This window comes from Tiliqua scincoides, chromosome 2, assembly GCF_035046505.1.
Source record: "Tiliqua scincoides isolate rTilSci1 chromosome 2, rTilSci1.hap2, whole genome shotgun sequence".
In the NCBI taxonomy this organism is placed as follows: domain Eukaryota; kingdom Metazoa; phylum Chordata; class Lepidosauria; order Squamata; family Scincidae; genus Tiliqua; species Tiliqua scincoides.
Genome location: NC_089822.1, coordinates 196,460,765 through 196,749,122, shown reverse-complemented (window position 1 = coordinate 196,749,122; position 288,358 = coordinate 196,460,765). Strand labels below are relative to the sequence as shown.

The 288,358-nt window shown below is 43.4% G+C and overlaps 5 protein-coding genes and 1 pseudogene across 16 annotated transcripts; 3 read left to right on the top strand and 3 right to left on the bottom strand.

Moving 5' to 3' along the window:
• Nucleotides 1-50,294: 50,294 nt before the first annotated feature.
• LOC136642824 (5S ribosomal RNA) lies at nucleotides 50,295-50,414 on the top strand (annotated as a pseudogene).
• Nucleotides 50,415-78,047: 27,633 nt separating this feature from the next.
• Nucleotides 78,048-96,303, bottom strand: MRPL22 (mitochondrial ribosomal protein L22). Its single transcript, XM_066613511.1, has 7 exons — nucleotides 96,196-96,303; nucleotides 96,058-96,103; nucleotides 88,888-89,023; nucleotides 86,689-86,754; nucleotides 85,686-85,763; nucleotides 83,698-83,767; nucleotides 78,048-80,297 (listed from the first exon to the last, which is right to left on the bottom strand). Exons 1-7 carry the CDS (start codon nucleotides 96,206-96,208, stop codon nucleotides 80,086-80,088), a joined length of 621 nt encoding a protein of 206 aa, XP_066469608.1. The 5' UTR covers nucleotides 96,209-96,303; the 3' UTR covers nucleotides 78,048-80,085.
• Nucleotides 96,304-96,363: 60 nt separating this feature from the next.
• GEMIN5 (gem nuclear organelle associated protein 5) lies at nucleotides 96,364-132,772 on the top strand. The gene is made up of 28 exons (XM_066613506.1): nucleotides 96,364-96,522; nucleotides 98,340-98,494; nucleotides 99,913-100,094; nucleotides 101,415-101,557; nucleotides 101,718-101,843; nucleotides 102,233-102,365; nucleotides 103,830-103,992; nucleotides 106,081-106,293; nucleotides 106,946-107,031; nucleotides 108,388-108,470; nucleotides 110,050-110,186; nucleotides 111,125-111,198; nucleotides 112,953-113,134; nucleotides 114,716-114,855; nucleotides 115,300-115,471; nucleotides 115,940-116,167; nucleotides 117,031-117,138; nucleotides 118,415-118,543; nucleotides 119,447-119,542; nucleotides 120,282-120,419; nucleotides 121,217-121,364; nucleotides 123,752-123,871; nucleotides 124,649-124,859; nucleotides 126,751-127,008; nucleotides 128,290-128,452; nucleotides 129,871-130,402; nucleotides 131,809-131,902; nucleotides 132,299-132,772. Exons 1-28 carry the CDS (start codon nucleotides 96,375-96,377, stop codon nucleotides 132,479-132,481), a joined length of 4,545 nt encoding a protein of 1,514 aa, XP_066469603.1. The 5' UTR covers nucleotides 96,364-96,374; the 3' UTR covers nucleotides 132,482-132,772.
• Nucleotides 118,009-159,973, bottom strand: CNOT8 (CCR4-NOT transcription complex subunit 8). Of its 4 annotated transcripts, none has more exons than XM_066613510.1 (7): nucleotides 159,874-159,973; nucleotides 154,949-155,123; nucleotides 143,210-143,403; nucleotides 141,752-141,913; nucleotides 139,647-139,791; nucleotides 134,448-134,558; nucleotides 118,009-119,517 (listed from the first exon to the last, which is right to left on the bottom strand). In XM_066613510.1, the coding sequence occupies exons 2-7, from the start codon at nucleotides 155,063-155,065 to the stop codon at nucleotides 119,473-119,475; spliced, it is 774 nt and encodes a 257-aa protein (XP_066469607.1). In that variant the 5' UTR covers nucleotides 155,066-155,123; nucleotides 159,874-159,973; the 3' UTR covers nucleotides 118,009-119,472. The 4 variants fall into 4 exon arrangements, with proteins under 4 accessions (XP_066469607.1, XP_066469604.1, XP_066469605.1 ...); XM_066613507.1 differs by lacking the exon at nucleotides 118,009-119,517 and adding an exon at nucleotides 133,162-134,306 and having other exon boundaries at nucleotides 159,874-159,972; XM_066613508.1 differs by lacking the exon at nucleotides 118,009-119,517 and adding an exon at nucleotides 133,162-134,306 and having other exon boundaries at nucleotides 159,869-159,971.
• A 208-nt stretch (nucleotides 159,974-160,181) lies between these two features.
• Nucleotides 160,182-188,229, top strand: FAXDC2 (fatty acid hydroxylase domain containing 2). 5 transcript variants are annotated; one of them, XM_066618310.1, is made up of 12 exons: nucleotides 160,310-160,342; nucleotides 164,461-164,627; nucleotides 165,092-165,135; nucleotides 168,050-168,097; nucleotides 176,544-176,729; nucleotides 177,058-177,149; nucleotides 177,244-177,347; nucleotides 178,535-178,656; nucleotides 181,752-181,957; nucleotides 182,241-182,346; nucleotides 183,145-183,311; nucleotides 185,257-188,229. In XM_066618310.1, exons 3-12 carry the CDS (start codon nucleotides 165,124-165,126, stop codon nucleotides 185,411-185,413), a joined length of 1,200 nt encoding a protein of 399 aa, XP_066474407.1. In that variant the 5' UTR covers nucleotides 160,310-160,342; nucleotides 164,461-164,627; nucleotides 165,092-165,123; the 3' UTR covers nucleotides 185,414-188,229. The 5 variants fall into 5 exon arrangements, with proteins under 5 accessions (XP_066474406.1, XP_066474410.1, XP_066474407.1 ...); XM_066618309.1 differs by lacking the exon at nucleotides 164,461-164,627 and having other exon boundaries at nucleotides 160,182-160,342; XM_066618311.1 differs by lacking the exon at nucleotides 165,092-165,135.
• On the bottom strand, nucleotides 187,869-280,485 carry LARP1 (La ribonucleoprotein 1, translational regulator). 5 transcript variants are annotated; one of them, XM_066618304.1, is made up of 19 exons: nucleotides 279,831-280,485; nucleotides 231,622-231,683; nucleotides 228,771-228,836; nucleotides 219,753-219,927; nucleotides 219,026-219,157; nucleotides 218,448-218,600; nucleotides 213,264-213,426; nucleotides 211,723-211,867; nucleotides 207,916-208,090; nucleotides 206,849-207,018; nucleotides 206,000-206,353; nucleotides 204,299-204,422; nucleotides 203,684-203,889; nucleotides 203,424-203,530; nucleotides 202,961-203,112; nucleotides 200,589-200,733; nucleotides 199,571-199,680; nucleotides 198,067-198,194; nucleotides 187,869-193,851 (listed from the first exon to the last, which is right to left on the bottom strand). In XM_066618304.1, exons 1-19 carry the CDS (start codon nucleotides 280,312-280,314, stop codon nucleotides 193,606-193,608), a joined length of 3,297 nt encoding a protein of 1,098 aa, XP_066474401.1. In that variant the 5' UTR covers nucleotides 280,315-280,485; the 3' UTR covers nucleotides 187,869-193,605. The 5 variants fall into 5 exon arrangements, with proteins under 5 accessions (XP_066474401.1, XP_066474402.1, XP_066474403.1 ...); XM_066618305.1 differs by having other exon boundaries at nucleotides 219,753-219,924; XM_066618306.1 differs by lacking the exon at nucleotides 279,831-280,485 and adding an exon at nucleotides 242,457-242,478.
• Nucleotides 280,486-288,358: the final 7,873 nt, after the last annotated feature.

The following is a 288,358-nucleotide window of genomic DNA, read 5'->3' as shown; positions in this document are numbered from 1 at the left end:
CTTTGTATCCCCTGATAAAATTGCTCTCAGAGGCCCTGCCCATAGAATCGTCATTAGTGTTCACTGATATAAATCTTCTACTCCTTATGCCCATACTTTTTTGTGACCTCCTCTACAAGTAGAAGCTGAACATTCACCTCCTCCGTTAACAAGCTTATGCAATCCTTAAAAAAAAATGGCAAATGATAGTAGTAAATATACCTCTGTTTCCAAAAACAATGCCTACATCATTGTGCAAACTGTTTTTAAAATAATGACCTGACCTCACCTCCTAGGAGAAAGGATAGAATTTTTAAAAAATGCATTCTATTCTATTTGGTTCTTTGAAGGTAATACATTTTCCCTATTGTGCTGAGTGGGTGCATATTTTCAGATATTTTAGTTAGTTATCTCCCTACAGCAAGAATCTTCTCCTTGCTACCAGTTTCCTCTTCAAGTGTCTGAGGATGGATTCTGTATGGATTTTGATCATGATCCAGAGGTCATACGTGCTTTCTCCATCATCTTCCACCACAAATGTTTACAGAAGCCAACAAAAAGCTTTTAAAGAAACCCTCCATGTATAAAAGATATTGGGGATGTTGACTTGCACAAGGAAACTGTACCAGGAAAGCATATGGAGAAAGTAGATTCTTGCAATCAGATTTTCTGCATGGTGTGCTCAAGATTGAAACTGATAGACCCTGTTGGTTAGATTCATCTATATATTCATCTATACAGTGGTTCTCAAACTGGTGGGTCGTGACCCACCAGTTCATGTAATGTTTACCTCATCCCTTTAAGGGGTGGGGGGAGAGGCAGGGAAGTGATCCCCAGGATCTCATCCCCAAGGGGGGAGAAGGGAGGGTGGTTTCACTTACTTGAGTCCCAGTGCAGGCTGCTGGAGCCTGCAGGAGGTGCAGGGAGCCCAGCGCAGCCCTCTGCAGGGCTCCCTGAGGCCTGGAATCTTGTAACAGAGTGATCGCAAAGCACTTCCTGTTTGCAGAAGGTGCACTGCAATTGCTCCATTTTAAGATTCCAAGCCTCATGGAGCCCTATGGAGGGCTGCACTGGGCTCCCCACACCTCCTGCAGCCTCCAGCATCCTGCACTGGGACTCAAGTAAGTGAAAGCGCCCCCCCCCCTTAGAGACATGATCCTGGGAATTTCTTCCCTGCCCTTGCCCCTCCCCCGCAAAGACTTACTGAGGGAGTAAAACTCTTTCAAAGTTTGAAAACTACTGATCTATAACATAAGACTGAACCAAACCTATCCATCCATTGCATTAAAACAAACAAAAAAACTTCCTAGGACGAATATAGGAGAGGCATAATCCAGGACAGAGATCTGATGTGTTCCCTTTTTCTCTAATGCACAACAGTCCAATCCACACTAGTTAACAGAGCACCCAAAAGGATCCAGAAAGATTCTGGAGAAGTGTCAGGAAGAAGGTGAAAAAGCACATTGATTGTGGTGTTTCTATTGGAGGCAGGGTGGCAAAATTCTGAGCCTGCTGGTTGTTTTGGCCAAGAATCAAGCAGCAGCACAGGAGATTATGGGCATTGGTGTGATGTGGTGTCACTAGGTAGGTGGATTTTGCCATTTCGCTGCACCTCATGAGAAGTCCAACCCTGCGCACAGCCCTGCAATCATCTCATGAGGGCCAGCCTCAAGGAAATTCCCAAACCCAACTAACCAAAAGCAAAGGCCAGCCTCCATTTCTATCTCTGTATAAGTCCTCCTCCACCCCATGTAACTGAGATCGGGGCAGAAGATGAGGCAAGGGCAGAACCGAACCAAGCATGTTTTGGGGCATTCACTGGAACTGCATTGGCTCCATCACACAACGCAGGCTGCTATAACTTTGCTATCTTCCCTCATGAGCGACCCAGGAAAGAAAGGCTGCTTTAGGTTTCCTGGACTTTGGACTTTGCTCTCAGTCTGGAGAGGTTGAAGAGCTTTCCATCTGATCTGGTCCGGAGATAGATGCTTTCTGTTGCAGTTCCAAAGGCATGCTTCAGCAGAACAGTGAAGAAAATCCCAAACAAGGTTGGTGCAAGAACACAGCCCTGCTTCACGCCGCTTCGGATGTCAAAGGGGTCTGATGTGGAGCCATCGAAGACAACAGTGCCCTTCATGTCCTTGTGGAAGGATCTGATGATGCTGAGGAGCCTGGGTGGACATCCAATCTTGGGGAGAATCTTGAAGAGGCCTTCCCTGCTGACCAGGTCAAAAGCCTTCGTGAGATATATGAAGGCTATAAAGAGTTGCTGTCGTCGTTCCCTGCATTTCTCCTGCAGAAATGTCTGTGTGACTTCCTCTTTGCCGACGATGCAGCTGTCACTACCCACTCTGCCAAAGATCTCCAGCAGCTCATGGATCGTTTTAGCAAGGCCTGCCAAGATTTTGGACTGACGATCAGCCTTAAGAAAACACAGGTCATGGTTCAGGATGTGGACTCACCTCCCTGAATTACAATCTCTGCGCATGAACTGGAGGTTGTCCATGACTTTGTGTACCTTGGCTCAACGATCTCCGACGCTCTTTCTCTCGATACCGAGCTAAACAAACGCATCGGTAAAGCAGCTACCACATTTTCCAGACTCACAAAGAGAGTCTGGTCCAACAAGAAGCTGATGGAACATACCAAGATCCAGGTCTACAGAGCTTGCATCCTGAGTACACTTCTGTACTGCAGAGAGTCATGGACTCTTTGCTCACAACAGGAGAGGAAACTGAACACTTTCCACATGCGCTGCCTCCGCATCACCTGACAGGACAAATTTCCAAACAACACAGTCCTGGAACGAGCTGGAATCCCTAGCATGTATGCACTGCTGAAACAGAGACGCCTGCATTGGCTCGGTCATGTCGTGAGAATGGATGATGGCCGGATCCCAAAGGATCTCCTCTATGGAGAACTCGTGCAAGGAAAGCGCCCTACAGGTAGACCACAGCTGCGATACAAGGACATCTGCAAGAGGGATCTGAAGGCCTTAGGAGTGGACCTCAACAAGTGGGAAACCCTGGCCTCTGAGTGGCCTGCTTGGAGGCAGGCTGTGCAGCATGGCCTTTCCCAGTTTGAAGAGACACTTGGCCAACAGTCTGAGGCAAAGAGGCAGAGAAGGAAGGCCCATAGTCAGGGAGACAGACCAGGGACAGACTGCACTTGCTCCCTGTGTGGAAGGGATTGTCACTCCCGAATCGGCCTTTTCAGCCACACTAGACGCTGTTCCAGAACCACCTTTCAGAGCGCGATACCATAGTCTTTCGAGTCTGAAGGTTGCCAACAACAATCATTTAGGTTTCCTACCCATCTCCTTCCCTGAAGAACTGACAGCCTCAGAACTTCACTGGCTGACTGACTAGGAACACATGCAACATCTGGTCTGCTTTCTAAGTGCTCACACTTCAGAACATGGAGGCAGCTGTTTATGGGAGGATAATGTTTGCTTTATTCCCAGCTGTAGTTTTTCCATCCCTATTTTACTTTTTTAAACAGTATCAAAGAAGCAGAATGGTAACAGAAGTTGACACAACAGACAAGCAAGAAAAGGAAAATATTCCTGAAAGAGCAAGCAAAGTGAACTCTGATATGGCTTGAAATTGATTGTGTTGAACCTCTATTTGGTTTCCAGGAGCAAAGTTTGACATCAGAGTTGTAAACACAGGTGATCCAGAGTGAAGACAGAATTCTTTTAAGAGTTCAGCAAACTATTACATGCCTCCCCAAGGGCTGAAAAGTTCCAGGAGTAGCACTTCTTGAGTTTGGTTTCCTTTGGAGGAGAGAGCACTTACAGTGGTTTTGTATATTTGCTTTGGTTTGTATCCTAAATTCCTCTACTGTGAACAGGAGGCTTCCCTACTGTAGGGTGCAAGCTTTACCACACCCTGCTTAACTGCAGTGCTCTCTGCTGTTTGGAAGGGGACCCAAAGCCCCCAGAAGTCTCCTGTGCCAGAGTGGCAGCAAGGAATCTTTCACAAGCATTCTTTCACATTCTTTCTCCTTAGGATGCAAGCCTTAATTTGCAAACATACAGGCAGAGCAGAAGTGGGTGCAAGCAGCATACAGATATCAGTAAGTTATCAGGGGATGGAACAGAGGAGTATCGGGTGATCTTGGTGACAGCTGCCTTGCCAAGATCCCATCTCTCTTTCCCCATCCCAAAGTGCCCCCCTGAGTTTCCTTGAACTTATGTCAGTTAAATAGTTTCCACAGGTTTGAGATTACCCTTTGGAAACCAGGCAGCTCACAGGGAGGTAAGGAAAAAATATTTCTACTTACATCTCCTGGGCTGTCTGGTCGCCACCCCCCCTTCCAGCAAACAGCAAGTGTTCTATCGGAGGTGCAGCATGCTGTAGGCTGGCAGGGGATAAGATCCTTAATTACTCAGCATCCAAAACAAATAAATGGCATCAATCAAAGTCAGGAGCCAGAACTAGAAAGAAAGCTTGCTGAGACAGGAACTGTTCTGAAGAACAGAGAAGTCCAAAACAAATGTGTTTCCACCAAATACAGGACTAGAATATCTCATTTGTTGACTGAGAGAACAGCAGGCATTTCAAATCAATATCTTGGAAAAAGAGCAGCAACCTCAATGAAAAGGAAGGGAAAGTTTGTAATAGAGCAGATTCCTAAAATGTAGATTTGTTTGTTAACAAGGTAAACATTGTCCTTGAAACTAAATCTTGATTAATGGGGTATGTCTGGAACTCTTAATCAAAGCATACCATTTATTAATGACTCTGATCACAGAGAATGTGTTCATTATCATTTAAGGGCAAGCTAAGTGTGGTGTTTTCCTCAGAATTGCATAATTTGATAGCAATTAAAATCAGAATTTTAAAAATTAGTACAGTATTTTAAAAACAACTCTTGATTCTAACACCGTAAACAAGGGAGGGGCACCTTTCACATGCTTCACCTATGCAGGAATTTTGACTGAAGGCCAAAATGGGGTTCCATAAGTTCAGGAAATTCTTGCAAAAATATTACAACTCTAGCTATATGTATATTAGTATTGTGATATTAATGCCTAATCATTTATACTCAGAAAACCTCCAGTTTTCAGAACGCAGTGTTATGGTTTGTCACGAACACTGCCAGCCATCCTGCCATCAAAATCCTGCCAGGCCCAGCCTCAGCTGGTTAGTTAGGGAAGGACTGAAATTACCACAAACTGGGCTAAAACTAGTCCCAAAACTGTCGACTGCCACCAACCTGGGGCTGCTGAGAAGTGTGGTGTGGGTTGGCTAGGGGCAGTTATGAGCAGCAACTGAACAGTCAATTTACTATGCCTCCCCCCCCCCCAGCCCAACCAAAGAGCTGGTGCAGGTCCATAGGCAATAGAGGCTTACCCAGATCTAAGGGAACAAAAGTTCGCTTATCTTGAGGAGGCCTCCTGATCACTCATGCCCCCAGTGCAGTGCACACCTTCATGGCATGGCTGCATCAACTCTGATAGTAGGGATAGAATTGGGCGGTTGGAGTTCTTGCTAAAGTGCAGCTGGAGTTGCCCTTTGAAATTTATATATTATTAGAATGTCATGCTCCATTCATTGAGCCCTCCATAGAAATGGAACTTAGCCAGGAATATGCCCTTTCTCCAATATTAATCTTACCAAATTATCAGCACTATCTTAATGCTCTTCTGCTGGGCATGGGGAGACAGCACCTGATGTGAGTCTAGCCACTAAGTTTACGACTGCACCTTGTTTTACATATGATGAACCAAATCAATCAGGTCTATCCACCAAACCAAATCATATGATGAACACCAATCTCCCAGGTCTATCCACTAGCCCAGGTTTTTCTCTTTCATAAAGAGTTCTTCAACACAAATTTCAATGGAAAGTGAGAATTCGTTGGCAGTTGAACACAGTATAGTCTGGCCTATTCTTTTTCAGGCAGACTTTAATTAAGACAATTCCCTAAATGAGAGATTAACCTCCCTTTTGTTAGAGTCGAGAAAAAGGCTTACCTCTAATTGTGCTTTTGTGCTTTCACATCAGCAGCCTGTACTTTGCCATTATTTTGATAACAGTAGGTGTTGGGAAAGGGGCGGGGGAACTGCTATAGAGTCATGAACAGAAGGCACACAATTCTCAGAACAGGCATTTTCCAAAAGGATCTTTGATTTGTTACAGGCCCTGACCTATTTTTGTATAGTTAAGATTTTAAAATGGGGCTTCAGCCCCGGTAATGGTGGTTGGGGGCAAGTTCAGCATCTTTGTTAAGGCTATTAAGAACGGAAGCAAAAAAGATCCACCAAAAAACCCTGTGATTTAAACAGACCTTTCTGAATGTCAGTTAGATTGATTACAGTTTCCTTGGAACAATACATTTTTAAACAGTTCTTTATAAGGTTTATATTACTCCCATTGCACCCAACATCTTTACTCATTATTTAAAAAACAAAAAAAACCCCAAACACTTCCTAACAAATGCAATCATATTTCTATTCAATGCCTCTCAAAAGTCTCCATCCAGCCATCCTTTGTCTGTGGCCACCTGTTAGCTCTTCCTTCTCTATTTATAACTCTGTATGCTTTGTTCTGTAACCTTTCCCTTTTGGCCTTCTGCCATTGTTATCCTAATTTTGTTCTCAGGACAGCAAGACTATGCTCTGGTTTTTTCTTCATTCAGTTAGAGAAACGTTATTTATAAATGTCCCTTCTTTTTTATCAAATTGGTTTCTCTCAAGCCATCCACAGCAGCTTGCCCTCTGCAAAGAAGTGACAGTGTCGCTAGAGACCCACTTTCACCCTTCGGTATTTTAAGCTCTTCTCCAGCTTATGTTCCTGAGCTGCGTTTTTCTGAAACTTGAAATGGTCTTTGTATTTTTTGACACTACATCTCCCTCCATCCTGTATAGCCTTCATTACTATGGTATTCTTATCCCTCACGGATGTATATTTTTTTTTTCTTTTAAACTCCCCAGAAGGTTAGAGAACAGAACACTATCATTTAAAAAACAAGGCACTAAATCTTAAAAAAGAAAAGAAAAAAAAAGTATTCTCAAAATAAGCCCTTGAACAATCCATTTTGGGAATGGGGATTTCTTACTGATTGAATTCTGAAGAGAATGGATGTCAATATGCTGAGTGGAGAGGCAATGAGTGTGAGCAATCATTCCAGAGAAGAGTGTGGCCACCAATATTCCCTCTTCTTTTATTTTATTTTGTTAACTGCATGGAGCTCTATGGTGGCTGCAAAGGTGCAGCTGTGGGCACCTGGAGCTCTCAGTGATTATGTCCTCATCATCTCCACACTATACAGTCATGGAGTTGGCTTTTGGCGAGGGATCACAACATACCTGTTTCATCTAGCTTTTGGTTGCTGAGTAGATGTTTGCTCTCCGTGTCTCTGATATACTGTTGTATATCAGACTGTGTAGTGATGAATGATACTGTTGTAACTTGACTGTGCCCCTGAACGTATCCATTCCCCCTTGGCTCAATGAGTTCTTTTTTCTTTTTCTCCTTATATTTTGCTCCAGGTAATGTTAATGAATTTACATTTTTTTTCATCATGTAATGTTACAATTATGTTTGACTGCCTTGCTTGATGCTTTTACTTGTTGTGATACTTTGTACTCGTTTATAAAGTTTTGTAAGCCACCTTGGACATTTGCTTCAGCATGGGAAAGGCGGGGTATAAATCTCTTAAAATAAAATGGAGTTATGAGCTGCATGGGACTTTGTTTCCAGCTGTGCCGCTGCGTAAGGCTCGTGGCTGGGGCTATGAAGGATCACTTACTATGAGGAACTCTCAGCCACTACTGACTTCTGTGTGACAGGCATTTATAATTTCTTCAGTGGGTGGTATCAACACAGTCCAGTGCTTGCTGGACTCATTTGGAAAAACCTTCGCCCCATTTGATCCCCCCTCCCCATGACTGCAGGTTTGCTATCTGTCAGGATAACCTAATGTCTATGGATGCTGGGAAGTACACCTTGCAGGTTCTACCTCCTGCAGGGGTGCAGAGATCTGGCAATAACCTGCAAGACATCATTCTCAGTGGTGAATCCCACCCTGTGGAACAACCCTGTGAGATATGGCAAGTGCCTTTGTTTTCGATGTTTCACCATCTTCTGAAGAACTACCTGTTTTGGAAGGCTTCTGATGCACGGTTATGAGCCTCCTTGTTCCTGTTTTATACTGTTGCTCTTCTAATTACTACTTGTAAGCCTCCCTGAATCTTTGGAGGTAGGGTGGGGCATAAAGTGTTAAAATAAATAAACCAACAGAGGATAGGGTTAGTTTCTCAGGGCGCAATCCTAACTGGCACTTATGCCGGTACACGAGCTCCGAAGGCGTTGCAAATGTGCCATAAAGCACGTTTGCGCCGCCTTAGGCATGACCCGCATCAGCGCATTCAAATGCGCCGACGTGCTGACGGAGGCAGAAGCTTCCGCTGCGGCTCCCGCCCCGCTGCTTCTGTCGGCGCAAGCGCACCAACACAAGCGGCAAAGGTAGGCATGGGGGGGCGTGGGGACGGGGCGGGAGGGGACATTTCTGGGTGGGGGGAGGGTGGGCCTGTGGGCGGGAGCACCGGGAGCTGGGAGTGGGGCTGGGACCTGGCAGTCATGCCGGATCCCAACCCCCCCTCCCCGGGGTGAACAGAGCAGCTTCCAGCTTGCCTGCTCCGGCACAGGTTAGGATTGCGCCCTCAGGCTCCTACCTAAGATTATTTTTCATCAGTTGACATTTGGTACAAGATAAAACATGGATTTCTTGTCACTCTCCTGAAGCTAAAAGACCACCAGTGCCCCCAGCTTAATGCTTGGCTATAGTCATTTGCAGCATTTATATTTTGCACAGTTAGTGACAGAATGGAGGCTCTGCTAATTGCTTAAAGCTCTCTAGAGTTTGAGTGCCAGTTGGCAGACACAGACATAGGAAGAGGAGCCAATCAGATAGTCAATGTATTGTTCAGGGAAAAGAAAGGAAAGTGAATGCAGAATGAATAAGGCTCCAAGTGGCTCTGACTTAAGATAGAGCCATTCTAATGGGAGAACTTTGTCAGCTGTCATTTCTCATCAAGGTTAATAAATGGAGCACATTTATGCCACTGAATGATGAATATGTTTCTCTAAATCATTTCACTTTGTTTGTCATAGTCTCTTCGCCTGGTGGCATCTTGATTCAACGTTGCTGTATGCAATGGAGCTTTCCTCTAACAGGCATGGAATGCTCAAGGCAGCCAGTCTTTTCTTTTTTGTTTACTGAAAAAATAGACACACTACAGTCATTCATTTCTGTTTTATGCTGTAGCAAGGAATGGTGGAAAGATGGGGTAAGCTCCTTATGTGTGATCCTGCCAAAACAGAGGATGCTTAGTACCCTGTACAAGCCCAGGAGTGTACATTCTTAGCCCCCTGTGCAATGGCATCTCAAATGCATAGAGATAAAGGGACAAATTGGCATTATTCTGGTCTCTCACGCACATTCAATTCCACATGGGAAAAATGACTGCACAAGACCACTATCTTTGAAATATAGTATCAACAATGAGAGTCATTTGGAAGTTGTCTTTTCATTTTCAGTTTTCCTAAAAGAATTTCTTTGCCGCTGAAGAATAATACAATATTCTTATATTCTTATGTATATATTCAATATACAGATAGTATAATCCAGGGATACAAATCCCATGGGAAATAACCAGCTCTGTGCATTAAATGTAGTGGCTATCAGGATGAACTTTCATGCATTCAGAGTTCAGGTTCTTGCTGTGACTGGTGCCCATTTGAGGAAGTGCAATACATTGCTCATCCTTCACTCACACACAGCTCTACTGACCTTGTCTCTCTCTACTGACCTCTTCCTGAGTTAGCTTCTCTCCAGCCTACAGTACTCTCTACACCTGGTAAGGAGTTGGAAAACATACAGCTTTGCATCCTTCTGATAAAATGGTGGACTGCTAGATGTAGTTACCAAGTTCATGAGCTTCATGCAGTGGAACCAGGTGAGACTTCTACAGTCTAGCTCCCCATATATGTTAGACATATGAACCTAGGAAGATACCTTAAACTAAGTTAGGCCAAACATTTATCTAGATCAGTACTGTCTACACTGACAGGGGTCTTTCCCAGCTCAATATGGTGAGGACAGAGATGAATCTACGTGTAATGCAGGTGCTCTACCACTGAACTATGGCCAGGGGCAACACCAGAGTTCACTGAGTCCTGAGCACCAACAAGTGCATTCAGGCTCCTAAGGGCACATATGCCATACTGGCATCTAGAGAGTAAGGAAAGAGGACATACCCAATCTAACATTCCTCCTCAGAAACCAATGGAGGTGCTTCCTGCAATGGAGGTCATATATACCGTTACTTGGAACATCCTGGCCACATTGCCCTCTGGGGGTAAGGGAGAGGAAGAATCACACATACAGTTAAGAATGATTTTCATAAGTGAATGTAGAAGCTGTTGAAATTTCTGCAGCAGACAATGAGGGAGTGGGAAGGACTTTTTAGGGGTCATAGGTAGAGATGTTTTTAAATTTTTTTTATTTTTTCACAGATTTTATTGTCATTATGTGCTATGCAGTGTTATATGTTTTTATCCCAAAGGCACATTCTTATAAATTATAATTATAAATTATAATCGCTTTAAAAGCATACTAGGTAGGTGATATAGGTGGTACTGTATAGTGTCAGCAGATACAGCCACAGTCATTACCCCCAGTCTGGCCCAACCAGCCTACAGTGACCAACACATAGAGGTGTTTTATTTATCTTTTTTTTTCTTTTCCAATTTTGGTTATGAAAGCAATGTTATGTGTTTTTATTTCATTATTACTGAAAAATCACACCTCTAGTCATAGGTCTCCAACATGTGCCTGGAAAGGCTAATTGCCTGAAGCCAGCCCTGCTGTGATGCTTGGTATGAAGCTATTGGGAATGTAAGCAGGAATACACCATGTCAACCAAATGTGTACCTCTGTGTTAGCAATCTCTATAGTAAGCAGTTTTAAACATTGCAGCCAGGGCAGTAGTCATTAACCACAGGGAAGCTGCTGCCAGTGGCACTCTCACAGTGAGTGTAAAGAATGCACGGACTCTTTGTGGGTTGGACTGAAACAGATTTTCCCTCTGTGTTTATGTGTGCAACATGCAAAGCTACAACCTTTGAGTTCTACATCTCACTAACAAAAAACGTCTCACTCCCTTATCACTCACAGTCCTACTGAAGCTTTCCATGAGATAGGAATACAAATTATTCAGATTGCCCAAGCACCCTATACTCTATTCCTAGTCTAATGGCATGAGTGACAGCAATTACATTTTTGTTTTCATCTTCTCCTCCCTTTGATTAAACATTTTCTAAGGCAAGCTGTCCAAAAAGGTATCCTCTGTGGCAAAAAGCTCTTTGTTCATTCTCAGTGCATTCCAGCATGTTCTGTCGTTTGACACGACCCAATGTCATCAAGCATGACACACGGCAGACTTGAGCAGTAGGAAAGGATAATAAAGATCCATGTCTACATGGATGGAATTTATGAGCCACAATCAGACCAGTTCAAGAGTAGTTAATGGATAGTATTGTAACAGTGAGAAGAAAAATAACATCACTATGTTCACACAGCAGTCAAATCCCTTTCGTATTCATACCTATATTATTATTATTATTATTATTATTATTATTATTATTATTATTATTATTATTAACAGTATTTATATGCCATTGGGTATATTTGGGTTTGGTTTTGGAAATGAAACATATACACCTATATCTCATTATTCTAATCACAGATTTTTACCCATGACACTCATGATACGTTAAGTGCAATTCTATGCACATTACACAGAAATAAGTCCCACTGAGTTTAATGGGACTTCCAGGTGAGTGTGTATTGGATTGCAAACTTATAGTCCAATCTTATGGGCATGCTGCACTGCCAAAACTCAAGTTCCAGCAGTTCCTTACAGCAGTCGCAAACTGCAATGCACCACTCAGTGTGGCTGGGCCACTACTGCAAGCAACAAGTACTCCACTTGCCACTCCAGCAAAGGGAACAATTGTTCCCTTTCCCAGAGAGACCTCCAGGACAGCCCCCTTGCAGGATGCAGCACACACTCTCATGGCATCACTGCATTAACCTAAGTCTGGCTTTGGGTTTAGTTTTGGAAATGAAACTGTCTTGGTTGCCCTAGTGGATGACTTAGGAGATGGACAGACGTACACCTTGTAGATTCCCCTAAAACTTTCAGTATCGTTGATCTATTGAGGTCATCTGATAGTAACTCTGCTCCAAGCAGCATAGGAGTTAAGAGTATGTGCCAGCTGCAAGGAAGTGGCGCCAGGCTGCAGATATCGTGATGTCTTGTGTGCTTCCTGAGGCATTTGGTGGGCCACTGTGAGATATAGGAAGCTGGACTAGATGGGTCTTTGGCCTGATCCAGCTGGACTCTTCTTATGTTCTTAGACTGATGATAACCAAAAGCAGAGTCTATTCTCATTGTGAACAATGAGAAGATACAGAAGACTTTCAGAGTTTCCCTGAGGTGGAAATGGAAAGGAGAGATAAAGGGCTGCGTGTCATCCTCATATGGATGACCACAAACTCCAGAACTCCAAGTAATCTCCTCCAACTGTTTCATATAGACAAAAATTATTTACTTGTGGCTGGGTTTAGACATAACATATAATCATGATTCCCTAACTAAGAGCCCAATCCTGAGCTCCCATGGTGAGCGGCTGTGGCAGCACTGCAAACAGCTGCTGCTGCATCCTGCACTTCCATGGCAGCTGCAGGCGGCACCTTGGGAGAAGGGGACTCTTGTCAGGTGCCAAGTCTGACAAGATAGCTCAGGTTCCAGTGGAGCGTCACTCCACCAGTCCCACTTCCCTCCCTATTCCTACCCATCACGCCTTCTCCCTGCCCTCTCCCCACCCTCTGCCTGCCTCCCCGCTCCCCAGAACAGCTCCTCCCTGCCTCCCCCACCCCCGCTTTCCTCTCCACAGCTTGGTGGCCAGCGCTGGGCTAGCATGGGTGCTCACCCAGCTCTAGAGCTCGAAAACGTGCCTTATAGCCAGCATGTTGAGTTCAGGGTTCAGCTCTATTTCTTGGCTACCCTGATGCTTTCTGACAAACTGTGTTTTATTTGGGACTGACAAACTGGGTTCTGAAACTATGGTTTGTGCTAAGTGTGGTGTGCCCTAATTTCACAGTTACAGTTACTTCAAAAATCTGCTATACCATGGAAACGGGAATTGCTCTACATATCTGATGTTAACAATGGAGATGGGAATATGAGGAAGAATTAGACTGGGCACCAGTGGCATAGCTAAGGGGGTGCAGGGGGTAGCAGTTTCACTGGGCATCAAGCTTTAGGGGGGCAACAAGCTGAACTTGACACTAGTGATCAAAATTGTGAAAATCTTGGCATGTATGAATAATACCACCATGTTATATTTCATTGGCAAGGTAATTTAATGTGGAATGCAGTGCAACAAACCACACCAGAATATCTGTTTTCTATCAAAAGTTATGGCCAATTAACCAGAAAATGAAAACACAACTGCCTTGTGGAACAAAAAGTGGATTTGCTTAACTCCAAACAGACCTATGAGACTGTTTGTTCTGAGTGCCAATGAGATGTTATTATGATACAGCATGGAACCAATAACTTTTTATTTATTTACTTAATTAAATTTGATTTTATCATGTAAGGGGCTACAAAATGTTCTTTGACCCCAGGTTGTAGATAGATGCCACTGACTGGGGGGAAGCAGCAGAGCAAGTGGGTAGTGAGCTGCTGAGGGGAGGAGGTGGGTTCCTCCCAATTTTCACTTTTTAAAAAGCCTGGTTGTGACGTCACTTCCGGTTGTGACATCACTTCTGGGGCAACATTTTGAGCTTGGCACTGGGCTACAAGATCATTAGCTACGCCACTGCTGGGCACTTCCTCTTCCCTTTCTCTCTAGATGCCAGTATGGTTGGGATGCCAGCAGTGAAGAAGGTAGAAGGAAGGGAGCCTGCTTGCCAAGTAAGCTGGGTAGGGAAAGGGGACAAGCCAGATGATGATGTAGATGCAGGTCCTGAAACTCGCTGGTGCTCCAGGTCTCAGTTGATTCTGGTGTTGCCACTGGCAGTAGTTCAGTTGCACAAAAGTGAACTGTCTAAAATGGGGATTTCTTCACTACAGTTTATGCATGATGTCCCTTATTTACAGAGGGGTTGGGTTCCAGAGGTCTGTATGTAACTTGTAGGAATAGCTGGTTCTTGCTGGTCCAGAGCTACTTCATGTACATTGATGTACCAGCTAAGGACATATTGCTTCTGTGAGAAAGCACTGGTACAGCCATTCATAATTCGGTTGTCCATATGTCAGGGAGTGTGTATACATCAGAAGTGTATACAGGGGATGCTGTGATGTCATTTCTAGGTTCGGAGGAGGGCAGTGGTGGCTTAGCCATGTGGCTGCTGTCCTGTTCCTTCTCTAGTAGCTTCCCAGCCACTAGACATTCAGCCACTGCTGAGCTGCTGCAGCCCCCCCTCCCCCAGAACAGCACTGTGCCTGGGGGTTTGCTACAGAGTTGTCCAGGAAGCTGCTGATCAGTGGTGCCCCCGCTTCAAGTGGTGCCCAGGGCATGTGCCCTACTTGCCATACCCTAAATACACCTTTGGTGTACACTCTTTAAGCTCTAAGCTTTAAGCTTTAAGATACACAGAGCTGAGCTGATTTTTTTTTAAAGCATCCTTTTGCCATTTAGCATCCTATTAGTAACAGTATGAGCCCAGTGTGTTGCCATCAAGAGTATTTAACATGTTTGGAATTAGACATTATGACATGAAAACTACAGTGCATGTCATGAAAGGCAAAGTCACTGGCTGGACTCATCTATCCACAGACATGTGTCTCCCAGCCCACCTGTGGTGACTTCAGCTCTCACCTAGAAAGAGAATAAGAATGCTTTTGGTCACACTGGCTACTCAGATTAACTCACTGCTCTACCAGGTACAAGTAGAGAGGCATTTTTATTGTGCCAAGCCTACCTAGCGCAACAGCCGACTTTGGTTTAATTTCCTCCTTGCTCCTGCTTGGAGCCAAAATGAGTCATCTTCCCCATGAAATACAAATTTGTACACAACACTGGTTGTTAATTACATTTCCTGTCTCCATTAAAGAGTGAAGTGACAATTTCAACCTGTCCCTGGGTGGCCATTGTGTACGCTCACTCACTTTCTGTCTCCCACCACAAAAGCTGCTGTTATAACTCAAGTGCCACTCTGAATAAACAAACCAGCTTTTCAGTCAGCGCATCTCAGTCAGCAAGCTGCCAATGTGAACCCATCATAGGGTAAACACAAACCATTCCTCATTCTAGCATTAAACAAATGTTGATGCATTCTCAATGTGTCCTCCTGCCCCCTCTTGTCTCCTGGGATGTAATCACTCACTATAGTCTATAAGGCATTCCTCAGGCATGTAGTGCAGTGTTTTGTAGGAAAGCACAGGAGCTGCTATGTTTGTTTAAAAGAATCAGACTAAAACTATCATTGCCATCAAGTTCCTGAAGAGACCCTCTGCACAGTGGCGTCACTAGGATTTGCGTCACCTGGTGCAGGCCTGTGCATCACCCCATGTAGTGGGCGGGGCAACGCACCAGGTGGGCGTGGTGATGTACCATCGCCCCACCCCCACTGGTTTTTTGGCTGTACCTTTTGTTAGAACACAGATATTTCAATGTGGTTTGTTTCATTGCATTCTGCATGAAATTACATATTGATTGATATATAACATGATGGGATTATTCCTCCAAATTCTGATTTTAGTGATTTTGAAAACTTGTAGAGTCTCACACATGCACAAACAAACACATGTGTCAACTTACTAACACCTTATTGCAGCAGTTCTCAAACTTTTAGCACTGGGACCCACTTTTTAGAATGACAATCTGTCCAGGACCCATTGGAAGTGATGTCATGGCCAGACGTGACATCATCAAGCAAATTAAAATAATTAAATAAGGGGGAGCCAGTCCTGTTCCACCAAGTGAATCTACTCTGAAGTAAGTCCTATTGTGGTCAATGGGGCTTTACTCTCAGGTAAGTGTGGGTAGGATTGCAGCCTCTGAGCCCAATCCTATGCATGTCTACTTTAAAGTAAGTCCCATAGTGGTCAATGGAGCTTATTCTGTAGCCTGCCTACAATAACACCCCCCAAAAAGAATCAGTGAGATTTCCAGCCCTCTCAAGTGCCCAGTTTAAAGTTCTTCTATTTCAAGCATATCAATACAAAGACCCACCTGGCTTTGCAAGTGCAAAATGGAAAACTTCCCCTTACCAGTTCAAGCCTCTTTTTGTGTCCTTTTTAGTGGGGGGGGGGGGGAGAGGTGGCCTCTGGACATTTGTTGCACTCCAGCTCCATCAGATCAGGACCATTCTTGTGGCCTCACATTCCCCTTTGCCTGGCCTGACTGCCAGCCAAGGCACGTCTGCCTACTCGCGAGTAAACGCAACGTGAGGCTGCTTCACTTTCCATAGAGCTCTATAGACTTGCAGCTGGGAGAGGGAACCTCCTTTTTCGTGTTTTTGGGGGCTGCATTCATTGGATCAGGACCATTCTGACCTCTTGGGAGTCCTCTCAGTCTGCCTTGACTAAGGCAAGTCCACCTACTCGCAAGTAAACGCAGCCACGTGGCTTTGTGGGCTCAGACTTGCAGCTGGGAGGGGGGAGCTTCTCAGGTGTTTTGGGGGGGCTGCATTCATTGGATCAGGACTATTCTGGTGTTGTTGGATTCCTCTCAGCCTGCCCTTTCAGACACACTAAGGCAAGCACGCCTACTCGTGAGTAAACGCGCAATATGGCTCACTTTCACTTTCCATAGGGCTCCATGCATTTTTTCCTTCCGGTTTTTTGGCCATAACTTTTGAACGAAAGGAGCGATTTCAATTCTGTCTTTTGCCTTGCACTCCACCAGCCATTCCGCATCCAATGGTGTATGGCACGATGGGGTAGCTCCTAACTCAATGATGCTCGCGCGTCCTCCCCCCAGGGCGCTTCACCCCCCAGGGCGCGTCACCTGGTGCGACCCACACACCCCCAGGTGACGCCAGTGCTTCTGCATACATTCAATGCACTGTAGGTACTTGCCTATAAGGTGAGAAATTTCTGTCAATAAATCAAGCATAGATTGACATCTCGTCTTATCTGCGGGTCACTTTGGGGGTCAGGGCTGTTCAGGCATGTCTTGGCTGCCAGGAGACTCCTGGATGAGCTTTAATAATGCCTGAGGGGGGTCTGTGAAGCATCAGAGACCCCTCCTTTTGAGTGTTTGACATTTTGAGTGACCTTAGACAGCTTACAAACACACAGCTTTGTTCCACTGTAGAGTCTTCTGAGCAGACTCATTAACTCCAAACCCAGGAGTGCTGTCTTAAAAGGACAGTGAACAGTAGAAAAAGTTGTCTGGCAGCAACTGAAGCAGGGTGTAGTGCTGAGGTCAGCTGTTTATGGCTGCAATCCTAACCACACTTTCCTGAGAGTAAGCCCCATTGAACAAAATAGGACTTTCTTCTGAGTAGACCTGGTTACGAATGTGGCCTCTGTTGCTTTGTATTGGTGCTGAATTTGTTTTGGACGGTTTTTAAAACAACAAATGCTTTTCTACAGTTTTAAACCTGGATTTTTTTTTCTCAGCAATTCAGTGCAATGTTCAGTTCTGTTGCTCTGGAGGAGGGGATGGCACCCAGCACCACACAAGCACCTTGTTAATGTCTTCAAAAACAGCAGCGTAGCTCAGATTCTTCCCCCCCCCCTTTCAATCAGGCTCCAGGGCAAGCTGCAACTCTTCCTCACAAGCTCCATTCCCCAAGTTCCCCCCCCCCCACTTATTGGAGAGTCATGGAACATCCATGATTTTTTAACTGAGAACCTTCTCTCTCCTTATCTGTGAGATTGATTTATATGTGAGTATATATGGTAATATGTGAAGAGCTCTGTGGTTACTTAAAAGGGAGAAGAGGGGAAATTCAAGCTAGAATGTAGATTAGAAGCATGCACACTAGAGGTGGATTCACATGATGTCATGTCTCTTCTAGAATCTGAAAATTTAGAAGCATGATGCAGTGAGCTTTATAAATCAACAGTAGCAGCAGCAGCCCAAAACACCTGAACTGGAGCAAGGACTGCTGATATCTCATCCTCCTGGAGCTGTTTGCAGAAGAAGAGACTGCACCTGTTAGGGCACAAGCCTAGCCTTGTCTACTCAGAAGTAAGTCTCATTATTTTCAGTGGAGTTTACTCTCATAAGGACATAAGAATAGCCCCACTGGATCAGGCCATAGGCCCATCTAGTCTACCTTCCTGAATCTCACAGCGGCCGACCAAATGCCCCAGGGAGCACACCTGATAACAAGAGACCTGCATCCTAGTGCCCTCCCAGGTCTCAGTTCAGGAGAGGACCTGCCCTCTAATTCCCTGACTGTGGAGTTTTTTCAGTAGCCTTTGGTGATGGACCTTGTCGAAGCCCTTCTGAAAGTCCAGATATATAATGTCCACGGGTTCTCCCACATCCACATGCCTGTTGACCTTTTCAAAGAATTCTAAAAGGCTTGTGAGGCAAGACTTATCCTTACAGAAGCCATGCTGATTCTCCCTCAGCAAGGCCTGTTCGTCTATGTGTTTTAAGATTCTATCTTTGATGAGGCATTCCACCATCTTACCCGGTATAGATGTTAGGCTGACTGGCCTATAGTTTTCCAGGTCCTCCCATTTCCCTTTTTAAAGATTGGCGTGACATTTGCTATCCTCCAATCCTCTGCCACTGTGGCTGTTTTGAGGGACAAGTTGCATATCTTAGTCAAGACATCAGCAACTTCATTCTTCAATTCCTTAATAACTCTTGGGTGGATGCCATCAGGGCCTGGTGACTTATTGATCTTTAATTTATCAATGTGTTCTGAAACATCTTCTCTTTTAACCTCTATCTGACTTAATTCCTTGGTCAGGAGGGGCCATTCTGCTGTGAAGACAGATGCAAAGAACTCATTCAATTTCTCTTCCATCTCTAAGTCTCCTTTTATCTCCCCTTTCCCTTCCTCACCATCCAGAGGGCCAACTGCTTCTCTGGTGGGTTTCCTGCTTCTAACATATTTGAAGAAGCTTTTATTATTCCCCTTAATGCTGCTGGCCATGTTTTCCTCATAGTCTCTCTTGGCCTCCCGTATCACCTTCTTACATTTCTTTTGCCACAGTTTATGTTCCTTTTTATTCTCTTCATTAGGGCAAGACTTCCATTTATGGAAGGAAGCTTCTTTGCCCTTTATGGCCTCTCTAACCTGGCTGGCTAGCCATGCGGGCACCCTCCTGGATTTAGTGGAACCCTTCTTCCTTTGCAGTATACACTTCCGCTGGGCCTCTATTACTGTTGATTTGAGCAACCTCTATGCACTCTGTAGAGACTGGACTCTTTTTACCTTCCTTTTCAACCTCCTTCTAACCAGCCTCCTCATTTGAGGGAAGTCCGCTCATCGGAAGTCAAGGGTTTTGTGAGAGATTTGCCCGGTATTCTTCCCCTGACGTGCACACTCTCAGGAAAGTGTGCATAGGATTGCAGCCTTACATCTGTGGTCCAATGAAGAAGTTGTGTCTCTTCTGTTACCAGGCTATTTTCAGTGAGACTGTTTAAATCAGGGCTGTGGAAGCTTTAAGAACCAACCACTGCAGCTGGAGGGCTTCTTCTCCCCCACCTTTTCATTGCATGTAAGCTGCTTTGAGAGGCCTTAGTAATAAAGGCAGTTTCAAGATAATGTATATATGTTTGCTTTACTTTCCTGCTTACCATCTTGTCCTGTCCTTGTTCGAAGGTTGTTTCAAACATCAGACATTCTGCTGCTGCAGGAAACAGCCCATAAATCCCATGCATTCCAAATAGAAGGAACAACCAATTTGGTGTTTCTGGGTGATTTCACATCCTGTCCAAGAGCTCTGCTCCAAACCCACAGCCCTCCATTTTATTAGCTGGCAAAGTTTAACACTCCAGCTTTTCTAAAACAGTATCAATAATGCATTAAGACTGCTGGTTGGATGTGCTCTCAAACCAAGCTTGATGCTTTGTCACTGGCTGTGTTCAGAATGGCTTGATACACCAACTGTAATAACTCTACCTGAAACTTAGAGCAAGATTTTTCTAAACTGAACTTTCACCATGACCTCCATGCAATTTGTAGAGCTGGGGTGCCAGGCATCAACAAATGAGGATTTTCTGTCTGCACACAGCCAGGCATGGGTTACATTAACCTTTAGTCAGGCTGTGCAAATGACAAAACATGTAAAATGCTCAAGATGGATGTCATCCCCTTCAGAAATGGTCCAGTGAAACTAAAGAGAGGTTAGTAACAATAGAGAACTGTCAAGAAGTTCAGACCCATGAACAAAGAGATGAAACGACAATGGAACATCACATCAGAAATGCAATGGGTGGTTACTGGTCTGTGCAAAACTGGACACATGAGATAAGTACAATGATAATTTGCATCTGCAGTAATAGATGCGAATATAGTTTTTTTCTGAACTGGGTTGTTTAACAATGCAGTGAAACAGACAACTTTTATCTCTATTCAAGACAAATTGAACAGTCATGTTTACAGATAAATTCTGGTTCAGCACTTTCTTGCTAGAGACTTTTTGTAATTCCTTTGTTGTAAAATAGTAGCTTTCTGATCAGTGATAGTGTGTTCTGGGAGAAAGAGATGTTCTCCCACTGGGTTCTGAACATTGCCATTTCTGATGTCAGATGCACGTCCATTTATCTTTTGTGTAGAAATTGACCTGTTTGTCCTAAGCAGACAACACGAAGGCATTGCTGGTAGGTGACTTCACCGCAAGATGAACAAGTAAGTGAATCTCTGATAGCATAGTTAATGTTATTTGCTATGGGGACGCTTATCACTGTGAGGTTTTGCTACAGACATTCTGTAACCTTATTAAAGTGCCATTGTTGCCCATGGTTATAGAGGTAACTATATTCAGAAGAAATTGCTCAGATGGGACACTGCCAAGAAGATGTGTTCTCCCTGATAATTAATTATAACTTGTCTTCTGCGTAGTCTGTGGTGCAGAGAAACCTAGGAGACAGTTGAACTTTGAAAACCAGGCTTGTAGTAATCTCTACAGCATTAGTCAATGATTCATAACTTACTTTGCGCTTGAAATGTTCTCAGGGGTTCTAATGCTTGAGGCCAGGACTGAGCAAAAACCTTATAACTGTCACGCCTGGCTCTGGTGGCACTATCTGGCTGATGTGCTCTCTTGTAAGTGTCACATTTGTTTTAAGAACCTGCCATTTTAACTATCATTTGATTCCAGATGATCTGAGCAAGCTTTTGCTCGAAGCTTAGCATGACAGCAACTGTGGGCTTACTGCTGTAAAGTAGGAATAAGTAGCAGAAGCTGGTCTGGAAAAGAAATTAAAGACAAGGATGAGGAAAGATGCTTTCATGCAACTTTGATTAGCATTGGTTTCCATTCTATAATGTTACCAGCTATTTCATTTTGCCAAGATATAGAACCAAAGGCAAAGCTGTTCCACGTTTGAGATGAACGTTCATTTCTACAAATAAGATATAGTGCATAAAATTGAAATTCTGTGGGAAAAGACTGCTGCCCTGTTCTCACTGCCTATCAGCATTCTGTGAATGTGTCAAGGGAGAAATAGGGTCATCCCCATCAGGAAGATCAGACAACTGATTCCTTTCTGGCAGTACTAGACAGTGTTAAAGAGCAGAACCCTGACTTAGGGTACCATATACAAATCTACCTGATTTTTCAGGTATAATATGGAGTCTATTTCTGGGGGAACTGAGATTGCTGCTGGCTTTGCTTTATTTTAAAGCAAAATACACTCCCTCTGAAAGCACTCCCTCTTAAGGAGCAGGTCTTCAGCTTGGGGGTGCTCCTGGATCTGCACATCTCCTGGAACTGCGACATCTCACATGTTCTTAAACTTTTGGTAGAGTTTGAACTAATGAGCACCAAAAAAATTCCATTCCAAATCTCTGGTGGGTGGCAACACCACTGATAATAATAGAGAAAAGTCTTGAGAATTTTGTCTTCTGTGCAGATAAATGTGTATGTTAATCTTTCCTAAAACATTTTAAAGATTTCAGATACAAGAGTAATATCTAAAAGGTACTTCCATGATGCATCAATGCAATATGGAAGTCGCTTTTAGAGAGTTGTCATGATGAAACAAAAATGGCATTTCTCCCCCAAGCATCCCAATTTTTTTCCCCTTCATGATCACCTCCAGCCATGCCCAGTGGCATCACTAGGGTTCACGTCACCCAGTGCGGGAGGCCAGCACATCACCCCCATGCAGTGGGTGGGGCAACACCCCAGGTGGTGGGCGTGGTGATCTACCATCACCCTGCCCCCACTGGTTTTTTTTGGCTGTACCTTTTGATAGAATAAAGATATTCAACGCAGTTTGTTTCATCGCATTCTGCATGAAATTACACATTGATTGATATATAACATGATGGTATTATTTTTGCAAACTGTGATTTTGGTCACTAGTGCTGTCACCTCCTCCCCAGGCTGTTAACTTACTAACACCTTATTGGAGCAGTTCTCAAACTTTTAGAAACTCAAACTAAAAGTTCTCAAACTTTTAGACCCACTTTTTGGAATGACCATCTGTCCAGGACCCATCATAAAGCAAATTAAAATAAATAATTATAAATAAAGTAAAATAAATAAATAAGGGAAAGCCAGTCCTGTTCCACCAAGTGAATTTTCTCTGTAGCCTGCCTGCAATAACACCCCCCCCCCCCAAAAAAAAAATCAGAAATATTTGTACCTCTACCCAGTACCCAGTTCAATTTAAGTTCTTATATTTCAAGCATATCACTATCAGGACCTACCTGGCTTTACAAGACTGAGAGCCCAACCCTATGCCTATGTACTCATAAGTAAGTCCCATTATAGTCAGCGGGGCTTACTCCCAGGAAAGTGTGGATAGGATTGCAGCTTAAAACAAAAAGCTTCACCTTATCCTATCAAGCCTCTTTTTCATTATTTATATGCGGGGGGGGGGGCTGCCTTCTGGAGCATTTGTTGAGCTCCATTTGCATCAAATCAGGACCATTCTGGTGGCCTCACATTTCCCTTTGCCTGAACTGCCCAGGAGCCAAGGCACATTTGCTTACTTGCGAGTAAACACGACCATATGGCTTAGTTTCGCATTCCATAGGGCTCAATACATTTGCCAGCTTGGAGGGGGGGACCTCCTTCTCAGGTGTTTTTGGGGGGCTACTTTCATTGGATCAGGACCATTCTGGTGTTGTTAGTTTCCTCTCAGCCTGCCCTTTCAGACAGATGAAGGCACATTTGCCTACTCACCAGTAAATGCACAATACGGTTCGGTTTCACTTTCCATTGGGCTCCATGCATTTTTTGTTTTCCGGTTGTTCGCCAATAACTTTTGATAGAAAGGAGATATTTCACTCCCGTTTTCTGCATTGCATTCTGCTGGAAATTCCACATCCAACAGTATATAACATGATGGTGTTACTCCTAACCACCGCGATTTTAGCACGTCACCCTCCCAGTGCACGTCACCCTCCCAGTGCGCGTCACCCTCCCAGTGCGCGTCACCCCCCTTTGCGTGTCACCCACTGCGATCCGCACCCCCCACACTCCCCTAGCGATGCCACTGACCATGCCATCAGGTGACAACAGTGAAGCACTAACAACCCACACAAGAGTTGTACTGCTGAGACCTCTGCCAAAAAATGAGAGTGACATGGCAGCCTGGCAAGTCACTTAAGAATTAAATCATTCCCGGACAGCCGCTGCCACCTGCTTGCAGACATCATGTGTCCATATTGCCTTGTTTTACATGAAATGGGTTTATGTGACTGTTGTAACTTTAATGTAACAGAAGGAAAAAGAACCTGACAAACCATGTTAGCACTTTCTGCTGAAACCTTTGTACTGCAAGAAATACAAGGTGCAGAAGATTACATTCTTGCTCTGTTAATAAGTGATTTCTTTCCTTACCCCCTTTTTGGCTCAGCCCATGTGCACCACAAAGGAAACAGAAAGGACAAGTCTGCAGCCAAGAGACTAGTCAGCTATATATTTCCTTGTGACTTCCTATTTTTGCCCGGCTTGTTCTGCCACTCTTATGCAGAAAGGAGCACAAAGCTCAACTCTAATTTGTCTCTTACAATACAAAGCACCCATTCTGGACACCATCTCCCTCATTTTTGCACCACTAAGCATAGCAGCATGTGTTCATTTCTGATGGCCAAGGCCACACTGAAAGTGGTTGCTTCTTCCTTTCCAGTTCCGTGCTCCTGTAAATCACACCCTAGAGCAATGCTTAAAAGGAGACACCTAAATCACAAAATAAAACAGGTCAGAGTTGCAATTATGATCAGCGAAGCAGGCACTGGGATGTTGTGCATAATTAAAACGACTTTAGGTCTTCATCATAAATAACAGTCAGAAAAAAGGACCTCTTCCTACACTGGCAGAATAACAAGGCAGTGCCTTACTTCATGACTTTGGAAGAACTTTGCTACTTCCATAGGAGAGTAATCTTCCTTCTGCTAAAACATTTGAGGACATCCTCGCCAGTTTGAAACAGGGCTTGCGACAGTAATTATTGTGTAGCTCTGAACCTTAGGAAGAAGACTCTGGAAGACGTTCCCATTTTTGAAGGGCTATTCATCTAAAGTGGCATCTGTGGGAGCAAGAATGCCATATTAGCCCATCAGAACTCCCAGCCTAGATCTGATAGCAAAACCTGTCAGAATGAGAAATAGACCCCAAACAAACCCCTAGTCTTCTTTCTAAAAATGTTCTGGTTTATTTTCAAATATGTTTGAAAATAGTTTGTTGTTTGTCCACAACTTATACAGAGGTAAGACATAAACCAATAGGAATAAAGCCTGAAATGCACATGATTGTATTTGCACACATTGTTCCCTGGGTACTCTTACGTCTCACCCTTTATATTACTCATTCTCAGTGAAATCTTAACAGTAGGCCATTGCTCTCATATCTCGTTGCCCATTGCTCAAATATCTTGGCTCTTAAGTGTATTAAGCACACACAGATAACATCTCTATAATTGAGCTTTCGTGTGAGGAGAGCCTATCCCGCTGAATCTAATTGTAGACACTTTGGGGCAGGAATATCTCCTTTTTGCTTATGATATTCTGTGCATTGTACACGTACAGTAATGGAGGTATCTAATTTACATTATTATCTATAAATCACACTATGTTTTCACACATGTTTTCACACACTCAACTACTTTGGGGACGTACACTGCTAAAAATCTGCACATTCAAATTGTTAAGTAAAAATATCACTAGTGTTGCAGTAAGAACTGTTTGGGCTTAATAGATATGGTCTTAATGGCCATTAAGCCCAAACAGTTCTTACTGCAACACTAATAGAACCATCCATGACAGCTTGCTTAGGTTATATGTCAAAAATATCACTATTGGCCCACACTAATTTTAAAAGATTTATGTTGATGGAGACAAAGTCGTAAGCCTGTACATGGGAAAATATTCATTCACAGACAAGTTCATAATGCAAATAAAAGATTCAACTGAGTGAATATTCAATTAAGCTAATCATTTAATTAGCCAATTATTCCCTTTTGTCATAATTGTGTTACTGCTTTTGTGTTGTCCTATTAGTAATCTCAAAAGGCCTCTTGTTTGTTAAAGGCTAAATTACTTTCTCCAACTATCCATTGGAGAAATAGATTCACTATTTGCACTAAACAAAACCAATAGAAAGACGAATTCATCATTCTTGCCAATATAATTATGATATATGCTCATTATACTGGAGGGGGGCTTAAAGATTAATGGCCCAATCCTATCTGCGCAGCAAGCCAGTAGACCCCAAGTGGTCCCTGTGCAGTACCCTGGCATGACAGCCTCTCTATCGGTCCAAAGAGCCCTGATGCAATGCCCCGAAGGACAAGTGCCACCAGAGGTACCCTGCAGATGGGCTGTGGACAGATTTCTACTGGAGGTGGGGGCAGATCAGGCTGGGGCAGGGGTGGACTGCAGTAGCAACCAGTATATTCTGAGCCCACATTGAGGGCCTGACATGCCTCCTGCAGTGGTTATGATCTACACAAGCAAAAGGGCTGCTTTATATCTGAGAAGTCCCATGGGAGACCATCTGTATATCTAAATAAAGGTACATGTTTTTCTTTACTTTCTCCAACCAGAATCGTCCCAGCTGGCATGTAGGGTCCAGCAGATGCTGCATCGGTGGCCCTGCATCCTGCACACCAGCATGGGATAGGACTGGCTCACAAGTCATGTTACTAGGGGATGGGAGCAGGCCAAGTCAAGTCCTTGAGTATTAGATCCCCTGTACCTTTAAAAGTTACATACATGGGGAAAACATCACTGGATGCTGTTTTTCCTACCACTACAACTGCCTTTTTATAATACACTTCTTATTAACTTATTAAAACTAATAATATTATTGATACTGTTTATTTTTTAAAACCAAGCAACAAAAATAAGAAACAAAAACTAGATAACAATAAGTAAATTTGTTTATACACCACGTATAATCACTACATATTAAATAAGTAATGAATATCAGCTGAGGAGTGAGTTGCCCTGCTTGTACTTTAACAACTTGTATCGTATCCTAGAAGTGAGCATTAGCGTTGGAGAGATACAACATTTGTAAATAGTAAGAGTGAACGCTGGCATTTGACTGCTTCTCTGACAGAGATGGGAACTTGATTCGTAAAGACTCAGCTTGAGTAGTGAAAACATGCGCTTTTCGCAACTTGTGTTATCTCAAGTAATGGCTGACACTGACTCAGACGTGACTCAGAACTCGGGACCAGTGACTCAGAAAAGAGTCATGACTTAAATTAACTCAAGTGGTGACTCGTGCGCATGTTTATTTTTTTGCCACTTCCACATCACGCCAAAGAGCTCATAGAGTGATCCAGAAGTAGGCATTCAGAACGACTTTTTTTTCCCCTGGCTGCACAAGTTTTGGGGGGAGATGCAACATTTTGTTGCAGATTCCACTTGCAAATTATCCCCATCACTGCTGCGTAGGATAGGTGCGTTCCCAGATATTATTCATGATAGTGAAATGAGGCCTGAAGGATCAGAGGCAAGTAAGAGATATGTCTGGATAGAACACAGGATATTGGGGTCATGCAGCAGGAAAGGGCCGTTGCCTTCGAGAACTGCTTGCCACTTGGAAACAGAAGGCTAGACTAAATAGGCCTTTGGTTTGATCTTGCTGGGATTGCCTGACATTCCTATGAAATATTAGAGTACACAGTTTTGATGGGATGTTAAACTGTGTAAAGATCAAAATGCCTGAAAAGACCTTCAGAAAGCTTCTGCATTTATTTAGTGTAAGCCAACAATGGGATTATCAGATTTATAAGTTTACTGGACATAAAGAATAGAAGTGCATCAAACATGGCCATCTGTAGTAGGCAAACTGTAGTGGACATTAAATTTTAGAAGCACATAACACATGATTTATTAGTGCTGCATGTGTAGGTCAATGTCTCTTTTTTTTTTAGGTGTTATGTTGCTAAAGCTTCTGCTGGGAATCCTACCCAATAAATTCACTTTTATGTTGCTTTTTCAATTTCAGTATAAATGGAATTTTATGATAATGCCGAGTTTGGAAGATCCAAACAGCGCTGATGGTAATCCCTACTAGAAAAAACAATTGGCAAGTCAAGTTCCTTATTGCCTATGAGAGTTGCCCAAGAAGCAAAACTTCCACAAGGTACATCTTTTCCCATCATTATCAGATTATCATTGAGAAAAAAACCTCACCTGGTGAGCACCTGCTAGGGAGCTTTTCAAGGTTCAGAGCCTTGCCAGGAAATGGATCTTGAAACTGTAAGAGAAAAGTGCCCAACAGGATTATCCAAGCAACTATTTATCTAATTCAGGGCTTTCCAAACCTGGGGCCCGGATCCGGGGTTTGGGGAAGCTCTCCATGAGCAGAGCTAGCTGTTCCACCTCTGCGCCATATTCATTCCCAGTAGATCTGGGCCAAGATGTCCTGTTGCACAGACGTCTGGGACATTGGGCAACAGATGCTACTGCCCAGAGTGTCATGGTGCCCAGAACTACTGGGAATGAATGTAGCACAGAGGTGGAACAGTACACTCCAGTCCAAAGGGGGACCACATTTTTGAAGGACAGCAGTCGTAAGTTTGGCAACCACTGATCTAATTAAACAGAGGTGAACAGGTTATAGCATACTTGTAACGTCACTCAATACAACCATGTCAGTAGGGTGTTCAGAGGCAGCTGGCATAAGAGTGCAGTGGGCATAAGTGCAACCACATAATGAAAGCTGGCTGCGGAATGGGGTGAATCCAGTGGTGACAGTGCACACCAGATCCTATCCTCTCTAAGGGCAATCTCCCCACAAGTGACATGCAGTGATGTCCAGACCAAGGAAGACAATACACAAACAATCTTCCCCGCTCCATTTTTTTTAAATTCACCTCTTCTTCCTCCACTTGGAGTTAGGGAGAACTCAGCGACATGCCCCCTGCAGCAACCTACAATCTACCTCCCCTGGTGCTATTCAGAGTGGTTCCTTGTGCAGATTCCCTGCTTTTTCCATGGCTTTTTAATAACAGAGCTGAAGCAACACTTCCTGCTACCTCAGCTTGCTATTCCTGCTATTTTTTTATTGGAAGCCAACCATCCTGCTTTTTGTCTTATTGGAAGACACCAATGATTGCAGCCTAACCAGCTAGAGACAACTCTTCCTGCTGCCTCCCCATTAACTGCTAACACAGGCACCTTGCTGGTTTTTGTCATTGGAAGCCAGCCATGATTGTAGTCAATTGGCTGCTGGCTGCTTCCCTGTATATTATAATGTGCGTACATGCGGCTTCATCTTACTGTGCTGGAGAAGAAAGGAGCAGTGGAAAGGCAAAGAACTTTCCCCTCCAACTGGATACAGCACACTGCCCCCCCCCTTACTGGATGCAGCACACCTGCTCTCAATGCAGATGCACCAGCGGGGGTGGGGGAGATAAGATTGGGCTGTCAGTGTTGACTCCTCTCTCCAGAATTCACATGTAAGTAGTTAGTTTCTAGCAGTGCTTCCTACTGTCTGACACTAACAACCTCTCTTCAACTCTCCATCGTTCTTGTGTTTCCTGAAAACTTAATTCAAGTCAAGTAACATAGGAACACAAACTTCCAAAGCCTAATTCCCTTTAAACTTATTTACAAGTTTTACCATTAAACATTATGCAAGCACTTTGCAATCTTCCCTTAATTCCCCAACTTTAATTATATAATTGAACGACTCCCCCCCAAAACTCATTTTTTCCAGGAAACATTAAACATTACCATCTTAATGAAATTCTTAATGAAATGGTCCACTCTGAATGCAAATGAGTGGTAGTGGATCCACTATTTGCTTATCATGCTGTGACGCTGAAGGACAAATGCCCTTTCTTTTGTCAGTCAGTAGGAGTGGCAGCCATTTTTTGCTTGCAGCTCCTTAGCTGGAAAGTGCAATGGGTTGGATGACAAGACATGCAATGGATACCTGAACAAAAGTGAACAAAATGGGTACTGACTTCAGCTTAAACCAAACCTTACCTTTCCATAAGTTTACACTCCCATGGGCCTTCTCATTTCTAAGGTTTCAGTTCAACCATGGGCTGGGTGGAGAAATACTGTAAAGGCCTAACTCAACACCATTTGCTTCCATGTTAATTTGAGCCTAGTGTGAGACTTTGACATTTGCTCAGCCCATTCCATCTGTTAGGGGAACAGTGGAAAGAGAGGAGTTCCTAATTGCTTTATAGTGGTCCCACAATATTTGGATGATATTTGTTGGAGATGATGCACGGTAAGCCTGGTAGTTATGGTATAGGATGCTTACCTGAAATGTAAGCAGCATGGTCCATCTCTGAATGTTCAACTTGAGTATGGTTCTCACAAACGGTTTGCTGAGATTTGGCTGCATGCCGCAGTGTTCTCATTACAGCAGAACAATGTTGATACTTTTGAATGAAGAAGTTCCTTTGTCTTCAGACTACAGGGGAAAAAATCATTCCTGTGTGCTTTTTAAAAAATCAGTTTGTCTTGCTTTGTAGCACACAGGCTCTATCATTGCTTTAAGCTCAGAGATTGCATATATAAGCATATATAAGTAAACAGCTATATAATATTTGTCAGAGCACCACTTGCACACACACATGCTAGAAAACAAGTATTCACACCAGCTCTCCTTATATTTCTTGTTCTTCATTTAAAATCAGTTTGGTGCATTAACACATGTGACTAGCAAGTAGTAATATTTTAAGTTAGTAGTCTAATAGCATTAAAGGTTTAAGACACCTTATTTAAGACTATCTTCCGGTTCACATCAAGAGGTCAGATTCCCACAGAAAATCATTTCGCAGCAGTTTTTAGATGAACACACACACCGTGACGTCAATGGCAAGTATGTTGCCTTACGAAGGCCACAGTACATCATCCGATGGTTATGGATGCGGTCAGGTTTGTGTGCAGTGCCATTTGCTGACTGTTGGGGGTATATTGTATATGATGGATGTATAAGATGGCCTATTATAAAACAACGGATGTTTTGAACCCACCAATGAATTGTTTCCAAAGAGAAATGTATGTGTCTCAAGGAGGGAACCCCAGATTGTAATAAAAGTCAGCTGAAGGGGGCGTTACACGCTTCTCTTCTTCACACTTCTGATGCTCACAGTCTCCTTTGGGGCTTCTCTTCTCCCCACTTCTGGTGCAAGCAGTATCCTTTGGGCTTTTTCCTTCCCACTTCTAATGCTTGCAGTCTCCTTTGCAGATGTGGATGGATTTACCACCTTTTGCTGATGGATTACAATAAAGGCCTGGATTTGATCACTTTTGTCTATTGAGTTTGCTTTGGTATCTGGGATTACAGTGCAGCATCTGAGATCTCTTGTAACATCTAGGATCCCTTGTAACATCTTGGTTTTTGCACCTTGCAACAGAGAAACAAGTCTCAGTACTCTATATGCCACAGAGTTCCAGATCACAACTCTCCCTTCTACTGAATATCTTAAATCCACTTAGAGCACAATCCAAAGCACTCCTTGGGCTGGTGTAAATCCCTTTCAGCATGTTTGCACCTCCTTAGGATGTGCACTGGCCTCCCCGCACCAGATTTGAGCCAGCAGAAGGTAAGTTCATGCTGGTTTATGGAGGTCAGTGAGGGTGTGGGGAGGATGGAATATTGGGGATATATTGGGGTAGGGGGGCATAATGGGCAGGAGGTCTGGTCTAGAGGATAGAGCCTCCATTTGCCTGAAGATTAACATCCACAAGGTCGCCAGTTCGAGGCCATCGGCACCATGCGAACTTGAAGCAGCTGGCAAGCTGCAGCTGAGCTGTTCCATCTGCTCGGAGCGTGGGAGGATGGAGGCCAGAATGTTAAACCAGATCGGAGTGTAACACCTTGAATGTAGTGGTTCTTGAAAGAAAGAACCTTCTTTCAATTTGTAAAAATCCCTGCATGGATTTAATAAGCCTGCCTATGTAAACCGCCTTGAATAAAGTCTTGAATAAAGACCAAGAAAGGCAGTATATAAATACTGTATATTATATATTATTATATTATATTGGGGCAGGAGGAGAGCGGACCAGTGGGTGGACTGGACCCAGGAGAGGGCAGGACTGGCCTCGCACTTAGGCCAAATCCTAACCCCCTCCGAAGCAGCCCTGTGTTACAGTGAGCTGCTCAGATGTACACCAGTGATTTAACTGGCACAGACCCAAGCAGCCCCACTGAGGTAGCTGGGGCATTACTCGAAGTAAGGGGATAATTATTCCCTTACACTGAGTTGCGCAGCAGTTATCTCCAACCTTGTGCTGGATACAGCACAGGATAGGATTGGGCTACCCAATTGTCTGTACTGCAAGTACGTATGAGTGTTAAAGATGTGGAAATGAGTGTAAAAGATGCCAGAAATACTAGTGCAATATCAGTGTGATGCAGCAATATTTTCTGCCGCATAAAGAAACTGACCTTTTGTTATCAGTTATTTGATTGGAGATTGGAAACAATTTCTCTTCATTACAGCAGCCTATTTTGCCAATGTCATATTCCACCAGCTCCTTACTCTATCTCTCTCTAAGTCTCTCTCTCAACATAAGAAAGCACAAGGATGGAAAGTGACTCAGGAGCCCTTGTTATAAATTAAGTCTCCAGGGCTGAAGTTTCTGCTTTCTAGTTCCAATGCTTCCCAGCATTTTATCCTTGTGGGCAATGCCTTCAGTGAAGCTATTTGTTGTTAATCTCCCTTTTGTATTGTTCTGACCACTCCCTAGGTAAAGAAATTCTGCCATGAACCCTGCCAGGCAAAACAATGTCTTACATTTAGTTCATGCCTTCTAGTCCTTGTGTTTGATAGAAGCTTAAAGGACCCAGGAAATGTCTTTCATTTCTAATCCAGTCACAAAATGTGTGTGTCTCAAGGAGGTCACCTTGGTGTTTCTATACTTTTAAAAGAAACTGACCCTTTTGAACTACACTGCAGAAGCCCTTTCAGAATAACAGCCGAGATACTGGAAATGGTGAAACCTGGATATATACCCTGTTGTTTACTGACTTTATAAAGGCCTCAAAGTGAACTCCTTTCTCCACTGCAGGTCCTTCTGTGCCATACAACTGCAACAGTAGTGAAAACCAAACCTTCCACTTGCCAGATGCAGGCATATCTAAACAATGGTCAGTTCTGTAGCTGGTACATAATGTCAGGGTCCAAATGCACGTTGGAAAGCTTTTCCTTTATCCCCAGAAATGCTGCAAAGGGCCCTTTGGAGAATGTAAATGTCAGACCTGGAAAATTATATTTTTGCTAGACATAGCAACAGATATGTTTGAAGTAAGAGACACTTGGCCAGCAGTCTGAGGCAAAGAGGCAAAGAAGGAAGGCCCATAGCCAGGGAGACAGACCAGGGACAGACTGCACTTGCTCCCAGTGTGGAAGGGATTGTCACTCCCGAATCGGCCTTTTCAGCCACACTAGACGCTGTTCCAGAACCACCTCTCAGAGCATGATACCATAGTCTTTTTGAGACTGAAGGTTGCCAACATGTGTGTAGCAACAGATAAATATGTGCTGAACTGAACTTCTTCTAACTGTAGAAGGGAAGGTGCATGACAATTTACAAATATGTAGATTATTGTGGAACAAATCCAATAATCTCTCACTATTGAATGTGCCTGCATGTTCCTCTTATTTACTAGAGACAAAGAAACCAGAATGGTCTGTGCTGCGTTACCACATGTTATTACCAGCAGTGCTTCATAAAATGCAAACAACATGTTTGAACTGGGACTCACAATAGACACAGAACATAATTTTTCAGAAGTCAGGGGAAAGAGCAGGGATGGGAAAATCCAGCAGGGCTTGACTCAAGTCAAGTCTACAGTCACCGACCCTCATGACTCAACTCAAAAAACAGTCATAACAGGGGCACTTTCCAAGTCGCCAAGTCACCCTTTAGTGATTCTAAAGGATTCAAGTGGAATAACCCTCCCACTTTAAAAAGCCCACCGGGAGAAAATCGGGGCTGCTGCTGGGCTCTGTGTGTATGGGGGGGGGGGTTCACTTTAAAGACTAACCTGATGCCCCATCCCATCTGTAAAGATGGTGGAAGGGGGTACAAGAGAGTGGGCCAGAAGCAGCAAGAGGGGGGGTTGCGCAGCAGTTGAAAAGCTTACCAGGCGGGTGGAGGGTGGGGAGAGGGCGGGGAGGAGGCGTGGCTGGGAGGTGGGAGGAGGTGTGTTGAGGGACGGAATGGGGAGGAAGGGAGGCAGGACCAGTGGAGCAGAGAGCTCCACCGGATCCTGAGCGTTCATGTGGGGCTTGCCGCCCGACACAAATGCTCCTCCCTCACTGCCGACCTTTAAGTTGGCCGTGAATCGAGTAGCCCCATTGCGGGGCTATTTCCCTTACCCGTGGGAAGGGGACAAAAGTCCCCTTCTCCCAAGGTACCGCCTGCGGCTGCCCAAGATGCACAGGATGCAGTGGTAGCCATTTTCGGTGCCGCCGTAGCCGCGCGCCATGGGAGCTCAGAAGTGGGCTGTTTGACTGGACCTTAATGAGAATGAGGCTGAAAGCAGGTAGGAACATGAGAGAACCCATCCTCTGAACTCTTTGCAGATGGCTTCCAGGCTGAGGTGCATACCCTCAGGTATACTGACTGGGCAAAGAGGGACTTGTTCAAGTGGTGCTCCTTTTAGATTGAGCAGGAGAGTAACTATCTCTCTTCATCCCAACCCAATGTCTTTTTTAGTAGCTGTTGCTAGTGTTTCTTTTGCATGTTTTGAGACTGTCATCTTTTTGGGACAGAGAGTTGTTTAATTATTTGATTTTGTCTGTGAACTGCTTTGTGAATTTTTTGTTGAAAACCAGTATATTACAACAACAACAATTTCAAAAACAAGAAGTACTTCCAGTGGAAAAAATATCAGAAGATGTTTTGTTTAAATGCAGCTTTCTTAGCCTGGAGCCCTAATGAAACAAATTCTATATTTGCTATTATTGTAATTACAATTGAATAATGCTAGGGAAAGAAAGAAAACTGAACTTGCAAACCTAGTAATTTTTTTCTTACAAAAAAGATAGCAAAAAGCTTCTAAAATGCAGTAACTGTGTTTAAAATTGTAGAATGAAACAAGTGTTTTGACTTTGCTGTCTGATTTCTGTAAATAAGTCTACCACTATGGTTTTGCCTAAAGCAATTCAAGATGGGAAACAGGGATTTTAAACAGAAGAATCTTAATGCTCTTCAATAGCTCTAAATGTTTCCTGAACGGGATGTTCCCTTGTAGGAATGGGATCTGACCTGAGTGATTCACAGACCGAGTGTGAGAAGCAGTAATGTTGGACTGGGCAGAGCAAGACAATGAGAGAGAGAACGCACTGTAAACTGGCTGGAATCTCTCTCTCTCTCTCTCTCTCTCTCTCTCTCTCTCTCTCTCTCTGAGTATCTCTAATATTCCAGGCACCATAAGGCTTCTCTTAGCCAACAGAAACTAAGGCATTGCTTTGGAATTTCTCATAAGATCCATGAAAACATAGGAAGAGACCTGCTAGATCAGGCCAACGATCCATCTGTTGGAGTTGAGTCTGCTGTCCAGAGGGGGCAGGATGCTGTGCAGAAGGGGCCAAGCTATGGTCCAGTGACTCTGACCTTTCTACCCGTTCTCTCTGTGATCCTTGTGGGGTGTGGCCCTAACCCTTTATCCTTCCCTTCTCCTCTGAGCACTTCCTCTTGTCCTCTGACCACCGACCTGTTAAGATGTGTACACCAGGACTCTGATGCCCATCTTGAGCACAAGGCATGCAAGGCGAGGCAGCTCCAGGGCCTTGCTATCTCTAAGTGTTAGCTGAACCTCTGATCCTAATCAGTGGAACTATAAGTAAATAACGTCTTTTTTTGCAACTTTAACAACCCATTGCCTCTTTGTCTTTTTTTATTGATTAGCAATCAGCCAGTTGAGGGCGGTTCCCTGGGGTGATACTGAAAAGGGGGGTCTGCTGCATAAGCTACTCTGCTTTCCCCCCAAAGAGGAAACTATTTTTAATTTCCCCCAACACCATAAAGTCCAGTACTCTATTTCTGACAGTGCCCACCAGATGCTTTTTAGGAAGTCCACCAGCTGGAGGTGAAGGCATTCCCCTCTCCTATTATTGCTGTTCTAATACTGCCTCTTTCCATATTCAGGGAAGTGATGTGCATATAAGAAAAGATACCATAACCTCTTACAGCACTGTTGGGAGCCAATTGAAAGCACTGATTAAGCTTCAGTCATTTCTGCACCAGCACTCCAGTCTAGCTGCTGTCTAGGACAAGTGGGCAACAAAGAAAAGAATTTTCAGAGTGGGAAGGGTTACCTTTCATCCTTTGTTTTCCCTTTAAGAAATTCATTTTATACAAAGCACAAAAACAATAATCAACATAGAACAATTTTTTACACATGCAAATTCCAAATAACAAATACATTCTAGTCTTCCACAAATGACTGAATTGTGTTTAATTTTCCAAGACACTTTCATCCTTGATGAGGCTGCAGTTTGGCTCAGGTCCAGATCTTTATTCATTTACACAGTCAGTAACTCCTTTACTGATGAACAACCCTACTGAAATAAAGTGAAAAATTGAAAGGTTGTACAACAGTTTTAATTTTAAAAAGCCATCCAAATCTGGCAGTGGCAGTAAGTGTGTGGAATCCAACAATTTCAGCAGGAATTGGATTTGATCCCATACAGGGAACAATCTTCAAATCTGCTTTAGAGTAGTCAGTGGGGAAACTTTCACTGATTACAATAGAAAATGGATCAGCACTGTTGAGCATGGCTTTTAACCTGAATTTAAAAATATAAAAGGAATTTTAAAAGTCATATATTATCTATAATCGAAGAGCCTTATATGGCTCATAGTTAGTTTTGTGTGTTTTTTTTAACTACATGATTCATGCTATGCTTTCTTGATCTGTCACCTTCATACTTTCTGTCCTTGGCACCATTCGTTTTCGACAAACGACAAAATTTGTTCGCATCCTCTGTACACACTGGTCTTTATGAGTCATTCCAAAGTGAAATGCCCTCAGCTATTTATTAAAGTGCCTCAGAATTTCAGCTCTTTGGATCTTGCTTGTCCAGGGAGCTCAGATGCGACAGCACCATAAGGATTTGTCAAATGCTCAAGCTATTTTAAAAACCTCTAATACAAACCATTCTTTCTATAATCAAGACCCTTCCCAAACCTGCAGTCATCACTTGTTTGCCAATACTTGAATGCAGAAAAAAAAACTTCTTTCTCATTATGCAGTCATTTTCTAGGTTTCTATGAATCATTTTCTATTCTTCTAGGTTTAGGTGTATATTTTTTAATGTATGTTTTCTCTTGAACAATGTTTTCATAGATTAATAGAATCTTTTATCTAACTTACAGAGAAGAAAATTTGTTTAATGAAGTTCATGTTTTAAGCGCATGTCTATGCCAACCCACTATACATTATTTGGAATACCAGCTTTTAGGCTCTGGTCTTAAGCAGGTTCACTTAAAGGACTTTACTGCATTAAGAAATCCAGAGGAGATGAAAATGGTGGAACTTGTTACAGAATGAAGGAGTAGCTCTGCTGATGTCTGCCTTCTTTTAAAAGGCTACACAAAGTTGTGGAACTCCACAGCCCTATGCCCCAGGGCGAAGGTCTGCGATGACACCCTCGCCACAGGATGTCGCCGCTCCCCACGTGCAAATCCACCTTCCCCCACTTACCTGAAGCTTACAGAACCTTGTGCGACCAGAGACTGCATCAGGAAAACTTCCTGAGGTTTCCCGGAGACTTTAAGCGGTGCTTCTGGAAAAACGGAAGCTCAGTTTCTGACCCTGCCAGGAGCCTCAGTGAAGCTTCCGCAGGGTCCTAAAGGCGCATGAGGCTCTGCGCCCAGGGCATTTGCCCCATTATCTATAATGGGAGGTTGCCACTGACACAAGAATTTCCATGCTTACGGCTACAATCCCATACACAGTTACCTGGGAATAAGCCCACTGAAACTTATGTTTGAGTAGATGTGCATAGGATTGTGTGTAAGCAACAAAGCAGAGCAATGATCTGCATCTGAAGTAATTAAATAAGCAAATTAACAGGTAGTACATTACATCTTTCCAAAGACCACAAACTTGCATGTGATTGTATAGATGGGGAGTCCTTTGTCTTTCCCCATTCATGACCCAGGGTTCATCCACAAGATGTCATGTGACGCTAATGTGTCCACATTCCACAAAGTGCATATAATGTATGCTTTACTGCAAGGGGCATGAGGATGGGGGAGAAAACAGACTTTCCAGAGACAAAATATTATTCCAAGAAGAAACGTATCCCAATTTCCTAAGTGGCTTAAAGTTCTGGGAGGGGCCTCGTCACAGGATCTATATTGAAATGAGCAAGCACTACATCAGACATATCAAACATAAGGCCTGCAGCCTGAACACAGCCTGCGGAGCTGTTTCTCCAAATCTTGTGATAATTGGGCTCTCCCAGTGCTGCCCTTTCAACAGTGCCACTTCTGCCAAGGTGCTGAGAGGGAGAGATGGAGGCCTCAGAAGGCAATGAATACTATGGGGGAAGGGGCAGATTATATAATTATATTGTATTTTAATGTACTGATTGTTTATACTCCACCTTTCTTCCCGAAGGGCACCCAAGGTGGCTAACAAACAAATAAATAAAAGGGGTGAGTGAGGCAGATGCGGCCAAGGTACTGGGAGAGCCCAATTTTTATGCAGACCACCCTTCCAACAGTGTCACTTCTGTAAAGGCATCACTTCGCAGAGCTTCTCTCAACTATTGAGCTGCAAAGTGACACCCTGGCAGAAGCGGCACTGCTGAAAAGGTGACCCACTTGATAATTGGACTTGCCCAGCACTTTAATTGAGCACTTTAATTTAATATCTTGAAAATATGATCAAGATTTGATCAAGATTTACATATGTTCTCTTCTGTTGTTTGCAGCTAATGAGTTCCTAAACGAGACTTAGGCCCAAATCTAACCAACTGTCCAGCACTGGCATAGCTGTGTCAGAGGGATGTGTGCTGCAATCTGCAGTTGGGTGGCACTCACAGAGGCCTCCTCAAAGTAAGGGAGTGTTTGTTCCCTTACCTAAGAGCTGCATTGCCCTTATGCCGGTGCTGGAAAGTGGGTAAGGATTGCGCCCTAAATTGCTTATTACTGGCCATTGTCTGTTGAATGGCATCATTTCTGGCTTAATTATGTAACTTCCAGCAGAAGCCTTTGCATCAATCAGTGCAAGAGCTCATTGTATCACCCCATGTAAACTAAAATATCATATGCACAGCCTAATGCAGTGGCATCACTAGGGTTGATGTATGCTCCACTAACTTTATTAATTTTAATATATAACATTACAAGTACCTCAACAAATCAGTAACCAACAAAAAATCAGTGGCCAACTTGATGACACATAACTGAATGGGAGTTCAGATATTCCCTCCAATTCATGGAAATGAGAGCTGACTTGTACAAACACCTTATTTGTTCCCTGCTGTGTTATAACAACACTTCACTTGGCTCTCGGAACATTTCAGTCTCATTTGTCAGTTTTAAGAAAATCCACATTTTGTTACATAAAGCAGTTGTGTTTTCTTTTTCTGGTTAACTGGTCATAGCTTTTGATAGACTACAGATACTTTGACACAGTTTGTTTCCTTACATGCTGCATGAAATTTTCTTTTCAATTATATATAACATGATGTTATTATTCATAAATACCAATTTTTCAAAAGGTTTCCAAAATGTTGGCACTAGTGGTGTCACACACACACACACACCCAGGATATCGCACTATGCAGTCTGCACCCCCACGACCCCCCCGGTGATGCCATGGCCTTCTGGTCTTCTGCAGGCACCATTAATACTATCTGGCCTGGTATATGAAGCGAGTTCGATGCTCTTGTACTAGAGCAAGGGTGGGCAAATTTTTAGCTTTAGGGGTCCTGGACCTTTAACAATTGTGTAGGAGAGAGAATTTCAGAGGTGCAGCTTGTCATCTGTGAGATGACAAGCTGCACCTGCTGAAATTCCCTCTTCTATACAATTGTTAAAGGTTCAAGATCCCTAAAGCTGAAAGTTTGCCCACCCCTGTACTAGAGGGACAGGGAGCTCAATGCCAAGGCATCTGAAAGAGGAGTGCAGAATAGCAATGAGCTATATAACAGAAATCTGAGGAAAGGACAAATGGAGAAAAAGAGAGCTGCATAGAAGGAGATTCTTCCGATTATGGTTTGTAGTGTTATTTCTTCATTGAGACCTGACAGTCAAAAAAGTACAGTACAATAGGAGTCAAAAAGCAAGCTGAGGGTAGGGGTGGACTGCATTTCATATGTTGAAATTTCCAGTGGACCCATGCCATGGGATCAGGTCTGGGAGGGGGGTTAATACTTGCTGCTGCCACTGAACTCACCTTCTTCCTGGACCAGATCTGCCCTCCTCTGCCCCTGTTGCTTCCTCCTTCTGCCCTCATTGCCACCTTGTTTCACCCCCCCCCACCGTTCCACCCTCCCTCACCCCCTTCTCCACCATCTTACCTTGATCGGCAGTGGTTCTGGAGGTCCCCTCTCTTTATCCAGCTTCCCTTTCAAAGTGCAGAAAATCATTTTCAAAAGGGGCATGGATTTGTTAGAAGAGGCTTCTCATTCTCTCCCTCTTTAAATCCTGCAGGGGGCAGGCAGCATTTGGCTACTTGCTTCAGGGGCACAAAAACCATGAGCTGCTTCTGTTCAAGACAGGAGAAAGCAGGTTTGTCTTCACACAGTAAATAGTACCTCAGCTGCCTTTTCAAGGGGAGTAGATAAATTCATGAATGATACGTGAAACCTTGTGAAGCATGGTGGCTAAGTGACTGTGCTACAGATCAAGACTTTCTCCATTTGAATCTGCTCCTAGCACAAACTTACTAGGAGGCTTTAGGCATGCCCCCTCCTTTCAGCCTCAGCTCTCCAGCTGAAACATGGATATAATAATACTTGGTTAGTTTACAGGGCTGCATACTCAAAGACTGCCTTACAAATGCTAAACATTATTCGTAGTCACATGGATTAAGATTCAGAGGCAACATGCCACAGAATATCAATGGCAGGAGAATAAGAGGGCTTTTCCCTTCCTTTCCCGTTTCTGGGCTCTTCTGGTGACCACTGTGGGAAATTGATACTAGACCAGATAATCCTTTGGTTTGATCCTTGCATTCTTAGAAAACCACATTTCCCCATTTTTTTAAAGTTCACTTTTACCTAAAGGTATTCCTCATAATGTGCAGGTGATGGAAATTTCAAATAAGTAAGTAATCAGAATTTTTACTGTGGCGCTTGCACAGCTCCAGAGTCTTGACCCTCTTTGAGGGGAAAAAAAATTGAATAAAGATGCAGTGACCCATCTTTCTCCATACAGCTGAAAAAAGTGCCACTAATCTGGCACAGCTAGAAAATTCACCATGGGTTTGTTCTGCACCATTCACTATTAAAAAACACGCTGTCTTACAATGCTACAGTTCACAGAGCAAATGACCAGTTGGTTAAGGTGCAGGAAGGAAAGGACCAAAAAAAAAAGGGAAGAAAAAAAATTGGTTCACACAGTTCAATAGTTTTCAGACATTTAGCAGAGTTTGCAAGCTGGAGCACCAGAAAATTAATGAGAAGGAGAGGTGGTTTATGAAGCAGAGAGAACTTCCACTGGAATGGAACCTCGGGAATGGCCACAGGTCAGGCGGGAGCAATATAGCCTCAAACAGATTATAGCTGCTACCCCAGCCAAGAATTATTTTTTTAAAAAAAATATGCAAAAGAAAAATTGCCTCCCTCCAACATTAGCTTCTCAAAATGGACTATTCAACAGCCTGGCAGAGGCTTTTACTTTTCTTCTGGGTAAATAGTTTTCACTTAAATGATCTAAATTACAGTGACAGCTGCTACAAATGTTTGCTAGCCTCCCCTTCCCTCCTCACACAGCATGTCAAATTCATATTCGCATTGGCCAACGCCATTGCCAACTGCACCTTTTCCTGCCTGGTACCAACAAAAAAAATGGCCTACATTTTACTTTCTAGACTGGGGGCTGGATCCTCACACTTGGTACAAGCACTGGGAATTCCATGGAATGGATATATGGACATTTTGTTCTTGGGCTACAATCAAATGGTCAGGGTTAAGTCGCTACTAGTTTGGAAGTTTGCCGGGAATTACCTAAATGATGCTTTTGCTTGGGCTGTTTCCTCTGAATCTGTGACAAGACAGTTGAGTTCTCAGTGTAGCACAGAAAGAAAATGGTGTACAAGGCATTGTGTCTTGATTTATACAGAATGGGGCCAACAAAAGACGTTCTTTTTGTTCTGATTCACGCAGCCAGGGCTTTTTTTCTAATGGAACGCGGGGGGACGGAGTTCTGGCACCTTTTTGCAGGGGCCCCTCCCCTTTGGAGGCATTCCAGGAGGGGGGAGCAAAATAGAGGCATTAGCTGGGTGGGTGCTGGGGGAGCTGGGTGGGCGGGCGCCTGGCCCCTGCCTGACCACACAACGACCCCCCTCCTGCCCCATCTCCAAGCTCTCGCCTGAGCCCAGCCCGCCTCCCCTCTCCCCACGCTCTGCTTCCCAGCGCAGCTTCCAAGCGTGGAGGACGCAGGGGACACACACCGACGCTGAGGAGGAGGAGGACAGCCAGCCAGCCAGCCAGGGAGATGGGCTGCGGCACCCACAGAACGCCCAGGTACTGGGTTGGCGGAGGAGGAGGGGAAGGAAACTGGCTGGTGCAGCCCCATGCCAATCTGCAGCATGAGCCTAGGCGTGTCTACTCAGAAGTATGTCTCATTATGCTCAATGGGGCTTGCTCCTGGGAAAGGGTGCATAGCCTTGCAGCCTGAGAGCCCAAGCATATCTACTCAGAAGTAAGTTCAACTATGTTCAATGGGGCTTACGCCCGGGAAAGTGTCATAGCCTTGCAGCCTGAGTAGACAGGCAGAGGAAGGGCTCTGAGGCTGCAGTCCTCTCCACACCTTCCTAGGAGGAAGCCCCACTGCCTCTAGTACTGACTTCTGAGTAGACAGGCAGAGGAGGGGCTCTGAGGCTGCAGTCCTCTCCACACTTTCCTGGGAGGAAGCCCCACTGCCTCTAGTGGGACTGACTTCTGAGTAGACAGGCAGAGGAGGGGCTCTGAGGCTGCAGTCCTCTCCACACTTTCCTGGGAGGAAGCCCCACTGCCTCTAGTGGGACTGACTTCTGAGTAGACAGGCACAGGAGGGGCTCTGAGGCTGCAGTCCTCTCCACACTTTCCTGGGAGGAAGCCCCACTGCCTCTAATGGGACTGACTTCTGAGTAGACAGGCACAGGATTGGGCCCTGAGGCTGCCATCCTATCCACAGTAAGCTCCATTCACTAAAGTGGACTTCTGAGTAGAAATGCATAGGATTGGGCTCTTAGGCTGCAATCCTAGGCACTTTCCTGGGAGTAAGCTCCATTGACTAGAACAAGACTTATTTCAGAGTAGACATACCTAGGATTGGGCTCTTAATCCTGGCAGAGATATATATCTGCACCCATTTTCGCATGCTAAGGGCAGGTGAAAAGGGATTCTATGTGTGTACAACGTGCTGTCCAGCCTTGCCAGAGATCCTCCTCATCCTTCCCCCACAAGCATGCCTTCCGCCAGCCAGCGTTTGCAGCTGCTCTCCAGCAATGCAAAGCAGCTGCTCAGGGCAGCAGAGGACATACAATTGCATGCGAAGCGCCTTCCCAAAGACACAGAGTATTCTGATACCTGAATTAAACCATATTTAATCACTTGTTTGCAAATGTAGCTGTTTCTATGTGCACCTAAGGACCCCTCTCATGTAAGAATTCCTTTTTTGTTCTTACTCCCACAGTTGCTTAGAGTAATTTTACTACATGGAACTCACGTAAGCCATTTTTTGGAATCCATTCACTGCTTCCTCTCCTTGAAGTAGTGCCACACTACATACTACATGACACTAGTGCACCTGTACAGTATTTTTCCCCATGTGTAGAAAAAATAGCTAGGGGGAAGGGGATGTGGACATTGACAGCCCAATCCTATGCATGTCTACTCAGAAGTAAGTTCATCTTTAGGGGGAAGCACATAAAAAATATTTTATTTCTCAAATAAATAAATAAATAAATAAATAAATAAAGATTAACAAGTTGTGAGTTCCTGCACCTTTTTATTTACAAAAAAAGCACTGCACGCACCTATGGAGAGAAACCCACCTAGACTAGACTGGATTCAGCTGGCAGGTGCTATGCCACTAAACAAACAAACACAGATTCACTATACTACTGCAAGTAATTATAACATTAGTTGAGTGCACTGACAGTCTGCTTGTTGTACACAGCACTTGTAACAATTCCTATTCACATGTGAATTTCAGAAAAAAGCAGGCCACCAAATCTCTGACATTATTAACTGGTCCTTTGTTCATGTAGACATCTTCCTTAATGACCTATTTTCATCCTATGGTTTAAGTTGTAAATCTCTCCCCTGACCAAAAAATATGATGTGCAGAAAACTAAAGTGATGATACAAGAGAAAGATACAAGTGCTACTGCTCTGTCTTTATATCCCCTTTTCTCCTATTCATTACAATGTTAGTATGATACAATATCTATTACCTCATTTATGCTGTGCATTTTCCTCCCTCCCTCCCTGTCACAGGGAAATACGGTATTACATCATGCACTGTGTTGTACTTGGTGTTACCAAAGTAGAAAGAAAGACATGGAAAGGAGGCAGCTTTGTGTCCCTTGTAACATCTTGTCCTGAAATCACTTACCTAATTAAATGTGAGTCATTCGGCTGAATGATTCTATGTGTTGTGTCTGATTCTATTGCATAAATCAGTATTTTTCAGACTTCTGATCACATGGGCACATTTTTTTCTCTCCAGGACTAAAATTGAGGCAGATTTCACATTTAAATTTGAAAAGATTTGGATATATTTTCTAGAACTAGAATCATAGAGTTGGAGGGGACTTTGTATGCCATCCAGTCCTTTTCAACTCTTGCTTGATGCAAAAAATTCAGAACTAGAACATCCCTAAGAGATAGTTCTCCAGTCTGATCTTGAAGATTTCTAGCAAAGAAGAACCCATCTGCCCCCATAATTGGTTCCATTGCTGAATTGCTCTGACAATTAGCCTGCTAACTATGAAGAGGCATCCTCTTTGCACCTACAGCTAGCCCAGTTAGTATTCCTCTCAGTGGGTTTGCGCCCACTGCCACCCGGGGCTCTCCCCTGTCTGTCCCCTGGCATTCCTGCATTTTGGGGAGGAGTGCCTCTCTGGGGGCTGCTCCTCCTCCTACCCACGGCTTCCCCCCAGCCCTGGCAGCCTGCAGGGGCAACTGGTGGGGTCTGCCCTCAGCCTCCCATGGCTCTCCCCCACCTGTCCTCTGCCCCCTCACACCTCTAGGTAAGGCAGGGGTTGGCCAGGCAGCGAGCCCCTGACAGGAGCTTTTGCATGGTGCAGGCTATCACCGACACAAGCAAGCCTTCCCACCAAGCAAAGCATGAGATTTAGCCTACAATACTCTCTACAATTTCCTGGGAGTAAGCCCCATTGACTACAATGGGGTTTACTTCTGAGTAGAAACACATAGGGCTGGACTCTTTAAAGATCAGCATCCCAACTGTGAAAGAAGCCAGGCAGCTGGCAATGGGAGGGCTGAGTACGGAGCGGAGAGGACGGGATTGATAACAGCTGCCTTAGTTTCCTTCCATCCGGAATTGTCAGGCTGCAGTATTTTTGTAACTCTATGGAATTTAGCACAACGAGGTTTTTGTTAATTGCATCGAGTCACGGAACAGAACTAATGCAGATAAATAGGCTCCACCTGTATATTGTGATCAATATTGGGGATTCTTTGGGTATCCTTCCTCATCCTATGGAACGGTGTCATAGATAGGCAAGCCTCCCGCAGACTCAGACAGCAGGGTTGGGTTGGCTCTAGGACCAGGTGCCCCAGCTGACTGGGTAAGAGGGGTGGAGCTGGGAACTCCATGAAGGCCAGGGAGGCCAATGATGACAAAGGTGGGAGGAACATCAGTGCTGCATGGAATAGTACATACTTAATTTTTTTCAAGATACACTTCAAGCTCCAGCACAATTTGTGAATCACTGACATAAATCTGGAGGGATGAATGCAAGATTACTTTTTTTAAAAAACAACATGGGTTAGCATCTTTGGTACATGTTTGATTTTTCAAGACAAGAGTTGGAGCAGTAACGGCTGGGTATTAAAATAATAGACATAATAAAGTGTGGATCATTCTTTTGCACAATCATTCTGTAAATTTTGTTTAGTTTGCATGGGATATTGTTAATTACAGTAATTTATCATGCTGGCACAAGGTAGGATTCACATGCCTGGAATGTTTGCTTTCCCCTCTCCCTGCAGTTGAAATTCTTAGTTTTTATATGAGACAGGGTAGTGCTAATTGAATTTTCACTTGGGTAGATAAAATCTTTAACAACTCTGGAGTAACTACATAAATGCTTTTCATTCAGTGATGTGGATCAGAATGATTTACAGCACCTTTCATGTAATCATGCTAATTTTGCTTTCATATGATTAATTAAAACAATATGCTCCTCCTTTGCAAAATGGAATTAACACACCCAAGGAGACAGGTTTTATTGCAAACTTCTCTTTCTGGTAATAAAAGTAATTTTCATGCATCATGTTTTTTTGACAAAGGTAAGTAAACATAAATGGAAGAGAAAATAGCACACAGGGCCAAAGTTACCCATCATGAAATAATAATATAATATATAATATACAGTATTTATATACCGCCTTTCTTGGTCTTTATTCAAGACTTTATTCAAGGCGGTTTACACAGGCAGGCTTATTAAATCCACGCAGGGATTTTTACAAATTGAAAGAAGGTTCTTTCTTTCAAGAACCACTACATTCGAGGTGTTTCGTTCCAATCTGGCTTCACATTCTGGCCTCCATCCTCCCACGCTCAGAGCAGATGGAATGGCTCGGCTTCAGCTTGTCAGCTGCTTCAAGGTCGCACGGTGCCGGTGGCCTCGAACTGGCGAGCTTGTGGATGTTATCTTCAGGCAGATGGAGGCTCTACCCTCTAGACCAGACCTCCTGCCCAAGAAACTCCAAGAAACTCCAATAAATTCAGTGGTTTTTTTGCCAAAAAATAATTCAGTGGTTTTCTTGTCAAAAATAATTTGGCCATCAAATTAGTGGTGGCAAAAAGAAGAGGCCACTGATTCACTGGGTATTGATGGCCTCTGAATAGCTAGAGAAAGTGTTCCCAAAATCTGCAAGCAATGGTAAAAAAAATAAAATGATGTTTCTATTCAGCTTGTTGCTGACTTTGGGCCTGATCCTGAGCCCAGTGAGCTGGCTTACCTCCGGTGCATACTATCGTAAAGGTGCCATAAGGCACAGTTGCAAACCTTATCATGGGCCCAACGCCAGACCTAGCCCAGCGGGAGCTCACCCTAGGCCAGCTCAGGCACTGGATCGGTGGTCCATCACCTGTGCAAAGCACTGGGCAGTGGAGAGATAAGACAGGGCAGGGGGAGGCAGGGAGGAGACATTCTGGAGCGTGAGGGGGAAGGAGTGGGGCAGAAGGAAGGCAGGACTGGTGGAGCTGAGCTAAAGAGCTGCTGCAGAATCAAGTAGCCCCATTGCAGGACTACTTCCTGGGGAAGGGGATGAAAGTCCCCTTCCCCTGAGGAACCAGTGGTGGCTGCCCAGTATGCTCAGGATGCCACTGCAGCCATTTTGATGGCACGTACCAAGCAGCTCAGGATTGGGCTACCCGGGTACAGTTAGACATGCACCCAATCAGCTGGGCACCCAATCTGAACAAAAGTCCCACACTATGATGCAGCCTCCATTGCATCCAACTAGAGCATGCTTGGACATCTCCTCAGGGTAAGGGAATTTTTTCCCCTTACACACCAGGTAAAACCCCAGCAGCCTCTATGGGTCTACTCAGATCCACACCACCTATATCACTGCCACAATCTGAGCCACCCTATGTTAGGGGAAAAGGCTTGGGACAGGGAACAGGATATAACCGAGGCCTCCTTTGACATTCCTGCCCCCTCTCAGACCTGATCCGCCCCCTCCCCAACCCTTGCCATGTAACACTTTTCTCCTATTCTGCTGTCCCAACCCCCACCCCTGCGGTCAGGAGAGCACCTAGCACCTACCTACTCCTGCAGGCACAGCCATAAAAAACAAAGGAAGTTTTAAAGAAAAACAGATGTTATGCAACACTCATTTAATTGGTATAGGAGTTTCAGTTCAATGGGCAAGAGGATGCTGTGAGCAGTGCACTGATTGAGAAAGAAAGGTGATTTCAGATGGCTAGCAGACTAATTAGAATTTCACCTAAGTTTGCTTCAGATCAAGAGCTTGTCTGCACATTCAATGAACTCTAATAAGATGGGGAGAGGGCAAGAACATAACAGCAAAATTTGCCCCCCTCCCCACATGTGTTCATCCTCTTGACAAATATCTGAAATGTGGAAACATTTATACCTGTGTTTCTTCTTTATACCCACCCTCCTAATGGGTGGGTCCCACCTCATGAGTCCATTTCAGGTGGGTTCCCATTTGTGAGGGGTGCCCCAAAAAGGGGGGGTCTCAGGGCATCATCTGGCAGGGTGCCGAGGGTCAGCTGGATGGTCTCATGGGACCCCTGGGTGGGGTGTCCACCTCCCTGGGGTTCCTTGCAGGGGAAGCCTCAGACCAAGCCAGGGGGAGGGAGTTCACAACACCCTCATCCTCTTCCCTGGAGGCAGAACCTGAGGCCCTTGGTCTTCAGGCAGGGGCTCCAGCCTCCTGCCTTCCCTCTACAGAACTGCCTGTCATCACAGGCCTCCCTGCTTTTATCCTCCCCAGCCACACCCTGGGCTCCTCCCCTTCCTCCCTCTCTAGGCTTAAAGGGGCCCTGACCCTGGCCTACTTCCCTCCTCTTTGGTGGTTACTGGTGACCTAGCCCTGCTCAGGTCAGGGGGGGGGGGACGGTCTCTCCCACCCAGCTGCCCTTCTTACCTGGTCAGCTCCCACCTGGTCTTCTCCCACCCTTGCAACATCTTACCTGGTCAGCTGGAGAAGTGGTGGCAGCTCTATGGCCAGGCAGTTCTGCCCCTGGCCTGCAGCCAGGTAAGGCAGGGGTTGGACAAGGGCTTGACCCCTGACATCATTCATTTCAATATTTTATTTTTAATCTATTAGACTTGATGCTACCATGGGATGTGACTACATTTGGGGAAATGTTACAGACCTCTACTTTGAACAAGCTACTATGTATATTCTTTTGACAATGATAGTGAATGGGACTTGCTCCTTTCTAAATGTGGGTAGGATTGAACCTAGGATTGTTAAAAATTTTCCTACTTGGTGTCATTTCTGGTCATGACATCACTTCCGATGGGTCCTGACAGATTCTCATTCTAAAAAATGAGTCCCGGTGCTAAATGTGTGAGAACCACTGATCTATACAGTATAATTCTCAAGTCACTCAGAAGGCAGCAACAAGCATTCCATTTCGCCCATCCTGTTATATTGGGGGGGGGGGGGGCCTGATGTGATGATTTCACAGACTTTTTAGATAATCCAAACATTCTCAGGATGCTGAAACAATAATGAAAGGTTGATAAAAAAAGAGCAGTGAAGTGATTCTATGGTGAACAGTATGCAAGTAGCAAATGATGGCTGCAATGTCAGAAGAGCCAAGAGAGAGGCACCCCTCACTGCACCAAGGGAGTCATTTTACAGGATGGTGCACAAGAAATCAACTAAACTGCTGTCATTAGTTTTAATAGCTTTCATGTGGGCAGCTAATGGCACCCCAAACCACGAAGAATATTTCCCTTCTAAGCACACCTTGGTGCCTCATTTGACTTCAAGCTTGGGTGGAGGTGATAGATAGAAAAGGTTACGTGCTCAAGGTGTCGGAACAAGTACAGTGACCTAATCTTATCTCTACAAATAAAATAAGCTCTATTCCATTATCTAATCAATGGGGAGGCATACAAGATTAAAAAAAATTAATTTAATTTCTCTATTCATTTTTGTTGCTGAAAACTTCATTACAAGTATGTTCATTTCATCACAAAATGTGTCCATTTTTGTTCAGTCATTCCTTCTCCATCTATTTTGGTGAGAGAAGCTGCACTTCCCCTGCCTTTCACTGTGCTATTTTTCAGCCCACTGGAATTAAATTGGCAATTGTTCCAGGATCCCCCCCAATGGATCAGACCTGCCAAATTTCAGAGAGGTAGGAAAAGGGGGTTCTGTTTTAGAGGAAATTTCAATAAGGCACACCAACACTGCTGTTTATACTTACAGTAAATAGAAATAAACACTATAGACATGGTGGATGGAGCCTCATAAAGATAGATCTGGGCTGGTGCTTTGTATGATAGACAGCAAGGAATTGTGAAATTCAACACACTTCTGTGCGTCGAATCAGTGGTTTGAAAAGTGGATTTCAAATGAACTGCTTCTCACTGCTATAGAGGAGGAAGACCCCGCCCAACACTTTGTCACAAAGGGGCTCTGAATAATTTGATGAGAAGAAATGATTGTTGGCCAAGGTGACATGAAAAATTCAACCATCACCACCACCACTTCTTTTTCCCATCCAACCATTATGAGTGAGATCTGGTCTTAAATAGACTAATGCCACACAGTGATTTTATCATGGCGATAAATCATGAGGCTTACCGCAACTGTTACCCTGCACATGCCTGATCTCATCTGATCTTGGAAGCTAAGCAGGGTCAGGCCTGGTTAGAACTTGGATGGGAAACCGCCTGGGAATACCGGGTGCTGTAGGCTTATACCATAGTCTTTCGAGACTGAAGGTTGCCAACCAAACCAAATCATGAGGGATTAGAAGTGGATTCCAGAGGTGGAATGGAAAGGAAATCTCATGTGATAATGCAACTAAACAAGCCCAAGTATCACATGAATTATCAATTCACCATATGGTAAGCAAATAGTTTAGAGTTTAGATTGTGTCCCAGCTGCAAGTGCCCCATTCAGAACTAAAAAAGAGAGCTAGCCATTGCTGCTCCAGAAGATTGGTTGTCAGTGCTTCCATTACTATGGAGGAGTCTCATGTTGGGGGCCACATGGCATTAGTCGATCTAGCCTGAGGCAGGTTTTATCACTGACTATCCTGAAGAAGTTAAAGACAACAAAATAAGAAACAGAAGATGAAAATTAATCCATAGTCTTCACAGGGTGCTTTTTCACACAGCTTGTTGGATAAAGCATTAGCCTGCAGTGTGCAAATGGAGATGGATATTGCTTTACTTTGGATACATGCACTGGGAAACCACTACTTGCATTCACTTTTCATTGTGTCCTCCCAAGGTGCACACAAAAAAACATTCATATTAAGCCTTACCTGTTCTTTTTTTGACACAGGGATTAGCAGCAGTATTAGAGCAGTTTGGACCCAAAAGGCAAACAAACTAAACCATGACTGGCCTTGGCAATATCCTCCAAACTCCAGTTCAATTAATTTAAAGCATTTCACAGGCCATACACCATGTCAGTACCTCCCTCTTATGCTTGGCATTTTTCTGCTTCTGCAAAATTAATTTGATGACTATGTTAAACTAATAATTGCCTAATTTTCACAAATGGTCTCCTGGTACACTCTACTCAGAACTTGTTTCTCTTGGGAGATGCAGTGGGATCCAAGTATGTTATTTATGGAATTGGAGCTAATTTAATTAATTTTAGATGGAACACATTCCGTTTCACAGACTATTACTGCCTTCCGGGCTTCTTAACAGGGACCGTATGTGGCATTTGTGGACTTCTGTCTTTTCCTATGATGTTTGAGGCCATAAAACCCAGATTAACAAAGTGACCTTGAGAGGGACATATTTTTGGGTTAAGAACTTCAGTTCTCTAGGAGTCAGAAATCTTTGTTTGATACATCAAATTGCATTTCAAGTAACATGAAACACTCAAAAATGGGTAGTTCAATGCTTTCTCTTTAATCCAGAGAAATTGTCTCACATTTGGAGGGAGACACTAATACCCTGAAGATTTTTTGCACCCCCCCCCCAATAGCAGCACATATCCAGTTTGGAGGTCTTTAAGCAGAGGCTGGATAACCACCTATTGTGGATTTTGTAGCTGTGAACAACATGCGCTGCCATGGGGGTTGGACTCACTATTTTGAAGGTCCCTTCCAATTCTAAGATTCTCTGAATTCCCACCGAGATCTTCTCAGTCAAGGAACACAACCAATTAACTGAGGAGTACTTGTCTTTGATTACTATTATAGAGACAGATCTTGTGAACATACGTGTCATCTCCCCTCTTGTTCCCTACCACCACTGCATTGTAATTAGTTACCTCCCTCCTTACCTTTTCTTCTGGTTCTTTTCACACTAGTGGGTGTCCTTTTTTTTCACTGAAGTTCTTGAAATCAGACCCAACCAAATTTACACACTTCTAAGCCTCATTGATTTTAATGGGCGAGTTAAGGATGGGTTTAAATCTCTTTAATAGAAATCAATGGGACTTCGATATGCTTTGCTTCAACCCAATGATGGCCAGCATTGTTTTGTGCTACTGAAGGGAAGAGTTGCACTGCTGGAGCATAACAAAGCACTTTTCATGGCTCAGTTCCACTGCAGGAGAAGAAAAACAATTGAAGCGCTGCAAATGGCATTTATTGCATTTATTAATACACCATCTTTCTCTCATGGGAACACTGATAGTGAAGTTCTTGGGCAGTCTTTCACCTGGCTGCTTCTTCACAATGGGCTGGACAGGGCATGCTGGGTTAGACAGGAAAGTTCTGCTACTAGCATGCTATACCAGTTGGGTTTGCGTAAGAAGGAGGTGATGACAGAACACTCCTGTTCCAATCACTTCCTGTTCCAATGAAGTAGAATCAATAGAACAGGATAACAGCAGCCCTGCTTCTCATTTCCCAACTGGGATTGTGTATTCCATGGCAGCAATGCTGGAGGAAGAGGTGGGTCACTGCTTGCACCAGTACTTTTCTTGATCACTCTCTGCATAACAAATAGTGTGATATTTGCTTTATTTCCAAATAGACAGGCTGAGCACTGGGTGGCAATAGATAGCAGAGCATTTCTTACAAGCGCCTTCAGTTCTCCAGAGAGATGTTCCTGCAGCCTAAATGGTGTTCTTAGTTCCCAGCTATTTTTCTCAGCTTTAATTTTCTAGATGATCAGTTCTCAAACTCACTCGGAATTTGAGCCCGAAGGTAAAATCTTTGCAGGGGCTGGGAGAATAGCAGCAATGCAATTCTCAGGATCACGCTGCTGCAGGGGAAGCAGGGAGCCCCCAGAGCCCTCTACAGTGCTCCCTGCAGCATATATAGAAAGTTTTAAAAGTTATTGCCACCCATTTCTGCAAAACTGGAAGTGGGTTGCTATCACTTTTTTTACTTTCTACAATACAGGCCATGCAGGCCGTGCAGGGGCCCGGGCTCCCTGCACCCTTTGAACAATGGCAGCAGGGATGTTACATTTTTTTAAAACCCCTTCTTCCCTCGCAGTAGTGCGATCCTGAGGATCTCATTGCTTCCTCCCCCCTGCCCCCGCCCTTAAAGGGAAAGGGGCAGTGGCTCTCCAGCTGGTGATTTGCGACCCACCAGTTTGAGAACCACTGTCCTAGATCTTTCTCAGTCTGTCTAACTCAGATGGACCCTGCTTGTCTGTTTTCACTCAGAAATGGCTAGAAAATGGCTCCTTTTGTCACGCTGACCACACAAGGAGAGACAAACCTTACCTCCTCACCTCAGACCTTCCCATCAGGTCAGGATTACTTCATACAAGCTTTCAGTAATCCCTTTCATTCTGGATATTTCACAGTCATTAGTGCCTCATACAGAGACATCCATTTGACCATCTATTAGATCACAGAGTTGGCCAAGCTGGTAGCCATTACCTAATCCTGTAACATTATTTTTTCTCTCGGTGTTATCTATTGCAACACCTCTTGGGATTGTTATACTTTTGGATGCTTTCCTCTCCCTTTTGGATTTTCATAAAGATCAAGAGGTTGGAAAGGGAATGAAGCCAACGGCAGGGTCTGTTCCAGACATCATGTGCATCAGCACTACAAAATAGCTGTTAATTTATAGAGGAAAAATTTGTGGAGTTTCTTCCAGAGCCATACATCAAAGCTTCTGCATGTGGGTTCCCACTGGTATTTGGCCTTCAGTATAGACCAAGTGGGATTTCTTCAGTTTTTGGGCTTCTGTGCAAGCATAAGACACAAGGTGATTTATTGCTTTAAGCATTTAAAATGCTACGCGCACAAATATTTATCATGACCTTATTATTTATTTTTTAAAAGCCAAAGTAAATAAGAGCACTGACTAAAGGTTAATGTACCAAATAAAACAGACACAAACAGAAAATATGGAACTTCCAGGCAACTTACTTCGTAACCTGGGAAAGAAAAAGATTGTTTAGTGCTGCAGCAGTAAAAGAAAAGAGCCTGGGGTCATGGGAAAATCAGTCAGACAAAACTAAAGAACAGATATGAAACTGAGAGGACCAGATTCCTCAGCTATATAGGAATAGCCATTGTATATACACTACACTTTCTCTTTGAAGACAGATAAGTCATTTTCCAGTCTTCTTCTCTTTTTTTAACAGCTTAATACTGAAAAAAAAATAGAATTTCTTAGTCTGCAGATTTCCTGTTAATGCATAATCTATGATGTAGTCTTTGGGCCCAATCATATCCAACTTTCCAGCACCGATGCAGCCGCAATGCAGCTTCGAGGTAAGGGAACAAACATTCCCTTAGCTTGAGGAGAATGCCATGACATCCCCTCTACTACTGGATGCAGTGCACGCCCCGTTGGCATGGCTGCATCAGTCCTGGAAAGTTGGATAGGACAGGGCCTTGAATAACATAATTGGCTCTAGCATGATGGTGGGAGTTTTTTTGGAGGCGGCAAATAGCATGCTTGGGGAAGGCGGTTCTGGGTCAGATTGGGATGGTAGCACGACAGTAAGGTTAAAGCCACCTAACTCCATTTTTGACCTGGATCGGTCTAGATTGTCCCAGCTTACCTGCTATTCACTGCAAGTGCACCAGGGCTATGATGTGGTTGAAGTCACATCTAATTTGGCCCGTAGTGATGGAACTATTCTGTTACTACCAGTCTTTGGGATACATGTACTAACACCAGGGCGAGTCTTAGGAGCTGAGGGGCCCAATGTGAAACATATTTGTGGGGCTCCCACACACACACCACAGCCCCCCTTGCTCACCAGGGCAAGTGGCAGCAGCAGGCCTGGGGCCAATGGTGCTTGGCACAAACCACAGTACTCAGAAGTAGATCACGGTGACATAATTACTTCATCGTCAACTGCTTCCAGGGGGCAATTTTTTTTGGGGGGGGGGTGGGAGGATCTTCCAGCAGCAAAGCTCTACTCACCGCACCAGACTCATGATGCCTTGGCATGGAGGATTCCAACTACAGAGTGAGGTGCCAGCTGCAGCTGTGGGCGACCTGCTCGCTGACCCAGTGTGGGGTCCTCTCAGGTGTAGGGTCCAAGGCTGGTCCTGACTAGCACTTTCCATATACCCCAAGTGATGAATGTTAAGGGACCTTTGACCTCCTTACTTGGTACCAAGATGATAATCCAGCCCCATCCACTGAGATCAGAGGAGGCTTTTTTAACCATGCGTAATGGAGGATCAGATCATCAGGTGGATGCTGTGGTGTTGTCAGTGATCCCATGTTTTGACAGCTGGTTGACAGCTCTGGGTAGGGAAGGGCAGGGCTGGCTCCACAGCTGAAATCAATCAAGGCCAATGGAGACCTGGATGGACACCTGAGCTTCATTTGACTTTGAATGAGCTAATGAGGTAGCTCACAGCTGAGCTGCATTTGGATAATGGGACATACAGGAATAAAAGGCAGCTTCCGAAGGAGCAAAGCCCCAGACCTACAACACCCAGACTCAAGGGCCCCCAGACATATGGGAGAAGGGGACTGCCAGGACTCTGCTGGAGAGGATACAGAGGAGGGACTCTACTGCAGAAGATTGGACTGGGAAGACTGTACTGTGCTTTGGGAGATTGGATTGGACTTGGACTGGAGGCTTTGGACCTTTACCCACTGAGTTAAGTGGAGTTTTGGGGAGGGAAAGTCTCTGGACAAGAGGAAGTGCAGGGAGTGTATGTGTTTGTAGCAATAAATTCTTGTTAATTGCTCAACCGATAAGGAGTTGTGTTCATTTCTTTGCACACCACTGCTGTTTTTTCTAGAGATAAAAAGAGGGTGTTAATTAGCCAAAAATCGGGCATTGGGAGACGGAGTGTAATTCCGACGGGACACCATGTCAGAGGAGGCTTTTTTAACTGTTGATGGAGGAGAGGGGGTCCACTTGCCTCTACTGGGAGGCGCAGTGGCCTGCACATCACCCAGTAAAGGAGGAGGCAGCATTTGGCACACTTTCTCTGGCACCAGGACATCTTGGGCTAACCCTGTCATAGCCGTATCTACTCCTTTCAACAGCTATCCCACACTTTCCAATATTATTAAGGATTTCATCATTGAAGGACATTGAAGGATGCTTAACAAGATCCCAGGCACAGACTTTCCAATAAGCCTTTTAAAAGAGGGATGCTGTGAGAATGATCCTGACTAGTACCATCTGTGCTTCATCCTTTTTTCAAGGTAGGCAATACCATCTTTACAGTGGGTATAAATAGAAAGCAACATTCATTCTTTTTTTTAATTAATGTGCAGCAGATTATTCTGCAACAAAGTACAGTGACCTTTTGTTTGTCCACAGCACTAAAATCTTTCTGTCAATGACATGAGTTGTATGGCATCAGCTAAGAAGGAATAAAAAACGAAATCCCATTTTCTCCTTTGCTTTGAAAAGACAAATTGTCATTTCCTACTGAAGAGCTCAAAATTATAAATGTTAAGAATCTGATGTTTGGAAAGGAAATCAGTCACAGTAATGGACTGACATTTCCATGCCAAAATGTATTTTTCACTAAAGGGGCTTTGCAGAAAAGCTCTTCAGCCTGACCTGGGGCTGCCATTAGAAAATCACAGGTGCCAAATAGCAAGGTCTTGCTAATCTTCTCTATTTTTATTCATCCTATAAAACTGGAGTGTCACATTTGTGACAGTCTTTGGCTTTGGACAATAAACAAATCATAGTAATCACATACCAGAGGCATCTCAGATCATATTACATCATTTTATAGGTTGGTACATGTCACTGAATGAACATCTTTTTCCCCAGCTCATAGTTATGGTATTTTATGGTATATCGCTTGTGGCTTGACACAGGGCCAAACTAAACATGACACTTTTACTTAAAAGCAGCAAGGTTGATCTAAACTGGATTGGAGCAGCTGTGCAGGGGAGGGAGGTAATCAAATGCAAATCACTTTGCAGTTTTCTATATCTAGTGGCATTTGAAAACAATGTTACTTGTTTTACTCAGAAGTAAGCCCATTGTGTTCAGTAAGACTTGGGGCCCAATCCTATCCAATTTTCCAGTGCCAATACAGTTGCAATGGAGCCTTGAGGTAAGAGAACAAATGTTCCCTTACTTCAAGGAGGCCTCTGTGACTTGCCCCCCACTGCAGAATGCAACACGCACCCTGTTGGCATGGCTGCATCAGTGCTGGAAAGTTGAATAGGACAGCAGTAGACCTCCACAGACCTGCATCTGGGGCAAAGGTCCGTGATGGCACCCCCGCGTGGGCTATTGGCTCCCCCATGCAAAAATCTGCGCCCCCACTCACCTGAGGCTCACAGAGCCTCGCATGACCCAGGAACGTGTTGGGGAAACCTCTCTGAGGTTCCCCAACACTATAAATTGTGCTTCTGGAAAACCAGAAGCACAGTTTCTGCCCCCGTTGGGAGCCTCAGAGAGGCTTCCGCAGGGCTCTAGCACCTTGCACCTGGGGCTTTTGCCCCATCGGACCTTATGGCAGGTCCACAACTGGAACAGGATTGGGCCTTTAGACTGTAATTCAATCTTACGCACTGGAAACAAACACCTCTGTATCAAAATAATGTTACACCTCCAACCCTTGCAACAGGTACTTGCAAATATTTCCCAGCTGTGCAAACAGCCTCGTGGGGTGTGGGTCTATTACACCAAGAAAATGGTACAGAAATCGATACACACCCACCCCAGTGTTGTTTCTCTGATCCATTTCAGCGCACCCCCTATTCCTCCAGCTATTGTGATTTCTTTTTTCTTGGGCAGATATACGGCAAAGATTCATCTCAGGTCATTTGGGGGTTGCTTCTCAGGACTGAACCATTTTTCAATGGTTGCAACTGCAGTAACATCACAAGGCTATGCCTCAGAAATGCATCCAAGCTGGCAACTTCCACTGCCAGGGATCACATTCTAAAAATACATATACCTTCTTATAGTGTTCACCATGACTAACTCTTATAACGTGGGTGGCGAAGGAGAGAGAAGGGAGATGTGCTTTGTTATTCCCCTGTCAGAGTTGCTACACTCTGCACCTCTTCTGCAACCTTCCTTTTCTCTCCTCTTCTGCGACATCACATCAAGCTTCAGAACAAGTATCTTAATTAAAACAGCTCACAACCTTTACCAGCCCAAAGGGTGTGATCTCTCTATCCCAATCTTTTCACACACTTTGGCATCAGACCTCATTTCTCCTCAGTTCAGACATCTCATTCTGAGGAGATAACTAATTCATTGGCAGCAATCAAGAGGTGCAATTGTGTACCATGTTCCACAAATTTTTCTTTCCCTGAGCATCTCTTTAGGCAACATCCTCCCCTCCCCAAAACAAATTGGGGACTATATTAAAGCAAAGAGTCACTTGTCAGCCATGGCATTTCATCACAATCTGAACCCTAGGAACCCTTCTTTCATTCCCACTAATCCTCCCATGTTATTCCTTTTTTCTTCCTTCCCTACACTCCAAAACTGCCACTTCCTTCTCCCAGGTTCCTCTGGGAAGCCCATCTAAGCTCCTTATGTCCCTTCTCCCTGAACATTTTCACCCTTCTCATTCCACTCTTCTCCTTCTAAGAAATTCATTTCTCCTTCTGTCTTTTCATCTCACCTCCTTCTAACAGTTTTCCCCAGGGCTCCATTTTGTGTGCATGTTAGCCGTAGAATCCCTGTGTTCAAATGAACGTGTGAGTCAGCACGTTCAACTAGATCCCAGTTTTGAATCTTCCTTTTTGAGCACTAAAATAAATCCTTTTGTTGAACCTTTCACTATCACCTCCTGTGGCCCTTGGTTGTGCCAAAGACTTAACAGAAGGAGGGGGTTTTGAGGGAGGATTTGAAGCAAGTAAGAGAGGAGACAACATACATAAGATCTGGGAGGGTATTCCATGCACAAGGGTCAGCCAGGGAGAGGAGCAAATCCATTAAAGGAGCAGAAGGCCTTTGGATGGCTAAGGATGGTAGAACTGGGGGAGTGAAGGTCGCAGGCAGAAATATGGCAGGATATGACTGCAGAGCAAAGGAGGGGCAAGTCCATGGAAGACCTTGAACGTAAGAACCAGGAGTTTGCTTCTTGTAGTGGGGCTTCTTGTAGTGGGGGATTCGATTATTAGAAACATAGGGGGGGTTGCGACGGATGTGAGGACCGCATGGCGACTTGCCTGCCTGGTGCGAAGGTTGCGGACATCACTTCTCATCTAGACCAGCTGGTTGATAGTGCTGGGGAGGAGGTAGCGGTTGTGGTGCATGTCGGTAAGTGTAGCTGGGAGGTCCTGGAGGCCAAATTAGGCTATTAGGTAGGAAGCTAAAAGCCAGGACCTCAAAGGTTTCGTTCTCTGAAGCGCTACCTGTTCCACGTGCAGGGCCAGCAAGGCAGGTGGAGATCAGGGGTCTCAATGTGTGGATGAGACAGTGGTGTAGGGAGGAGGGGTTTAGATTTGTTAGGCACTGGGGAACGTTTTGGGACAAGCGGGGCCTGTACAAGAGGGACGGGTGTCACTTGAACCAGAATGGAACCAGACTGCTGGCACATAACATTAAAAAGGTGGCAGAGCAGCTTTTAAACTGATCCCTGGGGGAAAGCCGACAGGAGCTGAGGGGCATCTGGTTTGGGACTCCTCATCCTTATAGGATGAGGATGGGGAGGTTAGAGAACAACGAGGTCAAGGCAGAGTAGGAGAAGAAATTGGGAATGGTAGCATGATGGGATGTGATAGACAGTTTGGCAAAATGAGAGGATTCAGGGATAAAGGAGCTAATAAGCAGCCCATCCTGGGGACTGGGGAAGCTATTATTTTCAGTGAAAGTAATACTGTTCAAGAAAAGGCTACGGCATTTGGGCCTCTTCAGCCTAGAAAAGAGGTGCCTGAGGGGGGACATGATTGAGACATACAAAATTATGCATGGGAAGGATAAAGTGGATAGAGAGATACTCTTTACACTCTCATATAACACCAGAACCAGGGGACATCTACTAAAATTGAGTGTTGGGAGAGTTAGGACAGACAAAAGAAAATATTTCTTTACTCAGCGTGTGGTCGGTCTGTGGAACTCCTTGCCACAGGATGTGGTGACGGCGTCTGGCCTGGATGCCTTTAAAAGGGGATTGGACAAGTTTCTGGAGGAAAAATCCATTACGGGTTACAAGCCATGATGTGTATGCGCAACCTCCTGATTTTAGAAATGGGTTAAGTCAGAATGCCAGATGTAGGGGAGGGCACCAGGATGAGGTCTCTTGTTATCTGGTGTGCTCCCTGGGGCATTTGGTGGGCCGCTGTGAGATACAGGAAGCTGGACTAGATGGGCCTATGGCCTGATCCAGTGGGGCTGTTCTTATGTTCTTATGCTTATTGCTTATTTCAGGTTTATTCTGATGTCTTCAAACAATGCCCTGCTGTCTTCACCATGGATATCAGCTTTCATTCATTTTTACCACAAGGTTTGGCCCAGAACCAAAGCACACATTCATACACACCTCTTGCAAATTAAAAAAAAAAAATCAACTCCCAACCAGTAATTATATGTTTAATCAACAATGTGTTATACGCAGTAAGGTCCTCTAAGCACTGAGGGGTTCTTAAGTGTGAAATTGCTTCAGTTATGAGCAAAAACATGTATGAATAATATTAGACACCCCCTTTGCTTTTTAATTTGGTCAATTTGCATGAAAATATTTGTTGCTTTTCCCACTGTGCTTGGTGTCTCGGACTACATGCTGTTTGACTAACACCATTCGTGCCATGTTTTCCTGACGAACAGAATGATAAGCACCACCTTCTAACCTATGGGAAACATCCCAAAATTGGTACATTTCTAAAAAGGAACAGCTTGTTCCAAAAGTGATATTTAGCTTAGTGGGAAACAGATTTATTGCTTTTCTAGACAGAATTGCACTGAGGTGATCAAGGGCATGCTAGAGATGTATGTGACAATATTATCAAACCAGCCTCACATACCTCTCATTCATGAAGTAGACCCACGTGAATTCTCAAGTTAATTTCATCCCTGAATGAAGAGTGGTTCTGCCCCAATTGACAGCAACAGGACACAGGGCTATGTGAAATAGATGCTAGTTTACAATGCTGTCAGGTCACAATACCGGCAGTTGCAACAGTTCCTTTTCTGCAGACCCCTCTGGGAACATTGGGCAATCTTCACCTGAAGCTCTTTTTAGTAATTTAAAAAAAAAACACGTTATTATGAAGGGGATGTATGAACAACTATTTATAAATGCTCAGTTTATTTAACATATCTGGGCAATGGAAGGGGGGCAGAAAAGATGGTGTCGATGTCAAAAACCAAGAACTGATTCGTACTTTACTTTTAGTACTTCATACTATTGGATACCCAGTGTCACCCAGCATCCCTATTTATTTGTGGTCACACCTGACACATGCCTTTGGTCACGGGCCAATGCTAGAAGTGTGGGGAGCTCAAGCCAGACTTATGTGCCCTCCACCCAAGATTGACACTAGGAATGTGTCGAACTCAGCCTGAATTTAAAAGGATGCTATCTTTCTGTGCCTTGTTTCCCTCTGCCCACCACACTTAGAGAAGCTTTTTTATTTTATTTTTTTTAAAGTTGCACAATTTTTTTCCTTTTCTAATTTTAATTTGATTGATTGTACATGCATGGGTGAGTGGATAGGTGTATGTGCTTAAAGATAAAACTATTTCATATTTATCGATTTCAGTGCATGGAACTCACTTGAAATCATGCTGCAACTGCTGGACTTTGGGATATATGTAGGGGGAGGAGCAGTCCAATCCTATCCACTGTTTATGCTGATGGAAGGCACAGTCTGTCAATGTAAACAGCTTTACAGCCACTGTAAACACAATAGGCCAGTGTAAGGGGCCTGATAGCCCCCACAAGCATCAAGCAGCCAGAACCATGTGAAGAAAGATGCCATACATTTGCTAGTGCAGATAAGCTGGTGCAGGGGATTGGAGGGAGGCAGGGAGGTGGTTGAACAGGGCAGGGAGTGGGCAGAATGAGGCAGTGACAGGGGCAGGGAGAAGGGCAGATGGGCCTGCGAGGGGATGGGATTGGCAGCAGTGCATGTCAAATTCTGACCCCCTTCCAGGGTCTGATTCACCTTCATGAATCAACTTGGACCTGTGCCAGCGATTGAGCTGGCACAGGTCCAAGTTGACTATAGTGGCAACCCTGAGGCTTACCCTGGGGCATAGGATAGATTCCCATGAGCAAGCGCTCTGTGGAGTAACAGAGAATAAATTCATTTTTGTTAGTGACACAGCACTTTGGTTTAGTTTCCACACACAGCACCACACGAACTTGTAGCATTATAGATGGACTGACGGCTTGCCACCCTCCCACCTTGAATTGAGCAGTCAGTGCTGGAGTAAGAAATGAGTGCTGTTTACAACTTTGTATTATTTGGATAGTGAAAGCTTTCTTTAAAAAATATGACTTCCTACTGACTAGAGATGACCTAAATACAACAAATGTTTAAGGGCCCAATCCTATCCAACTTTCCAGCACCAGTGTAGCTGCAATGCAGTCCCAAGGTAAGGAAACAAATGTTCCCTTACCTTGATGAGGCCTCTGTGATTACCTCCCCACCACAGGATGCTGTGCCCCATTGATACAGCAGCACCGGCACTGGAAAATTGGATAGGATTTGGCCCTAAGCCAGCAAAACAGAGCTGGAAATATCCCCAGAATCAACTTCTGATTTCCTGTGTTTCCAGTATCAGTCAGAAGTCCAATGAAAAATAAATAGTACAGAAGCCTCATAAAACAGAGTAGAAAATTAATAGCAACAGCAACTATATAGAAGTTTGAAGAAACACCTCAATATCCTTGGCCGTGAGCAAACTACACCAGCTCAGCTCCAGTAAACAACGTTCCTTGGAACAGCAAGATTCCTGTGATTCCCAGAATCATCATCATTATCATTATCATCATCATCATCATTTTTTAAAAATGTCTAAACATTTCAGTTTCCTGAAGAGATTCTATAAGAGAGGAGACTGGTTCCAAATCTGAACAAATATGTAATGGGACGTTTTATGCGCCTGCCTTATTTCATCCAAACAGTTTGCCAGTCCACTGTGCCAAATCAAGGAGGATGAGGTCAATGAAAGCAGTTTGTGCTTGGCAAAGGGGTCTGTTGGTTTTGTTCTGCTCTTACAGGGAACACATTTTTCATTATTCATCTAAATAAACACCCTGGGGAGGTAGCAATTTTGATGACTACATCCCACCCTATAACCTCCACATATATAGAAAGAAAACTACAGTGCAGAAGGAACTGCTTTGTGATGGCTACATCCCATGCTTTATGCCTTTGATGAAACAGAGTAGCTTTAGTCTTTGTTTTTCATTTTGTAATTTATTTATTTATTTATTTATTTATTGGATTTGTATTCTGCCTTTCTCCCCGAAGGGCACCCAATGCGGCTTTAAAGTCAGGGGGATTCTTGTTATTGCTCTTTCCCACAGTGGACACACATTGTAGGGGAGAAGACAGAGCAGCTGTAGCAGATATTTTCTGCTGTCTCTGTGAATAATGTATAATAAAAATTATTAGCGTGTATTTTGGATACAGCTGAATTTTCAAAAGACTGGAGGTCAAACTAGACAGTGCAGTACAGTTGCAAACATGGCTGCCACCCAAAATGGACACATCTCTAGTTTCCCCTTTACATAATATCTAGTTGAACTGGATCAGGCCAAAGGCATATCTAGTCCAGCTTCTAGATGCAAGGAGGTATACCCATCATGGCTTGTAACCTGTGCTGGAATTTTCACATAATTTCCACATAATCTAAGGTACATTGTCAGCAAGATCTGAGTATCAAAACTGGATATTTACATAATATCTAAATATTATACATAATAATACATAATATCTAAATAAAGGGGAGACTAGAGATCTTTTTTAATAAGGTGAGGCTTTTACCAAGTTTCCAGTTTGCTTCCAGAAAGCAGAAATAGTTCACAGACAGATGCACGTTAACTTACAACTTCTTATACCAGGGTCCCAGGACTTAGGCTGTCTAAAGGTGAATGATGTAACCACCTTGTTGAACAGCTCTAAGGCTGGTCAGTGCTTGGATAGGTGATTGCTAGAAGATACCAAGTATGTGGGGTTGAGTTCAATGAAGGAAAAAAGGCAGAATATAAATGTAATAAAATAATAATTTAAAAACTTTCAACCTCATTGTTTAACTTAGAAATAATTCTAATCATTTTATCTTGTGATGATGTTGTTGTAAAAATGAACGAAGCGAAGATTCCCATGCTCAAAAATATTTGATATCAAAGAGTAGTGGTGTGCTTATATGAGAAATGTGATCGATACTATTTATGCTTTAGTCATCTAATGCTACCCGATTGTATTCCTAGGAATGTAGAGAGCCAAAGATAAGAGTGACACTTTTAATGAAAAGAAACTTGACTGGTTTCTATTGCATTTAATAACCACTTCATCTCTGTCACAGGAAGGAAGTCCCACACTGGATTGCACTGCTGACACGACTGGGGAGCGGGGCAATAGTCTTCAATTAGGGAGATAATGTCCTTTCTCTCCCAGCTGAGGAAGGGTGGATTATGTGAATCAAGTGGAAAAGGATCCAGGCAGTTTTCAAGGACCTCTCAGTTGCACTCATGTCATAGGAATATTCCGATGGGAGGCCAGCTCAGCCTCATTCACCAACAATCACATGTAACACAATGGCAATCAAATCCAATGTGCCTTGGAAAATGAAAGAAAGAAAAGGGTACCCACCACCATCCTTTCCTTTCAAGTTCCACTTGATTATTTCACAAGATCACCTGGCCATTGCACTGTTTCTAATCTACACCCTGAGCTGCTATTGTTGTAAATGTGCCTATGTATTAGGTATGCAAACCAAAGGCACAAATCCTTTTGCTTCAGAGGGGAAAAGTGACTGTTGGACCTGTGTGGTAACACCAGTATAATTATTGTGCCCCACAACCAATGCTCATAAAATGTGCAGCTTCTTAGCAATTTAATTTCAGATTGATTTGACTCAAGAGCAGACCTTACAGACTTGTTGAGAATCTTGCCAGCCTCCAACCCACTGAAGTGTTTGACTCATCCCCCCATAATCTGAAATGGCACCTGGAAAATAAGATAACTTTTTACAGAAGACCCTAAAGAGGAACACCTTTTAAGCACCTCCTCTGCTATTTGTACACTGTTGTTAGTGTGGGATATGATACGGAAGAGAAAGTGACTGCGCATCATAGCCACTAAGATTTGTGTTTGCATTGCAGATTGATTTAAACTTCACACATGAAAATACCCTAACCTAGCAAAGAAAGCACTGGATTATACCAAGGCCTTTTTTTAAGATCCTTCTTCAAAAGATAAATCAAAAGATAACAATTCTACAAATGTTATGTAGCTAATTTAAAAACATTTGTGCAGTGACCTCTCACTGTTGGTAGGGCACTTGGAGCTGCATCAAATTGATCTCCACTAACTATCTGATCAAAACTGTCAACCACAAGAAGGATGAAAATCCCAACACACTACATCAAAACGACATGCAAAAACTGGCTGAGTTGTGGGGAGATTACCGAGATCATATGAAGAAGTCTAGCATGTGACAGATGAAACAAATACTCATTAAAATATAAATCTCTCAACACTGAGAAGAGGAAAAAAATATTCCCAATCTACACAGAGAAAGTGCCTCAGAAGCAAGAATCTGGCAGAAGAACAGATGGGGAGAGACAAACAAAGTAATCTGTTCAAACCCAACTACTTCCACAGAATAAAGAAATATGGGACTTGAGATGACACAGATATGTTCCAATAGGGGGGTTAACGGTTCAGAGAAAAAATAGCTCATCTTGAACACAGCAATTCCAGTTTTAAGCATAATTCATTGAACAGAGATCATACTACTGTAATTAAACTACAGTAATAGCTTTTTTTTTTTTGCTGCACATACTGTTCAAGCTACATTCCAGACCCACATGCCCCCCACATATGGGAGGAGGCTGCAAGCAATGGCATGTGAGAGATGCTGTGCTGAAATAGGCACAGAAAATCTAGTGCACACAGTCTCTTATGCACATCTAAATGGACTGCTCAGTTGTGGTCCATTCCTAGATACAGAGAATGGGTTTATGTGAATTTGGTTTGGTTTTTTTGCAGAGAATTGAAAGTAGCATGATAGAGCCATCATTGCTCATGAGGTATATGCTCATTTTTTTTCTGTCCCACTATTGTCTCAGTTCCAACAGGTTTTTGCAGTGCTTTAAAAGACTTTCAAAGCCTGTTTATAATATAGTATAGATATTATAGTAGGATTAGAAAAAAAAAATTAGTGCATAAGCACAAGTTGAAATGCTGTCTCCTATCCCAGAGGATTCCAAATTATGTTCTTGGGAACATCAGAAGCTTTTCAGGTGTTCTTAAATACAATTGGAAATGACAGGCAAGTGTTCTTCTACAATAGTTGTTCACCGTTACTGAATTTCTGCTTCAGTGCCCCCTCCAGTCTTCACCAGTACCTTCATGAGTCAATAATGCACTTTAGAACTTACCCCAAAGTCCTCTTGAATAGACAGTATTTCTGTTTTAGATGTGCAGACAAATTTATCAACAGGTGTGTGCAGTTAAGACAGCCCCTACTATAGGAGCGAGAGCCTCAGAGTGGCATTCAAGCGGCCCCTCCCTTCAGAGTGGTGGGAGCAAAATGGAGTTGATCACCTCTGTTTTGTTCCCACCACCCCAAATGGCTCTGAAGGGGAGAGGGAGGAGCCACTTTCATGCTGCACAGAGACTCCCTGCAAACGTAGTGCTTTGCTCCCCCTCAAGCTACACCACTGATCTTGTGATCTTCTCATGTTTCTTATCTTCAATTCTACTGTTAAAATTGAACAATTCTATGTTCATTCTTCCAGGGATTGCAGAAGCAATGATCTGGGCTTGATTATTATTATTATTATTTTTTTTTTGGTCAACTATTGTTATACCCGGTGTATTGTCTTCTAGTCTGGATGCTTTTCTGTCTGTAATCTCACATCCCCAAGTATCTTTGCTTGGGTTGTTCTCAGTGATTTTATCAGGTTTTTGATCTCAGGAATTTCAGTATGAAGATAAATTGTATTGTTTGCAAAGATTCCAGTGAACCACAGCTGCAACTCTGTCATTATGTTCTTTATAGTCAGTTTGGGCTATCTTATTAATTATAATAATTGTTGTTGTTATATAATAATAATTTTTAAAGTAAGTTCATAAGAACTGGATTTTTTTTTTTTTTAAACACAGATTCCGTTTTGAGAGGTCTAGCACAGCATGAAGCTGCTTGGCTCATTCTCTCAAGCTGTTCTATTACAACCTGATTTATGGTATGACAGCCCTTGTCCTAACCCATAACCTTGAGCTTGTAAAATGCACAGGGGAAAATTTACTAACTACCCAGCATTCTGTTAATGCACTATTGGAAATTATTGTAGAGAAAAAGGAAAAGGTGAGAGAGGCAAAGAACTACAAACACCTCAACCAGTAAATTATGAGTAGCAGCCCTCTAAGAGCCTCATGCTATAGATCATGCCATCCTTTCCATTTTTCATTTAATTCCAACTTTATTTACACAGGCAGTTTACTGCTAGGCAGGAACATATTTGCCTTCTCCTGAGGCAAATAAGTGATGAGAAAAATGTGGCACTGGCAGACTAATTATGGAGATGCAGGTGTACCTAAAATGCACTTTATCCCATTCTTGGCCATAGCAATTGTGAAATCTATATATCAGTATTTATGTATTTATGGCAGCAATCCTAACCACACTTTCCTGAGAGTAAGCACCATTGAACAAAATAGGACTTACTTCTGAGTAGACCTGGTTAGGATTGTGCCCTACATTATACATACATGCATATAGTATATTATGCATACATGCATTATAGGTACTAGTTAGAGACACAGGCCGAAAAAACTAGGCCTGTGAATTATGGTTGGAGCAGCTCAGAATACAAGAAATAAGAGCATGAAGCCAGAATAGTGAGATGCAAACATCAGTCCATCTCCTTTCCCTGTCATGTACTGTATACACACAAAGATATTGTACCTCCTAGTGACTTAATTGTAAGTCACTTTGGTGACTGGTCTTGATTGAGAAATGGGATATTAATATACAGCAAGAGTTTGCTAGTGAACCTGTCTCTTTTACAGGTCGTTGTTAGGCTGACTTTCTTGAGTGTGAATTTCTTGCTATATTTCTCTGCTTTTCTATGACTGTGTTCTGCTTTGAGATCCTCTTCATGAAGGGTTCACATATTTTGTATTAATAAATGACATAAGTATAGGTAGAGCTTTGCCTTCTTCTCACAAAATCCTCCCTGCATTTATGAGGGGAGCAGAACTGCACTACCTCCTGGCTCCCACTGATTGTCCGTGAGCAACCTGACTATGTTCCCCAGCAGCTGCACTTCAGGCTTCCATGACTGGACTCCTATATGCCTTGCTAGTAGAACCCTGGATGACCAGAGCACTCACTGACATGGTGTATGTGGGTGCAACCCCCTTTTATGAAAGTCAAATTTGTGGCTGTTGGAATATGGATGTAGAATGAGAGGGCACATTGTGTCCAATGTGACAGGGCCAGTGGGTGTGGACTCATTTTCCCTCTCAGAAGGATTTTGTGAGATGAAGGGTACAATCCTATCCTGCACTGGAAGAGGCAAGCCAAGAGACTTGTGCTGTATCCAGTGCAAGATAGGGGTCATAAGCGGCTCAGCCAGAGGCAAGGAAAAACATTTCCTCCTACCCCCGGGTAAGGACTGCTGGCCCCTATGGGTCTCCTCAGACTTGCACCACATCTTGAGGTGGTGCAAGTCCAAAGAGAGTGGAGTGGCTTGGAGCTGCTCTGTTCTCCCTGGAAACAGGGGTTGGGATCTGGCATAACTGCCAGAACTCAGCCCCGCCTCCAGCTCCCCCCGCCTGCCCTCCTCCCACCCAGGAACACCTTCCTCCCGCCTTCTCCCCACCCACCCCACCTACCTCAGATCCTTGCGTTGGCACAGCCATGCCGACGCAAGGTGCTTGGAGGAAGCCAGCACGGAGGCTTCCATCAGCCTCCATAGGCCAGTGCTTCTCTGAGCGCCGGCCCAGCTTCCTCCTGAGAAGGCACAAACATGCCTTATATGGCAAACGTGCCTTACGGCCCAAGTCAAGGGCTGGATTGCGCCCAAAGGCTCTTAACATCTCTGCATTCCTTCCAGAAGCTTTGAGTAATGGCACAATTCATTACTTTCACTACTGCAGTTACAATCATTCTCCAATAGTATAGGTCAGCATTTCTCAACATTTATCCCCTGCTGTACCACTTTGTACTTCCTATTGGCAGTACTAATGGAAATAACTGGCGATGATGCCATCACCATCACCAGTTATGTTCAGATTGGGAGATGAGATACAACAAACACCGGTAAGAGGCTCAGGATGGATGGGAGGGTTGTTTTGTTTTTGTTTTTGAGCAAGAGAAAAGTGCATACTGCAGCTCTACCTGCCAAGCTGAGCCTCCTGCCACTGCTTGTCACGTTGCGTTGCTGGTCTTACTGCCAGGCGCAGGGATCTGGAGTCCCACACATACCACTGGGCACCACCTCAAGTACCACCACAGTGCTATGGGTACCACTGGTTGAGAAATGCTGGTATATGGTTGTTTATTGGCTAGAGCACAAATTCTTCATGTGAGGGTTGTGCATGTACATGCAAAGAATCCAAACTCTCTACCAACATTCTCTGTTTGCACTGTTTTCAGTCAAAATTGACGGGTGCCTTGGCTCTTGAAAAATCAGCAAACAGTTGCTTGCATAGAGATTATTCTCCTCAGTCAACCTTCTGAGGTGAATGGCAGGCCGAGACCATGGAGGCGGCTGCACAGCTGTCCTGTTCTTTTCTATGGCAGCCTGCCCTTTGTATCTGGGTTTGAATTCCTTGAAAAAACAACAGTTGTTGATGCTGTCAACAGAATATAAAATTAGGTCTGTTGATGCAGAGCATGCCCTTGAGATATTTCCGTTTTTATTTGAGTGTTAATGTTCAACAAATCAGTCGCTGGCACTAGTTCCAGAGTCGTACATTTTTGGTTCCTCTCCTTTTAAGTCATTTTCCCCAGGAAAGGCTCCAAATAGAGACTTGGATAACAACCAAAGCTGCACTGATTATTATTGTTATTATAGGCTCACTTGTATTTCTGTTTAATTCATAATTATTTTAAATTACACACGGTTGAAGCGTAGCTGGATTAATAAGGCTCAGTAATCAAGATCCTTTTCTTGAGCAAGCCAAAATTATAGGGGAATATTTCTAGCATGGCTGAGAGAATGTACAGGGAATCGTGTTGCACTTTACTACTAATGTTCATCAAAGATCCCTGGGGTCCTCTTATGACCCAATCCTATCCCCCACTTGTGCCAGGGGAGAGCACACTCTGCCAGCACAAGCTGTAGAAAATGTGCCATGAAGCGCATTGTGACAGCGCAAAAGTTAGTAGTGCCGGCAGGGTGGTCTGCGCCATTTTGCTGGTACCCAGTGCAGGCCACATTGCGCTCCACGGCTGGTAGCAGTGGGGTAGGGCGGGGGCAGGAGGGGTGGTACGAGGCAGGGGAGGCGGCAATTGTGGGCAAATCTGGTGCAGGGGGGCAGGATCAGTGGCAGTGGTGTATGCTATATCCTATCCCCCTTTTTGAACCTGACCTACCGATATGAAGCAACACAGACTTGCGTCACCAATTAGATGCAGGTCCATGTTATCCCATTATGGCAGCTGGGGCAGGCAAGGGGACAACTGTCCCCTTACCTCAAGGAGCCCACCATCATTCAAACAACCCGCATACTCCCCTAACAACTCCCCTAACTGTGGAGTTAGGAAATATTTTCTACTTGCATGTGCATGATCTTGTCTGATCTTGGAAGCTAAGCAGGGTAAGGCCTGGTTAATACTTGGATGGGAGACCGCTTGGGAATACTGGGTGCTGTAGGCTTATACCATAGTCTTTCGAGACTGAAGGTTGCCAACCGTCTCTACTTTAACTCAGATTTTATGTAGAAGTTTCCTTTGCCGAATTCTGGCATAAGATATTACATCTGAATCATTTTTTTAAACTAGTTGTGGGCAATAGTAGTGAATTGTATTGGTGAAACAGTGAGGCCACAGAAGACTTTAGGGTACAGAAACCTGATACCAGGCATTTATGGAGAAGCTGAATAATTGGGAGCAACAGTGCATAACTTATTGTCTGTCTTTGCAGGCAAAAATTGATGAGATCAGGCTGAAGGCTATGGCAAGACACTAATGCTTTGCATTCTGTTAAAAAATATCATTTGCATCAAATGCAAAATTCAACCAGTGTGCATACAAAAATGTTGTGACTTTAGAGGGAAAAAATCAGACAGGAACTCAAATCAATAGGTCTCTTTTTCATAGATTAGAATGAGGCACATCAGTACTCAATATTAGATTTTATTAAATTACCAATAATCCCATGTGTATTAGTAGCTTTGGACTAATACCTATATCATTTGCCTTACAAAAATTAGTATTGCTGCTCTTGAGTATCTGGCAATCACCCACTAGAATGGCTTTAGTTATATTATCTTTTTCTATGGCTGAACCTCCCGTTTTCTCTTCCAGACATTAATGCTTTATATCCTTGGATCTTGTTACAGTCACAAATATGAGCTCTAACCAAGTAAGCCAAAGTCAACTCTTCTGGCCAATTCACTTAACCAAAGATCAGTGCTGGCTGCTCATTGAATTCAACACATATTAGAGCTTGCTGCACAGCCAAGTGGTGACCCAATTGCTCTGTTGCGTGGCCAAATTGATTTTCAGTCCATGATGAAGTGTGCTGAAAACACAATCCATATCATTACCAGCTGAAAACCAATCTGGCCATGTGCTGGGTTATAATGTGCATTGGGTTCTTTCCTTAGCCAGGATCCATTTTTAGCAGCTGGGCATATGAGCCCTTAATCAGATTGGCTCACTAAACATAAGCAGAGGTTCACTATTGCATATTGCTCTTATCCAATTTATTTGTATTGTTATTTATTTGTGTTGTCACTATGAAGGGCAACTCAATTAGAAAACGAACTGAAGAGAGCTAGTGTGGTATGCATGGTACAATGTGCATTGGGGTACTGCCTGGTACATGAGTAGAACCAGAGTCATAAGAACATAAGAAGAGCCCTGCTGGATCAGGCCCAGGGCTATCTGTTAAGGTTGGAGGAACCTTGGGTGTGTCCCAGTGTAGAGCAGGGTGCACAAAATCCAGCAGACAGAGCAGAGTCTTTGAACTTGCTGTTGTATATTTGAGCAAGGAGTTGCACACACAGAGTAGTCAAAAAACAGTCCAGGTCATACATGTAGAGTATAGCAGTCCAGCCTTACCTTATCCAAGTCAGTATCCACAAATATCAGTCAGTCAATCCAAGGTCATTTACAGCACGCGCACGCGCACGCGCGCACACGCGCGCACACGCGCGCACACACACACACACACACACACACACACACACACACACACACACACACACACACACACACACACACACACAGTTATCCAATCGTCAAAGTCTCACAGTTTACACCTACTGCACTGGTGGAGCTGAATACTGAGGCTTAAGTAGTCTGAGCACCCAATCAGAGTCTGCTCAGTTAACTAGGGTATGGCAGGCACAGGTGCAGTATACATCTGCTGACTCAGCTGCCTGCAACTTTCCATGAACCAACTTGTTAGCTTTGTCTCTGGCTTTGCTTGAGCAGAGAGCTAACACTATCTAGTCCTGCTTCCTGTATCTCACAGCAGCCCACCAGATGCTTCAGGGAGCACACACAAGACCACAAGATACTTGCATCTTGCTGTCACCTCCCTGCATCTAGCATTCTATTTATGTTCACACGCCCCAGTGAAGACACCAGATTGCAATTGGGTTTAACTTGTGCTACTTTATTAAATACAGTGACCTATTTTTAATGTATTAAACCTATTGAAAATACCTTCCCTCCCTCGCCAGTCTGGGGTAGGTGAAAAAACTGCCATCCAAGGTCAATTTGGATGACAGAAAAACATTCCTACCTGTAAAACATTCCTACTGCTAAACCGGAAGTGGAGCACGATCACTCCACTTTCACTTTGGAAGCATCAGGAAGGCCCGCAGACAGTCGCGCAGGGCTCCCCACACTCCCAGGAGGCTGTAGGAGGCTCTGGTAAGTGTACCCAAGCCCCTGCAGTCCCCCCGAGTTGCATGATCCTGGGGATCGCACCGCTGCCTTCCCCCCACCCCCTGCCCCTGTAAGGACTTACTGCAGCTTTCAAACTCCCTGGGAGTTTGAAAACCGCAACATTGGGAGAATAAAAGGAAAAATCCCATGTATACCACCAGGGATGGCCTTAAGGCAATTTGACTTATTTGGTCTAAATGGGCCCCATACCTGGAGGACTGCACACTGGCACGACAAGCAGAGCGCCTGCAGCCAGCTCCTCACTCTGTAGCTGACACTCCAGCATGGAAGATTCCATGCCAAGGTGTTGTGAGAAGAGTGCGATGATTGGAATATTGCCACTGAACAGTCCTCCCTCCTCTCCCTCCTCTCCCTCCTGCCCACCCCTGGGTTCGTTTGGCTTGAAACTGCCATCCCCCCCCCCCAGCAGTTGGCAATAATGCTATTGGTGTGTGGCTTGCTGCTGCCACACATCCTGGTGAGTAGGGGGGCCCTGTGGGGGTGCCTTCCCCCACAAAAATGTTTTGCATTGGACCCCACAGCTCCCAAGGCCAGCCCTGCAGACCATCATGAACATTTTGCAGAAAAGGTGGGATACAAATGTAATTGACAATAAACCCTTTATTCTTCATCAAAAGTACATAAAAATTTAAAAAGAGCTCTGCTGAATCAGACCAAAGATCTAAAGTCCTGTTTCCCACTGCAGCCAACCAGATGCCTCTAGGAAGCCTGCAAGCATGTTATGATGGCAACAGCTGTCTCCCATCATTGCTCCCCTGCAGCTGACATTCAGAGGCACATGGCTGCTGATCCTGGAGACAGAATAGAGCCATCTTGACTAACAGCCATTGATCAATTTGTCTTCCATGAATTTGCCTAATCCCCTTTTAAATCCATCCAAATTAGCAGCCATCACTACCTTTTATGGCAGCAAATTTCAGAGATTAATTATCTGTTGTGTGAAGAAGTACTTCCTCTTGTCCACCTTAAATCTTCCATCTGTCAATTTCATTGGAGGACACAAGCCAGACAACTCTTCTGGCCAATTCACTTAACCAAAGATCAGTGCTGGCTGTTCACTGAATTCAATGCACATTAGAGTTTGCTGCACAGCCAAGTGGTGATCCAAGTGCTCTGTTGTGCAGCCAAATTGATTTGGTTCTAGTGTTGCAAGAGAAGGACAAGAACTTCTCTCTACCAATTTTCTCCACACTATGCATAGTGCTTAGAAAGTTCAACCATGCTCTCTTTTAGTTGTTTTCTAAACTAAAAAAAAACCCAAATGTTGTATCTTTCTTTGTAAGAAACATGCCCCAGCTTCTGACCATTTAATCACCCTCTTCTGCCCCTTTCCTGCTACTGTTCCATAAGTGCATTTTGACAAGGCCAAATCAAATAAAAGTCAAATCCTTCCAAATTTGTGTAACAGATTGAATCCCTGGGTTCAGAGCAAAGACTTTGGTCCTGAAGCTCACTGGGTGATCCAACCACTTGTGTTACATGAGTCTTTCTCAGACACATTTCAGCCCAACCTTCCTCACATAGTTGTCAAGTGAAAGAAGTGGGTAACTCCACATACACTGAACTGTGTTGCTTGGAGCAAGGGCATGATGATGACACTTATGCCACTGAAGAATGTTCCACTTGCCAGGAGTTTAAAGCACCTTGATACTTTGATACTGGAAATAGTTAAGAGTTTCAAAGTTGGAGAAAGGAGAAATCCTTGAATAGAAATTTCGTTATGCTTCATTTTTTCCTTCCATTAAAATTCATTATACCAAGCACAGTCTACAGCTTTGAATCTCTCCCTACTCAAAGCCTAGTCTGTCTTCATGCACGCTTGCTCTTCAATTTTTGTACCATCAGCAGATCAGATAATGCTGAATCCACGTTGTTCTGTGCATCTTATTAATACAATTAGGAGGTAGTAGAGACCCAAAACAGTGACCCCAGTGGGACCCCTCTCAAAATAACTCCTTAATTGGAGGTCATACTATTAATTACCTTCTGCTAAAGGTCTGTTACTGATCTTAACAGAGAATTTTCTTCCATAATTAGGACTCAGATGCTCATCTCAAATACAGGTATATATTAATGATTGGAAAATCAGCAGGAGGAATATTTGTACACAAGATTGTGCCACCAAAAATGTTTATCACACAGGACTGAAGTATCCAGAATAAGAGCCATGATAGCTTCTTCTCTTAAGAGCTTCTGAAAAAGGAATTCTCTTTTTGACTTGGCTGCACCTTCTCATTTCTATAAGATCAGTCACATCTCCTGTAGTTCAATTTTTCCTTTCGAACACAATTCAGATTCATCAGGAATATTTATAATTTAGGGCAACATATAAAAAACCAGCCAAGAGGCTCAAAAAAGTAGTAAGACATATGATCATATGTAAGGACTATGGCCATGCTACCAAGTGCAAGATTATTTTAGAAAGTTGTACCACTCAAATTGTATTCCTCTTATTTGATCATCACCCTGGGGCTGCTCCTCACAAGACCATTTCTGACACAGATCAATTTTACTGAGGGCACAATCCTAACCAGGTCTACTCAGAAGTATGTCCTATTTTGTTCAATGGGGTTTACTCTCAGGAAAGTGTGGTTAGGATTGCAGCCTTAACCATATACATGCAGGCAGAAACCATGCCACGCATAACATTTATACAATAAACACTTAATTGACATTAACATTTTTGTCACATTGAAAATATGTTTCAGTTCAATTAGGATAAATAAACTACTTGTTAAATCAAAGCTTATTTGCGCCACCAATTACTAGAACAGTGCTTTTAGCTGCACCAGAAGCATTTGAGACAACTTTGTTTCCCTGGCTAGATGATATTAAGAAATGCCTTTGGCTAAATGGGTTGGGTAATTTGATGGAATATGATCCTATCCCTCTGAAGCCATATCATACTGACATTTCTCAGAGGCTTAATGATATGGAAATACAAACTGACATGAGGAAGGTTGGAGCTTCCCATACTTTTCCATTTTCAGAGTATGCAAAAATACAGTTTGTGGCAGAGTTATACTTCTCAAACATAAAACAAATTCCATTCTTTTGAAAGCTATTGCATACTTAAAAATTGCTCATGAAATCAGCAGACTCAATTAGTAGATTACACACACACACACACACACACACACACACACACACAGAGTGAGTTCAGCAAGAACCTATCCATATTCCTATCAAGGAACATTATAGGAATTATTGAGGATATGCCCAATGTATGTCAATATCAGGGCAAAATGGTTAATCTTCTATAACAGCTTTGAAAAACTGGATGATCAAGAAAAATATGGATATTGACAAGCAAGTCTTTGCCAGAGTGCTACTTATTAGGGAGTTTTTCCCATGCAAGCACTGAGAATAAAGGGAGAAAAGGTTTTAAAGTGGGTAATGTCAGCAATTGTATGTATTTTTCTGCTATAAATATGCATAGCTTGACTTTTTTGACAAAATTACTGCAACATAATACCTATTCTAATTTGTGACTGAATATTAATATATCTGTGAAAATGCACAGGTAATAAACTATCCACCCTGATCCTTTTGGTAGGAAGGGAAGGTTTGCACCTGTTCACTGATGAAAGTATATAGGGGACAGAAGGGAACTGACTTCTAGGACAAAGCCCAGTTAACCTATCTCTAGACCTTATTGGTAGCAAGAGGCTAAGTTTGCCCCCTCCCTGCCTTTCTTGCTAAAACAATGCCATTGAATCTTCAGGTGATGGTAAAGCAGATTTGCAGCCTAGCCCTACCTAAGTCGGACTAGGTAGGAGGAAGTGGCACCAACATGGCTTCTAGTGCATTATGTGGGGGAATTTTGCATGCTGGAGGTCTTCTCAAGTTAAGGGGAGAACTTGGACCTGCACCAGCTGTATAGCTGGTGTGAGTCCATGTTGATCTCGGTTATCAGATTGGGCCTGAAAAGGGAGATAGGATATGGCACACATTGGCACCACTGATCCTGCCCCCTCCTGGGTCTGATATGTCCACACCTTACCCGTTATCACCCTCCCCCACCCCACTCCATTCCCTCCCCCTGCCCCTGTGCTGCATAGTTGTGGACACACCTGCTCTGGTGGGCACTGCTCTATGTGCCAGCACTGTAAACAGGCATGCCGACACAAAGTGCTTTATGGCACTTTTTGCAACAGCTTGTGACAGTGGACTGCACATTCTGCTGGTGCTAGTAATGAAAAGGATTGGGGCATTGGACTCTGTGAACATCCATTAGAGGCTGCTTATCCTCAAAGCCCAAATTCTTCAACCTAACTGATTCCTTTGGATGGGGAAGAAGCAGTTCCCCCTTTCTTCCAAACAATCCTTCTGCAGTGAACCTATAGGAACTCAAAGCTCACCCAGTAGCTCTTTGTGTTGCCTGAGTGGAAAATGAACTACTAATGTAATTTCCCCATCCTCTACAGTCCCAAGACTTGTGCTTGCATGAGCACAAGACTCTGCTACTGAGCATATACTGAGGTGGGGGGGGGGAGGCAGATGTTCTGACCTCCTGCTGTTTTTCTGAAAGTGAAGAGAGTTTCAGCTCTCTTCTGTGTCTTCCTCATACTTAGACTAAAACATATCTGCACATAAGACATCTCAGCTTACTAATATGGGTGAATTTCAAAAATGAATGCAGTACAAGGCAACTGACTATCTTGTTGTAAACCAATCTCAGGCCTGAAAAGATTGGCAGAAGTTAGAACCCAGTCTCCTGCCTTGGTGAAAGGGATGGGGACGTATAAACATAATATTACAAATGCATACACAATAAGCCATTTCCCACTGACAATAACTTTTTAATCAGCGCCCTTCCTTTTTCATATCAAGGCCTACAGATCCTGCTTGAGAAGATATTAGGAACTGTACCTTTAAAAGTGTGCTGAGAAGTTACTTTTAAAAAGGGTTGGTAAGTTTCCCATGTACTCACAGAAAATGAAGAGTAAGTACTGCCATCTATAGTCACATTTTACTGAATTGAAAATTCATCTCATTGCTTGTTTACTAGGCAGCTGCTCTAAAACATTCTTTTCACAACATAGAAGGTAACAAAATAATCAAACCAAATGTGTGCTCCTTGCCAATTTTCAGTGAACCAAAATGATTGCCCCTTCCACCACATTTATGATTTATTATGTGAAATTCAAAGAATAAGAAAAGGAAAGAGACTGAAGAAAGGGTAGAGTTAACAGTGGGTAAATCTACTCTCAGAGCTTTGTTTCCTTGTCAAAAGGTAACTTATTTATTTCATTTATACTCTGCCTTTTTTCATGACAGACTTATGGTGGCATATGTAGAATTCTCATGGTCTCCCATCTAGACACAAACCAAATCCAGACCTGCTTAGTTATAGCATGGTAGCTATATCACATGCCTTCAGACCATGTGATGTTTAACACCCTCACCCCTCCTAAAGTTTTAAGTAATTGTGAACATATGCCCCTTGCTCAGCATGAGAAACTCATGAAGCAGATTTTTAATACTGCGAGTGTTGCAGTCATAGAATCGAGATCTGAAAAAGTTATAAACCCAAAACACCATTATAAGAGCCAAGACAGAATCCATTTCCTAAGTTTGGTCCTAATGTTAAAGCACTGGAGTTGCTTAAAGCACTCGTGTCAACTCAAGCCCCCGCTGGATTACATATCCCACCAGATGTTCTTGCATTCCCACGAAATGTTCTACAGTTTTTGCCATTTAAAGGACTGGGGAAGCTATTATTTTCAGTGAAAGTAATACTGTACAAGGAAAGGCTACAGTGTTTGGGCCTCTTCAGCCTAGAAAAGAGGCGCCTGAGGGGAGACATGATTGAGACATACAAAATTATGCAGGGGATGGACAGAACAGATAGAGAGATGCTCTTTACACTCTCACAAAACACCAGAACCAGGGGATATCCACTAAAATTGAGTGTTGGGAGAATGAGGACAAAAGAAAATATTTCTTTACTCAGCGTGTGGTTGGTCTGTGGAACTCCTTGCCACAGGATGTGGTGATGGCATCTGGCCTGGACGCCTTTAAAAGGGGATTGGACAAGTTTCTGGAGGAAAAATCCATTACAGGTTACAAGCCATGATGTGTATGTGCAACCTCCTGATTTTAGAAATGGGCTATGTTAGAAGGCCAGATGCAAGGGAGGGCACCAGGATGAGGTCTCTTGTTATCTGGTGTGCTCCCTGGTTGCATTTGGTGGGGCCGCTGTGAGATACAGGAAGCTGGACTAGATGGGCCTATGGCCTGATCCAGTGGGGCTGTTCTTATGTTCAAAACTCCAAGGATAGTTGCATGACCTAATTATGAGTCAGACAGCCAGCTCCTCAGTGGGACTACTTTCTACTATTTTTTCCAAATATCATCTCAGACACTATCCTTGTCTAGTGCTTGCTCTTCTCCTCCTAGTCACCATATATATTTTACTTCTTTTCAGAAATTATTGAGTACTTATATATCATTTTTCAACCAGAGTAGTTCACAAAGCAGTTTACATAATACAATTAATGGTCCCCTGTCCTCAAAGGGTTCACAATCTTTAAAAAAATATATATAGAAGAGACACTAGTAACAGCCATGGGAAATGACGCTATGCTGAGGTGAAGAGGGACAGCTGCTCTCCCCCTGCTAAATATAAGAGAACACCACTTTAAAAGGGGTCACTTTGCCCAGTTAGCAGAAATTCGAGATTAGATTTTTTTTAAACTTACTTTATTTAGATATTTATCAAAAAGGACAAAGAATATACACAGTGTAAAATATTATAGTGTGTTAATAATGTTTCGACTACGAAGTTGCTGCACATACTCCTTAGCTTGATCAAAGCCAGTCTTTGGTGGCTCTGGAGGTGGAGGTGGGCCTTCCACTAGCTTCACAAAATAATGACACTTGACTTTGTCCATAATGCCAAACATGCCTTTGCCATGGTAGCGGATCCTTTTCAGATAGTGGCCTTTTCCAGAGAAGGATTCAGCTAGAAGACACAAAATAAAAGGAAACCCCTGGATGGAACATAAATCTAAGAGACAACAGAATTTTCAGCCCACTTCATGCATCAACAGAAAATAATGCAGTTCCATGTGTGCACACTGGTGCTTCTCACAAAAAAATTACAGAACAAGTGTTCAGGACCCAAAAATAGTCTATCAAAACACTGAAAATGGCATCTTAAATTCATGTGAATTAAATACATGAGAAATACAAATGTGGAAAGCTTATAACTTTACTATGAGTAAAATCAATGGGCACACCTTAAATTCATAATGCATACAATCTGGCACCCTGAATGGATGGACTACTTATGTGCAGTAGCCCCTATCCAGAAACCAGCATAGCTTTCCCTTCCTTACTAGGGTGCCTCTAAACACTGCTATTGAGCTAAGTGTGCTGCATCTTTTTTTAAGCAGACCTCTTGTATGTTACTTCACTGTAGATTTGTACCAGTAATGTGGTAGAGAAGAAACAAATGCAAAATAGCAGAACCCTTTGAAATGGCAAAAAAAGAAAAAAAAAAACCTGAGTTATCAATTGGCAGGAAAAGAATCATGCAAGGATACAGATTTAAAGTTATGACAATTGCCCATTAATGCTCCCTTAGCAGGTTTTGCAGCTAAGCGATTCTCTGAATACTATAACAGTGTAAGACTGCCACCCCCACCCCATTTTATAAAGTCTAGATCTGGAAAGCATAATTCACCAAGCAGGTCAGTCACTTTCCTCCAGAATGTCCACTTGAGGGACTATGAATCATTATGAAGTGACATTTTATTTTCCCCCTAGGTAGAAGCTATTTCTACACTGCTTTTTGTCATCATAAGTTTGAAAGAGAAATGAGCTTCCAATGGCAGCAGCAACACAGTGGAAAATTAAGAGGATCATTTTGATATAGAAAAGGCAGAAGGCTGTACTTAAATGCCAGATCTAAATGTACTTAATTCAGAACCCTTTTACCTCAATTAAAGACTGACAAATGACCAGTTGCTTGAAAGCAAAGTGTAAACTGTAGGCTAACCTCCACAACAAAATGAGTTACCCTGAAATGGGCAGGTGACGAACAATGGCTTAATAATTTAAAAAAAACAAAACAACAACTTATACAGAATAATTCATTTGCCATGTCTACAATTTTTAGGGCAGATAACATTAACACACTCAACTGAAAATGCTCAAAGTACACTTTTTCAAATGATATGTTCAGTTACTTTTAAAAATCTGTATGTCAAAATCTACATGTTCAACTATGAATAAGTTCAGGTTATTGCTCGTCTTGTATGTGTTATATATGCCAATAAAGCAGTGTTTCTCAAACTGTGGGTAGGGATCCACTAGGCAGGTACGAGTCAATTTCAGGTGAGTCCCCATTCATTTCAATGTTTTATTTTTAATATATTAGACTTGTTGCTACCATGGGATGTGACTGCATTTGGGAAAAAGTTAGAGACTTGTACTTTTAATAGGCTACTCTGTATATACTTTTAAACAATGATACTAAATGGGACTTACTCCTGGGTAAGTGTGGGTAGGCCTGCAGCCTAGGATTGTTACAAATGTTCCTGCTTGGTGATGTCACTTCTGGTCATGACATAACTTCTGGTGGGTCCTGACAGATTATCCTTCTAAAAAGTGGGTCTTGGAGCTAAATGTGTGCGAACCACTGCAATAAAGGATTCTGATCTGATCTATATTTAAAAACCTACTGTAATTTTTATGTAGCTTTCCATAAATTAAATGGTTTGTTAATTGTAGAAGTTGTTGCCAAACACTGTTAGGAAACTGAAAGGAAAAAAAGGTCCCCTGTGCAAGCACCAAGTCATTACTAACCCTTGAGGTGCCGCTGCTTCTGCAATGTTTCCATGGCAGACTATGAAGCGGGGTGGTTTGCCACTGCCTTCCCCAGTCATGTTACCTTTCCCCCAGCGAGCTGGGTACTCATTTTATCGACCCTGGAAGGATGGAAGGTTGAGTCGATCTCAGGTTACCTGAGGTCCTGGGATTGAACTCAGGTCGTGGGGAGAGTTATTGGCTGCAATACTGCAACCTAACACTCTACACCACGTGAGGCTCTGTTAGGAAATTAGTCAACTTTTCCATATTTTACAGTGCAATCCTATGCATGTTTACTCAGAAGCAAGTTCTATTGTGTTCAATGAACCTGCTTCCAGGAAAGTGTAGGATTATATTATTAGAGATGTTATCAGCTAACTAAAACATTATATTTCTATTCACCAGAGCTTGAGGAGTGAAATATTTTTGTTTCTGTAAAACTCAGGCTTTCTCAAGCAAATAGCTAGTACACTGAATCCTTCCAAGTTGGATACATTCAATAAAACTTGCAAAACTAGTATACAAATATTGATGTACATAATGCTTTACGTGTAGTGTTGACATGAAACACTTGCCCAGTCTTAAATGTGCAGGTTCTCTAAATCCATACTGAATGTGATCAACAATCTGATCTTAAACACATCATTCAAAGCAAGTTCTGTTGATTTGAACTAAACAATGGATTTCACTGAAATGGAAATAAGGTTGCAAATCTATACAAACTTTCCTCAGAGTAAACCCAATGGACCACAATGGGACTTAGTTCTGAGTAGACAGGCATAGGCCTGAGCTCTGAATCTGCTTAGGAACAGCATGCCAGTACTTCATTAAATGTAAGCCAAACAAATTCCAAGAGACTGGAAAGAACTGAGAATGGAATGTACCAGACACACAAAACCTTTTTGAAGCGCGTGTGTGTGTTTTATTAGTAGCATGCAGAATAATGGTACTGACTAACAGCCCAATCCCATCAACCACAGGAGCACTGGCACCAAACAGCATCCACTGTATCCTGTGCTGGAGTTGATCAGGTTGGAAGTCTCTTTAGATTAAGGAGACATTTGTCCCCTTACACTGAGTAAAGCTCCGGTCTGCTAAATGGGGCTTCTCAGATAGGATTTCCCTACTCCCACTTGTCTCCATCCTCTCCTGCGCCTGTCCCACACTTGTTCCAACCTCCCCTGCCCTCCCCCACCCAGGAATCATGCCTTCCTGTCACCCTCTCCACCCATCCCATGCTGCTCGGTGCTTACCTTGTCTCCGCTGGTGGCCAGGAGTCCAACTATGGACAGTACAGGCCTCCCCGCTGGTGCAACTTACTTCTAGGTGCTGCAAATGTGCTTTACAGCATATTTGTGATACCCAGCACCAGTGCTGCAGGTGCAGCACTGGCACTAAGGCAGCCCTGGATTGGGCTGTAAAGCAGTTATTGCTATTGCTGACAACTGTGCACACAAGTTAACATTCTGAATAGATCCATACTATTGATGTTCTGGGCTGCAACCAGTATTTCAGAAAAACCTTGCTATAATAACGAATAAACTATTTACCAATGTGTAAGTTGGATTTAAATTCTACATTATTCTTTCTCACTGCCATTTCTTGAGCTTCTAGAAGGACCTGTTAGGGTGAAAGAAAAGTTAATATCAATCACAAATAAAGACTATTCAAATTTCCCAATTTTCTTTGTCTCCAATTGCCCTTTACTAAAGTTATAACGCAACATCTCCATAATGCTGCTGGCCCTTCTTTTTAAATTCAGGGGAATTTAAAGAACAAGAAAAAAAGGATTCTATAAAAGAAGAAAAACAAAGTAGCAAACGACAAAACTGAATGTCTAAAGTAATTAACAGGACTACAGCTGTGGCATATTAGGCAGGCAAGCTGGCTCATTGTGAAGCGGCTAGTACACATTGTCTAGCCGAACATTAATGAATCATCCCACACAGTATTTCCAAATGAAAAAGGCTTTTGATACTTTTTTGACACTAGATACATCAGTCCCTGTGTGAACAAAAGGAGGGAAGTGGGGCATTAGCAAATTAAGTCCATAAAATGTGCCACAAAAGGGCAAACAGACAGAAGAAAAACCTGTTCTCTTCAGTTCTTCCTTCTAGACATGTACAGTGATAATAGCCTCTACAAATTATCATCCTGTTTTGAACTATATATTTGGAAGAAAAAGTACAAAATTCTTAAGTATTTAAAGCTTTCCTGAACTGCCTGGAAATTCCACATGAGTGGTCGAAGCATGTTTGTTACTCTTTCTGCCATACTCCCTCCATTAGACAGGGTGAGTTGATCCACCTATGTCGGCAGATGTTGGGGGTACTATTGAAGGGCTGTAAAGTATCAGCTAGCCTTTAGCTCGATAAATGGCTGATTAGTTCACATTAATTCAGAAAGCTCAACCTGTTTCCATCACAGTCTATAATCATCAGTCCCTTTAGTTCTCTGGTCCACAATTCCTCACATGCTTGCCCATTTCCTTCCAGCTAAAAGGGTACAGTTCAATCATCACTTCTTCTTCAACCACATCTCCACATCCACTGTTTCTTCAGCTACTGCTGGATGAGGAACATTTTTTTTAGTTCATGAACTAGCACTCCTCTTTTCCTCCCCTTGTGGTATATAGCCTTCCCTTACCTGAAGTACTGCAAAGTTTCTTCAAACCTTGACCCCTCTAATTAGCACCTTCTTACCTCATTTCTCTTCTCCTTTGCCCTTTTCCATCAAACCTCACTCTCCACTTAACCTTGCTTCAGGTTCCTTTTTCTCAATTCATTCTCAACTCTGCACCCTTCCTTCAATTTCTACTCTGAGGTTTCTTGTTTTTCAGCCTTCGTGCCTCCTGGGACCTCAGTCTGCCCAATGAAAGATTTTAATCCAAACTGACAATTTTCCTTTCTCACACCAAAAGTGGGGTTTCAAACTGCCACATCAAGGGCTTCACTACACCCAGTATAATAAAATATAGATGCTATTTTTACCACCATGACAGGGAAGGTGCCAGTTGGATTTTCTTCCTGGGGTTGTCTCAAGGAAAGGAAAGGAGTCAGTTTAAAAGAATTGAAAAGAACCAAAAGGCAGAATAAAGCTGGTTGCTATTTACTACTTTAAAAACCCTCACACGACAGGACAAATGCTTTTGTCCTAGGGCTGTTCAACAGAGAAGCCAACAGCTTACAATGAAATTCTGGTTTTAAAGGTAAAAATAAATCTTAATTAATTAATTAATTAAAAGGTGCTAATATGCTGCAAGGAAGGCACAAATATCCAATATGACCCTGTAATAGTCACATAACTATATTTTACAGAGCACCTTCAATAGCAACATATGTGCTAAATATCACATTTTCCAGGTACAAAATCCTGCTTGAAAAATTGGCTATCCACCAATCAATATCCATCATCAACGGAAGTGAAACCTTGAGGAAAGATTGGGAACAGTGAACAACAAAAATATATGCATTTACTGAACAACAAACTGTGCGGAAAAGCTGTCAGACACATGGAAAAATGAAATTCTACATCATACCTCTTTGATCACCTTTGCTCCCTTTTTATCATTGAATTCCAGCTGAGCCAGTGCCTGATCTATAGACATTCCCCGTATCTGGAATGAAAAAATCACAGGAAAGATTAAACCACTAAGCAGGGAAAGGTTGAGGGAACTCTCAATACAATGCATATAGTGAAAGCTTATCACAGACATCAATGTGCCAACTTTCTTTCTTTTTTTTCCAAGGAACCATGTGTCATTGGATATTAGTTAGTCATTTTTTGAGGCTGGTACTTTAAAGAATTTTGACAAAGAGTATTATGGGCCCCCAGATCAACACGGGAAAGAGGAGGATTCCCCATCTAAAGTCACATGAAGCAACTTCCCAGCACTGCAAAACAGCTTCCTACCCAACAGTGTTCCCAAATCTAGTGTGTACTTTTAAGTTGTCAAGATGACAACCATAGACAAACTGCCTGAAACTGCCTCCACATAACATGTATCATGCAGTTAGCCATTCTATTACCACCTGATCATTCGCCATAGCATGATTATCTTCACCTGGCACAAGCTGCCATCAAGAAGCAGTTGCTGCAGGGAAGTAGTTTCCAACAGCTTCCACACTACAGCTGTATCATGGGCTCACAGTTGGCAACTACAGGCAACCCAATTTCCTCTGCAAATGATCCTGCAGTGGTTTCTGCTTGATAAGAGGAAATCTAAGCAATTCATCACTCCTTTAGAGTTTGCTGCTCCATGTGTTCTAATCCAAACTTTTGTCTTATCTAAACATTCTTTTTGTTTAATTTGTTTCCTGGGCAAAATAACAAGTTCTCCTTTAACTGTAGTGAAGAATCTCCTCCAATTCCTTTAAGTGGGTTTACACCACATTTTATTCAGAGTTTTTGCAAGATAAGGTAAAAAGAATCCCAATTTCTAATTCAACCACATGCTTATATTATAAGAACAGTGAAATGGTTTTAAAAGTAAAAAAGTCTATGTCCAACAAAATGTAATCTATAAAAAATTGTTCTCTTACCATTTTTGCCAGATACCACATCTTGTCCTTACTGTATTTAATGTCTCTTCGACAGTGGTATATTTCCTAGAAGAATAAATGTTTATGTCCTAAAATTAAACTGGGATGTTTGTCATATCTTGGGAAACAAAACACCAGTTCAGATGAACATAAGCCTCAGGAGTTCCCTCCTCCTCTATTTCTTAACTTCTTTCAGGTTTGCAATAAACCACCATTTGTTGTTGTGTCCAAATCAACAAACTATGGTTACTCAAACAATAGCTTGCCTGAAAAGCAGGATCTAACAGTGCTGATGTGCTCACTTTTCTCTCTCTTTTAACTCCAAAGGGATGTTGGTTTTTGAAGCTAGATCAAGTAAGGGAAGGATCCAAACCACAAATACACAGCTTGTACCCTCCTTCCATCTTCCAACTACAAAAAAATCAGAAGTGCTTTGAGATCAGAAGAAAGAGAGAAAAGCCAGTGAGGCATTGAACTGTTCTAGTATTGCCCAACACAAGGCAGCCCTGAGATACTTGGCTCAGACCCTCACTGTATCTTTCAGATGTCAAGTCCATGGAAAAGGGGAGGAGGGACAAAACTTCATGTGCAGTAGGCCCAGAAACTCTTTTGTGTGAAATGCTTAGGCAAGAGCACATACTTTGCAGCCGTGCAGAGACAATTTGCTACTCAAGTCCTCACCAACAGACATACAACCCAATCCTATCCAATTTTCTAGCACTGATGCACCATTTCAACAGGGCGTGCACTGCATCCTATATGGGGAGGGCAGTCACAGAGGCTTCTTCAAGGTAATGATGCAGCCTCAAGATAAGGAAGCAAACAATGCTGGAATGTTGGATAGGACTGGGCCTGAAGATAATTATAGGCTTAATGTAAGAACTCTAGTTCTTGGTCAGTTTCTAATGTGGCAATTAAAGTGTTATACCAAATCCCAGACAAGACTCATGCAGGCTCGCTCTGTAGATGAGAAGTATTTTATGGAATTAATAAACATGCCAGTGCAGGAAAGTCATCAGTGTATGACACTGCCTTCAATGAGCTTTACATCACCACTGTTCCACCAGTTACGACTAGGTCTAGAACCAGCAAGTGAACATCAATGCATTATTTTTAAGTGTTTAAAAGGGAAGCAAAATTCACTCAAACACATTAATCGTTTGATAACTGAATTTTCATGTGCATTTTGTTGCTCTAAAATACAGTGCGTATACTTCAAATCATATTGCTGGCAAAGCCAATTAATGTGCATCGAAGAGAACTTAAATGAGAACTTAAAAAAACCCACTGGATTTGTCTGCGATGTAACCATTTTTCATTTTAGCTGCCCTCAGCAGTGAGCCAAACCATCTGACAGTAAATTCATTATTTTATGGTAAAGAAAACTTGTAAAAATACATGCAAGATCAAGATAACTGATGGGAAAACTTGAAAGAATTTTCATCCAAGTCTCTCAAGCTTTCCCATTCAGCATGTGTGCAAGCGAGTGATTTCAAGCACTTAAAAAGTAGCATCTCTTTTTCCTCCAGTGACCAGCCTTTTAATATTTAGTTTATCTAGTTCCACATATAATACAAGCTGACAAGGAATGCTACTGCTACAGTTTTCTAAATACACTTTCAGCCATAAAGCAGCCCAAGGGAGGAGAAATAAGGATGTGATCACAGTGAAATGCAGGCCAGAAAAAAATAAGCCTATTAGCTGAACACAGAGAACAGAGCATAAACTTGCTTTCTCCCAACCACAGAAGCCAGAAAAAGGTTTATTTAGGATTCAGCATTGATTTTGTTTAGCAGGGAGAAGGGGAAAAAAATAAGACTTTTTATCTAAATGTGCAATGTGCTCAGCCAACTAGCATATGCAGTAGATAAGAATACACATCTTGTTTTCATTAGACAAACACACACCCAGTATTTTATTTCTGTCATTCATTATGCCAGAGCTGCTGGAACACACACAGTACCTCCGAGATTCAATAAGTGGCTCGTAACTCTAAATTTTAAGGGTATCATAACACATATGATAAAAATATGGCACCCAAACCCTCAATCTTGTACTAACAGCTTAATTTACTTCCTCAAAACTTCTATCTCACAAGTTTAGATGTAAAAATTTCGGGGGGGGGGGGGAACACCCTGGAATTATTACCAGCTCCACAATTTGACAATACATAGAAAGAAGATCTAAGTGAGTTCTTACTGCAGGTCTTCGAGGCTCTCCTGGTTGTTGTGGAGGATAAACCACTCTGTTCTTCTTTTCCCATCTTCCAATTTCCCCAAGAGATGTGCTTGTATGGATAGTTGACAGAAAAGGAACACTGCAAGGTGCCAGTAACCTGCAAGACAAGATTTTGAAATCCCTTTGTGGCTGAATTCTGTTGCTGGTAATAATTTAAGAAGTTGATTGCTGCTAATACCAATATTCTATTCATGTTTAGCATAGCTCTGCAGTTTTGAACTTGAGAAGTGCCATTCTCACCTCTAGGTCAATAATCAGTCTCACTGCTATTGGGATAGAACCCCATGCAGCTATCGTAGTGCTTGATTGTGTTTACACAGGGTAAAGATATGGCAACTGAATTTATGGCTCTCTAGTTGACCCTTCCAACCATAGGGTTACTTACTGTAATTCAACCAGAATTTAAAAAATGAACAATTTCTAAGGTTACTTACAGCGCAATCCTATCTTGCCAGGAAGCCTGCTCTGTATCCAGTGCAAGATTGGGGCCAGAAGTGGCTCGGCTGCAGGCAAGGGGAAATTTTTCCCCTTACCTCCAGGTAAGCCACCACAACTCCAATGGGTCACCTCGGACCTACACCACCTCAGGAAGTGTCGCAAGTCCAAGGAAAATGGAGTAGCTTGGAGCAGCTCCACACTGCTCGGGAAACGGGGTTGGGATCTGGCATAACTGCCAGGTCCCAGACCCACCTCCTACTCCCTGCCCCCCCGCCCCTGGAATGCCCACTGCCACCCCCCCTCCCAGAATGCCTCCCTTCTGTCTCTCCCCGCCTCCACCCCACTCTCCCCAGACCTATGCATCGGAAGAGCTTGGCTGGCACAACCTTCCCTCCCCAGGTCAGTGCAGAGGTTGGATGCAGACTTTGTGGGCCGGTGTGCGTCTCTGCGCTGGCCCAGCCAACACGCGAATAGGTGCAAATATGGCACTAGGGACTTGCACCAGCCTAACACAAGGTTAGGACTGCGCCCCAACATGGCTAAAATGTCAGACACATTGAAAATTAACCTTTGCAAGACTGGAACACTATTTGATTTGATAGAACCAAATTTAAAATCTCTTTTGCTTTAAAAGAAAACTGCTATTAGATTATAGCTTTTTGGTATTCATCAAGACTTTCATAAACTTATTCAGAATTTAATAATGCTTGTTGGAAATGTGGTCAAATGGAGAGAGATTTCATTCACTGTAGGTGGTTCTGCAACCCAACACAGAAGCTTTGGAGGCAGATGGCAATATTAATTTCAGAAATTCTGAATATTAACTTAATCTGGATCCATCTAGTATTATTTTAGCCAAGTAATGGAGAAAGCAACTTTTTCAAAATCCAAAGAATGATTGGTAAAACTATGGGATCTGGCTTAATCTGCCTAAAGGAACGTGGTATTGAAAAACAAAAATAACTCAACAGTAAGCAACAAATATATTTTGGATTGATAAGATTTTAGGCAAGACAGGAAAAGGAAGCAACAGTTAATCTCAGGGAATTCATTTCTTATAACATTCACAGTGAAAAAATAACAGGGTAAGGAACTCAAGTAAAAGGGAAACAGGAGCATGTGTGTATGTATATATATAGTATTTCTTAGAGCAATTTGTTTCCTGTGATTTTTGTCTTTTATCTTATTGTACATGTTCGTTTTGTGATAGCCAGCATTTATTGTGTTGCTTCTAATCTTTCAAGGTTTTGCTAAATTTAAGTTCTTTCTCATTTGTATCAGTAAGTAATATTCTTACTGTCTGTGAGAGAGAGAGAGAGAGAGAGAGAGAGAGAGAGAGAGAGATCTGAAAACTCAATTAAAAAATAATTAAGGGCAAAAACATGCAAAAAGACATCAGAAACCAGTCACTGAAAAAGACATTGTAGGCACAATCCTGAAGTACCCTTGGGATGATGCAAGTCCCTTGCACTGGCCTGGGAGTGTTGCAAAAATGCCGCCAACCATTTTTGCGCCTCTCTGAAAGGAGATAGCCCAGCGCACGGACATGCGCCGGCCTCCCCAGGCCAACATGAGACTCGGGCCCAGTAAATATGCGTCGGCTGAGCTCGGCCAACACAGGTGCCAAGGGGCATAGGGAGGGTGGGGAGGAGACAGAAGGGAGGTATTTCAGGATGGGGAGAGGGAGGGCAGTGGATGTTCCCAAAGGTGGGCAAGCTGGGAGCAGAAGCAAGATCCAGCAGTTATGCCAGATTCTGATCCCTTTCCTGAACTGCCGAGGCCAGTCCTGGGCTGCTCGGATTTGCGCCACCTCATCAGGCTGCTGCAGCTCTTTCCGGGACAAGGGGAAAAGTTTCCCTTTGCCTCTGGCCAAGCCTCAGACAGCCTGAAATTTGCAGTGGATACAGTGCAGGCTCGCCAGCCTGCCTGTCCCAACACAAATTAGGACTGTGCTATGTGACAGTTTGAATAGGGACATTGGCTCTCACCCTTCTACGTAGATATAAGAAAGTCACCACTGAAACAGTGCCTCTTTCAGGGGAGAAGATAGTATATGTACCGCAGTACTCCATTATCCAAACCAAGTGATGTGAAATGTCTTGACTGAGGTTACTGGGGAGAAACCGAATAAGTGCTGGTTATCTCAGGAAAATTTAAACAATTTTAGTTCTGAGTCCTACAAAAGTGGGTGATGAGCAGGCTTTGGCAGGCAGGAGAGGGCTTATATTTGTTATGCCTTCCTAGTTCAGAGTTTCCTGGTTCTTTGCCCAGGAATTGCTCCTACACAGTTTCACTCCTTCCGTCTCACCTTCTGCTATCTCTATGATTCCCAGTTTCTGGGGTTCCAATGGGAGGAAGAGAAAGAGGCTTTTCATTTTTCTTGCTATTCCACCACTCCCTCTTTCAGTCACCTGAAATTATTCTAGTGCTGGGCAAGCCAGTTAAATCTGTCCAGGTGGGTACATGTTTGGGGGAGGCAGATCAGAATACAAACTTTCAGATGAGGGATTGATGCAGGACCGTCACCAGCTTGACTGGGATATGACTTGGCCTTGTTTGGCCAAGAGGGATGGTACTCAAGCATCCAAACACAAACAACATATTGGCTGCCTGAATTACTTTGAGACAGAGTTCTCATGTGTAAGAACGTATTTCCTCTTCTTTGGAAGACATTGAGAATTCCCTGCACTTTGTTTTGCACAGTGAACCCTTAATTTAACGCACTTTGATTTAACAGACTTTAGAAACAGACATTTTCTGTTCTGTAAAAATGAGTCATATACATTTTGCACATGGACTTTAATGCATTACAATTTCCCTCTGGAACACAGCAGATCAACCATCAGGCAGCCCAATCCTGAGCTGCCTAGAATGCAGGGCTGCCATGGCACCAAAATGGCTACTGAGGCATCCTGAGCACGTTGGGCAGCCATCCCCTTCCCCTGAGTAAGGGAAGTAGCCCCACAATAAGGGCTACTTGATTCTGTGGCGGCTCTTTAGCTGACGCAGAATCAAAGAATCCTGTGTCGGGCACTGGGCCCTCACGGCACGTTTGCAACAGTACACACCAGTGGTGAGACAGCGTGCAAAGATCTGGATCGGGCCCTTAATGCTCAACAGTGATTTTGCACAGCTATTCAAGCTCTGTTTATGTAAGAGAATGCCAGTCTATGCCGTTTAAAGAAAAAGATATCCCTTCAAAAATGCTTCCTTTTGGTCATGCACAAAAGGTGGGATCCAAGAAATACTCTAGTTGCAGCCAGGGGCTTTTGCATATCAGAGATTTTAAATTTTTTTTTTTTTTTGCTTTAAACAACAGGCCCCACATAATACCAGACACTTCTGAAAGGCCCTTCAGTTACAAAAGAGAGTGCCAAGTTACATAGGAGATTATTGGTTGCAAACCAGGAGTCAATAATCCCACTGAACACTGGAACTAGTTGTGTAGTTTTTGGATTCCACCAACTGTCACTATACCAATTTACAGAGAAAGAAAGAAAAAACCAGGGTGGTTAGAACATCTTTAAATCACAAAGCCAACATTGTTAGGTGATAGCACCATCTAGTGCTCTAAGTTGTTTAGGCGAACACACAAACATACACATTCCAACCTAGACAGAACACAGCCATACTTATAGATACATTTATTTTAAAATATTTTCAGAATTATAAAGTATCTGAAAAACCTAGATGTTTAAATTTTAAAGTTCAAAATCATGTCATTGTAAATGCAGAAAAAAAAATGTTGTACACTTTTTTTTTCAATCCCCGCCCCATTCCTACTTTGACATGTTTGAAAAAGATGCCAATATTGTGTTTGTATGATGGGATTTCACATCTCTACTCAAACTCTATGACATTATCTGTTCTTAGAACTAACCGCAATAACTAATGTCACTCTGGCCTGTACCTTGGTCTACCTCAAGTCTGTTAAGCTACTTCTTTCACAGAACTGCTAGAAGCGTTTTAACTTTGGAATAAGCTTTTCCAAAAGAAGCAAAATAGAAGTATATTGTTAATAATTGCCATTAAGTTGTGAACTACTGATACTAGCTTTGGTTATACTATGTCAGATAAAAAGAGAAACTAAGCAGGTGAGGGCCCAATCCTATCCAACTTTCCAGCACCGGTGCAGTGCAGCCCCAATATTTTTGCAGTGCAGCAAAAATAAAAGTCTTATGTGGCACCAGACGGGCAGACCAATCCTAAAAGTGGTGGCTCCGCTGGGTGCAGCAGTGCCAAAACGGCTAGCAGTACTGCTGAGGCTGCCAGAGGTCTCCTTGGGGAAAGCCTTTCCTTCACTGCCACTACTATATCACAGACAAGAAACCGCAAGTTGTGGAGCAAGTTGTGGAGGGCGTCCTCGTCCCACAGCTCAGGTGAGAGGTTAAGTAGTCGTCCTCATGCTGAGAGCAGTTGCATCAGGCCAGCGTGGGCTCCAGCAAGTCTCTGGAGGGCCAGAGGCTCATTGGAGACTGGGGGCTCCCCAAGGGCCAGATATAGAGCCCCTGAGGGCTGCAAGTGGCCCCCGGGCCAGCGTTTGGGCTCCCCTGTTCTAACAGACGAGCATGGTCACCTACAATGCTATTGGTTTTTTATAATTTTCCTACAAAATCTAGAGCTGAGATTAAACCTGGAACTAAGTTTCATGAACATGTTCATCCCTCCCAAGCTCCTTTCCTTTCAGGGTTTTGTGGGGGGGGAGGCGCAACACAGACAAGGAGGTGGGAATGCATCTACCTGTTGGTAAAGGCTGTTGCTTCCTGTCAGAAGCACCTGCTTCCTAAATTTCTTGGGCCAGGCAAGCTCATAGCTGTAAGACAAAAGTCCCCTTTTCTGTCCTGTGCAAAGAGACTCAGAAAACAAGTGAGCCTGACTTCAGTTTGTTAGCTCTCTGTTCTTGCAAAGCCAGAGTCAGAACTAACAAGTTTGGTTCATGGAAAGTGGCTGGCAGCTGAGTCACTCTGAGTCAGCAGTTTTCTCACTGCACCTGTGCCCGCCACACCCTAGGTAACTGAGCAGATGCTGATTGGGTGCTCAGAGTACTTAAGTCTTAGTCTGCTGATCTACCAGGGCAGTAGGTGAAAACTATGATACTACTGCCAGAGACTTTGGAGAGTGGATATCTGTGTATGTATATGTTCTGACTGTGTGTTGTGGAAACTGATTTGGATATGTTATTGCTGGCCTGCTTTACTCAATGTGTATAACCTGGACTGTTTTGACTACTCTGTCTGTGAAACTCCTTATACTGCAGCTAAAGTTAAAGAATCTGCTGTGTTTGCCTTTTTGTGCATCCTGCTCTACGCTGGGACACACCCAAGGTTCCTATCCTCCATTCCTTAACATCTAGGTGGCACAAGTGACTGAGTACACTGCCATTACTCCTTTAGGAGTTACTAGACCAGTTATAGCAAATGATCTTATTACTGCATATGCTTTTAAAAACTCACATTAACATGTGCACACCAGGGAAATTTTGTGTACTAGCACTTTGTGCAGTGGCCAATGACATGGTTTAGTGCTTCCAAAGGGAAGGAAAAAGGAACGGAGAGTGAAAGTGCAATGAACAAGAAAGAGAAGATAATGTTACAAATGCAGAGAAAGGGAATAAAAAATAAAAAAATCATTCAAATGTTTTAGTCATTCATATGGCTAGGTCCTAAATCTAAGCAATTATGTAAAGGGAAAGGATAGATAATAGGCTGGTGCAAGTAAGGAGGGAAACAAGAGGAGAAGGGATATAGGTAAATCAGGAGAACTATCAAGGGCGAAATGGAGCTGAAGAACTGGGGCTCATCATCTGATAGTAGCAGAAGGGAGGGGAACAGAAGGAGAACTTGGGAAAGAAGGAAAAATGACTGAGGAGGGTTTCCAGGGTTTTGATCACATCAAAAGACCATGGCTGGGTTGCAACTCTCTGTAGCCTGTATCAAGAGCTAGAGGCTAGTGAGCCCTTTGCGGGGCTGGGCCGTGAAACAACTTCACTCACTTCTGGTGGGTGAGCCAGTCTCTCTCTCTCTCTCTCTCTCTCACTCATTGCTCTTAACTGACAAAGCAGCTGCTTGAAGGACCTAGTTTTGGGGGCCGCTGCTGCAATGGCTAAGAGTGTCCACCTCAGGCAAGGGCCTGGGCCTGATCTCTGGATTTTAAAAGCAGGCTGGAAATCCAAACACACACAAGCCAAAAACCGATAGAGGCAATTTGACTGCACACCAGGCAATAACAAGCGACTTGGCTTTCCTGTGGGCCAAGCTGGGCTTCCAGGGCTGCCTGTTCACCGTCACACCTTGTGGCAGCTTCTACACCCACGTGCTCATCACAACATGAGGACTCCCTGGGCCAGGACTCCCTCCCTCCTCTTCAGCATGTCACGCTGCCATAAGAAGTCTCACAGCCAAGCCTAGGCATGCCTACTCAGAAGCAAGTCCCATTATAGTCAACGGCGCTTACTCCCAGGTAAGGGCGGAAAGGACTGCAGCCGAAGAGCCCAACCCTATGCGTGTCTACTCAGAAGCAAGTCCCATTACAGTCAACGGGGCTTACTCGCAGGTAAGGGCGGAGAGGAGGCTGCAGTGCTAGCCACACTTGCCTGGGCGTAGGCGCCACTAACTCTAACGGGGCTTACTTCTGAGTAGACCTGCGCAGGCTCAGGGCCCGGGAGGCGCCAGGAGACGTCCGCGGCGGACTCACCTCCCCGCTCGGGCGGCGCCGCTGAGGCCCGAGGCTGCCACGGCCCCTGCGGAGAGAGAAGCGAAGAGTTAGCGCGAGGGAGCTGCGGGAGCCCCGCGGGCTGGGCTGGGCTGAGGCGACCGGGACGTTGCGACCCACCCGGGAGAAGCATCTTGGCCGCCTCCTGCCCTCGGCGCCCCTTCGGTTTCCGTCGCTTAGATTGTCCTGACGCGGTCGCCGTCCTTCTGGGGGCGGGCGGGGTGTTTTGCGACAGCGCGTGGTCGGGACGGCACGCGCTTTACGGCTGCCGGCTGGCGGGTGAAGGGAGCGCGGGGCGGATGGCGGCCGAGCGGGTGGTGCCGCCTTCTCCCAACTGGTACTGCAGCCGCTGCAGCGACATCTCCGAGGACGGGCGGCTCTTCGGCTTCGCGGCGCGCCACGGCATCTGCCTGCTGGAGATCAGCGCCGCCGCGCCCGCCTTCCGCGGTAGGGAGCCCAGCCGGCGCCTCCTGCGGGGCCACTGGGGGTGCGCCTGCAGCCGGGGGTGCTGGTGCCGCCAGGTGGCGTAGCCGGAGGGGGGCGGAGCACTCGGGCTGGCGAGCGGCCCTCCCTCCGGAGCACTTCCCGGCCGCATGGCTCCGTTTTCTCCCCCCGCCGGGAACGGCTGCGAAGGGAGGGCCGCCCCCCTCCGGCTACACCACTGGCACTGCCACCTGTGGTGCTTGGGGGTCTGGTGGGACCCCCGACACCTGCCACCCGGCATGGGACAAGCACTGCGAGGCAGCAGACAGTGGCAGCAGGCTCTCCCGCCTCCCCAACCCTCTCACTGGCGTTGGTCCCGTCCCATCTGGACTCCCCGGACCTCCTCTCGAGGCGCCCCGGGCAAAGCTCCGAAGTGGCACCCCCTGCATGAAGCCGCCCCCCACTCACATGGAGCGAATGGTTCTCCCGGGCGGCCAGAGAAGCCATCGGAGGCTTAAGCTGCTTCAGACTAGAAACGCAGTTTCCAACTGGGTCAGGAGCCCTGGTGCTGCCCCCTCCATGGCAGAGGGGTGCAAGAGACCCCCCATCAGCTCTCACAACAGCCCTGCAAGGAGGAGCTGGCTGTGGTGTGACTAAGCCTTGTGCCCTGGTGCTGCCCCCTTCATGGCAGAGGGGTGCAAGAGACCCCTGTCAGCTCTCACAACAACCCTGCAAGGTGGAGAGGGAAGAGCTGGCCGTGGCGCAGCTGAGGAGGGATCTGAGACCCCCCCCTCAGGCGGCTTCCCATATGGTCCCAGAGGCGCACAAGGCTCTGCGCCCAGGGGTTAGCTCCATTCATGAATGGCAGGTCCTCTGCTGCTCCCAACCCAGAAGTAACTGGTGATGATGTCAGTTGTCACGATGTCGGTGACCGCCGGTTGCTTCCAGTGGTACTTCCAGTATTTCGACCGTGCAAAGTAGTACAGTGGGGACAAATGTTGAGAAATGGCATTACATACCATTGTGTACAACCAACTTTATCTGAATGTATTATGTCATGTTGTTCTATCATTGGAGGACAACCCATCCTGTAATATGCCATTAGTAATTTCTGGTTCTCTGTCCGAAGTAGGTCAAAAGGAGCAGTGGTATACTAAACTATTGGTCCATTTAGCTTAGTGATAGCAGTCATGTTTTTCAAGTTCTTCGACAGAAGTCTGTTTTTTCATTTCCTGACATCATTTATCTGGACTTGCCACAGATTAGACCTGATGCTGTAGCATGTCTACCACCTAGGAAAGCAGAAGTGTCTTGATGCGCTAATGCAGTGATTTTCAACCTTTTTTGTATCACAGCACACTGGCAAGACACCATCTGTTCTTTTGACAATCAACAAGGCACGCTACACTGCAGGTGGGGGGCTAACATCCCCCAATGGCCCTACTAATGAATGATCCTCTCCCAAACTTCCCTGTCACACCTGTGGACAGTTTGAAAACCACTGCTCTAAAGGCATTTAAGAGCATTGGTTACTTTCATACATTGCATGCTCAACATGCCCATGTTGGTTGAACAAAGTTCTACATACAGGAGATACAGCAGCCCTTAAATTATGTAACCAGGTATGCTGTACCCAATTATAGTGCATACGAGCACCCAAGGAACTCTCTCTCTCTTCCATCCTTGAGCACAATGTTTGTCTGGATTGCAAAGAGATTATCTTCTCATATACAGCCATAGCTGGTTACATGTGTAGGAAGTCATTATTCATATGGTGAAAAATAAGTTGTTTGGAGCTAAACATTTATTCATTTGACAATCATGCTATTTTACTTTCACAGGGGAGCTAGTGGGCCACACTGAAAGGGTTTCTGGTTTCTCTTTTTGCCACTATCCTGGTCAGAACAACTACTGTGCCAGCAGCTCTGATGATGGAGTTGTGAAAATCTGGGATATACAGAACTGGGCTGTTGTGACAGAACATACACTGCATCAGGTAATATTTTGGCTGTGCAAAGGCCAGATCTGGAGCTCCTGGATCTTCTGTGGTGTGTTACAAATCCTGCTAGAATTCTGAATGGTTTTCTATTGAGCTGTCCATGCTGTGGATTTTAATTTACAGTAACGTGGATTTTTATAGCTCAAATTTTGTTACTGCAACTCCTGAAAAGATATATAAACTTCTGTGCCCCCCTCTCCACAGCTAATCATGACTAGCACACTTTGAGAAGTCCTGGATTAAGACAGTTGGACCATGTATTGTCTACTGGCTTTTGAGGGTATTAGACAGGAATCTTCCCCAGCCTTAGCTCAAGATTGCCAGGATTGAACCTAGTTCTTCAGAACTTTGCAACTTTCCCCTGCCCAAGCTGCTTGTGAGTTCCCTGGAGGTCATGATCCACACTTTGAGAGTCTTATAGCTTGTTCTTAACTATATTTACAAGGCAATACATTTGGTTGTTTTTCCACAGGATTTACTTCCATGTAAGTCTTTTCAAAATTGCAACCTTGGATATTTCATGACTGTTTTTGTTTAATGTCTCTTTAATTAATTTTCAAATTATAGAACAAACATTAATAAAAAAAAAATTCCACAGACTATGCCTCGCATGGCAGAGTACAGTATTTCCTTTTGTTTGTCTTAAATCTCTGACCAGTCAGAATCCTTGGATGACTCCTGGTTCTAGTATTGTGTATGAGAGAAAACCACTTCTCTATTCACTCTCTCTGCACCATGAATAATTTTCTAAGTCTCAATGATGGACCTCCTTATTTATTTATTTAGCGTATGGCGTATAATACATGGACTTGTGTAACATTTAAACTAGATCCCCCTTAATTGCCTTTTTTCCGATCTAAAAAGTCTTAAACAGTGTAGCCTTACCACCTAAGGAAGGTGTTTCAACCCTTCAGTCCTTTTGGTTGCTTTTGTTTGTATTTTTCTCCACCTCTGCAGTACCCTTTTTGAGAAGTGTCACCAGACCATGGTATTCCAAATGTGGCTGCACCAGGGATTTATAGGGGGCAATATAATATTACTATTGTTATTCTCTGTCCCTGTTCTAGTATGGAATTTGCCTTCTTCACAGCTGCCACATGCTGGGTCAATTTCTTCCTTGTGCTCTCCACCTCAGTCTCAAAATCTCTTTCCTGGTTTGTCATGAATGCTCAGATCCCATCAGTGCATATATCAAGCTGAGGTTTTCTGCCCCTGTATGCCCCACTTTACAGTTAGTGACACTGAACTGCATTTGATGTTTGGTTATCCTTTCACACAGTTTGTGATCGTTCCTCAAGAGGCTGGATTTGACCCAAGGGCCACCAGTTGCTAATGCCTACTCTACACAGTGAAACTGAGAGAGAGCTTCAGAGAGCACCCATCATTAATATACCTTTTCATTATTGCTTTCTTAGAATACGATTTCTGCATTGCACTGGTCGCCCAAAGTGAAAGATTTGGTTGTATCTGGTGATGATAAAGGAATAGTGATTTGTTACTGGTATAATCGAAATGACAGCCAGCAGTTTTTCACAGAGCCAAGAGCTATATTATGTCTTGCTTGCTCTCCACATCATGAAAATTTTGTGGCCATTGGGTAAGTACTATAAGACAGTTACATATTCTTTTTTTTTTAGTTAGGTCATTGATTTACTGTTTCTAATTAGATTATTTGGGAGCATGTTTGGTTATCACATTCAAACTGGTAGAATAGATTTAGCTTCAGTAGCACCTATTTCGTATGTTGTTTATTTTACGTCTTCAAATGTAAAGCTGTGCTTTATTTAATGTCTATTTTCCAGAAAACAGTTCCTGGAATGTACCAAACATCTAGGCCAGCTGAGCCTTGTGATTGTTAACTGTAATGATGTTTGAGCATTTGATATTGTGAGAAGCAGAATCAAGGGCTAGGCCAGGAACCATTGTGAACTGCTGTGAGAAAGCTGTGCTGTTTTGGGCAGTGTGAAGCACCTTACTGGTCTTCTCAGTAACAGACAAACTTGGAGTTGTGATATGGCGGCCTTCACGCTGGCACCAAGCTCTTCCAATAAGAATAACAGGGTGCAGCTGTGATTTTTCAGTTGGAAGGGGATGAGCAAGAGTACATGGCATTGAATCAACCAATGAGGTCATTTTCTAGTTATTTCAGCTGGTCTGAGCCTCTGGTTGGTCAGCAGTCACCATATATAAGCGTGTTGCTGGGATGGGACAGGGGCTTTTCTGATCATTCCATCATACATCCCTGTACAATGAATGTGCAGTCATATTTCTATTCTTTAATAAATACCATATGTGTAAAGGTCTGTATGGATGAAGGAATTGATCCAACTAAGTTATGCCTTGGCCACTTAATTCACTGCACTGAAGCAAATCAGAGCCTTGAGACTTGAGTCCCTGGAATGGGGGTGGAGTCGGGTCTGAGTTTATAGGGGCTGGGGAGTTAGTCTGTAGGCCTTCAGCTTTCCCTTGGTTGAGAGACTGGCTATTAAGAATGGGTGGTGGTACCTATTGTAGGGCAAGTTGCTCTGAAAACCACACATCCTCTCTATTGGGGTTGTTGGGTCAGTGAGCTGGAGGTGTGTGCAGCAGGTAATACCTATAATTCTTCCTGTTACTGGTTTCCCTCCTGTTTAAGAGGCATTCAGGAAGTATTGTTGTCTTTAGAATTCATATTTTCTGGAATCTTTGGTTCTCTTAACTGGTAACTTGTTTAACTGCTTCCACACCCTGCTCTTTTAAAATACAGTGTCTGCTCCTGACTTGCAATGTAGGAGAGGATGAGATGGGGTAGGGGAAGAACATGGAAAAGACTGCACAAAACATTTTATAGGTAGCATCCTGTACTAATGTTACTGAGTAGAGCATTATTAGTTGAAAATTTAAGTATCTCTTTTTAACACACCTTTTTTATTTTAAGCTATAAAGATGGGATTATAGCTGTAATTGACATCAACAGAAAGGGAGAAGTTGTTCATCGGCTGAGAGGTCATGATGATGAAATACATTCCCTTGCTTGGTGCCCTCTGCTTGGCGAGGAAGCTTTTTGCAGTCAACATCAAGGTATGTATAGAACATTCGTGTGCGTGCAGCTTAGGATCAATGGGTAATTTTGTCATTATCCTTTTATGCACAAGTGCAGCTGACCTAAAGAAGCACCCAAATTATGCAGTATAGCTTTCATTTTAAGGTAAAGCAGTGTTTTTAAAACTTCATTTCATAGTACACTTGGAAGAAGATATTACTACTGGAGACATGATAGAGGAAGCGGCTGTAATGAAAGGTTATTGCTTAGCCTCAGGAAGCAAAGACCAAACCATTCGTGTGTGGAGCTGTACTAGAAGCAGAGGTAGGTCTATACATTTTGGTATGCTTTTCTCTGGCAGTGTATATAGAGATTCCTCTCCCCCGTTTGCTCACTTTGCGCTTCACCAGTTTCACTGTTTACAAAAAGCCAGCTCTTTTATTGTCATACATTTCCTGACACTGATAGAATTAGAAAGATAGGCCTTGCTTTTCATTGAAATTGAAAAATTGGATTCTAAAAACTAAAGCCTATACGCTTCATACTGGTTACCCCCAAGTGCACTCTTTAAATTTGTTCTTTGAATCACAGACCAATATTTCATTCTGAAAATGAGTTGTGTTTTAAGGAATCTGCATTCCTTGGGGTTGAGCCAGAACAGTCACTAGCACTTGAGGCAAGTACTTCTGTAACAGTTGGTTTTGTTTCTGTAGCGTTAACCACTCTGAAGTTGCCCTTTTTGAAAAGGAGAGGTGGAGGTGTTGATCCAATGGTCAAAGAGCGCCTCTGGTTGACTGTGCACTGGCCTCAAAATCGACCTACACAGATTTTTTCCAGCTGCTTTGGGTAAGTAGTGTTTTCAATTAACTTGATGGAATGCAGGGCAACAGTGATGGAAAAAGATGCAAGTGTGGAATTTGGCAATTTTATTATATGGGAAATCCTTGATATGCTATAGTTACATTTCCCTCAAGCAATCCATAATGCTGGAATCCTTATCTCTAGGAGGCTGTTGGCCAACATGGATCTGTTGGCCACTCTGCACATTTCAGCACCTGGTGGCTGGCCAAGTTGCTGAATACCTCTCAGGCTACTCTGCCTGAGATTTCTCCAAAATGGCTTTGACTAGAACTTTAAGTCCAAACATTCTGATAGTGGCAGTACACTGCTGCTTCCCTGTGGGGTTTTCTCTAAGCAAGGGAGCTCTCTTCTCCCAGTCCAGCGTTATCAAGGTCTTTGCTAGGGGAAACATCTGGCTTCTCTCCCCTTACCAGCTTCTTGTGCCTCTCTTCTTGCATCTTTTGCATCTCCCCAACTGACCCCTTTTTTCTCTCCACTTGCTTCCTCTTGCCGCTGTTGTGTGCCAGTCCTTATCTCTGTAATACTCCTTTGTGTGTTTTTTTCTCTGTCCCTCCTTTTTCTTCTCGTAACCAGCGGTCCCTGTAGTTTTCTAACAGAGCTGTGCAGCAGCAGCTCCAGAGCACTCAGTAGTGATATCATTGCCATTGCTGAGTTCCAGAGTGCCATCAAGGAAACTGCACAGGGCCTAATTTGAGCCATGTGACAGTGTAGCTTAGAGAGAACAGTGTCTGTTACACCTTGCCTGCCTGCCCCTTTAATCTGCAGATATCAGTGCCCTGCTGAAACTGCTGGAAACCGATGATCAGCTGCCATGCTGCAGATGCATGTGGTGATGACATCATCACTGGGTACCTCCATAGAAGCTTAGACTGAGCTTTGGGATCCCGGGGCTCACTGTGATCCCTGGCTTGTCGCAACTGATAATGGGTAAGCCTACAATTAGTGGGGTGTTGAGCCTTTTCATAGTGCATTGCTTAGTCAGCAGGACTGGCTCTGGAGAGACAGTGGGAGGTGCCTCCTACCTAGCCTCTGCCCCAGCTGTGCCTTTTTCAAGAGAACCTCCTTCCTAGTAGGTAAAATTAAAAACACCCCAGTGTCATGATCCCACTGTCAGGTGAACAAGTTGGAGGAGTAAGGAAAGGTAAAGAAACCTTCCAGTTTCATGTTTTTGGAGGCATGTTCAAAAATTTGGTGTTTATTTCTAGGCAATGTATTGAATACATAAAATGAGATGTGACAACACTTGCTGTGGTTCATCTTCTTGTACTAGAAGAGTTCCATGCAAATTATTAGAGGTGTTTGGGAACAGTGTTATTTACTTTACTCATAAGTAAGCCCATTGTGTTGAATAGGACTTACTCACTGGAAGCAAACACCTCTACAAATTATGGTTGTTGCATTTTGAGAAGTGTGTTGCTAATTTTTACCTATTTTTTCATTCTCTCACAGAGGTGAACTACTGCAATGGGATCTGACTCAGTCTAAGAAACAAAAATGGGAGCTTCTGGGATCATTATCTGAAGGACAAAATCATTCCAGAATAGTGTTCAATTTATGTTCTTCACTCATAGAGGGCAGAGAGCTCCTTATCTCCATTTCAATGGACAGGGATGTAAGAACTGCATATCTGTTAAAATACTCCATAACTATATCATTTCTTAGAGCTTTACAGATGTAGCTGCCGTCAGCAGTCCTGGTTCACTTCCATCTGCTCAATATGATCATAATGTGAGAAACCCCTTCCCTTCATCCAGTTGTACCACACATGGCAGATAACTCTTTCAGATGAGAATTCTCTCTCTTTCTGTGAGTAAAAGAGACTCCAAGACTTGCTCCAAGACTTGTGACTTGGACAGTCTTGGATGTTGGAGACTCTCAGAAGCAGCAAGGATCTCCTCTGTTGGTTATGAGTGTCTTAAAAAATGGTATAAAAGTGAATAAAGAACCTTCCCATTCCCCAAGTGGTTGAAAAATTGGACAGAAGTGAGAATTGGCCTCCTGTTTCATGATGGTGTTTGCATTAGGAGACAGTGAAAATCTCTATAAGGTGCTTTTTGAAGCAATAGGTGCAAAAATATCTATTGAATTGACTGACATTTGAATATTGAAAATATGCGGTGTGGTCTTAAGCCTGATTGAGTTACACTCTTTTCTTTGAATGCAGTGGGACTTACAAGGGAGTAAATTTGCTTAAAATGCAGTCTTAAATCTCCTTAGCCCTTGTGCCATGAATTTCAGATGACTGAACCATCTACTCACCCTTAAAGCAGATACCTGCTTATTAGCAGTGTTACCCTTTGGAATGCTTTCCAGTTTGCCATATGCATTAGTGATTCTCCCCCTAAACGTTTTCAATAAAAGCAATAAAGAAGCATAGAATATTGAAAGTTGGAAAGGGCGTTGGAAATCACCAACTTCAACCTCCTGCTCAGTGCAGTATCTCTGCACTGCTCACTTACAGTATCTCTGAATTGGGAACTGTTCAGCCTCTGCTTGAAAACAACCAAAGAGGGAGAGTTTGCTGCTTCACAAGGCAGACTGTTCCACTTTCAGACAGTGGTTACAATTAAGGAATTTTTCATCATGTATAGCCTGAATTGATTTCCCTGTAATTTCAATTATCAGTTCTGGTCCAGTGTTTCACAACACTTTTCCCTCAGTGTACCACTTTGCATGGTCTGCCTCTTGGAAGTACCACCAGAAAGAAACTGGCAATGATGTGATTGCCAGTTAATTCTGAATTGGCCCTTTACTGCTGAGATGCAACATGACAAACAGCGGTGAAAGGCTCAGGGAGAATAGGAGGCTTTTTAGTGCACATGAAAAGTGCACACTGGACCTCTGTCTGCCAGACTGAGACTCCTACTGCTGCTTGTCACATTGCATTGCTGGTCTCACTGCCAGGTGGAGGGGGTCTGGAGATCCCACAAGTACCACTGGATATCACCTCAAGTACTACCTGTGCTATCCATACCACTGGTTGAGAAACACTAACTCCTACCCTTAAGCAACAGAGGGTAAGTCCTCCCAGGTATCTGATGGTCCTTCAAATATGTGAAGACTGCTATCATCTCTCTCTTTATTCTTTTATTTCTTCCAGACTAAACATACCAAACTGTTTTAACTGTTTCTCCTAGGACTTGGTTTTCCAGACCCCTCACCACCTTTGCTACCCTCCTCTGAACTTGTTCCAGCTTATCAGTGTCCTTAAAATGTGATGCCCAAATCTGCATATAGTATAACAAGTGAGGTCCAACTAGTGCAGAATAAAGCAGAACAGTTGCTTTTGAGGTGTGGACTGAGTGTCTGTTTTATGCTTCAGCTATGCATTTGCTTTCCCCCCCCCCAACCTATGCTAGCTTTTAGGAAATGATAGGGTGATTTCTAAGTGCAGCTGGGCATTTTGCTTATTAATATGTTCCAGAATCAGTCCAGGTATTGACATCAAGCTGACAGATCTGTAGTTTCTGGTTCACCTTTTTATCTTTTCAAAGATGCGAATGACATTTGCTCATTTCCAGTATTCTTGCAGCACCTAAAAGTCTAACCAGTTTATTTCAGTATAGGCTTTTGTGGTCTGTGCTTCATTGAATGCCCAACTTGTTTTTGCTGCAACAGACTAACATAGTTACTCCTCTGGAAGTCAGTGATGTTTTGCTAAATTCTTAGTGAAATTTTTTCAATGTTTCTCTTTCTGTAGATAAAGTGTTGGGACCTGGCATCTTTACATTGCTGCTGGACAATGCCCTCTCTTGGGGGTTTTGTTTATAGCCTGGCGTTCTCCCCTGTGGATACAGGCTGCGTTGCTCTAGGAGTTGGGGACAACATGCTTCGGGTGTGGAATACCATCTCAATAAACAATCACTATGATGTGAAAACGTTCTGGCAGGGCATTAAATCAAAGGTCACAGCTGTAAGTGTGAACTTACCTGCTTTAGTTTTTTAAGAGTGTGTGATCATTTTGATTCTCAAACTCATTTTGGACATGGCCTGAATGGGATCCACCTTGTATGCTATGTAGTGGGCCCCTGGCAAGAAAGCACAGCTGCGAAGGTGATCCTAGTTGCACAGTTTGAACCCAGATGAAAAGAAGCACAAAATGACTAGTTAGAGCCCGAAAATTTTAAGAACCTATGACCAACACTAAGAATTGCTATTTCAAGATAGTGAAGTAACAACAAATTACAGGTTACGTGGTATAACAAAATTATGCTTTGAATTGTAATTACTTATTTTTTGGAGCCATAGTACTGAACAAAGTGGATGATACTTCTAAAGAACAAGAGAGAATTCAAAGAAAATGGTTTTTGCAGAGCCAGAATATCAGGGAAGAGTGTAATCAAATTAGTGTGTTCTTGTATGGAGAAGGCATTCCAGTCTAGAACTTTTAAATAAACTTCCCATTTCCAAATGCCAAAGTTTTATTTAAAACAGATTGTCCCAATTCAAATTTTCAGATTTGACAACTTGATGAGTCTGTTTTGCATTCTGCTTTTCAAAGTAAATGTAATTCCAGGAATACCAAAAAGCACTGAAATCCTTATGGTTCTTTCTGTTGTTTGTAGTTGTCCTGGCATCCAACTAAGGAGGGCTGTTTAGCTTTTGGAACAGATGATGGGAAAGTTGGCATCTATGACACCTTCTCCAGCAAGTAAGAAACAACTCTGCCTCATTAACGTAATTTGAGGGGGATGAACATATGTGAACCAACTCTTTTTATAAACAATAATTCTTTGCGATGAGGCTGTAAATGTGAAGATAGTTCCCCACTGTAAATTTTTGAAGCAAAATCAAGATCATAGGAATGGTAAGTAATTGGAAGACAGAAACCATGGCCTCATCTACATGCTACAGTTGATAATGCTAATTGGACACAAGCTCCATGAGTTTTCTTCTTTCATATTATGCGCTTACAACAGTGCTAGTGGTGAGGTAGAAGGTCTTTCACTGTGGTTGGAAGCTATGCATGTTACAGAAACCATGCATGGAGAAGCACAGAAGCTATAGTTGGCTACCTCTAACTGTAATAAGCAAGTTGATCCCAATTTATCCTGCCCCAGGCAGGCATGCTCCACTTTAATTGGCTGTTGATTACAAGAGTCTTTTCTTGGCTGATAATTCACCTTATCCTCTTCTCCGAACAGACTTAAAATGAACCACTGGCACCTCCCCACTATCCTATGCAGAGTAGGCCAAAGTGTGCCACAAAAAGAAAGATCCTGTTGGGCAGTCTAATCCTGAGCTGCCCGGTGCCCAGAGGAGCAACGGTGCCAAAATGGCTGCCACTGCGTCCTCTGCATACCAGGCTGCCGCCAGCATATTGGGGGGGGGAGGACATTCGTCCCCTCCCTCTGGGTAAGGGCATAGACCGCAACAGAGCTACTTGAGTCTGCACTGGCTATTTTGCCGGCACAGAGTTGAAAGACCATGTTGGGCCAAAAGGACCAATGTGGGGTTCTGGATCTGGCGGAGCAGATGTTCACATGTTTCAATCAATGAGGGTATAGTCTGTTTATAGTCTGCATAGGTTGTTGATCTCTAAAAAAGAGCCCCGGGTACAGTAATCCAGGTGAAAGTGTGTACCCAAATGCAGATACTTTGCATCTAAGCACATCATGACGCCTGAACAGCCCTTTAGAAAACTTCAGGATAGACTGGTAATCATCTTGTCCTAGAATTTGCAACTGAATGCAGACAAATCATGAAAACTGCCAATATTAAAACTGCTCTTAATTATTAAAGCTGCTTAACTTTTTTTAGATTTTATTTTTTAGCAGTGTTTTTAACTCAGCTGTGCTTCAGATAATGCACAGTTGATGTACTTTCTTTAAAGATGACCCACCGTCTCTGATGCTGTCATTGCCTTCCCATAACTTTTTATCTACTTGAGAGACAGAGAGAAATTTTTAAACACAGAATTTTGGTCTTATTATCAACAGCCTTTGATACCTGCTGTCAGGCAGAAAGGTGAAATATTAAGGTATAAAATAAATTTATCTTCTGTCAGACCGCCACAGATCTCCAGTACCTACCACAAGAAAACAGTGTATGCATTAGCCTGGGGACCTCCTGTTCCTCCATTATCTTTTGGTGAGTATTGGGAGTCTGTCTCTGATAACCAAAATAGCCTGTTGTTGGTAAAGATGCTCTGGTTGTGTTGTAGAAACAGCATGATCCAGTCTATGAATATGTTTAGAGCATCAGGCTCCAAACGATGGCGTGTGGGCTGGATCCAGCATTAATAAAAATGATGTTACTATGGGGCACAGTGCTTGCTGTTCTGCACCACAGCATCTTTCGAGCTGATCTCCTCACAAACTCGCTCTGGGCACTTGCGTTTGCCTGGAAATCAGGGTGCAGTCTGTTGGGGCAACAAGCAGCAGAAGCGACTTCCCAGCTTGAGTTTGTGAGGAGATCAACTTGAAAGATAAGCGACTGCAGTGTGGAATAGTAAGTGCTGCACAGAGAAGGCATTTTGTAATGCAGTGGTCCTGCTGTTTGGAGACCCCTGGTTTAGGCTGGGAGAATTTTGGGGGCGGGGGGAGGTGGGGAGTAGGCAGAAGGGGGCAGGACAAGGAGGAAATGGCTGGGAGGGGATGGGACCCTATCCTCCATGATAGACTGAAAAGCCTGACACAAAGGCTCTCCTAGCCAGTGCAGACTTGAGAAACCTCATTGCAGGACCCAGGGCTTTCCCTGGGGAAAAGGGACGAAATTCCCCTTCCCCCTCTGGCAACCTCAGTGGTGCCACTGGATGCAGCGTTAGCCATGTGTGCCACTGCACCTGGCAGAGCCACTGGAGATAGGGTTGGGCTGTGAATAGGATAGAATAGTTAGGATTCTGAGTGAACATGTATAGGATTACAGAGTAAGTTTAAGTGCATTTGTTTCATTTGTTACATTTGCCATTTATTTCCATTCACTTAATGTGTGACTTTAAGACAAAATATGTTCTATATATGTAAGTTGTAGAGCAGACAAGCACAGGTTTTGAAACTGTTGTTTGATACAGCCACATGTGGTGGGAAGCTCCCAATTAGCCCTGGACCAGGGCAGCAGTGATCAATATTGGAAGGAATTTGAGTGTTGCTGTGTTGTGCAGAACTATTGTCTTAACGCTGTTGTCTTAAGCCTAGAGCAGTGGTTCCCAAACTTTTTAGAACCAGGACCCACTTTTAAAAGCGACACTCCATAGGGACCCACCTAGGTTTACCAGATTAAAAAAAAAGACATCTAGAAAGATTTATTTATTTATTTATAAGTAATAATAACCAGAAAAAGACCCTCAAACATTTATCTTCCTATATACATGCTTGCAAACCGCAGGAGTTCAGCTCTTTGCAGGGTAGTTGGCAGCTATAGTATCTGATTTTTGAATAGCCTCAGGATTTGAGGTAATTAGTTATCTGTTCTTCCCATCACACTTTGGAGACACACCAAAAATCAGGTCGTGACCTACCAGTGGGTCCTGACCCTCAGTTTGGGAACCACTGCTTTAGAGGGTAATGGAACCACATTGCAGAAAGCCCTTAACTCCATATTTGTGTTTTATGCTAGTCTGAACATTTTTCCTGCTGGACATTTTCAAGAACGTACTTAACAGCCTAGTAACAACTCTGACAGCCAGAGTAATTATCAATTATGTTTAATCATATTTTCTCTCTTGCAGGGGGAGATTTTGACATACCTTCAGTAACATTGTACAGCTGTGCAGGAGAGGGAGTTGTCTTCCAACACAATCCTTGGAAACTTAATGGAGAAGCCCATGACATCAACAAACTAATCCATGAAACTAATTCAATCAAAGTGAGTACGAATTCCTTGGCTGTGAGTAAAGATCACATTGCATCTACTCGGCTGATACTGTTTTGTGCTTTATAGGAATGAAGTCTGACGCTGATGGGCTAAGCTGGTGTTCTGACATAAATGTTTAGTTGTTCTGCAAAGTAGCAGTTCAGTCCAAATTCTGTGGTGTCTTAAACCAGGGTGTGACAGCAGTTTATGTATTGATTGCCTTTTTCACGAGTGAATTGTTTCTATAAGGTAGCAGCAGGGATATATTGCATCTCCTCTACTCCTTTTCTGTGTATTTTTGTTGGACTTATTGAACTGGATGTCTGAGCTGTAAAGCTTCTATACAGGTCCAGCCTTGTTATACACAGATTTTTTTATACACAGATTTGACTCAACACGATGGCCCCTGCAAATGAGAAGGAATGTGCTGATCCCTGGAGAAGGGGAAAAAATGCACCCCTTTAAAATCACAGTTTAAAAAACTGCTTTTTACTGTTGCAGAGAGACAGTCATGCAAGTGATTACAGTTATAACCTAATTATCCACAGATTCCACAGATTTTTCTTTCTCAAAGCTGATGAGAAGGGCCCTTTAAATCAAAGGAAAACCGTTGTTTAATAATGCCAGAGAGGGTAGTTGACAATCCATCAATCCTCTGCAGGCTTCTCCCTTCCCCCTGAGCACCTGAAAGAAGGCTAAATGGCAGTGAATATCACCTTCTGCATTCTTTCCCCCTTGCTGGGGTTGCTGGTGAAGGGAGGGATTGTTGTCTCCTAGTGACACCTAAGTTCCTGGAGAGACACTGATTGCCTCTGTGTGCATTACAAAGGTTAGCAAGGCTGTTTTTAAATCACCAAAACAAAGAGACTTTGTTTTTTAAATTGATTTGCTATAGTGCACTTTTTGCCATCCACCTGAGTCTCAGCCTGTACTTTTGTCTAATTTCTTAGCACAAATTGCCAGCGCACACAGAGATCAGCTGGAAACCTGATGGTAGTATCTTGGCTATTGGAAATGAAGATGGGTATGTATTGATGTTTAGTTTAGCTTGTTCTAGGTTTGCAGTTTGTGTGATGGATTAGGGTCACCATGCTGAGAACAATATGTATCAACTGTCTGCTTGCTTCTTCTTTTCTCTTACTTTCTGTTTTTCAGTCCTGTTCTCATTTTGGAAGAAATAATCATTTTTCATGTCTGTATAACAGCATCAGGCAGGTGCCGCTCTTGCTGACTTCTTTATTAGTTACCAGAGACAGAACATGATGGTACAGGAGGTCTTTCCTTGAAAGAGATAAAACTTGTTGGTAGGCAACTAGAAGAGCTCTCCTAGTTAAATATTAGACCAGGGGTGTCAAACTCTTTTCATCCTGGGGCCCACATTGGATTTATGGCACCTGCTGTGGGCCAAACTCCAGATGTGGCACCCAGAAGTGACCTGAACACAGGAAGTGATGTCACTTGTGACATCACTTCCTGTTTCTTTAAAAAGCTGAGGCTTCCCCCTCGCTCTCCTACCTCCCCCCACCCAGACCCCATTCTGCCACAAAGCATCCCCTACCTCCCCCCCACCCCACAGCGCCTCCTGCCCTGGGACCCCCTCAGAGGGAGTTGCAGGACCGGGGACGGCACGCACGGCGCCTGCGTCATTCTGAGGGTTGGGAATACTGCATGCGGTGTTCCCAGCCCTCAGAATTTTCCTCCGGCCATGACCAGAACAGAATTCCAGTCGTGGTCGAAGCAAGCTGAGGTGGGGCAGCCCCAAAACTCACCAGATCACGGGGGCTGCCCCAAATGGCTCTGCGGGCCAGATCCGGCCCATGGGCCGTATCTTTGACACCCCTGTTTTAGACAATATAAAGCAAGCCAAGCATTATCTGAAACAGTTTGTGAATTTGTGGAACTTGCTGCACATTTGTGTAAACCAGGGGGGGCCGGATGCGGCCCACAGCAAGCCTCTTTCTGGAACGTGGCCAGCCTCTTGTCCCCTGAAAGCCTCTGGCCTGCTCAACTGAACATGACCAGAACTGTGCTCTGATCATGTCTGGAGGGTGTTCTGAGGGCCAGAGAGGTTGAATGAACGAGCCCATTCATTCATTTATTTACTCATCCAAGTTCCATCTCAAATTTATTTATTTAAATTTTATATTTAGATTTTTTTTCTGGCCCCACACTACATCAGATATTTGATGTGGCCCTCTGGCCAGAAAGTTTGGAGACCTCTTGGTGTAAACCTTTGGCAGTTACAAGTTTAGAGAACAGTTTGCTCATGATGCTTTATCCCATCAAGAGCAACATTTTGTGAAACAGAAGCTTAATTAGGGCCAGCATCTTACATAGTGCCCATGGAGTAAACAACAGAGTATACAATGAATGGAAGGATAGATTCTAAACTACCAGTTTCTTGTACATAACTGCCATTATGGGGCTTGGGATTCTTGTCTGAACTAATAGCGAGCTTTTATTGCTTTATCCAATACTCTGTAATGGTATCATATCTATAACGCTTTGGAGGAAAGTTGCCTTTGTGTTGATCAAGCTTACTTGATATTTAAGCAAATCTGTCTCAACTGAAGTTTGGCACATCTGGCATGCATGTGTAAGTTGCACAAGGAATGTATGTATTAGGAATGTATTCGTAATGGAGATGGTCGTGTTCAGAGGAACTCAGACATGTTGGACATTGAGAGGATTTTTGCACTGTGTTAGAAAGGGGGTAGAGTTTACTGTGTTAATTGATCATTCATTCTTCACTTTTTTGTTTTTATTAAAACATTCCAGGTCAATTGAAATATTTCAGGCTCCTGACTTGAAGTTGCTGTGCACCATCCTTCAACACCACAAACTCATCAATGCTATTCGCTGGCATCATGGCTATGGGACACAGCCAGAACTCAGTTATATGTTAGCCTCGGGCTCAAACAATGCTGTAATATATGTGCATAATGTCAAGACTGCCATAGGTGAGTAGTGCTTACACTTTTACATCTTGCTGTCAGTCAGTATTTTTCCAGGCAATAAACCGGCAATGATGCTATTGCCTTCCCATTTGGGGGGGGGGGGGCATTCTGCCTTTTCCATGGGTTCATTTGCTACAGTATTCTTCATTATTTAGTTGGTTGTGTTGGGGCACTTTAGTAAATCCCAGGAATGTCAAGGGGGTGATAGTGATGGTCTGAAGTCTTGCTTTTTTGTAACTGAAATTACCACTATATAACTGAAGGGATAATTTCTCTTCGTCAAAGCTTAGTGTTTATAGATGGTTGAAGAGCCCATGATCTAAGAGAAACGTGCTGATTGATGACACCGTGCTGCAGAACTAGCATATATGCGAGTAGCAAATGGTAGGCAGCATGACTAAAAGCTTGAGTACACCACCAGAAAAACATGCAGTCCAATTTTGCAGAGTGTGTGTAATTATTATACCAAATCAAAAGCCTGATCTTACGTTATTTGTTTGTTCTGTGCTGCATCCCAGTAGGTGTAAGTGAACTGGGTGGGTGAGATGCAGGGAATGCATTGAGTAATCATTTACTGTAGCGAAATGTTCTAATGTGGCACCCAGTCAGATGGTAACATGTTTTTTTGTTCAATGCCACCTGTTTTTAACTCTTAGTACAACCCTTATGCAGGTCTACTTGTTACCTAGCTAAACTGTGTTCAGTAGAGCTTTCTTCCTGGATTGCAGAAACAAGAATGTAGCCTTGCAGCACAATTTTAGGCTTTGTCTTTTGCACTGGGTTCATTGGGACTTACTCTCAAGCAAGCGTGTATAAGATTCTAACCTTAACATTGTAAATAGTTCTGACTGAAGCATGTAAGCTTAGCAATTTGGAGACATTTGATTATATAAAGCTATCCCTGGAGAGTTCAGTGAAAAGATGGAGCAAGGCAGAGGCTGCCTGTTAAGATTAGTAGCACTGAGCATTGTAAGAGATTCTGTTTATGCACAGAGCACAGTCCTAATTTGTACTGGAAGCAAGCAGGCCAGCGGGCCTGTGCTGCATCCAGCGCAAGTTTGGGGCCAAAAGCAGCCCGAGGTAACAGGAGATGTTTCCTCTTACCCTGCGTCACAATGCAACAGCCCCAATGGATCTACTTGGATCTGCGCCACCTGACGACTCCGGCACCCCACCTGCCCACCCACAGCCCTGCCTGCTGCCCACCCTCCCCACCCCCCGACCCCTGTGTTGGCCGAGCTCAGCCGGCGCATCTCACCCTCTCCCCGGGGCCTGCAGCATCATTGGGAGGTCAGCACAAATTCATGTGCTGGCCTATCTCCCCAATGAGTGATGCAGAACTGCTTTATGGCACTTTTGCGACACTCCCTGGCCGGCACAAGGGACTTGCATTGGCCCAAGTGCCAGATTGGATTGTGCCCACAATTGCGTATATACTTCTCTTACACTGCTGTTCACCTGTGTCTGCACTGCACAGATGTCAGGAGGACTCAAATCAAATGGCAGTGGGATTGTCTATGTCAGTCTTTGTTCTTTAGTGACATTTTGTCTGATAGCTTCCAACTACTTGCATTATGTTTTTAGAGAATTCTTCAGAGACACCTGTGACAATAACTGAGCCCTTTCGTACTCTGGCTGGTCACACAGCTAAGATCACCAGCTTGTCTTGGAGCCCACATCATGATGGAAGATTGGTATCTGCTTGTTATGATGGCACTGCCCAGGTAGGGTGGTGAACAACTTCATTTTTCATTCCAATAATATTTGCTTCCCTGCTGCTGCTCATCAAATGAATAAGGAGTAAAAGAGTTTCTCTTCTTACCAAGGGAATGCAGCTGATGCAGCCAAGAGCTGATGCAGCAACTCCTCATGCTATATTTCAGGGGTGGGCAAACATTTTGGCAGGAGGGCCACATCATCTCTCTGACACTGTATTGGGGGCTTGGAAATAAAAGAGTTTATTTTCAAATATGAATAAATTAACATAAATGAATATATTAGCACATCATCTGTGCTCTAAATTAAGATCTCCACTGTCAGGTAACCAGGGTTGCTTTTAGTGAGGAAATAATGTAGAATGCTACAGGAAAAAAAATAGCTTTCTGCTTTGGTACAGTCCATATCTGACTTCTCATCAACTTTTGACAAATGAGATACCTTATTTACAGGTCTGGGATGTTTTAAAGGAAGAGCCTTTGCACAATTACAGGGGACACCGGGGCAGGCTGCTGTGTGTGCAGTGGTCCCCTGTGGAAGCAGACTGTATATATACTGGAGCCGATGACTTTTGTGTTCATAAATGGGTGGCAGTAAAGCAGAAGCACAGCCGCCCTCCCCAAGGTAAATATAGTATATTGTTGATGTTTTGACCCCAACATGGAGGTAGCAGCAATGGCAGAGAAATAATACTATGCGATAACACTTGCTGTATTTTCATTCAGTGTTTCTCAAATATAGTCTTAGTGAACCTCTGTAAGTCAGAAAGGCAGGCATGAAAGAGACCGTCTGGTAATATTCCTCCTTTGGCTCAGAGAGAAGAAATAGCATGTTTCCATTGCATTGTTCTTGGGGGAATGGGTCCTAGGGATTAGGGAATGGGTCCCCCATTTAAAAAACAGTGCTCATCAGTACAGGGCGTTTCGTGCATAACTCTCGTGTTGCATTGGTGTATCAGCCATCATGCTCCAAAAGATCTTCAGAAGATATTATGTATGTTTTGAATTCCTCCCTCTTCCAGTTTCTTTGAAACCTTTTGAAATGCAAAACAGTATTTTCAGAACACTTCTCTTACTTTTTGTTGTTCATCAGGTAGGAAGAGTATTGAGTTGGAGAAGAAGAGAAATTCTCAACCCAAACCAAAGACCAAGAAAAAGAAGAAGCTGCCCGGGAAGTGGCCTTCATCACAGGATGTGAGTGAGTCAGTAAATGGTGGTGAGAGTGTGAGAGAGTCTTTCTTGGAGGAGAATGGTCTGTCGGACCAAGAGGGAGAAAAGGAGCAACAGGAACAAGAGCCAGCGGAAGGAATTTCTGTGGAAGGTATTTAGCAGGTTCCAGCTGTATTTTTGTGTGTGTTCACAAAATCTGTCCACAATTCCTTCTGATCTTAGTTAGTCAAGGGAGCAGAAAGCCCTTTGAAGTCCACAAATGTAGTAGTGGGATATCATGATTTTTTACTAATCTCAAGAGCAATGCTTATAAAAATCAAAAAGTTAAGTGATTATGGAAAATACCTTACTGGCCATAGATATTGTCTATTATTATTTTTTTTTTCAAAAGCCAAGCCTTTGGACAAAGTAGAATTTCTCTCTCCCTGTGTTCTGCAACCAGTGTGCATTTTGTAGGCAAACTCTGTGTTACATGTGGTGAGGAATATAGGTGACTTTGTTCCCTGTTTCTGCGCTTTCTTGTGTGCCTCTGAAACCCACCAGACTTTTTTCAGTCAAATCGGTGTGGCTTCTTTTTAGTGCTCTCAGAGGTTACCTTTTCCTAACCAATCTTGAAACCAAAGTAGTGAAATGTTTATCTGCTTCTTACTAACTGCTAAAACATCCATTTTTGCACAGCATTCAGGTGCTTTCTGTTTCTGGGCAGCTGTTGTGTCTGCTTAGAGCAGTGATTTTCAACCTTTTTCACCTCGCAGCACACCGGCAGCCAGACACTAAAATGGTCAAGGCACACCATCAGCTTTTTGATAATTGACAAGGCACACTGTGCTGTCAGTGGGGGCTCACATCTCCTAATGGTCCTATTGACCCTCTCCCAAATTCCCGTTGCACACCTGGGGACCATTCGGGGCACAGCAGTGTGCCATGGCACAGTGGTTGAAAATGGCTGGCTTAGAGCCTAAGCAAATGCATTGTACAAATCTGTATTTTTTTTTTCTTCATTGGGTGCTACAGTTCACAAAGATCCCTCGGCACATCCACCACTTGCCTGTGTGCCAGACCTTGCAAAACCTTCCACTGTCCTCAAAATCCCTCCTGTGAGGAGGGATCAGATAAAGCCAGGTGAGTGTGCATCTTTCAGAATAATGGAAATATCTAAGTAAGTTATGTGAAATGGGGTCATGTTTCTCCTGCTTTGAAAAAACCTCCTCTCTGTTAGTAACTCCATTTCAGTGTCCTGCTGTGTGGTAGAACAGGGGTGTCCAAAGTTTTTGGCAGGAGGGCCACATCGTCTCTCTGACACTGTGTCGGGGGCCAGGGGTAAAAAAGAATAAATTTACATTTAAAATTTGAATAAATTTACATACATTTACATAAATGAATATGTTAAAGATGAACTTATATGAACGAATGAAGGTCTTGCAATAGCTCAAGGCCTATAAAAGGCCTTGCACAAAGCAAGGCTGGCCTTTCCTTCGCTGCCACTACAGCATCACAGATGTGAAACAGCAAGCAGTGGAGGGAGCCCTTGTCCCATAGCTTACGCGAGAGGTCGAACATTGTGTCGGGCCAGCGCAGGCTCCAGCAACAGTTGCCCTCACGCTGAGAGCAGTTGCTTCAGGCCAGTGTGGGCTCCAACAAATCTCTGGAGGGCCAGAGGCTCATTGGAGACTGGGGGCTCCCTGAGGGCCACATTGAGGGCCGCAAGTGGCCCCAGGGCCAGGGTTTGGGCACCCCTGTGGTAGAAGATACACTGAGATGCTCTGTAACTGAAACAAGAAAATGTTGAAAAGGAGGATTCAAGCATGGATTCAGACCAAATTCCATTTATCTTGGAGTTAAAGATTAGAGGGTATACATACTTCTCTCTGGAAATGACTGGAACATAAATGTGGTTAGCGTTAGAGAAAGAACTTAACAAAACCTATGAATTCAAAACTTCTTTTTTCTTTTTTTATTCAAGTTTTTCAATTTTAATATGTGTTCCTAAGCACCATTTTGCAAGTCATGTGTTTATTCTGGCAAGGGACATCTAGAACTATATTCTGTGTTCAAGTTATAGAAGTAGTGGTGACCTAGAAGTTGTTGGGCTGTAGCTGTGCACATGTCATCGTGCTTTTGCCATCTGCTACATACTGCTCCACTGAGTTCCACATACAAACTCTTAATTTCTGATTAATAATAATGAATGATAATAACTTTCAGTGAAAGTCAGTAAGTGAAATTTGAGTTAAATTGCACCATCATTGCCTTGTACACATTCGTAACATGTATGCATGTTTTGTCCATAAAGTTGTCTGATTTGAATGCATTACCATTGTCCGGAATGATTTTCAGGAACCTTATGAATGGCATCTGTGTTTGTGGTCTAGTTACAAGATGATAAATACTTTTTTAGGGTCAGATTTGTCTGTGAAGAAGAAAAAACCTCGCTCAATCCTACCTCTCAGTATATCTATGGATCACAGATCAAAAGAAGAACTGCACCAAGACTGTTTGAAACTGGCAACTTGCTTACACTCCAGAGGTATGGATGGGAAAATTTATATTGATGATTGAGCAGTTTCTGTGTTCATTTATAGCATGTGTCCTTCAAAGTATGTGTATGTCAGGAGACTTTCTAGGTGGTTTTAAATGTAATTGCTTTAATAGTCTGATCCTGTGACTTGCTGCACTAGCACATGCCTACTTCAAATGAAGCAAATCAGGAGCATGCTTGTGCTGCTTTACAAAATGCTTTAGATTGGCATGCTAGCAGCACAGTGTGTCGTAATGTGCCACTGTATTCGATCATTACAACCTTGCTCACTTAGGGAATACATCCTCCTTCTCAGTTCATTGAATCATGAAGGGACTCTGCATAAACAAAAATGGCTGCTCCCGCTTTACATGCCATAGTGCCCCTGTTCACAGGCTTTAAAAAAAGAATGTTAGAGGCAGAAGGACTTTCTTAGAACAGTTTTACCAGGTGTGAACTTCTAATCTGGAGCTTAATTTGAGCAAGCATTGAAGAGGAGGAAATTCTATGTCTATCCCTTTGTTTGTTCTTCAGCTAAAAGCTAATCTGTTCCTTGTAGTTCAATAAGGAAACCATCCACACTACTGCAGGGTGCCTGTAATGTTTGTGTTTGGCAATATTTAGTAATTCCAGAGATTAAGTGGAGAAACTACTTTCAAATGCAAGGTCTTAAAAGGAATGTAGGATTGATAGCTTTGTGAGAATCTCCACCTGAGTGACAATATTGGGGGTGAAGATCTATTTGTGGATCATTTTAAAGTGTTTGCAGTTCGAGATGGCAAACTTTTTGTATGAGTTTGTGCACAAATGGTACTTTAAGAAAGAATTATAACGATGATTTTACAATCTCTTTCTGCTAATGGGGTATTGCATGACAAATGGAAGTTAATCTGATTCTCATTTTGCTTGTAGATCTGAAGGAGGATTTACCCTCTTGTTCAGCAGATCATGTCCGTTTCGGGCTGTTCACAGATAGACCTGCCCTATATAAGATGATGGAGACAGAAGGTTAGTGATTGGTCCTGCAGATCAGATTTTGCCATTCTTTTGTAAGTGGGATGAAATGGATGCAAAGCATGGTGCAGTGCCTAGGAACTTTTGCATGACTATGTGCACATCGCACATTTTGGAACTTGTCCTGTAAAACAGAATCTAATAGTTTATTGATTTATTATTCATTTTTAAAAAACATTTATATCCCACCTTTCCTCTGCCAGAGCAGATGCACAGATAGTTCCTAGTTAATAACATTGAAACAAAAAGCATTTTTCCTTTCATCCATGGGCAAGAAGCATGACTCTTGGAAGTTGTTGTTCTTGTGCTTTTAAGTACTTTAAAACAGCACCTTGATTCTTTAAAAAAAAATTTTTTTTTACCTAGAATTTTGTTTAAAACGGCATAGACCTTTAGAGCATTGTCATCCTTTTCTTAGCAGTGCAACACTCAAGTCAGGTTTCTGTAATCTGTAACAGTTGAAGCTTTCAGCCAGTTATCAAGAGCAGGCTTACCATAAGATCTGTACAATATTAAATATATGTCATGCTACCAATATCTATTCCAACAACAGAACATAAGTTTTGGTTGGGGGGAGTTAGTGAAGACTTGTAGACCTCCATCCTATTCTTCTGAGGGCCTGATAAATCAATTGTAGGTTTCCTCCTTAAATACAGGTCTTGTTCCATTGATTGATATGTGCCCTGCTTAGTGCTTTTTACTTAACCAAGAAGCATGTTTTGTTTCCCTGCAGGTAAAAGCCACTTAGAGAATGGACACCCAGAGTTATTTCAGCAGCTCATGGTATGGAAAGGAGATCTGAAGGTTGCTCTCCAGTCAGCTGCAGAAAGGGGAGAGCTGACAGACCAACTCGTGGCCTTAGCACCCATGGGTAGGCTTGATGTTCAAGAATTACTTTGCCACCAAATAGTTTGGTTATGTTTTGATTAAACCTAGTTACCTACTAGGTAAGAAGAATAGACATTTTGTGGTGAAGGAACTGATAAGTCCCACATTCAGCTGAGATCTCAATGAATTCTTCTTGAAGCTGATGTCAGAGTCCCAGTTCCTAAAGTTGAATGACACAGATTAGATATGTCCCTCCTTCTCCTTCCCATACTTGAGAATCATTCCTGACTAGATGCTGCAAGATTTGGAGAAGTACAGGCTGGCAGCCCAATCCTGAGTTCCCTGGCATTCAGGGCTACAGTGGTGCTGAAAATGCTGCCGCTGCCTCCTGAGGAGAAAGGGACTTTTGTCCCCTTCTGCTGGATAAAATGAGTAGCCCTGCAATGGGGCTACTCAAAGGTTGGCATAGAAGAGCCTCTGCGGATGAGCTCCACTGGTCCTGCTTTCCTCCTGCCCCGCTCCCTCCCCCGGCATGCTTCCTTCCCACCCTCCCTCCGCCCCTGAACGCTTCCTCCCTACCTCCCATCACACCCCTACTTACCTCTCTGCTGCCCAGTGGTCTGCGTGACTGCCAAGTAGTGAAACTCTGGTGCTTCACCAGTGCTAGGACCTGCAAACATGCTTTATGGCACATTTGCGACAGTGCACACCGGTGCGCACTGAATATGATTGAGCCCTACATTTCTCACGGTTCAGCTTGCAAAGCATCCTTCCCCAGGTGTATTCACTTCATTTTCTGTGGTAGTGAGTTAATAATGTACTGTTTGGCCTTCTCTTTAGCTGGTTATCAAGCCTGGGCATGGACAGTGGAAGCCTTTGTAAAGCAGCTGTGTTTTCAGGAACAGTATGTCAAGGCCGCTTCCCATCTCCTCTCTCTCCATAAAGTGTATGAAGCTGTGGAGCTGCTGAAATCACACAGTTGTTTCAGGTGAGTACACTCCTCCTGTTTTGATGAGTTTCAGGGTTGAGAGATGAGAAGTGTGTGGGGGGGGCAAGTGCTCGCATATGCTCAAGGGTTACTTTTATTTTGCACGAGATGATTATAGGAATCTGCAGAACTGGAATGCCAAGAAGAATGGAATAGGTGATGTGAAGCTGCCTTGGGCTTTTGCCTTGGCAAGGGAGAGGTGGGCTGAAATTTTTTTCAAATGAATGAAATAATTTTCTTAGGGCGCAATTCTGTCCTGTGCTGGAACAGGCAAGCCAAGAGGCTTGCACTGTATCCAGCGCAGGATAAGTGCCTAAAGCAGCTCAGCCAGAGGTAAGGGGAAACTTTCCCCCTTACCTCTGGGTAACCCACCCTTGCACCTATGAGTCACCTTGGACTTGCGCCACCTCCTGAGGTGGCACAAGTCTGGAGAGCGAAGCAGCTTGAAGCTGCTTTGAACTCCCCGGGAACGGGGATTGGGAGCCAGCATAAATGTCAGATCTCAGCCCCTCCCCCTGCTCCTCACTCGCCCACCACCGGGGCCGCCCATCCCCCCATCATCCATCCTCCCCCCATCCTGGAACTCCTGCCTCCTCTCCGCCCACCCCAGAGTCTTGTGTCAGCTGAGCTTGACTGACACAAGACTCAGTGCTTCCGTCGGCACAGAGGCTTATTCCAGCCTCCGCAGACCAGCACATCTCTGTGTGCTGGTCTAGCCAACTCATGAGGAGGCGCAAACCTGCCTTATGGCATGTTTGCAACTCTTCTGGTCCTGGCCCAAGTGTAGCTCAGGATTGTGCTGTTAGTTTGTATATGAATCTGAAATTTTGGGGTTTTTTTAAGTACAGGTATAACCTAATTATCCACAGATTTTTCACCTGCGGTTTTATCTCAAAGCAATGAGAAGGGCCCTTTAAATTAAAGGAAAGTCATTTGACAGTAGCCTCATTAATGCCAGAGAGGGCAGCTGGCTGACAGTCTATCAATCATTCTCTCTCCAGGCACTTAGAACATCTTCACTCCAAGGCAAGCAACCCCTCCCTTCCCCCTGAGTACATGAAAGAAAGATAATCACTTTGCATTCATTCCCAGCACTGCAATCTAGGTGAAAGGAGGGGTCCTCTGGGTGAAGGAAGGTGTAGTTATCTCAGAGTGAAGCCTGAAGAGAGTTTGAATGATGGATTGTCTGCCTAATGACTCTGTGTTACATCACAAAGGTCAGCAAGGCTGTTTTTAAATCATGTAGCAAAGGGACATTGTTTTTTAAATGGGTTTACTTTAATGCGATTTTTGCCATCCACATGAGTTCTGGGAATGGAAACAGACTCAACCTGTATATTGCTATTAATTTATCCTTCAGTTCCCATAACAGGCCAACATTAGAGCTGTGTGTGTGGTTTCCTATTTAATACTGTACACCTGCAATCTTGAATGCTTATATTAGAGGGTAGATGCCTATTTCCTTCTGAATGAACATGCATAAGATTGCACTGCAAGTTCTCTTTCTATTCTGAAATTGTCATAAATTGGCATTTGTCATAATTTCATCCTCCTTTTTCAGTGCTGTTTCTAGATTTGTGTATGCACTTATAGGAACTTTCTAGTCACACAAAGCCGACAGACTAGAGCTATAAGGGGGTGGGATGGGGGCACTACTTGGAAATGTGATTTTTAAAATAAATCCATGGCCAGAAGTACAGGCTCATGTGGGTACTTCATGAAGGAATGAGCTAAAAGGGAATTAGGATGCCTGTCAGTCGTAAAATGAAGCATATTAGGCCACTTCTGTTAGGTGAATGAAGGTTTTCTTGCTGTGCCAAAGTGACATGTTGTGATTGGGTCCTTTTTAATTACCCTACATTTCTCGCAGCTGCAGCCGATGAGGCACTGATGAGTGGGGAGAAGGTTCTATCAATGTACTTCTTCTGATGTGCCCAGAAACTCCTGTCTGATGCACATGCATATCTAAACCAGACCTTTGTGAAATTCATTCGAAGTATGGCCTGAGATAATAATAAGCCACATTCTTGGAAGCGTTCCAATTTTCTGCTCTCAGTTACTGGCTTATTGAACTCCTGGCATCCTGGTTTGGTTCAGCCATTTAAGAACATAAGAAAAGCCCCACTGGATCAGGCCATAGGCCCATCTAGTCCAGCTTCCTGTATCTCACAGCGGCCCACCAAATGCCCCAGGGAGCACACCAGATAACAAGAGACCTCATCCTGGTGCCCTCCCTTGCATCTGGCATTCATTTCAAAATCAATGTTGATGTCTCTTTTTAAAGTGAAACAGAGTTTTCTCCGATACGGAAAATAGAATTACATTCATGCAGTGAAACAAAACGATATGTCTTTGTTTTTTAAAAAAACACTTCTTGCTTGCCCCAGGGAAGCCATCGTAATTGCCAAGGCTAGGCTGCGTCCTGAAGATCCAGTTCTGAAAGATCTACACACCAGCTGGGCAGCTGTTCTAGAGAAGGATGGCCATTATTCCATGGCAGCAAAATGGTACCAGTGCAAGCAAACTGCTTTTCCTTCAGTGAGAGCTGTTGTGAATATAGTTGCAAAACTTGTTTAAGAATGTGATTGTTTCGGGGGATGCCTTTTGTTTCTGAGATGTCCAACACTGATGAATGGTGCCATACTATAGAACTTCAGAAAACTGTAGTAGACATATTGGGAAATGTGGCTAACTGCTAGCGCTACTCATTTCAAAGTAACTGGAATTTGCTATCCACGTGAAATCTGAAGTGGTCAGCAGTGTGGATACTGCTCTTCCTTGAATTACTTGATCTGGATTTTCTGTATTCCTAATTTATAGTTGTGTGCCTTCAGTTCCCCTCTGTGGTTTAGGAAGAAGGTGGTGACATGATCTTACCAAATTCCAAATCTGCATGCTGCTTACTAAATTCCAAATACTGTTAGTTTGTTCTTGTGTGTATATATATATCATCTTGCATATAAAAGTCTCAGGCTGCAATCCTGTGCAGACTTTTCTGGGAGTTAGCTCCATTGAAAACAATGAAACTTACTTCTGAGAAGATAGGCACATAATTGTATTCATACTTTGACATTCAGAATAGGAATTATGTGTGTAATGTGGCAATCTGTCTTTAAGTCACCCAGTATCAGCCTTGATGGCTGTGTACTTGAGAAGAGAGGAAGTACAAAGAAAGTAGAATGTTATGGATTCTGAAATGAAGCATATTAAGCTATTTCTTTTTGGTGCATTGAGGGTTTCTTGCAATACCAAAGTGACCATTTGTGTTAACGGTTCCTTTCTAGTTACCTGGGAGCTGCCTGTGCCTATGATGCAGCCAAAGTGCTGGCTAAAAAGGGAGATACTGCATCCCTTAAAACTGCTGCTGAGCTAGCTCTTATAACTGGAGAAAAGGATCTGTCAATGACGTTCTCCCTAAGATGTGCCCAGGAGCTTCTGTCTTCTAGGAACTGGGTCGGGGCACAAGATGTCCTCCAGCAGCATGAGAGCTTATTGGTTAGTGTGCTTTAATACTACTTCAGGTTTGTCCATGATATGCCTTTGCACAAGCTTGATCCTATTTGCTCAGGGGCAAGGTGTGTTTAGGTTTGCAGCCCAAGTGACTGTTTCTGCTTACAATAGATAGAAATTGATGGCTAAAAACTCATATTTTTAAACTTCCTTAAAAATGCCATTTATGTTTGGTGTTGAGGGAAGGAGGAAGCTTTTGTGATCTATCTGGAACACAAAGATATTAAAATGCACTCACAAGCCCATAAAACACAATCCATGACCTCTGTTAAACATATTGAGTTATGCCAGCAGATTGCAGGTTATGCTGGCAGATCTTGTGGTCCACCAGTGTATCCAGCCCATAGGATCAGGCTGTTTGTCTTCAGATAAGTGATTTTGCTTAGTGTCTTCGTATGTGCAAGAAACAAATATAAGTTTTACTGTTGCTCCTCTAAACATACAAAGTTGTATCCTAAGTGACATTAGTCATGAAGTTGGACCCATTGACTAACTTCTTTAGTAACTGCTAAATAAATGTAAGATACGGAGAATATGTCAAAATTGTATAGTACAAAAACGCATGTGGGCTGCATGATGAGTGTTGGCTTATGTTTCTAAGAAATACAAAGTTCTGGCTGGACTATACTTTTGCCCCATGCTTCTGCATTTGCCAGCCCCACACTTTAAAAGACATGGACACTCCCAGCAAGTGAACTTTCCTACCCCTCTAAGCACAAGTTTATTTGTATATGTAGATAAATGATGTGGATTCTCTCCCTCCCCCAACACACACACACACACATATACACCCACAAGTAAGTGTAGGAGTCATGCATGCTTCTCTGGATACGACCACTGAAAGATCCCTCTTTCTGGTCATTGCCTGCCTCATTTCAGATAGTAAGGGCATGTGGAGAAAAGTCCCTGGAGGATTATCTTAGTGCATGGGTAGGCTGATACAGGACAGGCATTCTTAGAGGTATCCAGAGTCCAAACCCTGAAGGCCTTTAAAACCAGCACTCTGAATTGTGCTCAGCAATACTAACATTCTTTCTGCATTGACATATTGGATTCTCAGAGACTGCTCCTAGCTGGTTTGAAATACAGCTGTGGGACTGCGAAGTTTCCAGAAAGACAGTCACACATTTAATGCGCTGTAATTGTCTTTCAGGTTATGAGTACAGGTATAACTGCAGTCAGGAAATCCTATAGATCAGGGGTCTCCAAACTTTTTGGCCAGAGGGCTGCATCAAATATCTGGTGTGGTGTGGAGGGCTGGAAAAAAAATTTAAATATAAAATTTAAATAAATAAATTAGAGATTGAACTTAGGTGAATGAATTAAATGAATGAATGGGCTCATTTGTTCAACCTCTCTAGCCCTCAGAAAACCCTCCAGACACTATCAGAGCACAGTTCTGGTCATGTTCAGTTGAGTGGGCCAGAGGCTTTCAGGAGACAAGAGGTTGGCCGTGGGCCAGAAAGAGGCTTGCTGCGGGTTGCATCTGGCCCCCAGGCTGGGGTTTGGAGACCCCTGCTATAGATAAATGTACTTGCTATATTTTGAAAGAAGTCAGCCAGTGAGGTTTCTATTGAATATCCACGTTTTCAATAAAACCTTTCAGGAGGCTCTTTTCCTTTTTGCTTTTCACTTTGCATGACCTTGCATAGTGTTTATCTAGTTATCTCTTTAACTTAACCCATTTTTACCCATCTCGCAGGTGTACATATTTGACCCCTGCTATGTATATATAATGGGCAGAAATGGCTTAAGTACATTACACAAGGAGTTGTGCAAAACACACTACCCTGATATGGGTTGGCTTTTTTCTCTTTGCTTTTTAAATCTGTTGGTCTTGGAATCTCCCTTTCCTCACAATGTTGTTTATTTCTAGGGTCATAGATTGGTGTTCTGTCTTAATGAATTGCTTTACAAGTGTCTTAATGAAAAGAATCCAGTGGAAACCAGAAGTCCATCTTCACCTTGCTATCACAGCTGGACAGTGAAGCAAGATTGCTCTTTCGTAGAAATGGTGACTGATGTGTGGCAAAGCATATTTGCTGTGAATACTGCTAAACAGGCTCAGTACATGTATGAGCAACTGCGAATCATTGAGTATCCTCCATCTACCAGCAATACTCCTCCCAGGCAGGTAATTTGATTCATTATCTCTGTAGGCTGCCAAAATTGGGCAGCTTCTACAGTTTTTCTCCCTCTGAAGCATGAAAACTTTGGGTACTACCTATTGCCTTTGAACAGGGGGCAGAATTAGACCGTATGAGGACAGTAGCACTACGGGGACTAGACTTGATGAAAGCTCTTAACAAAATGTTGTACCGTATATACTGAGTCAAGAAATCCCATATTGCTTCTCTGTGACTATGTTATGCACATTGAGAAAGCATGCATCAGTTTCCTTGACTTGCATGCTTTATTTTTCAGAATTTGGCTCCTGTGTTTTATTGTGATCTAAGGAAAGAGTTGAGATTCTTAGAAGATTAGGGTGTGAGAGGTGTGTAAAGGTAGAAAATCAGGAACTTGCAAGAAACTATCCTGAAAAAAGATGCCCCTACCCTCCCAGTTGGACTCTTCTGTATTCTGGCAAATTGCACATCAAAAATGATAGTTCTTTTTACACCTGGAGATAAAATTCAATGCTCTGCAAAGCAATTGTTGTTGGCACAAGTGCTCTCTGCCATTCCCCACTATTGATCTGTGCTTTGAACCTACACTTGAAAACGAGATCAGGAATTGCTGAAGAGCTTTGTGCACATTGTCTCCTACACTGTGACAAAATTACTGATTTCTCCCCCCCCCCAAAAAAAAAGGAATGGGAAGAATAAGTGGTAGAAAACTCAGAATAGCCTTTGTTACTTTGTTAATGGTGCAAGCTTTCATCTGCACCAGCAGTTCTTAAACTTTTCTATCTCAGGAGCCATTTTCACTCCTAAAAGTAGTCTCGGGAGACCTTGCGAGCGCATGCACCGAGTCTAGGGTAGCCCCAGAGCACCAGTGCAAACTGGGCAGGGGACAGATGATGGCCACTTACGGTTTGCTTCTGGAGTCCCTTAAGGGATCTCATGGAGCTCCATGGCTCCTAAGAGTACACTTGAGAAATGCTGATCTACATAATGATGTATCAGCAAAGAATTGTGCAGTTAAAGCTGTATCAATGGGGAGGCAGCTTGACAGATGTGGCCTGAGTTCCCAAGTAAGTCAGATCAGTGATTGTAATTAATCCCTATTAAGCTTTTATAAATGATGACTTGGGTCCCCAAGATCACCACAGCTGAAAGCAGCAATGTAGAAAATAGACTGCTCGGTATAGGACTTTGATACCAACTGCGTTGTCAGCCTTAATTCAGCTTGTTCATTCCTTCTTAGTGAAGTTTGATCTAGAGAAAACTTTTGATTCCTCTTTTTCTTTCTCTAGCTCCTGTTCCATATCTCTCATGATCTGACCTTAGCACTTCTGAGTCATCAGACAGGTTCCTGGGAAGAGGCAGTTCAAGCCATCCTTGGAGCAGTGACCCGCAGCTATGAGGCTGGAAACTTCACTCTTATGCAAGAGATTTGCAACCTCCTCTTTCCTAGAGGTAAAGTCACCTTGACTTTTAACTACTTACCTTTGTGCTTAGGCAACTTGTAACTTCTGACAGCGAGTAGCAGCAATAAGGCTTTTTTTCTTTAAAAGCAAAACTTTTTTTTTTTGCTATGCCTCTTCTGGCACCAAAAGGGTCAGCAGCACTTCAAGTACCGAAAGCATTCTCGGTGGCCAGTAACCATTTTTTTCCATCTTTAGAATGTGCCAGGAACAGGTCCTTTCACATGATTTACGGCCATTTTCTGACACATTCTGGAAAATAATGACCAGCAGGAACCAGGCTACCAAGAATGCTGTCAGCCTGAAGCACTACACAGCTGAAGCCAATGGTAACTGCAGTGAGATGCAGAAAAAAAGGAAAAAAGTGTTAATACCCTGTCATGTCCCCCCCCCCCCCATTGCTGCAGCCACCTTCACCAGTTAAGCCCTCTTAAGCCAGCTAGGAAAACATTTGGTGGGCAGGTGTTATGACTTTAATTAGAAGGCTGAAGTAAAGCCTCCTTGGCTCATAATTCATATAGCATACTGGAAATGGAAGAAACTTCTGAGGTTGGAGCTTCTGCTTACATCGCTATGTTCAGATGTGCCTTGGGCTTGCATGCTCCCCTCCCAAGCCACCCCTCCTGATCACAACAACCAAGATTGCAGGTGTGTCTTTGTGCTCTCAAAATCTTTTGAGAATGCCCACCCAAGATGGGGGCAAAATGTTAGGTGCTCAAGTTTTTACTAGACTGTGGCAATTGAACCTCCATAATTTTAATTGTGATAATAGCAGTGCTGACCGCAAAAGCCTCAGAATGTACACTAACCAAGAACCTTACTTTGCCAGTTCATCCAAATGTGCAGTATTTGCTATTATTGTATCTATCCCATCTCTAAAAACTTTTGGGGGCAAGGTGACCAACTAACCTGGATCCAGCCATGTGCATCCTCGTGATTATTAAGGTTGCTGTTCTTTCATCTCATCTCATAAAGAGCAGGCTTTGATCCAGTTAAATCTGGAGTAGGATTGCGTATTTAATCTGTTTAAATAATAAGTATGTTTAAATAGTACAAATGTGTTTAATGAACTAGAGCTCTAGCTGATTAACTAGAAGGACTCATTTCACAATAACTGGATTCATTTTCTTATCTTATAAACTGCTAGAGAAGAATTCAGTACAGCATTTCCTGTTGTTGGTTCAATAAATGTTCTGCAGATCCATGAATGTATGGACCATATGCCTGCAGGGGTATTTTTCTGGTCTTTAACTAATTATTTATAATTATAATCATTATAATGATTCAATATATAGCACTTACTTATATTCATTTGTCTGGAATGCAGTTTGGAATTTCCTGATGTGGAACTGATTTTGGAGAAGGCATTATGCACAATATTTCCAAATGTGTTTAAATTTCTTTTGGCAGGCTGTGATCATTTGAGAGACAAGCTGGACAGCACTAACTCTTGGGCCATGGCGGCTTACACAAGTTTAGAGGCATTTGTGGCTTATGGACAGCTATATGATCTGTGGTGGAACCTACCTAAGGATTCACTTGGCCAGGAACTGCAAGGGCTGGCTTCTGAGGCTTGCTGTCATGAACAGGCTGCTATTGACCACAGCAACACTGAAAAAGTCTGTTCCCTTGAAGAAACTGCCATTGAAGCTGAATCTTTTTCCATAGAGCAAGGTAATGTCAATGGCTCAGAAGCTGACTTAGCTATCAGCCCAGGCCTGTTAATGAAGAGGCAAGGGCAACTGAGAGGCTGTAGAGTACTGCTTTCAGAAGAACATGCTGCAGTCCAGAGTACACAAAGGGACATCTCTAGAGTTCAGGCAACTGTGGCAGCCATGATCAGCCAGCACCAGAAGAACAACCTCCAGGAAAGTGCCATCAATAAGCAGGAATCTGAGACTGACTTGGAAAAGCCACTTTCCCCACCAAGCCAGAGTCAGTGGTAGGTAATTTTCCATAAAAAGATTTAAGGACTTAAGTGGCTGAAGTGATGGAGACTGTATATACATTGATCGTGGTAATATGCTGATGTGAACTGTTTCTGTGGGATTGCTTTTCACAGCTGCAAGATATAGTAATGTGCTGGTCACTGCATTAGGCCACAGTCATATGTTGCCATGTGGAGCCCTGACCATACAGAAGTAATTTCTTTGGGTTGCTACTCTGTGTTGGGGCCGAGTCCTAAAGAGGTGTGCAGCAATAATGAAGATTCCTACTCCAAATTTGCATGCAACAAGAAAAAACCTGGAACATTTTGAAAATATATAAGTGAGCAAACTGGCAGCGATTTAGCTGACCAGTCATCCTGATGCCTACTCCACCCCAGAAATAATTGTGGTGATGTGATATCACCACAATTACTTCCAGAATGCTCAGGGCAAAGCTGGCCTCTTCAGCAGAAGCAGATGGCCTCGCTCTGAACAACCACGCCAAGAATGGCTGTGAAGCGAGCAGGTTCTCCTACCCGCCCCACCGTCATTCTTGGCACAGTCACATGCCACTCGGAGTGAGGCCTGCCAAAGTGAGCAGCCATGCTTTGAGCAGCCTAGCTTGCAAGTGAAGGGGCAGGACTGCGGTGACCAAATCTCCAGGGCAGAGTGCTGCCCAGGGTCACAGCATCCGTGACTCCCCCCCCCTCAGCTAAGCAACTGTAAATTGAGTGAGAAAAGAGATGAGGTGTGGGGCATTTTCTTCCTAGAGGACCAGGTTCACTTGAGGCTGGTGAGTGGATTTATGGGTGTCTGTTACATTGTACCAATTAGGAAGGTAGCAGTCAGCATGTGATCTCTGGCCAGGTCTGTTGATGTGACTGTTTAAAGCCAGAGTACTGCTTCTGTAAACAGAAGGAGTGTTCTGCTGGGCAAAGGGTGCTTTGTGAGTGGAATACCCCTTCTATTCTCAGAGGGAACTTGTATTCACAGAAGCATTATTCTGGATGTGACCCCATACTCTTACCCAAACCGCTTTTGTACTTTTTGAAAATGCATAACACCGTTTTCTAGTCTTAATCTTATGAGTAGAGGTGTTTGAAGATAGTGTTTGTTTTACTCAAAAATAAGCCCATTGTGTTCAGTAAGACTGAGGCTGCAATCCTAACCACACTTTCCTGAGAGTAACCCACATTGAACAAAATAGAACTTACTTCTGAATAGACCTGGTTAGGCTTGTGCCCTTAGGCTGTAATCGTATTTTACTCACTGGAAACAAACACCTCTACTTGTGAGGAGAACTTGTAATCATACATTTGTTTCTTTTCCTTCCTTTTATGGTATTCAACTAATCAAGTGGCAGGTTGGGAAGATAACTTTGAATATGCTTTTAAAAATGTGATTTCTTAATTCTTCATAGTAAACAAGTGAAGGAATCAGTTTCTCTGCCCCATCTGATGCAACAACTTACAGAAGCAAATCAGCAACTAGCAGAGTTTCCAGATTATATAAAGGTAAGGTTTAAAGGACAGCAGAATATCTAGTTCAGTGGCAGCAGGTTTTTGGCAGGAACCTATAGCTAGTTTGATGTAAGGAAATCAAAATAATTTGGGTCTCTTGCAAGGTGCTTATAAGATCATGTGTTCCCTTGCAAGACTAGTGTATTCATCTTTTATCCAAGTTAATAAGTGTTCTTTTCAGACCCCTTCAAATTATGAAGATCTTTTGGCAAAGTGCTACTAGTGCATTTGTATTCCTTCCACTAGTAGGACTGCAAGATCTTGAAAAACTTCTGCTATTAATTCATACCTTTTATGAAACTGAGCAGTAAGATGGAATTACCATAATGTACTGCTGCCTGAATTTGCACATGGAAGTTCCACTATGCAACACTTTATTTTTCTTTTCAGGCTTCCCCTTTCCCAGATGTATTGGAATGTTGCCTTGTTCTGCTACACATGGGAGTCCAGTGCCATATGGATTTGGCTTCAGAATTACAGGAGCAGTCCTTGCGGCTGCTTAGAAAATATGGACAACTATGTATACATAAAGAGGTTTGCAGGAAGTTCTTACATGAGGCTCCTGCTTCTTAAGCTTTTCTCCTTGATATGAAGAACTGCTTGTGGGCACCAATTTGAAATAAATTTTCATTCTACAATGGATGGATAAGAGCCTACTGTTATACAGTCATGTTCACTTACAGGTAGAATTTATAGTGATGTTGCTTATCCTTTTGCAAAAAAAGCTCTACCCACTTTTTTTTTTAAACACTGTCAACTTATTTCATAATGTGGAAGACAATTATGCAAGGCGACTCTTATACATGCTTAGTAAACAGTCCTGTTATACTTTTGAGAGGTGAGGGATTATGGGAACCTAATCAATAAAGCAATGTATATTCTAAAACTGACTGAAAAGTGATGTACTTGACTGTCACAGAGACAAAATGCAAGTTCAAACCATTGTAAAGGTTCCATCTTCTTTAAGATGGTGCTTAGGGTTACATGATGAAAATGTAGTCTAGCACACAGCCTTCGAAGTACAGATTAGAGCCTCCTACCACCATTTTAGTGGTGCGATCAGTAACCAGTGGGCAGGAGGGGTTCATATCTCCCAGTGGAAATGCTACTTGTAAAGCATGAGAACTGTTATAAAACATACTTAATTGCCCTATGTGAAGTCAATATTTGCTAAGAATGCTGGTGGGATTTTTTTTAACTGAATAGTTTTGGGTCAAATACATTGAACACTCAAATGGAGAAGTCCAATAGTCTCACGCCTTAAGAGAAATCTTTATTTTACAAAATTAAGAACCAATATATATACACACACAAGCATTTGCAATAACAGCTTGCAATACTTTGCATAATAGAGTTTAAGCTTGTTAAAATACCCAGGCTTGACAGTTTCTTTTGATTGAAAGGCTTTTGGTTTTCAGGATTGTATGACTTGCACAAATGTTAAATGCAATTATAGTCTGACCATTTTCACTGGGGCTGCTCTTCAACATAGTAGAAAAGGGAAAGCTGAAGGTTTTAACTTGCCTTCGTTGGTTCTTAAACCTTAGAGACATCTGTGATTTTTATCCATTTACTGAACAGTCAGGTAGCAAGATGGGTAGAAAATGTTTCCCTTGAGGTGAAACCAAGCAACTGAAATCATTCCTGGTCCAGACTTACTGCAGTCTCAAGCATGCACTTTATTCCATTCTACAGTAGTTAAGATGAAGCCTACTGATACAACAACATGGCCCAGCAATCTAAAAGGAAGTAGGTGCTATCTATAATGCTAACCAAGACAGCCATTATGGCTGCTTTTAGGACATATCTAAATCCTTCATGCATTATGTTTCCACCACCAGGGCTGAATGGATCACTTTCACATATTGACTTACACAAAAGATAAAAGCTAGCAGAGGGCTTAGGAACACATCACCCTCATAGAGAGCAAAAGAAGTTTTAAAATAAGCTTTTAAAAGCTAAATTTGCAAGTGCATGAGAGAACTTCAGCTCCACTGAAAGTTCTGAAATGATCTACTCCTTGCAAATTCAGTAAGGTTTAAAAGAGGTATGTACACTGAAATTTGTCTTATTTTTACATAGGGGCAAAACAGTCAACCAGTTATCAAGTTGCTTGATTAGAATCTTCTGAGATTCAAAGATGTGGTTTTGCCCTCTGAAAACTCCAGTTCTTCTGCCATTGTTGTGAAAGAGTTAAGGAGGCTGTTTGCCTCCATGGACCCATGTCATGTTGGATGACACCATGTTATCACTGTTGCATATTGTTGATAATAGCCAAAATACTCATTTTCTCTTGGGCTGTTTCAACATCTTCACTCTGTTTTTGAGCTACTCCTGTACCGAGGCCATATAGTCTCCCACAGTACTTTGCATCATCAATTGTATCCTCAAAGAACAACTGCAAGAAGAAGTTACATTATAGTGGCAGACAATTCAGTCTAAATTAAAACATTTCTGCAGTGATTGACTGCTGAAATGCCAAGGAATGAGTGGCACTTGGGTCCCCCCTCCTCCTTCAAGGAAGGCAAGATGCACATACCTCTTTCATTCTGAAGAATGCCATCCCTGTGAGTAGCGAGTCGGAGCCAGCTTGGTGCTGCCGTCCAATGCGTTGCAAGTCAAGCTGATCAGCAACTTCCTGAAGCCCTCCCTGTATCAGAGGAATAAATGAAATGTAAGAATGACCAACTAAGTCCCATTCCACTGTTTTCTTCATCTGGCTATGACAATTTGAAAGGTGAGACCAGAATCTTAGGAGTCAGGGCTTCTGTCTTAAAGTTCATGTTGTAAACTTTGTTTACAACATATTTGTAAACTTTGTGCAAGAATTTGGTGATCACATAAGGGTGGATGAACAATGACTACTGAAGTGACCTGAAGGACAAAGCTGAATCTTGATAAATGCTTCTTAGAAGAGGGAAAGATACTGATGCAACTCATTACAATAGCAGCTTAGAGTTATGATCAGACTGAGTGGCAACCTGAATAAGGTCATCCAATGACCTACAGCTGACCAAAGATTTGAATCCTCCCTCACTTGACCTGAAAAGCCATGGTCAAAACATTAATCCAGCTTCACCACTTCTGGTGAAACATGTATGATATTCTTGTAACAAGGAATACTTCACACCATGAATATCAGTACTGTACATGGATTCCCTCCAGTGCGCGAAGCCTGGGTAAAGAAGGTATGGAGGATAGGCTGTTACCCATGCAGCAAATCCCCCCTCTCCACGTCGCTGGAATGGTCCAATGGAAAGGCAGAAGCCAATACGGTTGGCTGCATGGGTAACAGCCTATCCTCCATACCTTCTTTACCCAGGCTTCGCGCACTGGAGAGGACACTCCAACTTCGCCATATGGCGTCGGCACAACACGGGAAGCAGCAGTTTACCGGTTATAAGTCTTTGCTCGATTGGCGTAGAGCATGACGCCAGGGGCTGCTTCCGACGGTGGGAGAGATCATTGCATCTCATTGGGCAGCTACCGCCCGCCTTAAGCTGGGCAGTCCCCAGCCAGTAAGGTGTTGCCTCGCCACGGTCCGTTAACCTCATGGGGTGCAAACCGACAAGCGGATCGACAACTCTGCACCATGCAACAGAAAACAGAAAACTACTGCCCTAAAGCTGGGCACCTGGAACGTTAGGACAATGACACCTGGCTTCTCTGATGACCTGCAAGAAATAGACGACGCACGCAAAACAGCTGTCATCGACATGGAGCTGAGCAGACTGCAGATGGACATCGTCGCCCTTCAAGAGACTAGGCTGCCAGATTCCGGATCTGTCAAGGAGAGAAATTTCTCATTTTTCTGGCAGGGAAAACCACCAAACGAAACCAGGGAACATGGCGTTGGCTTTGCGGTCAGAAATACCCTGCTGAAATCCATCATCCCACCTACTGGGGGAAGTGAAAGAATTTTGTCCCTGCAGCTCCAGTCATCAGCAGGACCTATCACTCTCATCAGTGCTTATGCACCGACTCTGTCGTCTCCAGCAGAAGCCAAAGACAAATTCTATGATGACCTGGCCACCACTGTCAAGAAAATCCCTGTAAAAGAGCCATTGTTCATCCTCGGCGATTTCAATGCTAGAGTTGGTGCTGATAACAGTTCATGGCCCACTTGCTTAGGTCAGTTTGGCACTGGGAGGATGAACGAAAATGGCCAACGCCTGCTAGAGTTTTGCTGTCATCACGGTCTCTGTGTCAGCAACACGTTCTTCAACACAAAGCCCCAACATAGAGTCTCTTGGAGACATCCAAGATCAAAGCACTGGCACCAGCTCGACCTGATCCTCACCAGACGCTCCAGCCTTCCCAGCATCAAGATCACACGCAGTTATCATGGTGCTGCCTGCGACACTGACCACTCCCTGGGGTGCAGCAGAGTGAAACTGCAAACAAAGCGACTGTATCACACGAAAAAGGAAGGAAGACCTCGCATTGATACCAGCAAGACCCGGGATCAGAGAAAAGTGGAGGAATTTGCACAAGCGCTTGAGGAATCTCTTCCAGGCCCGGCCGACGCAAACGCATCCAACAGATGGGAACATTTCAAGAATACCGTTTACAACACCGCCTTGTCCATATTCGGCAAGAAGACCAACAAGGCGGCAGACTGGTTTGAAGCCCACTCTGAGGAGTTGACACCAGTCATTGAGGAAAAGAGGAGAGCTCAAGCAGCATACAAGGCCTGTCCCAGTGAGCGCAACCTGCAGGTCCTCCGAACTGCTCGCAGCAAAGTCCAACAGACTGCCAGGAGATGTGCTAACGACTACTGGCTCCAGCTCTGTTCCGAGATACAGATAGCAGCTGACACGGGCAATATCAAGGGGATGTATGATGGTATCAAGCAGGCCCTAGGTCCAACACAGAAGAAAACTGCCCCTCTGAAGTCTGCCACAGGCGAGGTCATCCAGGATCGGGCGCAGCAGATGGAACGCTGGGTGCAGCACTACTCTGAGCTATATTCCAGAGAAAATGTAGTCACCGAAGAAGCACTGAACAACATTGAGTGCCTGCCTGTGCTGGAAGAGCTTGACAGTGAACCAACCCTAGAAGAACTTCACGTGGCCCTGGACTCCCTTGCCTTTGGCAAGGCACCTGGAAAAGACAGCATCCCTGCTGAAGTCCTAAAATGCTGCAAAGAGATCATCGTCACTGAGCTGCATGAAATCCTCTGTCTCTGCTGGAGAGAAGGTGGAGTACCTCAAGACATGAGGGATGCAAACATCATCACGCTGTACAAGAACAAAGGTGACAGGGGTGACTGCAACAACTACCGCAGCATCTCTCTCCTTAGCGTTGTAGGAAAGCTGTTTGCCCGAGTTGTACTAAAGAGGCTCCAGGTACTTGCAGAGAGCGTCTATCCAGAATCGCAGTGTGGATTCCGAGCCAACAGGTCCACCACTGATATGGTATTCTCCTTTAGACAACTGCAGGAGAAATGCAGGGAACAACGACAGCCACTCTTTATAGCCTTCATAGATCTCACAAAGGCTTTCGACCTGGTCAGCAGAGACGGCCTCTTCAAGATTCTCCCCAAGACTGGATGTCCACCCAGGCTCCTCAGCATCATCAGATCTTTCCACAAGGACATGAAGGGCACTGTTGTCTTCAATGGCTCCACATCAGACCCTTTTGACATCCGAAGCGGAGTGAAGCAGGGCTGTGTTCTTGCACCAACCTTGTTTGGGATTTTCTTCGCTGTCCTGCTGAAGCAGGCCTTTGGAACTGCAACAGAAGGCATCTATCTCCGGACCAGATCAGACGGAAAGCTCTTCAACCTCTCCAGACTGAGAGCAAAATCCAAAGTCCAGCTGAAATGTCTGCGTGACTTCCTCTTTGCCGACAATGCAGCTGTCACTACCCACTCTGCCAAAGATCTCCAGCAGCTCATGGATCGTTTTAGCAAGGCCTGCCAAGATTTTGGACTGACAATCAGCCTGAAGAAAACACAGGTCATGGTTCAGGATGTGGACTCACCTCCCTGCATTACAATCTCTGAGCATGAACTGGAGGTTGTCCATGACTTTGTGTACCTTGGCTCAACGATCTCCGACACTCTTTCTCTCGATACCGAGCTAAACAAGCGCATCGGTAAAGCAGCTACCACGTTTTCCAGACTCACAAAGAGAGTCTGGTCCAACAAGAAGCTGACGGAACATACCAAGATCCAGGTCTACAGAGCTTGCGTCCTGAGCACACTTCTGTACTGCAGCGAGTCATGGACTCTTCGCTCACAACAGGAGAGGAAACTGAGCGCTTTCCACATGCGCTGCCTCCGACGCATCCTCAGCATCACCTGGCAGGACAAAGTTCCAAACAACACAGTCCTGGAACGTGCTGGAATCCCTAGCATGTATTCACTGCTGAAACAGAGACGCCTGCATTGGCTTGGTCATGTCGTGAGAATGGATGATGGCTGGATCCCAAAGGATCTCCTCTATGGAGAACTCGTGCAAGGAAAGCGCCCTACAGGTAGACCACAGCTGCGATACAAGGACATCTGCAAGAGGGATCTGAAGGCCTTAGGGATGGACCTCAACAAGTGGGAAACCCTGGCCTCTGAGCGGCCCGCTTGGAGGCAGGCTGTGCAGCATGGCCTTTCCCAGTTTGAAGAGACACTTTGCCAACAGTCTGAGGCTAAGAGGCAAAGAAGGAAGGCCCATAGCCAGGGAGACAGACCAGGGACAGACTGCACTTGCTCCTGGTGTGGAAGGGATTGTCACTCCCGGATTGGCCTTTTCAGCCACACTAGACGCTGTGCCAGAACCACCTTTCAGAGCGCGATACCATAGTCTTTCGAGACTGAAGGTTGCCAATACATGGATTCCCTAGGCTCTACTGCAACACAAATAACTCCAGTCTGCATTTTGTAAGGTTATCCATACAGACAAGTTAAAAGCAGAATCTACCAAGACAGGGTGTCTGCTATATTATACAAGTTATGCATGTTCAGATCACAGCCCTGATTGGAACATGCAGCTAGTTGTAGTTCATCAAATATTTCTTGCTATATGCTTATGTATTTTACCATTACATGTCTTATGTTTGGAAAGTGGCTAGTCAAAAAACACACACACCTTTGTCAAAAGCAAGTCATGTTTTTAAAGCATTAATGTAGAGAGCAGTAACAAAAGAAAAGAGTTATGCTAATTACAGCTATAATCTTCCAGAAGATTTACATCCATTCTCTCTCATCTTCCAGAATACCATTTATCAAGGCTGTACATTTATGACCTATGCCAACACAAAGATAGCTTACATGTACCTCATGTACATGTAAGCAGTCTTCCTGAAACCTGTGTTTCTGCTCCTGTTTACAGAAGGCTACAGTTACAACACATGGACACCAGAACATCAAGGGGCTTGAGCAAGAGCGCAGATACTACCCAATGTTGCAGGCTAAAAAATGTATCTCATTTGAGGGATCTATGACCCCAACTGCAGAATCAGAGAGCAAGGAGCATGTATTTTTGTGACAGGTATCGGAGGACACCATAATACAATGGCATTCTTGACCTCAAGGAAAATGTGACCACCACCAAATGAGACAACCAGCTGACTAGCAACCCAAACTTAATATGTAAACAAAGCGACATTAAATTATAGTCACTTGTTCATTAGGAAAACCATAGATCTACCACACAATATTTTAGCTCACCTCACTTTTGTTTACATATATAAAAGGCACATTCTAGTTCCAATTTTAACATGTACTTGCAAAATTATGTACCTTCAGGTTTTTGCAGCTCTTCATTAGGTACTTAACATCATATATGGATGGAAAGAAAAGGTTCAAGATATGAAAGAACTCGTGTTCCTCTTCTGGGAGTCTCGAGTCTGTCAGCAGTTTCACCATGTAACCAAAGTCATAGCCACTGATTGGAAAAAAATGTGCAAAGAAAGATCAGCCAGCAAAGCTCAAGGACTATATACCCATTCTAGTATTCCGTTTATCATGCAGGGGCTCTTTGTTATGAGTCACCTTATTATATCTTTCCCCACATTTAAGCCCTCAACTTTTTGGAGGAACTAAACAAACGATCCCTACACTTGTATCTCTACCGCTATAGCCCATCTGCATCTCTTTCACATCTGAGCTCTTAAAAGGGACATTCCTGATACTTAGAGTTTTCCATTGTTGGACCTGCATGCTCTTTCTGTTTTCTATAATCTCCAAGTTCTTGGGGTGATATTTATTACAGTATTGTAAATTTTGGCATTCTTGTTAACTGAACTAACAGGGAATTGACCTCTGTTAGCTTCATTTACCTCTCTTCCTCAGCATCCATTGCCACCACCCCTGCAACTTCCTGTAATGGCCACTAAGGGAATGCTGGAATGCCAGTCACTAGAAGAGGCAGCACTGGTGCTGGATACCAAGGGAGAGAGGTAAGTCCTCTTTTTGCACTCCAAGAGGATGGAATCGTTTGGACTCCATGGACGCAGTAGGCTGGGAGAGACAGGATGTGTGTATGGTACCACTTACTGGCTCTCTCTTCCAATTCACTGCATGACATGAAGTTCTCAACTCACATCATGGACAGGCTGCCCCTGTGGGGGTGTACTGGTTTATACATAAGCAGGACTGCATGCCACTCTCTACAACCCATATCAACGTTACTCTATTGTTTCTTATGGGATAACATTCTCTTTAAATCCAATCAAGTCAAAGATGTAAATGGGGTCTCCATTAACCCCTATCTGAAATTATTTCTTATGGAAGAAAATACCTCTTTGTCATTTTACTATAAATCCAAACTTTCCAGTCCCTAACCCCAACTTAAAAGAGACTTCCTGTACATTCTCCCTGTTTCAGTGCACTGTTTGCAGATTCAGCTAGTATCTACTGAACTGCTGCTATTAGGAGTCATCCTAGAGATTTGTATCTGATGGCTTTAGTCAGACACTTTTGCAGAAATAAATTTGTCAGTCCTGAACAGTCTTTTTTTTGTTTATCCTAGAGATAGTTGCTGAAAAGCACTGAAACAGCTAAGTAGGTGAATAATACTGAGAAGAAAGGTGCTTGAAGAACACGTACCAATATGTAATTGCTACAGAAATATTAACAGATAAGGGACAAGTCACAAGAGATCTATTTGGTGTAAATGGGAAAAGAAAACAGCTGGAACTAATAGCAGCAGGACTAAATCGTCTACTTAACTCCACCATCCAGCTATGAGCCCACAGTGGTTGTGATGCTAAAGAAATAAAATATCCATGCTTTGATTCTCTTATGCAACAAATTACTAGTCTTGGAGAGATAAAGTTTTGAAGGTCTGCATTTAGAAGAAATCGGCTCATTCGTACTCCCTCGGAGTAAAATTTTCTAGATACCTTTTTTGTTTTAAATTTTACTCTGATAAATGATTTAGACTAGCTTTCCATGATTGTAACTGCATGACCACCAAACATTCAAGAAGTGAATCTTGCTGACAGAGATATAGTGATAGGGAATGCTTCACCTGCTGAATTTCTGCTTGTCACGTTGTTCAAAAAGCATAAGTGCTCCACCTGAAAAGATGCTGGCAAACTTCCAATTCTTTATGCTCTATAAACCAAAAAGGCATAGAACCCTACTGCACAACACCTATTTCTAGTTATCAGTATGCTTCCACGCACACGTCAAAGTGCTGGTTTTGACCTTAAGCCCTAAAATGTTTGAAAGCAAGAGTTGAGGAAGGTCTAAATCTCTAAAATATGTTTAGTCAGTTGTGACCACCTTCCTTAGTTGTGACTGATTAAACTTATGATACAACCCAAAGAAAGCCTATGCATAAAGTTCTATAAAGTATGTTAGTCAAATCCTGGTTAATAGAGAAGAGCTATATGACCAACCTGTGAAATGAAAGCCACTTGACATTGTCAGAGAGGACCACACCTGAGGTCATAAGCAGCTCTGCAAAATGCAGGGTATCAATCCCTTCCTCCTCATGTTTCTGGAACTGCAGTCCAGAGCTTGCAAGAAGGTCTATCGAATCCTGAGAATACATATCTTCCCTGAATACGAAGACAAATCAACATTAGATGTCAAGGAAAGAGATGGCATAGCATATTGGCTAAAAGATCAAGCTACAAATCAGGACTTCTCTGGTTCAAATCTCATCTCTGTCATGAACTCAGCAGATGTCCTTAGGCCAGTCACTTCCTCTCAGGCTAGCAGCACAGTCCTATGCATGTCTACTCAGAAGCAAGTCCAACTGAGTTCAATGGGTATTCTCAGGTAAGTATAAATAGGATTGCAGCCTTAGGGTGCAATCTGAACCCACTTTCCAGCATAAGGGCAATGCAATTCTGAAGTAAGGGAACAAACTTCCCCTTACTGTGAGGAGGCCTCTGAGAGTGCCACCCAACTTCAGGGTGCTGCACACATTCCATTGGCACAGCTATGCCAGTGCTGGAAAGTTGGTTAGGATTTGGGCCTTAGTTGCCTAGCAGCAATTCCAGAATACTACTACTTATTTTACAGCATTGTCAAATAATGCATGTGAAGAGCCTGGCACATTATACAAATGTTACACATTATAGTTATTAATGTGAACATTGCAACACTGCATTCAAAAGGTGCAAAGAACCAAGAGCCCTAGGGCAGCTCAAAGGTTAAGAAATTTATTGTCACCTGATCCTGCATAGATGTGTTTGTCAAGGTGTTTATCTTTAAGGTGACATAAAACTTTGTTTTTGGTGCTACACAAATATTCTTCTAAAATTTGTTAACATTTAATTTTTTATTATTATTGTATATTTTGTAGCCTCTAAAGCTGGTACTATGAAAGAAATAGTTACAAATGGAAATGAAGTTGAGTTATAATTATGATCTCATTCCAACTGACAAGACTGTCATTTGTCTTTATCCAAACAAGTCATGCTGAATTTTATGGTAAAGAATTTTAACTGTAGGTCATGCCTGGATCATGCCTACTTATTTGCTATTGCAGATCAAGAAAAAAAACTCTATACCTTCTTGGCAATACCTAACTCTTCCTGATTTGATTTTTTTTTAAAGAAACAAATCTAGGAAGACGCCAATAAGGACTTTGCCTGGACTTGGGGGTCCAAATACATTTGGCAGTAAATCCTAGATTAATGGCAGTGTTTTAATGAAGCTTTGACAACAAATCAATCATTAACAGCTTCTGTAATGGCAGATTTACTTGAAATATAATCCCTCCATACTGGGATGGGAATTTTTCCTAACATCGCTCTGACTGCTAGTAAAAAAGTCTTGTTTCAACTTGACAATAGTTTTTCATAACAAGAGAGAGATTGTTCTCCTTGCTCAGACTGAAGACTTACGTAAGGTTGAACTTGAAATTAAACTGCCAGGTATTGATTCCAGTAGGATATTCTCCTTTCTCATTTGTGAAGGTCAGACCCAGCTGGATAATTTTCAAGAGGTCAACATTGCAACGAAGCAGTTGATACTGATAATCTATTGAGCTGCGAAATTCACCGATTGGCCGAACAACAACTCCAGGAAACTCGGTGTCCTAGGAAAGAAGGAAGGGAAAGTAGTATAGGTCAGCCTATAAGAAAGGTCAACCCAAAACTTGTAGGCAGTGATGAAGCTTGGCTGCTGCACCAAAACAATTCTCACTCTTTGTGAATTTCATCACAAGCAGGAAGAAAAAGCAAAGCTTCTACTCACAAATATCTTCACCACATACTCAGAGATAAACAGTTATAAAACGTATCCTAGATCAGCATTTCCCAATCCAGTGGGTTTTTTGGGTGGGTCATGAAAAGTTTCTGAAATATTAAAAAACAAGCACCCTTGCCCAGTTTGCAGAAGAAAATGGCAGCAGCGGGCAATCTGAATGGAGAGACCACTCTCATGGTATGAGGTAATCTTCATATCCCCAAACTAAAATGTTGTATTTTCCCATTTTCTCTAGTAATTAGTGTGCCATAGATTACATGTGAACCCAGTTTCAGTCTTTTGTTGGCCTGGAAGTCCCTAACTGCACAAAAGTCTGTGCTAGACTCTGTGTTGTGATTTTCTAAGTTTTATTTTTCTGGCATGTATATTTTGTTAGCTGCCTTAAGCTACACACCAGTGAGGGAAAGGTGGGATAAAAATATAAATAATGTCACATTTTGTGTATAACTAGTTAGAATAGAAGTTTCATGATGAGTTCTGCAGAAGCGCGTGTGGCTTCTGGGACACCAAGTTCCTCGGGAACAAAGTGCCAGGTAAGGCACCATGAGTTTAGTCTCAGTGCAAAAAGAGGGAGAAGGCAAGTGGGCCTCTGAGTTTTTGGAGAAGGACAGGGAGGACTCTGAGTTGTGAAGAAGAGAGGAGGAGGATGACGATGAGAAAGAGAAGGTAAGTGTACTCCTTCTCTTTATCTTTCTAACTCTTGTCTTCTAACCTGAAATAAACATTGAAATTTAGCTTACCTTTACCTAAGTTAGCACCTAATCTAACCAGAAAGAGGGCGTTTAAAGTCCAGCAAATTGGGGCTCAGGAGCTAGGTGAGGGCAATAAAAATATATATGTGAGCGAGTACATAGGTCTACTCTGAGCAGGAGCAGAATCCTACTCGTGAGTAAGGGCCCAAGGTACAGGCACTTGGAAAAGTAAATAAAACATAGGAGGTTAAAGTAGAAAGCAAGTTTTTCTACTTTGTTTAGATTAACCCTATACTTAACCCAAGTTAAACTTAATCAACAAGTGGGAAACCCTGGCCTCTGAGCAGTCTGCTTGGAGGCAGGCTGTGCAGCATGGCCTTTCCCAGTTTGAAGAGACACTTGGCCAGCAGTCTGAGGCAAAGAGGCAAAGAAGGAAGGCCCATAGCCAGGGAGACAGACCAGGGACAGACTGCACTTGCTCCCGGTGTGGAAAGGATTGTCACTCCCGGATTGGCCTTTTCAGCCACACTAGACGCTGTGCCAGAACCACCATTCAGAGCGCAATACCATAGTCTTCCGAGACTGAAGGTTGCCAATACAATAAATACAAACTTAATCCAAGTTAGAACATAAACTAAAGGTTCAGTAAATTGGGACACAGGATCTAGGTGAGAGCAATAAATAAATAAATAATTTAAATAAATGCACACTTAATAAAAGCAGGAGGTATAATTTAGATAGGAAGCTAGAGCCCAAACTAAACAAAGAAGAGGGTAATAGGGGGAGAAAGTACACTTGGTGTCTATTTTATAAACAGGGCAAAACACGATTCAGACCTTTAGTGTAGAAGTTCTGCCAAGCCCAAAAAACTCTTAAACCAGTGCAGTTTAAACTCAAATAAAAAGCACCTTGAGGTTAAAAAACAGTCCAGCCTAAGAGAACTGAATTAGGAGGGTAAGAACCTAGGAAGGGCCCGTTCCCAGCCAGCCAGGGCAATTTAGCTTAGCATAGTCATAAACTTAGCAATTTAGCAAATTAGCATAGTCATTGTCCTTTAGGAGGTTATAAGAGCCCCATTAGGCAAATCCAAGCACCCCATTCAGGAGCCTACAGGGTAGATTAGGCCCATCAGCAGCCTTTTCTCTTCCTAATCTTTTGTAATCTCACCTGGGAAGACCAGCCCCCTTTCAATCAGCAAGGAGGGAGGGAGGAGGAGCTAGCTATGGGTATAAAGCTAGCGCCTGCCACCTAGTGAGCCTCTCTGCAGAAGCACGCGTGGCCTCTGGGACACCCAGTGCCTTGGGAACGAAGTGCCAGATGAGGCACTGGGAGTTTAGCCTCAGTGCGAGTTCAGCAGCAGGGCAAGGAGGCCAGGGCTCCAGACACTGTCCTGCTCTTCCCTTGAGAAGAGGGCAGCAAACCAGTGAAGGGTTTTTAAGTACCCCTAAACAAACAAAAAAACTATGCAGTCAGACAGCCAGCAGCAGGGTAGGGGCTATCCAGTGTTTTGCATCAAGTGCAATATGTATGACTATATGCCTCTGGGGCATAAGTCATGGGTGTGTCCTCGGTGCAAGGAGCTCCAGGGACTCACGGAACGCGTCTGCTCCCTTGAAGCCTTGGTGGCCGACCTGGAGAAGCAGAGGCAGGCAGAGAAGGACTGTGGGGAGACTTGCGGGGAGGATCAGGCTTCATCCCAACCTCAGGCATGCAGCTCCTCAGCTGCCTGGGTGGGAAGTCTCGGGGCTGGAGGACGTCATCCTGAAGAGGAGGGAAACAATCCCCTAGGGGGGACCCCTTCTCCAGCAGACAGGCCCATATTGGAATGCACTCAGGATACTCCTCGGCGGGAGGGGGGTTGGGAGCTTCTTGTAGCGGGGGATTTGATTATTAGAAACATAGAGAGGGGGGTTTGCGACTGATGTGAGGACTGCATGGTGACTTGCCTGCCTTGTGCGAAGGTTGCAGACATCACTTCTCGTCTAGACAGGCTGGTAGACAGTGCTGGGAAGGAGGTAGCAGTTGTGGTACATGTCGGCACCAACAACGTGGGCAAGTGTAGCCGGGAGGTCCTGGAGGCCAAATTTAGGCTATTAGGTAGGAAGCTGAAAGCCAGGAACTCAAAGGTAGCGTTCTCTGAAGTGCTACCTGTTCCATGCGCAGGGCCAGCTAGGCAGCCAGAGATCAGAGGTCTCAATGCTTGGATGAGACGGTGATGTAGGGGGGAGGGGTTCAGATTTGTTAGGCACTGGGGAACGTTTTGGGACAAGCGGGGACTATACAAGAGGGATGGGCTCCACTTGAACCACAATGGAACCAGACTGCTGGCGTATAACATTAAAAAAGTGGCAGAGCAACTTTTAAACTGATCCCTGGGGGAAAGCCGACAGGAGCCAAGGGGCATCCAGTTCAGAACTCTTCATCCCTATGGGACGAGGATGGGGAGGTTAGAGAACCACAACGTAAAGGCAGAGTAGGAGAAGAAATTGGGAATGGTAGTGTGATGCAATGTGATAGACAGTTTGGCACAGTGAGAGGATTCAGGGACAAAGGAGCTAATAAGCAGCCCATCCTGGGGCATTCCATGTACAAATACTTTTATGCCAATACCCAAAATCTCTGAGCAAAGATGGGAGAACTGGAATGTCTGGTGACTAGGGAAAACATTGACATAGTGGGCATAATGGAAACCTGGTGGAATGCGGAAAATCAGTGGGATACCACAATCCTGGGCTATAAACTCTACAGGAGGGACAGGGAGAGCGTGTTGGAGGTGGGGTAGCCGTTTACATTAAGGAAGGGATAGAATCCAGCAAAGTAGAGATTGAAGGCGGGTCCGACTCCACCACAGAATTTCTGTGGGTTAAATTACCAGACCTCAAGAGCGATGTAATACTGGGGGCATACTATTGTCCTCCAGATCAGAAACCGGAAGGGGACCTTGAAATGAGGAAACAGATCAGGGAGGTGACAAGGAGGGACAGGGTTGTAATCATGGGGGACTTCAATTATCCTCATATTGACTGGGTCAATTTGTGTTCTGGTCATGAAAAGGAGACCGGATTCCTTGACATGTTAAATGACTGTGCCTTAGAGCAGCTAGTCATGGAGCCCACCAGAGGACAGGTGACTCTGGATTTAATATTGTGCGATACTCAGGACCTGGTTAGAGATGTCAATGTTATGGAGCTCTTGGGGAACAGTGATCGTGGTGTGATCCGCTTCAACATGCACATTGGGGGAAGAATACCGAGCAAATCTCTAACAAAAACCCTTGACTTCCGACGAGCAGACTTCCCTCAAATGAGGAGGCTGGTTAGAAGGAGGTTGAAAGGGAGGGTAAAAAGAGTCCAGTTTCTCCAGAGTGCATGGGGGCTGCTTAAAACAACAGTAATAGAGACCCAGCAGAAGTGTATACCGCAAAGGAAGAAGGGCTCGACTAAGTCCAGGAGGGTGCCCGCATGGCTAACCAGCCAAGTTAGAGGGGCCGTAAAGGGCAAGGAAGTTTCCTTCCATAAATGGAAGTCTTGCCCTAATGAGGAGAATAAAAAGGAACATAAACTGTGGCAAAAGAAATGTAAGAAGGTGATACGGGAGGCCAAGCGTGACTATGAGGAACACATGGCCAGCAGCTTTAAGGGAAATAATAAAAGCTTCTTCAAATATGTTAGAAGCAGGAAACCCACCAGAGAAGCAGTTGGCCCTCTGGATGGTGAGGGAGGGAAAGAGGAGATAAAGGAAGACTTAGAGATGGCAGAGAAATTAAATGAGTTCTTTGCATCTTCACAGCAGAAGACCTCGGGCAGATACCGCTGCCTGAACGGCCCCTCCCGACCAAGGAATTAAGTCAGATAGAGGTTAAAAGAGAAGATGTTTCAGACCAAATTGATAAATTAAAGATCAATAAGTGACCGGGCCCTGATGGCATCCACCCAAGAGTTATTAAGGAATTGAAGAATGAAGTTGCAGATCTCTTGACTAAAATATGCAACTTGTCCCTCAAAACGGCCACGGTGCCAGAAGATTGGAGGATAGCAAATGTCTCACCAATCTTTAAAAAGGGAAAGAGGGGGGACCCGGGAAACTATAGACCGGTCAACCTAACATCTATACCGGGTAAGATGGTGGAATGCCTCATCAAAGATAGAATCTCAAAACACAGGCCTTGCTGAGGGAGAATCAGCATGGCTTCTGTAAGGGTCAGTCTTGCCTCACAAACCTTTTATAATTCTTTGAAAAGGTCAACAGGCATGTGGATGCTGGAGAACCCATAGACATTATATATCTGGACTTTCAGAAGGCGTTCGACACGGTCCCTCACCAAAGGCTACTCCACAGTCAGGGAATTAGAGGGCAGGTCCTCTCATGGACTGAGACCTGGTTGAAGACCAGGAAACAGAGTGGGTGTCAATGGGCAATTTTCACAATGCAGAGAGGTGAAAAACGGTGTGCCCCAAGGATCTATCCTGGGACCGTTGCTTTACAACTTCTCCATAAATGACCTGGAGACAGGGGTGAGCAGTGGGGTGGCTAAGTTTGCAGACGACACCAAACTTTTCCGAGTGGTGAAGACCAGAAGTGATTTTAAGGAGCTCCAGAAAGATCTCTCCAAACTGGCAGAATGGGCAGCAAAATGGCAGATGCGTTTCAAAGTAAGTAAGTGTAAAGTCATACACATTGGGGCAAAAAATCAAAACTTTACATATAGGCTAATGGGTTCTGAGCTGTCTGTGACAGATCAGGAGAGAGATCTTGGGGTGGTGGTGGACAGGTCGATGAAAGTGTCGACCCAATGTGCGGCGGCAGTGAAGAAGGCCAATTCTATGTTTGGGATAATTAGAAAAGGTATTGAGAACAAAATGGCTAATATTATAAATCGATGGTAAGGCCACACCTGGCATATTATGTCCAGTTCTGGTCACCACATCTCAAAAAAGACATAGTGGAAATGGAAAAGGTGCAAAAGAGAGCAACTAAGATGATTACTGGGCTGGGGCATCTTCCTTACGAGGAAAGGCTACGGCATTTGGGCCTCTTCAGCCTAGAAAAGAGGCGCCTGAGGGGGGATATGATTGAGACATACAATATTATACATGGGAAGGATAAAGTGGATAGAGAGATGCTCTTTACACTCTCATGTAACACCAGAACCAGGGGACATCCACTAAAATTGAGTGTTGGGAGGGTTAGGACAGACAAAAGAAAATATTTCTTTACTCAGCGTGTGGTCGGTCTGTGGAACTCCTTGCCACAGGATGTGGTGACGGCATCTGGCCTGGATGCCTTTAAAAGGGGATTGGACAGGTTTCTGGAGGAAAAATCCATTACGGGTTACAAGCCATGATGTGTATGTGCAACCTCCTGATTTTAGAAATGGGCTATGTCAGAATGCCAGATGCAAGGGAGGGCACCAGGATGCAGGTGTCTTGTTATCTGGTGTGGGGCATTTGGTGGGCCGCTGTGAGATACAGGAAGCTGGACTAGATGGGCCTATGGCCTGATCTAGTGGGGCTGTTCTTATGTTCTTAGTTACACAGTCCCATTCTCAGTACAGATAGTCCCTGATTCAGAGATGGTCCTGGGCTTTTCCCCATCCGGGGCCATTTCTGTCTTTGTCGCCCCCACCCCTGTAATTACGGTGACATCATTGTCACCACAATTAATTCTGCGCAGCTGCCTCCTCTATTCCTCCCTTCGGAAAAAATGGGAAGGAAGGAGGCAGCCCAGGCTCAATGGAGCCATTCGTGTTGCTTCTAAGTGGTGCGAAAGGCTCCATGAGAGCGTTTTGGTAATGCTCAAAGCAGTGCCCAGGAGGTGTGTGCTGCCCGCCTCCTGGAAGCAGCACTCGCCTCTGTCCTGGGCACTGCTTCCAGCAGCAACAAAAAGCTCGATAGAGCCTTTCCACGCTACTTAGAAGTGCTGTGAAAAGGCCTCACTGGAGCCAGAAGCAGCGCACAACTCCTCCAAAATTGGAGGAAGCATGAATTGCTTCCTGCCACTCTGAGGGCCACCCCTCTCTCCTCCCCTTTCTTTAAAGGGGAGGAGAGGGAGGCGACCCTCAGATGCAGATGGGAACCACGCCAAGAGTGGCTGCAGGAGCGCAGCCACTGTCTGCACGGGTCGCCGCTGATCAGAGCACGACCCCCCTTTCCTTCCCTTTAAAGAAAGGGAAAGGGACAGCTCTCAGATCGGGCTGCGAGATTAGTGGGCTGCGAGAGTGCAACCACTGTCAGCGTGGTTTCTCAAAGGCAATGGCAGCTGGGGGCCAAGGGTCACAATGCCACCCCCCAGGCATCTAAATTCCTGGAGCCTGGGGCATCTGCACCCCCTGACCCCCACTAGGTCTGCCACTGACCTGACCTACATACGAGTTCCATTCTGAACATTTATCTGAAAGTTGTAACAGATGTTAGTTAAACACGTTAGTTGAAACAAAAGTACAAGGGCAGACACACCACATCAACACAAAAGCACCAATGTGGCTGGCTAGCCAACTCAGTGCTTTCTTGCAGGTGTGAAAGCACAGGGCCAAATAGACTGCACCTATGCAAAAAGAGCAGATATGACTGTCCATATTAGAGGACTACGTGTACCACCTTTCTATACAATCCAACAGAGTCAGTATAAATTCCTGGAAATTGTCATGTTATGAATGAAAGTATTCGAGAAATCAAGCAGAAAGAATTGAGATGCCCTTCAGTAATATTATGGCTTCACCACACATGTTGCATGATCCACATGTACAAATTCAGTGAAAGCTGAACTCATTTGCCATCAGAAAGCTGATACAGCTTGGTAGCTAAAAGAGTGAGCTACAAATCAGGACTTCTTAAGTTCAAATCCCACCTCTGCCATGAACGCACAAAGTTGCCTTTGGCAAGCCACTCCCCCCGAGTCTCAGTTCCCCAACTGCATCACAGATACTACTAGTTAATTTGTACGGGTGTTTGCAAAGACATCATAACAACACTGCTTTACACACTCAGAAAGTGCTACACCACTGCCAAATATTATTATTTTGCTCATGCACAGCAAAGCAGTTCAAGCACTACTGCTGAGCTCCAGAGTACTGGTGAGTAAGTTATAGTTCAGTGCCCTGGCCTTTACAGTATGGCATGCCACATGGTTCTATTCTGATCCCCATGTTTTTCATTATCTTCATGAAACAATTGGTACATGCCAGATCCTATCATCACCATCAGCAACCTCTCCTCATCTGACATGTACGAGGGCAAGAGCGGACTGTGAGTGGGATTTAAATCTCCTTTTCCTTCCTCTCACAACTGTTTCCTCCAAATGCAGAACGCTCCTTTTCAGCATGGCTGCACTGGGGGCGGGGGGAGTTCCTTAAGTCATGTAGAAGATACCGTCATAAAATCATAAAATAAAGCCCACAACAAATGACATACCATAGAATGTTCATTGCCAGGCCTGAAAAAATATTCCTTGAAGGTTCCTTTGCTTCCAAAAGACACTTCAGTTTTTAATCAATCACTCCTGAGTCAGCCAGATAAGATAATAACATTTTCTTAGATATAAGGCAATAAGGCCTTAATGGAAAAGCTTGAGACCATGTCAGCTAACAAGCTGTCCAAGGCGTACTTATCTGGCCATAAATCATTACAAGTTCAAAAGTACATGAAATTAGACTTGCTTTCAGCCAAAATCAGTAAGCACTTTTTTAAAAAAAGTTAACTAAATTTTAAAAAGTGTCTAATATAGTGAGATGATGAAATCACTACTACACTGTAGGTATCAAAATTCCTATAACCAGAAGCAAACAAGTCTCAGTACCTCAAACTTCATAATACAGAAGAATTTACCATATTAATTATTCCTATTTATCTATTCACACAATCCTAAAATAATCAAATGCTTCTACACAAGCCCTCTCACCTAGCAAGGTGAGAATAATAAAAGAAAATAAAGAGACTTTTCAGCGACACCTGAAGACCCTTCTGTTTAAACAAGACTTTAACATCTTTTCAACATCTTTTAATATTTTTTACAGGCCTGATTCTTTTACGATTTGCTGCTCTATGCTCTTTTTACCTGATTATTTTTTTATCTGACTGCTGTTTTTATGATGTGTTAATATTTTTATTTGTTTTAAATTATGTTTTTAATCTGTTTTAACCTGTTGTAAGCCGCCTTGAGTCCCTTCGTTGAGAAAGGTGGGGTAAAAATAAAGTTATTATTATTATTATTATTATTATTATTAAAGAAAAATAAAGAAAAGAATACAGGCATATACAAATATATCCCAAGTTTTCCTGCATCCATGTCTGCAGATATGGAATGTCTTACAACTAATGTTTGTAAAAATGCTTTATTTGCAAATGTAAGAATAACCCAGCCAGACAACCTAGTTCAGCATTTTTGTTCCAGAAGTGGCCAATCAGATGCATCCTGGCATTCACACGTTGGCAGGGCTTTTTTTCTAATGGAACGCGGACGGAGTTCCCGCACCTTTTTGCAGGGGCCCCTCCCCTTTGGAGGCATTCCAGGAGGGGGGGAGCAAAACAGAGCCATTTGCTGGGTGGGTGCTGGAGGTGCAGGCTGGGCAGGCGCCTGGCCCCTGCCTGACTGCACAACAACCCCCTCCTGCCCCCATCTCCAAGCTCTCGTCTAAGCCCAGCCCGCCTCCCCTCCCCCTGAGGACGGACGGACAGTCAGTCAGCCAGGGAGACAGGCTGCGGCACCCACGGAACTCCCAGGTACTGGCTTGGCGGAGGAGATGGGGAAGGAAGCTGGCTGGTGCAGCCCCCATGCCAATCTGCAGCACAAGCCTAGGCATGTCTACTCAGAAGTAAGTCTCATTGTGCTCAATGGGGCTTACTCCCAGGAAAGTGTCATAGCCTTGCAGCCTGAGTAGACAGGCACAGGATTGGGCCCTGAGGCTGCCATCCTATCCACAGTAAGCCCCATTCACTATAATGGAACTTACTTCTGAGTAGACAGGCACAGGATTGGACTCTAAGGCTGCCATCCTATCCATAGTAAGCCCCTTTCACTAAAGTGGACTTCTGAGGGCACTTTCCTGGGAGTAAGCTCCATTGACTAGAACGAGACATACTTCAGAGTAGACATACCTAGGATTGGGCTCTTAATCCTGGCAGAGATATATATCTGCACCTGTTTTCACATGTTAAGGGCAGGTAAAAAGGGATTCTACAACATGCTGTCCAGTCTTGCCAGAAATACTCCTCATCCTTCCCCCACAAGCATGCCCTCCGCCAGCCAGCGTTTGCAGCTCCTCTCCAGCAATGCACAGCATCTGCTCAGGGCAGCAGAGAACATACAATTGCATGCCAAGTGCCTTTCCAAAGACACAGTGTATTCTGATACCTGATTTAAACCCTATTTAAGCGCTTGTTTGCAAACGTAGCTGTTTCTATGTGCACCTAAGGACCCCTCTCATGTATGAATTCCTTTTTTGTTCTTACTCCCACAGTTGCTTAGAGTAATTTTACTACATGGAACTCATGTAAGCCATTTTTCGGAATCTATTCACTGCTTCCTCTCCTTGAAGTAGTGCCACACTACATACTATACGACACTAATGCACCTGTACAGTATTTTTCCCCATGTGTAGAAAAAGTAGCTAGGGAGAAGGGGATGTGGAGATTGACAGCCCAATCCTATGCATGTCTACTCAGAAGTAAGTTCATCTTTAGGGGGAAGCACATAAAAAATATTTTATTACTCCAATAAAAAATGGTTTATAAATAAATAAATAAATAAATAAAAAGATTAACAAGTTGTGAGTTCCTACACCCTTTTTTTTTTTTTTAAACAAAAAAAGCACTGCACATTGGAACAATGCTATCATTCATGCCTGTGCTAAAGTACCAATACAACATGGCTGTCCATAAGTGGAGACATCTGTAAGTTGGGGAGCTGGCATATCAAAATTTACACAGGAATCTACTTTAAAATCAGTGAAGTCTATGTGAAAATAAAGTTAGGCACCGGCATTGAATGTACAGCTCTGAAATTCATAATAGATAACATCACTCAAGGAAATAAACCAATTGTTTCTTGTTTTCCCGACTATTGATTTGGTGGACACATGATAAAACTAAAATGTCTCACAGCCCAATCCTGAGCTGCCTGGGGCGCCCAGCCTTGGCGGCACTGAGAACAGCAACCGCCGGATCCTGCGTGCCTCAGGCTACTGCAGGCAGCACCTCGGGAGAAGGGGACTTTTTTCCCCTTCTCCCAGGTAAGGTAAGCAGCCCCATAATGGGGCTACTCACTTTACCACCAACCAAAAGGTTGGCACCGAGCCCTCCCTCAAGCGCCTTGGATCCGCTGGAACGGAGCTCCACGGACCCGCCTCCCTCCCTCCCTCCCACAGCACACCTCCCGCCCACCCCGTCACACCTCCGCGTCACGCCTGCCCTGCCCTCTCTCCGCCCCCCACCAGACTCCCCCCTCTCCAGAACACCTCCTCCCTGCCCCGTTTACTGTGCGTGGCTTGGCGGTCCGTGAGACCGCCAAGCTGCAGAGGCTGGGTGACCGCCCTGCACTAGCCCAGCGCAAGCCCAGCACCAGCTGGCGCTGGGCTAGCATGGGTAGTAGCCCAGGGTGAGGCTCGCAAACGTGCAGGACTGGGCTCTCAGTTGCTACAAGAAAATTCTTAATTTAGATAGGAAGTTGAAGACTCAAACATGCATTTACCATTGCGATGTAGCTGTAGCTGAGTACAATTTCCCGAATTTTTCTCATCTCTTCTTCTAAATTGTTTGCCCATACTTCACAGATCACCTGGCTGTTTTCTGCAAGTGCTGCTGGCATCTTGAAAGATTTGCACCACAGGCAAGATGGAAGCGCCAAAGTACCACAATAAATTGCCCTAAATTTATAAATATGTAAAAGAGAGGCATACTGTTATTTCAACACACTTAAAAATTCATCACCACCACAAATACCACACAACATACTAGATAGGAAACCTGTTCCTTTGTATGATTGTGTCAAAGTAGCATTTGCTAAATGGGATTAGTCCCAAGGAAGTATGCTTATGGATGGCATCCCAAAATGTTCCTAACTGAAAGCACATTCGATCAATACAAATACATATTACAATTCCAAAAAATAGTATTGTAGCAGAAGACATTTAAAAAAATATAAAGTAGCAAATTATTGTCATTGTTCCTCTCCCTTTTAGAGTTCCAGTTCAGATATGTTTTTTTGTGTGAATGGTGCAGGAGCTAAACCACATATTTGTAATTTAAAACATTACATATGGGGATGGTTATTTCGAGTAGATGATCACACCCAGCAATTGTCTGCTGCTGCTGATTACAAATTATTAATGAACAGTATTTAATGCAAGGTAGCTAAATACCAAGGCATTAAACAACAACACATGGCTACACAAAATAAATTGTATAATCTGCGTAAAATATTTTCAAACCAATATTTGAAGTATTTCAATTCTGACTAAAGTTAATTTTAATTAAAGTTAAAGTTAATCTAAGCCATCCCCCCAAAAAATTTTTCAAGATAAGAGCCAATTCTCTGTGATAAAGAAATGCACCATCTGCAAAACTTGTCACCTTTATCCTTGATTAGGAAATCTTTAATGGATGATACATTGCTTTCCATTACTTAGAAAGATTTTTGGATTCTTTTTACTGACTCACTGCTAAACAGTCAAAGATCTTAAAAAGGGTTAGGAAGCTTATTTCTACATTAGTAGGTGAATTACAAGCCAATTGCATAAGGATATACAGATGCAGGTATAATAATAATAATAATAATAATAATAATAATAATAATAATAATAATAAAAGAATTACAAGTCAATTGATCTCTGGATACAAATGTTCACTCCAGTCTCATCATTGGAAGTCACACCTATTTGCAAACAAATTTATGCTCCACACCAAACAGTATAACAAGTTCAGGAAACTTTGTCACATTAGACCTGTGTTTAGTTATGCAAGATTCTGGGTAGCTCCCTTTGGGAAAATTATGATCTACATGTTTTGCATCTGCATTATCTCTTAGGGTCATGGTACCATAATGACCCTCCTCTCCTGAGAGGAACAACAGTCATTCTCTTGGCTCCAATTTCAATTATTTTTCTCAAATTAGAGGAGAGAATTTAACCATTTAAGATCTCATAGATCTCATTTTAAAATTTCTCCATCACCTCTAACAATAGCAACAGACCTTTTCAAATTCTGTCAAACAAAGTCAAAATTACCTGGTTAGAAGATATGAAAAAATGTTGGGGGAAAGGGGAGCAGGTGGAAAATGAGGAAAAGACATATATTGCCTATGTTCACCATATTGACAATGCCAAAACCGTAATAAACTTGAACTAATGCAGGGCTTTTCAAACTGGGGCATTGCAACACCCCAGCCAGAGAGCTCTGGCCACTTTCCCCTTAAGGGGCAGGAGCAGGGGGGAGGCAGCGACATGATCCCCAGGATCGCTTCGCTAAGTGAGCTGCAGAGACTGGGATGCACTCACCAGTCCCTGCAGAAGCCTGTTGGGGTGCAGGGAGCCTTGTGCAACTTTCTGCAGGGCTCCCCAGGTCTTAGAAAGTGAAAGCGCAGTGATCATGCTCCACTTCCAGCTTTGCTGATCCTGCCCCTGCAAGAACTCACTGAGAGTTTGAAAACCACTGAACTAATGGGTTATAAAAGGACACACATGAAGAAGACTGAACACATTCCCGTTATTTCTTGGTGCAATTCCATAGTCTTAAAATAACACTGGCAAAAAACAAAACATACCCCTTCCCTTCCCCACACTGGAAAAAAGTAGTAGTGGTTACTCTCCCTTCCTACAGCATGGGAAGGAGTGGGTAGTGACCACCAATAATGACTGGCTAATAAATTAGTGGGCCCCAATTATACCCATTTCATGATCATCTGAATGAAAAATAGTCATGTATTGTATAATATATTTACTATGCATACGTAGTGGAAAAGGAAAGAGGGCACACAGTAAGTTAATGGCAGGAATTCCCAATTTGGTGACTTGCTGTTTTAGCAAAGGTCCTGTAGGAAGAAAGGGAAACTTTTTCCTCTCCCTCTGCAAAAACAGAGAAGACACCCATTCCTCCTTCTCCTAACAACTAAATTCTGTGCAGCTCATAGAGAACAGGGGTGAAGAGGAGGAATGCTGGGCACATGGGACAAAAGTATTTAGCAAAGCGGAGTGGTCACTATTGTTTCATGGGTGGATTTGTGGAACCCAGTGTACAACAAATCATAAGTGCCTGATTGGCTACTAACTGACCACCACAATTAGATTATCAACCCAATCCATGTCTACTCTGAAGTAAATCCCATTATAGTCAATGGGGCTTACTTCCAGATAAGTGTAGATAGGATTGGACTGTAAATAATTAAAAACAAATACCCTATTGATTGCTAATACTTACTGATATTCTTCTCTACTGTTGGAGTTAAACTCCACCTTCCAGTGCAAGAAAAGCCACAATTCAAAGACGTATGTACTACATACTAGAGAAGAACTGCAGCTAAAACAGCAGGCACTAGAAACAGGCACTGCTATGTCCTATCTTGTAGTTCTGTTGCTAGCACAAGTGCATACATTCCCATGGAACAATGTCCAGTTTCTCCAATACCTGAGCCACAATCTGAAAGACAGATATGCTCAAGACCAGTGAAATCAATGGATTGTAGCCTGGAAAGATGGATAAGAATTTTATATAACATACTCAATTCAGTATCTCCATTTTCTTGAAATCCAAACATATGCTACATTTCTTACACAAGAATGTTTTCAAAGATCAATAAAAAGTCATAATAACATAATACAAAGTTGTTGTAGGCCACCCTTGGCTTTATTGCACACTCAATATGGGCATTTCCCAACCCCCCAACCTCAGACCACAGGAGCAAGCTGATAGCAACAACAAATTTCAAGAATTGGGGGACAGACACATTCTCAAGCATTGTTGCTTCCCATATGTGTTGAAACCATCTTGTATCTTTCAGCCTACTGGATCCTACAGCCTACTGGATATAGATTGCCTCTTCTTTGCATTAACCCATTTTTGCCCAGCCCACAAGTGTACACGTTTGGTCTCTGTTGCGTATATGCAACATAGGACAGAAATGGCCAAAGAGTTTCTTTGCTGTGTAAACAGACACTCTGCTGCAGGCTATGGGAGACCCAACTGCCTCATTAAGAGCCTCTTAGTTGTGCTTTGACCACTGTTGTATATGCGGTCCCCTTGTTAAGCAGATCATTAAGCTGCACACACCTGTAAAGACAGGTTTAGTGTAGCCTGCCTGTGTGAACTGCCTGGAGTCTGTAAGACTCTCACAATGTGCTGTGAGACACAATGAGAAAGGTGGTATATAAATGTTGTAAATCATAATTCAAAAGCTTCTCTCTTCGATACCTAGTCGATACTTCTTTGTGTTAGTTCTAATGGAGGCGTTACCAGAATTTCATCTGGAAGTGTTGGGAGATCAATTAATGTAAAAACTAATTTGAAATAAAGATGAGTTTAGTACAGCCCAGCTGTTTCTCAGCATTTGTCCCCTGCCATACCACTTCTCATGGTCCACCTCTAGGAAGTACCACTGGAAGTAACTGGTAATGATGTCACTGACAGTTACGTTCAGATTGGGAGGCCAGATGCAACGCGACAAACGGGTAAGAGGCTCAGGGAGGTTGGGAGGGCTTTTACAAGTGTGTGAAAAGCGCATACTGGAATTCTTCCCGCTGAGCCTCCTGCTGCTGCTTGTCACACTGCATAAGACGATGAGAGCCAGGATGGTGTAGTGGTTTGGGAGGTGGACCTAGGACCCACTCCTAGCCAATTTTCCAGCAGCTGTTGCTGCTGTGCCTATGGGTTATGCACTGCTTCCTGTGTTGGGAAGGCAGTCTTGGAAGTCTTCTCAAGGTGTGGGAACATTTGTTCCCTTACTTCGGGGCTGCATTGCAGCTGCCCCAGTGCTGGAAAACAGGATACACCTGAAAGATCCAGGTTCAAATCCCCCGTCAGCCAGGATGCTTCCTGGGTGACCTTGGGTCAGTCACTTTCTCTGAGCCTCACCTACCTCGCAGGGTTGTTGTGAGGACAAAAGCAGGGGAAGAGATATATATGCCACCCTGAGCTTTTCGGAGCACGGGCAGTATAAAAGTGTGGAAAAAACAGATTGCAGGGCTGGTCTCGCTGCCAGGCAGTGGGGGTCTGGGGGTCCCACACGCACCATCTCAAGTACCACCAGTGGTACCACTGGCTGACTGGTCACACTGGGGGTGCCATTTATAGCCTGCCTATGTGAGCCTGTGCTGTGAGCGAGCCTGTGTGTGACTTCCTCCTCTGGGCTGTGGGTCTTCCTTCTCAGGGGCCAGCACAGCCACCTCCCACTTGACAACATGGAACAGCCCAGGAAGCACTGGCAGCCAAGGAGGAGCAGCCAATTCCCCCCACCCCGGGGGGGAGAAGACCCTGCCTGGGGGGAAGGGGCTGGAGAAAGCTGCCAGCTGACTGCAGCCACTGGAGGGAGGGAAGCAAAGATAACCAGGAGACCCGGTCCTCTCCCAGAGGAGCTGCCCCTCCCGCCCTGTGGTCTCTAAGCAACCCCCAAGCCCCTCACCTCACCCAGAGCGCGGGAAAAAAACAAGCGCCAGGCCGTTGTTCCTTTCCGCCGCCTTCGCCTGGTGGGGGCCGCTCTAGCCTACCGCTTCCCCATTACTCGCTGGTTCGGGATATCCTCACTGGCTCGCATCTGCCCTCAAGCATGCGCTCTACGGAGCAGAAAACATATCCGGCCCTTCTAGGCTGAGATAATTCCAGTGACACCGGAAGGACCCTGTTGCGCAGGCGTAGAGAGGAGGTGTGAGTCCTGCGTTCTAACTGCGCATGCGTTTCTCAGCATGCGTTTGCTGAACCACCCCCCCTAGAGATGTTTGGGGGCGAAAAGGCAAGAGTGACGAGCCCTAGTTGGTGCTTCCGGGTTGTCATTGTAGAATCTATAAGTTTGCTCCCAAAGGCGGAAGCGAGTGCTACCCATAGAAGTCAATGGAGAAGTCTAGGATTTTAATGGAGGAGTGAGATCTCCATGCTGCAGGTAGGGGGTAGGGAGGGGGGACTGAGCTGGGAGTGGACATAACATAAGAAGTCCCCTGCTGGGTCAGGCTAAAGGCCTATTTAGCCCAGCTTCCTGTGACCCATCAGGTGTCTCAGAGTGGCTCACAACAGCCTTGCGGGGGAGTGACCCCCACTGTTAATATTGCAGGTTGCAGGTCAGGCTGAGATTGAGAGGGTCTCAGACCTTTAAGCACCAGGACCCACTTTTTAGAATGGCAGACTGTCAGGACTCACCACAAGTAATGTTATTAACCTGGAAGTGATGTCATGGACAGAAGTGACATCATCCATTTAGACTTCAAATCTAAGCCACATCAACCTAAGGTCCCATTACACAGTACGCTGGTGGTGTTATTTTGCATAGCTTGGAACTAAAACATTCCAGCTCGGAAGTCAAAGCAGGACACAGACTTGGACGATTCTCCAACCACACTGCCTTCCACCCTTTCCAGCATCCCATTTTCTCACCTATTCAGGGCAAAGCCCACCCTGGCCAGTAGCTTTGTACCCTGTGCATAGCTCTGTATTTTCAATGGCAGCTGAGATAAGTGTTATGCGACCCACCGGAAATTGGCTCGCAACCCACCTAGTGGGTCCCGACTCACAGTTTGAGAAACTCTGGGTTAGAGACTACAACTGAGTCTGGATCCCCAACCTAAACACACACACCCCCATACAAAACTCCCTTCACTCTCTTTAAAATTGTTTCTTAAAATATGTATATCCTGCCTTTCATCCCCGAGTACTGGGGTGCCCAAGGCAGCTTACAGAATTCGTGGAATCACAATAAAACAATACTACAGCTTAAACAAAATTACAAAAAAAGCCAACATCATTAGCAATAAAAACATTTAACACCCCCACAAAAGTAACCAGCAAGATAAACAAAAAAACAAAAAATACGCAAAGATAAAAATTTAATCAGAACAAAGAAAGAAAGACTAAAGAAGAAGAGGCATATTTTCAGCCCCCGCCAGAAGTCTAGCAGGGAGGCCACAGTCCTTAACTGAATTGAGAGGGAGCACCACAATAATGGTGCTGCCACAGAAAAGTCCTTATCCCTTGTTGCTACCAGTTTGGCTTCAGTCAAAAGTGGAACCTGCATCAGGGTTCCCTCTGAGACCACAGAGGATGAGCCAGTTCATATGTAATAGAAACCAATGTACTGATTAAAAGTTGTACCATGCAAACCTGCTATATCTCATAGAACTTGAAGCAAAACAATTTTTTACTGGGTATGATCCGTATGGCATTGGGCTGCTCTGGAGACAACTATTTCCAATTCAGCGGGAAGATATACCATAGGAACCCACACTCCAACTGCACAGGATACTGCTATAATCGTTTGATGCAAAGGTATAACTCTCTGCCCTGGCACCCGGAGCAGTGCCGCCACTTCCAAGAGGAGGGGGTGTTGGCTGCTTCATGTCCCCATTCCTTCTTCTATGGAGGCTCCCCTTTGAAGAGACGTCCTCCTCAAGGGGGAGCCTCCACAGGAGAAGGAATGGGGGAGTGAAACCGCCAGCGCGTCCTCCTCAGGAGAGAACCCGAAGTGATTGCCTTGTGCTTCTTATGGTTGTCCCAGAGGAGGGAGCGCTCACTGCAGCAGCTTCGCACATCCTGTTTCTTCTTCTATGAAGGCTCCCTTTTGAAGGAGAAGGAATGGGGGCACAAAGTCACCAGCGCCTCCTCCATAAATAGGGTGAAGCCTGAGGGGCAGTCAGCCCCCCCCCCCCCGGCATAGTGTCACAGGCTCCACCCTAGTTACACCTCTGGTTTGGCGCTCAGGCCACAATCATTGGCTGCCATTCTCTGAACATTTACTGGCAATAAGGTAGTGTATCTTCTGAACAGAGACAGCACTTGATTTACAGTGTAATCTGCTTTGGGACCCTTTTTGTTGAAAATGATTGTGTTATTATAACAAAGAAATCATAATTGATTTACCATATGACTTCAGCAATGCAATCCTATGCATTTTTTTAGGAGTATGTCCCATTATGTTTAAGGCTTCCTTCCAAGTAAACATGCATAGGATTTGAGTCTTTTGAACAAAATGGGACTTACTTCTAAGTAAACATATACAGTAGAGTATTGTGCATGGTTCATCTAAGATAATATTTAATTAACAAATTAAACATCTTTTGAAAAAATGAGTTCCTTAATTACCTTTTAATTGAGTATATGTTTTCTAATATCCCCTGGTGGCTGGGGATAAGAATAGGCCCTCAGTTTGGCTGTACTTGTTGTAAGAGGCAACTAAACAGCCACCTGATAGATGGAACTCCTTAGCCTGGGAAGGCAGCTCATCTGAGAGAAGGAAAACTCTGATCCCAAACTTCCACTGCCTTGTGGCTACATCCAGTTATAGAAAATGCTTCAGGAGTCAACCTCGAGGCAAAATCCGGAGCTGGAGTCCCTGAGGCAGTTCATGGCTGAACACAGTCACGTTCTGGCAACTCCTGCGATGCCGCTGGAACCAACTGTATTAGCCTCTGCCTTTCCATTGGACCATTTCAGCAACGTGGAGAGGGGGGATTTGCTGCATGGGAAACAGTCCTCCATATCTACTTTACCCAGGCTTCGCGCACTGGAGAGAACACTCTGTTCCAGAACCACTATTCAGAGTGGGATACCATAGTCTTCTGAGACTGAAGGATGTCAACATGGTTTTCTAATAATCAATCTAGATGGTTAACTAAACTTTGCAGTCCTAGTTTTAGTAAACATGCATAGGACTGAGCAGTAAAGTGTTTACAATGACCTGAACCGGCTTAACTCCAACTGTCCTTGATCTATTGATTAGACAATAAATGGGAAGGTAGGAGATAGTTTCATAACATGCATGCAAACACCTATGTCAAAACAGGGCCAAAAAAACACCTTGCTAACTGGGCAAAGAGGAACTTTTTAAAGTGCTGACCTTCACTGTCAAGAACAAGAACAACAAGAAGAAAGCAACTGTCCCTCTTCAGCCCTACATTGTAACATTTCCAATAAGTGTTTGTTGGTGTTTTCTGCAATTTTTTAAAACGATTGTGAGTGCTTAGGGGATAGGGACCCATTAATTTGTTTATGTTGTTATATAAACAGCTTTGTGAACTACTTTTTGTTGAAAAGCAGAATATAAATATTCTTAGGGCACAATCCTAAACCCCGAATTAGGCTGGAACAAGTCACTTGCGCTTGTTCCGGCCCAGAGCACTGGCCAAATCCAAATCCCTGTCCCCAGCAAATGGCATTACTCAGGCCACTTGGATTTATGCCCACAAGATTGAGTAGCCCCATAGGGCTGCCTGTGGCATTGTTCAGGGGAAGGGTATTGAAATCCCCTTACTCCGAGTTGCGCCCCAGACCGCACCAAACCTTCATTGAATACAGCATAGGCCAGTCAACCTGCCAGTTCCAGCTCAGGTTAGGATTGCACCTTTAAGGTCTTTTCCAAAGCAAACAGTGGCAAACAAAGCCCTAAATCCAAACTTGACTTCATCTGCCCTGAATAGGAGTGTCCTGATTGGCCAGTGGCATCCCTTTTTTCCCCTTTACCCATCCTGGTATTGAGCTGAATCAGAAGGAATTGTGCTTTAGTTTGAAGGCTTGTCAAGTAGCCTTCCACATAATGGCTAAAATGTCAGAAATGTGGCAATCTAATAGCACAAGGAAAAACAGGGTCATCATCACCAAACACAGCAAAATTCAATCATGAGCACCATAAAAGAAAAGCAGGAGAGCAGAAGAGAGGAGAGGACTGGAGATCAGTGCAGGAGCCCTTGCAAAATCCTTTGGGCTGACCTGAGGCTCCCCAAGCAAAGCTGGCACAGTATGTGTTGCACAGCGGCAACTTTTCCTCAGAGCTGTGAATGGATCCCAGAATGCAGCTACACCTTTCCTTCTACATTTGGACCCAACAAATTGCTTATCATGTCAAAGTCCATCTCTTCAGAATCCTATTGTTTCATCTACCTACACAAGCATGTTCGATGGAGGGAACTTTGCCAGCACTAAAAATGCCACACTGTTGCTTCATGCATGACGTTTGTGGAACGAAACCAGTCAGTTGCTTCCTTGCAGAAACGCCCCCTCCTTCTTTACCGGCAGCTGTGATAAAGTTAATTGGAAGCAGCAGGACAACATCAGAAGCCGAGAACAGTGGGAGCTGTTCTTTAGATGATCCTGTCCTCCCAGCATCACAGAGAACTCTCCAGGTGCTGTTGTAACCAGCAGGAAGCAAGCAAAGCCAGATGAGAAACAGCTGAATGCAGATGGTACTATTAAATAATTAATTTATCTCACTGATTTCCTAAATGGGATGGATAAGATCTGGGATGTTCTGCTTGTGTGATGTTTACTGTAGCATGATGTGAGGATTGCAGTCTCACGCCCAGTGACTTGATACTAAGTTCCATTTAATTTCACTACACTTTCTTTTACTTCAAACTGAACTGAATGGAGCTGCATGTAGTTACTCTGAAGTGAGGCCATAGGATTGACTGCATCTGGGATTTGCTACGCCCAAGCTAGTTTCCTATAAATCTGAATTTCTGATGGTTGTGGCCTGGTCAGAAGAAAAAGGCATGGCTTTCAAGACTTGGTTAATTTCAGTTTGGAAGACTTCTGTGTCACCTGAAAATTACAATGCCTCTTCTTACAGATGTTGATCCAACAAAATTTTTCAGATTCAAAGTTCATAAATGTCTTCATGCCTTGACAGCTGATGCTTCTTTTTCAGATCAAGGAGAATAATCTTTACTAGCCACGAAGATGAGCATAAAGGTAGTGTAATACTCTCTCTAGCTTATACGCCTGAGAACAGAGCTTTTTAATATAACTAAAAGATTGAAAAGCATGCAGCAACTTCAGAAGGGGAATGTGTGTTAGTCTACTGCAGCAAAAACTGAAAGGTGCTACAGGACATGTTTTTGTAGGAATATGTGATGTGTAGACAGAGCCCTTTCTACTGACAGAGTCCATCTTTTCCTTCAGTATTTATGCCTCTCTCTCTGCTCCTACTGTAGAAATTTCTGGTCTCTATAGTCATGTTAGCTGCCTGAAGAACAGTAGCTAGTTTTGAAGGTCCTAATGCAGTGGCATAGCTAACTAAGTTGCTGCCCAGTGCAAAGAAAATTCTGTAACCCCCCTCCCCTGCAATGACATCAAATTTAATTAATTAAATCACCACTGGGCTGCATTGTGGCTACATCGGAGCTGGAAAGTGGGACAGGATTGGGCCCTCAGAGCCCAATCCTATGCATATCTACTCAGAAGTAAGTCCCATTATAGTCAATGGAACTTACTCCCAGGTAAATGTGGATAGAATTTCAGCCTTCTGTAAGTGACCACAAATCTAAAAGGCATGTCTAATTTAGAGCCCATTCCATAAGTTCCATGATTCCATAAGGAATCATTTCCTTTTCTTGGCCTTTTGAAATGGTCCCATACTGCAGTTGCATTGTCACTGATAAGATGCAAGAGGTTCAGGAGTCATAGACTATGTAGCATGTTACACCTTAAATTGATTTTTTAATTTCTCATATCTTTGCAATGATGCAATATGAACTTTTGTTATGCATGCACTAATAATAATAACAACAGGTATTTATATACCGCCTTTCTTGGTCCTCCCACGCTCAGAGCAGATGGAATAGCTCGGCTTCAGCTTGTCAGCTGCTTCAAGGTCGCACGGTGCCGGTGGCCTCGAACTGGCGACCTTGTGGATGTTATCTTCAGGCAGATGGAGGCTCTACCCTCTAGACCAGACCTCCTGCCCTTATTATTGAGCTTATGCTCTTAATTATATATTTATAAAAGTTTTTATGGCAAGAGATATGCCCTACCCCAAGTACCCAGTGGTATACCTAATGATCAAGTAGCCCAGTGCCAAGCTCAAAATGATGCCCTAGAAGTGATGTCACACATGGGCTTTTAAAAAAGTGAAAATGGGAGAAAATTTGCCTCCTCTCCCCAGCAGGTTGCCACCCACTTTCTTTGCCACCTCCCCCCAGGCTCCCCACTCCATGTTAACATCTTGTTGATTCCCTGCTGCATCATAACACCTAATTGGCTCTCAGAACAATCTGTTTCATTGTTCAGTTTTGATTTAAGAAAATACAGTTTTTGTTACATAATGCAGTTGTGTTTTTATTTTCTGGTTATTTGGCTACAATTTTTGATAGAGATATTTTGACATGGTTTATTTCACTGCATTAAATTCCACATTGAATGGTATATAACATGGTGGTATTATTTGAAAATGCCAAGGGTTTCACAAGTTTGGCCACTAGTGTCAAACTCAGGTTGTTGTCCCCCTGAAGTTTGTTGCCTGGTGAAATTGCTACCCCCTACACCCTGTGTGTGTGTGTGTGTGTGTGTGTGTACACATATACATATACAGTTTATATATAAACTAATAAAGGTATACCTTAAAGACTGAATGCCTCTGAGAAAGATGCATTTACCAGACCATTAAAATTCAAACAGCATTAACAGGGACAATCACTTTAATTAAAAATGGTTGCATCAGTTACATTCATCATTCATTGCATTCATCATTCAAGGACTCCAAAGAAACAAAGTATAGGGCAACAACTTGTTCTTCATGATGGTGTCCACAGTTTGCCCAGAAAGCTGTGGGATTATGTAAAGCATGCTTGATTATAGACAGCTGTCAGATATTAAATCACCACAGACACTCACCTATAAGTCGTCCCACAGATAAGACGAGGGCAGGTTTTGAGCCAAAAAATAATGGAATTTTCTATGACCCTCAGATAAGTCGGGGTTAAACTTAGGGGGGTTGTCTGACTAGAGTTTTGTCTGATTTTACCTGAGGCCAGATCACCCAGAATTTCTCAGGACACTTCTGGTGCAAAACAGTGCAAAGGCAGAGTCTTCTGTTCTTCAAAGAGATAAAAAGAGAAAACACTGTGATAGATACATGAAGTCTGGGCTTTCATATAGAGGAGATGAGGGCTTATATTATTAATTACAAACATTTTGCTAATATGAAGGGTACATTTTAAGGGCATAGGCTGCCAAGGGATATGCAAGTGAAAAAGGTTGGGAACCACTGCAGGAGAACCATGAATCAAATCCACCTTTAAGGTGTCTGGTGTGTTAAACCAGAAGCTCTACGTATAACACATAACTGGGAGTCTGCAATTCAATTCACAGCAGAGAGATGCAGCTGCATATATTTGCAACCCTTTTTACTCAGAAGTAGACCCACTGCTTTCCATGGGAGTTATTCTTAAATAATGGTGCACTGAATTGTAGCCTGTGACTGTATTTCAAATGGAAGGAGGATCCCATCCTGGTGTTGAAAAAAAGAGACCTCTGCCAAATGCATGCATTTTCAAAAAGGAACCAGGTTGCAGGAGAAAAAAAGGTTAACTTTGGCTGGAATTTCCCAGGAAAGTTACTATAGAAACAAATGACCCTTAGCAAGAACAGAAACCAAATGACTTTCAGCTTTAACAAGAACCCAAACTTTTCAGAGTTGAAAGGCTCTGCCCTCTGATTGACCAGGAGATAAGTCACAGTGATAATTGGAACTTGATTATTTGGCAAAAACTTTATGTACTATAGGGTATCTCACCTCCCAGAACAGTTGTTGGCCTCTGTTAGATTTACACAAAAGAAATAATAACCTCATCACCTCTCTCACTCACACACAATTTTTTTGTTTCAGATGAAAGAAGATACTAAATGCTCTGCTCCTGGCAACCACCAGAAACAGGTAAAAATATCACTCCTACATCATCCAAGTTAATGTTAAAATTCAGGGTGCTAGTTAATTCAACAGCCTCATGACAGCAGTGTCTGAACCTACTTGAGGGGCAGTCCAATCCTAATGGGCTAGCCCAGCAGTGGAAGTGTCATTCTGCCAGCAGACACAAGAGGCCACCAGCACAGATACACAGACTGGTGGGGAGGCTTCCCTCTGATAAGCTAAGGTGGAGGAGTTTCTGGGCAAGGGGACAGAAGGAGGAAGGTGGCAGCACTCATCTGGGCTGGTATCCTGAACTCCCTCCTTCTCCCCCTTACTCTCTTAACTTCTGCTCCAGCAAAATAGCTGGCATGGATTTGAGGAGTCCCATTGGGGTAGCAGAGGCTTACAGCAAAGTAAGGGAATGAAAAAGCCCTCACCTTGAGGAGACCTCCCGATTGTCCCGTCCCCCCCCCATTGGATGCAGCGCATGCTATGTTGATGCGGTTATATCAAAGAGAAACTTTAGGATTGTACCCAAATTTGCCTATGGCTTAGATGACGCTCTTGATTAAACGGCAGTAATGTGACCCTGAGAGGCAGTTGAGATAATACTGGATTAGTGGTACCATGTTGTTCAGTCTCTTTCTGAATAACAGATTATTATTGCTCTTCGTTCTTGGAGATTGGCAGACATAAGTGCCATTCAAATTCATGGAATGCTACTCAAGTTTCACGAAAGAAGGATAAGGAGCTGTACTAGAGCCATAAACACAAAATGACTATAAATTACACTTTTCTCAGTGATCACTCAGTTTCCACACGAAATTCCAGTTTCTAAAAGACAGTTGAAAGGTTTTTTTCCACTTATTTTTAAATGTGCTACTGTTCAGTTGTTCACAACAAGCTTTTAAGTTTTGCAAAACTTTGAAATGTAGTGTTGAGTGCAAAGTTAGAAATATAAGCAACTTAATTTTTCTGTGAAGGCTCAAATACTATATTTTGTGTTGAGCCTGAAATATCCTAAGAGTAAATTATTTACTGAGAGGAGGAAGATGACTGCCTTCTAGCAGGATCTTTGCTGCTGGAGCTCTTATCAGTTTTAGCTTTAGCAGCAACACAGGAGGTTTTTCCTTCTCTCAAGATATTTTGACTTGCTGAAGATCTTGCTGGCAGCATTGATACTGGTTATTTCATTGCTTTGGAGTGTCTACTCTTGTGGATTGATTTGGATTGTAAACATAAGAACAGCCCCACTGGATCAGGCCATAGGCCCATCTAGTCCAGCTTCCTGTATCTCACAGCGGCCCACCACATGCCCCAGGGAGCACACCAGATAACAGGAGACCTGCATCCTGGTGCCCATGGGCAGGAGGAGGAAAAGACAGCAAGCTGGTAGCAGTTCTCCATTGAAGGTCTCTAAACAACTTTGACTGGACCAAATAACATCTTGGAATGAGACTGTGTTACTCCCAGTCCTGCTTCATTTAACAATCCTGGTTGTCTAGAGATTGAATCTGATCTGGAGGGGGAAGAATGCAACAATACACTGTGTTTGAGAAACACTAAGACTGGGTCTTGCCCTGAAGTGATTCCACAAAATATTTATGCTTGTGAGAGTGCACTGGGAGATAAAGACCTAGCTCAAGGGGACCAAAAGGACCCGGTGGACCTTGAATAGGTCAATACATGCCTCTTAACTCTTGGGTGATCACTCCCTAGTTGCGACTAGAACAGTTCTGGCAATCTTTCAGGAACTCGTCAATATCTTCCCAAATTGATGTGCTACAGGAGAAGCTGCAGGAGCAATCGGCTCCAAGGGCAGCTCCCCAGCAACAACATGAGTTTACAGTCACAAGCAGATAACGCCCAAGGACATCTCCGTCTCTCCGAAAGAACCTAGGACTAAACCTGTCTCCTTACCTTATACTGGTGGCTCTTACGTTGCTTCCAAGCAAACCAAATTCTCCTGGAAGTTGGCAGAGTGCCAGTAAATTCTGGGAAATGGTGAGACAGGTTTTGTATAATAATAATAATTATAATTATTATTATTATTATGTCCTTAAGTAAACTCTCATGTATGGAATTCAGTCGGATTAATATGATAAGTGCCCAATGGTTAAGTAGTTTTGCATTTAAAATCAGATTCCTTTTGTCCTTCGACACCTCTACAATTCCCTTGACTCTGTTTCAGATGAGACAGATGAGCACATTTAAAATAAAAGCGAAGAGAGTCTTTGCTGACTCCGACCGAGAGCTACCGCCCTCCTCCAGGTGTAGCTCGAAACTTCTGTCCATTGCATCATCTTCCAACCCTGTACAAAGTGATTCCTGGTCTCTTGCCCAGACAGCTGATAAGATTGCAGCAATATCCTCCTCTAATGAGCAAACAAACTCTCAGAGTCCAAAAATAATAAAGAACACGATTGAAAGGAACTCAGCTGCCCTGCAAAGCCTAACCCTCTGCCTAGAAGAAGCTTTAACTAAACTGAATCATTCTCCCAACCTTTGATATACAGGGACTGATAAAGACATATATGGAAAGCTTCCCCTGGCTGCCCCGTCAGAGTCCCATCTGATGCATATGTCTGCTACATGGCAGGAACAATTGAGGGAGGTTGAACCTAAGCTGGTAAGCTATCCTTTGAATGATGATGATGATGAAACAGCTGACGCTGTTGTGGGTCCAATGCCCGGAGAACCTAGGGGAGGCCATTCAACACAACTCGAGGCCACTGAGACTGACATTATGGAAGTTGTTGAAGAATCCAATAACTCAAGGAATTTGTCAGATTGATCTGCACATCTGGCTCTTCCTTTACCTACAGAGCTGACTGCTAAAAGCGTATCGACCTCCTCTGCAGGTTTGAACCAATGACCCCTTGGAACTCCAAATGACCAACTGGTTAGGATAGATCATATGGGGCCACTTTCTAAAAGGTGCCCAGAGAGGGTTACGAACTCAACCACAGAGCTACAGGACGAGATACCCGATGAAGACACAGAATGTGCCAGGAGACACTCTTCAAAGAATTCTGTGCTTAGCTCTGAGAAGATTATAAGTACTGGTGATGTTCCTCAGCGTCTGTCTAACAACATTATGATGTCATCTCAGAAAATTGGCTTTCCCAGCAGTGACACAAGTCTCCAGTCTATAGATTTACTGCTTCAGAGGGACATCGATGAGGACACACTAACCAGGGAAGCCTTGGAGGCATTTAGAGTTCTTCCCCAACGGGAGCAGCTGCGGATGGTTAAGAAGGTGAAGATGGTCTGGCAAAAATTAACGGGCATTGTGCTGTCACCCTGTTCTTCTGCACCACCTAAGAGCTTACCTCCTCCACAAGACTGTCCAACATCTTTCCCAGACATGGCCCCCCCTCAGAGTCAGTCTCTCCAGGCTGAGATTCAGACAGCCCCCAGTTGGGCGAGGTTTATCCCCCTCCCCTTTTTATGGGTGCCCTGCCTCCCCAGGGTCATCATCTATCAATGTGGCTCGGATCCCTGAGCCCATGGAACTGCCTTATAATCCTCTGGACTTACCATCTATGAAATCCACTGTCAGTGGCCCTTGCCAACTGGATGTGGTGCTGGAGGAAGCAGTGGCAGAGATATTCAAATTGCTTCCACCAACTAAACAACAGTCAGCATTCGCTGATCTAGAGGAAGCTACAGCACAATAATCTCAGCTTTCATCAGAGGATATTCAGTCTAGTCAATTGTTGCAGATATCGTCTACACCCAACCATACTCAACCCCTTTTAGTAACTGGAACAGCCCCAGAAGGGGCTAATCCGCTAAATAACTTGGAAGCCAAATCAAGACTGTCTGAGGACGCTATCCCTGAGTCTGGGTCACAACATCTTGTTATAAGAAATCAGAGGTATCTAGATACTCAAATCCCCTCAACTTCAATTCCATCAGATTGACTCTTACCCAACTGCTCCCAGAGTGTCCCACGGGGCCAGCTGAAAATCCTATCTTGGAATATCACTGACTGGTTTGCGAAGACACAGGGAAAAGAGCTAGCCAGGGGTGTCAAACATAAGGCCAAGGGGCTGAATGTGGCCCGCGGAAGCTTTTTATCCGGCCCTCAGGCTTTCAGCAGCTGAGCAGTGCTGAGATGTTACTGCTGTAAGGGCAGCCCACATGAAAATTGGCTCTCCCATATCTTGAATAATGACATCGCTTTCTGCCTAATTACATCACTTCCGGCTCTCAGCAGGCATCATGAATGCAGTTTGGCCCTTGGTATGAAATGAGTTTGACACCCCTGAGCTAGACACTGTCTTAAGAGACCAAGTTGTTATTTTACTGCAGGAAACTTGGGCAATTAGACCTGTTGATTTTGAAGGGTTTTCTTCTATATCTTTGCCTGCATGGAAGAACGCAGTAAAAGGCCACCCAGTTGGAGGCCTTGCCATATTGGTGAAACCTGCTTTCAAATATGAGTTGTTATTTATGGCTGATAGTTTTAACAAATACAAGTGATCAGGTTGAAGTTAATGCCCCAAAGCATAATGATAATCAATGTATACATGCCTCCTTTAAAAGAGAAATCTGCAACAGAAAAGTAATGGGTGTATCTTAGTGGTATAATCAATGACCTGACTGGTAAATTTCTGCCTTATAAGCTACTAATTTCAAGAGATCTCAACTCAAGCGTGGGGCAAAATTCTGACATCTTTTATCAACTTTGGGATTTGCCTATAGACATGATATTGCCAGAGCCATTTCTATTCAAAAGGCAATCAAAAGACAGAACAATCGATGCTGCGGGGCTGTTTCTAGCTAAATTCTGTATTACTTATGGCCTTATTTGGCTAAATGGCCTAGATGTATTGGGCGATAATCGAAAATTCACTCATATCTCATCTAGAGGTGCGAGTGTCATTGATTACATTTTGGTCCCCCCTCAACTCCTTCCACTAATAGCTAATTTAACTGATAGCTAATTTTTGCATTGGATACCCTCAGTCTAGTGACCACCTACCTCTGATGTGTGATTTAGTTTATCTTCCAAATTGTTATCATAATGCTAACATCCAGGAGGAAGTCAGCTACTCAAACATAACAAAAAGAATTAAATGGGACCCAGACTCTATGGATTCATTTTGTGCATTGATGCAAACAAAGGAAAACCCTCAGTTGTCTACTTTGGATCAAACAGGGATTATTTTCTTTTCTGAGGACCTAATATCTACTCTCCTGAATATATTAGGTCAGATCCCTTCACCCTGAAGAGCAGAGGGTTGGAGAGATGATTCTACCAAAATTGATCAGATCTGCCTATCTCTGAAAACTGCTGTTCGCAGCACCTATAAAAAATTCAGAGATACTAATAGAAGATCACTTTTACACCAATATTTTAAGCTGACTGCCCAACTGAAAGAAGCTGTTAGAGTTTCAATCCATCACACTGCAGAAGCAAAATAGTCACTCTTAATGCTGTTAGATCTAAAAATGCCAAGAGTTTTTGGTAAATCATATCAGGTTGTTTTCATAAATAGCCAATTGGTATTACTGCAATTCCTGCTAAACTGTGAGAATCACACTTTAAATAATTTTTTTTAATGAATCCAAATCTATCACTGTTAAGGCATCTGTCCTGCCAGACCTCCCAGACTGGCCCGTGGTCTCGGTGGACGAGGCCATTTCAATTATTAACCAGTTAAAACGGTAAAGCAGCTGGCCCAGACACAATTCCCTCAGACATCTATAAAGCAGCGCCAGACTGGTAGGCCCCAATCATTGTGGAATTATTAACAAGAATTGATAAATTTGGAGTAATTCCAGAATCCTGGACTAGATCAATTTTGGTCCCTATTTTCAAAAAAGGAAATGAGAACCTTCCCTCTAGTTACAGGCCGATAAGCCTTCTGGATGTTGCAGGTAAAATGTACGCATCCCACTTATTGAGGAAACTTGATATTGATAGAGACAGACTCTGGGAAAAACTTGAGAGGATGGGACTTGATAAAAGATTATTAGAATTAATTCGTGTCCTCCACCTAAATACTTCTTGCCAAGTGAAATTATCCCTTCAGGGTCACCTTTCAGCTCCAATCCCAATCAACAAGGGGGTCAAGCAGGGTTGTGTGCTGGCACCCATTTTGTTTATTCTCTTCATCACTGATTTGGCCCCCTTCCTAACAAAGTTTGACATGCATTGTCCCAAACTGTGATCGGTGGATGTCCCTTTACTTTTATATGCTGACAACATGGCTCTGATCTCTCATACAAAAATAGGCTTACGAAGACTAGTTAAAGGCTGTTTTGAATATTTCACAACTAATGCTATGCAGCTAAATTATGAAAAGTCCAAAATAGTGGTTTTTGGGAACTCATGGAAATCATAGTCTTGGCTTTTCAGTGGAAAATTAATACAGCAGGTCAAGGAATTCCAGTACCTTGGCCTTCGGTTTCATTATAAGCATTCCTGGTCCTCTCATCTCTCGATTGCAGTTAATTCATCCAAACCAGTTGTCCAAGTCATAATTCGTTTTTTCTTTTCTTGGGGCAACTCGTTTGAACCAGCTGCTTTTCAAGCTTTTAATGCCAAAGTCACACCTCCAATTTTATATGGCATCCCTGTATGGATGCTAGCATTAAATGATACAATTAAAAGGGTTCAGTCTAAATTTCTTTACAAAATTCTTGGCTTACTGCATTGTGTTCCCTATGCAGAACTCTGCCTGGAATCAGGTCAACATAGATTGGAGCTACATGCATGGTCCAGTTTTTTAACATACTGGGCCAAAGTCTTTTTCAGGGCGGATCATGATTTGCTGCTAAAGGGGCTGTTGGCCGATCCAATGCTAACTCCCTACCTAGCCTTTTTGATAAAAAAAAAATCCAACAGATGGGCCAGATCTACAAGGGGCTCCCTCTTCTGAGGTTATCATCAGGCTTTTGACAACCAGGATACATGACATAGAGAGGCAAGAGATTTTTAGGTGCAGCACAAAAAAAATGTTCCCCTTTGAATTTCCAACTTAAAATTACATTTGGTCAACAACCAAAATATTTGTCCCTCCTAATATGCCCCCTGGAGAGGAGAGCCTTCACTCTGGCACACTGTAATGTGATCCCCTCTAATGATCTACTTGGCAGATTCAGAAATTCCTCCAGGGGAGAATGTTTGTGTAGCTGCGATTTAGGTGAAGTAGAATCATCTATACACATTATGCTGCGCTGTCCCAGATATCAAGCACTAAGACATCAATTTCTCTCTCTTGCTTAGTGCTAAAACAGGGCATCCTAATAATGCTATAATTCAGTTCTTTCTGATGGGTGACGTCGAGCATATAACCCTTTCATTTGCACAGTTTTTAAACCTGAGTAACTTGAATCGAGCTAAGTTATCGGTCCCAGGTAACCATTGAGTAGATTACATCCTGGCAAAGTCTGTAAAGTAATTGGCTGTTTTCTGTCTTTTAAATAATATATGTACTTATGTATAATGTTATGTTTGTATGCATTTGTGTGTACACGTATGTGTGCACATATGTATATGTGTGTACTGCTTAGGTCTCTATTCTCGGTATGGTATCTGTTCAGAGACTTTGGGCACAATCCTAACCAGGTCTACTTAAAAGTAAGTCCTATTTTGTTCAGTTCGGCTTACTCTTAGGAAAGTGTGGTTTGGATTGGAGCCACAATCTATCAAATACCTATGCCTAATAAAAGTTTGGGGGGGAAAATTGTTTACTCTTTTGTATTGCCACATATTTTTGAAGACAGGCTAGAAATTGCAGCTGTTAAGATATTCTGGAGATAGTTACCATTCCAAGATTTCAGTTTATAGTAATTAAATGAAGTAGTTAAAATCTTCCTTTGATATGGTTTTAATTGTATCAACAGCTTAAAATGTCGATTATCTTCACCACCTAGCTGTCTGCAAACCATTAGAGTTCATGTAGCCATTTCTGTAGTCTTCAATGGAGATGTAAGAACAGATCATATAGGATGCTGTTAGTTTTTGCATTTTTCAAAATTCATTGTTGATGTCAGTTACTCAGTATTAACTAATGAATACAGCTACCCTAGTGAAATTTGTCCATATTAAGCTATCCCTAATGAACTTTCAAGTTTTGAAAAATAGCAGAAATTCTAAACTGATTTTTTTATTTTGTCTGTTTCTGTTTTACAGCAGTAGGCTGGTGAGCAATATGGGAGAGTGAACCCAACAGACAAACTTGCAAATGCATTAAAAAAAAAAATAAGCCAAGCTCCTGTTAGTTCAAACTTACTAACATTTTCAAATTAAGATAATTCCTTGGAGTTTCAGAATTATTTTGGGTTTTATTGTTTACGTGTTCTGAAACGATGTTTTGTTTTAACCAAGTTAGAATAACATTTTCAGTACCTGCTTACTGGTCCTTATTCAGTGCTGTATTCCAACCAGTTGCTAAAGGATGCTGTCCTGATTCCTACCCTAGATGCATAACTTGTTGCTATCTCAATTTATAACTAGCATTGCCACCTTGTACTGATTTTGCTACCAAGACAGCAGCCTGATATGCAGAAATCTGGCAAAGCTTTTCTTACTGCTTTCATCTGCTCTATTTCGGTGCTTCTGGCTACTCTTAAAAGACACAGGACTACGCTCAGTAAGTATCCCTCTTGGAACTGCTACTCCAACTGCTACTCCAACTGCTCAGTAAGTATCCCTCTTGGAACTGCTACTCCAACTGTTTTCCAGAAATACTAGGGAAGAAATGTGCATAGCCCTTCCTCTGCTCCAGGTTATCCCTTCCAGAAAAGGAAAGTGCAATAAAGGACAGTTTTCTCTGGGAATGGTATGTAGCATAGCTTATCAGTGTAGACTGTAATGTTGTGCAGATCATTCAAAACATACTTCAAAGCATCCTTTTTTCCTTTGCTTTTGTTCTAATTCGTACTTTACAGAATATGCTTATTGTTCTCCATTTTATAATAATCTTTCATTGTTTTATTGGTATCTTTTGACTACTGTTCTTTGTTTTCAGGCATGGAAGCTTTGGGACTCTCTGAAGACAACTGCTTTTATCCTGGGTCCTGCCCTGCTTGTATTCCTTGCTTTCAGAAACTCAATCACATGGTAAGGCTATTAAGTTGTAGCTTAATGGTTTGGACACAGGATTTTTCTTGGGGATTAGCAAACACCAAAACAAATGGGTTACTTTACTTTGCAGGCATCTGCAGAAATTCTGGGGAGCCTCTGGCTTCTTCTGGCAGACTCAGTGGGAGAATTTGCACTACATGTTAGGAGGAAATGACTTGGTGATTTACATATTAGGTAAGTCACTTTGAACAGAAGTCAAATCTTTTCAGGCAAAGTTATTTCTAAGGGCATTTGACTACAAAAGCATTAATCACAAATATCTACTGTGTCAGAGAAATATTTAGGGGCTTGCCATGTTAACCCTACAAGATGAGTAGTTACAAGACAAAGGGCACAATCCTAACCAGGTCTGTTCAGAAGTAAGTCCTATTTTGTTCAATGGGGCTTACTCTCAGGAAAGTGTGGTTAGGATTGCAGTCAAAGGCAACAATCTTATCCTCACTTTCCTGTGAGTAAGTCCCATTGAACACAATAGGACATACTCCTGAGTAGACCTGCATAGGATTATTTCCTAAGAGAGCTTTCCTGGAGAGTACATGGTGGATGCTGGACCTATTCCTTCACATCCAGCACCCAGAGTCTTGCATTGGCACTCTGTTTAGCATGAGAGTCTGTGGGCAAGATCTGTGTATTAGACATATTTACAAATAACAGATGATGGAAGCCTTGGTGCCTGCAAAGGATGAAGCAAGTGAACAGTGTGAAGAGAAGCTGCCACGTCAGCAGTAGGGCCAAATTCTACTTCTAGTACTATAGTGATACTATCTATGATAGTGTTACATAACCTGTGCACTCCACTGCCAACATGCAAATTGATTTGGGTATAAAGTGCACAAATATTAATATACACTCATACTTTATAGAAGTTCCTGCAATCATTTACCTCTGCTTAAGTGGTGACTAGGGTGGAATTTTGTCCTCGTTCCATCTATTATCTGAATGAACAAGAAGGGAGCGACTGTGGCTCAGTGGCAGAGCATGTGCTTTGTGTTTGTATGCAGAAGGTCCAAGTTCAGTGCTAGGCATCTCCATTTGGGTCTGGGAAATACCCTTGCCTGAAATCCTGAACAAAACCACAGTCATGGTCTGTGTGAACAGAACTGACGTAGATGGACTTTTGGTGAATTCTAGTTCCTTGTGCTTCTGCACAAAGCTAAATCTGTGACAGTTGGCCTATTCACTCCTGCTCTTCCTAGACCTTTCCTATTAGGCAGTCTAGAAATTTAAGATTCTGTCTCTCATACATGTAGTCATAATGGATTCCAACTTTTGTCCGCATCTGAGCTGAGCTAAATAATACACTCACAGGGGTTCTAGTTTCTCCTGCCAGTAGTCACTCTTCCTATTGTCTCATACCACAGGCACTACCATAATCCCTAGCATCGTTTTCTGGGGCTTCAATGGAATTTTGATGGTGGCAGATGTGACTGGGAAGCCAACCTTCATTACGCGCTACCGAATTCAGTTGGGAAAAAATGACCCTGTAGGTATTTCTCAGAGATTACTTCTACCTCTGGATTGGAACTGGAGTCTGGAAACAAATCAGAATAACTTTTAATTGCTAATGCCATTCTTCACTTCATCTCAAACTAGGCAGTGATGGAAGCCATGTTTTTCATCCTACTTATATTAATCCCTCTCCTCCTCACCTCAGACATATTTCACCCACTGTCACAGTTCTTCTTCTGGCTCCTTATTATAGACATTCTTATTGGGGTACTGCTAGGGAGTGCAGGCCACCCTGGGTGGCACCCATTGAGGGGATGACTCCATGGAAAAAGCCCACTGTGCCACCTGCATTCGGTGGTCTTGTTCCATCTGTTGTCTTTGTGTTCTTGCTAGTATAGCTTGCGAGAACACAAAGCACCCTGAGGAGTGTCATCATTCTTTGCCTTCGGGTGTTCTGAGCTGCTTCCTATTTATGAAACATGCAGAAGTGACTGGGCCAAGTAGCTTTTTAGTTCCGCAACAGCTCACATACTGAAACTAATTGGTAGTCATGGGAAAACGTTGCTATGTCATCACCAATTACTTCTGGGTGCATGCATTCACTGGGGTTAATACCACTGGGTCCAAGGAAAGGTAGTGATGCTGCTGATTCTTATCCTTCAATTAATTGGTGGGCAACCAGTAAGTCAATTAGAAAACTACTAGATAAGTTGGTACCCAGCTGCACAAGTTTTCAGAAGTCCGTTCCACTGTGTATGTTTGTGCTTACAAATGTGCGTAAGCTTACAAAGAAAGTTCTGTGTAAGCATAGAATTGGTAAGTGTGCTTAGAATTGCAACCTTATATGGGATAATTTGGCCTTAGGCCCAAACCAAAATGTTCACTTATGCTGTGGGAAAGTACCTCTGTGGGCTTTGTGACCACATGCTTACTGCAATTCAGAACTTTCTTTGTGGCAGAAGTTGTGCCAGTCCCTCCTCCTATGCTGCCAATCATCCATCAGCTGACTTCTTGGGTTTATGTGATCCCAGCATCCCTTGCCCACTGAAAATGGGCAATAGTTTTCCTCTGAGGCAATGCAGCTCTGAGGTAAGGGAACATTCCCTTACTTTGAGGAGGCCTCCGTGAGTGACACCCAACTGCAGGATGCAGCACATGTCCCACTGGAAAGCACTGACATAAGGGCTTAGGATTGCACCCTTAGTTACTTACAAGTCACACATTTCAAAGATACATGATACAGTGCTTCTGGGATGGAAGTACCTTAGATAGCAATTCTCTGGCCTCTCATTTCAAACACACCTTGCATATGAGCAAGGGAATATTCAAACATGACATTTCCTACCTGTGCTCTGAAGGCCAACATCTGCAGGAGAGCTACCATGTTCTTCTGAATATTTGAATAGGCTCTACTAAGCTTGTTTACATGGCCTGACCATAATGCATGGCAGGTTGAAAGCTAACTAAACTAATGCTGCAATCCTATGCATACTTACCTGGAAGTAAGTCCTATTGCACTCAATGGGGCTTACTTCTGAATAGTCACACACAGGATTATGCTGCAAGTTAACACATACTGTATGTAGGATAGGGAAACTTTTCCCCCCTTGGTATATAGCTGGCGTAAATCCCAAATCACGCCACTGAAGCTGTGTTTGTAGTAATATAATGGCCCAGCTATGCTAATAGCAAATTTACCTACAAAGTTGTTTTTTTTTCTGTTTGTCTGGAACAATGAACCAGCACTAGGCAATAACCAAAGCAGAATGGAGTCAGTTTGAAAATATTTTTCAGTGGCTAATTTAGATGAGAAGGAAATGCTGCTGAGTTTTCTCATAAACAAGGTGGAGCCAAGTTCTGAGGAAGCAAAAACTGCCTTTTCCTAGTTGAGATAAATCAGCATGTCTATGCTTGTTGGCAAGATTAACAGCAACTACTATGCAATAATCCCCAAGTAATCCAACCAAGCCAGAACCTAGGAATGTGCTTCCCACAGAAACACACAATGAATCACTGTTCTAGGTTGTTGCAGCCATTTTAGCTCAGGTATTTCTTAATAAAATGACTCCAGCCCAGGCAAACTAGTCTAGAAGGATTTAAAAAAACAAAAACAAAAAACCACCAGTGAGACAGTGCAAACACTGTTGAAGAACAGTATAGGATTCAAAGATCATCTTTAGGCAATGGATTTTTTTCTTTGAATGGCAGACTATGGTACAATACCGTCACTGACCCAGGAAGGCCCCTCAGTTTTAAAAAAGGGGATGTGAGGAGGTTGTACTTCAAGAAACACAATCCCCAAACCCCCTTGAACTCTGAACTGGCCTGAAAAGGACGAGGACTACATAACCCTTCCTTGGCCAGTGTTTTTCCCTGAAACTTTTATTTCCCCCTTCCTAACGATTGATTCCTGCCAATGTTCTGGATATACCTCAAATATGGGCTTTGAACCCAACAGAGGTTGGAACAGCTTGGGGGAGTGAGGCTTCAGGGAAAAACTGAAGGGCTGAGCACTCAGTCTTCTCTCTTCCATTTCCTCTCTAGCTCAAAATATCCGATCCCACAAGGGTACATGAGAGCACTGCTATACCCTCCTTCAGCATAATGCTTACTTTCCCTCGTATTAATTGTAGCCTTAGCTGCACAGGCACCAAGGGTATATTGTAGGCTTTCATATTCTCCAGTATTAAGAAATCAGAGAAAAACTTGGGCATTAACATTACTACCTTTTAAACAAGGGAAGACTTTAAGCCAGGAAGAATTGTATAGCAGGGAAATGGCCAATTCCCCCCTTTACTCTGGGTGCTTATCTGTAGTCTACTGGACCAAGCAGGATGCTGGAGTTGCCCACAAGTGGGGCAGATGTTTTCCTTGAGTCAGGAGAGGGCAACATACAAAGAAACTCAACTGCTTGTAAAAGAAAGCACAAATACTGGAGATAGTAATCTTAAGTGTTCCCCACTTTATGTAGAAGTTTACACAGAAATCTAGACTTAAAACTGAATGATTTCTTATTAGGCGATTAGGGGGAAAAATCCTCTTCCAACTTTTACACCAGTGGTGAGTTTCTCATGCATAGGGCATGACAGTTCCACATTTTGATGCAGGTTCCTTTTGCCTCTCCCTTAGGTTGACAGAGACAAATTGCACAGTGCTATCCGCACAGTTCTGTTCAACAGCTACATTATCAATGTGGCAGTGGCGATGCTCTTTTGGCCTATCGTGAAATGGAGGGGTGAGCCATGTAGTTTGCAGCTACCCACTTTCCACTGGCTTCTTGTCGAGCTGTCCATCTTTACAGTGGTGGAGGAAATCCTCTTCTATTATTCTCACCGGTAAGGCACGCATGATACCAAGGGAACACATTTGGCTCTTTATGCTGGCTTCATGATACTATATCCTGACCAGCCTGTTAAAAATCTGGCAATCTAAGTTATACCTCCCTGCCTTACCCCTTGAAAGAGTATGTACCACATTTGCACAAACAGCATGGGATACTGGTGTACTTCTCTTCCCCTAGTTGTATTTTGGGCCCATTTATGAAGCCTCTGAAACCCAATATTCAGCCCAGTTGTAAATGTGAAACATAACATCTTTTTTTCTGCGTCTTCTCTGCAGGCTTGTTCATCATCCTCTCCTTTATAAACATATACACAAAAAACATCATGAATGGACTGCACCTGTTGGCGTAGTCAGCCTCTATGCTCATCCAGTAGAGCATGTGGTAAGTGCAATTCCAAGTGAACTTGCCTTGAGTACCTCAGCAAAAAAAGGGGGGAACAGAATTGAGCCTCAAAAACTGTGGCAAAGCAAGCTTTATCTGGGCATGCTGTTTTAGGGGCTACAGGTACAGCTACAGTAGCAAAACTGGGAGAGTCTTTGGGATCAGAAGCAGCAGGTCAAAGGTAGGCAAGCCCCATGCCCAGCTGTTCCTTGGATAGGGTGAATCCGGGAAACTCTCCTGGATCCCATGCTTTTTGGTCCCTGCGCTGAAGAAGGGGCTAGGGGGCTGCTGCCATCTTCTGGAGTGTCTGGCATAGGACAACATTCCCCCTTCCCTCATCATTGCTGCCTCCATTGCTTAGCTATGCTTAGCTTACTCAGCTTAGCTTAGCTTACTCAACTAGACTGGGCAAAAGGATGCTGGAATCTTCCCATTTTGAAACAGTAGCCAAGGAGGTGGAGGAAGTGACAATAAAGTAGGAGTGGGGTTGAGGCATAGGTGTGCTAGAAAACATGCTTTAAAAGGAAGAGTGTAGCTAGATCAGGAAGTAGATATTTGGTCATGTAATGTATCTGTTAAAGCATCCTCAAAATATTTTATTTAAAAGATTAATAGCCCACCATTTCCCCTAATATAATTTAATAAAAGCAAAAGCTTAAAATGATAAATACAACACATGTTAGCTCACCATACTCTTACCTAGGCTGCATTTTCTATATCCTCCAGCAGGGACTGGCTTAGGGGGCTTGTCTAGATTTGCATATGTTCAACATATGGGTTTTGTGTTTGAAATTTCAGCTTTCCAACCTGCTGCCTGTATTGATGGGCCCAGTCCTCCTGAAATCTCACATTACTTCAACCTCAGTATGGCTATGTCTTGCCCTTCTGGTTACCACAATCTCACACTGTGGCTACCATTTACCTTTCCTGCCTTCACCAGAGTTCCACGATTTCCATCATGTCAAGTAATTGTACTTTATTCTCTTACATGTATAGTATTCCCTTTCTTCCAGTCTTACACACCTGTACGTATGGGGGTGGGAAGGGAAGGGGTGGTGCATCTAAGAACATAATCTATTCGCAGCCACTGTTATGGCCTAAATCTCAACACTGAAAAATGATCAGTTCAAAACAAGCTCTTTGACCTAACCAGATTTTGTTTTATATATAACCTCAGTGCTTGTAGATAAGAGCATTCAGGCTGTCAAGAATATATGGTGTTCCTTTCATCCATTTCCCCAGGCCACAGCTCTACCCCACCCTTCCAATTAAGAGTCCCTCAAAACAGAAAATATAAAAAAAGACTACAACAATTAACACAATTACACAGGAATTAAAGCATGTCTTAGGACAGGGCCCTAGGGCCACTTGCAGTCCTCGAGGACTTCCAAACCAGACTGCTGGGAGCTCCCCCCCTTCTCCAATGAGCTCTGGCCCTCTGGAGACTTGCTAGAGCCTGTGCTGGCCCGACGCAACTGCTTTCAGCATGACGGCCAACCTCTCGAGTGAGCTAATTTTCCTCAGGATCGGAGGCCCTTCAAAAATCAGATACTGCTAATTACCCTGCAGAGTTCAGCTCCTGCAGTGTGCAAGATAGCTGCTAACTGCCATGCAAGGAGCTGAGCTCCTACAATTTGCAAGCATGTGTAAATACAGGTTGAGTGTCATTATTCATGAGGGTTCCTTTCCTAGAACTCAAGTGGATGGCAAAAATCGAACTATAGCAAATCAATTTAAAAAACAAAGTGCCTTTGCTCAGGTGAATTAAAAACAGCCTTGCTGACCTTTGTGATGTTAAGATAGTCATTAAGACAACAATTCAACAATCAGTCTCTCTCCAGGAACTTAGAAAGGATTTTCTTTCAGGTGTTCAGGAGGAAGGGAGGGGGTCCCTTGGAGAGAAATTGATGGATTGTCAGCTGGCTGCCTTCTCTCTAACTACTGTAAAGGACTGTTTTCCTTTAAATTAAAGGGCCCTTCTCATCATGTTGAGATAAAAATCTCTACAACAGTAAGAAAAGCATTTTAAAGGGGTGCATTTTTTCCCTTCTCCAGGGATCAGCACATTCCTTCTCTTTGCAGTGGCCATTTGTGTTGAGTCAAATCCTTGTATAAAAAAACCTGTGTATAACAAGGTTGGACCTGTATAGGGAGATGATTGTCTGAGGGTCTTTCTGGTATTTTTACTCAAAATATTTATTTCCAGATTTCCCTTTTTAAAAGTCTGGTGAACCTAGATGGGTTCTGAGAGCAGCAGTCACCAAACTCACGACCACTGACCGTCAAAAAAGCAGTGCCCATTCAGACTGGAGCTTACTTTCCGCTTCCGTGCCACATATATTTTCAGTAGATATATTTTCAGCAGGATGCTCTGACAGTTGCAGTACATTATATTTTCTGTACATATATTTTCAGTAGGATGCTCTGGCAGTTGCATCTATTGCCCTGTATCCCAGAATGCTGTGCAACAGGATGCCTGCCCAGAGCAACCCAGTGCCCAGCTCTACTGAGAATACCTGTGGCTCAGAAGTGTAACAGTAAGCTCTGCTCATGGAGTGAAGGGCTTTCCCCAAACCTTGGATCCAGCCCCTGGGCTGAGGTTTGGAAAGTCCTGTGATAGAGCATCATTTTAAGAAGTGGGTCCTGGTGATAAAAAGTTTGGGGACCAGGGGGCTAAAATGAATTGTGTGAATCACACAGTTGCCACCACCCTTTTACCTTGAGATCCAGATGAACCCCACCCATTTGTTTACACAAAAAAAGCAGTTTAGTTTGGACAAATTTTCAGATGGCAAAATGCAAATTTGCATGAAGGTGCAAAGACTACTGATTAGATGTGGGGAAATGGCTAATTATGCCAATGTTAACATATAACATTGTTTTTCCCCCCTCTTTGTCCTTCCCCTCCAGATTCAATCAGTGTTACGGGGTCTTGGGGATACTGGACCGCCTGCATGGAACAGACACAGTATTTAGGCAGTCAAAAGCCTACGAGCGACACTTTGTCCTGCTGGGACTTACACCCCTTACAGAAAGCATCCCTGACTCTCCAAAGAAATCTGAATGAATCTCCCTTCCTTTCCCAAGTGCAGCTAACTTCTATGTCCACTGTATGGGTCAGGGGCCACTGATTTCAGTATGAGGGCCACGTGGTATATTTTACGCATTTTCAGACAAAAAAAATCAGTTTTATAAATGAACAAATGAAATTAAAATGAGTTTTACTTGGATCTTTTTTTGTAAACAGCATATGATTCAGAACAAAAATGTGACAAATACATACAATGCTGTGCCTAGACCGAGAAATGATATACGAGGGTCACCCAGAGAGTAATGCACCACATTTTTTTTCTTCAACATTTATTGAACACAATGAAACTTACACACAAGAAAGAATGATGTTTCTTCTACACTCCCTATTTTTCCACGTAATCTCTGTCCAGTTCTATGGCCTTCCTCCAGCGAGACACAAGGGCATGTATGCCCTGTCAGTACCACTCCTTGTTCTGGTCACGAAGCCATTTCTGCACTGTGCGAATCACCTCTTCGTCATCCTCAAAATGTCTTCCGTGAATGGCATCCTTTAATGGCCCAAACAAGTGGAAGTCTGAGGGAGCTAGGTCAGGGCTGTAGGGTGGATGGGGTAACACAGTCCAACCCTGTTTAGTGATGTGTTCCGAAGTCCTCAAACTTGTGTGAGGCCGAGCGTTATCATGTTGAATCAAACATTCACCTGGGTTGTTATGGCGCCGAAGTAGCTGGAAGTGCTTCTTGAGTTTGGTTAAAGTCTTCACATAAACGTCAGAATTAATGGTGCTGCCTCTTGGCATCATATCAATGAGTATGACGCCCTCACAGTCCCAAAACACAGTGATCATGAACTTACCGGCGGAAAAAGTTGCTTTGAATTTTTTCTTCTGTGGAGATTGAGGATGACGCCATTCCATCGACTGTCATTTTGTTTCGGGCTCAAAATGGTGAACCCAGGTTTCATTCACCTGTCACAATCCTGGACAAGAACACTTCCCCCTCATCTTCAAAACGTTTCAGCAACTCAGAAGCAATGTTTTTTCTGAGAGATTTGTGGTCCACCGTAAGACAGCGCGGAACCCATCGTGCACACACTTTTGAGTAATCAAGAGGACGGATGATTGCATCCACACTTCCTTTGCTGATTGACAGCTTCAGCGCCAACTGCCTAGTCATTATGCGTCGGTCCTCGCGAATGAGCACATCAGCAAGCTGCGTCTTGTCAGGCGTGACAGCCGTGGATGGCCGCCCCGAACACTGCAAATCTTGGGGCTCTGCCGAACCGCCTTCTAATGGCCTCACCCTCTGTGCCCAGCGACTAACCGTACTTCTGTCGACTGCAGATTCTCCATCAACTGTACACAAACGTTTGTGAATGTTCAACAGTTTCTTTCTCCGCAGTGAGAAATTCAATGACGACACGCTGCTTGTAACGTACATCACTTACAGACGCCATTTCGAAACACTGCTGCAGCTACGCTATCTGTCTGAAGAAACCAAAAATTTGTGTGCGCACTCCTGAAAATTCAAATAATGTATATCTAAAGTTTCACATTCGTACCATTACTGTAGGCGGAGAAAAAAAATGTGGTGCATTACTTTCTGGGCGACCCTCGTAGTTAATATTGCAAAAAATTTCAGATTTTGGCAAGTCAGAAATTCACCCCAATTCTGATAACCACAAGCAATGGCTTTCTGGTAGATTTCATCTAAAATTGGGAGTAAAGCAACCCATTGTTTATTGATATTGTTTAGCCTTGGATAGCCAGTAACGACTGTAGGGACTGAAATCTCCTACAGCCATATCCCAGAATACTAGGATGGCTCATACTAAGCAATAAACGGCAAGGCATAAAACTTATTTGGAACTACAATCTGTCTTGTGCTACAGTGGCACAAAACCAGAAAATGAGAGAATGCAGCAATGGTGTAGTTAAAAACAAATTATTCTTGTGCTTTGATCTCATTTGGGCCTAGTTCTTCCAACTAGGGGATGAGGGGGTTAAATATCTTTGCCATTTCGGACTCTATCTAAAGGGTTACATGACAGAATGCTCCCCCTCCCCAGACACCTGCATGCTGAAAACAGTTATTTTGGGGATAATGCTAGAACTTCATCTTTCTAACATCTTATTTTCTATAATTATGCTGAATTATGGATTTAAAAAAATAGAGAAATATTTATCATGAAATTCCTCCTACCAGACACAGCTGACCATCTTATCAGGATTTGTGAGAACTAGGCCTCAGAGCAGGCTTGCTTATTATTCTTAAGTCAGAAATCTTGTGGAAGATTCCGAGTGGAACGTAAAGCTGCTATTAAAAACAGCAGTTATGTCTAGCCCCATCTCTACCATCATAGAACTCTGTTCACACTTACCTGTGTAAGCATGCCATGCCAGTATTTCGTAGACTCACAGTTCCATATTTGACTGTCTATGGTGGAAACAGCCTCTGAGTACACACAAAAAGAGTCCAAACAGCATTGTCTTTTGAGGTTTTTATTTTTATACATTTTTTGTATTAAAAAGGAAAAAGCATAATTACCACAAGTTACAAAGGACTAAAGCACTACTAGAATAATGAGTCACATCAGCCTAGAAAGCAGATACTCTGAATAATATTACTGTTTATAATACAGGCTCTCATTCAAGTATTTTACATTTTTTTCCTCTTTCTTTTTTCCCCCCAAATGTGATGATGATCCTAGCACATGGGTTAAGAATTACATACTATTAACAGGATATGGGATTGTGTATGGTCGGCCATATTAACAAGATAATTTCCTCCCGGGTGATAAGGTAACAGTTGTTTTTAATGTTTACCTCAAGAATAAATACAGCTGAAAATGATTGCAACACTTCTGGGGTTGTTTTACTTTAGCAAAAGAGAAAAAGTTAGAGCGCGCACACACACACGCACTCACCCTCTACCTGCTCAGGGAGAGAAAGTAACCCAAACAAACCAATGTTTTTTTTCTACTGTGACCAAGTTGCCAGACATCTATACAGAACAATCATTGCATCTTTTGCAGGTTGCTTATCCAAAGTTTTTAGCAGCTTATGACAGATTTCACGCTAAATGGAACTCCAACCCTCACATTTAAAGCTCAGCGCTGACTTCTGAGTCACAGTTTCACAGGCTGGAGATCCCAACCATCACGGTAGTGCACTACTGCAGGGGCAAAAATCAACAGGAGGAGAGGATTCAGTCATTCTTGTTCTACAGCCACAATGCTACTACAGCAGGATGGCTTTGACGGACAAATTTCTGCCAAGGGTATTAAAATCCCTGGACCAAGGGATGTCTTTGGCCCAGGCCACCATGCTGTTCTAACATTTTATATTGTGAGAGGGAGGATGAATAGATGCAGGAACAATACCATTGAGGAAACAAATAAAGGAGGGCCACAGAAGGCCATCAGACTTGGAAGAACATAGTCTGTAAAACCACATACAAATGGTTTTAAGCCTTTCCATGCTTCCAGCCATAAGGTGTCCTCATCACAGACACAGCGGTCCTATGTTCAAGTGTCTTCAGAAAGTGAAAATGTAAACTAACAGAAATGTTATCCTTAGAATTTTTTTTAAAAAACACTTTGTCCAACCCATGTTGCTGAGATGAAGTTTCCCACCACCCCCCATAAAACCACTCATATATGAAATTAATTTAAAAAACTGAGGCATTTAATAAAGCTACCCATCCCTCTAAAAACCTAGCTTTTTATTTTAAAGATATTGACAAATCCAAGTTTTAGAAGAGGATCCACAAGGAGCTATAAGTAATATAGAGTTTGGTGCAGCAGAGTTTGGTGCATTAACATTGTTTTTGCTTAACCAAAAAGAAAAATGGAGCAAGGCATGAATGACATCTCCCATCCCATGACATTTTTGTATGGCAGAGTACTTCAGGTTACTGTGCCATGTGTTAACAGTACAGTCAACCAATCAGAAGCAAGACAGGCAAGGGCAGAGCCTTGACAGAATACCACAATTGCAGATAAAGCAAAGGTGGGAGAAGGAGCAGGAGGGGGCAAAAAGGGTTAGGACAGACAGAGCACCAACACTTAGTAATAATAAAGGTCACTTACTTTCACTGTCAAATCCTAAACCAAATTGGGGCCCCTCATCAAGGTCTGCCTATAAGGGGACAAGGGCACCAGCTATCCAGGATGAGATAGACTCTTTAGACAATGTTTGGTCTAAGATAGGCAAACTAGCCGAATTCCCAGTGGGATGTACTGCTTTGACAGTAGCTTGTAGACACAAGGCAATAGCAGGTGGTTCCACAAGCACAACACAACTGAGGAACTCTCAGAAGGTACAACCACTGCAGCATCAGAGACCAAAGTTTGTTGAACTTGGTCCATTTGACAACAAAGATGCAAACAAACAAAAACTGTTACAATGTAGGGAATCCCTTTCACTTTGCAAAAAAGATAAGAGTAGCAAGATCCATCATCTCTGCTGGGAAAACTTGAGCCAGAAGCTCTATCTTCTCCCCCCATTTTTATATATAACAAAATATGGATGAGGAAAAGAGACTGGCTGTACCAATGGCCATGCAAAGCATCAGCTACCGAACTGTTCCTGTACATAGCAACTGTATACCCCACAGATATAGGTCAGTTCCATAACCATGACCTTCTGACACTATGCAGCCAAGGCACTGGATACATGACAGCTACATGTCCACAAACACATACCACTGCCATCTCAGACCCATCAAGGATGCAAAAAACTAGGCAGCGAGCATCTTCAAGCTTGTCTCTTGAACAGCAGATAAGGACCTTGTGGTCAGACCACATGGTATATCCAGGAATAGCTGCACTGGACACAATGATGCGCCCATTCTTATAGGAATTATGGTCCTGTCAAAACCAGCTTCTTACTTCCTATGTGCTATCTATCCCTGCCTTCTGAAAAGATCTGCTAACTATGTAAGAAATGTTCTTCTGCACCACCATTGATAAAGTTTCTTGCGTCTTGAATTCTTCAGCAGAGATAAGCAACATATCACCCAGGGTCCTTATGTGAAACAGACAAGCCACTGCTGGTCCGGTTTAAGGGATTAACAACCATTAGGGTGGGCTTCCACCACTATTTCTTTCCTCAGAGGAAAGCTTAAAAAGAAGTTCGCTGGTTATCTCACAATGGATCAACCCTGGACATCTGCTCCTAAATTGTCATGGGGTCTCAGGAGCACTGGTTACCTTATTTCATGTTGTGGTGAATATACAAGGTTAGTGTCCCAGATTGTTTCTGCCTCTTCAAACTGAAATCCAGTCAAGTCTAAAAAGCAGCCTAGTTTTAGCATGTAGAACTAGATAATCAAAAGCCTGCAGTGAAGTTCAGACTGTCAGTTCCATGTTAGAATGGTTCTACTATTGCAATGCATCCAGGAAGATCACAGAGGGTACTCTGTCATACCCAATCAAACAATGGAATGCTTGCTTTTATTTCTCATGCCTTTTAATGGTACACAATGATAGGCTAGAGGCTTGATGTAACACAGGATCACAACTGACATAGCAAAAACAAAAATCCAGCTACATAGCCACAAGCTGTGCTTTAACTGTATGATCACCCTCTGTAACTAACTGTCACTAATAACATGCTCAACACAGCTAGAAATGAAACATTAGCTTGACAAAATAGATCCTAGGCAATAAAAGCCTGTCTCCTCGATTAGCTATACCTGTAGTACCACCACATAGCAAGAGTGATGAATCAACCCATCAGATCTACCATCAGATCCCCTGCACCCCGAGTCACAAATATTTGCTCTAAACGGCTAACTGCAGAACATACAGAACCTTTTACTGACATGGCTACACTTTTTGCAGTGTGTTATGAAAGATCTGGAAAACATGCCTGGAACATAAACCTTAAAACGCAGACCACCAAAGGCATCTCTTCTTCTCCCATCCTTGCCTTGGATCCAAAATAGCAAACGATTGCTTCTGCTTGTGTATGGATTTTTTTCCTGCCCACTCCTCCAGCAGTTGCCCTACACCTCCCCCAAAAGCTCCTCCCAAAGGTTGTGCAAACCTCCAGGGCAGCTTTTCAAGAGGTACAAGGCCTGCCAGTTAAAGGAGGAATTGGTGAGGCCCCCCCACCCCCACATGCATAAAAGTGTCTTGCATGGGGGGGAGGGGAGATGAATATTTAGAGCCAAGCCATGGTAGTTAGGACGCAAGTGGAATTGTATCCTTTTTGTAACTATTGTTGCATCCCTTTTCAGAGTTATGACAAGCAGGGTGGCACAATGACCAAGTAATGTCAGTTTTTCCTTTCCCCACTGAATTCTCCAACTTGCAGAGCAGGGACCAATATGCTAGGGAGATAACAAAACACAGGACACAACAAAGCAGGTTGTCAGATACAAGATGCCTGTATGCATATGCCTCCATCTTCTCTGAAGTTCACTCCTACAGCTCTAGTACCAGTTGCTTTTAAGATGTTAAGAGCCATGTGGGCACAAACTGAGAACAGTTTTGGACTTGGCTCCAGCAGTTAACCCAAAAGGCAGCCAAGTCAAGCACGGTGCTCTGTATAAAGTCCTACGACAGAGGGAGAGAGGACATGGTTCCAAATACATGAAGTGATCTTGGGATGCAAACAGTCAAGGTGTCTGTAGCAAGGGAAGAGTCTAAACAGCGGTGTCCTCCTTGGCTACATGGTCAACCCAGGGAAGGAAGGCAGGCTAGCATGCCAGTCTTTAAAAGCGCCTACAGAAAAGAAATCCCGCATAGCAAAGCTAACACTCAGCAAGCCGCCTCTGATCTGGAAGCCACCACAAAAAAAATCCCACCTTTTGTTTGCTTTAAAGCTGATTTGTGTGCGTACACATTCTTCAACCACATACGTTAAAAAGCAAGGAAGTGCCCCGTGGATCCTCTCTGTGCAAGTTACCCATTCCTGGCACATCTGCCTGCCTGCCCTGGGGGAGGAACAGTTCATGAGATGAACAGGCTGGTTCTTGGCCTGTCCTGGTGGGAGAGGGAGGAAAATGGCAGTGCACCTGGAGGTCTGAATGAAGCAATAGCGTGTGCAGTTGCTGTTGCAGGAAGGGCAATAACAGTTGATACATTTAAATTGGCATCAACTACACAATAGCAAAAGTCTCAGATTGAAGTGCCCTGCAGTACCCCCTCCTCCAGAAGGAAATTATCCACGTAGTTTGAACCAACATTCATTTAAGATGTTAACAGTATAGTTCCAGGGTCAACGCCAACCTCAGCTGGGTCAGAGGGGATATCACCAGCTATCTGCAGACAGGAGCCACTGGTCAGGGGAACAGCAGAGACCAACATGGTCCCAAGTTCCAAGAAGATGCCATGCTCCAGACTTGCTCAGAGAAGTCAGGGATGCCTCCAAGTTCCCAACTCCACAATAAGGCAACTCATTATTTTCAAGGAAGGAAGCAAAGAAACAAGACTTTTTTTTTTAAAGAAGTTTTTTTTGTGATTTTTGTTTTGTAAGGGAAAGCTCTTTCAGCAAAGTCTCATCTCATCATTCCTATGTGCAGGGAGACACTGTGCGAGTTTATGTTCTGCCCTTCACACAAAAGGAACTGGGCAAGCCCAATGCGAGGTGGGTCCATGTTCGACCAGGGTCCTTTGGTTGACTTCCAGTAGTCAGTCAATGATGGAAAGGGTGAGCAGCATGGAAGGGAGCCATAAGAGAAGTGACACTGATGACGGTGGCAAAGGACTCCTTGTACATTGTCATATCTGGAATGGGAGGTGCCTGCTGGGCTTGGGTAGTCAAAGGCCAGTTTCCAAATGGAACCAACTGTTCCGCCCACCCTCTCCAGCTTTCTAAGTGGGCTGCATAGTTGATCAGTGTCCAGAGGAAAGAGAAGGAGCTGGATCACGTAGCTGCATGATGCAGAGAATTGTTTTGGTTTAATCCAAACAAAACTTCTTCTATCAATAATTTAAAACTTGATATATATATAATATATATATATAAAAAATCTCCCCCTTCCCAACCCTACCCCTGAAAGGCGCTAAGACATGAAAATGTGAGGATCTGGCTCCAATCAATGACTTAATCACAGCGAGGAAAAGGATGCTTTCAACTTGGATCACCTCGTTTTTCCAGTCAACAAGATAAATCGTGTGCGTGGGTAGCTCCCACCTCCCGCAAGAAGCCTAGTCTTGGGTGCCCACATTCCAACTCCCTTTGTGTCCCTGCCTCCTTTCCATTAGAAGTTCTGGTGTGTCTACTTCCCCATTGTTTGAGTTTCCACAGTCGCTGTGGAAACTGCATGTGGTTGGCTCAGGTTTTTGGCATCCTCCTGCACAGGCTGGCTAGATGAAGTGGGAACTTGGCTGGATGAGACAAAGACTTGATTGGATGGGGTCTGGCTGACTGGTTTGCTGGAAGACTGGGATGGGTATCGCTTTCTTCCATCTACTCCTGATGTTGATGGGTATTTCTTGTGGCCACTTTCTTCCCCGATAGGGGGCTAAAAACAGGGGAAAAAAATCAAATGAATTATATAGCACTTCCACACCCATCTCAAAACTTCCCATTCTGTGGCACATCCAGCATTTTTTGAGCCGCCCTTTCTTTTTTCACATTTAAGAACGTAAGAACAGCCCCCCACTGGATCAGGCCATAGGCCCATCTAGTCCAGCTTCCTGTATCTCACAGAGGCCCAACCAAATGCCCCAGGGAGCACACCAGATAACAAGAGACCTGCATCCTGGTGCCCTCCCTTGCATCTGACATAGCACATTTCTAAAATCAGGAGGCGGCACATACACATCATGGCTTGTAACCCATAATGGATTTTTCCTCCAGAAACTTGTCCAATCCCCTTTTAAAGGCATCCAGGCCAGATGCCGTCACCACATCCTGTGGCAAGGAGTTCCACAGACCGACCACATGCTGAGTAAAGAAATATTTTCTTTTGTCTGTCCTAACTCTCCCAACACTCAGTTTTAGTGGATGTCCCCTGGTTCTGGTGTTGTGTGAAGGGTAAAGAGCATCTCTCTATTCACTCTGTCCATCCCCTGCATAATTTTGTATGTCTCAATCATGTCCCCCCTCAGGCGTCTCTTTTCTAAGCTGAAGAGGCCCAAAGGCCAGTGTGTTTTTGACCTTGTGTCCTTGAGCTGCTGGATGTGCCTGCAAGTTTATAAAGGCATCTAGAGAGTATGGGGAGGAGCCATTTCCACAAATTCGCTTATCTACGTATTGGGTCTGGCCCCCACCCCTGCACACATCCCCTCTGGATGTGAAGGGAGCAGAGCTCGCCTCACCTCCAAAACGTCCTCTGAGCCCAGCAGAGGCTGAGGGCATCTGTCAGACTGAGCCCAACAGTAAAAAAAAAATCACTTACAGTTTCACAGAGAAACTGGAAGTGACATTTTTCATGCCTTATATTTGGGAAGCCTGTGAAAACCCTCCAAGTCTCTGCTGGGCTCAAAGGACTCTTCAGAGGCAAGGGGAGCAGAGCTCCCCTCACCTCCAGAAGGTCGGGGGTGTTCCCGGTTTCAGTTAACTGTGGGGGGGTGGTGGTGTCCAGAACAGAACCCCTTTGAATATTGGGGCACACCTATATACTGCAGCAGATAAACGGCTTCCAACCTTTTGTATTTTCCAATTAGATCAAGCTACAGAGGAAATGAAATGGCAAAGAAAATAATCTTTCTTGGAGGAAAAACTTGATTGGGAGAGAAGACAGGCACAAAAACTAAAGCTATACATGATGGAAACATGGTGCTGGATTCCACTTATTTACACAGCAACTAACCTGAAATCAACACCCAAAACTCTGCCTCCTCTTCCAAACTGGAACTAACTTCCTGTACACAGTTTTAAAAGAATCAGCAGACAAAACATAAGCCTTATCCTCTCCAAACCCATAATCTTTCCCTCAGCCTGCCATCTCAGATACAAGTTAGGTTAAAAGGAAACACTTTTCAACACTATGTTGTTCTACCCAATTTTATGCTGTTGCACTTTTTCTCTTGTTCTACATCTGTTGGGGGTGGGGGAGCAAACAGAATCCCAAAATGGTTATTTTAGGTTTAGCAGAAGAAAGCTCAAATAAGTGCTTTAAGTGAAATAAGAATGATTTGCTTTGAAGAAGTGCTACAGAAATTATAAGGCCCATCTAGTCCAGCATCCTGCTTCCTTACAGGAACCAACCAGATGCCTCCAGGAATCCTACAAGTAATAAGCCAACAGCCCTCCCCACTATTGGGTATTTGGTAACATACTGCCTCTGAACACAAAAGCTTAATGCAACCCTGCAGATATGCTTGGAAATCACTCAAGAGCAGCATTCTAGAAAAAGCGTTACTGTTAAAACAGCAGCTCTTACTGTATACTTGTTTGCAAAGGTGCTTTTCCTCCAGTGCTAAGGATTGGGTGAATGTCTGCTGCTTTTGTAGAAGTTATGCCAAAGACTACCTCATTCATTAATGGTTCAAAGATGCTCAATTCATATTCAACAAAATACTCAGCCCTGCAGATGGATTCTGAGTTTATAATTCCTTTTCTTTTCACTCTGCAAATTATGACTAATATTCAATTGCCCTCACAAGACCAGAGCTGGGAGGGGGTCTCCTCCCAAAGGACTCTTTCAAGTCTTATCTTGAAAGAGATTGGGAGAAAACAGCCCACTCTGGGTACCTTGGACACTAAAGGAGAATGAAGATGTGACCCTCAGGGATAGCTATCATACACAGAGGTGCTAAAGGGAAGGTAATGAAAGGAGGCAGTAAACTAGCAATGTTAGGTTTCAGACTGAGGTTGTGGAGAGATGACTGTAATATAATATAGTGTTAACAAGCAAGATATTCATGGAAATAGAAAGGTTAATAGAAGACGTCCTCTTCACCCATATCGGGCTGACAGTCCTTGGCAGAAACAAAAACAACTCGATCCAGTAGCAAACCATACCATTTGTGACACAGCTACAGAGGAAGCATTAGATAACTTCCCAGCTAAAAAAGCAACTCTAACTTTTAAATTAACCTGCTCAAGAAGGCTAGAGTATTTTCAGAGATTTTAAAGCAAAGAATTAACAGGCCACTGACAAGGATAAACTCCTTTAAATGGATGATGTATCAGGTTGATCTGGGTCTCCTCCTTCCACTCAGCTGTAATCTCTCACCATGCCACTGGGTGGTGTTAGTGTTTCACCTTTAACTTCACCTTTAACTTGGTTTGTTAGCTTAGACCAGAATTTCTCAAACTATGGGTCAGGACCCACTAGGGAACGAGTTTCAGGTGGGTACCCATTCATTTCAATATTTTACTTTCAATATATTAGACATGATGCTACCACGGTATGTGACTGCATTTGGGAAAATGTTATAGATCTGGACTTTTAACAGGCTACTATGCATATGTTTAAAAGGGGATTGGACAAATTTCTGGAGGAAAAATCCATTACGGGTTACAAGCCATTATGTGTATGTACAACCTCCTGATTTTAGAAATGGGCTACGTCAGAATGTCAGATGCAAGGGAAGGCACCAGGATGCAGGTCTCTTGCGATGTGGTGTGCTCCCTGGGGCATTTGGTGGGCCGCTGTGAAATACAGGAAGCTGGACTAGATGGGCCTATGGCCTGATCCAGTGGGGCTGTTCTTATGCTTTTAACAATGATAAGTCAATGGGGCTTACTCTTAGGTAAGTGTGGACAGGATCGCAATCTCTGTGATGTTTGGGGAAATTTTTTTTTAACAGATCAGCTTGGGAGGGTGAGAAAGGCTCTTTATTTTAAATAAATTTTAAAACTTGTACTCGCTGTAAACTTTTGATTTGATTTTGTGATATGGGGGTACTAAACATTTTCCTGCTTGATGTCACTTCCAGTGCCCATGACATCGCCTCCAGTGGGTCCCAACAGACTGCCATTCTAAAAAGTGGATCCTGGTGCTAAAAAGTCTGAGAACCACTGAACTAGACTGTATTCCATTTATATCCTGCCTTGCTTTCGTTACAAACTCCAAGTATAAGCTCCCAGGCAAACATTCATCTAGATTCTGACCAAGTACAGATGTCCCCCCCACCCCATATTATGGCCTAGGATCTGTTCTATCAATCTAATGTTTCATTAGTTTCCCTCTAGCATGCAAACTGCCTTCAGTTAAGCAAGAAATTGTGCTTCATTCCATACCACAGAACAACAAAGGTACTGTAACAGGAATGGGGGGGGGGTGCAGCTCTGCAGATAAGTGAAACTGCAGATACAGGGGGAAACCTGTGCTCTGTCCAATCATTTCCAGTTACAGATCCAGCTGAGATGTTTTGGCCAATCCATGGACTGACAGCTAAGAACATGCATCAAGGTTTGAATGCTCCAATCCCTTTGTAGGTTATATGGTGAATGTTTATGTGAACCAGTGTCTGAATAGGGCAAGCTACAATTGCCATGAACACACAACATGGTTTGAAGCGGGTTTCCATTTCTGGTTTGGAGGCAAATGATGGTTTGTGACAACTGTAGTTTACCCAATTCAGATGCTATCACGAGCCAGGTAACAAGGGAAAGAACTGGAATGCACGTTCCCCAAGTACAATCCTGAAAATATAAATCATGGTTTGGTCAGAACATCAGAATCAGGTGTTACGGAGTACATACACATGATCTGCCCTCAGAGCTGGTCAAAATATATCTGTTAAAACTGCACACAAAAGAGAAAACAATTATTTTTACTCACGTCTACTCTGAAGTCTTCAAGGCGTCGGAATTTGCTGAGGTATTCTTGCAATTTGCAGTCAATGTCCAAGTTTTTGGCTTTGGAATATTTTAAAAAGGCCCAAAACTTTTCAAGCCCATAAAGCTGCCCTATTATGACAAAAGACAAACAAGAGTTAATCCTTCCCAAAGCATCACTGAATAGCACCCCTCCCCCCAAAGGGAAAAGCCACATCAACAATCTAGTTTCAGCAAAAGCTGATTTGGAAACCATAACCAGGAAATACCAACAACCTCACCAAACATTATAACCACCAGTGAAAAACACTTTGCCTCAAGGTAAGGAGCCAACTTGTTCATAAAAGACCTGGCATCTAAGGTGAATAGTGGTGTGGCCAAGCCTACGGCTGAAATACAAGACTGTGAAGAGTTCTGCCTCTGAACTAGAAAATGAGGTTCAACGCAAGTGTTGCATGATGCACACTGCCCTTTCAAAAGTCCCAATTTCATATGCATACTGATAGGGTCTGAATGGCTTGTAACAAACCCAGAAAAGTATTTTTGGGTTAGAATGCACACCCCAATGAAAAATGTAGCGGCTGTGAAAGAGATTACTAGGAAATGAACTAAAATAAATCTGCTAGTATCACAATGCCATTATACAAATCTATGGTGCAGTCACATTTGCAGTAGTGACAGCATAGCACCTAACAAAGGATATTATAAAACTGGAAACAGTGTAGAACAGCGTTTCTCCAACTGTGGGTCGGGACCCACTAGGTGGGTTGCGAGCCAATTTCAGGTGGGTCCCCATTCATTTCAATATTTTATTTTTAATATATTAGACTTGATGCTACCATAGCATGTGACTGCATTTGGGGAAATGTTACAGACCTGTACTTTTAACAGACTACTATGTATATGCTTTTAACAATGATAGTAAATAGGACTTACTCCTGGGTAAGTGTAGGTAGGATTGCAGCCTAGGATTGTGAAAAAGCTCTCTGCTCGATGATGTCACTTCCGGTCATGACATCACTTCTGGTGGGTTCCGACAAGAATCTTTTTCTAAAAAGTGGGTCCCGATGCTAAATGTGTGAGAACCACTGGTATAGAAGATGGCTACCAAAATTAACAGGGGGTTGGAACACCATCCTTATAAAGGAAAGGCTAAGGTGTGCGGTTTTTTGTTCAGCAAAAAGAAAAACCGGGGGGGGGGGCAATTTGTTGCATGGTCCAGGGAAAGTAGATTGAGTAGGTTTTCCCTCACTCATAACACTAGAATCGAAGATCATCCAATGAAACTGTCAGAACATTTTAAGATATACAAAATAAAGCACTTTGACTAAACTTTGGATACTACCCATGTTGCGATGACGGGTCTGGAATCCCAACATGTTCAATGAACACAGACTCACAATCTTTTAACCCAATGGGCTCTGAACTATTCTAGTTACCATTCCTCATGCCCCACAAGCCAGCCCTGGAAAAGCCACCAAAGGACACTACCCGTGATCACCACTTACCAGCTTCATAGTCCTTAATAGTTTCTTCTTGGAAATCCTTAAATATGTCAGGTCGGAATTTCTTCTCTAGCCCATAGCTGTAGTATCTGAAAAGGCACTCCAGTCCGTACCTGCAAGGGCATGACACTAATCTCATCATTATTTGTCCAAAACCATATGCTCCATTAGATTACATGGATGTATGCTTGCTCTGAAATATTACGTAAAGCACTGGTTCCCAACCTGTGGTACATAGACCACAGGGGGTCCGCAAGACTCTAAGAAGTGGTCTATAAGTTCTCAGGGAAGAAAAAGCCTTCAATCACTTCCACCATCTTGCCAAGCAAGTGCTTCCCCCACGGACCATCCGAGAGGGCACAGACCATCTGAAGCCACAGTTACCAACAAAAGCAGCAATCCACATAATCTTCTCTATAAATAATAAACCTAGTAAATCTTCACTAATTATTACAAATTTATTTGTATTTTTTGTGTGCAGGGGGTGGGAGTTGCATGTGGTCCACGATGATTCCAATTTTTGCCTCAGTATTCCATAGACTCCGAAAGACTGGGAACCACTGTCCTGAAGAAACACAGACTGCCAAATGTCCCAGATTGAAGGGCAACTGCGTCTGCACCTCTCAACTGCCCAACCATCCTTCAAACCTAGAAGGCCAAGTCATATAGGCCAAAGCGACTGCTAAAAGCCTATTCTAGGGCTCAATGGCTAAAACCTAACAAAACAACCAGAATAACAAAGCTCAGGTTACTGTGTTGGAAGATCACATCATGGTCATCCTTCACCTTCCTTTGCTTTTCTACCTTCTCTGTGTGTTCCACCCACAACACAGATCTTTCCTAACTGTGCCTTCCAGGCTTCACTGCCTTCCTTGATCTAGACCTGATGAACTATTCATCTCATGTTTCCTTTGAAAGTCCAGGGATGCCCAGATATTCACAGTCAGACCCAAATCTAATTTCCACGCCCTTTGTTTTTGAAATGCAAGTCACTTAATACAATGTAGATACATGGACCCACCTGTACCCTTCTTTTGCATCTTCCAAGGCTAGCTGCTTGAACTCCTCGTACATTTTTTTGTTAAAGTGATCGCGAAGGAAGAACGACCAGAACCTGAAGAGCGTGTTCATCTCCTGGGACTGACCAATGCCTAGTCGCTTCCGCTCTGTTTAGTGTAAAAAAAGCAGACCACAAGAACTGAGTGATTCATGGAATTGTCCCAAAAGGCACCTGGTGCCCCACAGGCGCTTAAGCTGACTTGCAGCAGACACAAACAAAAATATTTCTTTCAGTACTAAAAGGAAAAATGCTCACTAATCACCTTGCGATTCCTTAACTTTTAACCACAAAATTACTTTCTATAAAATCAAATAACCTAACCCAGCAGTTCCCAAACTGTGTGTCACAATGCCAGGGCATCACAGCAAATTCACAGGGCACTGTGGGATTTTGCTCCAAACATTCTGGCTGTGTCTCTAAGACTGTAGGCTCTACAGCGACAGAACTGTACAACAATGGGCACCGTGAGAGAATTACTCTGACACCAAGGGTAACAGAGTAAGGGTGCAATCCTAACCCGTTATGTCAGTGCATTCCAGCACTGGCATAGCAGTGGCAATGGGACATGTGCTGCATCCTGCAGTTGGGTTTCACTCATGGAGGCCTCCTTAAAGTAAGGGAATGTTTGTTCCCTTACCTTAGTGCTGGAAAGCACTGACTTAAGGGGTTAGGATTGCGCCCTAAGTTTAGGAACCTCTGACTTAACCTATTCAATAGCCCACTGCACAATCAGTGCCTTTTCATATTAAAATCAAGGATCCCTAGACTGCACTGGGCTACAAAATGATTTATCAGTAAGCTGGGGATTAGAAAACTTAGGTGCAACCCTATGACTGAAAGAGGTAGAAGAGCTTTAAAGTTAGGGTAAGGCCAGATGTACATAAGTACAGTTCAGCTGGATCAGACCAAAAGCCCATCTAGTCCAGGATCCTATTTCCAACAGTGAACTACACACCACTGGGAAGCCCACAAGCAAGATAGAAATACTTCTCTCCCACAACCGGCATCCAGACTCAAACTGTCTCAGAAAGAAAGGCAGAACCTAGCCATTATGACTAGTAGCCAGTGATGTGCAAGAGTGCTCACTTCCATTAAGACAAGAGTGACAGCCTCATCATAACAAGGGCTATGCAGCCCTTTATGACAGTTGAGTATAGTTAGGAATGTAAGGGAACAAATGTACCTCGAGGAGACCTACAGACCCCTGCCCCATCCCCCATGGATTCAGCATGCACTCCATTGGTGCAACTGAAATTTAATTAGGATTGGGCTATAAATCACCCCCCCCCCCCACTGGAAGAGGAAACTGGGAACAGAAAGCTGTGAAAGACACAGAAACCTTTTCTTCAGATTACTGGAATCCATGTACAGGGCAGTAGTGCATTTTAGTTTTCAGTAGATGCTGCACACAGATCAATACACTTTCCATGGGGGCTTGTGAAGAGAGACAATGTCCAGAAACCAAATTTGGCACCAGACAGCACACTACACTGCAATTGCAATGCACAACAGACCAAAGGAATGCAAAATACTTCTGGATGTCAGGTAGTCTACCTAGCTGGCAGTAGCTTGATCAGCTACTGCTTCTCTAGAGGATCTATTACTGACTGAATCAAGAGCAGGGGCCTCCAAACTATGGCCCACAGCGCTTGGAGAAAATCCCCTCGGGAGAAGCCTTACTGTTCCACCCAGCCACCTTCCGTTCTCCTGCCCAATCTTTGGAGAAACTTGCACCAGGCAGCCACTTTCCATCGCCCCAGAAGACTCTGTGCTCTGATTACCTGGGGGAAGCAGCTGCCCTGCACAAGTTACTGCAAAGATTGGGGAAGACTGGAGATTGCAGGATGGAACAGTAAGGTTTTGCCCGTGAGGGTTTTCCCAGTGCGCCAGATCCGGCCTGTGGGCCATAGTTTAGAGTTCCCTGGTCTAGAGTTCTGCTGAGAGCTGGTGCAGCACAGTGACTAAGGCAGTTTGACAATCAGAACTTCATTGCAGAATTTTAACCAGGGAATTCATGATCTGGCCTTATCCACATCCCTCTCAGCCTCAGCTCCACAATATTCACTTTACTATAATCCTACAGTATTATATAGGATAGTATTTAATATAATATTAACTTTACTCAGTTATTCCAAGGACAGCTTCAACACAATATAAGTGAAACACTTTTCATGCTCCGAAAGCACTACACAAAGTTATTATTACTGATCTAGTTCAGGAAACATATTATTCAAGTCTTGGAAACTGGTTTCTGTGTTCAGCACTGATTAGACCACTTTCAAGGTCTGCATGAAGACCAAGTACAGATTTCAGATGCTGCATTTACAACTTACCATTAAGGCAGCGCCGGCGATACTTGTGGTAGACATGTTGTGTGAACCCATTCTCCTTGAGGAGTTCGTGGGAGGGGTGCTGGAACTTGGGTAATGACTGGGGTGTGCAGCCATAGCTGCCAATGGCTGGGGTGCCTTCTGAGGGGCTGGAACTGAGCAAAGTAAAACACTGTCAGTGAAAGAGTCAGTCATGTTTTCAGACACAGCTACAGAAATAACGGAACAATTGACTATAAACAGGGATTTTCTCTAATGGACATACACATTTGTGACAAGTGCTAAAACAATTAAGGAGCCACTCTGGAAAAGCAGGCCTTTAAAAAGGACATGAAGAGAAGTAATGGGGACTAATGCAATACACTGAGTTTTTCAGCCTCCAGAATCAATGAATCTCCTTTATTTCTTTGATATTCCGCCTCACTGGTAGGCTCTTCTGATCAACTCCCTGCCTTCTGGTAGCTACCTGATAGATGTTGTTCGAGGTCTATGCTCCCGGGAATCCATCACCCAACCAACGTGACATTCCATTGGAGGATTTGAACTGTGCCGTGTCTTCCTCTTCCGGGGTGTCTACAATAAAGCAGACTCTCAGATTACATTTCTTTATCTCAGGAATGCTCTAGTCTCCCACAGCAGACAGTACAGACAAGAAAAGACAAACACTTCTTGAGCATCACCACATGCATGTATACAAAAGAGCAAGACTTTGGTATGCAGTCGTACCTTGGCATCTATCAACCTGCCCTCCTTAACCACAGGATAAAACCGGGGTGTCTGGGTTGGGTCTTTCAGTTGAGGCGTACGTGGAGTCCGGGGGGTTCTGGCATTGCGATAGTTGGGAGATTCTGGCACAGTTGTTGGCAAAGAACGGGCAATAGCTGAAGGTTCCGGAACACCAAAGAGCTTATTGGCCAGAGCATCTGTAGGAACTACAATGAGAAAACAACAGAACTCAAACCCTGAATTCTTCTGCTTGCAATGTCTCCCAGAGAAACTATTCCCCTCACCTAGTTGCCTACATTTGAGGGAAAGAAATGACAGCACAAACGTTTTATTAGGGATTTTTTTCTTAGATTCTTAAGGACATAAAATGAGTGTATCATGTAAAATGAGTTAAAGACTGCCATGTACAGAAGGTATAGAGTCATTGTGGTTTTAGAATTAAACTATCAGAAGGAGACAAAAAATCACTACTTTGGGGGAAAAGAAGTGACAATAAAAGCAAAAACAGAAATGTAGGTTGAATTAATCAGGTATGTTTACGGGCAGGAATTTAGCTACTAAAACCTGGAAAGTGGAAGAGACAAGCAGTATGCCACAGAAGATGCAGCCTCCTACCTTGTTGGAATCTAGGTGGTCCAGGAGGGACTTCCTGATTAGGATCAACAGGGGGCTCAGGGGTTAGAGTGTCAAACTGCTCTCGGCTGATCATGTTCACCTTCTTGAAGTTCTCAACTTCTTGCTGCATTTAAAAAGAGTTAACAAAAATTCATAGTAGGTCAATCCAGCAGTGCAATGAGGATTGGAAGCAGCCTCCAAAAAGTTCTGGCTTAAGCCACTTCTGCCCAACATTGCACGTACACAACAGGGACCAAATGTGTACATGTGTTGACCAGGCAAAAATGAGTTAAGCAGAAGAGAATTGTCCTTTGCCTCTGTCCTGAAGAGTTATTCAAGTGTGACATATCATAGCCACACTGCACAACCAAGTTTTCAGTCACAGGACCAACAAGACATCTTTAGCCCCCTTTTTATGGCACTGTGATACACACATTCTAACACACAACAATAGAATGGCACAAATTTGGCTGTGCTGTCCCCCAACCTGAATGTTTCTAGAATTTCTTCATCTTTGGTTCATATGGATGGTTCTCAGTGTAATCAAAAGGCAAGGCAAACACAATTGGGTAAGTTCTCTAGATGTCCTAGGAACACTAAGCAAGGTGCTAGGAACACTAGCAAATACATGGGAAACACTTGCTGTATGACACTCTCTCCAATGTAAAAAGGAAAGAGACCCATTTACATAACCTTATTTTCTATATTTTAACCTGACCATGTCAGTAGCTTGATGCTGCACACTGCATGTGTGCGCTGAAGTTCTTGTGACTGGTTCAACAGCAAAGATCCACATTCACAGATTATTATGCTACTTCAGTGCTTCCCCACTCTCCCTGGAGAATGGGAGCCACAAGCTAGACTTCATGATGTAGAAGTTCCAGTTCCAAAATTCACAGCTACAGTGACTCAATTTGATTTTCACCACTTATGAAGTTTTGTTAAACCACCACCATAGCCAAAGGCTCTTCACTGAGAGAGAAAGTGCTCATTAAGAATCCCAGCCATGAAAGACATGACAGGATGACTGGGAAACAAATGAACAACCATAAAAAAACAAAAGACAGATTGCGACTTGTAAATTTAGCATAAAAACTGCATACAGAACTTAGAATTACGGCCAAATTATTGACAATGCTACAATACATTACATTCACTCAAAGTGGTAATGCAGAACAAAGGGGTATAACATTTGACTCAAAAATACAGCCTGCATAGCTTGCTAAGCATTTACACAAAGAAGACCAAAGTACACATGATGTGGTAGACTTGTTTTCATTTGTCCACCTTTTCATAAAGTGGATAATAAAGACCCTATAACAAAAGGTGTTCATGGGCAGGGATCCTTCCTCTCCTACACTATCTCCCCTCAGTAAGTTAATCCTAGCTATTTTTCTCCAATGCTGGCTCACTTCTGCTATGAGAGCCAGGAATGGAAGGAACAGCCTAAAAAACAGACTACTTGGAAGTAGAGATAGTTTAACACCAATCCCAAGCATTCCTTTTATTGTTAAGAGACACAACCTGTACACATAATATACAAACAAGTCAGAAGCAGTACTATCTGTCAGATCTGTGTGAACTACCTTATTGCTGCGCTAGAAATAGGATAGAAGAACATTGCATGCAAACACCCGGGACTACTCCATCTCAAAACACACTCATGTCTGCCCACACGACAATGGAGACTCCAGTTCTCACCTTTATCTGAGAATACTCTGGCTCAAACTGCTCAGTCCACAGGTCCTGCTCGTAATAGTACAGCCCATCATTGATAACTTTGGCCAACTCTGAGCTCATCTTTGCCCTGGATGTGTGGTTGCCTGTTCTATCTCCCCCTGGGTGCCGACGCAGGTAAGGCGGTGTTTGTGTCACAATCAAAATCTTATTCACATCCCTGTCATCAATCTCGTAGTCTGAATCCTCATCTGACCAGTCAGTGAAGGTGTTTTTACGGCCATCCATCTGTTCCATTTCCTCATCAAACAGAAAGTCCAGTTCCTCAGGTTCATCCTGGTCTTTCTGTTTCTGTGGCATCTTGGATTCTTCTGGTTTCTGAAATGAAGAGGGGTATTATAGATGCAGAGCAAATGCTGCAAAACTGACAAGAGAAAGACCAGTCCACCTGCAAATAATACTATGGAACAATGAATTTATTGAAACCCCAAGCACAATGAGCAAGCTTAGAGTACCATCAAATGCTGTTGTATAATTGAGATTGCTGAAACATCCTGAAACATCTCTAGTTTTCAAGACTATCACTCCAGAAAAGCATGGAATTCCATCTGATTCCTTATTAATTTTCAGATAGTACAACAGCACAAGTACAAAACCTACAGAATCAGAATAAGGTTTGCATGAGAGAAGAACTTCATGGGGGGGGGGGGACATGCCTCCACTCCCAGTACAATTTAGAAGAATCCAGGCCAAAGAACATTACACGAACAAACTCTTGAGAACGTTCTGAATCTTCTACCAAGCATTTAACATTCTGTCTATATGGAAATAAGATCCACTTACAGATGTTGACTTTCATCGGCTGACAATTACCTTGGGTCTGGCTGGAGAAGGCCTAGGCCTCTTCTTAACTTCAATCCATGTCTCAGAGTCCAAGTCTGGCAGGCTGGCAGAGAGGCCTTTGGGCATCGTCTTTAGATTACTGATTTCTTCAGTTTTGGTTGGCATAGGACTGGCAGAGCGAGGAGACCCAGGAGCAGATTCTGTACATGTATTTTAGTAAAAAGATTAAGATCTATACATGTGGTCAAGGATCCTTCAAAGACCAATAAGGATAAGCTCCACACCGAACAGTACATGTTTATTCATTTGGAGAGCCTGAGTGACAGGTGGAGGCTTCTCTCTACTCCATTAGAGCTATAACAAAAACCTGGGATGAGCTGGAGAATTTTGGCTCTTTATCATTACTAGCATGAATGAAAAATAGCAAGTTCCTACTATGCAAGCCTTGTAATTTAACTCCGAACTTGCTTATATTTCATTTCTAGCAAACAAGTCTTGGTTTGTTAGGATGTCTGACACATTTCTTTCACCAGCTGAGATTTCCACACCTCTGCAACTAAGAAGCTAGAAAGATACTGAAAACTGATAGAATACAATGGTACTTGCTCAACCACACAGACAACCTTGGGTCTCTACTTCCCAAGGTCTTAATTAGGATTCCAAGACTAGAAGGTGCCAGTGCCACTGCAAAGGGAACTGGACGTGCTTTCTTCTAAAGAGCCTGCCTCCAAATGGCTGGTGATCACTCACTGTTTAATACCAACTACAGAGAACTATTTGTTTTTGATATTGTGCAGGAGATGCTCATGGCTGAGGATTTCAAGTGCTCCTCTTGCTGACACCATTAAAAACATTTATAAGAATGTTGAGACATATCTGCTGCTGTGGAACAACATCAAAACCAGGAGTGGACAACAGATGGCTCACAAGGACATTTCAATGGTCCAGACAGAACAGCATAAAGCATTTTTGCAAAGCTTGCTATACTACTAGATGACTGAGTCTTGTTCTTAAAATTCAAATACCAAATGAATACATTTGGCTAGAGGGGCAAGTTGCTTTTATAAACACACACATCTGTGTCTATCAGTACTCACCTGTCTCCTTCTGAAAGCTTTGTCTGGGCACAAACTCAGGGCAGTTGATGAGCTGGGAGAAGTCAGTTTGCGCATAATCTGTCATGGGAGGGCCTGGTAAAGGCCATTTCTCTGGTTCTTCCTTTCTCCTGATCTTCTGGTCCACAATCTCAACAACTTTGCTGTCTTTTAGTGCCTGGAAGGGGAGGGGGGCTGTCAGCATTAATGTATCATGGCAAGGTCAAAAGAGCTATCATAAACATCATGTAGCATAGGCTTGTTTGATGGCAAAGACACAGCAGCTAAACACTCCTGGAAAACTGCTGGGGGAAAGTAATAAGCACAAAAGACTAAATACTCATGCCAGGTTGTCCATTAAAGTTTATGCTGAAATAAGTGCATTCATCTTTAAGGTACTACAAGACTCGTTTTTTCTGCAACAAGTTAACACCACTACTCCTCTGGAAGTCCTCTAAAGAACGTTAGTCATTACTGTTATGTGAAAATCCCCTTTTCCCTTCCAAGTTGTGATTTTGTACAGGCCAAGCAAACAAGCCCAATTTCCAAGAAACCTGGTGAAGGTCACAAGTTGTGATTACATCCCTTCCTCCAGTCTAGGAATGCCTCCTGGTTATGCAAAACAAGCCTGTACCTGAGGATTATGCAAAACAAGCCTGCTCCAGAGGAAGTCTATTGTTCTTTTGTTGTAGCTTTAACACTCTTAAGCACCTTATGCAAATTGCCTCCCGCCCTCCAGAAGGTCAGCCTGGCTGGTAAGCTGCCTTCCTTCCGGTTCATCACATACTCCACGTGTACCATTGTGTGTACTGAGCATGTGCACAGCTCTGGGATACTTCCGGTCAGTTTAGGTCAACTTCCAGGTCAAAGACAACCCTTATAAGAGAGAACTCTTTTCCTATTTTTAAAAAGGGAAAGAGGGGGGACCCGGGAAACTATAGGCCGGTCAGCCTAACATCTATACCGGGTAAGATGGTGGAATGCCTCATCAAAGATAGGATCTCAAAACACATAGACGAACAGGCCTTGCTGAGGGAGAGTCAGCATGGCTTCTGTAAGGGTAAGTCTTGCCTCACAAACCTTATAGAATTCTTTGAAAAGGTCAACAGGCATGTGGATGCGGGGGAACCCGTGGACATTATATATCTGGACTTTCAGAAGGCGTTTGACACGGTCCCTCACCAAAGGCTACTGAAAAAACTCCACAGTCAGGGAATTAGAGGACAGGTCCTCTCGTGGACTGAGAACTGGTTGGAGGCCAGGAAGCAGAGAGTGGGTGTCAATGGGCAATTTTCACAATGGAGAGAGGTGAAAAGCGGTGTGCCCCAAGGATCTGTCCTGGGACCGGTGCTTTTCAACCTCTTCATAAATGACCTGGAGACAGGGGTGAGCAGTGAAGTGGCTAAGTTTGCAGACGACACCAAACTTTTCCGAGTGGTAAAGACCAGAAGTGATTGTGAGGAGCTCCAGAAGGATCTCTCCAGACTGGCAGAATGGGCAGCAAAATGGCAGATGCACTTCAATGTCAGTAAGTGTAAAGTCATGCACATTGGGGCAAAAAATCAAAACTTTAGATATAGGCTGATGGGTTCTGAGCTGTCTGTGACAGATCAGGAGAGAGATCTTGGGGTGGTGGTGGACAGGTCGATGAAAGTGTCGACCCAATGTGCGGCAGCAGTGAAGAAGGCCAATTCTATGCTTGGGATCATTAGGAAGGGTATTGAGAACAAAACTGTTAGTATTATAATGCCATTGTACAAATCGATGGTAAGGCCACACCTGGAGTATTGTGTCCAGTTCTGGTCGCCGCATCTCAAAAAAGACATAGTGGAAATGGAAAAGGTGCAAAAGAGAGTGACTAAGATGATTACGGGGCTGGGGCACCTTCCTTATGAGGAAAGGCTACGGCGTTTGGGCCTCTTCAGCCTAGAAAAGAGACGCTTGAGGGGGGACATGATTGAGACATACAAAATTATGCAGGGGATGGACAGAGTGGATAGGGAGATGCTCTTTACACTCTCACATAATACCAGAACCAGGGGACATCCACTAAAATTGAGTGTTGGGCGGGTTAGGACAGACAAAAGAAAATATTTCTTTACTCAGCGCGTGGTCGGTCTGTGGAACTCCTTGCCACAGGATGTGGTGCTGGCGTCTAGCCTAGACGCCTTTAAAAGGGGATTGGACGAGTTTCTGGAGGAAAAATCTATTATGGGGTACAAGCCATGATGTGTATGCGCAACCTCCTGATTTTAGGAATGGGTTAAGTCAGAATGCCAGATGTAGGGGAGAGCACCAGGATGAGGTCTCTTGTTATCTGGTGTGCTCCCTGGGGCATTTGGTGGGCCGCTGTGAGATACAGGAAGCTGGACTAGATGGGCCTATGGCCTGATCCAGTGGGGCTGTTCTTATGTTCTTATGTTAACTCAGAGCACCTGTCTCTCTCTCTGATTGCTCTCCTGCGGGAGTGGTCCTGCGGGACTCTTCCTCCAACTGCCCCCCCCCCGGACAGGTAAATATATCTGGCGTCTACACTCCCTCCCTTCTTCCCTATCTATTCCTCCCTTCTCCCCCATCTTTAGTCAGCAACTGGGTTTAGCAGATTAAGGAACCCCTAAATACTTCCCTACACCCTATCCATTTCTGATTCCTTTTCGGATGCACCCAAATACATAGCACATGCATCCACCATTAGCTAGGTACACTATACACAAGTACTAGAAATCTATACTTATCAATTCTCCATGTGTATTATGTTTACCTTTGTGTGTTTTTGCAATAAAAATATAATCCTTTGATTGAAAGTCACCTTCCTCCCAGTCTCCTCATTAAGCTAGGCAAGGGATCTCTTTGCTTAACGCTGTCTTGGTATCCAGCCTATGGTCCCAAAAGTTTCCAAAAGGCTAATATACTAATTCCCCTAAACAAAGCAGGATTTGAGTTGCTTATTATCATTATTATTATGAATTGGTCACAATTAACTAATTTTGCTGGTTTCAACAGTGCTTAGTCACAACTTTCTTTTGATACAACTCACTGATTTGAACGCTTAAGTTCTTTTAGAATCACAAACATGAAATCATAATTTGACTGTATGTATCAGACAGCCTTAAATGCAAAAACACTGAAGACTTCCATTTCCTACTGTGTTTCCCCGAAAATAAGACACTGTCTTTTTTTTTTTTTTGAGCCAAAAAAAATATAAAAGACACTAGGTTTTATTTTCAGGGTAGGTCTTATTTTTTTCAGAAGTCAGTCCCTTTATAGTTAATGGGACTTACTCCCTGGAAGGTGTGGAGAGGGTGTCCCCTCAGCGCCTAGGAGGATGCCTGCCTGCCTGCCTACTCTGAAGTCAGTCCCTTTATAGTTAAGGGGACTTACTCCCTGGAAAGTGTGGAGAGTCTCAGAGCCCTGTAGGCAGGGTTGCCTCGCCTGCTGCTTCCCACCTCAGCTCCTCCTCAGCGTCCTCTGCCCAAGGTAGCACAGCAGGCACTTTCTAGGTGGCGTGCATGGGAGTGCAGCGTTGCTGATCACGTTGTCCACCCGCCCCTGCCCGAGGACCCCTTCCCCCCCGGTCCCGGCCCTGATCACAACTAGGTCTTATTTTTGGGGTAGGTCTTATATTTCAGCAATTCTCAAAAACACACTAGGTCTTATTTTCAGGATAGGTCTTAATTTCGGGGAAACAGGATAATGCAAATGAGAAAAGGATTAGGGTATGGTCAAGAGCCCAAACAGGATATTAAACCATGATTTCCTAGCAGTTCACCCAAAGGAGAGAAACAAACAGAACTCAAGATAATCTCTCACCTTAATGATAAGACCAATATCCGTAGTTAAGGCCTGCACCCGATGGAAACTGGCAATAAGGGTGATGGGAAGAAAGCCTTCTGTGTCCATCTTCCGCCTCAGAAAAAAGTCTCGTTCCAAGTTGTCCACACTGAAGTAGTACTCTCTGTACACAATAAGTAATAGGATGAGAGATACACACATGCCCCAGCTTATGCCACACAGGTGTATCCTTAGCAAACAACTTTACGAACAAGCATTGTGGTCCAGCTGGGAGCTCCACTCCTTCTGCTTACTAGCTTTTCTGCCCAGGGAAGGATTCCTGCAAGAAAAAGTTCCTGCCCTGGACTAGGTGAACACAGTAGCTCTCTTTACAGAAGCAGATGCTAAAGAAAGAATCTTACTAGCACTGCTCAAGATGTATCCAGAGGAGTCACTTAAACAATTTATTACATTCTGGGTATTGTATTTGTTTGAGCGCAAGTCCTCATCCATACCTTTCTATTGTGACTTACAGCCATTCCAAATCAAGACACTCCCATCTTAGTATAATATAGGTAAGAGAACCTAATCTACCTTTTAAGGAAACAATCCTGAATATAGCTGTTCCAGAATAAGTCTTCCAGATTGCACCCTTTGAATCCCCTAAATTAGAGACTGTAAACATATCCTTGATATCGAATCAACTTTTTTTTGGGGGGGGGGGAGCTGACAAACCCTACCCCCAATATACATTCTGTATGGCTCTGGATGGAGGAAGTCAAGAATGTATGCAGCACAGGACTTCTCCTCTGGTTGTGCAGAAACAAATGACAACTGGTCCCCTTTGGGGCAACCAATCTCAACAATTTAAATCTAGCCTTGCTCCAGTAACATGAAGAATAACTAGTAACAGGCTAGTAACAGGCTAGTAACATGAAGAATAGGGCAAGTAGTCAACCTCCATTGCATAGCTTGGCAGCATATAGATCTTGGAGGTACAGGGTACAACTGTCATATCCTCTCCTGAAGAAGTTACTTCAAATCCTACAGAACTGAGGGCAGGTTGATATTAGGTACGATTCATTCCTAATGGCAGAGTTTATATCAGAAGTTGTTCACTATATCCTGCAGGAATCTCAACTGTGTACAGGGCATGGCAGCACCCATTTTCATCACAAATTCAAGGGCACTTCCAGTTGGTCACCTCAGAATAAAACATTTGTGTTGATATATTTGCCTGAGATGTTACATTACCATCATGGAGGTGCTACTGCACTGATGAAACATTAACCATTCTAACTATTTTTATTTGCTAGCACAGCAAGTCTCAAGGTTAAGCCATAAGACAAATTATCTTCATCTTTACTGGCAGGAGATGCAACCTAATTTCCTCAAGCAAAATGCTGGGTAACGCAACCAGTGCTATGTCAGGAAGATTATGGATGGTTCTTATTCAGTGGCTGGGGGACTGGTCAAGCTGCTTGTCAGAGGAACAAAAGTTTATGATGACCCTTCAAGTCTTAACGAGGCATTGAAAAACTGCTTGCTTAGATACTCCTAGAGCCAGAACAGATACATACATCTGTCGTTTGATATAGTCTTTGAGCAACTCTTGGTCAACACTGTAGAGTTCTGTGCTGCTGATGTTGTCAAAATAATAGGTGATATTACTGGTGTACTTCTGTGTACGTGAGCCATCAGAGCCATCAAATTTCCGGTAACCATACTGATAATCGAAGTGAGCTGCAGAGAAAAAGGAGACATTGTAGAATCTCAACTTTTATAAGGTTATTTGCACGTAACGTGTCAATAGCATTAGTTCCATGGCAGAGTATGAAGAACAAGTTCACACAACAGGAGTCAGTCAAGACCTTTCTCATTTTCTAGAGAAAATTAATGTCATTCCATTTTTAAAGACACTGGGATAAAACATTCACAGAAAAAGAAAAGTACACTGCACTGGTAGCAAAATGAACCTTGGACTTACTGCAACATGTTTCCTTTTAGCAGTGACTGGATAGCACATGTTGTCTCTCCTATTTGCTCTTGGACAGGCAGAGAGATTGGTATAGTTCAGGCCAGGAGCACTAGAACTGTTAGATGCTTCTTGAGAATATTTGGACCAAGTCCCTGTTCGAGGCTAGTGCTGGTTTCCAGAAGCTGCACCCACTCATAGGGACCAGAATTCCTGAGACAATGTAAGTAACTAGTAACAGGAACTATAATCCTAGCCAGCCACATTCAGGAAATTTTGTTTCATTTGCTCTACAAACTTCAAGCCAATCTGCAAACCTCAGACTTAGCAACGCACTGGGGGCTTGGTGTGCTTTGCTCTTGAGTAGCATTCCAGTTCCCTATTACTTCGTTTTTGCACCCAAGTTAGTCTCTGTGTCCAAGTTTTTCTCTACACCCAACAATGAACTTAATGCGTTCTCCATCACTCTGCTTGTACTTTTCTTTACCTCCTTTTCTCTAATTTGCTTAATCTTTTTTCTTTCAGATAATAATAATAATAATAATAATAATAATAATAATAATAATAATAATAATAATAATAATAATAATAATAATAATACAGGTATTTATATACCGCCTTTCTTGGTCGTCAGATTTCTCCTCAGACTTTATTCAAGGCGGTTTACATAGGCAGGCTATTTAAATCCCCGTAGGGATTTTTACAATTGAAAGGTTCTATCTTTCAAGAACCACAACATTTCAGATGTTTCTTTCTGGTCTGGTTTCACATTCTGGCCTCCATCCTCCCACGCTCAGAGCAGATGGAATAACTCGGCTCAGCTTGTCAGCTGCTCCAAGGTCGCACGGTGTCAGTGGCCTCAAACTGGCGACCTGCAAATGTTATCTTCAGGCAAATGGAGGCTCTACCCTCTAGACCAGACCTCTTGATTTGTTATAGAATTGTTAATTTTTTACTCTCTGCCTGCCTGGTTCATGTTCATGGGTAATGCAGTGGGCTGAAGATTTTGGTGTAAAGGGAAGGAAGAAAGACATAGGGTTAGTAGGAATGAAAGGAGTGGGGTGTACAATCCAGATCACAGCAAAAATGCTGTACCTACAAAGGGTTCTCTGGAGCCTGGATTGACGGATGGTAGGCAAGGGATAAGTAGCTTGTGAAAACACTTCACCCATTTGTGGCAGGGGAGCTAGTCTTTCCTACAGAACCAAATCTTTTGATTGATGAAACAGGCCCTCTAGAACAGCAGTTCACAAACTGTGTGTCTGGGACCCACCAGTGGGTCATGACCCAATTTTTGTTGGGTTGCAAAACTGAGCATATTAGGTTATGTGCATCAAGGGTTAAAACAAGCTGCTACTTAGGGGAGGAGCACTAATGCCCAATCACAATTATAGCCACATCCTTGTCATTTATAAATCAAGCAACCACCTCCAGGGCCTCTAAAAGGTTTGTGAACCACTGGTCTGGAACATACATCTCCAAACTACAACCCGTGGCTCTGATCCATTGTTTGGAGATAGCCATCCCCAGTGTGAATGGAACTCACCATTCCACTGTGCTACTTATCTTTTTGCCCTGATCTTCTTCTGAAGTCGCGATAGGCAGCTGTTTCTGCTGCTCAATGTCCCTGCAGGCTTTGCACCCCGATTTTGGGGTGGAAGCGGCTGGCTGGAGCAGCAGCTGGTCCAAGCGTCTTTGGAAGGAGATCAAGACGAAAGATCAGGGCAAAAGATCAGAGACAGCATGGTGGAATGGCAAGTTCGATTCACACAGGGGAGCAGTGGTCTTAAATTTGGAGGCCGCTGCTCTAGAAGATCTGCTGGGCCAGTCAATGGCATGCATTTGGTAAAGGAGGCCAAGGGCTGATCTCAGGTCTCTAACAGAAAGGTAGAAAATAGAAGAGCTTCCCTTCACACACTCCCAAACACTGCGTGCAACCAATTTGATTTTATGAGACAAAGATGAGGAAACATAGGGTTTTGATGGGTCCTTGATGAGGCTGCTCCATCGATCAAGATTACCATGGCTTTTCTATGAAGTTTAGGTGTGTTGTGTTGCCGGAATCACTGTAGCAAAGGGCTAATCACATGAATCTCCCTGGGCAGAGATGGGTCTCAAAGACAGAAAGAAGGTGATGAAGAACATGCAAGGAAGGCAGTAGCCTTGAAGCGAGTTGGGCAAGAAAGCCAAGCTGTCTTTCTTCCAAGGAGGAAGATGGAAAACAGGGGCACTTAGAGAGAGAGAGAGAGAGAGAGAGAACGAGAACGAACACCAGCCCAAGTTGTTTGGTTGGCCAGCCTGCACTGGCTTCAACAGCTTGGTAGAGCTCAGGAAGAAAGGGAGGTGAAAGCTGGAAAAGAAAGGGGGTTGCGGAGTGCTGCTGTTCTGGGTATTGGCTGCCATGGTGGTTCTTGAATGGAGGCTGGAATGGGGGTGATTTGTCACAGCACCAGCAGGTTTTTAATCCACAGATAGGCAGCAAGGCAGAATAGTGACAAACCCATACAGAACAGAGACCAAATGTGGTCCAAAGAACCTTACGCTCTAGAAGCCAAAGGTTTGTATACTTTTTCACCCCATTTAATTCTATGGGATTCTTTAGAAGGGTGACTTTATCAGGAAGTCTTCTATTGTTAGCCAGGGACCATAATGGGTTCTGCCCTTGTCCAGTTGAGAGTGTGGTAGCTGACTGTTGCATTATTTCCAAAATACAGCATCATAATGAGGTTGGTGAGGACCACTGGAAGTATGAAACCTTTCTTCTCTCTTACAAAAGTTGTTGTTCTCAAATTCAGCAGTCTAGAGAAGAGGCTAGGACCATAAACTATTAGATATGCAGTTCCTGTAGGATTTAGACCTAGAAAACTACGTCTCTATTTTGGAGGCATGAAAACAGAAGTATGTTCAGGCAGTAAAGAAGTCCCATCCAAAGATGAAAAGGGGGGGGGGTTATTACATGATTCAAATGTGAAATCAGAAATGTTGCCTTCCTGGCCCATGTCCTCTTGCCAGCAGTCCTTTTAATAGTCACAGTTTTGGTCTGGTCCTTTGTTCTCTAAGTATGTACCCAGCACCAAATATATGCATTTAAATCCATGTCTCCTGCACCTCTTGAATTGTGCAGAAACAATGTTGTACTGACCATACAACACACATGATAGACCAATATATCCAAATGTTTATTAAGGAAACCACATCCCGTAAGACCTGAAAGAAGGTACTGAGGTTTTTGTGAGCTTTCTCAAATTCATAACACTTTCTAGTACCTAAGATTTGCAAGGAGATAAGACAACAGTTTTAAATAGTTCAAAGACTACCTGCCACTTAATCCAGGAGCAAAAAGAATCACGCAGGTTCCCCTCAAGAACAGGAGAAGAAAAAGTACAGTACACTGATCCCTGGGGCATCTGATCACTACGCTTGCTCAAGGAGAAGCTTCTCCTAGCCACTTGTCGACCTGCTCTGCCCCAGCTTTGACTAAGTCAATGGGGCCCCTTCCAGCCACCCTGGTATGCTGCAGATCAAGTCACGCCACAGATCCAGTACGAATTCAATGAGCAGAAGTCACTTCTGTTTTGCAGTTGGCATCAGGGATTTTGGTCACTAAGCAATGCAGCACTGATGTTGCGGTAAGGAAGAACCCCTCCACCATCTTTGGGGAGACCAACAGACAATTATTTGACCTTCAGGGTCCTTCTCTCCATCAATGTAGCCTTGCTACCTTTGGCAGTCTTAATACAATCTCTCTCTTTGATGGGCACCTTGCTGATCCACTGATTTGACTCACCACTGATACCAAGGTTCACCTTTAAATGCCTTGTAATAAGGAAAAATGACCCAAAATCCAATTTCCCACTTTGTGCTGTTAAATAATTATAATTTCATTCCACCAGATTCCATTATTCGCCCCATCTAGTGGCTGAAAATGGTATAGCATATATGCCGATGCATTCTGGGGCAACAATGGAGGAGTAAAAAAACGAGAAGTGGGTCTTTAAATCTATTTTTCCACTGATTTAGTATCCACTGAGGGTTCCGGAATGGAAACCCAGTGGATAATGAGGCACAACCTGCATTCTCAGTGGGGAAATCTTTCCTGTAGACAAAGTTGCATCCTTTGTCCAGATGGGGAAGGATCTCTTACTTTTCCTCTTATTATGTTTCTTCTCTCCCTCTCCGCACCCCAAAGTTGGGAGAAGATTGCGAAAAAGACTGAACACCATTGTGATCCTGGTTGCTACAGCAGGATAGGGCTGGAACTGGTATTCCCAAGGGGCAGGATGAAAATTCAAATTCAGATGTTCCTGCATCAAAGAGCAAGTAGGAGGGACAACCCATGCAAGAACCTCCTTCACAATGAGAGAACCAAGTTGCAATATACAACCACCAAAATAAGGACTACTCAGTTGGTCATTTCTTGAATGACTGTTGTACCAATATACAGACTATGCATTCCTAGAATTTCCAAGCTTCTGCTTTATATATTTCTGCAGCAGCTGTTTAGTTCAAAGTATTCAGCAACTAATACAGCCATCATTTCCAGTACTAATGAAAGTATTAAACAGAGCTGAGAAATGCTACTGTTTACTGTAATGATACATGCACTTCAGTGAATAAACTCAAACAGTGCTGGCTAACAGCCTCATCAAAACAAGTCCGACAACTCCTACTCATTCACATTTCAAGTTAAAGTAGAAATAAGTTGCCCGACAGCTTTATCTGTGGCATCAGCAACACACTATACACAGAAAGAAGCATGACTGCAGACATATTATGGTCTTATACGTACAGCGAGTACCTCCTCTTCCTCTCCCTCTTCCCCGGCCCCGACCACGGCCTCTGCCCCTGAAGGCGCCACGCACAGCTGCACCTTCGCTTTTGACGCTAGAAGTTTCATCATGGTCAGGCCAGCTCCGTTCATGCTTGTTATCCAGGTGCCAAGCTGCAGGAGAATTGGGTGGGAACAGGAAAGGTGAAGTGGCAAAGATGAACAGGAGTTACAACTGATCTTATGTACTTAGAAATTCTGGGTGTGTCATGGATGTTGGTGAAAACCATCTCCTTCTATGCTCACCACTCAGATGAATGATCAAAGTTTAGCCAAAAAGAAACACACGATCCCTTAATAATAACCAGCAATCCGTTTTTAAGAAATGAAAATGAGAAGTCATTGCCCACCAACCAGGTGCATGGCCTTGTGCACATTAATCCACTAGTATCTGAGACAATGATAGAGTCCCAGGACAGGTTTGGAGTTTATTCTATAAAGTGTTGCACATGCACAATGGCCCAAGCATTTAAACAACCACACATACAAACCACTCTTTGTTTTTCTGCTGCTGCCTTCAGTAGAATTTCCACTCATACCTTTTGATTCACTCCGGTTGTTGGAGGGGTGCCGGTGTTGCTCATTCTGCCTGTTGTTGCGAGAAGCTGTTTTGTCCCTTGGTACCTCAGACTTCATGTCTATTTGCAAAGGGACCCATTTGTGTCTGTTGCCTGCAAAACAGAAACATATAATAAAGTTTTAGAGGAAGCACAAATATTAAGTTGCACAAATCCATTCCTCATCCAACAAAAGCATTTCCCGTTATTACTTCACTTACACCCCCGCTTTGGTAGAACACATGCTTTGCACACAGAAAGTCTCAGGTTTAATCTCTGTCAACTCCAGATATGGCTGGCAAAGATCCTGCCAGAAAGCTTGCAAAACTGTTGCCAATTACTGCAGATAATACTGAACTGGATGGACGAATGGTCCAACTAAGTCAGAGGCAGCTATCTATAGCCTTACATGAAACGCCAGGTGGTTCAATGGAGCACTAAAGCATTCTCTCATCCGGCCACCAAAGAGACCCAGACCTGCTGAGCATCAGTAATGATGCTGCATTATGCACCTTCTGATCAGACCTTAGCACCAATTCCTTAAAACCTGCATCCAAAATCCATTTCTCCAGCAAGCTATGCTGTCAAGTCATTTTTGCCAAATTCCACTCAAACAAAAAAAGGAAGGAAGCCCAGAGATGTGACTGCCAGTAATACTGTAAAGATGCCAGATTAACCCATTCTTTAGGCCTACAAAGTCTCCTCTCACCCTTCTTCTTCTGGGCCGATTTCTGGTTTTCATCGTCTCCATTCTTCTCCTCCCCCGATTCATCCGACCTGGCTTTCATATTCTCTTTGCCATCACTCCCTTCCCCTTTCTCTTGCTCCTTCATGCTTTTCTTAATAGGCAGCTTCCGGAGTGATTGGGGCTTGTGTGGCAGCTGCTGGAAATGAGAAAATTGGACATGTAAGAGGGAGGATCACAATGGCAACTCAGTCAACACAAATCACAACTAGCTTATTAAAAGAATTTAAAACACAGCCAGACAAGCTCATTCTCTCAAGCACTCGCAACCACTCGTATGTCTCCCTCCCCCCCAAAACTGAATGCACAGTAACCACTCAGCATCTGTTCCAGTGGCTGTCTGCTGGCGTGCCCATTTGGGTCTTTTAAGATTGTGAGCTTTTTGGACAGGGAACCATCTCATTTATTTTGAAATGTAAATCGCTTTGTGAACATTTTGTTTTGTTGAAAAGCAGCACATGAGGACTATGCTAAGAATTCCACTACTAGCTACCTTCAGGAGATATTCTATTTGTGAAGAAGGGCAGCTTGATATCCTAAGAAGTCATTAAAAAGTTTTTGCACAGTATTATAGTACCACCATCTTCCCAAGCAGAAGGGATACCAACAAAACCCCAGTTGAATTGCAGAAAAAAGCGTGTACTTGGCACAAAAGCATTACAGAAATAAAGGTCTTTCCCAATTATTTCTGCCTCATTCAAAAGCCTGACAAGGCAGGATACCAGGATTGAGGAATGAAGTAGCCGATCTCTTAACTAAAATATGCAACTTGTCCCTTAAAACGGTCATTGTGCCAGAGGACTGGAGGACAGGAAATGTCATACCAATCTTTAAAAGGGGAAGGGGGGAAAACCCGGGAAACTATAGGCCAGTCAGCCTAACATTTGATGAGGTGTTCCCAGTAAGATGACTGAATGCTTCATCAAAGATAAAATCCTAAAACACATAGACAAACAAGCCTTGCGGAGGGAGAATCAGCATGACTTCTGTAAGGGTAAGTTGTGCCTCACGAACCTTTTAGAATTCTTTGAAAAGGTCAACAGGCATGTGGATGCAGGAGAACCTGCGGATATTATATATCTGGATGTTCAAAAGGCATTTGATCTGTATGGTTCCTCACCAAAGGCTGCTGAGGAAACTCCATAGTCATGGAATTAGAGGGCGGGTCCTCTCATGGATTAGAAACTGGTTGAGGTCCAGGAAGCGAGTGGGGTGAAGAATAACGGGCAAATCTCTCACAAAAACCCTTTGCTTCCGACAAACAAACTTCCTTCAAATGAGGAGGCTGGTTAGAAGGAGGCTGAAAGGGAAGGTAAAAGGAGTCCAATCTCTCCAGAGTGCATGGAAGTTGCTCAAATCAACAGTAATAGAGACCCAGTGGAAGTGTATACCGCAAAGGAAGAAGGGTTCGACTAAGTCCAGGAGGATACCCGCATGGCTAACCAGCCAAGTTAGAAAGGCCATAAGGGGCAAGGAAGCTTCCTTCTATAAATGGAAGTCTTGCCCTAATGAGGAGAATAAAAAGGAACATAAACTGTGGCAAAAGAAATGTAAGAAGGTGATACGGGAGGCCAAGTGTGACTATGAGAAACACATAGCCAGCAGCATTAAGGGGAATAATAAAAGCTTCTTCAAATATGTTAGAAGCAAGAAACCCACCAGAGAAGCGGTTGGCCCTCTGGATGGTGGGGGTGGGAAAGGGAAGATAAAAGGAGACTTAGAGATGGCGGAGAAATTAAATGAGTTCTTTGCATCTGTCTTCACGGCAGAAGACCTTGGGTAGGTACCGCTGCCCAAACAGCCCCTCCTGACCAAGGAATTAAGTCAGATAGAGGTTAAATGACAAGATGTTTCAGACTTCATTGATAAATTAAAGATCAATAAGTCACCGGGCCCTGATAGCATCCACCCAAGAGTTATTAAGGAATTAAAGAATGAAGTTGCTAATCTCTTGACTAAAATGAGCAACTTGTCCCTCAAAACGGCCACGGTGCCAGAGGATTGGAGGATAGCAAATGTCACACCGATTTTTAAAAAGGGGGGACCCCGGGAAATTATAGGCCGGTCAGCCTAACATCTATACCGGGTAATATGGTGGAATGCCTCATCAAAGATAGAATTTCAAAACACATAGACGAACAAACCTTGCTGAGGGAGAATCAGCATGGCTTCTGTAAGGGTAAGTCTTGCCTCACAAGCCTTTTAGAATTCTTTGAAAAGGTCAACAGGCATGTGGATGCGGGAGAACCTGTGGACATTACATATCTGGACATTCAGAAGGCGTTTGACACGGTCCCTCACCAAAGGCTACTGAAAAAACTCCACAGTCAGGGAATTAGAGAGCAGGTCCTCTCCTGGATTGAAACCTGGTTGAAGACCAGGAAACAGAGAGTGGGTGTTAATGGGCAATTTTCACAATGGAGAGAAGTGAAAAGCGGTGTGCCCAAGGATCTGTCCTGGGACTGGTGCTCTTCAACCTCTTCATAAATGACATGGAGACAGGGCTGAGCAGTGAGGTGGTTAAGTTTGCAGACGACACCAAACTTTTCCGAGTGGTGAAGACCAGAAGTGATTGTGAGGAGCTCAAGAAGGATCTCTCCAGACTGGCAGAATGGGCAGCAAAATGGCAGATGTGCTTCAATGTCAGTAAGTGTAAGGTCATGCACATTGGGGCAAAAAATCAAAACTTTAGATATAGGCTGATGGGTGTCTGTGAAAGATCAGGAGAGAGATTGTTGCAAGCTGCTGTGCTCAGGCCGCTGGGACGGCTCCGATATCTGCTGCTGGAGCTCCACCGACGGCGTGGCATGCAGATAGCTGCCCAGTTGTTATTGTGCCTATCTCCCAAGGTCGGAGCGCTCTCTGCTCCCGGCGAGAAAGAAAGACTCAAAGGCAGAAGTTTGAGTCCCAGCCCTTTCATTTGCAACCTCTTCATAAATGACCTGAAGACAGGGTTGGGCAGTGAGGTTGCAAAGTTTGCAGATGACACCAAACTTTTCCAAGTGGTGAAGACCAGAAGTGATTGTGAGGAGCTCCAGAAGGATCTCTCCAGACTGGCAGAATGGGCAACAAAATGGCAGATGCGCTTCAATGTCAGTAAGTGTAAAGTCATGCACATTGGGGCAAAAAATCAAAACTTTAGATATAGGCTGATGGGTTCTGAGCTGTCTGTGACAGATCAGGAGAGAGATCTTGGGGTGGTGGTGGACAGGTCGATGAAAGTGTCCACCCAATGTGCGGCGGCAGTGAAGAAGGCCAATTCTATGCTTGGGATCATTAGAAAAGGTATTGAGAACAAAACGGCTAATATTAAAATGCCGTTGTACAAATCGATGGTAAGGCCACACCTGGAGTATTGTGTCCAGTTCTGGTTGCCGCATCTCAAAAAAGACATAGTGGAAATGGAAAAAGTGCAAAAGAACGCGACTAAAATGATTACTGGGCTGGGGCACCTTCCTTATGAGGAAAGGCTATGGCGTTTGGGTCTCTTCAGCCTAGAAAAGAGACACGATTGAGACAAACAAAATTATGCATGGGAAGGATAAAGTGGATAGAGAGATGCTCTTTACACTCTCACATAACACCAGAACCAGGGAACATCCACTGAAATTGTGTGTTGGGAGAATTAGGACAGACAAAAGAAAATATTTCTTTACTCAGCGTGTGATTGGTCTGTGGAACTCCTTGCCACAGGATGTGGTGACGGCATCTGGCCTGGATGCCTTTAAAAGGGGACTGGACAAGTTTCTGGAAGAAAAATACATTACGGGTTACAAGCCATGATGTGGTGCAACCTCCTGATTTTAGAAATGGGCTATGCCAGATGCAAGGGAGGGTACTAGAATGAGGTCTCTTGTTATCTGGTGTGCTCCCTGGGGCATTTGGTGGGCTGCTGTGAGATACAGGAAGCTGGACTAGATGGGCCTATGGCCTGATCCAGTGGGGCTGTTCTTATGTTCTAAGCAGAGAGTGGGCGTAATGGGCAGTTTTCACAATGGACAGAGGTTAAAAGTGATGTGCCCAAAAGATCAGCCCTGGAGCTGGCATTTTTCAACTTGTTCATAAATGACCTGGAGACAGGGTTGAGCAGCAAGGTGGCCAAGTTTGTAGACAACATCAAATTTTTCTGAGTGATGAAGACCAGAACAGATTGTAAAGAGCTCCAGGAGACTCTCTCCAAACCTGCAGAATGGGCAGCAAAATGGCAGACGTGTTTCAATGTAAGTAAGTGTAAAGTCATGCGCATTGGGGCAAAGAATCAAAACTTTACATATAGGCTAATTGGTTCTTAGCTGTCTGTGACAGATCAGGAGAGATCTTGGGGTGCTGGTGGATAGCTTGATGAAGGTGTTGACCCAATGTGCGGTAGCAGTGAAGAAAGCTACGTAATTTCATGCTTGGGATTATTAGAAAAGGTATTGAGAATGAGACAGCCAATATAATAATGCTGTTGTACAAATGGATAGTAAGGCCACACCTGGAGTACTGCGTTCAGTTCTGTTCGCCACATCTCAGAAAGGATATAGAAGAAATAGGAAAAGTGCAGGAGAGAGCAACCAAAATGATTACTGAGCTGGGGTACTTCCCTTACGAGGAAAGGCTACAGCGTTTGGGGCTCTTCAGTCTAGAAAAGAGGCACCTGAGGAGAGACATGATTGAGACATACAAAATTATGCAGGGGATGGATAGAGAGACACTCTTTTCCCTCTCACAAAACACCAGAACCAGGGGACATTCATTAAAATTGCGTGTTGGGAGAGTTAAGACAGACAAAAGAAAATATTTCTTTACTCACTGTGCAGTTCAGTCTGTGGAATTCCTTGCCACAGGATGCGATGATGGCATCTGGCCTAGATGCCTTTAAGAGGGGACTGGACAAGTTTCTGGGGAAACGTCTATCACGGTTTATAAGCCATGATGGGTATGTGCAACCTCTTTATGTTAGAGATGGGCTACCTCAGAATGCCAGATGCAGGTTGTATCTTGCTATCTTGTGTGCTCCCTGAAACATTTGGTGGGCCACTGCGAGATACAGAAAGATGGACTAGAGGGGCCTATGGCCCGATCCAGCGGTGCTCTTCTTATATTCAAACCCAACTCACAAGAGACCACTGCCAAGCTGGGAAGCTACTGCCAAAGGGGAGGAAAGTCCCAAAATAGAAGCGCCTTGAGCACTTCTGAATCTGTGTTGTGCCTCTCTTTAGGTGGTTATACCATTCACAATAAAGCCCCAAGACAAACAGCAAGATACTGGCTTAAGTAGTCAAGTTTGGTGCTGACTATTTTCATCTGCTTCATCCTCTCACAGTAATCCCCAGCCTTGACTGAACGTTTGGTAAATTTACCTTCTCTGCTATAGATCACTGTGGTCAGGTTTTAGACTGGGTTTCAGGCTGCAGTCCCAGAATAGCAGCGCTGAGCTAGGGAGCATAGTGGGCAGGGAAACCCCTAAAAGGAAATCCTCTGCCCTAGACCTGTAATGAGCTATTCCTGGCTTTCTCTTAAGCAGAGACTTAGCACCCCCAAAAATTGTTGCTCAGACTGAACTCTCAGCACTATGGCAAGGTAGAAATGGAAAACTCTGGGTTATAGCATAAATTCTGTTTCTCCCACTCCACTCCTGCATCTAACACTCACCCCCCCCCAGTACCTGGATCAAATACTCCTACATAACTCTCAGAAAACTTATACAAGAATGATACGCTGCATGTTAATCGGCAAGAATGCACCAATAAAATAAATGCACCAATAAAAATCATTTAGGGGATGTAGCTATTCTGCAGCTATATTTATGCCAAAATGTGCATGTCATTTTTTATTCTCCTTCCTTTAGTCTTGAGCAGGGGTCTCTAAACTTTTTGGCCAAAGGGCCACATCAAATATTTGGCACAGTGTCGAGAGCCGGGAAAAAAAATATAAAATTTAAATAAATACATTAGAGATGGAACTTAGATGAATGAATGAATAAATGGGCTCAAATGTCGAGGACTTCTCAAAGTACGAACACAGTCCAAGAAATAAAGCACACACTTAAACGGACCCCCATTCTCCCACCCCTCAAGCACAACTCTGGTTGTGTTTGGACAACTGGTCCAGAGGCTCTCAGGGAATCAGAGGCTGGCCGCGGGCTGGAAAGAGGCTCGCCATGGGCCGCATCTGGCTCCCGGGCTGGGGTTTGGTGACTCCTGGTCTTGACCATAATAAATCCACTTCTTTTAACAGATCCATTTATGGCATCCTGGGCGTCACAATCCCGCAGGGCAACAGAAAAAACTGTATTGCTCTCTAAGGAGAGTGGCGACTGGTGGTGATGGCAGCAACAGCACTTTGTGCTGCCGCCAACTAAGTAAAAAAAGGGGGGTTTCAGACTTACCAAAGACAGTGGCTGGAGTTACCACAAAACCAGGTCCTTGCCACCACTGCCGCTGAATAAGTAAAAAACCCCCACACATGCACCTTTTTTACTTAGTCGGCAATGGTGGTGACATGAACCCAAAAGTGCTGTTGCCACTGTGTCACCAGCCTCTACAAGCACTTAGTTTTTCCACTTACCTCTGAGTGAATGTTGGGAACTACTGACTTAATGGCTTTGTTTTGAGGTATTTATTATTGAGCATGCTCAAATAGTTTGGCACCAAGTAGGAGGGACTTGCTATAATAAAGAAGTGTCCCCATGGGAAGTGCATAACTGACAAGAAACAGGAATGGGACTACCATGATGGGGTCTGATGATAGCAATGAGCTCTGCTAGTGGTAATTTTTTTTCCTCTCCTAGGCCTCATTCTTTTTCTTTCCAGAAGTTCAAAATCAGTACTGAGAATCAAGAAGAGGGAAAAGAAACAGACAATTGATCAACTTAAGAATGTAAACAGAAACCCACTTTCAAGCATGCAGGTGGATTCAGTAAAAGAAGGCAAAGATAAGAGTGGGAAACACACTGGAGAAAAGAGAAAGGTGCCCTTTAATCCTCTTTCCTTTATACACACACACCATGTCACAACAGCTGTATGAGTACCCCAGCCAAAGGACATCTGGCTTCTTTCCCCTCTTCCCTTGATAGAAGTAGACACTGGTAAATAATGAAGCCGTAGAGAATCTGAGCATTAAGAAGGTACACTTTGCCCACTGCACAAAAGTTATTTTTTAACCTGTGTTGCAAATGATTTACTATATTTAAAAAAGAAAAAAGAACACTGTACTGAGGGGGAAGAAACACCTCCACAATCTAGAGGACAAATTCAAAACACCCCGTTTTCAAAATTAGGAAATGAATGTCTGATCTCAAAGTCTTTTTTTTCCAAAGGGAAAACTCAAGTAACATGCAAGTGCTTTGTGTAGAAAGCCTTCAAAGGAATCCTCCTTATGTTAAGCATTGCAGAGGGTAAACAAAGCTAGGAACATACGAGTTCCAGGTTATGCCACTGTGCCTGTGAAAGCTTTTATAATTACAACCTGCCAGGTAGCATCCTAATTGTAAGACACAGGGCTGGCTTTGAGTACTGTATCTGTGGCATTACTCCCCTTACAACTGCACAGAGATGAGCTTTGTAGCAGCACCTGCATTAAACCATTCTAGCCCATTTTGTGCACAAAACTTTTTCCCAGAATGCACTTATAAGAATGTGTCAGCTTTGCATTACCACTAACATGAGGCAGCAGGAACAGAAACAAGTCATTTTAATCAGTGTATGGAAAAATACTTTCACTGCAGCTGACTACAGTTTCTTCCTATTACTACCCCAAAGAGACTTTTTAAAAATCGCACACAAATAAGGTAAAAGACACAAAACAGGAATCTGAAAGCAAAAGTTTAGGAGAAAACTTGACTTGGAATAAGTGCTAAGTAGGACCAACCAAATGATAATTAAATCATTTTCAAGACTGCCTTCTATATATGTGTGCGTGCATTGCCCGTGTGCAATTTTAAACAGCATGCAAATATGGGTAAGTAAAACTTTAGGAGAACACAGCTGGGATGGAGAGTAATCCAATTTTAAGAGGAAGGGGTTAAACTCGTCAACAAGAAAAAACCAACAGGTCAAAAATTCTATGAAGTTAGTAAGTGAACAATGAAAAGGAACAATGAAAAGGTACAAAAGGGGAAATATGCAAGTTATTCCTTTGTTACTATTTTGTATTGTTGAAGTTCCCCCCAAATGTGGTGTTTATGCTAATTCATTAAGAGTTCAAATACTTAATATTTTTGATGCACAATCCCTACCTCCTTTCAACATCTCTGAATCTTATTGTGAAAGTTAAAAATAAACATTCTGCATTAAAAACTTGCATCCTTTCAAAAATGCTCGCAGAAGTCTATCAGAGACACACACATTAAGTTCTCTTCAGAAGTACAATTCTTGCCTCCTTTATCTCCATTTAGGGCTTTAGCAGCACTAGGGATGCAAGTACATCTCATTTGGCTTCTTTGTATTTTTGCTTTGTGTACGACATACTCATTTCCAGCTGCTCTGTATAAGCGGACAAAGTTCTCATCTTTGTGCAACTCCCTCCCTCTAGCCTTCCGAGTCTGCTCAACCAAAGCAGTATGAAGACAATGGGAATTCCTACCCCTGAATACATATCTTGTAGAAACAAGTGCCACATACAACTCACAGGATGCAAACAGGAAGACTATACAAGAGACACTGCATTTTAAAATACCAGATATGTGATCACAAGTAAAACGAAGTTGTGTATTCTAATGCATTGTGACGTGTTAAGACCACACTAATACAATACATATTTCCACTTTGTTTCTAAAAGGAAAAGTGTGCCTGCCCAGAGCTTTATACATAACACTGATTCATAGAATGTAAACAGCTGGAAGGAACCTTGGAGGTCATCTAGTTCAATTCCTGCTCAGCACAGACACTACAGCATCCCAGACAGAAGCCACCCAGCCTGTTTCCAAGAGTACCATTCATTCATATCCATTCAAAAAGCAGAAGCTTCCTACTTAACAGGCTGCAATGTGCATTTTACCTGGACGCTTTTGTGAGCTATTTCTCCTGGTGTTGGCCAGTTTGTGGCATCCCCAAAGTCACCAACCTAGTTAGATAAAGGAGAGATAATGAATCAACAGTGTATCATACACCAACTGCAGCTTCCTATCTGTAAAAACACTACAGTATTTCTCCAGTGTGAGAACTTACGAATATTTTTAGTCAAAGCACAGTGCGAGGGACAGAGTATTTGAGATGTGTGATGCTATTAAGAGTAGACTGAATGGGCACTATGTGCTTCTAGATTATTCCAGAGACATTACGCTCCAACTCTGTCACCCTGTGATACATGGATTAATTCAGAGTTGGACAAAATATCTTAAGTCACTTAAAAGGTACTCTTCTGCTTTAGCAGCACTAGGGCTGCAAGCACATCTTATTTGGCTTCTTTGCATTTTTGCAAAGACACTTATCACTCAAAGTCTCTTCTAGCATGTGAACGGTTCCTAGCCATCTTCCAATCTGTAATTTCTACAGCCCAGTGAGAGTGATTTGTTCCCCTTTAAAGTGCACTGGAAGCCAGACATAACTACAAGTTCATTTTACTAACACAGTGCCACCTAGTGGGCAACATATTCACTTACACTGGCAGCTAAGCTTCAACCAATTGCTTAACAATGCAAACACAGAAGTTTGATGTTTAACCAATACATCAGTAACCTCCTATACAGTGAAGGGGAGCCAGCCAAAAGGTCAATGATAGTGGCTTCTGATTTTAGTTAACAGTATTCCTTGCTCTGACACCGAATTGCTTTGAAGAGACCAAGTGCAACTTAAGGACGACTTTCCACGTTTCAGGAAATTCAAAAGCAACCAACTTGCTAGTGCTGCAACACAGCTCTTTTTGTGCATTTGGGGAAATGGATACAGGTACGAATTCCTCTGGAGCTTCTGCAACTCCTCCTTTGCATCTCCTACTCTACGTTTCCTGCCACATGTAAAGTCAATTGAGGATACAATTTACTTACACAAAATGCTTGCTTGAACAAAAAAAATGCAGTCACTAGAGACATTAGATAAAAGGATCAGACAGCAAATAAATGAAGTCCTCAGAGGTAGGTGCTCTTACATGAAATTCCATAAAAGGCTGCTTCTACTGTGGGAGGATTTCAGTGTCCTTATACATGACCTGTCATTTCCTTCTTGCTTGTTTAATTGACTGTATGAAGTTAGCCGTCGGCAGCCGTCTCACCCACAGAGCCCATCTTTCTTGCTGCATTACTGCCACTAGGTTTTCAAATTATTCCACACTTTTTCATTTGATATCACAGTCTTTCTGGTATGTGTTACTTTCAGCAATCTCGGTCATGAATGAGTGAGCCCAACTTGGCCAAGCGCAAGCACATCTTGAGCTTTGCCCTCCAGTAGGGTCATAACTGCAGATAAAAATCAATGGTATATCCTGCTTTCAACCATGTCCAGTTTCTAATTCTTGATATTCCCATGGAATTTCTCCCACTCTGGTCCACAAGACATCACCCTTAAAGCTCTCCTAAAATCTGTATTGGAGTCACTATAATGTAAGCAGAAATCCATATACTAGATATTGAGTTTCCTAAAACTCAACCCTGTAACCTCATATAAAGAGAAAGATCTTAGAGAGGTTAAATGAAACAGAAGACAGCATGAAAGTACACCTTTAGAAATAGACACTTTTCATCCATTTAACAATAAAACTTTACCATTATTTCCTACAGGCAAAGAGCTTTGTTTTAAGGGAGTGGTTGCCAGTGCCTAGAGATCATGCCAGAATCATCTTAAGTTTTTTACTCTCTCAAGGTATAATGACCAACCCCAAACATTCAACTTCTACAAGCAAACTACTGTGGAACATTAAAATGCTTTAACCTGCAATGCCACAAGGCAGAATGGTTGCTCCAATGGCACCATCTGGTAGCAAGAGAGGGTGCACTGAACGAGATGGTACAGCAGAGGCCTACTGTTCACAAAGTAATACGAATCAGTGACTGTCTTTGGTTGGCATCTCCATCAGCACATCCTCCCCAACAGAGCAAACTGCACTGCTTTCAAAGCAGTACCCAGCAGCCATCTAGGCAGAGGCTCTGCCACAAGGATTAGCCACTTATCTACACCCAAATCAAGCTATGTACTGCAGACCACCATGCATCACAAGCTCAGAAGAGATGCACCAAAACTAAGGACTGGTGGCTCAAAGCATAACATGCTTATGGTATGTTATGAACAGATTCTCTAAATAGCACTGTTTATCAAAAACATGCCTGGAGGCCAACACTGGCAGAAGGATCAAAACTGAAGGGCGGGCGACTGAAAAGACATGCCTTTGGAGGTTTGTTTGTGTTTTGTAAACAAGGTAGTACAGCCCCCAAAATCTCCATTTTCTTGCTGATAAAAACCTACAAACAGGGCTTTGGGAGTGTATACCATCGAACCAGCACAAAATAGCACACAGTGTAACTACGTCTCAGGGACTGTGCAAAGCAGCATTTAATGAATAATCAGAATGGTTGCATGTGTGTGCAGGTACTGAAAGTCTTGTACACTTTGTAGCCCAGATGTTCTGGCATGACAGGAAAATTACAACTGCGTAAGAAAATGATACACGGGATCAACATAAGATTCTAGGGTGACAGAGATTTTTTTTTGAGAACATCGTCACTGCCTTGAAAGTGCAACGTTCTAACAATAAGAGTTCTTAATGAGAAGTTCATTTTGCTGCTGCACACCCAATTAAAGTGGGCTTCCATATGCTGCCATAAAATAGATACATTTGGGCCAGCCCAAAACAGATCACTATGTTAAGCCTGCTTCTCAGCTTAACTGACAGATAGGAAGAGACACAAAGTATTTACCTTGCTGCCTTTCCGTTGCCTCGGGTTTGCTGCCTTCACCACCTTGGCAGGAGTTGAATGCTCTGGTGAGAGGGGAGAAAGCCAAAAAGTTAATATTCCAAAGTACAATTAGACTATGCATACACTGCCACCCCCTCCCCCATATACCTTTCAGGTTCTACACTACAGCATTATCCCATGCAACCATATCTAACTAGCCACCACACAAATATGCACACAAAAAGATTTTTCCTCCCTTCTGAGTAGGTCCAGCATTTGGGAAAACCCAGTATCTCTCCCAGAAGTATTAGGAGCAGGAGTCTGAGACATAATATCAAGGCCAATACACACAGCCACTGGCCTACAGTTGTTCAACAGGTTGCTATAAATACTGGTGCCCCCCCCCCAAAGTTATTTGCTCATGGAGAGAATTGTTTTCTTTCTTCTTAGTCACCGTAAAACAGGTAATATTCCGTTTTCCTATAGAACATCAGCCTGCATTTCACTTGTATAACCACTAATGAGACCAACAATATTCTTCAGAGATGCTGGAAACCACCATAATAAATCAATCAATGATAAAATCAAAATCCCCACCACACACACTACTCAAGGCAAAAGGTTCAGAATGTCCATCAGAAGCTGATCATGCAGCAAGGCCTATACCAAGTCCCCTACATGCGTACATTCCATTCCAGAGACCTACATGAAGTCAAAACAGCCAGCTCTTGCCAGTGCTATTGTGCCTATGCAAAAGGACTGTAAAGGAGGTACTGTACCTATGCAGAAGTTCCTACACAGCCACCTATAACTTGGATGTCTGTAAGTTGAGGAGACAGTGTGTTCCACCTTTTAGTTTACAATTAGCATCCAGAGAATTCCTGTTGTGCAAATCTTTACGCTAGTAACGGACTGTACAGGAGCACTCAAAACATGCTCTATGGTCACATAGTTCAGTTTTGCCCAGCAACAGAAAAGAGAAGGACAAGAACAAAGCAGCACATTACTACTGTTTTCGGATTAGCAGCCCATGTGAGGATGGTTTGAAACAAACATGATACCACAGCCTTTTGAATGTACCATTGCGTCTTCATTTGGCTGGTAACACATGATCACCATTTCAAGAACCTTAGTAGATGACATGCACCCATCAAAACACCTCCTTCAGTCTGATAGCATTACCTGCACAATACACCTCATGGGCAGTGGGTCATAACTAGTCTGCCAGGCAATTCACATCCAAGCCAGACTCAATAACTTTCCAGTTTGCAGTGTGAAGCATTAAACTAAGGAGAAAGCTGTGCACAGAGCTTTCTGAAGAGTTCTGAAGGCAAATATTTATCATTTGCCTTCAGAACACAGTCATAGATCTGAAATAAATGCAAGAACTGGATTTGATATTGTTCAAGCACATATGATGTATCATACAACAACTTTTACTATAGAAAGAGAGAGAAGCCATTGCTTTGAAACACCAAATGCTGAATGTTGGAGACAACTTAGGAAGTTGTAATCTTTCTTCCAGAAGATGGACAGATCTGCTACTTCTAAGGTCATGTCTCCAACTTTTAGCACTTGACATTTCAAAGCAACAGCTTCTCACTCTTCCAGATTAGCAAGGCACATTTCCCCCCACCATAAACCAAACCTAAACTCTTTAAAAAAAAAATAAAAATGCACTAAGTCATTTTTTAGCACATTAAATGCTACAGGGTGGGAGAGTGATTCACTGGATCACTAGCACCTTTAAAATAAGATTTTTTTCCCCTCTTGCATGGCTGGGACAGCACAACCTATTCTAACTTGCAACAAATTAAAAACAAATCCTCAAACAAAAAGGCACAGTGTGTTGAGAATAAATTGCTCGTTAGTCTTGCTTCCACTCAACAGTCAAGTCAGTGACCTCTGTTTAAGCACATGAAATGGCAACATGCTATGGCTGCATTAGAAAAATGTTACTGCAGAAGATTTCTGTTCACTAAATATAACAAACGGAATCGACATTGTAGTCATTTTTCCAAGGTTTGGTTTCACACAAATGTTCTTCCACCTTATACCGGCATGGATTTTATTTTTCAAAGAGAGTTAAGCTCCATGACCCGTGCACAGGGACAGTATCTTAATGCACACTCATTTACACTCCTGTTGTAACGCCTCACACTGCCACACGGTCCTGTTTCAAAGGTTAGACTTAAGATTCACAGAGATTCATCTAAACGCAAAGCAAGTTCACCACATCCATCAGAACTTTGAACTCAAAAAGCTTTTCTGATGGTTGAGCACTTTGGAGGAAGATTAAAACTTGCAAAACACACAGCAAACCCCAAGTTAACACTGCATTTGGTACAGAGTGACCTAGAAGGTTTGCAACTTTCCTCAGCAGTGAAATGGCTAAGTGTTCCCATTCCACACAAGAGAAAAGGAGATTAGCAACTGTGCACACAGAACCAGTCGTTCTGGAGAGCTGTCCTGTGGGAGGGTGCCAAACTGCTCCATGAGGCTGGAACAGGGAAACTGCCACATGAGATTCAAGACAATCCCAAACATTACTATGCCTTGCAGGGATTTATTCATTACGAATTGAGGCAACATAAGGAGAAAAAGTTGAAATAAGATATGGGGGGGCGGATTCACTTATCTGCAGGTGTGGGAAGGCCCCCCGCTGCACTCCCACGCCCTTGAGGCAAGGGGAGCTGACTGAGCCCAGGGAAGCTTCCCTGGGCTTCCCTGTGCCATATAAAGCATTGAAAAGGTCACTTCCAGTTTCTCTGTGAAAACCGGAAGTTGCTTTTCATTTCCAGCATTCTGAACCTGGCAGAGGCCACACGCATCTACCCGTGGCCTCTGCCAGGTTCAGAAGCACAGCTCTCCTCACCTCTGGGGGGTGGGTGAGCATTCCCTCATATCTGCAGATTCATGTATCTGCAGGGGGTTCCAGAAAGTTCCCCTGTGGATTTGGAGGCACACCTGTACTGCGATCAGTAGAGGAGCACACTACCGTCTCTGCAGCATTCAGAGATCTTTTGGCACTTCCTGCCACATTTGCTTCCTGAGGGTCTCTGCTGGATTCTTCTGATGGCAAGGAAAGTACCCCTTACCCCCCCAGTACCCCTTGTACCTAACCCCACTGATCCCATAGGATCAATAGTTCATTATTGATGTGATTATTGACACATTATCTGTGAATGTGCTATTCGCTAGGGTTCCCTGGAACCTAACCATAATGGGTAACGAGAACTGACTGCATTTAGGTAAACTCCTGGATGGCAAAAAATGGCAAAGATATAGAGAAATGGTTCAGATTTTAAAAGAAGTTTACTCTCAAGTTGTCCTCAAATTTCCACCCCTGAATGCCTTATTCCACACAAGTAGCCATGCAACCTCTCTCTTGAGTCTCTTGGCTGTCAATGAAATCTCTAATATCAGCAATTGAGGTTTCCAACTCCTCAGACTGGATGCAGGGTTTTCTATGATCCATTTCTTATACAGAGTTGCAATCTATTTGGCAACAGCAGGCAGGAAGCTCTACTGCATCCAAGGGGTTCCTTATAATTTGTTCTGCAATGGAAAACCACACACATGAAAGAGAGTATGTAATTATAACCCACCTCTGTAGTGCTCCTGATTATACTACATGAGCAATTCTGATTGAATAAAAGTCTAGACCACACCCTTTACTCCTACCCTTTTCAAATCCCTTCCCCAAAAATGTCTGTAGTACTGCCAACTCTTGTGCCTCAAGGTATTCACAAAGTGCAACACTTTTCACATGATTCTGAAATTTCAAACAACTGCTGGAGTCCCAATACCTATACAGACACGAATTACACCAATGACACCAAAGTGAAATCAGTGACTCCTCAAGACATTATGAGTTTGGGTCCTACTTCTAAAACTTGTTCTACCTTCTGGGCGGCTTCAGTATCAACCATACCGTACCATAGCAGAGCATTCAGCAATACTTGAGCATATTTATATATCTATAACTTGCTGCTGTGGGCAAAGATCTCTTGGTTGGGACACTACTCCACTATTGGAATTTAAAATGGGAACAGAACAAGACATCTTACAGTACAATCCTATTGTTTACTCAGAACTGAACTCTTACTGAGTTCAATGGGCCTTACTCCCTAGTAAATGTGTTTAGGATTGCAACTGGACACACCTAAATTCACACCCCAAAAAATTCTATTAGAGCAACACATTTCTTCTCAAAATCAAGCCGGAATGCTGGAACCAGCAGGGAAGCATTCATCCCCACAGAAACAGAATGAATAAATAATAATACTCTGCCAAATGTGTTTAACACCATCAGCATCTCAGCTGGTTAGGAGGGATGGCTCTACCTGTCTCAGGATTCCATCCTTCCATGAACTCCGCACCCCTTTCCAGTGGTTCTGCACATTTCAAGCAGGACTAATTCTCTGTCCAAGAAGCCACTACACGAAAATAACATTGCAAAAAATGAACACAGTGAAACAGAAAGAACAGCTTAAGTCCTTCGGACATATTCTGGTCCCCACCATCACAACAGAATGAGAACAATGAGAAGAATAGTAAAACCAGCAAAAAACCAATTTGTCGTTTAAATATCCATCCATTTACGTACAACTTTGTTCAGGTGCTGGGGGCCAGAGACCAACAGAGAAACAAAATGCCTAATAGACTAATTTAGACTGTGAGGTCCTCAACACAGAAGCCTGTCTTATTGTGTGGGTGTGACTGCATTCTGTAAAGTATGGCATATATAAACCGACAGCCAGTGGCATAGCTACCAAGGGGCAGGGGGCCATCCGCCCTAGGTACCAGCCTTGGGGGAGGGTTGACACCACTAGTGAGCAAAATTGCTAAAGTCACAGTTGTTAGGAATAACCCCATCATGCTATATACCGTTTGATGCAAAATTTACAGCAGAAGTCAATGGAAAAAAGCCAGTGTGAAATATTTGCATTCTATCAAAAGATATGGCTGAAAAACCAGAAAACAAAACAATACATGGAGCCCTATAGAAAGTGAAAGTCATATTGCATGTTTACTCATGAGTAGGCGAACTTGCCACTGCTGACAGCACTACAGAATGACCTCTCAAGAGACTGGGTTCTGTAAAGTACGGAATATACTGACAGCACTACAGAATGACCTCTCCATGGGTATTCCAAGTGGCAGACAAATATGCATCATGTGACTTCAGGTCACATGTTGCTACATGAGGTTCACAAAGAGAATACAGGGTTACACTACCCTACCATCATCACTACCACCTACCACTACCACCATTCACTACTTGTTCACAATTGTTCACATTTTACTGCTGTTTCCTCAAACTCTGATTAGAGAGTGCAATAGCAGGTACAAATTAAGCTATTTTCTCCTCTTATAGCCCATTCACTTTGTCACCCTGTACCCCTATAATTGAGTCAAGTCAAGATATACCAAGAAACGGATACAGAAGGCTTCTTTGACTGCAGAAAATATTAAAAATCAGAAGCCCATGTCACTGTAGGACTGAGGATAGACAATGTTCTGGACAAGAAGATTACAGAAATAAAAACAGGGGGATTCAAATATTCATTTTCAAATTCACAAAGGTCAGGTTTTATCAATAGCTATTACCCACAACAGCTAAATAAAACCTCCAGATTCAGAGCCAATATTGCCTCTGAGTGCCAACTGCTTGAGGAGACAGTTGCTACATCTCAGTTAAGGGCTTTTAAAAAGAATTTAGTCACTTTTCACAATAGAAGTCTGGACTAGAAGGATCCAGTAGAGCTCCTCTCATTTTCTACAACTTTATCTTAGATAATTTCATTATCTTAAGGTTATACAGACTCCTGACTAACATGATTGCAAAATGTTTTACCATTTTAAAATCTGCTTCAATCATTTCCCATGTGTTTCCATGCACATAGTGCTGGTTTTAACCTACAAAGCTCGACATGGCTTAGTAGTTCAAGGATCATTTGCTGCTCATTTGATGAAATCATTTCAGAAGGCCCTTCTCAAAGTACCTCTGCCTATGAAAATTAGGCAGGTGAGTACTACAAACCAGATCCTCTTGGTACAGGCATCCCAACTTTAAAATGCCCTCTCTGTGTCTGCTTGATGCATATACTCATGTGTTACCCACACTCATGTGTTTAAATGCTAAGTGAAAATGGTTTTATTTGCCCATGTCCCTTTTAAGAACAATAAAGTTCCACTGCTTTATTTCTGCTGCCTAGTTCTTCATATTTTATTGCTATTCATATTATATTTATTTTTGTAATCTGATTGCTTAATTGTTATTTGTTACTTTTGTAAGCCACTTTAAAAATTTTCCATTGAAAGACAAGAGATGAATATCTCAAAAAGCAAACTAAAATACTATTCATACTGAACAGAGATGAGGAAGTGAGTCCATCCTTTCCCTGCTAATCTATCCAATCCATCTTGCATATCTCCCTTTTGTGGAAATTCTGGTCTGGAAAGAGGTGGGCAGAAAATCCCAATACACTGGGGGTAGCATTATCTTTTTCTTTTACAACTGCAAGATCGATTGCTGATTTTCTGGTAAGGAGGGCACTGCAACTTTTGTTGACAACATAAGTTCAGGTAGGTGAGTCTTTACTTGTTTGCAACTTAGTCTCAGACTGGGTCCTCCTTGGTGTTCATTTGTCAGTTATCCTGATTTTCCATCCAAGTAAACAAGAAAGTGAAGCAATTTCTACCACATCAAAGGCCCAACAACTTTTAATTAAGGTTCTCTTTTTAGCTTAGAGAAGGATATTTCATTCAATTATTTAAAAGTGTCATAGTAATAGAAATAAGTATAACCTAGCCATTTCCCACCTTCCAAAATATCATTAAACCAATCAGTAATAAACACCTGCTGTCAGACATTGAACACGAACATTTGATGCCACAAGGCTTGGCTACGAGCAACAGGTGAGCATGGCACAACCCTAGCAAACACGAGCACACCAGAAATTGATAAAAAGTGGCCCTGATATTACTGAACAGAATGAAAATGTTCCAGGCAAGACAAAAAAGTTTAATCTTTCATTGTTCCCACAATAATGAGATGTGCAAGAGCAATCTCAACTAAAGGGAGGGAGCCAGTAAATTTCACTGAAAATTTTAATTTTTATAAAATAAGTAGTTAGGGAATTCAGTCTTCTATCTCTTCAGTCTAGAGAATGACAGTTTCTGTTGCCCCCCCCCAATCCAACATTTAGAGAAAGTGTGAGGGCAAGCTCTATAACAGCGATTTCCAACCTTTTTCAGCTCGTGGCACACTGAAAAGGCACTAAAATTGTCAAGGCACACCATCAGGCTTTGGTCAATTGACAAGGCACACCATGCTGCCAGTGGGGGGCTCACATCCCCACTGGCTCTACTAATAAGTTATCTTTCCCCAAATTCCTGTGGCACACTAGTGTGTCACGGCACAGTGGTTGAAAATGGCTGCTCTACGCCAGGGGTCTCCAAAATTTTTGACCAGAGGGCCGCATCAAATGTCTGACACGGTTTTGAGGGCTGAAAAAAAATTATAAAATTTATATAACTAAATTATGAAACTTAGATGTGTGAATCAATGAATGAATGGGCTCATTCGTTCAACCTCTCTGGCCCTTAGAACACCCTCCAGATGCAACCAGAGCATAGTTCCAGTCATGTTCAGCAAAGTGGGCCAGGGGCTTTCGGGGACAGAGGCTCGCTGCGGGCCGCATCTGGCCCCCGGACCAGGGTTTGGAGACCCCTGCTCTATACTATCACAATCCCAAATCAGTTTGTGGCACTGAAGAAGAAAGTCATCCACAAAAGGTCAAAGCTTCTGTAGGGTGGGGATGGGAATCCTAAGAAATCTTAAATTCAGTGCCACTACAATGGCCTTCATGACGAGGTCACCACAAGCCAATTCCATGTGACAAGATCTCGACACAAAAGCTATAAAGTATATGCTTACCATATGGGCCCTTTATACTGCATAGAGAGAGACTCCATGGAAGTGCTACATATTCTTGGCAGGTGGCTGGAGCTCCATGGAGACATTAGTACTTCTAGAAAGTTCTTGCTACCATGGAAAAATGGAATAATAGAACCAGCACACTGATTCCAAGCAAAAGATTCTGACGCAAGGTTTAGCACAGAGGAAACTGTGTTTGAAGTTAGAAAGCTCAGTCAAAATTCAGTTGTGATCAACGTTTCACACTTCATGTATACATCAAACCTCTGTTATTACTACCACAGCCCTACTGAAAATTTAACTTCTGCTTCTACTTTAAAAAGCTTTAAACCTCAGTTCTACGGTTGGTGAGCTTTGAAAGAATGACAAGGATTACTCGATTTACAATGGCACTTTCTTCAACTCCGTTTTCTGAAGGGTCAACAGAATGTCCCTTAAAAAGTAAATAAAGTTAAGGTTTGCAAACATCCTTGAAAACTGTGTGCCTCAGAAGGAGTCCTTGTACTTTCACCAACACACATGGAAATTCTGAAGAAACTAATACGGCTACTCAAATAGGAAAGGCTCAGCAACAAGAGGACTGGTCAGAATAAAACACACACACAGCCATCTCTCCTAAGAAAGGAATATTTTTTCTTTCTAGAAATATTACATTCATATCATATTTCTTATGATTATATGTACACAAAAAGAACCAGATAACTCTAAATTCATACATTCATTGACTACAGAACTGCATACATGAATGAGCTATTAGTTCTAACTCTAGAGACAGAACTTCGATGCCGTTGCACACGTTTGCAAAAGGTAAGGCAAAAAAATCAACGTAATAAGAAATCAAGTGATGCAGATATCTATGTTAACAAGCACACATTATATGGAATTCTATAACCCAGAGGATAATATGGGGCTGCTACAACTTGTCTGTTGCTAATTTCGATACGTGATCCACAATGCAACCTAGAAAAGCATCCATTCAAAGTTATTGGGCAGGGGAGGGGGGCTTCAAGGAGATTCTCTCAAGAATCAAGACAGCAACTTAACTGTGGACTCCAATCTCAACTGTGGATCTCCAATCATTTTTAAAAAGCACGTAAGATTTACTGGCATCTTGCCTACAGAGCCAGTACTTCCCCTACACTTACCTCCCCACCAAGAACACAAGTGCAGATCCATCTTTCTCCCCACTCCACCTCCCATATCTACATCTTTCCAAAATAATGTCTATGTAAGAGCACTTCCACCTGTGCTCCTAGTGAATTACACACCACTTTTTAATTTAATACTCAAAAGTATAATACATTCATGAAAGACACTTAGCAAAACAAGGTGGCTGAAGGAAAACTGCAACTTCACCTTAAGCCTGAAGTCAGAATACAGATACAGATGAATTCCATTTCTTTTGTAAAGGGACAGTCAATGTTTCACTAAATATAATGTCTTCCTATAATAACACAGGCCAACACACATTTTGCTTCCTTAAACGTTACACCAATTCCTGGGTATATTTGGGGTGCCGATTCCAAAAATGGCATCCGTTTTGCCCTATCACGTCTAGTTTTGGAGATATAGTATAGTGAATGGTTCAAGCAGCTTTCTCGTGAGGAAGCCTACACCATGGCTTCCTCATGAGGAAGCTGCTTGAACCACTCACTAAAGAGGCTATATTATATCTCCAAAACTAGACGTGACAGGGCAAAACGGATGCCATTTTTGGAATTGGCACCCCAAATTCATATCAAACCACCATAAAGTTTGGGAAAAACTTTTCTGACCCTCAGTTTTGTAGGTCTGTGTAATCCAACTAGAAATGCTTTGCGCAGTAGAAAGATAGCCTCTTAAAGATCCATCAATATTAGGTTAGAATACACAGGCACTTCCAAAATGTATTGCCAAATATGTTTTGAAATAGCATAGATATGGTAACTGTACAACAATATTGTGTGCATCTGCAGCAACCCAACCAAGAACTGGCCACTACCCTGTGAAGAACATAAGCTAAGAACGTAACTCATTGGGATTATTAAAAAAAATAAATCCAAAACTCCTTTAAAAGCAGACTACTTTAAAAGAGCATCTATCAATATAGCTCAAGGTATAAACAGACAACATAATAAACCATATACAAACAAACACAGATGAGTATGACTTTTTTCTTTTGAAACCAGGACCCCCACTGCTCTGCAGTGTATAACTTTTCTTAGGTTACTAGAAAATCCAGCAATTGCATAGATAATGCTGAAATACTCCGCATAAATAATATAAATGCCACTACTATGGACAAGACACTATCCCCTTACAAAGAAGTTCTAAGTCCTTGAATAAGTGGGCACAGGATGAAAGGAAATGTTGAAAGGCACCCTTACACAGTAGTGCCAGTACCCTGGTGTCAGATTGCACTTATAAAGAAGGGGGGAGGACCAGAGAAAACAGGACTGCTTATTTAATTATTGCACTTTGTGAAAAAGGCATTACAGTGCTTCCACTTTTGTGGAAAAATAAAGTTTTCCAGCAAAAAGTACCTGTCACTAGATAATACGATCATACAAATACCATATATACCAATGCTTTAATTCCTGCAGATATCCTACATTAAGAGACATTGCTTCAAAAAGAAACACAGGGGTGTCTGTGACAAACAAGTTTGATGCAAGCAAGAAATGCATATTTAGTTCATGTACACACATGCACATACACCCCACGCACACTGAGTTGAACAGGGAAAAAGCGTAAGACAATCATTTACATGCTCAAGGTCATTTGCTCTAAAGATTGCATTCCCCATTCTCATTCCAAAGGGCATCCCCTTTCAAAAACAGCTAGGTCACTATGCCTTTTCAAAGCAGAGGGGAGACGGAGAAAAAGCAAAAACAACTTGGTCCTATTTGGACAAGCATACCTCCTCACTTACAGCATGTTAAAATACAAGAGAAAGATTCTGAGAAAAGTCCGGTGGCCAACTGCCTTTACAGAAGCAGGAATCAGAAGCAAGCAAATCAGTTAGCAGCTCCCTCCAGCGTTGCTATATTAACCACCAAATTTGTGACTGTTGCCCAACCTGGAAGCACACACTCAAGGTAAAAGGAACAGCTACTAGAAGAAAAGAGGAGGAGGAAACACACATACAAGTGGGCTGGTTTTGCAGCTCCCGGAAGAGAGTGGCTGAATGCCACGTTAGTCCTTTCACCTGCATCTGTCTATCATGACCTTGGGCTGGGACTGCATGACAAGTCTTGGGAAAACTACACACTTTTCCAGCTGTCACAGACACAGTGCACTTCCATGAACATAGGCAATCTGCTTCCAAAAACTATGGTCACGTCTACAGAATTATGTTTATTCTCAGCCAACATCCACTGCAACTTTGCAAGCCACCAGAAAAAAAAAAACACTCTTCTTTTGTACTAAAAACATTTGAAAAAAAACTCATTTTAAACCATATCTGTTTAAACCACGTTGATTTTTTTGCCTTACCTTTTGCAAACGTGTGCAACGGCATCGAAGTTCTGTCTCTAGAGTTAGAACTAATAGCTCATTCATGTATGCAGTTCTGTAGGGTTCATTGGCTTCAATGAATGTACGAATTTAGCGTTATCTGGTTCTTTTTGTGTACATATAATCATAAGAAATATGATATGAATGTAATATTTCTAGAAATAAAAAATATTCCTTTCTTAGGAGAGAAAATTGTCCCCCCTGAGGGGGGACATGATTGAGACATACAAAATTATGCAGGGGATGGACAGAGTGGATAGGGAGATGCTCTTTACACTCTCACATAATACCAGAACCAGGGGACATCCACTAAAATTGAGTGTTGGGCGGGTTAGGACAGACAAAAAAAAATATTTCTTTACTCAGCATGTGGTCGGTCTGTGCAACTCCTTGCCACAGGATGTGGTGCTGGCATCTAGCCTAGATGCCTTTAAAAGGGGATTGGAAAAGTTTCTGGAGGAAAAATCCATTATGGGGTACAAGCCATGATGTGTATACGCAACCTCCTGATTTTAGAAATGGGTTATGTCAGAATGCCAGATGCAAGGGAGGGCACCAGGATGAGGTCTCTTGTTATCTGGTGTGCTCCCTGGGGCATTTGGTGGGCCGCTGTGAGATACAGGAAGCTGGACTAGATGGGCCTATGGCCTGATCCAGTGGGGCTGTTCTTATGTTCATATCATAAGCCAAAATCACAAGGCATCCAAAAACAAGCTTTCACGTCATGCAGAATTCTTTATCAGCCTCCATGGTAAGCAAAACAGCACACAGAAGGTCCCCCAACTGAATGGCAGCTTAAGCTCCAACAGGTCCTCCCCTCCTCTGTTTCTTTGCTTTACCATCTAACCTTGAGGAAGAATTCTGCAGGACTTGAGAGTCTCTTGCTTGCTGTTTTGCCACTTTAATTGATCAGAATAAGAGCACCACCCTATTCTGAAGCATAGATTTTTATTTGAGGGACCAACATGGTCATCTATAATTCTGAAGAAGCCAAAGAGTGTCACTGTTAGTACACAAAGAAAATGCTGCACTGTGGGAATAACTGCAATCAAGTCTACCTAACATGGGAATAAACCATTTTCAGGGAATCTTAAGAGGGGATGGAAACTGCAAAGCATTGCAGTCCATTGAAAAAGGACACAGACCCTTTTCCACTGAGTCTAGCTCTGTCTCCCTGCATACATGCAGCCTGGCCTCTAATGAAAAGCTTGTTAACAGTTAATTATTACCTATTCAGATATACGATCTCACAGAAGACTGGCAGCCAAGAAAGGAGGAAAATGGTCACATGACTCAAAACTTGCTCTACAAAGCAATGCAGAGTACACTGCATTTGGTGCTATAAATAATGCCACTGTCTCTGCCCCCAGACCTTCAACATGACAAACTGAAGAGGCCACCCCACCTCTATCCTAAGCCAGGGGAAACCGATCCCCCTCTTTATCGAACTTTGTGTGTTCTGTCAAGCCAAGTTATCCAGCCAGTGCCAAACTGTGGAGATTGGCTGACTTCATACAAGTGACAAGCTTCAATACAGAGTTATTTTCTCCTGTTCTTGGAGATGAGAGCAAAATGTTCTGACACCTTGGCAATGACAACTGAATTCCAGAATCTATGCTCTTCAGAGTCTTAGAATGCCTAAGTGACTATTCTTTGCTCTCTAATGTGATCATGTCCTGGTTGCTCATCCAAACACAGGTACCACAGCAAAGCAAGTGAAATGATGTGGGTTTAACTACTTCCTTGGGAACATGAAGTATCACTACCTTCAGAAAGACCACATTCCATGTAAAGTTCACTGCACACTGAAGGGGAAATCCTGCTGCATAAGACGCAGGAAGGGCATCTTAAAATTCAGCAAGAAGAAACTTTGTAAATATAGCAACACACTACATGCTTATCTATTGCTCACAAGCGACAGACAACACAATTATTTTCTTGATCCACCATGAAATAGAAGTCAGTGAGCTGTGCTGCAGGGGATCGAATAAATCACAGTACAGATCACTTGGAGTCCATAAGCAAAACTGCATGAGATGAGCCATGCCTCAAGAGATGTAGAGATGAAACTCCTTTGAATACGAGTGTCAAATGAAAGGCTTGAGAGCCCACTGTCGCCTGCACAAGTTTTTTTGAGGGTGTGCGATAATTTGGCTCTCCCAAGACCACCCCTTCAACACACTTGCCAAGGCTCTGGGCAAGAGAGACAGAAGGTGAGGGAGAAGCAACAGACCAGGAGGCATGAGAAAGGGAAAAGCCGCCGAGGCCCCAGGAGAGCCTAATATCACATGGGATGCCCTTTTAGCTATGCAGCTTCTGCTGAGGCATCGCTTCACAGCTCACATTGGAGAAAGCACCCTCAGATGCAGCGCTACCAACTGCAGGCACAGCCACAGAGTGTGTCAGTGCTGGGAGGAACTGATTAGCCAGCACGCTCCCATTTTACCAAGTATAGCACACCTGATTTTAGAACAACCAAAGAGGGTTTATGAAACATATTGATCCTGGGAAGAAGCATTATCTGACAGACTCTTCACTGCATCACAAGAAAGTTCCATTCAGAAACCATTCCAAAGAACAGTTTGCACAAATCATAACCTGGAAGACTGAACCAATAGAGCTACTCACTGACTGTCATCTTTAGTTTCAAAGCATTTAGTTTCATCTCTTCACCGGAGCAATAGTTGAAAACACGGTTTGTCAATTCAGACATAGTACTTATTTATTCATTCATTACATTTCTACCCCATCCTTCTTCCAAATAACTCATGGAGAGCTTTAATTGTTATAACTATCCTGTGAGATCCAGCAAGGATAACAGGGTTGGAGTCCACCCAATATGCTTCACAGCCAAGTGGTATTTGAACTCAGCTCCTCCGATCCAAGTCCAACACTGACTCAGCAAAATGGTTTTGCAAACCCACTATTCTCAATTCAATGGTTTACCAGTTGATCACCTAATGGTTTGTCTTCAGACACTGTGGCAAATCATAGTTAAGCTATCACATCCACAGTTTGCCTTTATATCCTTAATCCACCCCTAACTATGCAAGAAGGTGCTTTCTGCCTGTAGGACTTAACCACCAAAACACATGGTTTCCCCTTTTCAGTATCTAGGGATAAGAGGTCTTTAAAATGAAGATGAAGTGTGTGGAAATCTCAAATTACAACAAGTTGTGTGTCTCACAAATCAGACAAGAATGAATTATGCAACTACAGGTTGAGTCTCATTCATGAGGGTTCTGTGAACTGAATTTGTCCTTTGGATGGCAAAAAACAAACTAAATCAAATCAATCTAAAAAACAAAGTCCCTTTGCTCCAGTGATTTAAAAATAGCCTTGCTGACCTTTTGAAATGCACACAGGGGCAATCAGTCTCTCTCCAGGCACTTAGGCTTCACTAGGATACAGCAATCCCCCCCTTCACCAGGGGCCAGTGAGGGAGAAGAATGGAGGTGATAATCACTGCCATTTAGCCTATATTCATGTGCTCAGGGGGAAGGGAGGAAAGAAAGAGAATGATTGATGGATTGTCAGCGGGCTGCCCTCTCTCACATTAAGGAGGTTATTGCTAATGGACAGTTTTCCTTTAATTTAAAGGGTACTCTCATCCTGTTGAGATAGAAAAATCTGGGTAATTAGGTAATCCCTGTAATCACTTGCATAACTGTCTCTCTACAACAGCAGAAAGCAGTTTTTCAAACTGTGATTTTAAAGAGATGCATTTTTCCGCCCTCTCCAGGGATCAGCACATTCCTTCTCATTTGCAGTGGCCATAGCTGTTGAGTCAAATCCATGTATAACAAGGTTGGATCTATACTTCTGTAGGTCATTCAACAGATCAATAATCTCCCTCAACCTGTCCCCAAACAATTGTTTCAGTCAAGACAGAAGGATGACAGTAATTTCTCAAAAGGTACAGTACTATTAAAAACTTTATCATTTCCTTGGGAAACTAGAAGGATTTCATAGAAATCTGTAATGCATGTAATACTCATCAACATAAATATATAAGGACAAGAATTCTAATATTAAATAGAACTTGTCTTCCCTTCTTTACTAGTTTTATATAGAGATGTGAAGACCTGGAAAAAAACCCATAATTTTTTTTTTTTTGAAAAAAGTTTTTTACCATTTTTTTCCTGAAGTCTTTTTTGTTTTTTCCCCATAAAATTGGAAAAATGGGGGGGGGGGGGGAAGAAAAAAATTGATTATGGAATGTTTTATTTTATCATGATGAATAAAATATTTTAAGACAAGGTGTTCCAAAGTTTTCCAAATCATTTCTAAAAAATTTATGGTATCAGATTATTCTAATTTCTGTGCACTGAGGACAAGCACGTCTTAGGTTACAAACCAAACTCTCCAATACAAGAACAAGATGCATTTCTTCCCTTAGGAGGTGCTGCTATTGTCACAAGAAAAGAAAAAGGTTTCGGTTTTGTTTTTGCATGTGGGTGGGTATGTTCGGTTCTGTTCTGTCCTCTTCACTAGGCCTTAAAGCATTGGAAGAAAATACAGAGCAACAAAAAGGACCTGAAAGTATATACTTAATTTAAAAAGGTAAGAGTTGAAATTTATCTGATTCCAGAAAACTGAATCATTTAGCTACATTAGTTTATAAACCTTGTGTAAATAATAATTTAATTACTACTAATCTGGTTCTTTACTTCCTGCACCCACAACCACAGATTAGTGTCTTCTTGCAAACTAGCCATTAAATTATTTTTCTTTCCTACGTCCCTCAGGAAAATGGTGAGACCAACATCTAGCACAGGGGTGCCCAAACCCCAGCCCTGGGGCCACCTGTAGCCCTTGACCCTTCTCAATGCGGCCCTCAGGGAGCCCCCAGTCTCCAATGAGCCTCTGGCCCTTTGCAGATTTGTTGGAGACCACACTGGCCCGACACAACTGCTCTCAGCATGAGGGTGACTGTTTGACCTCTCAAATGAGCTGTGGGATGAGGGCTCCCTCCACTGCTTTTTGCTTCACGTCTGTGATGCAATAGCGGCAGCATAGGAAAGGCCAGCCTTGCTTCGTGCAAGGCCTTTTATAGGCCTTGAGCTATTGCAATACTTTCATTCATTCATATAAGTTCATTTTTATATATTCATTTATGTAAATTTATTCAAATTTTAAATGTAAATTAATTCTTTTCCAACAGTGTAAGAGAGATGATGTGGCCCTCCTGCCAAAAACTCTGGACACCGCTGATCTAGCATATGGAGGCATTTTCACATTACAAGTTCTTTTGAGAAGAAAAATTTGATTTGCAAATACTGTCAGATGAAATATGCATTTCCAAATGCTACCAGGATAACAAAACACATTCTTGTATGTAACAAGTGTCCTGTAGATATTAAAAAATCCTTCATGGATCTAAGTGAAGAGGACCACAATGATGAAAATGCATAGCTTTTCTCAACGTTCTCGTTCAAGAAGTCCTCTTTCTACTCCATCTGTAACATCAGCAGCAACACAAAGTGTTGTTGTTCCATCAGCAGCAACTTCAAGTAAACAGATACTGAAGACAGCTGCATTCAAAAATTATTCAATAACTTCATTTGTAGACAAGATGACACCTGAAGATCAGGAAAAAATTGATTAAACTCTTGCAAGAGCAATAAATTCTTCTGGAACACCATTTTCAATAAATGAAAATACATACTGGCAGGAAGCTTTGAAATAACTAAGATCATCATACCATTTGCCCAGTTGACATTCTTTGAGAAAGACTTTTTTGGAATCGGAACATGAACATGTCATAGAATCTGTGCAAGGAAAAATGAATGAAGCACTACTTACAGATGGATGGACAAATGTGAGAGGAGCAGGAATTATAACTTTTGTTATAACAACACCTCAACCAGTTTTATACAAAAGCATTGAAACAGGAGAGAACAGACATACTGCACAGTATATCAACTGTAAAATATGTGAAGTCCTACAGAAAACTGGGAGTGGCAAAGTATTTGCTTTGCTGACTGACAACGCCAGCAATATGAAAGCAGCCTGGGAGACCATAATGGAGAAGTATCCACATATTACTGCAATAGGATGTGAATCTCATGGGCTAAACTCGCTTCTTAATGATATTATGAAACTGGACAACCTTCAATGATCTATAGACAAGCAAAAGAAGTTATAAAACATGTAAAAGGTACTCATATTGTAGCTGCAATTTTCAAGAAGCAAGTAGAAAAAAATGCAAAGAATAAAATAGTGGCACTGAAGCTTTGTAGTAAAACTCGGTGGGCTAGAGTGGTGATCTCCTTTGAAAGTTTACTAAAAAACAAAGAAGTTCTTCAAGAAACAGTAATAGTTGAAGATCTTAAAGTACCCAGGAGTGTAAGAAACACTGTTCTTGATCAGGATGACTTCTGGGTTCAGCTGCAAAATTTCTTAAAGATTCTAAAGCCAATTGCTGCAACAATCACTGCATCTGAATCAGATAGTGCACTTTTGTCAGAAATTCCTTATTTAATGACCAAGATAAAAACAATTGTTTTTGAAAATCTCAGTATATAGTCACTTACAACTATAGAGGAAAGTAAAGTGAAAGATTTTATTTTTAAAAGGGAAAAATTTTGTTGGCATCCAATTCATGCTGCTGCAAATCTGCTGGATCCAAGATTCAAAGGTGGAAATATAAGTGATGACAGCACTGTTACTGCATTTGACTGGCTTACAAAACAAGCAACACATTTAGGACTTGATGTTGGGAAGGTACTTTCAAATGTTGCAGAATAAAGAACATCTTCAAGGATTTGGTCCAGGAATGCAATCTGGGATTCTGCCAAACATATTCCTCCTGCAACATGGTGGCAAGGTCTTTGCACAACATAGCCTCTACTTTCTCATCGCCTTCTTCAGATTCCTCCATCTTCTGCAGCATGTGAAAGAATCTGGTCTATGTTTGGAAACACTCACACTAAATCAAGAAATAAACTGACATGTGAAAGGGTAGAGAAGCTTGTTTCAATCTGGACAAACCTTCAGTTTTTAGAAGTCCATAAAAACTCTGATAATGACAGACACAACAGAGTAGCTGCAGAAGCAGAGACTGAAACTGATAATTACAGCTCAGAAAATGATTCTGATTAAATTTCATGCCCATTCCTTAAAAACTTCTCCCGTCTTCAATTCTTTTTATGAGAATGGGTTTTTTTACTTAATACTGTGGAGGGGAAGTATGAATAATTGTTACTTCAGATTTTTAAAAATTGTTTTGTGGAGGTATTTTTGTCTGTTCCACATACACTAGTAAACAGTTCAGGGGACTGTTGCGTAAATTCTGCTTGTAATAATTGTTTGGATACACTATATTTTTAATATGCTAGTCATGCTAATTTTATGCCATCAAATTGTCCATAGTCATATTTTATGTTCCTAAAGCAACAGAATGACTTTCAATCTGGAAAAGAAAAAAAGTGCTAATGTAGCATTTTTTCAAAAAATTTCCATTTTTTTCCCAAAAAACCCCTGGCCAAGCTTCAAAATTTCCAGAAATTTTACATCAATAGTTTTCTATGGGTACATGCAAATTCAGGCTTCAGCAGCTTTTTAAAAATCACAAAACTGGAAAACGGATTTCACCAGAAGCCAAGATAACTGACTGTAGCTATTCCTGTGGGCCCAAGAACAGCGCCAGCAATAAGGTGGCACTGCCTACAAGTCCACATGCTGCATGCACATCATGATCAAGGAGACCTCCTCTAAGAAGCAAAGACAACTCCCAACAGGACAGTTACATCAGGAACAATGGCACTCTTCCAAGCCCACAGGATATTCAGCCAGCCTTGTAACTGAGAGAACAAAACGTACCCACCTGCAAAAAAAAATGTCCTGCCTTAGGAGTTAACCACCTAGTGGTGGTAAAGCTTATTTATTTTTACACACTTTCTTGCCATGCCTCTGCAGGCAGCAGGGGCTTCAGCAGCACTTGAAGAGCTGACAATGTTCCCAGCAGGCAGTTTTTGACTGTCACCATTTTCCTCATCTAGAGCACCTCTGAAGATTTTACATCATAACACATTCTAGAAGAAAAACAAAGGCAATTGGCAAAGTTAGCCGCCAGGAACACTATCAGTAATTCAAGAGCAGCTGAAGCTCTGCTCTCAAATGAATGGCAAAAAAAAGTTGTCACTTGCCACATGTATCTTGCAGAGAAACAAAGAGCTATTTGCTCTGACAAAAATCTCAAATTACCAGTGGTGGTCAGGTGACTAATTAAGGACAGGCACAATATATGACACAATCCAGGTCACTGGAATTCTAAGGAATGCTATGGTTCAGAGAACTTAGGATACATTTTAGTCCACAAAGGGTACTGCATGAGCATCCAGGCAAGCCCTGCTTCTTCACAAGATCACATATGCCTGATGACATACTATTTATTCTGACTGACAGCACCTCTCATGCAGGAGTCCTTCCCTGTCCTATTAACTTGAAATCTTTTAAGTGGAAATATGTTGGGGCCTGAGCCTGGAATGTATGCATGTGAAGTTCAAGCTCCACTACTGACCAATGACCTTTCCTATCCTTACCTCTAGAGATCATTTTGCCCTGTACAGTAGCCAATGCCCATGTAGTACATTTCTGAACTGCTTTTTTATATAGAGGCACTGCTTGACATAACACAACTTCAGAGGGAGGTTATATCATCTTAGCCAACCATCGAAGACTTGCAACTTCTGACCAGAACCTCCTCCAATTCTGATTAACAGGACAAAGTATTATAGAGCCTTCCTTACAAAGTTTCAAGTTAACAACCATAACTGAGTTGCCAAAACTCACAAAGTTCAGTTTAGTAAAGAAATGTTTTGGAGGCCAAGAGAAATAATGAAAGACTGGAGCAAATCCAAAACAGAACAGGGCTAGCACTTTGCCCTTTCTTTTAAAAAAACTCACCTCCAGCAAGATTCACTGAACCAACCCACCTGTTTAAACCAGATATTTTCTCTCTTCCCTCCCCCCCTTGGCCTTAAAAGCAAGTTTAAAGCAGTAGTTGCAAACTGGTATTGGCAAACAGATTCTCTTGCTGGGAAACAGCAATGACAAAAAGTCCCTTCCATTCCAGACAGGCACATCCCGCTTCAGGCACATCAATTTTCAACATGCAAATAAGTACAGTCCTGAATTCTTCACAGCTCAACCCTCTCCTTCAAAATTTCTTATTTTCAAACCAACCAACCCACCAACATATAACTAATCCCACCAACCTATAACTAAAAGCTATATGACCTATTAGTTTGAGTTGCACTTTTTTCTCCATTAACCACAGTTTGCTTTAGGGCAGTGGTTCTCAACATTTCATTCTCAGGGAGCTCTACTAGAACATGCATGAAGTCTTGGGGAGCCCCATAGTGCTGGCAAGCATACATAGCGGTGCAGTACTGAGCAGCTGGCTGCCTCTTACAATGCACTCACAGAGCCCCTGAAGGAGTCATAGGGAGTCCCAGGGCTCCTAGGAGCAAACATGCTATGAGAAACACTGCTTTAGGGAATCTCTCTCCTTGGCACAAAACCAGCTCACAACAGTACTTAATAAAATCAATCAAGTCAATAATGAATTGTTTCTCAAGCTGCTTTTGGTCTACAGTTGACTGGATATGCTTCACATCAGTCAGCTTCACTGAGTACAGAAAACAAAACTAAATGCACACACTGTAAAATTAAAAGCAAGCCCATGCGACACTGAGGCAAAACCCATTTTGAAAAGCTAAAAGCTCAAATTATTTGGACCAATTATCTTACTTTCCCCCTTAAAACAGAAAGTTATTCAGATATATCTTACCACAGTGAACCTCATTTAACAAACTTGGGCACCAGTCCAAAGGATTGTCAATGAACTAAAATGAATAGAAGTCCTATTAATACAAGATAAGGAACATCATGCAGAATTTGGAGTATCAGGTGATCCACGACAGAAACGCATTGATCTTGGATGGTCTGGAGAATGAGATTTCATTCTCTGGTTAGCCATGGGTTGGCTACAAGGTCCTGGATGGATTCACTCTTGTCTTGAATGTCCAAACACATGCAGACTCTGAACACTGACACAATTCTTACTCAAGCATGCAAAGCCAGAGAATTGTTATAAGCACAAAACTGGGAGAGGCAGGCAGGAGCCTTGGCTTGGCTCTTGGACCATTCTGTTCCTGTAGCCCACCCAAGCTATAAAAAATGACCTACATCAAAAACTATTGTGCTGTACAAGGCTAGCCATTAAAAAGAGCGGGAGCATCTGCACACATTAAAAGTAGTAAGAATAAACAAATAATTTAAGATTCGTTATAGATTGCCCCAATTTACAACAAGAAACAAATGAAACCTGAGCATGTCCTGCAAAAGCTCCAATTTTAAAATACAATCCTATTACAAGAAATTTTAGAGGTAGGAACATATGAGTTAACACTGTAATTATGGTAAGGCATGCAATGTTTATTAGTAACACACCATTGCTTATTCTCGCCACTCCTTTTTCTTAGCAAATACTGGACAACATTCAGAAGCAACCTACTGTACTGACAGGGAGAAAACCCTGCCATTGTGCTGAGTCAGCCTGCAAATCTAATCGCAGTTTTAAAACATGTGGCACTACTTCGCACTTGTCTCTCTTCATACTATCTATAAAACACCACTAGGACACCAGTAGCCTTAGTTGTTTAAATTAAGAAGGAAAAATATGCTTAATGTTTAGTTCCAAACAGAAAAGCTTTCCTCAAAAGGGTGTTTCCTTTATGGAAATTTTGAGTTTGAATTTTACTGTGTTGTTAAAAAACAAAGAATCCTCAATATCTATATTTAAATTTAAGGTGTGGCTCACAAGCTTTTCCCTTTTAATGGGCTGCAGCCACAAACAAAAAGTCACAACCAAAGCCTCAGAGAATCACCAGGATATGATGGGCATTGCACTACTGTGGCATCTGAATAGGACAAGGCTGCCAATCCTATTGAAAATAGTGGACCTTAGGTTAGTTAAAACTAACTGGATTTATTGATTTCAATGGTGCATAGCCACAACACTTAAATAGAACACAGTGCATTTTGACTACAGTGGTGCCCCCTTATCCTCAAGGGTTCCATTCTGGAAACTCCTGCGGACAGCAGAAACCACAGATATGGGCGAACACATGTTCCCACAGCCTGGACCCTCTGCAGGTGAGGGTAGCCTTGCTTCCCTCGCTTCCAGAGGGGCTTCTGAGTTCTGCCAAAGCTGTGGACATCTGCCCGTGGGCTCGGCAGGCCTCAGAATGGCCATTTTCAGCCAAAAAACATTACTTCCAGTTTTCAGCCAAAAACCGGTTTTTTCAGCTGAAAACAGCCATTTTGAGGCCAGCCGAGGTGATAGGCAGACTGTATCCTACTTGCTATATTTCATAAGATAGACAGCATTTCTCTAGTCTTCAGACATTACATGCCACACACAGGATGGCCATGAAGAATGGCTGGGGCCATCACACTAATGTGGTTTGGTCCAGTCACAAGGGCCTTTTCCTTAACACCCTGGTGGCTCTGGAGAAGAGCCATCAGGTGGGAAAGACCCATGTGACCATGACACTCACACTAGAGAACAAAAACACCATATTTTGATATAAGAGCAGGTAAGCAGAACAATCACCTGCCTGACAACAAGAGTGAAGTCACTTTTCAAGAATCGCTAAGCAACATGTTCTAGAGATGGCAACACCCCCCAATCTGAATGCATTTACACAGTCCCCTGCTGCCTTGATCAAATATATGGCAATGCAAGTATTATCCGTGAAGAATAATAAAGTCTTTGAAAGCCTGCCTTAGGAAAGTCAAAAGAGTATAGGTAAGCTGGGAACACACACACAATTGTAGGTCCTTTAGGAACACAGCAGAATCCAAACTTTCAGCAACAAATCCCATCCAGTCGGCACCACAACGCAGAATGTTATTTCCAGGAATTTTGCAGACACCCCTTTTCCCTTGCTCAGTTTTGATTTAATGCACACAAGGATTTTTGAAACTGGAAAATTGTGTTTTGGGAATCTGTGCTATTTTTAAAAAATCCTCCAGTTTCCCTGTGTTTTTTGCCTATTGTTCAATCACTCCCTGAAGCTTCTGTGATGCCTCAGCATCCTAAAGGAGGATAACATCTACTTGCAGTAAGCCTGTCTTAAAACTATAATTCATTATTGTTCTTAATTACCTGTCTGATTGCAATTCATAAAAAAGCAAGCTGTCACCCTAAACCTTGCTACCACTTGAACAAGTTTCTGCACAAGTGGGAGTCCCTTTACAGGCAATGTAATTTCAAGAACTCCATTCTAGTACCACTTCCATTCTAGTACCATACAAGCTAGCCACTATATCCACCTATTTTTACTCACTCTTTCCTCCCATCTCTTTGGAGTTTTGCTCTGAGTTGGGGAACCATATATTTCAAGTAAGTATATTTGAGACAATCAGGGTGTGTGAAAAGTGGAACAAAAACAATGTGACAAGAAGTTTATAATGTTTAACATGTTTTAAAAAGGCATATAATTGTTTTGAATATTGTGTACATACTAACAAATTCCAATCCTTAATTTTTCTTCCCATTTCTGCATTACAGTTCATTAGCAGGTGTAATCAGAGCAAAGACCACAAACATAATGGAAGTGTTGAAAAATAATTTCCAGAGAAACAAACAAATTCATCAACTGTTGGTCTCTTTCTCACAATACAGACATAATGTCAGTCATTAAGGCAAGTTCATTTGCAAAGCAGAAAAGCAAACTGCTTAAAGGATATTTCCCATCTAAAAGCTGAGACACACCTTCCCTAACTAAGCCACTGCAAGCAAAAGATTATAAAAATTCACTTTTCCAGTTACCCACAGCAATTGGCATACTCCATTTAGACAAGATAGCACTTTCTTTTAACATGACTGCTGGAACAAATAGAAAAACAGATAAACACTGTCTCAGGAACAGCACATTTAAGACAAGCCTAAGACAAGCCTGTTTAGGTATACTATATTTACACTTCAAGGGCACAGGCAAATCAGCGTTCATGCCATTGCTGAAAAGGTCTTGCTAATATTCTTGCCCAAAAGCCCACAAGTTCCTTCTGTCTTAGTGGCTTCAACTGCAGCAATCCAATTGCATCAAGTTGGATAAGCTGCATACCAGGTTAGCTAAGACATTTGCTAAATGAGACTATATCAACAGGACAACAGAAAACATGAGCACTTCAGCTTCACAGGTGGAATCTGTTTATCTACTGTTTATCTGCTGATTTTACTTCTGCAGATCTGGCTCAGTGCGGGTCCCCTGGCCACACTGACCAACTCTATGGGTCATGAGATGACCAAAAAATTGTATTTAGGGTCACAGTCAAAAGAGTCTGGGAACCACAGCTTTAGACAAAATGTGGAGTGCATGAGGTTCAGTTTTACATTTACTGGTACAACTAGACAGGTAATATGTGACAACTGCAGTGAGGAAAAGACAAAACAGCAAGAGGCCAAAGAAAGCACTTGTAACACATATATGGTGGCCTATATGAAAGAAAAATAAGCCTATGAAGGAGAAAAGCCTATGAAGGAAAAAAGGAATAGGATGCTCTATGCCACTTAAGAGGGCTGAAGGGTGGCTCAGATACAGGAGTTTTAAGCATTGTACATGTGGTGCAGTACAAATCCAGGTTTTGCAATCATATGCTAACACAGGAATTAGTTATGACCCAAGCATATGATTGGATACTTATTCCAACACAGCAGCATTTTCTAATCCTGGACAAGTCAAAATTGCATCACCACCATGGAGTAAAACCTGAAAGTTTAGCACAGAACAGACAAATAGAACAGCAAATAGAAAGGGATGGGAAGGGGGAAAGAACCTGCCAAGTTTTGATCTGGGTTGAAAAATCCCTGGTGCTCTTTGACTACCTAGAAAATAGTTCCCTTCCCCCATTTAAATCCTCCAAAGCAACAAGGACTTCAACCCAACCTCCTAAAAGTGGGGTGTAAATTGGTCACTACCAAGTTGTTGAGAGCCAATGCAGTGGTTGGACTGCCTCAGCAGTCCAACAGTGAGAGTCAAGTTCAAACTGCTATTAAGTCATGAAGGGTGACTTTGGGTCCATCACTTCTCTCAGCCTAACCTACTTTACCAAACTGTTGAGTATATAAATGGGGGCAGGAATAGCAACCATATACGCCATCCTGATCTCCTTGGATAAAGGGTGGAATATAAATGCAACAAAACTGGCAAGTGGGTGCCAGATTCAAAACACTCAATGTAGACGAGCAATGTACATTGGCAGAAAGCACCAAGGCAAAATAAGAGCCTAAGGCAGTGGTTCTTGAACTCTCTGGGAGAGTTTGAGAGGCACCAAGTCTTTGCAGGGTCAGGGAGAAGGCAGCGACACGATCCCCAGGATTGTGCCACTCAGGGGGGCTGCAGGGACTGGGATGTACTCACCAGTGACTGCGAGCGCATGCGGGGCTCCCCAGCCGCTTGAAAGTGAAAGTGGAGAAAACCGAAAGTGGAGCGCAATCGCTCTGCTTTCACTTCCAAGAGGCTGGGGGCCCTGCAGGCACTCGCGCAGGGCTCCCCGCACCCTGGGAAGGCTGCTGCAGGGACTGGTGAGTACATCCCAGTTCCTGCAGCCCCATTAGCGACACAATCCTGGGGATTGCATCGCTGCCCCTCTCCCCCACCCCTTAAGGGGGCAGAGGCCAGGGCCCTCAGGCTGGGGCGTTGCAGCGCCCCAGTCTGAATACCACTGGCCTAAGGGCACAATCCTAACCAGGTCTACTCAGAAGTAAGTCCTATTCTGTTCAATGGTGCTTACTCTCAGGAAAGTGTGGTTAGGATTGCAGCCTAAATGACTAGATACTGTGATCCTTGAGAGTAAATACCCTATGTCAAAAATGCCACCTCTCTTGCACAGAAAAACCAAGGATATGATGAGCTAGAAAGTCTTTGAAATGGATGTTCGATAGGAAGAGGAGAAAATTTGAGCACACCAACACATTACACCAGTTTATAACTACAGGCACTGATCTACTCTGCACTGTCACCAACTAAGCTACGGAAAAGTAAAACAAGCCTAGTGCATATGGAGGAAACCCAGATGAAGGAAAAATTATGGAGTGAACACACCAATAGAAAAAAGGAAGTCACAGTGTTCACAGGGTCCCACATGCACTGATCACGTTCATAGGGTCCCACAAGCACAGAGGCAAGGGGAGTAGAAGCAAGGGGACTGGAAGTTGCATTTTTTTAGCCTCTAAATGTCATTCTGAGTGCGGCAGAGGCCGCAGGCAGAAGCATGTGGCCTCTGTTGGGCTGAGAAAACCCTCATCTCCCCTCGCTTCCATAGGGTGGGGGATGCATTCCCTCATATCCATGGTTTCACTTAACCACAGGGGGCTCTGGAACTAAACTGCCATGGATAGGGGGGCACACCTGTAGCTTCTTATTTTGCATAAGACAAAGCATTAAATTACAGGTTGAAATTCAACCTCAGCAAAATTCAAGAAGAGTTTCCTACTTTTTTTTTTTTTAAGGACTTCGGCAGTACATAAATACCAGAATTACCATACTGATTGAAAACAGCTTCCTATGGTGCATGATTTGAAACCTATACAGTGAAGTCCAATAAGATTCAATCACACAATCCTCATGTTGCTAATTTTCTTGAAATTCTTCAGTCTTCTTTAAATTATTGTATCTGCCAAGCCCAATACAACTGCTTGGCTGCTTGCTAAGATTTATTCTGCCGAGATCAACTTCAAAAACTCATATTTAGTAAAGAAACAATGCATTAATTCACCTGTGAGAAAACATGTAAAGATGTAAGTCAAGATAGCAAGCCAACACAACAGCTATGATCTGATACTCTACCTAAATGAGTGCAAAGGCCTAAAGCAACTTGGCCCAGAGACATGGAAGCAAAAAAGGTCACACCCCACACACACCTCATATATTCTATATATTTCTGGCATGCATGTCACAGCTGCTTTTCCTCCCAGCTACTTATCTGTACCCAGGGAACTAAAACTTGACATTCTCTACCTTAACCTCCACCCTCCTGATAAGACCTTGCAAATTGGATAAGCGGCAAAATCCTGCTTGCCTGAGCCACAACTCTGTCAGTGTGGGGAGTTGTAAAGTCTCAGAGAAAGTATAAGATGGATTAAGAAAGAGTAAGATACGTCCAATTACCAGGCCCATGAAGCAGCTGGTGACCCAGCTCCTGGGTTCCTTCTTTTGGTCACCAGTAAGCCTGAACTGATACTACTGGAGGCACAGAGTCATCCAGGAGGGTGGCAAGCAACTGAGTCACATTGAGGAAAGCAGTTATAGGGCCTCATGCCTATCTGTCAAGCAAGCCCGTCATTTGTAGGTACTACAGGATATAAAAAGGTAAAAGACTTGGCAGTTTTAAACCAAGCTTCTCAGTAGCCATCCCAGTTAAAAAAAAAAGTTCCCTTGTTTGGTTCAACTCTTAACAGCAAATAAAGGGAAAACTATCAACGTGGTACAAGCCAGTTACTTGCAAAGAAGTCAAAAAAGGGCAGTATATTACACTGTTTTCTGAGCTCTACAGCATTTTCTCATCCTATATTCAAGCTACTGTCATCATGAGAGCGGTGAGGGGGAGGAGGAAGAGAGAAAAATGGAAAGAACAAGCCAAGGTATGTCAGAACATTCTACAACACAGTAACCATTTCAGCAATATTCAGCTTTAATACTGGGGGCACACGATGCAACCACAGCATTAGATCACTGTCCTGCCAGATGCTTTCCCCTCATGCAAAAAATACCCAGGGGCATTCCTTGCTGTTTTGGAACCCTGGCAGTTGCAATTCTCTGGGCTTGGTTCATCTCCTCTGGCCCTTAGCAATCTGGTCCCCTTCCAGTCCACTTTAGAGGGGTCCCATTTTAGAGTGGGAGAGGGGTCCTCTCCCACTTTATCCTTTGTACGCCTTTCCTTCTCTCTATGGCTCTGCTCGCTTGCTGTCTTCTGGCTTGGCTTTATCTCTTCTGTCTGGCCTTTCCTTGTCTCCAATCTCCCCCTCCTTCTCCACCCCTTCAGAAAGGCACTTTACAGGTTTGGGTCGAGTTGCAGCCTCCAGAAACCAGCTGCATGCAATTGTTTCCACCCCTTTCATGTAGTTTCATGTAGTTACCTGCCCACCCAGCTACATACAGTAGGGGACAGCTGGCAACATTGCTGCACTGATGCCAGGATGGCCAGTGAGTCTAGATGTGCTGCTGCATAGCTGAGCAGCATGGCTGGGCACTCAACCACCCAACTGATGGGCACAGCAGCTTATTCAACAACCCAGCTGACCACCAGCAGAGCTGCACATATCACTCCTCAGAAACCCAGCAGGCCAGCCCCTTCACTGCCATCTCACAATGCCCCACTGAGGCTCCACAAATGCATTGAAAAGTATAGTACATCTCTCTCAAACATTTGCTTCAGGAGTCCTATACTTAACTAACAAAAGGGCAATTATTAATATTCTCAAGAAGGTCTAGATGACCAGAAAATCTGCATACGGTATTTTAGAATGTGCTTTTAATTGGACATTCTTACTCAGACACATGCAGAAAGTAAAAGTGTCTCCCAGTCACTTTGTTCCTCCCTACCTAGGGGGAAGAACATACAGCAAAGACAGAAAGCTCTGACAGCTGCATCTGCAAAAGTCTGATTGGGTTCTCTCCTAGCAGAAACATATTTAGTTTGAATTCTGCTTTTAAACTGCATTTTGGGATTATAACTCCTACAATTTAAAGGTATACAGGTTGAGACTCATTATTCAAGAACTCACATGGATGGCAAAAAACACACTATAGCAAATCAATTTAAAAAACAGTCTCTTTCCTCAGGTGATTTAAAAACAGCCTTGCTGACCTGTTGAAATGCACACAGAGGCCATCAGTCTCTCTCCAGGTGCTTAGCCTTCACTAGAGGCAGCAATTCACCAGGAACCCACCAGCAAGGGGGGAAAAATGCAGAAGGTGATTTAGCCTACCATTTAGCCTTCTTTCATGTGCTCAGAGGGAAGGGAGGAATGAAGCCTGCAGAGAATGGTTGATGGATTGTCAGCTGGTTGACCTCTCTGGCATTATTAAACAATTGTTTTCCTTTAATTTAAAGGGCCCTTCTCATCAGCTTTGAGATAGAAGAATCTGTGGATACTTACTTATACCTGTAATCACTTGTATGACTGTCTCTCTGCAACAGTAAAAAGCAGTTTTTAACTGTGATTTTAAAGGGTTGCATTTTTTCCCCTTCTCCACATCCCCATCAGCACATTCCTTCTCATTTGCAGGGGGCCATTGGTGTTGAGTCAAATCCGTGTATAAAAAATCCCTGTATAACAAGGTTAGACCTGTATATTTTAATTAAGGAATTTATTCTGTACAATTTCCCTAGTGTTATCCTGACTATTGAGTAGGTTAGATAACAAGAACATCCAGATTATTTCATGACATGTCAAAAAAAAAGTGAAGCTGTGAAGATTCAAGCACTGCAAGGTTTTTAACTGCATTCTAGGACAAATATCTATTCTATATATTTTGTATATCTATTCCATATACAAAAGCTTACTAGGAATAGATATGTCAACCAAAATACATGCATACAAAAGTCTCCTTTGCTGTATAATTTACACAGGAAAACTATACACATTAAACATTGCAAAGAAATGGCTGCTGTTACTTCACTGTTGAGGTTGTTAAGAAAGCCCACCCCCCCAGCTGCAGACGAACCTGAGAGAAGCCAATTTCTGATATATACAGCAGTCTCTCAGTCTGTGTAGATACTGGAGTCTCTTTTTAAGAAGTACAGGTTGAGCTTACTTATCCATGGATTTTCCATCCGTGGATTTGGCTCAACACGGGTCCTCCTAACCTCCCTTGAGACACATTCGGACCAATCTGAAGCCTTGGGAGGGGACTGGAACTGAGCTCCAGTTGTTTCTGGAGGCTCTTCTGAGGACTGTGAAGGCTGCATGTAGAGCCTCCACAGCCTCTACAGGCCTCAGAAGAGCCTCCAGAAGCAACTGGAGCACCGCTCCAGCAACCTCTGGAGAAGTGGCCTCCGACACTTTTGGGGACCTTTCTGAGGCCCAGAGGCTGCACGCAGCATCCACAGGCCTAAGAAAGGTCTCCAGAGGTCCGAGAAGTGCACTTTTGGGAAACCAGAAGTGCCCTTCTAGGACCTCCCAAGGCCACTCTGCAGCCTGTGGAGACAGCATGCAGTCTCCACAGGCCTCAGAACAGCTCCAGATGCAACGGGAGCAATGCTCTGCACACGTTTGGACCTCAGTGGATCACAAAATTTGGTGGTTTGGTTTCATGCGAAGTTCGGTATTCACAAGGGTTCCAGGAACAGAACCCTCATGAACAACAAGGGTCCACCTGTAAAATTCAGTTAAAAAAAATAGACTTCCCCACTTCACACTGCAAAATCGTGCCATTTGTAGGGCTGCAATCTTCTGTAAGTGGCACAACCCCTCTCTTGTGCCCCAAGTGGCACAACCCCTCTCTTGGCCCTAGTTTGTCTCAGAATGCACTGTATGACCCAGAAGTGACTTATAGGAGGCACAGAAGACTGTCTTGCAGCTCTGTGAATGGTGCAATTTTATGGTGTGTTATAACATTTTTAACAGGAAACCTCACATCCATGTAAAATGAACTCCTTGGATGGCAGACTTGCAAATTAGGTGGGTCCACTGCACACCAATTCCAAAGAAAGTGATATCAATTAAATGAGACCATTTTTCATGGACTGGTCAGTGCAGAACTCAAGTTTTCAAAAGAAAATCCAATGGACAAACTTTTCTGTTCAGTAGTTTTTCTGTTAAAATTACTGCAATGCCCAAGAAGAAATTTTTTTTCAATAGATAACCACGTCCAACAGGCAGTGGTACATACAAGAGACCACCGTGAATTCTAGTCTAGTGCCATATTAAGAGGCACTGAGCATGAGGAACGCCTGTGGCAACAAGCATCAGTTGTAGCAATTGCACTATAGCAGACACACTGCCCAATCCTAACTAAAGCCACCTAACACAGCCACGCCAATGGAGCATGTGCCACATCCTTCGGGGGTGGGTGGGTCCCAGAGGCCTCCTCAAGATAAGGGAGATTCCAGTACTTCAGGGTAAGCCTCCACTTCCTCAATGGGTCTCCTGAGATATGCATAAACCATTTTGCTGGAGGGAGCAGGGGAAAGAGTCTTATTTCATGCAAGTCAGGTACAGCTGTGTCATCTTTGAACAACAACAACAACAACAACAACAACAACAACAAAACTTTATTTTTAGCCCGCCCTTCTCCCTAACGGGACCCAATTTCAATTGCTTGAAATTACTAATAGATGTGATAAAGAAGAATTGAAACTAAATGGAATGGAAACTAAATTTCCTTCTGAAATGGAGATACTTATGAAAGTGGATCATTGATAGTAGAAGTGGGCATACTTCACGACCCCCAGGTTGCAAATCACTGCTTTAAAGGAAACCATTAGCAGCCTGAGTGTTTTACTGGATATGGACATCTTGCTGAATACTCTTGTTTATAAACTGGGCCAAGAGTGCCTTCTACCTTGGACTAATACACAATTTCTAAAAGAGACAAGTTAGGAAACATCACACCTTCACTACAAGTCCTGGTAGTTAGCAATTTAAGAACTACAGTTAAGTCATATAAGGCCTGACACACCTGGAAGGAGCAATTTTGCCCATATACTTTTTGAAATCAGAGAAATTATGGGTTTTTAGGTGTGCCACCATAATTAGAAGCGAGACGGATAACCACCAGAAAGTATTTAAGATTCCTTCCCTGCAAAAGTTCATCAGATTTATGCAACTGGCCGTTTCCATCCCTTCTGAAATGAAAGGTAGTTTTATTTAGAAAGACCTTCAGTTTGTATCTGCTGAGACTCATTATGCTACATTCTACTTTGTTTGCACCTGTTATATTTGATTTTGCAAAAAAAACAAAAAAACAAAAAAAACCAAAATTTAGACTGCATCTACATCACAAAGAGGGGGGAAAAAACAGAGCAATCAAAGTCTCCCCCTTTATCTGCACATTCGCTTCACAGATTTTCACCTATCCATACTGCACGTATTAAGACCTTTATCCAAGATTTATGCCAAGATTTTCAATATAAGGCATAGGGATAGTGGTGATGGAGGAAAACTAAACCAAGTCCTTCATGTAGGGATGTCTATCTCCCATTTCATCCAATGGGTAGACATTCCCTCCCCTTGAGCTCTGGAGACTCAGAAGGGGATGAATTTGCCTTGCATGCCCAGGAATGAGTTCCAGGAGTTCAGACTGAATTTTGGATTTCTTCCCTCCAAGGTCCAGAAGGGTCTCCTTTCTCAAGTGTGCTTCTGCAGGCTGTAGGGGAAGTATACTTCAGGAAGCCTCCAAGGACTGAGCATGGCTGGGGAAGAGGAATCCTCCTTTGCATGAGATGCGCTGCCTGATGGGTAGCAGGTCCTCACGCTTTCAAGGCACATGCATTACACGTTCCCTTTTACAGGATATCTGTTTTAGTGTTTCTCCAAGTTACTATGAACATGGGTCCTACAGAAGAGAATCTCTCTACAGAGCCTCTTATCAACAAGATCCTTCATCCTCCTATCCCCTATGTGTCACAATGCCCCATCCTGAGAGCCCTGTGCTCTCAGAAATATCGTGTCTCTGATTTGGGGCGCAGGGGCGCGCTGCCACTCACCGCCACTTGTGGCAACCTCCCAGGGGTCAGGGGAGCCTGGCACCAGCCTCAGTAGGGCTCCCCACACAGCACAGAGCCCTCCAGAAGCTGACTGTGACCACTTCCAGTTTTGTAATCGAGAAACAGGAAGTGGTCACGATTGCCTTCTGGAGGGCTCTGCACTGCATGGGGAGCCCTGCTGAGGCCCCAACCCCCGGGGGGCTCCTGCAGGCAGCAGTGAGTGGCAGCGTGCCCCTGCACACAGATCAGAGCCGCAGTGCTGGGTATCGTGTCTCTGCCTTCCCCCGACCCCTGCCTTCTGAGGCAAAGACCTAATGGCCTCAAACTCTCCCTGAGAGTTTGAGAACCACTGCCCTATGTATAATTTGCTGAGCCCTGCTATAATCTCTAATTCTGAGAACAGCAACTCCTCATTTAAATCGCTACCAAAGAGCCACTATTAACCATTATTATGCCAAGATAACCTCAAGAATTGGAATGAAAAAGTAGTTGGCATCTATGACATCTAGCACTTCTAATACAAACAATTTTTAAAAATCAGTATTTTAGTTTCTAACTTTATTGAATCATGCCATAGATCAGTGGTTGCCAAACCCCAGGAGTGCTGCAGTGGGAAAAAGCCCCCAGCAACGCATAGCTCTTCATCCCATGCCACAACATCTTATCTTACAAGCCAATGTTGTCAAGAAGCCACTTCCTTCCTGAAATTGGGGTACAGAGCCTGCTGGAGCAGCAGAAGTGACTGCCCAGTGCAACTTTCTGACAAGATTGGCTTGCAAGGCAAGATGCTGCGACACAGAACAAAAAGCTTCGCACCACCGGGGAAAGGTGCTGTTTTGGGCGCCAGATCCAGCCCGCAGGCCAGGTTTGGCATCCGCTGCCATAGAAGACAACCAAGAATTATTTTTCTGGCAAGCAACAATTAATTTATAGGTCTGTGTCCAAAGACTTTGTTTTGTTAAAAAGCCATAAACTGATATGTGCTGTGAGTCTTCTCTTTATGACCTTCATAAAGACAGACTTCAAAATCAAGGTATGGGCGCACATCATATGATCAGGAAATCCTTATACAATTTACTGAGGAACCCAAGATGCATGCAGGCATATGCTACCCTCTAGGCAGCAGTCTCCTATTACTGCTATCAGATGACATAATACAGTTGAGACAACAGGCCTAATTTTTTCCCCCTTGTTTGCTTAGCATTTGACAACTTCCATATAATACGAGTGTAAACATATGCACACGAGACATGAGAGAAGAAGAAACTGGGAAGGGTGTGTGGCCACACACTACACGGTATGTTGCAAAGATAAATGCTTTATTGGACCACTATCCACTTAACTGAAACAACTTTGTACTATATATGGGTCTAAAAAAATCCAAGGCTCTGCGTCACACTAAAATCCAGAAGTCTGATGCAAGCAGCTAAGAATATGAAATGCTTCTGAAATCCTAATTCATAGAGCTAAGATAGAACAGATTCATTGTGCATGCCAAGAAACCAAATTCTGATACAAATATCCCCAAGTGCACTGTAGTGGTTTATTACTTTTGAGTAAATGTACTCAAGACTGTGGTGCACGTGTTTTAGAAAGCGCCACTCCGAAGCAAAGCGTCCACCCTCAAAACTAACAAAGCACTGAAAAGCAGCCACTAGCCCAGTGATTTTCACACCACGAGGTTTTTGACAATTGACAAGGCACACCATGCTGCCAGTGAGGGCTCACATCTCCCATAGGCCCTATTAATAAATGACCTTCCCCCAAATTCCTGTGGCACACCTGTGGACCACTCACGGCACACCAGTGTGCCACAGCACAGTGGTTGAAAATGGCTGCACTAGCCAGTGGTGGTGATTGTTAAGCCTTTTACCAGAGCAGACATTCTGCATGTACATTTGAACGTTCATGCACTCATCATGGACTCATCAGGCTTTGGGCATATCAGGTTTGGTAAATACAGGTTCAACCTTGTTATACACAGACTTTTTATACACGGCTTTGACTCTACACGAATGGCCATTGCAAATGAGAAGGAATGTGCTGATCCCTAAAGAAGGGGAAAAATGCATCCCTTTAAAATCAGTTTAAAAAATTGCTTTTTTTACTGTTGTAGAGAGATAGTCATGCGATTACAGGTATAACCTTATTATCCACAATTTTTCACCAGGATTTTTCTATCTCAATGTGATGAGAAGGGGCCTTTAAACTAAAGGAAAACAGTCATTTAACTATAGCCTTGTTATTAGAGAGAGAGAGAGAGAGAGAGAGAGAGAGAGAGAGAGAGAGAGAGAGAAAGAGAGTAGTCAGCTGACAATCCATCAATCATTCTCTCTCTAAGCACTTAGAACAGCTTCACTTCAAGAAAGATAATCACTTTGCATTGGTGAAGGGAGGGATCTCTGGTTCAGAGTGAAGCCTTTCTGGAGAGAGACCTATTGATTTTCTGCTTAATGAGTCTGTCTTACATCACAAAGGTCAGCATGGCTGTTTTTAAATCACCTAGCAAAGGGACAGTTTTTAAATGCATTTGCTTTAATGTGGATTTTTGCCATTGCATATAATGACTCAATAATGAAACTTTCCAAATAATGAAACTCAACCTGTACATGTTTAACCCATTTCTGCCCAGTTAACAAGTGTACACATTTGATCCCTGTTGCGTATATGCAACAGAAATAGCTTAAAGCTATCTTTCTATTCTGCCTGACAAAAATCTTATACTTCCCCCCCCATCCAACAACAGGGGGAGATTAGCACTTTTCCACATACCATTGTCATGCCAGAAATCAGCCCAAAGTGAAAGCACAGAGGGTTGCTGCAAGAATAAAACAGGTGAGATGGGAAAACAAAAACAATCTATACTACCCACCCACAAGCTCCTTGGAGGTGGGAAACAGAACAAAAATGTAATGAAACAAAATTAGAAAAAGAAAGACAGCTTCAGTCTAATCTTTTGGTGTCAAGTAGCTTTCCTGATTCCACATGAACCACCACCTACCACTCTCCTTTTGTTCCCACTTCCTCAAAACTATTAGCAATCTATGAAATGTGCAGGTCCAAACTACAGCACTTTTTATCAATGTTCGACTTACCCCCTTCCATGCTATCAAATCCTCACCCAAATGCACACGGCTCTGATAACTGACCAAGGAGTTCCAACCTTATGCAGCTACTAGATCAACCACATATGTACACAAAAAGCCTCTTCAAAGCTGCATTTTTCCACTGAAGAGGAAGATATTACAACATACAACATAAATGAATGGCACTACTACTATGTGCTTTAGAGAGAGAAGCGATAATCCTTCACCATCACTAACCATTTTAACTACAGACAGCTCTAAAAAAAAACATAGTGTATGTAGAAAGTCACAGAGGAAAATAATGAATCACACAAATAAATCCCCATACTGGTTCAGGTCAAACTCTCTCTCCCTTGGTAGAAAATCCTAGGTCTCTTTACGGCTTCGAAACATCTTTCTAAACAAATTAATTTCAACTGTCCAGCATCCAGTTTAAATGATTCATTCAACAGTAATACTAGGCTCCCAGTTCCTATCAGCTATTGTCACTGCTCAGACAAGCAAAACAGTTGGTTAAAATAACCACACTGCTTGGCCACAAAATTAAACTGCTTTCTTCCTACAATCCCTTTTCCTGCCAATAAATTTGGATCTGTATAATTTACATGAATTAATCACCAGGATTTCAATTATTTCTCTAATAATTCTCTAATAATTCTTAGTTATAAAATATGGAATATGTGCTCTCTAAACCAGCAGTCTGCTTTTTAAGATTACACAGGGCTATTAAAAAAACAAACTTTTTTTTAGTTGCCAAGGATACTTGAACAAATTTAGAGTATTTTTGGGGTGCTGAATCAAAAAATGGCATTGTCGTTTAGTCTGACTCTAGTTTTGGGGGTACAGCATAGCCACCTTATATGCCAATTCAAACAGCTTCCTTGTGAGGAAGCATACACCATGGCTTCTTCATGAGGAAGCTGCTTGAAACTGCATACAGGCGGCTAATGCCATACCCACAAAACTAGAGCCAATCAGGCAAAACTAATGCCACTTTTTGATTCAGCACCCCAACAGCACCCAAGAATAGGTCTATAGACTGGTTTCCTGCACCAATGCCAACACTTTCTGCACCAGTGAAAACGGCACTGTACACTCTTCCTTATTATCCATACCTAATTTAATCCTGAAAACAAACAAAAAGAAATGTGTGCAGGTTTGTATTATTACTGATATTATTGATCCACTAAAATTGAGAGTTGGGAGAGTTAGGACAGACAAAAGAAAATATTTCTTTACTCAGCATGTGGTTGGTCTGTGGAACTCCTTATCACAAGATGTGGTGATAGCATCTGGCCTGGATGCCTAAGGGGACTGGACAAGTTTCTGGAGAAAAACTTCATTACGGGTTACAAGTCATGATGTGTATGTGCAAACTCCTGATTTTAGAAATGGGCTATGTCAGAATGCCAGATGCAAGGGAAGGCACCAGGATGGAGGTCTCCTGTTATCTGGTGTGCTCCCTGGGGCATTTGGTGGGCCACTGTGAGATACAGGAAGCTGGACTAGATGGGCCTATGGCCTGATCCAGTGGGGCTGTTCTTATTGATGCAAGTTCACAGACCACAATATTTGAAGTAAACCAAGGAAACCACAGCAAACCCAAAAAGCCCAATCTTTGGGAAGTCTACCCTAGCTTGGACAAAGCATAAAGCCAAAGGAGTGCTTCACAGCAGTAGCTCTATACACAGATTTCTTGGAGAACACACATTATATAGTTAACATCCCAACATAACCGACGTATTATCAGAATATGGGTTAATCTGAGCTCAGTGACACGATATATTCCTGCATGTGATGCTTGCTCCTCTAGCTCAACTATGTCAAAATCTTCTGCTCTTAGAATGACTCCATTGTCACTTTCCACCTGTTTATGCCTGCAATCCTTTCCCAGAGCAACTAGGTGGTACACTACTCTATTCCTTCCAAATCCCCCCTCAACTCTGCACCTCCTACATTTTTGGTCCCAAGATATGTTTTTTTATTTTCCTTTATACCCATTTATGCCCGCAAACCAAGGATAACACTTCGTGCATCTGACAGAATGGGCTCCACGCCACAACAGCTTATGCCACTGTTTCTCAAACTGTGGGTTGTGAACTGATCTCTGATGGGTCACAACAGGCTGGGGCCACCATCATGGAAGCTGGCAGACCTGGATGCTGCCATTTTGAAAGTTTACAGTCAGGCCCTAGAGAAGCTTCAGAACTGAAGAGCTGCTGGGGTGAGTGAGTACAGGAGTTTGTGAAATGGGGAGGGGGGAATGGGGGAGTGAATTAAGCAAGCTGGTGATCTGCAGGAGTGTGTGAAGTAGGGTGGAAAAATGGTGGTGGTGGCAATAGTATCCTGGCAGCTGCCCTTTAAAAAACAAAACAGAATGTCTCTTGGGACAGTGAGGATGAGAACACTGTTCTCTGAGAGCATTTTGAAGATAATTTCTTCCACTTCTTTCCCTCCTTCCCCCAGTTCTTCTCCTCTCCCTCTTCCAACCCACTATGGTCAAATTCCAATCCCAAGTCCCCCTGGGTAACCTTCCGATTCTTCCTGTCTGCTAACCATCTGCTCTTCCCTCCTTGCTTACACCATGACACACCTCCTTTCCCTTGAAAAGTGGATGAGGAAAGACTTCCTAAAAACCACTTGAAATTGTTTAGAGCTGGAGGTGGGAAGGTGCATCTATTGATCCTGTGCAAAGAACAGTTTCTGAAATGCAAGGCAGAAATCTGTCCTTGGGCTCTCTTGAAGCCTTGCTGGTGTGTGCGCAACACACAGTTTTGTAAGCCTGACTTAGGATGGGTGCAGTAGGAAGCCCTTGCTTGTTAGTGTGGCTCTGATAAGTTGGTTGCAATTGGTTTTCTGGGTTTCCAGCTCATAAAATTGTGGCTTTACTGTGACTCTGATAAGTTGAGATGCTGACAATCTTTCAAGCTGACCACTGCATAATATTTGCTCTGGCAACCCTGCAGTCCAGGATATTATTTTGTATTGTCAAAAGTTGTAAATAGGATTTTTTCTTACACTTTGCTATTAGAAAAAGGCTAAGAAATAACCCAATAAAAGCAAATAAAATGCCATGAGATACTCTCCCTTTACTAATGCACATGGTGTTGACTGTATTAAAGGGAGATGTCACTTCCTACTTGATGGCATCACTTCCAGCCACAGCATCACTTTCAGAAGTTGACGACATCACTTTTGGTGGGCCCCGGAGAGATCATCATTCTCAAAAGTGGGTCCCATGCTAAAAAGTTTGAGAACCACTGGCTTACTCCAAAATAAATCTGTCAGTTTTTAATGTGCTTTAGGCTCTTTGTTTTCACCTTTTCTTTGAAGCCTTTGCATCACCTTTAACAAGCAACCTCAACTGTTAAGACAGGCCATAGTACATGTAATTTCATTTGCTTGTGTCCATACCCTTCTAGCCTGTCTCCCTCACTGTTGAAATTTAGACTGTAAGCTCCCTTAGGGCAGCAATGTGGCTTTTTTGTTCATGGAATTTTAAAGGTGCCATGCACACCAATGGCACTACATAAAATAGTACCAACACCACAATATCTTCAAGAGGTAAACAGGAAGATTGCAGATAATAACTGGGGGAAAACCTGTTCACTGCTTGACAAATACCAATATTTGGAATTACAAGTGTCTCATTCAAACAGAAAGGTGTGACCATTTTCAAGTGATCTTTCCCCACAGCTACAACAACAGTCAGTACCACAACCAGGATAAATTTCATTACAACTCAATCTATAGCCAACCACCAAAATACAAGGAAAAGTGGGGGCTACTATATACAAATGTCAGAGAGGGAGGGAAAGCATTGCTTAAGCTAGTTTTGCGGGATGTCAGACAATTCCTATGCCACTTTTAGACTATGAGGTACTTACACTGATTTTCACTCATTCATCCTCCAGATAATGCACTTCACAATATTGTCACATTCCATCCAACAGTGGCCCATCATGCTACTTCAAAGAGCTGATGTAACGTAACACGAGTATGACCTGATCCAAAAAAAGTTCCGATTCAAATTTCAGCTTACATGTGAACTTACAAAGGAAAGTTACGCTTTACTCCCTCAACACACCTGTAAAACAGAAATATTTGCATCTGTTTCAAGGATTACTCAAACCTGGAATAATATGCAACACTTTGCGCATTTAAGATTTAAATGGCATTTTTCCTAAATTAATTTAAACTGTTCCAACTGAATCTAGTGTACCATTCACATAAATGAGGATACCTATTCATAGAGCAAAAAAAATTCATAGCCCCAGACTGTATTTGTGTCTCTTTGAACTTGTGTGCTATTTTTAATAAAAACATATATGGTGCTATCTCATATCAAAAATGCCATTAACTCTGCATGGGGAATGTCACCTGGAACATGTAATATTACCAGGGATGTTTCTGCTTAGTTTCCACTCAAAGGAATTTAAATCTGGTATTCCGAAAAGCTTATCGAAGTCACAACCAATGCTAAACATTTGGGTAGTAAATATAATTCCTGTCAATTTGAAAGATGGTTTTACACCAATTTAGATGTCAGCTACCCATTGCTGAACAGATTTAAGTATTATTGAGACATCTACCTCTAAGAAGTGAACTCCCATTAATTCACTTGAAAGCAATTCTAAGGACGCAACCCTAAACATAATTACATGATAGAGAATTCCGCTGAAACCAATGAAACTCTAAATAGAAATGTATAGAATTAGGATGGAAGTGCCTCTTTTCACTGTGAAATAAAGTTTCACAGTGAAAAGAAGCCAATGCTGGGTAGAAATAGCTGGATTTGGGGTTAATCTAGAGAGAACCAGACAAGGTACTGTCAATCAGTTTTCACTCAAACATTACATTTCCTGGCTTGTCTTAAACAAACAAAGCACAAGGCCAAGGTCCAGAATAAAACTGAAGGGCACAAGGGTAGCAAAGGAAAAATATGACCTTTGTTGTCCTTCTGAAATTGGAATTCCACCCAAATTACTTGTGCCAGCATATTAAGAACCAAATCAACTCAGGAGTGAATAATCAACTTAAGAAAAAAATTTTTTTGACTAGCCTAATCAACAAGTACAATCATTTTCAGAGCACTTCATGGAGAGATAAGGGAAACAAGTAATCAAAACAATTCTGTTCTTGCAGAAAACTTAACTAGGCAGCTCTACCTCAACCATCTGTCAATGTGTTATATGGTTTTCCCATCACCACTGGTGTCCTGGCAACTGTTCATATCAGAAATTGACAAAATTTAGTATCTAATCATACCATCTCATTCAAACCTATGTAAAATATTGCATAGGCAAAACCTGAAAAAAAAATCCCTTCTTCCCTGAAAAAAATTCCTCAGACAATGGAATGAGTTACAAGTGGCAAATCTGCTCAGTTAGTGGCTAGTTCCCAGTAAAGTCAACGGTATACAGAATTCCTTTTTCTGGAGCGTTAGCCCACTGACTCCTGGTGCTATTCCAAGTCATGCAGAAATACTGCTGCGTGTCACTTAAGGACACAAAACTTGCTGCCAGAGAAGGGGTTGATCTGGCCCCACCCACAATGTGCAATGCTGTTACAGAAGGACATGTTACAGAAAAGTAGATCAAACTATAGTCACCATGATGCAGGCAGGTTTCAGCCAAGAAATTCCCATGCTACTGTCAACTCTCTCAAACAGCAAGGTTTTAATTCATGGTTGCAACAGAAGCAACTGCACTTTAGTTCTCACTTTTCTATGCTTAGACAACTGATTTGTGCACCATTTTAATAATCTTTCCAAACAAAAGCAATTATGAATGAAGCTTTTAAAATTAGAATGAACAGAGGTGTGCCTTTATGAAAGAACACCTTATCCTAAAAGATCTCTGAGAATGCAGCATGCTGTAGCAGTTTAACTCCTTGCAAGCATTAGGAGAAAAAATAAATTTTGAGCAACACTTGTACTAAAATTTCCAAACTATGCTTCCTATGATAGGGTAGGAGGGTATAAGATGAAAATACACCTTTTTGCACCTATGGGAAACCCTGACTTAACCTTAAAGTCAATACCCGACTAAGCAACTATGACAAAACCCACACGCTAAGCAACACTAGTTGTCACTTCTATTGTAGCAATGAGTTTCCTACAAAATCAAATCCTAGAGGTGCACACAGTCTTTTGTGGACCAACTACAGTAGTAGTAAAACTAAGTTGGCAGAATCCTTCCTTTCAGGAACAAGAATGGAAAAGTAGGAAGGTTCCAACAGGTCCTTTGAGCAAGACATAGGTTAACTTCAGTTTTGCATAGTCTACTTTTCTTCTCCCCAAGACTAGAGTCCCTGTGATCTAACCTATGTGTTTTAATTAAACCTAGCAATGGTGTATGCTTAGAAGCTCTTTTAATAGTTAAGGCATAACCAGCCTGCGTTAAATGACTGTGTATTCTTGTTTAAGATCAGACCAAGGTCTTCCAAATCTAACATTCTTACTAAGAATCCCAGCAAGCAGCAGATGCTAGGTGGCTACCAGAAACTGGCCTATATTCTATCCTACATACCCCTTTTCTTTAGTCTAATCCAGGGGTGCCCAAACCCCGGCCCTGGGGCCACTTGTGGTCCTCGAGGACTCCCAATCTGGCCCTCGGGGAACTCCCAGTCTCCAATGAGCCTCTGGCCCTCCGGAGACTTGCTGGAGCCCGCGCTGGCCTGATGCAACTGCTCTCAGCATGACGGCCAACTGTTTGACCTCTCGTGTGAACTGTGGGATGAATACTCTCTCTACTGCTTGCTGTTTCACATCTGTGATGCAGCAGTGACAGCAAAGGCTGGCCTTGCTTTGTGCAAGGCCTTTTATAGGCCATGAACTATTGCAAGACCTTCATTCATTCATATAAGTTTCATCTCTAACGTATTCATTTCTGAAAATTTATTCATATTTTAAATGTAAATTAATTCTTTTTTCCCCTGGTAGAGAGATAATGTGGCCCTCTTGCCAAAAAGTTTGGACACCCCTGGTCTAACCAATGATCCAATTGGCACTTTCTTCATTATGAAAAAGCCGCCAAAACCTAATGCTTACACGATATGGCTTTTTGACTGTGTCTAAAGTACATCAATCTGGTTTAGCTATCCCAACCCTGGATCCTGAAAATGTAGTAGTCAAAATCCTAGGGATCATGAAAATTCCCAACCTTACTCCAAACATTTTCTATACTTTGTTGGGGAAAGCCATGGCACTATCTGTTCATAAACATGATGGATCCCACAATAATCCCCGTCCCCAAAATGCCATTCCAGATCTTAGCCATTTCCCACATACAGTAAGATTTTGTTTCCATCATAACTTTGAGTCAAATTGAAGGTGTATTCCTAAGGAGAATTTGATCCTCCAATCTTGTTATAGGCAGGATTTTTAAGAATCAAAGAAATGCAATTACCACATCGCTTTGCCAGTGTGATTCTTCTGAAACCACATGACAATGAGGTAAGAGCTTTATGCATTTTTTTAAAATACAAAAACTTCAAAATCAAAAATACCAATAACTCAAACTTCTAAAATGTTTGCTCAAGTGTATGCAAGATTCAAGAGCTGTCTAAATTTGCACAACAATCTGTAAGAATAAAAATATCTTTAAATCAACATTTAAATTAGAGTAGGGAACTGGCTTCCCTACAGCTCATCAGATAGCTGTCTATCATTGCTTAGTCCAATCTGGTAATCTCCAACTACCATGTTTATGTTGCAAATGCCTTTATAAAAATGCAGCAGAAAAAACAAAGCCCCAAGAGCAAAAGGGTGAAATAATTTGCCAAAGCTTGCATTGTGTGAATTATGGCCATTGCTGCCAAGTAACAGAACTGTCTGCAGCAATGCTTGTACAGGGGACCTTTCAGACAGGCCAACAGAAGGTGGAGTATTGAAATATACCATGTGAATGCTTGACTTGCAGTGATGTAGCACCCAGGAACAAACATACGAGAGATGTCTGTCAGTACCTCCCACATCCTCATCCAGTCTTCCCTATCTATGCATAGCAAGTAACTTGTGCTTGGTGCATATGGCAACCTTCATTAGCTAAAACTGCATGGGCATACAGAAGGTACCTGGGTGAGCATATAGGAGAAAAAGAAAAATGTACTTAACAGAGCTCTGATCACAACCCTATGCGTGCAAGTTTAACACCTATAGTGTGAGCAGCTTGTGGCATGCGTTATTACAAAAATAGGAATTTACAGAACGCTGAAACTATGTTGTACAGATATTGTTTCCACAATGCTGAAAAACTCAGCACAGAGATTCAGTGCAGTTTCTTTTTATAGAAGGATGCATTTCTTTGAAGAAAAAACTATGCATACAGATATTAACATCAAGAAATAAAATATTTTTGCAAGGTACTTTTACAGGTAAGTAAAGGAAAGTCACCCATAAGTGAATTTGCTCAGCCCACAAGCCTTGAAGTGTTCAAGTACATAGCATTCTATGCAGAGCACTCTAGAACAGTGGTTCCCAAATTTCTCCTCAGAAGTTGGGAAGCAGAAGCACCAAAGTCAGTGTTTCTCAACGTTTGTCCTCCACCATATCACTTCACATGGTCCACCTATTTGAAGCACCACCAGAAGTACCTGGCAATGACATCATTGGCATTTACTTCTATGTTGTGAGGCCAGGCGTGACAAAACAATCACCTGTAAGAGGCTCAGGGTGTACGGGAGGTTATTTCAAGTCTGAAAAAAAACATGCTTTGGAGCCTTCTACTGCTGTTTGTTGTGTCACTTGACTAGTCTTGCTGTCAGATGATAAGTATCCAGGGGTTCTTGAGTACCACCAGACACCAACTCAAGTAACGCCGGTAGTTACTTGAGTTGGTGTCTGGTGGTACTCAAGAACCCCTGGGAGCATGGGAGGGGAAATGCATCGACACAGGATTGTACCATTGCTTGGGATGAAAGGGAGTTTTTTACACTTACATTTGCAGTGCCAGCTTGGGGCGGGGAGGGTATGGCGAGCCGGCATATACTTCTGCAGGGCTTCCCAAGTCTCTGAATGGCTAAAAATAGAGATCGCAACCCATCTGCGGTTTCAGGATCACAAAGCGGAAGTGGGTCACAGTCTCTAAGTGGCCAGCGGCAGGGCTTTCCCTGTCTGGTGGGTCATGACCCACCAGTTTGGGAACCACTGCTCTAGAAGCTATCTACCAGGTCTTTAACCTCTAAAAGTCCTATTATCAGAATGCGGCCCAATAAGCTATCATTAAATATGGTTTTTTGAAAAAGCTTTTAAGGTTGTGTTAGAAGTTGAGAAAAATGAACAGACTGGCTATTATTTGAAGGAACCTATGCCACAGCATGTAGAATAAGCAGCATCACCACTCCAATTTTGAAGGAAGACAGACAGCATTTCAAGGAGGTGCTGCAGAGTTGCGCGTCTTCCAAGAGTCAGTAAACCTTGATGATTCATCATATTACATGATACAGTACAAGAATCCCTGAGCAATCTAACATCAGATTTAGCAAATGATCTAACTAAACTGTGACAGCATGCGTTCAGTAAAGCTACTGATTTAAAATTGCTCATTTTCTGCTGAAAATTCTCCTTTCTGTGATGTTAATCACTTTTCCTGGGGAGGAAATATCAGAACTTACAAAAGATCAGAACTTACAAAAGATTTAGAAGTTTGGCCATCCATAAGCCACCAGTGTAAGATATGTTCTCTATAATGCTTAAAAATCAGTCTTGTAACAAATGAGGGCCCAATCCTATTCAATTTCCCGGCCCGGTGCAACTACAATGCAGCCCCATGGTAAGGGGACAAACGTTCCCATACCTTAAGGAGGCCTCTGTGACTGCTGCCCCACTACAAGATGCAGCGCATGCCCCATTAGCACAGTTGCACCAGCACTGAAAATTGGATAGGATTGGGCCCTGAGCCACTTCCCCATCCCCTTCCAAACATATGTTGTTTGGAAGGGGGTGGGGAGGTGCCTCATTTGTTATAAGACTGATTTTTAAACAAACATATGTTTGGAAGGGAAAGGTAAAAACATTATGTTAATAGCATGAGGCAAGATAACAAGACTTTTTAAATAAATAGTAGAAAATTACTGCACACATATTGGAGTGAGATGTTGAATCTCTTTAAGGCTATATATGTCAAAGGTGGAGAGAAAGTTGTTCAATGTCCCAAGGTTGGAGTGGACAGACAACTCTCTGACCTCCCTTTTCCAGCCTCCACCCAGGTTCAATGCTAGGAATAGAAGCCCAAGGACCCAATCCTGCCCAACTTTCAAGCGCTGATGAGGTCGCAATGCACCCCCTAGGTAAGGGAAAAAAGGAAGGGACCTCCATGACTGCCCCCACAAGGAGACCTTTATGACTGCCTCCCACCACCACAATATGTGTCGCAGGCCCATTTGGCACAGCTGCCTGGAAAGTTGGGCAGGATTGGGCCTGAAGACTGAATTTGAACTCTGAGCCTGTGGAAGAAGAGAACAGAAGGATGTCATGATGCCAGCCCACAAAGCTAGTGAGGGAGAGAGAAGAGGGAGGGAGGCATGAATAAGCCCACGTGGACGTTTGGAGGACCTTTGTCCCACATTCAACCTGACAGGCATCCTGCCCCATTAGAGCAGAGGGGCCACAGACATGGAGAGAGTGGGGGAGATTTTGGGAACTGCCTTCCCCATAGCCATTCATTACACTTCAGTGGACTGAGGACACACGGACACGCAGCTGCGAGGAGGCCTCTTAGGCCTGCCTCTCTCCCTCCCGGCGCAAGGCTCGCTGTCACCCGCAGAGCCTCGACAAATATGGGCTGAGGCCTTGCAGAGGGTTCCCTCCAGGGGAAGCCGAGACGCCGCCGCCTGAGGAGGGCCCGAAAAGCCCAAGCGCGCCCCCGTCCCCGCGCTCCACAGACCGCTCGGAGAGCAATCACATGTCCGCCTCGAAAAGAAAACCACGTTGCCTTTACTGCGGTGGAATGCTGGGAAAAAGGAGGAAGCTCCGAAAGCGGCGGCACACAACGCCTCGCGATTGGGCGACGGCGCGTTCGGAGATGGAACGCTCGGGTGGCAGGGCCTAGAACGTTGCAACAAGGCCGTGGAACGTTCGGAGGGGCAGCGCGCGCGCTCTCTCCCCAGGGGAGCCGCAGGACCCACCACCTCCACCGGCCTCTCGCCGTCACCCACACTAGGCTCTTCCCTCCGCCTCCATGCACACGCACATGCTCTCTGCGCCCTCGTGCCTCTCAGGGGGGCTCAGCTGTCGGCTGGCTGCCGTCTCCTCCCCCCCTCCACCGCCCTCCTTTCCATGCGAGGCTCCCCGCAAGCAAGGCACGTTTCAATCCGCTCTGCTCAGGAAAGCGGCCGCGGGTTGCAAGAGCGAACGCGACCCTCCTCCGCCTGCCTCCACCACCCCACCCCGTCTATGCCCACTCCGCGCTGGGCTCGGTTTCCCCGGTATTCTGAGACTCCCACCACGCCATTGGACTCGCCCCAAAGGGAGCGGGCGTGGGCCGCCTCGACGCTCCATGCTCGTTAAGGCTTCACAAGCTGAAACACAGCACAACGGCGGGGCGTGTGTGTGTGCTGGGGGGCACCGGCGTTAAAGACCACAGGGCCACCCCTTCCATGCCCGGCACTGGCGGCTGGGGAGGGGCGGCACCCATCGAGTGGTAGTTCCAACGATGCCCGGTGCGGGCGTGTTCCTCCTCACAGCCAGGCCTCTCGGGCTTGGCTCTGCAAAGCCTCGTCCCATGCTGCTTCGCCACCTCCATTCGCTAAGGGCGCGCAGGGCGAGGCGAGGTGGAGTGAGCCGGGCGTGGATGGACAAAGGCGGGTGGAAAGGGAGATGTCACCACACTGCGGAGGGCTGAGGCTGCAGTCAACCCTACCTGGGAGGAAGCCCCGTTGCCAACGATGGGAGCTACTTCTGAGCAGACATGGCCCCCGGCGGCTCTGATCTGCCGCATCCGCCCACCCTCCTCGCTCGCCGACCGCCCGGGACCCACCTGGTGGAGACTGTCCGTTGAGGGTGACCAGCGCCGCGGGGGCGTTCTTTGTCCAAGGGTTCACCTTGGGCGGGGGGGCCTCAATGAATTCCTTGCGCCCAACTCCTCCCTGCTCGCCGCCCTCCTCGCCGCCGCTGCTGCTGCTGCTGCTGGCCTCGCCGGGCGCCCGGCTCGCCTCCACGCCGCCGCCGCTCCTCTGGTTCAGCAGCAGGTTCTCCTTCTCCTGGTGGTTGCTGTCGTCCTTCTGCTGCTTGCTGCTGGGGGGCTTCAGGGCCCCGTTGCGGCGCAGATGCTCCCCCGCGCCGCCGCCGCCCTCCTTGCCGCAGCTGTCGGGGCCGCCCCCCTTGCCCTCGTCGGCGCCGGCCTTCTCGCCCGGGCGCATGAGGTGCTCGCCCTTCTCTTGCGGCTTCTTGATGACCAGCCCGTGCTCCTCGGCGGGCAGCAGCGGCGTGGCGGGCAGCAGAGCCTCCACCTGGGTAGCCATCTGCGCCCCCGCAGAGCCGCCTCCTCGCCCCTGCTCCAGGCTCTCCCCAGACAACACGCGCACACGCCCGCCGCAAACTTTGCCCGGCGGAGCCCGCGGCTCGGCTCTCCTCGCCCTCGCTCAGGTGCGTGCACGCCCCGAAGCCACGGGGGGCTGCGGCCGCCGGCTTCCTCCCCCCACCCTTGAAACCCAACCCCGGCGTGCCCCCTCCCCCGTCTTCTCTAATGCAGCCGCAGCAATATGGAGAAGCAGGGCGACCACGCGACTGGCCGGCGTGAGCGCGCGCCCCGCGTCCAGCTCCGCCTTACAGAGGCACAGGGACAGCGTGCGCGCTCCTTCTCCCAGCGCGAGCGCGCCTCAGAAGGGGAGGAGAGCAGGGAGCGCGTGTGCACGCGCGCGGGGTGGGGGAGAGCGCGTACCTGATGCAATTCGCAGAGCCGAGGCTCCCTTAAAGGAGCAGCACTCGGGAAGGAGGAGGGATTGCGGGGAAACCGCGGGCCTGGCTGGGCGGCGGGGACGCTGGTGCATTCGGGACGGACGGAAGGACGGGCGGGCGGCTTGTCAAGGGAGTTTCTCTCCCGGCAGAGCTTCGATGCTGCACAGGCTGCACGCGCAGTCTCGCTGCTGGAATTCCCTGCTCGTGTTTGCTTGCTTGGGCCAGTCATGACTCAGTGAGTTCCACAGGACTTGCTTCCAAGGAGGCGCGCAAAGGGTTGCGCTCCTCTCCTGCTTCCTGGCAGAAGAAGATGGGAAGGCACCATCTTCAGAGGGGAGGAGCCGACTCGCACTTTCCTTCTTTCAGGCTGCAGTTCAACACACAGTTACAGGCAGAAAGGCTGCAGTATCCACGCTTACCTGGGAGTAAGCCCATTGACTATAATGGGACTTGCGTCTGAGTAGACGTGCATAGAAATGGGCTCTGAGGCTGCAGTCCTCTCCACACTCACCTGGAAGTAAGCCCCAGTAACTATAATTTATTTATTTATTAACAGTATTTATATACCGCTTTTCAACTAAAAGTTCACAAAGCGGTTTACAGAGAAAAATCAAATAACTAAATGGCTTTAGTAATCAAATAACTAAAGCCCATTGACTATAATGGGACTTACTTCTGAGTAGACAGGCATTGACTTGTGCTCTGAGACTGCAATCCTATCCACTCTTACCTAGGAGTAAGCCCCAGTGACTATAATGGGACTTCTGAGTATTTAGGCATAGGATTGGGCTCGAAGTATGCTTAAACTTTCACTGTCAGTTGGAACTTGATAGGTCCCTGCCCCAGGAGCTGGTAATCTGCATTTCAGCAGGGAGGGTAGGAAGACAGCAGATAGAAAAAAAGAGAATGGATCTGATTGATTTCAAAGCCTGTTAATACAAGAGAACACTGACATGAAAAAATAGCAGTGGCTTCTCACTTATTTGTATACACAGTAAAATAGGTAGGTGCTGGGTTCTTATGCTTTTGAAATTTCATGTAAAGTAGCTCTGAAGGTACAGCCTATCAACCCGATTAATGAATGTGTGACACAACACTAGAAGTCATAAGAACATAAGAAGAGCCCCAAGATCTGAATCAGGCCAAAGGCCCATCTAGTCCAGCTTCCTGCATCTCACGGCCTACCAGATACCCCAGCAAGCACACCAGACAAGACACCTGCATCCTGGTGCTGTCCCTCACATCTGGCATTCTGAGGTAGCCCACTTCTAAAATCAGGAGGTTGCACATACCCATCATGGCTTGTAACCTATGATGGACTTTTCCTCCAGAAATTTGTCCAATCTCCTTTTAAATGCATTCAGGCCAGGCACCATCACCACATCCTGTGGCAAGGAGTTCCACAGACTAATTACACATTTAAAATATTTTCTCTTGTCTGTCTACTATTTATTCCATAATTATTTATAAAGGTTTTTCACATTGACGTGGGAATGAAGTTATGCATATTAAGTATGTTACCACTTTTCTTTTTCTAAACACATTTGGATTTCTGTCAGTTATACAGTAGTTAAAGGGATAGGAGAGTGACCAGAACAAGTGGTAACCTTGGGCACAAGATGTCCTGGTTTAGGAGATTATGTTGAATTAGTTGATCCAGTGTGTCCTTTCCAGCCCCTTTATGTGACAAGTTTTTCCTCACCATGAAAAACGAGGCCTATTCTCTACCTTTTCTAATTGCTAAGAACAAATAAATCCATAGGATTACTTACTTTAAATAACTTGGATTCTGCTAATTCAGTCACACAACACACAAGAACAAATTTCAGTTAGTGAAAAAACTGCAAGGAAAGTGGAGGAACTAGAAAGAGGCATGCCTTGAACAAGAAGCACCATTTTCTGAGGAGCACTTAAGAAGGAAAAATAAAAAAATTGCAACTTCCAAAATAAATTTCCACTGCAGTTTTGCTTGATTTAATGCCCACAACTTAATTTCACAACTATTCTTGTCCCAGATTATTGTGAGGTACCATTTGTGAAAATGCTGCTTTGAAGCATTTGCTGGATTATTTCTTTGCCAGTGGAACTTTACACAAGAAAAATAGAAGGTAAATACAAATTCCATACACAAGTGCACAGCCCAATCTTATGCATGTCTACTCAGATGTAAGTCTCATTAGAGTCAGTGAGGCTTACTCCCAGGAAAGTGTGAATAGGATTGGGCTGACAAACTGCTATAGAGGGCAGGATTAATTTTACTACTAAATTTACTGTATATATTTTTTGCACATCATAGAATAGAACTTAGATCCAAACAAACCCAGAGTATGTTATCTTGGCAGTACATATCAGGGTGGGGCGTGACCTATCTTGCTCCTTGCGTGGAGCTGTTTTTTTGTTTGTATTGAATCTATATTTCATAAATACCCCTGCTAATTGGGTAAGAGGCACTTTTTCAAGTGGGTGCTCCTTTTTTTAGCAGGGGGAGAGTAACTGGCCCACCGCACCCCAGCACTGCCTGTTCTAGTGGCTGTCTGCTGGTATTCATTTGCATTTGCATCTTTTTAGATTGTGAGCCCTTTTGGGACAGGGAGCCATTTAGTTATTTGATTTTTCTCTGTAAACTGCTTTGTGAACTTTTAGTTGAAAAGCGGTATATAAATACTGTTAATAATAAATTAATAAAATGGCTTCCTTCAGTCCATAATAAGGTAACGGGCCATGTTCTGTTTCAAAGTGCTGAAAATTTGAAGCAGCAGCTGCCTGCTCAGAATATAGCGCAGAGCACTTTTCAATCTCTGCAATGACAGTTATCAAGTATACAGTCAGTATTGGAAGGTAAGGTGCTTGCTTGTGGTTGTCTGTGGCAGGATAGCATGACTGGAAAAGGAAATGTCATGGCATATGAATGGCAAGTGTGTAGGGGAAGGTCAAGCAACACCCTTTGTTATTCATAGTTTGTCAACCTGTGCTGTACCTATGAAGATCACCTAAGAGAATACACTTTAGGCCCAGAATAGTTTAGAATATCCCAGCATATTTGCAGACAAGCATCACATATGATAACTAAGGGTAGGGTTGTAATCAGATAAATTTATAGTGAGCCAGTCCTATCCAACTTTCCAGCACTGATGCAGCCATGCTAGTGGGGCATGTGCTGCATCCTGCTGTAGGGTGACAGTCATGGAGGCCTCCTCAGCATAAGGGAACATTTGTTTCCTTACCCTGGGGCTGCATTGCCGCTGTATTGGAGCTGGAAAGTTGGCTAGAGTTGGGCCCTGAGCCATAATTTTCAGAAAGACTAAAAAGTTGCCTCCAATTAATTGGGAAACAGATTTAAGGAGTGTATAACAAATACTTCTAAAAATCACAGGTGGCAAACCATCTCACAAGGAGCATTTCCGCTTCACATTGGAGGGAATGTGGGCCCCATCCTATCCAACTTTCCAGTGCCAGTGCAGCTGCAATGCAGCCCTGAGGCAAGGGAACAAACATTCCTTTACCTTTACCATTCCTTTAACTACCCTCCCAGGACAGGATGCAGCAAACACCCCATTGGCACAACTACACCAGAGTTGGAAAGTTGGATAGGATTTGGTCCGGCATCTTTTGAAATGCCTTTTTCTTCAACATGATGGTTTTATTCATACGTAAATTTAACCACTTCATTAAAAATAATTTAATCAGATGACAGCTCTAGATAAGAGTTATTGTGTTTCAGGCACGATCCTTAAAACTTAAATGAAAAATGGTGTTTTAGAACTGACCCCTTGCCCAGTGTCAAACCTCCCTCTCTCCCTCATATCTGTTAAGTATGTTGTGCTAGATACTTTGTGATTTCTTAATAAAGTGGTTCCAAAGTGTTAGAAGAATTACTAAAAACTAGTGATTGACTCTGTTCCTACATACAAAAAAATTCTCTCCGCACAGAAAACTAGCCTGTAACAGGAAAGGCTAGGTTAGAACTTGGCTTGTATCCAGTCTTCTATAAGGAAGGAATGGAGGAAGAACATTGTCATGTCACGTGAATCCCCACTGAGAAACTGCAGTGTGAGCTAATCTGGCATAATGGTTGAAGTGTTGGACTAGGACTGGTGAAACCTAGGTTCAAATCTCCACTCAGTTATGAAACTCACTGGTGTTGGCCAGTCTCTACCTCTCAGCTTCACGTACTTCATTGGATTGTTATGTGTATAAAATGCTGGTGTGTAGAATTATGTATTCTCCCTGAGCAACTTGGAGGAAGGATAGGATATACATAAATAAGTGGGTACTGCCTAAGCACAGGTTTCGCACATCAGTTGGAATCAGGCCTCAATGAAGTAGCCTAGCAGTCTCCAGCCTTTTTAGACCTGAGATCTTTAACCTGCAACACAGGATCAACCTTTAACTCTGTTTGTGTATGTTTCTCCTATTTCCTGTCTCTCCTGTCTCTCTCTTCCCACTCTGGAAAATAAATATTTTCAAGTGGCTGTTACTGGTATCTCTTCTGTATATATTTTAGACTGTGAGCCCTTCAGAGATAGGGAACCATTTATTGATTAATTTTGCTATGTAAACCACTTTGTGAACTGCTCTTGTTGAAAAGAGTATTTCAATATTCTTAATAATAAGCGAAGGAAATTGTGGCAGTGTTGGCATGTCTACTAATGGTGAATCACTACTCTCAGCTGGAGGTCAATGTATGAAACAGACCCTAAACCTGGTAGACAATTTATTATTTTATGTCTCAACTTATATGAAAACAGAACAAACATATTGACACAGGTTAAGAACATACGAACAGCCCCACTGGATCAGGCCATAGGCCCATCTAGTCCAGCTTCCTGTATCTCACAGCAGTCCACCAAATGCCCCAGGGAGCACACCAGATAACAAGAGGCCTTATTCTGGTGCCCTCCCCACCAGATGGGTACATCCTAAATAGAAAAGCTAAACCTTTAGGATGAAGAGGAAGGAGGTATCAAAGACAAATGTATTTCTTTTTTCTTGACATATCAGACAAGGTATTCTTTTTGACACCTAAAAAAGAGCTCATATGTCAAAACTTGGATGGGATAAAAACAAATGTGTTAAGGCATCTATCAGAAAATGACTACAGAGCTATGAAGGAAAAAAAAAGCCCTACAGCCTCTGCAAATTAATCCAGCCACCTTCTGCGTACAATGGCTGTGCTCCATTTATAGTTCCTTCTCAGGCACACAGCATCCCTAGTCCTGTTAATAATCTGTCATTGGTATGTTGAGTAATTATGCCCCATGGAAACCCACCCTGGGGAAGAAAAGGATGCCATCAAATGATTATATCCTGGATTTGAAGCAGCTGACAGGATCTTGAGAACTTGTTTTACATGTGCTTCCAGTAATAAGGTTTATTAACTTCAGTAATGTTTTTATGCATTGGATCAGAATTATTTACTTACCGTACCTCTAAAAGCAAGGCTGCTGCTATTTCAGAAAAAAATGTAATATTCAGAGAAGCACAGTGATTTATATCATTATTTCTTTATTTTATGGGCCACAAGATCAAAGGATAAAATGGTACTTAAAGCAGCAAGATAAAATCATAAAACACATGACAGCTATTTTGAAACAACAAAAGATAATAGTACCCACAGACATCTATTCACCCAGCTCTGCTCATAGCACTTTACCAGACACATCAAAAACCAAACAGAATAAAGAGCTTAGAGCCCAATCCTGTGGTCTGCAGCATGGCCCCGTGCCACGGAGCACAGTCCCAAACGTGCTGTAAGGCATGTTTGCGGGGCTCACTGCCGGGCTCTCACTGGTGCTAGCCCAGCGCCAGCCAGTGCTGGGCTAGCGCCGCGCGGTGGCCCAGGTTCCGTAGCTCGGCGGTCTCCCGGACCACCAGGCTGCAGAACGGGAGGCGGAGGCATGGACTGGTGTGGGGGAGGAGTTCCGGGGAGGGGGGAAGCATGCCAGGGGGCAAGCGGGAGGCATGTCGAGGGGAGGGAAAGAGACAGATCCACAGAGCTGTGCTCCGCAGGATCCAGGGCGCCCGTGCAGGGCTGCGCACCCTACAAGAGCACCTTTAGCGCTGACCAAGGTCGGTGCTAAAGAGAGTAGCCCCATTGTGGGGCTGCTTCCTTTACTCGGGGGAAGGGGACAAATGTCCCCTTCTCCCGAGGTGCCTCCCGCAGTAGCGTGGGAGGCGCAGGATTCAGCGGCAGCCCGAGCCTGGGAGCTGTGGGCAGCTCAGGATTGGGCTGTTAGTATCCTTTCCAAAAGCAGTGAAAGAGCCACAACCTCATACCTCAGGAATAAGACCATTCCACAGCCTGGGGGTTGCCACTGTCCTAGCAGTGGGCCCTCACCTAGCAGATGAGGGTGTCACCTCCTTTAGTGATGGAAGTAGGGCCTCATTTGAGGTATGCATTTGACAGATATGGGGGGGGGGGTGCCAAGACCACGTAGGTCTTTAAATTAAAACCAGAACCTTACATTGAGCCTGGTAGTCTATGAGCAGCCAGCTCAGCTGATATGGCAAGTTGAACATGTTCATACTTAATATTTGGATGCAAGCAGCTGTATTGTGCACTAGCTGGAGCTTCCAGGCCATAGTCAAGGGCAGCCCCACTGCAACTGGCAACCACTGCACCAGCACTCACCAAGGATAGGATTGGCAGAGATGGGGACTCGAGTCAGGTTGAGTCTTATCCTCAGTGAGTGCTGGTGCAGTGGTTGCCAGTTGCAGTGGTGTATTGGAATCAAGGAAGATCTAGCAAGGAGGTAGAATGTGGTGTCTGCAGAGGCCCCTTTGAGAGTTAAGGCTTGGGCTTTCAGCAAAGGGTGTGCTGCACAGCTGCAGCCACTTGAAGGCCATAGGGCCCTCAGGGATATAAGGACCATCTGAGGGAGGAAGGGTTTGTGGGTTGTAGAAGGAGTGCAGGCTGGAGAGGAGACTGACTTATCTGGAAGCTGACCTTGGATTGTGACTTGGCTTATTGACTCTGAACTTTGGCCTGGATACTCTGACTGACTTTGTGGCTAATGGACCTACTGGACTGTTGACTTACAGCTCTGCCTTGTGGACTGACCTTCTGGCTCACTGACTAATGGACTACTTGAACAGGCTTTGGGGAGCTGCTATACCTGGAGGGATTGCTGCCTTAGGAACTGGGTCCCTGCAGTTTTAAAAGGCAAGCTACCCTGGTGATGGAGTCTAGTGCAGTAGAGAACTGGGGCTGTTTTGGGGGGAACAAAAGGGGTGCTAATTAGCTAAGAGTGGGCATAAATTCCCTAAATGAGGCTTGGATTGGGAATCTGGTAGAACAAGTGGTTGTCAGGTGTCAGTGGAGTTGGGTGACTTGAGTCAAAGTTGTGAAAATCAGCATTTTTGCTTACTTGTAGAGACTTAAGTCACCTGCACCAATGACTTGACTTGAGACTGAAGGCCACACATGCAGACTTGAGTCTGTCTCTGGATGTGCCTGCTTACTTTTTTTGCAGTGTGAAAGACATTGTGGGGCCATCATTCAGACCTGGCAAACAGCAGGGAAGGGTTAATGTTTTGCTTTTGCATCTGGCAGGAGCAGGTTTTTTTTTTTTATCTCAAAGGAGTCAATGGCCACTAGATGAAGGATAG

What these genes read in the sequence shown, in the direction of transcription:
- LARP1 (XM_066618304.1), bottom strand. Translation starts at nt 280,314, where the DNA reads ATGGCTACCCAGGTGGAGGCTCTGCTGCCCGCCACGCCGCTGCTGCCC. An exon ending in CAACGGACAGTCTCCACCAG is followed by an intron (nt 231,684 to 279,830) that starts GTGGGTCCCGGG and finishes CCCTCTCACCAG; the next exon opens with AGCATTCAACTCCTGCCAAG. An exon ending in TCGCCGGCGCTGCCTTAATG is followed by an intron (nt 200,734 to 202,960) that starts GTAAGTTGTAAA and finishes TACACTAAACAG; the next exon opens with AGCGGAAGCGACTAGGCATT.
- MRPL22 (XM_066613511.1), bottom strand. An exon ending in GGCGCCGCCCGAGCGGGGAG is followed by an intron (nt 89,024 to 96,057) that starts GTGAGTCCGCCG and finishes CTTGTCTTGCAG; the next exon opens with GTTACTGGCACCTTGCAGTG. An exon ending in GAGAGCCTCGAAGACCTGCA is followed by an intron (nt 86,755 to 88,887) that starts GTAAGAACTCAC and finishes TTATTCTTCTAG; the next exon opens with GAAATATACCACTGTCGAAG.
- FAXDC2 (XM_066618309.1), top strand. An exon ending in CTTGGTGATTTACATATTAG is followed by an intron (nt 177,348 to 178,534) that starts GTAAGTCACTTT and finishes CTCATACCACAG; the next exon opens with GCACTACCATAATCCCTAGC. An exon ending in AGTTGGGAAAAAATGACCCT is followed by an intron (nt 178,657 to 181,751) that starts GTAGGTATTTCT and finishes CCTCTCCCTTAG; the next exon opens with GTTGACAGAGACAAATTGCA.
- CNOT8 (XM_066613507.1), bottom strand. Translation starts at nt 155,065, where the DNA reads ATGCCAGCAGCACTTGCAGAAAACAGCCAGGTGATCTGTGAAGTATGG. An exon ending in AATTTCAAGTTCAACCTTAC is followed by an intron (nt 141,914 to 143,209) that starts GTAAGTCTTCAG and finishes CTTCGTATTCAG; the next exon opens with GGAAGATATGTATTCTCAGG. An exon ending in CATTCTTCAGAATGAAAGAG is followed by an intron (nt 134,307 to 134,447) that starts GTATGTGCATCT and finishes TTCTTCTTGCAG; the next exon opens with TTGTTCTTTGAGGATACAAT.
- GEMIN5 (XM_066613506.1), top strand. Translation starts at nt 96,375, where the DNA reads ATGGCGGCCGAGCGGGTGGTGCCGCCTTCTCCCAACTGGTACTGCAGC. An exon ending in TTTTTGCAGTCAACATCAAG is followed by an intron (nt 101,558 to 101,717) that starts GTATGTATAGAA and finishes TTCATTTCATAG; the next exon opens with TACACTTGGAAGAAGATATT. An exon ending in GCAATACTCCTCCCAGGCAG is followed by an intron (nt 127,009 to 128,289) that starts GTAATTTGATTC and finishes TTCTTTCTCTAG; the next exon opens with CTCCTGTTCCATATCTCTCA.